The sequence below is a fragment of the Thalassophryne amazonica genome, chromosome 9 (assembly GCF_902500255.1).
Source record: "Thalassophryne amazonica chromosome 9, fThaAma1.1, whole genome shotgun sequence".
NCBI classification, from domain to species: Eukaryota; Metazoa; Chordata; class Actinopteri; order Batrachoidiformes; family Batrachoididae; genus Thalassophryne; species Thalassophryne amazonica.
In genome coordinates this window covers 106,919,456-107,203,552 of record NC_047111.1, presented here as the reverse complement: position 1 = coordinate 107,203,552, position 284,097 = coordinate 106,919,456, and the positions used below count along the sequence as shown (strand labels likewise).

Genomic DNA, 284,097 nt, shown 5'->3' with positions numbered 1-284,097 from the left:
TTTGTTACAGTAGTTATTTTTGGATTTGGATGTGAAATTTCCTGAGTGGCACAGAGTTTTCCTGTGGCCTGTATTACAACATAAACCCATAGTTTCAGTGATAGGTTTTTGTGTGTGAGCGTGCGCGCGCAGCTTTTTCATTTCTAAATGAGGCCTCTGATCCTTTCACCTGAGTACTGAACAGATCAGTGTTTCAGATGGTTTTCACATGTGAAACTGAGACTGTTCCTCAAAAGAAGGAATGCATTTTATTTGTTTTAAATCTCAGTCTGTCTCTCCATCTTTTGTGACGCAAAATACAACTGTGTTACTCTGTTTACATCTTGTGCTTTACAGGTTTGATATCGTACACAGAGTACCTGTTCCTGCTCACCATCCTGACCAGTAAGTAAATGTTCTTTTCGTATGGTGCATTTTAGGGCCCAGTCACACAGCACACAGCAATAGCTGAATGAAGGAAAAGTCACATTGTTGAGAAAAAGTGGACGATTGAACGTGTACTTCTCCATCACCGAAAAGCCTGCGAGTCCAGAGTGCATAACACAACGAAACAAAACTGAAACTAACAAAAGAAAAACAAAAAACGGTGACCTTGATCCTTTTGAATAAAATCCAAACGAAACATTCCTGATGATGTGATGGACAGCAGGTATGAGACAGAGTACCAGCCTGTGATCATTTCTGCAGCCACCCTGTGCTCTCCACAGCACCTGCAGGGGTGAGATCTGTTTGTCTTGACAACAGATTTGTCTTGGCTGGAATGTGCATGCGCGCACGCACGCCGACGTGCCTGGAACGTGTGTGTGGGCACAGCTACAAACAGCTGTGTGCCACAGACATGCATAAATAGTTACAGTAGTGGATAAAATGTTCTTACACACTATTGTTTCATACAGAAACAATAGTAAGCCCCCCCAATAATGAGCCAAGCCCCCCCCCCAATAAATTCTGCCAATAATGTGAATAGCGACTGACATATTTGTAGATCTCAAGTGCAGTTTTGCGCTGAGAATGTCTCAATATTGCATAACTGAGCAAAGTGATGAATGTGTGTGTTCGGTGATCCACCAATGCTGAATCACCCTTCACAAACAGAATTTTCAGTTTTGCAAATAAACATTTATTTGTAAAAACCCACACACGTTACAAATCAAAAATTTGTGTTTGTGGATCACAAAGCACGTGTACAAATCAAAGGATATTTGTAAATCACCCTCTGTGCAAGTATTAATGAGACAAATTTAACTCCATACTCCAAAAATTTAAGTTTCTTAAATATTTATTATGGCCACTCTTAAAACTTCACTTATCTTTATAATTTTATTACTGGTAAATTTTATAATTGATTTAGATGAGATATACTTATTATCTCACAGGAATATGTCACAATTATCTGGGAACTACTTTTTGTGCAGGAATTCAAGCACGTTGGCCGCAGCCGCGCACTAACACAGAATATACAGAAGCTGTATATTGTTGTTCAGCAATCATTCTAAGTGATGTGTGTGTTTGCATTGATACCACATTTTAGAGGAGCACGGGTGACTTAATCATATACGTTGTTATTTATAAAGCAATTTACTATATACTGTTCATTTCGGCGACATTTTGTGGAGCCCCTCCAAGTTTTAGCCTCAGCCCCCCCCCCCCCCCCGCCGCCACTGCGTTCACATATCGTCAGTGTTTGTGCAAGACGTCGGATTTGGGAGGATGGACGAAGTTGGACGACAACCAAATGGAACCCTGACGGTACAGGAACTATGCAAATGATGAGGAAGACAGAAAGCAAAACGGAATACGGATTAATTGAGGATGACATTGGGATTTGTTCACATTTTTCAACAGTTTGAAAATTCTGACAAAGTGCCAGCTACAGGAATGAAGCTGGACAACAGTTAAATGGTGTCTCCGAAAGTCAACCCAAGTCCAGATTTCTTGTTTCGTTTTGGCTTTGGTGTCCTTCGTTAGTGCAGTGTGACCGGGGATTTACTCCTGCATGTGCTTGTGGAGTTGCATGGTAGCATTTATTCATTTGTTTCTCTTTGTTGATGAAACTTTTTTTAATTGTATATCACTGTTGCAGAGCCGCACACAGGATTTCACATTGCATTTAAAATGCTTGATTTGGACGGAAACGAACAAGTCGACAAAAAGGAATTTCTTAAGGTAAGATGTTTAGCAGGTGACATTTTTCCATCATGTTTGTGCACCATCTCATGACGAGACACATGCAGAAACAACTGTGATGCTGTTTATGCGTGCACCTAAATTTTAAAATATTGCCACTTTTAATGCTGCCTCGAGAACATACGCTACCTTGAGTGTAAGTAAGGACCCACGGCACCACAAGAAAGGTGAGAGAGCTGCACTGATCGCTACCAAAGCCTGTTTTTATTTGCCATGTGTTTGCATCTCTGCAGCCTGAATCAGTTTTATGTCACATCAGAGGAGGCCAGATGTGACCACGGGTAGTGTTTTTGTTCTTGTTGTCTCTGCCCTCCAGTAGGCTGCATGTTGGCACGTGTTGCGCACCTTGTGTTTTATGTTCATATCAAAATAAAATTTTTGATGGCACCTTTCAAGAACAGCAGCCACAAAGTGCTTCACAATAAAAGAAACATTAAGCAGTTAGAGAGCAGCAGTCAGAGTACACGCCTCAACCAAACTGATGAGGTAATAATTTTTTTTTTAAGTACTGAACAAAGGTGGTAGTTGTAAAATTAATTTGGCACAAATTGCCTTCTGTCGGATTGAATTTGATACTCCCCCCTCCCCCCAAAAAGAGGAAACCCTGCATCATTAAAATGATAAAACCACATTTAAAAGAATTCTGATATTTTTAAAATTTGCACTTTATCTAATTTCTTCATTATATTTGACCAGTTCCTTGCCCCCTTTAAAAGTTCCAGGATCTCATCATCTGTTCCCACTCACTTCGATATAACTATAAATATATATACCGAATTGAAACCAAGTGGTTAATGCGCTTGGTTTCAGTGCAGAAGGTTCCGGGTTCAAATCCCACCCCTGCCACATTTCTCCATGTAATGTGGAGTTGCATCAGGAGGGCATCCGGCATAAAACCTGTGCCAATTCAACATGCAGATCCACCTTGGATTTGCTGTGGCGACCCCGAGTGCAAACAAGGGAGCAGCCGAAGGGACTTACTAAAGACGTAACAATCAAATACTCCTTAGAGTTCATATGTCATACAAGGACCAACAGTCTGCCAGATCAGCATCTCTAGAAATATCCAGACCACATTTTAGTTGTATTTAAAAAAAAAAAAAAAAAAGTGATCTCATAGATCATCACCAAAGTCTTGATAGATTTGGCTTCATGGCATATGCAGTACATAAAAATATATATTTTAAGTATATTCTTTCTTTAAGAAAGTTATATCACACTAAATTTCTGCTGATGATCCAGAAGGTGATTATTTGAGACAAATATATGACAGAGACAAAATGCATGACGTCCCTTGCTGCAGGTTCTTCTGCACGTCACTTTTGATGTTTTTTTTTTTTTACTGTATCTTTGGTGTGATTGGTGAATTATTTGTGATAACTCAGATTACTTACTGTGTGATAGCATAATCCAGTACAAAAAGTGATTTTCATGTTAAATATTTTTCCTCTACCTTTGCAGCTGAAGAAAATTATCAGAAAAAATAAAGTGAGAGGGCCAAAGGAGAGCACAGAGGTGCGTGGTCATCTTTTCATTTCATCTTTGTAACATCTTTTGTTCATGTCTGGTAAAGATGCTGTATTTTGTCTGTTTCCTGGATATCAGAGATCAGCTGAGGATGGTGACGGTGTCAACACGACTCTGCAGGTATTTTTCTTTGGCAGGAAAGGAAAAAACAAGCTGCAGTATCAACAGTTCCACAGGTGAGAGAATCTGTCAGTGATTTGGCAAGACAGAAAATGAATAAACATTTGTGATAATCAGTTAATCACATCTTGAACTGGGATATAATTGTTTCTTTGAAGGTGCCCGAAATGATATGTTGCACATGAATATAGCAGCCAACAACTATTTTTGGTATAAATATTGAGTGACTTATAGGTATCATGTAGAGAATGAAGCAACACTCCATCTGGGCTCTGAGCTTTTCTGTCTCCATGTGCACATTTAGTGCATGAGAGTCCTGTCCTGTGAAAATATTGCCTGTTTATAAAGAGACCACAGTACTCACTACTCACCACATAACTGAACACCCCAACCCACAAAAAAGGCGGACTGCAGCTACTTTCCAGAAATATAGAGAAAACTCTAATTTAGATGCTGAAAATGCCTCTGACCAAGAAGGCGGTGGAACACAAACCCACATACAGTAGTGTTCACAATAATAGTAGTGCTATGTGACTAAAAAGATTAATCCAGGTTTTGAGTATATTTCTTATTGTTACATGGGAAACAAGGTACCAGTAGATTCTCACAAATCCAACAAGATCAAGCATTCATGATATGCACACTCTTAAGGCTATGAAATTGGGCTATTAGTAAAAGAAGTAGAAAAGGGGGTGTTCACAATAATAGTAGTGTGGCGTTCAGTCAGTGAGTTCGGCAATTTTGTGGAACAAACAGGTGTGAATCAGGTGTCCCCTATTTAAGGATGAAGCCAGCACCTGTTGAACATGCTTTTCTCTTTGAAAGCCTGAGGAAAATGGGACGATCAAGACATTGTTCAGAAGAACAGCGTAGTTTGATTAAAAAGTTGATTGGAGAGGGGAAAACGTATACGCAGGTGCAAAAAATTATAGGCTGTTCATCTACAATGATCTCCAATGCTTTAAAATGGACAAAAAAAAAACAGAGACGCGTGGAAGAAAACGGAAAACAACCATCAAAATGGACAGAAGAATAACCAGAATGGCAAAAGCTCACCCACTGATCGGCTCCAGGATGATCAAAGACAATCTGAAGTTACCTGTAAGTGCTGTAAGTGCTTTATTTGCAAGAATCCCCCGCAAAGTCCTTCTGTTAAATAAAAGACATGTGCAGAAGAGGTTACAATTTGCCAAAGAACACATCAACTGACCTAAAGAGAAATGGAGGAATATTTTGTGGACTGTTGAGAGTAAAATTGGGCTGCAGACAGTTTGTGAGATGACCCCCAAACTCTGAATTCAAGCCACAGTTCACAGTGAAGACAGTGAAGCATGGTGGTGCAAGCATCATGATATGGGCATGTTTCTCCTACTATGATACCAGGTATCCTGGATCAGTTTGGATATGTCAAAATGCTTGAAGAGGTCATGTTGCCTTATGCTGAAGAGGACATGCCCTTGAAATGGGTGTTTCAACAAGACAATGACCCCAAGCACACTAGTAAACCAGCAAAATCTTGGTTCCAAACCAACAAAATTAATGCCTCGCAGATGTGAAGAAATCATGAAAAACTGGGGTTATACAACTAAATACTAGTTTAGTGATTCACAGGATTGCTACAAAAGCAGTTTAAACATAATAGTTTTGAGTTTGTAACATCAACAGCAGATGCTACTATTATTGTGAACACCCCCTTTTCTACTTTTTTTACTAATAGTCCAATTTCATAGCCTTAAGAGTGTGCATATCATGAATGCTTGGTCTTGTTGTATTTGTGAAAATCTACTGAATCAACTGGTACCATGTTTCCCATGTAACAATAAGAAATATACTCAAAACCTGGATTAATCTTTTTAGTCACATAGCACTACTATTATTCTGAACACTACTGTATGTTTGGCTTTTCCACAGAGAGCCATTAGACTTTTTACAAGTCTCTACCTGCTGCTCCTGTATATGATGTGGATGAGGGAGGGTTGGAGAGGAGTGACTGAGAAGGGAAACTTTGTTTTGATTCTGAAATCAGAGCCAGTGTGACATCTATTAGCAAAAAAGAATCATATGGAGCACTTTTAATAAAATAAAATTCTTTTGATAATTCTAGTTTTGAAACTGTACTTCTGGTGGGATCAAAACATAAGTGGCGTCTAATGTTCCTCTGACAAGTCGTTTTGGAGTCTGGCTCAGTGTGAAACTTAAGTTTTTCTCCTCCTCAACCTTAGCAGCGTTCTTGCTTTGTGTCGTTCAGGTTCATGGAGGACCTGCAGGCTGAAGTGCAGGAGATGGAGTTCCTGCAGTTCTCTAAAGGAATGGACACCATGAGGAGCGAGGACTTCGCAGAGTGGCTGCTGCATTACACAAATGAGGAAGACAATGAGATCTACTGGGAAAACATGAGGAGGAGGATCCCTGCAGGACAGGTACAAGTGGGCAGTGCCATTCTTAAAACACAACCTCCTATGCCAGTGTCAGATGACGAGTCGTGCACATCGTTATGTTTTGTCTGGTAGAGCATCACGTTTGAGGAGTTTAAAGCCTTCTGCCTCTTCACCAACAACTTAGAGGATTTCGCCTTTTCTGTGAGGATGATTAGTGATGCCAACCGTCCAATTGGAATGGGTGAGATCTCCAGAACACACAGCACATGAAGTTGAAGTTTTCTCTGAACAAGGTACACTTTCTGAACTATTAACCCTTTTTTTTCTCTTCTCAATGCAGCTCAGTTCAAGCGAGCAGTGAGGATCGCAACGGGCCACGATCTGTCTGAGAACGTGTTGGACACAGTCTTCAAACTGTTTGACATGGATGGAGACAACTGCCTCAGCCATAAGGAGTTCATCGGCGTGATGGAAGACAGAGTCCTGCGAGGTCTCAAGGTGAGTTCTTCGTCACGGTGGGTGGTAGACTCTTTCAAAATTTACGTTTGGTACAAAATTTCTAAATACTTTCTGACTGGTTTGTAAAATGGGCTCAAGGCCCATTTTTATTCTCTCATTCCTGCACTGCTTCTGGCTGTTGCAACAAATTGTGTATAATCAAGCAATGTAGATGCTTTTTGGCTCAATGATATGCATCCCGCCAACTCAATACAGCGAGTCATTTCTGCTACTTGATGGAACTGAAGTGATAAAAATGGACAAGTCCATCAAATGTCAAGAAATACTGATGAAAGTTAGCATGCGGAATAAGATGCTATGCTAGGAGATAGACAACCTGGCTTCATCTGGTACTTAGGGTAACTGTGGCTCCAGCGTTGAATGTCAAGTGCGCAGATGCACAACTAACATAGCAAAATGTGTAAAAAGTGAGGCGCTGTGAATACTTTCTGGACACACTGCACTTCATCCGCTTCAATCTTATTTAAACAAAACATTAAAAAAAAAAAAATCCATCCAAATAGGTTTTATAGTTGATATTGTCTCAGATGATGAATGTTTATGGATAGTTTCTAGTTTCAGCCCAGTGTGAAGCGTCTGGGATGAAAATCAGCACCTCCAAATCCGAGGCCATGGTTCTCGACCGGAAAAGGTGCCTTGCCCTCTTCAGGTCGGTGGAGTGTCCTTGCTTCAAGTGGAGGAGTTTAAGTATCTCGGGGTCTTGTTCACGAGCGAGGGACAGATGGAGCATGAGATTGACAGACGGATCGGTGCAGTGATGTGGTCGCTGTATCGGACTGTCGTGGTGAAGAGAGAGCTGAGTAGGGGGGCAAAGCTCTCGATTTACAGATCGATCTACGTTCCGACCCTCACCTATGTTCATGAGATTTGGCTCATGACCGAAAGAACGAGATCGCGAGTACAAGTGGCCGAGATGAGTTTCCTCCGTAGGGTGGCTGGGCGCTCCCTTAGAGATAGGGTGAGGAGCTCGGAGTCGAGCCGCTGCTCCTCCATGTCGAAAGGAGCCAGCTGAGGTGGCTCGGGCATCTTTTTCGGATGCCCCCTGGACGCCTTGCTGGAGAGGTGTTCCGGGCACTTCCATCTGGAGGAGGCCCGGGGAAGACCCAGGACACGCTGGAGGGACTACATCTCGCAGCTGGCTTGGGAACGCCTTGGGGTTCCCCCGGAGGAGCTGGGGGAGGTGTTTGTGGATCGGGAGGTCTGGGTGGCTTTGCTTGAGCTGCTGCCCCCACGACCCGACCTTGGATGAAGCTGAAGAAAATGGATGGATGGATGGATAGTTTCTAACTGGTGTGTGTGCCTCCCTTTATGAAATGACGCTTTTTATGGAACCATTTGATTTGGTGTGGTACGATGTAGTCTGATTCAATTTTGTGTAATGAAGACAGTTTTCCAATGATGAATTAGAATAAGCCAAAAGCGGCGGAACTTACTTTCAAATATGTTTGAAAAACCAGGACTCTTATTTACTGCGCAGCTGGACATGGGTACTTCCTCTGCTTGCCTTTTTTGTTTTCCACCAGTGGGGGCAGCAATGCATACAATAGCAGAAAGTGCAGTATTTGTCCTATTGAGGTTTCAGATCTCGTAAGAGTTCGCAGCTCTGCTAGATGTCAGTAACATTGAGAAATGAACTGAGACGGTCTGATCAGGCTGCAATTTAACCGCAGCACATGGACAACAGCATTAACGTCTCAACATAAAACTTTGTATATTGTGCCTAAAACTCTCATGATTATCTGGATTTATAGATGTTGCTATTGTTTGTTTTATGTAAACGTGAGAAGCTCAGGTTGTTCCTCTGTTATTTTCAATGGGAATCGCAGCTCATAGTGATTCACATTGAAAGTATCGGGGAAAGTGAAGTTTGCTCTTTCACAGCCTGTTTATTGTCCTTGACAACACTGTCTGTCCTGTTTGTTCCAGAGTAATATATATAAGATGTCTGAAATTTGGTTCACGTTTATGAAGTTCCCGCGCAGGTTAAACCTCGCAGACATGGATGGAATCTTTGGAATATTTGTTTTCACAGGTTTTCAGGGTCTCGTGCAGCAGTCTCTTATTAAAGTGATGAAAAGCATAAAATTTACTTTTTGTTAGTATAATGTTCATTTACAATTGTTATCATGCGGTTTCTCTATCTTGTTTTGATTGCAGTGACACTCTGGCGCGCAAGGGATTATGAGATATCCTAATAGGGTGAACAGATGCAGGCCAGAAAAAGAAGCTGGCTGTTAGCATAGCATAACGTTAACATTCTGAACCAATGTGACAGTGAACCAAACATAAATTCTAACAGGCACATTTATCTGTTACACCGTCCACCACTAATGGACATGTTGATTTAGTCTTACCTCCCGATGTTAACAGTGTTGTAAACAGCGTCACGGCTGCCTTGTGCCAACCATGGAAGTACATCAGATTAACTGATTCATAATGTTCCTAAGTGCATTTAGATGGATTTAGGGCTCCGTGTCTCTGTGTAGTTAACAGCTGTTAATTGTTACACTGCTAATCCTTAAAATGAGCAATAAATTATTCATTGCCTTGTTCTGTTTCTGTGTAGGCTCTCAGTTGTCCAGATGGTTTCCATAGTAGAGAAGCTTGAATCTTCGACTGGACTGGGTTGCTTGACATGAGGACGTTTCGCTTCAAATCACAGAAGCTTCCTCAGCTAAAATTCTTGCTCTGGTAGTCTGACTTCTGTCTTGACTCTTGTAGAGAAGAATAAACCAGAAGCCAACAAAAGCTGGAGTTTTTAACCTAACCAGACCCCTCCTATCGAGAGGCCAACTGCTATAGGCTAGTGACTAAAATGTTGTCCATGTGCTGCTCTAATTAGCACCTATTGTGCTCTAGTTAGCACTCTCCTAATGATGGGATGGAAGCCTTCTCTGATGGCTCTCTTGACGACTCTCCTGATGACGTGAATGACTCATTACCATGAACAAAAGACTGAAACTGCTTTGACATGAGTACCCCATTGTAAACAGGGGACAAAGTGTGTCTGAGACCCGCCCCCCGGTTAAGGCTGGGTTTCAACTGTTTTACAAAGAATGCTTTGTTGTGCGATGGGGTCTCCGGTATCCCCCATTGTGGCCAATCTGTACATGGAGCGAGTGGAGAAGACAGCCTTGACGTCGTTCACGGGCATCTCTCCCAGTCACTGGTTCAGATATGTCGATGACACATGGGTTAAAATCAAGCAACAGGAGGTCGAGGACTTTACAGAACACATCAATTCGGTGGATTCCAATATCAAGTTCACACGTGAGGATGCCAGAAACAACCATTTAGCCTTCTCTCCATTCGTAACATCACAGTCCAAGAACAGGCAGCTCCAGACAGAGGTTTACAGAAAACCCACTCACACTGACCAATATCTGCTCTTTGGCTCAAACCACCCCCTTGAACACAAGCTCGGGGTGATCAGGATTCTTCAACACAGAGCCTTACAGGTGCCCACAACTGCAGAGGGAAGGGCTAAAGAACAACAACTTGTACGGAAAGCCCTCACAGTATGTGGGTACCCACGATGGTCCCTGGACAAAGTGCAGAAGTCCCAGAAAACAAAGAGACCAGATAGACAGGAGACGGAGACAAGAAGAAGAGTGTCTCTCCCTTATTTAGCAGGAGTAGGGGAAAAACTACAGAGAATCTTCAGACAGCACAAAATCCCAGTTTACTTTAAACCGGTTAATACCTTGAGACAGAAATTAGTTCACCCTAAGGACAGGATCCCTAGTTACAAACAGAGCAATGTAGTGTATTATATCAGATGTCAGGAAAACTGTAATGAACACTACATAGGTGAGACTAAGCAACCTTTAAACAAGAGGCTATACCAGCACCGCAGAGAAGTCGCCAGTGGACCTCAATCTGCAGTTCATCTCCACCTGAAAGACACTAACCACACGTTTGAGGACAAGGAAGTTAAAATCTTAGCCAGAGAGAAGAAATGGTTTGAGAGAGGTGTCAAGGAAGCATTCTTTGTAAAACAGTTGAAACCCAGCCTTAACCGGGGGACGGGTCTCAGACACACTTTGTCCCCTGTTTACAATGGGGTACTCAGGTCAAAGCAGTTTCAGTCTTTTGTTCATGGTAATAAGTCATTCACGTCATCAGGAAAGTCGTCAGGGGAGGCTTCCATCCCATCATTAGGAGAGTGCTAACTAGAGCACAATAGGTGCTAATTAGAGCTATTGTTGAGTCACTAGCCTATAGCAGTTGGCCTCTCGATAGGAGGGGTCTGGTTAGGTTAAAAACTCCAGCTTTTGTTGGCTTCTGGTTTTTTCTTCTCTACAAGAGTCAAGACAGAAGTCAGACTACCAGAGCAAGAATTTTAGCTGAGGAAGCTTCTATGATTTGAAGCGAAATGTCCTGGTCAAGCAACCCAGTCCAGTCGAAGATTCAAGCTTCTCTACATTTGCCTTGTTCCATTAATCCTGCTGTCTTTAGGACCCACTGCAGTACTTCATGCTCTGGAAATGTTTAGCAACTGGACCTGCAAAACGTGAACTTGCATAGTTTTTTTTCACCTGAGACACGTGAATGGTTTTGGAAGTTCCAGCTGGAAATAACGTGAATACTTTCCTACCCTCAGGTGCACCATCAAACCGGCTTGTTGGGCTATTGGAAATGTGTGAAGCGAGAAACCCTGAAGGGAGCTCAGGAGGCCATGCGCGACAGTGGCTGCCCCATCTGAGACTGCGTCTGCACTCTAAACATCCAAATCTGAAAATGGTGTTGGTGAGGATGGTGTCTGTTCACACTTATTGCTTCTAGGTCTCCTCTGTAAAAAAATTTTCTGCAACGGAACAGTGGTGGTGGAATCTCTTGTTTGCTCTTTAAGCGCTGTATCCCTCAGCAGTGTACAACCATGTGTTGCGTTTGGTGAGGTAACAGCATCTCGCCGGGCTGGTGGCTGCTATTGTCGCGGCGGGTCATCCCAAATGTAAATATCAAACATGACAACTACACGATTAATGAGTAAAATAACTGTTTCCCAGTGACTTGTGTATAAGTGTACAATACTGGCTCTTTAATGAGGTTATTTTCTTGTCAGGTCCATGCCAACTTATACTAAGCAGGTTACTTGGTTTAGTGAACAAGTCTATCAAATAGACTAGGAGACCTGGCTATCATGATCACTGATATTTTAGGAGAACACATTTGTACCCCACACTTTTTTCTTATACATACCTAATGGCACTCTTTTGGAACAATTAAAAAAAAAAAAAAAACTGTATAATGTTGCCCCTGTGACCTTACCCCAGATAAGTGATTGAAGATATATGTATCAGTGGTGGGTACAGCTAACCAAAAACTTAGCTTCATTAACAGCTAATCCGCTAGCTGAAAAATTTGCTTTTAAACCAATAAACTGGAGAACCTTTTAGCTGAAGTTACAGCTAACCGCTAACTTTTAATACTGTTGGCTACTGATAAGCCAGGTGTGAGTTTAAGCACCGCCAAGGCTTCAGAGTAAAATGAAAAGCGATCACAAACCCAAAAACGAAAAACGAGCCAGAGCTTTTTACTTACGTAGTCAGACAGCTGTGAGCTCAGCCCTCCCTCAGCAGAAAAGAGCACAGCGGGCCGGCTGCTGTTGCCCAAAGGGGGGGAAGAGGAGTCATTTACTTTCAACTTGCCAGAAAACAGTGTGGAGGAGACATGAAGCGCAACACTTTTCACTTATGGTTTTACTCAACTAATTCCGTACAGTTTGTCGATATTAAAGGTAACTGTAATTTTTAGAGGTAGAAAATATCACACGACATCTTTTAATGGAATGCACTAAATTCTGAAGGTTTGAGCTTTAACAGACACATTTGTCGAAAGGCATTATGGGAAAGAGTCTCCTTCACTGGTGGGTTTATATTTGTAAAAACCAACACACAAGTTACTGTAATGCGCATTGGTTTTATAAATGTGTATTTGTTAATCATTTCTTCGTTTGTTAAAAAGGCATTTGCAAAACTGAAAATTCTGTTTGTGAAGTGTAATTCAACCACGACCAATACGGGCCGCTATTCACACTCCCATCCAGTAGATTGCAGTGTTTGATGCATTTTGACTGGGGGTAGGGGGTGATTGAAAGACACATTAGAATTGTCCCCAAGGTACTTGAACTCCTTCGCTTGGGTAGACCGGATTCCTTACCCAGAGTAGGCAATCCATCGGTTTCCTGCTGAGAACCATGGCCTCAGATTTAGAGGTGCTGATCCTCCGACCCAGTGAATGTTGGTCACAGGCTGATGAAGCCAACAGGACCACATCATCTGCAAAAAGCAGCGATGAGATCCTGACCCCACCAAACTCAAAACCTTCCTCCCCTTGACTACGCCTCAATATCCTGTCCATGAATCTCACAAACCGGATTGGTGACTAGGCACAGACCTGGCAGAGACCAACCCCCACCGGAAACGAGTCCTACTTACTGCAGAGCACCTGAGCACAGCTCTCACTGTGTGAGTAGAGATTGGATGGCCCCTGAGAAGGGACTCCCTCACTCAGGACTCCTCCAGCACCTCCCACAGTATTTCCCGAGGTACCTGATCATACACCTTCTTCAAGACCACAAAACATGTAGACTGGATGGGCATACTCCCAGGCACCCTCCAGTAAATAAAAGTACGGTAAATATCTATCCACTCTAAACACTGGGGTCCTTCGATGGTGCTTGGACACTAGAAAGGTCCTCATGATGGGCAGGGGGGACCAAAACATATGTCACCTTTTTTTTTTTTTCCCCTATTACCAGTTATTTAATTTGGAATTTTGTGCATTGTTGTAGTGCACTTTCAATATTTACTGTCATAAGTGGTTTTTGTTTTTAGTGCTTTGATTCCTGAGAAAGTTAACAAACGTGTATTTTATTTTTTTGGCATACAAGTCACACTGCAGTTTAGTTACAGAACCTCAATATATACTCCCCTCCCCCCAGATCTTATGTTCTGAAAAATACTGTATTCCCCCCCCCCCAGGTGGCACTCAAGAAGCAGCCTGTACTATCCGGTTGTTAAAGGTGACGTAACGCATCATGTGATTTTCAACTTCCGGCTCCAAACAAAGGCGCGCTGTCATTAACATTGAGAACTGCACTGAGACGATCTTATCAGGCTGCACTTACACCGTTGCACATGGACCGTTGCATTAACATCGCAACATAAAACTCTTTGTATATTGTGCCTAAAACGCTCCTGGATATATTAACTGGGTTTTTAGATGTTGTTACTGCATTTCTTTTATGTAAAAATGTCAGACGCTCAGGTTGTTTCTCCATTATTTTAAATGAGTTGCTGCGACCTACGATCGATTCCTGTTCATGTCGTTCGGGGGGGGGGGGGGGGGGGGGGAGTGAAGTTTGCACTTTAACATCCTGTTTATTGTAATATTTTTTTATTAACAAACAGACATGTATATTTTACCTGTGCATAATAAAATAGGTAAAGTAAAAGAAAAAAAAAATTAAGTGTTCTGACCATAGAACCAGACAAATTCCATTAACGGAGGTGGAGACGGAGAAGGGGGGGGTGGAGGTTTGCGCACAATGTAAACACAAACTAAATTTAAACTGTAGATCGGTAAAAGGATTAAACAGACGTAACTTTAATTGCAAACTTGGAGGTCTTTGGACCCGGAAACAGATTTATCAGGTGATGCCTTACGTCAGCGCTTAACCGGCTAGCCAGCTAACATATCAAAAGAGCTTGTGACTGGGCAGCAGTGCAAAATCTGTGAATATTTTTTTAAGAACACAGATTTATGAAATTGTCTATTTAGTACATACGTGGGTAGCGATTTAAACGATAGCCATCTCAGTTAAAATTATCTGGCACATCTGTAGTTTAGTGTCACTTTAACCAGCAGGCAGTTTGACACCATCTCATTTTACTGAAAACTAAATTTGAGCCCACATAGTGTACTGGAGAGAATGCTTATGAACATAAATATTCCTCTGAACAGAGGCTGTGTAAACCACTCAGGACCATCACAACATTAACATGACAAGCTGTGTTCAAATCTGTGAATAAAATGCAACTTATGCAAGTGCAAAGGGTTCATATACCACTACTGTCTGAAAATCATGTTTACAGAGAGCTTTTTGTACACCTTTTATACTTGGTAGGCCTGGAGTTTGTAATTCTGCACGACACACATTGTTGCTATGTTTACATTTTCTTGGGCTGTGGATTTGTAATTATGAAATAAAGTTTAAAAAACAAAGCGTGCACGTTATCAGTTCAAGGTATTAAACTGTTAAAAGAATAAGACAGCTGGACAAACTGTTCGGCCATTTATTTTTAGAGTTAACCTTGTAGGATCACATGAGTATGTCCATTAACCATTTCAAGATCGTGATGCTAATTATCTCACATACATAAGTCAAAACGTAAATAAGACAAAAACAAGCTTACCTCTGTGACAGACGAACAAATTAGTGATGCCAAGGTTATTTGTGAATACGGGGTACACAGCTATGATACAGTAAAATTACAATGAGCACGAAGCCATCTTTGGTCTTATTATAAACAAATACATAGAAATTTGTATTGTATCAAAAATAGAAATTACATAGCCATATTCAAAGTAAATTCACATTTTGACATACAATATATGGAGAATACATAGGACAGGTGTTTTTCCTTTTTTTTTAAACCTTGGCTGCAAAGGAGCAGGATCGTTTTGTCACAATTTGGACATTCATTAGTTTTTAAAGAACAATTCTGTCATGTTTCTTTAGGGCAATGCAACTTGGGAGGGAAAAAACAGATTGTCATTCTGAAATCACATGTGCTTTTAAAACAAGGCTTCTGCTGCAGCGGACAGATGACTAAACATTGATGTACCAACTCCTCGCCAGCGCAAATGTCACGCTGCTGTGTTTAAGAAAAGGTGTTTGTGTCGTCATCTGCCTGGAGTTCAAGGTGATTGTGTCTTCTCATAGGCACGTGATGAACTGCAGCCAAAGTCGACCTCTGCTGGAGAGAACAGGGAAGTGCTTTTAAAGTCTTTGATCCACTGTGGAGAGGGACAAAAAGGGAACTTTTTTTTTTTTTTTTTTAAAGCAAGACTACGTTTTTACTATAGTTCTGGGCTAAGTTTAACTGATGAGCCATATAAAAATAAGTTTTCTTAATTTATCTTTTTTTGCATAAGTGGCATATGAAGAAATATAATTTTTTAATGTAATGTCTAAGCTCAGCATTACTGGGTCTGTTTAAGATTCTAGCTTTAAAATCAGGTTAGTTAGGATAAGGGAAAAGATGAAGGGATGAAAATGATTACAACTCTTGTGGCTACTAATCTTAACAAATATGTAGTTTGTGATCTTAATTTTGGAAATGTGGAAAAGTGAAAATGTCCAAAAGAAAATACAAATATAACAAACATTAAGCAGTACAACTACACTGCAGGGGATCAGGGTGAGAAAACAGTAATGTAATCAAAACACCCTCCAGAATGAATTCCTCTACATCAAAAAACCCCAAATTTCTTGTTGGGTTGATCTCCTGACAAAGGTCCACTTTAAACTTTAATCAAAAATGACTTGAACTAATAGGATTAATAACTGGAATAGTTTTGACTGTGTTGAATGTTTGGTCTCCAAAGTAAAGGTTAAACAATGTCAACGTCCATTGGATTCTATGACATATGCTACCCTGTAACATGACAACTGAGCATGACACATGGTGCAAACTATTCCTTTTTAAAATATTAACTAATAATTTGCATCACGTTTTACAATATTTAGAGCAACTTTAACCACTGACCCCTGTACAAAGTAAAGCTGACCTTTGTTACCATTGTTGCTGTTTTTACCCCATAACATTCAGTCTTCAATATTCCAAAAAGGTATAGTTTGAATTATCTATGTTCAGACAAATAACACTATGTAACACAATTTTTGTTCCTGGCTTCTAAGTGTTATATTTCAACTGCTTATGTCTAAAGTCTATAGAAAAATGACTACATTCAGCACAAACTTTGATTTTATTTTATGTTCTAGAAAGTTCTAAAAGTTTCTTGAAATTTCTAGATAATTCTGGAAACTACTAGAAAATTATGGACAGTTCTAGCAGTTAAAGAATATTCTAGAAGACTACTCAGTAGTAGTGAAGGCAAATCAAGAATATTCTTGAAAACAGACAAATTTCAAAATAATGTCCTGATCACAGAAGCAAAGTTTCTGTGGAATAACAGCTATTTTCTATTTATTTAAGGCATAACAGGTTAGGAAAACACACTGTGTATCCAGGAACAAAACAAAACAAAAATTTGTTACATAGTGTAATGTTGTATAGCTTTCGATATGATTGGAACATTTTTGTGTTTTATCCATTGTAAATTCAAGGGGATACTCAGTTTTTTCAAAAGAGTAATGTTTAAGGAGTATTTGTGCCGACTTTGGTGCTTGTATCACCATTTGAAGGATTCCACTGTAAACATTATCTGCTGCACGACTCCATGTCCAAAGGAAAAACAATTGTTTACAGCAGTTGAACATTCTAAAATTCCACAAATGAAGAGAAAAATCCTGTTTTGTGGCAAAATTAGCAAAAGATAGGTACTACATGATGCACACTGTGTGAACTGGCCTTCAGGACCCGTACTTTTTGCAGGCAACATGCTGGCTTAGTGGTTAGCACTGTTGCCTCACAGCGAGAAGGTCATGGGCTCAATTCCCAGCAGTGGCCTGTGTGGAGTTTGCGCGTTCTCCCCGTGTTTGCATGGGTTCTCTCCGGGTGCTCCGACCTCCTCCCGCATCCAAAGACATGCACGTTAGGTGGATTGGAAACATAGGTGTGTGTGTGTGTGTGTGTGCAGGTGTGAATGTGTTTGTTTGTCTATATGTGGCCCTGTGACAGACTGATGTCCTGTCCATGGTGTACCCTGCCTTACGCTCTGTGACTGCTGGGATAGGCTCCAGCCCCCTGCAACCCTTAACTGGACTAAGCGGTTTAAGATGAGTATGTGTGTTTTCTGAGTTGCCGGTATGCAATTATGTCCCTGATATTCAATACATAACTCAGCCACATGGGGTGTGCAGCCAGTACACCCAAGCCCGGATAAATGAGGATTGCATCAGGAAGGGCACCCGGCGAAAAACAAGCCAAATCACAATGCAATTTACAATTCAAATTTCTATACCAAATTGGTCGAAGCCCAACAGACTATGATGCTTGCACATGGCACTGATATATATAGTGGCAGTAGAGAGCAAGTTGAGTCCAACCCGGAAAGGTAGAGATATGCTCTGGAGAGCAGGGGAATGAAAGTCAGTAGGACCAAGACTGAGTACATGTGTGGGAATGAGAGAAAGCCCTTTGGAATAATGCAGTTACAAGGAGTAAAAGTGAAAGCAGATGAGTTTAAATACTTGGGGTCGACTGTCCAAAGTAAGGGAGAGTGAGGTAGAGAGTTGGAGCGGGTGGCAGGAGTGATTTGTGATTGAAGAATATCTGCAAGAGTGAAGGGAAAAGTCTACAAGATAGTAGTGAGACCAGCCATGTTGTACAACTTAAGCCTGGGTTCCACCAAATAATAAGCCGCGAATAATGAGCCACGCATGGATGTGACAGTGATTAATCGAAAAATGACCCACATTTTCATCTATCACGTATCTGCTACTAAGGTGCCTCTATGTGCATCAGCCACGCTAAGCCACATAGTGCTGTGATAGCACCATGTTGGGGCACGTTTAGGCATGAGCTTGGTCCAAACCTCCAGCCCTCTGAACTCCTGGGCACTTTAATGGCTGGCTCCCACCAAATAATGAAGGATGAATAATGAGCCATGCAGCAGGTTTTCTTTGCTACGAGAGGGTTTCTTCAACTATCGTGGGAGATAGCTCGCATCAGAGCACAGCTCGTCTGAAGGATTATAACAAGTTAAATCTGTTATAAACGTAAAAATAAATACTTTAACAGCTGCACACAAAAAGGAAAAAACGCAACTGTTTTATGAAGCCATGACAATGTAAACAAGTCAAATAATTACCTTTCTAGACAGCTCAAAATGCTTTCTGCTTGTTAGGCGCGCGCGAATGGCTCCGGCTGCAGCCTCCCCTGTGATTCAGGAAGTGATTAGAGCCGTTTTCAACGGTCAATTTGCAGAAAAAAAAGACTAATCCGCCACAAAATAATTATATATGCAGACCACATGGCAGCCGGTAGAACAAAGAACGGTGTCCAGCTGTGAACACAGTGGGTGGAATCATGATGACACAGGTCGTGCTGTTGCGTGAATCAAAAACATGCTCGTGTCAGGGCACCTTGAGAGGCATGTGTGTGGTGCTTACGAGTCTGTTAAAAGCCCATTAACTGTGCGCCTGGCAGCTACGCAGGACCTGAGAGGCTGTTTTTGGAGCAGCTCATCCCTCTTGCGCACACAATTCCACCTGCTCTGTGCGCTGGACGCTGTATATAAAGTAATTATTTTGTAGCGGATTAATAATTTTTTGCCAAACCTCGGATGCTGAAAACACCTCTAATCACTTCTGGAATCACAGAGGACTATTTTATCTGGACGCTTTTTTTCCCCCTCTCTTTCCTGCTCCATGTGGAATGTATTTTGAACAGCTTAAAGTAACTATTTTTAATGTTTTTATAGCTTGATAAAACAGTTCCTAGCTGTAAACATATGTCTATGGTTGATTTAATAGCTTGTTAATGGATCACATGAGCTCTGCTGTGTGTGCGCACCGAGGCAGTGAGTCATCACGCTTCAAAGGAGCATTTAGGCAGAAGCCAGGTCACAAAAGAGTGATTTTTCAGTCAATAATGGACAAACACAAAGTTAAAATTTGGATGACTGTGAGAAAGTGGATGTGTATTTAAAGCCGCCGAAGAAATAACTCCAGTGAAGCCACTAAAAGCAGCACAGAGCTGTGCGGCAACACAGAAGGAGAGCGCGCAAAAGACCGATTTTGTAGACATAACGCAAAGTTAAAAGTTGTATCACGGTGACGTGTAAGCTGCGGAAGAATTAAAGAATTTTTTTTTTTTGGAAGTGATCCACATGAGTTGTGGCAGCAGGTGTATCTAATTAAAGTGGCCACCTCATTGTGTATGGAAAACAGCAGCGCGCGCGCAAAAGAGCAATTCTGCAGAAATAAACGGACAAACACAAAGTTAAAAGTGGGATTCTGGTGTGAAAATGACTGTGGTTAAAGCCAGAGAAAAAATAAAGCCAGCAAGCCAAGGATGGAAAGGAAGCCAGTGAGGAGCACAGAGGTGGCTGTCCAGGAATGAAGAACAGCAGCGTGCACAAAAGAGCGATTCTGCAGAAATAAATGGACAAACAAAGTTAAAAGTGGGATCAACAATTTTAGACAAGCTGCTCATGAGGCACTGCAGTTTAAAAATAGATCTGATAAAGAGTAACTGCTCATTATTTTAAATGTGGTTGATGATGTAATCAGCTGCCGCACATATAAAGAAATTGGAGTCACCTCTTCACTTGACAACAAATGTACTGCATCAGTGAGGAGTGCATATATTGCTTTGTTTTGAGTAATTAATTACATCTTATGCAGTTCTTATGCATAAATATATTTAAAATCAGAAACTGGGGGCCTATTTTTGAGATTCTACAATCATGTTCAATTTTCAAGCATCAATTCAAAAACCCTTCGAGTTATGACCACAATGTTTTACACCCAAGTAACTAGTACCCCAGATGTGTACTATACTATATGAAGATTATCCATTGAATCCCTTCTTTAGTACAGCTATTTGAAATTTTGTAATTTTTTGTGAGAATGGACAAACTGTCATTTTTGTGATGCTACAGAATGAAAAATTAGCTCTATATCCCATTTTTTTTTAATTTACTACTGTATCTGGGGTGCCTAAATAGGGTGTATTCCAAATTTGAGCTTTATATCTGCATTTTTAGCTGACATAATACCTTTTAAAAATGAACAAAAGCTCAAAATGCGCTCGCGAATGAAAATAGGATTGTGAGTACCCTTAATAATAAAATTTTATCTAAAAAACTACTTGGATTTAAGCAGAAATATTTTGCATGTGTTCATCAGACATATGTATGTACTTGCAAAAAAAAAAAAAAAAAAAAAAAAAAATCATGAGAATCCGAGTTGGTGACCTGGGAGGCACCTGATGATTTCACACGGAATGACCCACAACATTTAGTCACAGATAGTCCAAACTATACCTTTTTGGAATCTTTGTGATCAGACACAATGTGGTAGAGCTTTCAATATGACTGGAGCATTTTTAAATTTTGACCCCGTCTAATTCTTCTTTGACCCCTACCTGGCCGCCATACTGGGTTTTCAAGTGGACAGCACTTTTTTCCCCCCTCACTGATTTATGAAGAACATTTATGCCAGATCTGATGCTTGTATCACCAAATGAACAATTCTGGCCTAAAGTCATACTTATCTGCTCCACTAAAGCTTGAAGGTTTATGTTGGTTTCTAAGTGACCACTATCCAATCTGAATCTTCTCAGAGCAGCCACAAAAACCACAGCCACAATCACACCTGACAGATTTAATCTTTTTTTTTTGCACTGTATGTGAACATGCCAAATCTAATCTCATTTGATTTATATTTGTGCCAACTGCACATGAAATAACAGATTTGTGACACATCTGACCTGAAGCAACATGATCAAAATTTAATTCAGTCTCACTCACTCACTCATCTTTAACCGCTTACTCCAATTAAGGGTCGCGGGAGGTTGGAGCCTATCCCAGTAGTCATAGGGCGTCAGGCGGGGTACACCCTGGACAGGACACTAGTCTGTCGCAGAGCCACATATAGACAGAAAAACACATTCATGCCCACGCTCACACCTACGGACAATTTAAAGTTTCCAGTCCACCTAATCTGCATGTCTGTAGATGTGGGAGGAAGCCAGAGCACCCGGAGTGAACACATGTAAACACGGGGAGAACACGCAAACTCCACAGAGAAAGGCCACGAGTGGGAATCAATCCCATGACCTTCTTGCTGTGAGGCATTAATGCATTTTAGCATTAACCACCAAGCCACCGTGCTGCCCATTTAAATCAGTCATTAAGATAAAAATTCTGTTTCCATTTCAAGACAAGCAGCAGTATGATTGTGTTCTGCTGACAGGCACTGGTGTGTGTGTCTGTACAGAATAAACTGCAACAATCGATAAATCAACTATTTTAGGAATGATTCAGCAGATTGAGTCTTTGTTGTATGTCTAAAATCTTTGATTTTTAGCTTCTTAAATGTAAAAGTTTCTTTACTCCCCTCTAATCTTAAAGTGAACATCTTTATTTGGTTGTTTAAAACATCTGAGGACATCTGACTTTGACAAAAAAGCAAAGATGTAAGGTTTTATTTATATATATATATGGCAAAATATTTGAATGCAGTGTTCAAAGTCATTTTCAGATAAATTGACTGACTTTTGTTTAATATACCAGTAAATCTTAACCATAAAATCAATCAACTAATCTGAAATAAATAAATAAATAAGCAAGCTAAACTAAGGCCTCAATCACTTCCTGTTTAGGGGGTCATACAAAAATCTTTGTTAAACATTGGGAAAAGTCTGAGTATCTGATTAATACTTCAGAATAACTTCTAAAATTGTATGTGCACACTTCCACAATTATGCAATGGCTCTGTAAACACATGACGCACTGATCAGCATCAGAATTCCATTTCTCGAAGTGAATCAACTGCCATACAGGACATCAATGTGTTGCATTTTGGTTTTCAGTCTTTCAAAGCAGAACAACATTAGATATAGCATAAAAAATACATAAAATTAAAAAAAAAAATCTGACTTGCTACAAATAAATACCAGTAACTTTCAGGTCACTTTACCTGATAACATTTACATGGCACATAATATAAAAATGACCAAAACTGATGATCTGATTATTTACGTCCACACAAATCAGCAAAGGTCAGATCTGATTCAGTTTCATGCAGAAATTAAATTCCTGTCATTTAATAATCACAGCAGTTCAGGATTATTTTTGTGTGGATGGTGGGGACTAATCCTATCTGTGTTACTCTCTAACAACTGATTCAGAATGTGTGTCCTCACCATTTGCCACAGCAGGATGGAAACGTCATTGGTCATTCTCCTTCTTCACCGTCACGTCTCCCTCACCGGCCAGGATGGTTGTGATCTCTCCCTGCATGAAGGCCCAAGGCACACTGGACCCAGCAAGGGGGCAGCGCTCTCCACTGGGGCAGTAAACCTCTCCTCCTTGACCTTGGCTGCGGATGAACCCTTGGGTACATGGGAAACAGAACTTATGGTGTGGGACAGAGGGACACTGGACAAAGTGAGTGTCCTCTAGGCGTTCCCTGCACAGGGTGCAGCAGAGCAGGGTGGCCTGAGTGCTGCTAGCACACTCCCCAGCACTGGCGTTGCTGCTCGACCCCGCAACACTAGAACACTGACCCATGGCAGTCTGAGAGACTGAGGTGGAGGCAGTGGAGGGACTTCCACTGGTAGGGTGTGGCGCTGCAGAGGAGTGGCTTGTGGACATGCTGGGACTCTCTCTGGCCATCTGGCTGGAACTCAGGCTGTCTGCAACTCCCATCAGCGCTGAGATGGGCGAAGGCTGGCTGTGTAAACGGGGAGGCCCGTCATGGGGGGCAACCATGACAGGCAGGGGTTCCATACCCGAGTAGGCTCCTCGAGGCCAGGGCTCTCTTGATGGGTGATCAGCTCGCCCTTCACCCTCGCCATTCTCTGAGCCTGGGGAAGCTTTGCGTCGCCGAGTTGTACTCTTCTGAGGTATGGGGCGACCGGCAGTTGCCATTGGCAATCCTGCATCAGGATAGGGTTGCGGCAGAACCTCTGCGATTGGAGGCTCCTTCAAGAGACGTACTCCATCATTTAACAACTCAGATAGCCCGCGCCAGTCACCTGTGCCTTGCCGCTTCTCGTACTCCACGTAGCGTAGCCCAGAGTTTACCGCCTTCCCTGCATCTTTGGCTGAGTCACGGAACATCTGCCTGACCAAGTCTGGAACTCCTGAGAAGACCATTCCAGAACCGATGGGATACTCTACAAAGACCTTGAGGTCAAACTCGGGAGTTGTGACAACATCAAAGGCTAGAACCCGACCCATTAGGTTATGGTCTTTCCTGAACCGCACATTGAAGGGGTGCAGCTGCTTAGAGCAATAAGCACATCCCGGACCACTTTCGGTCGGCTTGGCCACCCCTCAGCCCGGCTACGAGCGCTCTCAGCCAGCTCAGCCATCACTTCAGTGTTCCTCCACACTCCCATATCTAAACCCACCAGGGTGGAAGTGCTGGCCCCGACCCCCAGCGACACAGCCTGCCTTCTGCCGACTTCACCCATTATGGGACCACCTGAGACAGCTATGGATGTAGTCCCAGCTCTGGAGCCTGATAAAGGAGCTAAAAGCCCGTGAGGAGCGGCTACTAGCCCCTGAGTGATCTGCGGGTGGGGGATCGTTCCGTGCAGAGTAGGAATCGCCACAGCCAGAGTCCGACGGGTGTTTGGACTCTGGCGGCTTCCCTCCGACAAACTCACATCTTCAGCCCTGTGCAGCCCGTTGGGGAGCCGAGAAGACACGGAGTACTCTGCCCTGCTCCTGTCCCCATATTGACGCCCAGCTTCCACGGCCCCAGAAGAGCCGGGTTTGCCCTGCTGGGGTCCGGGCGACCTGCCGTCTAAAACCCCGTGCGTGCTCTTCAGCTGGCGGGCGGTTTCGATCAGGAGCTCGATTCTGTCCGCGCCGTCGTAGTTAACGCACCCGCGGCACACGGCTTCGCTGAACTCCCACAGCATGGCCCAGGGCATCTTGGGCAGATCGCAGAGGTAACACCACTGGCGTCTGGAGGAGGCCTGCGAGGCGGAGGAGGACATGTTGTTTACAGGCCGACACCAAACTTTCTCCGGAGGCCTCCAAGCTTCGCTCTGCGTTTTTCAGCTTCTCTTCGCTCCTCACACTCTGCTCGCTCGGATGCGACACATCTTTTGACGGATATTTAGCCAGAAACGGAACTCAAAATGAGCCTGTTGACGGTACTTTTTAAAAAGTTATCGACGTCTTTCTCCCCCCCCCCCCCCTCGGTTTGTTCACTACTTCGCTCTCCGTAAAGGAAGTAAAATGTGATTGGACACCGGAAACACCTACGCACCACATTCCCAATGGCATTATGGGAGATGTAGTTCAAACGTCTGAAGGGAGTCGAGACAAAAGAGTCGAGTATGGAAGAAAAAAGTTCCAAAAAAGCATGTTAACGGAAAAATATATATTTTTTAATGACTTTAGTCTGTCAAATAATTTTATTGCTGGATAAAACAGAATCAATACTCAATCAATAAAAAACAAAACTATTAGGTAAGGTAAATAAAAAAATCCCAAACTTCACAAAAATGTGCCAAGAAAATAAACTCCACTACATTCTAATAGTAGATTGAAGGATGACCAAAACTGCAACGAAACTCTGCCATGAAATGATTTTTGTTTATTTAAAAAAAAAAATGTACAGCTTAAACATAATTGTTACCATTCGCATTGCATAGTCCATTAGCAAGTCAAAAAAAAAAAAAAAAAAAAAAACCCACAACATCAACAGGAAAAAAACACTACAAAGTAAAATACAGCACATGCTCAAGCCTACATTTTCGGTGTTAATCCCAGATCACACACAACCCGAGAGTTGTGAAATCTGGGGTTGGCGTGGAAATTCTTACCAGCTATATGGTGCATGTATACGATCTGTACAGTGCACATGGTGAATTGGAAATATTCCACAGTTGGACCTGAATCAGAACTGTGCAACAGCACAACAGGACTCCCTGAAGTGTGCAAAGCTGTGGACAGTTCCGAGTTCTTCCCAGTCTGGATACTACACAGAATACCATCCAGGGTAAAATGCTAATGTAGTACATATTATATAATGGCTGAGTGGATCCTTGTCCTTTGATTGGTGGTTTATATGCCACATGACATGGGTGATTCATACCATTTGTCGTGGTGTTTCATTAATGGTGCAATAGTTCTTTTCTAGCGTGCAATTTTAGTGCTATATGAAATATGTTATTGCACGCCCCGACCACAAGTCATGCTAACACTACCGGGGGCGGCGTTTAGCTAAATGTGGCGGAGTTTGCTTTGCTGGTGGATGACGATTTGAAGGAGCTAATTGACGCTGCTAATTCTTCTAACACAAAAAACAAATCCACTGTGGTGTAAGCTGTCTGGAGGAATGAAGAGCTGTTAGGATGAAAAGCTGGACAAATTTTCTGACATGATTTTTCACTGGACTGAGGAACTACACGCTTTTTTTTTTTTTTTTTTGGAAGTACACAAAATCAGTGCACAGTATCACGGACTACATTGTCGCAATTACAATATGCAACAAATTTTTATTTTTGTTTTGTTCCTGGGTACACTGTGTTTTCCTAACCTGTTATGCCTTAAATAAATAGAAAATAGCTGTTATTCCACAGAAACTTTGCTTCTGTGATCAGAACAATGATATTTTGAAATTTGTCTGTTTTCAAGAATATTCTCGATACGCCTTCACTACTACTGAGTAGTCTTCTACAACCCCTGGCAAAAATTATGGAATCACCGGCCTCGGAGGATGTTCATTCAGTTGTTTAATTTTGTAGAAAAAAGCAGATCACAGACATGACACAAAACTAAAGTCATTTCAAATGGCAACTTTCTGGCTTTAAGAAACACTATAAGAAATCAAGAAAAAAAGATTGTGGCAGTCAGTAACAGTTACTTTTTTAGACCAAGCAGAGGAAAAAAATATGGACTCACTCAATTCTGAGGAATAAATTATGGAATCACCCTGTAAATTTTCATCCCCAAAACCAACACCTGCATCAAATCACATCTGCTTGTTAGTCTGCATCTAAAAAGGAGTGATCACACCTTGGAGAGCTGTTGCACCAAGTGGACTGACATGAATCATGGCTCCAACACGAGAGATGTCAATTGAAACAAAGGAGAGGATTATCAAACTCTTAAAAGAGGGTAAATCATCACGCAATGTTGCAAAAGATGTTGGTTGTTCACAGTCAGCTGTGTCTAAACTCTGGACCAAATACAAACAACATGGGAAGGTTGTTAAGGCAAACATACTGGTAGACCAAGGAAGACATCAAAGCGTCAAAACAGAAAACTTAAAGCAATATGTCTCAAAATCGAAAATGCACAACAAATGAGGAACAAAAGGGAGGAAACTGGAGTCAACGTCTGTGACCGAACTGTAAGAAACCGCCTAAAGGAAATGGGATTTACATACAGAAAAGCTAAACGAAAGCCATCATTAACACCTAAACAGAAAAAACAAGGTTACAATGGGCTAAAGAAAAGCAACTGTGGACTGTGGATGACTGGATGAAAGTCATATTCAGTGATGAATCTCGAATCTGCATTGGGCAAGGTGATGATGCTGGAACTTTTGTTTGGTGCCATTCCAATGAGATTTATAAAGATGACTGCCTGAAGAGAACATGTAAATTTCCACAGTCATTGAAGATATGGGGCTGCATGTCATGTAAAGGCACTGGGGAGATGGCTGTCATTACATCATCAATAAATGCACAAGTTTACGTTGATATTTTGGACACTTTTCTGATGTTTGAGGATGATGAAATCATTTTTCAAGAAGATAATGCATCTTGCCATAGAGCAAAAACTGAAAACATTCCTTGCAAAAAGACATATAGGGTCAATTTCATGACATAGGGTCAATGTCAACGAGCAGATGTGATTTGATGCAGGTGTTAGTTTTGGGGATGGAAATTTACAGGGTGATTCCATAATTTATTCCTCAGAATTGAGTGAGTCCATATTTTTTCCCTCTGCTTGGTCTAAAAAAGTAACCGTTACTGACTGCCACAATCTTTTTTTCTTGATTTCTTATAGTGTTTCTTAAAGCCAGAAAGTTGCCATTTGAAATGACTTTAGTTTTGTGTCATGTCTGTGATCTGCTTTTTTTCTACAAAATTAACAGAATGAACATCCTCCGAGGCCGGTGTTTCCATAATTTTTGCCAGGGGTTGTTCCAGAAGTTTCCAGAATTATCTAGAAATTTCAAGAAACTTTTAGAACTTTCTAGAACGTAAAAAAAAAAAAATCAAATCAAATCAAAGTTTGTGCTGAATGTAGTCATTTTTCCATAGACTTTAGACATAAGCAGTTGAAATATAACACTTAGAAGCCAGGAACAAAAATTGTGTTACATAGTGTTATTTTTGAAATATCTGTTTTTTCAAATTGACTGAGAAGGACTCCAATTTAAATTCATGTTGGACTGTTAAGCTCCAGTGGAACACCAAAATGTAAGTTCCTTTTCTGTTGTTTATAAATTAATAAAATATCAAATGAAAAGGATCTATTTTAGCCATTATATAAAACAAATAATGAATGGTTGAGTTCAATGGTACGAATATTTAATTCGGTGAAAGATGGAATGTTCCATTGAACTCGGCTTTGTCTCGTTCAATGGAACATTCCATCTTTCACCTCACAAATATTTGTACCATTGAACCCAACATTCATTTGTATATTATTCTAATATACAATGTATATTGTAAGCGCATGCATGTTAGATATATCTTATTCATTTGCATGTTTGCACTATGTACAACTTCGATTTCATGTAGTCTTTTATATTTGGTTGTGCTGGGTTTAAAGATGACATAATTTGTGAATGTTAAATACAGGAATGGAAGGAGCCTCTGATGGCAGCCTCCATTCAATTGATCCATATAATTGCCTCAAAGCCCACCTCATCTACACTGCTGCCTATATTTTTGTCTTCTGTAGTACATATATTATTAGTACCTCTTCTACCATTGCCATGTTGGAGCTTGTCAAAAACTTTCAACGGGGTCTCTCTGCAGGGTGGAGCTCCACTCCTGGCTGGAAACATCATGCTACATTCTGAGCCAGGTTCCCCACCCACACCACTTTCATTTGCATTGTGTTAGGGTAAAGGTACCTTGACACTGCCATGCAATTCATTGTGCCAATGCGTACCACTTTGTCCCACTGGACGTCACGCTATATAAAATAATCATTTTGTAGCCGTTGATGCATTTGCCCTGACCTTGGCTGATGAAACCGTTCTCTCATTGCTCCCAGAATCACACAGAAATCATCTACAGCTGCAGGTTGTCTCCTGCTCATCGTGTGATGAAGAACACATTTGGAATCTTGTCTCAAAGGTAATTCTAATATATATTGGAATGGATAGGTAAAAGTGGCATTTTCATTCCTTCTTATGAGTTAGATAATGTATCAGTAAAATTATGTTTATTATAGATGTAACATCTCCATCATAATTTAATTTCAGGTTCAGATGCCCTTTGCAGAATCACACATTGACACGCAATGTTTTTGAATAGGTTGTGCAATGTTCATGACTTGTTCATGCAAGTGGCATGAAATTAACACATGCTAAGAAATTTTAAACATTTCAATATTTATTTTGCACACAGGATCCATGCACAGTTTTTTTTTTTTTTTTCTTTTTAATATTTATTTCATTCATTTAAAAGAAAAACAGAAAAGCAAAAAACAAAAGCACCACAATACCAGAATGAAAAGGAGCAGAAAGAAGAACAAGTCTTATGATTTCTGCCCCTTTTAACAATACAATCTTTCAATATACAGCATCATAGTCAACATTATTTAACAGATTGCATTTCTTTAACTTGTCACATACCACTGACCCATTTCATAATTATGACCAGAAATTAATAGATTACATCACTGACAGGTTACATTTAAACTTAAGACACTCCAAACATTATTAACAGTTTACTTTTTTTTTTTTGACTTTCTTGCAGCCCACTGACTTACTTCATAGTTTCATACTTACTTAATACATCTAATTTAATATGTTTTTTAAATCATTAAGCGACCTTAATTCTTTAATTTCTTTATTAAGATTGTTCCATAATTTGACACCATTTACTGCAATACTCCTTTCCTTTACTTTGGTTCTAAATCTTGGTTTTTTAAAGACTTCTATTCCTTTCAATTTATAAGTACTTACTCTTTTTTCAAACATATTTTGAATGTTTGTTGGTAAAGTATTTTTATTAACTTGGTACATCGTTTGTAATATTTTCAAATAAACTAAATCATGAAATTTAAGTACCCTATACTTAATAAACAATGGATTAGATGGATCTCTAAAACCACTGTTACTAATCACTTTTAAAGCTCTTTTCTGCAAAATAAATAAAGGTTGTATATAGGTTGTATATGTTGATCCCCAGATTTCTACACAGTAAGTTAAATATGGGACAATCAATGAATTGTACAATGTTAATAAACCATAACTATTTAATGAATATTTTACTTTATGCAAAACAGCAATGGCTTTTGCTATTTTTCCTTTTATGTAATTTATGTGTGACTTCCATGTAAGATCTTCATCAATCATGACTCCTAAAAATTTCATTTCTTTTACCCTTTGTATATCCATTCCATCTATTTGTAATGACACATTATTTTCTTTCGCTCTATCATTAAACAATATGAAATTTGTCTTATTAATATTTAGTGACAATCTGTTATATCAAACCAATGTTTAACTTTTTCCAACTCTGTATTTATCACTTGTGCTACTTCCTGTATATCTGATCCAGAGTAAAACAGCGTTGTATCATCAGCGAATAAAATGCTGCCAAGCACATTGGATACATTCACAAAATCATTGATATACAAATAAACAGTTTGGGTCCAAGTACCGATCCTTGTGGTACTCCATAAATAATGTTACACAATTCTGATTTGGTATTATTTATCTGAACAAACTGTTTTCTATTTTCTAAGTAGCTTTTTACCCCACTGATGTGCAACACCTCTTATTCCATATTGTTGTAACTTGTGGAGCAATCTTGAGTGGTCTATAACATCAAAAGCCTTTTTCAGGTCAATAAAAATACTTACAAAATAATCCTTATTATCTATTGTTGTTGATATTTTCTCTATTAGTTCCATAATTGCCATAGCTGTCGAATGTTTTGTTCTGAATCCATACTGAGCATTATTTAAAATATGATGTTTCTCAATAAATTTATCCAATCTTGTTACAAAAACTTTTTCCATAATTTTAGAAAACTGTGGAAGCAATGATACTGGCCTGTAATTAGAAAATTATGTTTGTCTCCATTTTTATATAATGGGACTACTTAGCAATTTTCATTTCATCTGGAAAAACCCCAGTTGACAGAGACAGATTACAAATATAAGTAAATGGTTCAATAACAATTTCTATTATACTTTTTACAGTCATCATGTCTAAATCTTCATGGTCAGTTGATCTTTTGCTTACACAGTTTTTTACAATATTTCTTATTTCATCTTTTTCCACATTGTCCAGGAAAATACTATTGACCGTATTTACCAATGTACATAATTTATCTTCTATTATTGGTTTATTTCCCACCAGACTTGACCCTACATTTGAAAAATAATCATTAAACCCATTTGCAACTTCTTTTATATCATATATCTCTTATTTTCCTTAACAAAGTAATTTGGAATAGTTTCTTTCGTTCCATCACTATCAATCACACTTTTTATAATTCCCCATGTTACCCTCATATTATCTTTACTCTTATTTAGTTTTTCACTGTAATAATCTTTTTTTTTGTTTCCTAATTATTGTTTATAGTTTATTTTTTATATTTTTTGTATTTATGTTCTGATTCCTTTGTTTGCAATTTTAAAAGCACCTGTATAAATAGTTTTTCTTGCACAAGCATTTTTTATTCCCTTGTCAGCCATGGTTTATTTACTCTTTTCTTACTAATTTCAATTAATTTACAATTTTATTGTATGATTTCATCATATTTTCATAAATGAGTTATATGCTACATTAACATCACTGACATAAACTTCTTCCCAGTTTTGATTTTTAAGGTCATATTTTAATGCCTCTAAGGCTTTTACTGACTTATCTCTTTTAAAGTTTATATCAGTTTTTTTGTTGTACCTATTTTTATATTTAAATATTGAAAAAATTGGTAAATGGTCGCTGATATCTGTCATGAAGATCCCATTCTTAATAATTTCATCTGTTCTGTTTGTAAATATATTATCAATTACCGTTGCACTTTGCGATGTAATTCTGGTTGGTTTTGTTATCAAGGGGAATAACCCCAAACTATACATTGTATTCACAAAATCACTTAATCTTTGGCAGCTGGAGCTTTCTATGTTAATATTAAGTCCCCACACATAAAAAGCGTTTTGTTTTTAATTTGATGGAATAATTCAATTATTTTATCTGTAAATTTCACAACACAAGAATCTGGTGCTCTGTATACACAACTAATTAAAATATTCTTAGATGTTTCATGTACAAGTCCACTGTTACAATTTCTATGACATCATTCATAATTGTCATTTCTTCAACAATTGTACACATCAGATCTGTTTTTGTATACAGAGCAACACCACCGCCTTTTTATATCTTCTGTTTACAAAATACAGCTCATATCCCTCCATTTGAACTTCATCCATGAGATCATCTTTAAGCCAAGATTCAGTGATTGCAACAATACTAAATCTATTTTTAAACTGATTTAAATAATCTTTTATTTGTGACATTTTACAATACAAGCTTCGACTGTTTATATGTAAGAGTGACAGGGTATCTTCTGCAATTTTTTCACTATTCAGCTGTTCTACTGTATAATACTCACAACCAATCGTTTTTAAGTCAAATATACTTTCATCAATATTAGTGTCTATGTCATATATTTTATCCTCTGTTTCCATGTTTGATCTGATTTTTTGTTGGTCCAATTACCAACAGATGTTATATTTGATTGTCTATTCAGGTCTTGTATTTCGTAAGGTCCTCCATGTTTTTGATTTGTATACCGTTTGTTCCTTCTTTCACTCTAATCCACACCCTACAATTCCAGACCCATGTAGCAACAATATGTTTCTGTTTTCTTAGTAGTCTTGCTTCCCTAGCAATATCTGCATTTTTTTTTGTTAGATGCTCATTTATATAGACACTCGTTCCTTTCAAATTCTTTGCCTGTCTTAATAACTCATATTTATATTTTCTGCTTGTAAATCGTATAACAATGTTAGATAGTTTATTTTTTCTATCTTTAGTTGGAATAGTATAACAGTCTGATATTGTGTCTTGATGGATGTCAACACCTTTTTGATATAAAAAGTTTGTAACTTGTTGTTCCAATGATTGTCGTTCTTCAGGTGGTGCATCCTCCCCACTGGTTCCACCAGAATCCACCACCCTTGCATATGTCCGATGCCTTGTTTCTAGTCCAGATATTATAACGTCATCTTTTCTAGTAAATTGTTCAAGTTCATCTACACGTTGCTCAAGTTTCTTAATGATCTTGTCCTTCTCTTTAACCAGATTTTGGAGTTCTTTAATTTCCACCATCAGTTTGTCTAGATTAGACATGTCTTTTGATATATGGTTTAATGAGGTCTTTATCTCCTCTATATCTTCCTCGAGTTTATCTGTTTTCCTGGGTGGTGCCATGCCGACTGTCGTGGCTCAGTATGGCCACTATTGATTACAAAAACAATTCTCACCAGTAGCCTCCACCACCCACAGGTCCGGTAGCCGCACCCCAACCCTCCCCGTTGCTAACCTCGTTCACAGCCGCCCCAGCCACGGTCGTAGCCGCCGCCAGCCCTGGATGTAGCCGCTGCTAGCCGCGGATGTAGCCAACGCCTCGGGCCTGGATGTATCGCCGCCACCGATGCCTCGGGCCTGAATGAACCGCCTCCACCGATGCCTCCGCTGCTAGCCTCGGACGTAGCCGCTGTTAACCTCGGATGTAGCCGACGCCTCGGGCCTGGATGTATCGCCGCCACCGATGCCTCGGCCTGGATGAACCGCCTCCACCGATGCCTCCGCCGCCAGCCACGGATGTAGCCGCTGCTAGCCTCGAACGTAGCCGCTGCTAGCCTCGAACGTAGCCGCTGCTAGCCTCGAACGTAGCCGCTGTTAGCCTCAGATCTAGCTGACAATGACTTAATCACTGGCATGAAATCTTGTGTGCCAGTACGGGGATCAAATTCATGCAAGTGTCAAGGTGCCTTAAGAATTAGTGGGGTTGTGTTTCCAGGAAAAAGTGGATTCCTACATTCTTCTGCCATACCCCTTTTTGAAACTTCTCACATTGTATAATGCCCTCCAGAGAATATATTACATCTACATCAACATAAAGGACATATGTATGAAGCCAGTGACAGATGCACCATTTGAAATGCTGTTTTGTAGGTAAGTGGAGCATAAACAAACCTTTAAGACTTTTAGCTCTCTTCATTCTTGGATGTCAGAGCGTACAGTAGTGTTCAGAATAATAGTAGTGCTATGTGACTAAAAAGATTAATCCAGGTTTTGAGTATATTTCTTATTGTTACATGGGAAACAAGGTACCAGTAGATTCAGTAGATTCTCACAAATCCACCAAGACCAGTCATGATATGCACACTCTTAAGGCTATGAAATTTGGCTATTAGTAAAAAAAAAAAGTAGAAAAGGGGGTGTTCACAATAATAGTAGTGTGGCATTCAGTCAGTGAGATCATTAATTTTGTGGAACAAACAGGTGTGAATCAGGTGTCCCCTATTTAAGGATGAAGCCAGCACCTGTTGAACATGCTTTTCTCTTTGAAAGCCTGAGGAAATGGGACGTTCAAGACATTGTTCAGAAGAACAGCGTAGTTTGATTAAAAAGTTGATTGGAGAGGGGAAAACTTACACGCAGGTGCAAAAAATTACAGGCTGTTCATCTACAATGATCTCCAATGCTTTAAAATGGACAAAAAAAAAAAAAGAGACGCATGGAAGAAAACGGAAAACAACCATCAAAATGGACAGAAGAATAACCAGAATGGCAAAGGCTCACCCATTGATCAGCTCCAGGATGATCAAAGACAGTCTGGAGTTACCTGTAAGTGCTGTGACAGTTAGAAGACACCTGTGTGAAGCTAATTTATTTGCAAGAATCCCCCACAAACTCCCTCTGTTAAATAAAAGATGTGCAGAAGAGGTTGCAATTTGCCAAAGAACACATCAACTGGCCTAAAGAGAAATGGAGGAATATTTTGTGGACTGATGAGAGTAAAATTGTTCTTTTTGGGTCCAAGGGCCACAAACAGTTTGTGAGACGACCCCCAAACTCTGAATTCAAGCCACAATTCACAGTGAAGACAGTGAAGCATGGTGGTGCAAGCATCATGATATGGGCATGTTTCTCCTACTATGGTGTTGGGCCTATATATATCGCATACCAGGTATCATGGATCAGTTTGGATATGTCAAAATACTTGAAGAGGTCATGTTGCCTTATGCTGAAGAGGACATACCCTTGAAATGGGTGTTTCAACAAGACAATGACCCCAAGCACACTAGTAAATGAGCAAAATCTTGGTTCCAAACCAACAAAATTAATGTTTTGGAGTGGCCTGCCCAATCCCCGGACCTAAATCCAATTGAGAACCTGTGGGGTGACATCAAAAAAGCTGTTTCTGAAGCAAAACCAAGAAATGTGAATGAACTGTGGAATGTTGTTAAAGAATCTTGGAGTGGAATAACAGCTGAAAGGTGCCATAAGTTGGTTGACTCCATGCCTCGCAGATGTGAAGAAATCATGAAAAACTGTGGTTATACAACTAAATACTAGTTTAGTGATTCACAGGATTGCTAAAAAAGCAGTTTGAACATAATAGTTTTGAGTTTGTAGCGTCAACAGCAGATGCTACTATTATTGTGAACACCCCCTTTTCTACTTTTTTTTTTTACTAATAGCCCAATTTCATAGTCTTAAGAGTGTGCATATCATGAATGCTTGGTCTTGTTGGATTTGTGAGAATCTACTGAATCTACTGGTACCTTGTTTCCCATGTAACAATAAGAAATATACTCAAAACCTGGATTAATCTTTTTAGTCACACAGCACTACTATTATTCTGAACATTACTGTATGTGACATTTGACCAGCATGTGTCAAGATTTGAAGCAGTTGAAGATCTTAGAAAACATTTTCTAGGTCATAATTCAACCAGAGGCTGATTCTTTAGTGCCAGCTGTTCAACTTCAGTGTCAATATAAAGATATTTAAATACTTCAACCCTGTCATCCATTCTATTTCTGGAACCAGCTGACATGCATGTTTGTAACAGCTATGAGCTAAACATGTGCTCATTTTGACCCAACAATCAGACTGGACACAGATGGGAGTTAATATCCTGGAAAAACTTTAGATGAACCTGGATTCATGTACAGAGCAAAAACCTCTGTGTTCAAACATCTGCACATGAAGTAGTCGGCCATGAAATTACTCCGGTCACAACACAGCCATGTGGTTATTCCCCCCAAAGATATCTTGCGTGAGCCGTGTCCTTGCAGAGAACCTACGAATGAGGTAAGTTGATCATCACGCTTGAATCTTGTGGCATAATCTGCCAGTGGAAGTGAAAGTCAAGAGCTGTCTTTTAAAATCCAATCTTGAAACATTTTGTCTGTCGTTGATGAACATTTATTTTTATATTAACACATTGTGTATACCAGCTTCTATTGTTCGTCTGTTTTTACACTACTGATTTTTCTGTGTAAATATTTTTAACCCGTGTTGTCTTGATAGAACTTCAGTAAAGCACACTGAATTGTATTTGAAAATGTTCTGCATTTTCCAGGAGTACAAGTTTCTTAAAAAATAATAAACATTTATTTATTTGTTTGTCTGTTAGCAGGGTTACGTCAAAACTACTGCACAGATTTTGACGAAATATTCACCACAGATACATTAGTCCATGGAAGACTCCATTAAATTTTGGAGATGATCTGGATTCTGGATCAAGATTTCACTTTACATAGGCATTGAAGGGTCATGTCAAAACTACTTCATAGATTTTCACCAAATTTACACCACAGATAAATATTGGGGCATAGAAGACTCCACTGATTTTTGGAGGTGATCCAACCTCGATTGCCAGATTACAGAAACCTCAATTTTCTAATTATTAATAATAATCCATATAATAAAAGGCAAGTGGCCTCTGTATGTTTGTGTATCCAGAGCATCAACTGAAATCCAGAAAGAGCTGATTTTCACCCTTTGGCATAGTTATGTATTTTTTTCCATGAGGATTCAAATTGTGAAAACAGCAAGGTGATCAGACCAATATTTGAGAAATCTAATTTTTGTAAACAAGCCTATTTGTCACACTTCCAAAATAAGAGCCTGTATTTCAAAATAAAAGCCTGTGACATACCGCAGACCTGACAGAATTAATCAGTCTGCCCATCCTCTAACATCCGATTCAAATCTGGACACTTTCTGTACACATATGACCCCAAACCCAGAATTAACATGTTCACACTCCAGACAAAACAGCAGACTTGTCTCTCAACAATGTTTCACACAGCACCCCCCCCCCCCCCCCCCCCCACACACACACACACACAAAAAATCATCTAATGTGAACGCCGTCACAGTGCAAATATATAACTTCATTCATAATTTCTTTACATTGAATATTGTACTGGCTAAGCAGCTAAAGAAAAGCTTTGTGACAAAATTCATTTTAGAAAACTGAGCACAACTGAAAACAGATTAAACCTTTAATAAAGGCTTTCATAAAAGCCACTAAATTTTTCTATGTCAATACGTAACAAAAAAAGTAGCATAACAGATTTTCCTCAAAAGTCAGCTGTCCTCCATATATATAGTACAAATGACCCCATCTAGAACCAGTGGTTCCCCACGGGTCAACATACTACTAAAATAATAATCTTCATTCAGCTGATCCTGTTAGGGGTCACCACAGCAGATCAGTCATTTCCATTTCACTCCATATCGTCCTCTGTCACACCACCTACATGTCCTCCTTAAACACATCCATAAACCTCTTTGGCATCCCACTTCTCCTCGTGCACGGTGGCTCCATCCTCAGCATCCTTCTCCCTACATACCCTGGGTCCCTGCACATGTCCAAACCCTCTCAATCTCACCTCTCTGTTTCCAAACAGTACCACCCCGAGCTCTCCTTCTGATTATGTTCATTCTCATCACTAGCAAAGAGAATCGCAACATCTTCAGCGCTGCCTCCCGTCTTTTTGTTACTACCACTGTTTCTAAACCATACAACATAGCTGGTCTCACTACTGTCTTGTAAACGTTCACTTTCACTCATGCAGATTTTCTGTCACAAATCACTCTTGCCACCTTTCTCCACCCTGCCTGCACTCTCTTCTTCACCTCGCTACCATTGTTACTTTGGACAGTTTACCCCAAGTATTTAAACTCATCGACTTTTACTCCTTGTAACCACACTATTCCACTGGTCTCCCCCTCATTCACGCACATGTACTCAGTCTTGCACCTACTTTCATTCCCCTGCTCTCCAGAGCATATCTCCACCTTTCAAGGCTAGAGTCAACCTGCTCTCTACTCTCATAGATCACATCATCTGCAAACATCATAGTCCATGGAGACTCCTGTCTGATCTCATCAACCTGTCCATCAGCATTGCGAACAAGACTAGGAGCTGATCCTTGGTGTAATCCCACCTCGAATGAATGTCATTCCTACTGCACATCTCACCGCTGTCACACTGTCCTTGTACATGTCCTGTACTACCCTCACATACGTCTCTGCCATTCCAGACTTCCTGCCATAAGCTTTGTCTAAAGCCACAAACACACAATGTCACTACTTCTGACCTTCTCTATACTTCATCAGTATTCTCAGTGCAAACATTGCATTGTAGTGCTCTTTCTCAGCATGAAACCATAGCTTCTACTACTCTTTTCCATAACTTCATGCTGTGGCATTAAGTTATGCAGCTCTGCACATCATCCTTATTCTTACAGATAGGAACTAGCACACTTCATCTTCACTCCACAGACATCCTCTTACTTTCCAAGATTTTATTAAACAATCTGGGCCTGTATCTGCAAAGCAACTCAAAGTCCTCTCAAAGAGCTCCTAACTTAGCCTAAAATTTCCTGGTTAAGAAATCTTAGCCTAAGATTAAGCCAGGAGGTGTCTGAGAGCAACTCTGAACAAGGAGGGGACAGAAACTCCTATCTTTGTGAGGAGGCGGGGTTGACCCCGTTGCTATGTATGACACAGTCCTCTAAGAGCCGTGATAGGTTGACACCAAAAGGGGAGGAGAAATATAAACAAATGCACTCTGCCCTCCTAGTCATGAACAGACAGTGAAATCAACCGATCATCTAACCTGAACTATTTCTACCAGGTTCTTTTATGTAAGATTCTGCCCCTTACCAAAAATCAAACCATTGTATTCCTCATTTTGAGTTTATTCAAGGTCACGTTAGAAACCAGGCCTGGGACCCTCACAGACAGTGTCCATCTTGTGAAAGGCCCCTAAAATGAGTCATACAACACTTTTTACACCTTGTGGGCGTTAACAATAGGTGTGATTTAGTCTCACATTTCTAATGTTACTGGCTCTCACCAACAGGGGGAGCTCTCCCTGTGTCTGAAACTTGTCCAGCTGATGGAGTAAAACTTAACATATTTCTCAGAACTTCCAAACAAATAACACATACTTGATAGCTAACATAAAATAAAGCATTAGCTAGCACAGATATTATCTAACACGTGTAATCGTGAGGATAACTTTATGACTTGTTACATATACTCAACAAAAATATAAACGCAACACTTTTGGTTTTGCTCCCATTTTGTATGAGATGAACTCAAAGATCTAAAACTTTTTCCACATACACAATATCACCATTTCCTCAAATATTGTTCACAAACCAGTCTAAATCTGTGATAGTGAGCACTTCTCCTTTGCTGAGATAATCCATCCCACCTCACAGGTGTGCCATACCAAGATGCTGATTAGACACCATGATTAGTGCACAGGTGTGCCTTAGACTGTCCACAATAAAAGGCCACTCTGAAAGGTGCAGTTTTGTTTTATTGGGGGGGATACCAGTCAGTATCTGGTGTGACCACCATTTGCCTCATGGAGTGCAACACATCTCCTTCGCATCATCCGTGAAGAGAACACCTCTCCAACGTGCCAAACGCCAGCGAATGTGAGCATTTGCCCACTCAAGTCGGTTACGACGACGAACTGGAGTCAGGTCGAGACCCCGATGAGGACAACGAGCATGCAGATGAGCTTCCCTGAGACGGTTTCTGACAGTTTGTGCAGAAATTCTTTGGTTATGCAAACCAATTGTTTCAGCAGCTGTCCGAGTGGCTGGTCTCAGACGATCTTGGAGGTGAACATGCTGGATGTGGAGGTCCTGGGCTGGTGTGGTTACACGTGGTCTGCGGTTGTGAGGCTGATTGGATGTACTGCCAAATTCTCTGAAACGCCTTTGGAGACAGCTTATGGTAGAGAAATGAACATTCAATACACGAGCAACAGCTCTGGTTGACATTCCTGCTGTCAGCATGCCAATTGCACGCTCCCTCAAATCTTGCGACATCTGTGGCATTGTGCTGTGTGATAAAACTGCACCTTTCAGAGTGGCCTTTTATTGTGGGCAGTCTAAGGCACACCTGTGCACTAATCATGGTGTCTAATCAGCATCTTGATATGGCACACCTGTGAGGTGGGATGGATTATCTCAGCAAAGGAGAAGTGCTCACTATCACAGATTTAGACTGGTTTGTGAACAATATTTGAAGGAAATGGTGATATTTTCTATGTGGAAAAAGTTTTAGATCTTTGAGTTCATCTCATACAAAATGGGAGCAAAACCAAAAGTGTTGCTTTTATATTTTATATATATTTAATTTAGCAAGTGTGTCACAACTTGTACTGGCCTCTGCTTAATTGCATACAAAAAATAAATACAATAAATAAATAAAAATAAAGCTTAGTGTGTGTCAAAGAGGTTATATATGACAACTCGAGAACGCACTTGCACTGAGGCGTGATCGCCATCTTAATTCCAGGCAAGTTAGTGATTTGCGTGCATAGAAGTTCAAGAAACAGGGTGGAATATGCCGGAAAGCTGCGCATGTTAGCAAAGTCAGAAACGGAGGAACAAGGGAGACAATAATTCCTTCCATATGTAAGTGGTTTTGGTTCTTGTCACTTTGTCCGTGATATTTGGATGATAAACAGCTGTATGTTTCCTGCCGTGCCTGTGTCGCCCGATGACACGGACCATTAACTCTTCACTTCGTGTTCAGAATAATAGTAGTGCTATGTGACAAAAGATTAATCCAGGTTTTGAGTATATTTCTTATTGTTACATGGGAAACAAGGTACCAGTAGATTCAGTAGATTCTCACAAATCCAACAAGACCAAGCATTCATGATATGCACACTGTTAAGGGCAATGAAATTGGGTTATTAGTAAAAAAAAAAAAAAAAAAAAAAAAAAAAAAAAAAAAAAAAAAAAAAAAAGGGTGTTCACAATAATAGTAGCATCTGCTGTTAACGCTACAAACTCAAACTATTATGTTCTATTATGGAGTCACCAACTTGTGGCACCTTTCAGCTGTTATTCCACTAGAAGATTAACAACATTCCACAATTCATTCCCATTTCTTCATTTTGCTTCAGAAAGCTTTTGTCACCCCACAAGTTCTCAATTGGATTTAGGTCCGGGGAGTGGGCAGGCCACTCCAAAACATTAATTTTGTTGGTTTGGAACCAAGATTTTGCTTGTTTACTAGTGTGCTTGGGGTCATTGTCTTGTTGAAACATCCATTTCAAGGGCATGTCCTCTTCAGCATAAGGCAACATGACCTCTTCAAGTATTTTGACACATCCAAACTGATCCACGATACCTGGTATGCGATATATAGGCCCAACACCATAGCAGGAGAAACAGGCCCATATCATGATGCTTGCACCACCATGCTTCACTGTCTTCACTGTGAACTGTGGCTTGAATTCAGAGTTTGGGGGTCGTCTCACAAACTGGCTGCAGCCCTTGAACCCAAAAAGAACAATCTTACTCTCATCAGTACACAAAATATTCCTGCCAGTACATTCTGAGTGCCGGTCCCAAGCCCGGATAAATGAGGAGGATTGCGTGAGGAAGGGCATCCAGCCTAAAACAAGCCAACCCAACTATGCAGACTAAGAATCAAATTTCCATACCGGATCGGTCGCGGCCCGGGTTAACAACGTTCGCCACCGGTGCTGTAGCCCAACAGGGTGCCAGTGGAAATTGGGCTACTGCTAGGCAAAGATGACGAAGAAGAGGAGAACATTTCCACAAACAGCGGGAGAAGAAGAAAACTAGAAGGGTGGAAATGAGAGTAGGGACTTTGAATGTTGGTAGTATGACTGGTAAAGGGAGAGAGCTGGCTGATATGATGGAAAGGAGAAAGGTAGACATATTGTGTGTGCAAGAGACAAAGTGGAAGAGAAGTAAGAGCAGGAGCATCGGCGGTGGGTACAAGTTGTTGTACCATGATGAGGACAGGAAGAGAAATGGTGCTGGGGTCATTTTAAAGGAAGAGTATGTTAAAAGTGTGTTGGAGGTTAAGTGAGTGTCTGACAGGGTGATGAGTGTGAAGTTGGAAATTGAAGGGGTGATGATGAATATCATCAGTGCATATGCCCCACAGGTAGGTTGTGAGATGAAGGGGAAAGAAGATTTCTGGAGTGTGTTAGATGAGGTGGTGGAGAGTATGCCCAAGCATGAAAGAGTGGTGATAGAAGCGGACTTCAATGGGCATGTTGGTGAAGTGAACAGAGGTGATGAGGAAGTAATGGCTAGATATGGTATCTAGGATAGGAATGGGGAAGGACAGATGGTAGTTGATCTTGCAAAAAGGATGGAAATGGCTGTGGTGAATACCTACTTTAAGAAAAGGGAGGACCACAGGGTAACATAACAGTGGAGGAAGGTGCACACAGGTGGACTACATTCTTTATAGGAGGTGCAAGCTAAAAGAAATCAGACTGTAAGGTGGTGGCAGGAGAGAGTGTCGTTAGACAGCATAGGATGGTTGTTTGTAGGATGAATTTAGAGGTAAAGAAGAAGAAGAGAGTGAGAGCTCAACAAAGGATCAGATGGTGGAAGCTGAAGGAGGAAGACTGTTGTGTGAAATTTAGCGAGCAGGTGAGAGAAGCACTGGTTGGAGGGGAAGCAGTTTGGACAACTGGAAAGTACTGCAGATTGGTGAGGGAGACAGCTAGGACAGTACTGGGTATGACATCTGGACAGTGGAAGGAAGACAAGGAGACTTGGTGGTGGAATGAAGAGGTCCAGGAAAGCCTAAAGAGAAAGAGGTTGGCAAAAAAGTTTTGGGATAGTCGTAGAGATGAAGAAAGTAGACAGGAGTACAAGGAGATGCGGCATAAGCCGAAAAGAGAAGTGGCAAAAGCGAAGGAAAGGCATATTGTGAGCTGTACAAGTTGAATAGTAAGGAAGGAGAAAAGGACTCGTACCGATTGACCAGACAAAGGGACAGAGCTGGAAAGGATGTGCAGCAGGTTAGGGTGGTAAAAGATGCACATGGTGATGTGCTGACAAGTGAGGAGTGTGTGCTGAGAAGGTGGAGGGAATATTTTGAAGAGCTGATGAATAAAGAAAATGAGCGAGAGAAAAGGCTGGATGATGTGGTGAGAGTAAAACAGGAAGTACAAGAGATTAGCAAGGAAGAAGTGGGGGCTGCTATGAAGAGGATGAAGAGTGGAAAGGCAGTTGGTCCAGATGACATTCCAATGGAGGCATGGAAATGTCTAGGAGAGATGGCAGTAGAGTTTCTAACCAGATTGTTTAATAAAATCTTGCAAAGTGAGAGGATGCCTGAGGAGTGGAGACGAAGTGTGCTGGTTCCTATTTTCAAGAACAAGGGTGATGTGCAGAGCTGCAGTAACTACAGAGGCATAAAGTTGATCAGCCACAGCATGAAGTTATGGGAAAGAGTAGTAGAAGCTAGGCTTAGAAAACAGGTGAAGATCTGTGAGCAGCAATATGGTTTCATGCCGAGAAAGAGCACTACAGATGCAATGTTTGCTCTGAGAATAGTTGGAGAAGTACAGAGAAGGCCAGAAAGTGTTACATTGTGTGTTTGTGGACTTAGAAAAAGCTTATGACAGGGTGCCAAGAGAAGAGCTGTGGTATTGTATGAGGAGGTCTGGAGTGGCAGAGAAGTATGTTAGGGTAGTGCAGGACATGTGCAAGAATAGTGTGACAGCGGTGAGATGCGCAGTCGGAATGACAGACTCATTCAAGGTGGAGGTGGGATTACACCAAGGATCAGCTCTGAGTCCTTTCTTGTTTGCAGTGGTGATGGCCTGGTTGACGGCTGAGATCAGACAGGAGTCCCCATGGACTATGATGTTTGCAGATGACATTGTGATCTGTAGTAAGAGTAGAGAGCAAGTTGAGTCTAGTCTGGAGAGGTGGAGTTATGCTTTGGAGAGAAGGGGAATGAAAGTCAGTAGAAGCAAGACTGAATGGAACAGTGCAGTTACAAGGAGTATGAGTTTTCTATATACTGTCAATATTATCAAATATTAATGTCTGTCTATTGTTAATGCCTTTACTTTGAACTGCCTTTGATCTTGTTTTGATTCTGTTCTCTATTTTCCATATATAGATGTGTAAGAGTTCATGCACCATTATACTTCTAAATAATCACTCATTGTTAAAGCAGTAATATACACTGAACTGTTGAAGTAATCATTACAACTGCTCCCATGAGAAAAATAACATTTGTTGGTGAATGAATGCAGACTGTTTTGCTAGAGCTATGTTTTTATCAAGCAGATTAATATTTCGGCCTTGAGCAGAGAATAGCCTATACACTAGTTCGAGGCTGGCGCTGTAATGTCTCAATTGGAAGAACAATTACCATCTGTCTGAGCAAGACTGCAGGGCGCCTTCCAGGTGTGAAGTGATACAAGTATGAATTGACTGAAGAAACGCAGCTGTGCCTTGTACATTGTTTTGTAATATGTCGGTGTAAATAAATTCAGGAGCAAAGTGGGCGGGCCCTTCAGAGCTGACTGACGGACAGTGATGAGGGGTCATGCTGGCTCTCCCTGATCAGGAAATGAAATTCAGTCTCTAGCATGATCATTCTGTTAGTTAACTGAGTTGTTTTTTTTTTTTTTTTTTACAGATTTCAACTCTGTCAGAGTAGAAGTGGTGAAAGTAGATGAGTTTAAATATTTGAGGTCAACTGTTCAAAGTAATGGACAGTGTGGTAAAGAGGTGAAGAAGAGAGTGTAGGCAGGGTGGAGCGGGTGGCAGGAGTGATTTGCGACCGAAGAATATCAGCAAGAGTGAAGGGGAAAGTTTACAAGACAGTAGTGAGACCAGCTATGTTGTACGGCTTAGAGACGGTGGCATTAACAAAAAGACAGGAGGCAGAGCTGAAGGTGGCAGAGCTGAAGATGTTGAGATTCTCTTTGGGAGTGACAAGAATGGACAAGATTAGAAATAAACATATCAGAGGGATGGCTCAGGTGGGACGGTTTGGAGACAAGTCAGAGGCGCGATTGAGATGGTTTGGACATGTGCAGAGGAGGGATCCAGGGTATATAGGGAGAAGGATGCTGAGGATAGAGCCACCAGGCAGGAGGAGAAGAGGGAGGCCAAAGAGGAGGTGCTGAGAGAGGACATGCAGGTGGTTGGTGTAATAGAGGAAGATACAGAGGACAGGGTGAGATGGAAATGATTGATCTGCTGTGGCGACCCCTAACGGGAACAGCCGAAAGACAAAGAAGTAGTCCACAAAATATTCCTCCATTTCTCTTTAGGCCAGTTGATGTATTCTTTGGCAATTGTAACCTCTTCTGCACGTCTTTTATTTAACAGAGGGACTTTGCGGGGGATTCTTGCAAATAAATTAGCTTCACACAGGCGTCTTCTGTCACAGCACTTACAGGTAACTCCAGACTGTCTTTGATCATCCTGGAGCTGATCAGTGGGTGAGCCTTTGCCATTCTGGTTATTCTTCTATCCATTTTGATGGTTTTCCATTTTCTTCCATGCATCTTTTTTTTTTTTGTACATTTTAAAGCATTGGAGATCATTGTAGATGAACAGCCTTTAATTTTTTTTGCACCTGCGTATAAGTTTTCCCCTCTCCAATCAACTTTCTAATCAAACTATGCTGTTCTTCTGAACAATGTCTTGAAACGTCCCATTTTCCTCAGGCTTTCAAAGAGAAAAGCATGTTCAACAGGTGCTGGCATCATCCTTAAATAGGGGACACCTGATTCACACCTGTTTGTTCCACAAAACTGATGAAATCACTGACTGAATGCCACACTACTATTATTGTGAACACCCCCTTTTCTACTAATAGCCCAATTTCATAGCCTCAAGAGTGTGCATATCATGAATGCTTGGTCTTGTTGGATTTGTGAGAATCTACACTGGTACCTTGTTTCCCATGTAACAATAAGAAATATACTCAAAACCTGGATTAATCTTTTTAGTCACATACCACTATTATTCTGAACACTACTGTATGTCTAGTTGATATTTTCCACTGCTAGACCAATGTCTAGTTAATACTTGTTAGTGATATATATACACTCAACAAAAATATAAACGCAACACTTTTGGTTTTGCTCCCATTTTGTATGAGATGAACTCAAAGATCTAAAACTTTTTCCACATAGAAAATATCACCATTTCCTTCAAATATTGTTCACAAACCAGTCTAAATCTGTGATAGTGAGCACTTCTCCTTTGCTGAGATAATCCATCCCACCTCACAGGTGTGCCATATCAAGATGCTGATTAGACACCATGATTAGTGCACAGGTGTGCCTTAGACTGCCCACAATAAAAGGCCACTCTGAAAGGTGCAGTTTTATCACACAGCACAATGCCACAGATGTCGCAAGATTTGAGGGAGCGTGCAATTGGCATGCTGACAGCAGGAATGTCAACCAGAGCTGTTGCTCGTGTATTGAATTTTCATTTCTCTACCATAAGCTGTCTCCAAAGGAGTTTCAGAGAATTTGGCAGTACATCCAACCAGCCTCACAACCTCAGACCACGTGTAACCACACCAGCCCAGGACCTCCACATCCAGCATGTTCACCTCCAAGATCGTCTGAGACCAGCCACTCGGACAGCTGCTGAAACAATCGGTTTGCATAACCAAAGAATATCTGCACAAACTGTCAGAAACCGTCTCAGGGAAGCTCATCTGCATGCTCGTCGTCCTCATCGGGGTCTCGACCTGACTCCAGTTCGTCGTCGTAACCGACTTGAGTGGGCAAATGCTCACATTCGCTGGCGTTTGGCACGTTGGAGAGGTGTTCTCTTCACGGATGAATCCCGGTTCACACTGTCCAGGGCAGATGGCAGACAGCGTGTGTGGGTGAGCGGTTTTCTGATGTCAATGTTGTGGATCGAGTGGCCCATGGGTGGCGGTGGGGTTATGGTATGGGCAGGCATCTGTTATGGACGAAGAACACAGGTGCATTTTATTGATGGCATTTTGAATGCACAGAGATACCGTGACGAGATCCTGAGGCCCATTGTTGTGCCATACATCCAAGAACATCACATGTTGCAGCAAGATAATGCACGGCCCCATGTTGCAAGGATCTGTACACAATTCTTGGAAGCTGAAAATGTCCCAGTTCTTGCATGGCCGGCATACTCACCAGACATGTCACCCATTGAGCATGTTTTGGATGCTCTGGACCGGCGTATAGGACAGCGTGTACCAGTTCCTGCCAATATCCAGCAACTTCGCACAGCCATTGAAGAGGAGTGGACCAACATTCCACAGGCCACAATTGACAACCTGATCAACTCCATGCGAAGGAGATGTGTTGCACTGCATGAGGCAAATGGTGGTCACACCAGATACTGACTGGTATCCCCCCCAATAAAGTAAAACTGCACCTTTCAGAGTGGCCTTTTATTGTGGACAGTCTAAGGCACACCTGTGCACTAATCATGGTGTCTAATCAGCATCTTGATATGGCACACCTGTGAGGTGGGATGGATTATCTCAGCAAAGGAGAAGTGCTCACTATCACAGATTTAGACTGATTTGTGAACAATATTTGAGGGAAAAGGTGATATTGTGTATGTGGAAAAAGTTTTAGATCTTTGAGTTCATCTCATACAAAATGGGAGCAAAACAAAAAGTGTTGCGTTTATATTTTTGTTGAGTATATATATATATATATATATATAGTAATGGATTTAGGAGCCACGCTGAACACCGCAGCAGCACAACGTCTCAGCTCAGCAGCTTGAACAGCGCAGATCCGTGTAATTTTCAACACTAATATTTGGGAATGTGTGTGTGTGAGAGAGTAAGTTTAATACTTTCCTGACATAATTTAAAGTAAATTAATTTTACTGGCTTGATATCCAGGTCAAAATGGCATTTTAACATGTATTTTGCGAGCATTTTTCTGAGTGTGTTCAGTCGTGAATCTCCATTGAAAATGCATTAACATCCGGGACCTTCAATATTTTACCTGCTTAGGAGGCGTCATGTCGCTGTCCATGAAGGGACGTTCGTTTAGTGTGCAGCATTGGGTGTGCGTTCTCTAGCTCTCATATGTAACCTCTTTTGTGTGCGTACAGCATTGCTGACACATGGGTTAACATCAAAATTAAGAGGTAGAGACAGAGGCAACCGTTTGTACAGTTACAGCACAAAGAATATTCATTTTTAATTTTTTTATTGTTGATCTAGAAACATGAAGCCATGCCTCTAATGGACTTGACTACTGACCAAGAGATGGGGGAGAGAGAGAGGGAAGAGTGAGAGAAAAAAAGCGGTTAGCGTCACCTAATGGTTCCCAATCATTTTATTTAAAAAGCAAACACAAGGGTCTACATCAAACTGACCTCATTTCAGAGCACTGGAGGTTTTGCTCTGGTGTTGTGAACATATAAAACACTGGATTGAAAAATTAAATGAAAAGGACTTAAAAAAAATTGTATGAGAAAGTAATCTAAAGTACATCAAGGTCATTTTTCTGTCAATACTGACTGAATGCTAACTGACAGAGCTATGGTTTATTTTATGCATCCTCACAAATCATTATGAACAGCTGAAGGAGTATTTAGTTGGTGTTGTGTGTAGTCGAGAAGCACAACTTCAGTGTGTAAGGGTAAGGCCCACCTAGGAGAGCAGAGAAACATCAATAAATAACCAGAGACAATCAAAGGCTGACTTTTTAAAATAAATGTTGTGTAACAGAAGGCTGCGTAAGCAGAAAAGGACATGTTTCATGTAGGGTAACGAGGACTTACTGGGGTTTTTCATCTGGTGATGGTTCATCATAGCCAGGGCTTCCATGGCATCGTTGATGGATTCCCACTCCAGCAGACCGGATGAACTTCGCTCACCTGTTTCACAGAGAAACATTGGTAACATCAGCAAATGGTATTCAAATGACTGCTACTCACTCAAAGTAAAGCTGCCTGCACAATACGCAGTTTCAGCATAGTCACAGTGCTGTGCACAAGTACACCCAACGTTTTTTTTTTGGTTGAGTAAAAAAAAAAAAAAAAAATTTCACAGTTCTCATCTTCCATAATTAAGTTACAGGAGAGATATACAGCAACTTACTTAAATGTAGGGGTTCTTACAATATAGCAGACAGTTCAGTCCAAAAGTATCTGGCTTCTTGGTATTTCACACATTTTAATTTGTTTATCCCATTTCAAATATAAAAACTATAAAAAAAAAATTAACATCTTTAAACTCAAAGTAAATCTCTACAACTACAACCCCTGGCAATAATTATGGAATCACCGGCCTCGGAGGATGTTCATTCAGTTGTTTAATTTTGTAGAAAAAAAAAAAAAAAGCAGATCACAGACATGACAAAACTAAAGTCATTTCAAATGGCAACTTTCTGGCTTTAAGAAACACTATAAGAAATCAGGAAAAAAATTGTGGCGGTCAGTAACGGTTACTTTTTTAGTTGTAGATATAAATTAACTAAAAAGATCAAAGTCAAGATGATGGTTTGCATAAGTAATCGGCCACTTTGGTGTAATACTTGTGATTGCCAGTTTTCTTCAGACATGTCAGAGGATGGATACATGAACATTTCCAAATCAATGAATATGTCTTAGACTTAACTGACATCAATTATGAAGAAACACAAACAGTATGGCACTCTATGGTAAATCTGTGGAGTAGATAGTTCTCAAAAATTGAGTGACTGTACACGAAGGAGACGGAAAAGAAAGACACCAAGACCACCCAGAAGACCTTGTAGGCTTCTGTGGCTGTGACTGGAGAGACTGTGCATAGTGCATGTTTTGCATTTTTATCCCCCGTTATACAACTTCATGATGACATGGAGCAGACGAGGATTTTCTTAAAAAGAAGACCTGAAAGTTCAACTACAATTTGCCAGAAGGTAAATCTGAGATGCAAGCCTAGCTCTGACGTTGGAGAAAGATCTTTGGGCAGTTTTGCCTATTCATCTTTGCAGCACCTCTCAAACTCCATCAGGTTAGAAGGTAAGTGTTAGCCATTTTCAGGTCTCTCCAGAGATGTTCAATGGGCTAGGTCTGGGCTCTGGCTGGGCCACTCAAGGACATTCACAGAGTTGTCCTGAAGCCACTTATTTGTTATCTTTGCTGAGCTTAAGCCGCGTTCACACTGGGCGCGACGCGAGCGACTGCAGCCACAGGTTGCCATGTAATCCCTATGTAAGGACGCGTTTTGGCGCCAAACCGCGCAGCGCAACGCGATGGAGGCGAGTGAAGCGATGCGAGTGAAGTGATTGAGCGTTTTGCGCGTTTGTGGCGCGATATTGCGTCGCCTCACGTCGCGATGCCCTCCTCCCCAAGTTCAAAAATCGGAACTTTTTCGTCTCATCGCGCTGCGATGACCAATCAGGGACTGAATATGTAGTGATGTGGAGATGTCTGGACTTTGACTGAAGATGTGAACATGTCCTGTATCTGGTAGCAGCCTGTGAGCAGGACTTATGTCTCTTTTGTCCTTTATTTCATAATCATGACAGTTTTTGGAGCTAACAGCAGCACCACAGCAGCGGGGAGCGGAGTTTCTTTTTATTTTACGTGCGCGCACGCGCGCAAATCATCCTGGAGATTATTTTACTTAACTACACACCTGTATAAAGCAAATGGTGACTGGTTTCTAAACACAATTATGACAGAGTTTTTGGAGCGAGCAGCAGCCCTATTTGCAGCAGCGGGGAGCGGAGCTTTTTCCTTTTCTTTTTTTACGTGCGCACGAGCGAATCATCTGTAGAGAATATTTTATTAATTAACTACACAGATGTATAATAAAACAAATGGTGACTAGTTTCTAAACACAATTATGACAGTTTTTGGGGGGAAGAGCCAGCTGCAGCAAGCAGTTGAGGTTTGTTTTTTTTATTGTTTACATGTACGCACGCGAACAGTACAGTTGATCCTCAAACTGGGTCCCACAGAGGTGGAAGGACCGCTGAAAGCAGCCGTCACCCAGACACAGCTCCTGCAGCAAATAATGATACTCTCTGTATTGGGAGCTTTCCACAGCAACTCGCTCCATGTGATCAAGGTCCGTCATGATAGCTTGACTGACAACCGGAGCCGGCGAGCGGAATGGAAGCTCCTCCTATTTGATGACGCACCGGGGCGAATTTTCGCAGCGAACGTCCACCCAAGCAGAGCGACACACCGGGCGAAGGAGGCGCGTCTGTCCTGGCGACCCACGCAAATCTGTAGCGTTTAATCGCGCCCGGTGTGAACGCGGCATTAGGGCCACTGTCCCGCTGAAAGATGAACCATTGAACCACCCTGCTCAACGTGCATGTTCTCATTGGAGCGACATCTCTGCTATTTTGGCATTGTGGGATAGCTCGCCCAGAGACTGAGCTCGCCAGACTACTTTCTCCACCCTGCTCAGTGTGCTGCTCTCGTTGGAGCGACAAGAGACAGAATGTGTCTATTCCCAGATACATCTCTTTCAGTGCAGCTTCTTGTTCCGATTTTAACATAAAGTTAACACCCAAGTCTTTCATCAACTGTAAATGGTCATCAAAACATTCCAATTGTATCTTTCTGAATTCTTCCGCATCAAACTCCATCGTGTCAATGTTTACAATGTGCTTGAGCAAAAACAGGTGAAGCTGCTCAGAAACTTTAAGTTTCTTAAATATTTATTATGGCCACTCTTAAAACTTCACTCATCTTTATAATTTTATTACTGATAAATTTTAGAATTAATTTTGATGATATACTCATTACCTCACAGGAATATATCACAATTATCTGGGAACTACTTTTTGCACAGGAATTCATCAAGCACATTGGCTGAAGGCACATACTAACACAGAATATCCTGAAACTTGAGGTGTTCGGCCAAAACAAGAGGGTCCACTTTTAGCTTGCCATAAGCTAAGCGATGTGGCACGCGTGAGTGTATGTCATTGCCCGAGTCTGAGGTAAAGAGCGCTCTGGAGCAGGTTTTTTTTTTTTAAGATGTCTCTATACATTGCTGTATTCATCTTTCCCTCAATCCTGACTAGTCTCCCAGTTCCTGCTGCTGAAAAACATCCCCACAGCATGATGAAGCCACCACCATGCTTCACTGTAGGGATGGTCTGGCCACTCTACCATACAAGCCTGATTGGTGGATTGTTGCATAGATGTGTGTCCTTCTGGAAGGTTCTCTCTCCACAGAGGAATGCTGGAGCTCTGACAGAGTGACCATCGGGTTCTTGGTCACCTCCCTAAGGCCCTTCTACCCAATTGCTCAGTTTAGACAGGCGGCCAGCTCTAGGAAGAGTCCTAGTGCAGGGGTATTCAACTCCAGTTCTCGAGGGTCCGTGTCCTGCAACTTTTAGATGTAAATTAAAAATGTATGTGTCCCTGGTCCAACAGACCTGAATCAAATTGCTGAATTACCTCAGTATGCAGTCAAGTTCTTCAGAGTGCTGCTAATGACCTCATTAACTGACTCAGGTATGTTGAAGCAGAGAAGCACCTAAAAGTTTGCAGGACACTGGCCCTCAAGGACTGGCGTTGAATACCCGTCCTAGTCGATTCGAAATGCTTCCATTTACAGATGATGGAGGCCACTGTGCTCAGAGACCTTTAAAGCAGCAGAAATGTTTATGTACCCTTCCCTAGATTTGTGCCTCGAAACAATACTGTCTCGGATGTCTATAGACAATTTCTTTTGGTTTGTGCTCTGACATGCACTGTCAACTGTGGGACCTTAAATGTAGACAGGTGTGTGTCTTTCCAAATCATGTCCAATCAACTGAATTTTACCAGAGATGGACTCACATGTCATGGATGATCAATGGAAAGAGGATGCACCAGAGCTCAATTTTGAACTTCATGGCAAAGGCTGTATGAGCATTATGTAAGTGATTTTAGTTTTTATTTTTAAAAATTCAAAAAAATCAGAAAAGAATAAAAGCGGAATGTTTTTTAAACATATCCAGTGTGGGTATTTTGTGTAGAATTTTGAGGAAAAAGATGAATTTCATTCATTTTAGAATAAGGTGGTAACATGTAGGAAAAGTGAAGAGCTGTGAATACTTTCAGGATCCTCTCTCTCTAATATATATATACATACATAAAAACCAGAATGCAAGGTGCACCAATGAAATTCAGAAAGCTAAGGCTCAACCTTTAAAATCCGTTTCAGTCCACACTGAAGCATAAACATCCACTGGACAATGAAAAGTGTGCAGTGTGTGCTACTCACTCTTCCCTGTGAACAGTTTCACAGTTGTGGGTTTCTTAATTCCCAATTCTTCACAGACCTGTAAAAGCAGACTAGTTTAGAGAAAGCCATTTGTAGATTATACAAGTCTCAAAGTAAAGCCCTCTGCTACTATTATTTTAAGAACCTGGTTGAAGATCTCCGTGGAGATGTCAGGCTGTGCATTAAAGAAGTGTAGGACATTGCTGGGATGCTGGATGCGGTTCTTGGCTGCCTGCTCTGGGGAAGTGAAGCGGTTGTTACGGGATCCATGGAAGTCTTTGAAGCTGCTGGTGTTGTCCTCCAATTGGTAGCTTTGCCCTGGAACAATAGCTTGCTGCTTGGATACACTGCAAGGAAGGAAAGATGATATACACAACAGTGAGATGATGTTATGATCTATGTTTGTAGTTTTATACTGGAATGGGTTGTGACTGTTGCTCACCAAACATTGAGTTTTTGTCCGAACAGAAAGTTGTTGTTGAGGTGAGTAATGGCCCTGTCCACAGAATAACAATCTCCCATCTCCACCATCGCTGCCCCGGGCTTACTCTTCATGAACTTGATCTGCAAGTAAAAACATCCAGTTGACCACACAACATCAAGAGCAAGAACAGTTTTTTTTCTAGAAACACAAGCAGGATCTTGTTTGTCATTTTAGCTCCTGAGCCACTTTTCTGCAAATCCAGGTTGGACTGTCTATGTATGTACCAGACTGTAGAAAATGGTGAACATGTTGAACCTGTGGACTAATGAGGTCCAAGTCTTTATGCTGGTAGACTTATGCCAGATAATCTCAAGGGTGCTGGTGATAAAACTTTGTTTTGACTGAAACTGACAGAGCGAAGCGGTACAACATCTACAACCCCTAGGGATGGGTATTGATAAGATTTTATCGATAGATGCCATTATCGATTCCGCTTATCGATTCCCTTATAGACACCTGGTTTTCTATGTCAACAAAATTTTAAATTGGTCACTGGATCCTTGATCTCTGGACATAAATAAAAATAAACGACATCTGTAGTTTTTGTTAAAAGCATTTCTTTTCAGACATTTTGGCATGAATGTCTCTCCGCACCTCTGAGCTGAACTCAGCTGGCTGCTGCACGTCAGCACAGGACGTCTCATTTTGGGAGGAAAAAACGTTTTGATCGATTGCAGTTTGTTTGTCTTACAACATTTGGAAATAAGTGTCATTTGATTTCAATGGCGTTTCGCTTTGAAGTTATTAATTCCGACTGGATTCTATCGTTCTAACTTGACTCGGCAGAGAGCTGCACAGCATTTGAAGCTGTGTGAACAGAACGGAGGATGATTCTCCTTTCTTTCTCGCAACAAGACAGGAGTCCCAGTTAGTGACTTTATCCGCACAAAAGTGACTCACGATTGACATATTCAGGGATGAAAGCGGTGAAAAACAAAAAAGCTGTAACCCAAAATTACCCCCCAACACCACCTGCACGAAAATGTTTGAATTCTAGAAGCTCTGAAATGCAATCTGGGGCTATTCCAGACAAACTGCAGTGAGTGCAGCATCCACTTTGGTGAGAAAAAAAAAATTCAAATTCATTCCAGTAGTATTCTGCTCTTACAAGGATGCAGCAGTTTTCTAGCTTGGCAGATAGTTCTGGAGGAAATCACTGAAGAAATTAATACATTGAAAATATGGTTTGACCAAAACAAATTGTCATTAAACTTAAATAAAACAGGGATGAAGTGGAAGTGTAAGAGTTACTAGGTGTTCACAGGAAACATTTATTTCTATATGCATTTATTTATTTTCATTGTTAGTTGGTTTTATCTTTTCTGTTTGTTTCATCAGGTTCTTTGTCTCTTTCTCTAAAACTGTATTGTAGCATAATCAGTTATTATGAGTTATTACTATTATTGCTGTTGCCATTATTAATATAGAAAAAAAAAAACAACACAATTTCACTCTTACGACAACGAACGCTGAGCCATTAATTATACAGAAAACATGCAGAGATGTGAACAGCTTAATGCTAACTTTAACATGGAAAACGCCATAAACATGCTAACGCATTAGAATCGCTCCCATTTAAGTTACAAAATACATCAACTGTTTCAGAAGACCATAACAGGTCGGTTTAACATAAAAAAGGTAAATATTACTCAGACATATGCTCTTTAGGATTTTAGCGGGGAAAAATTAAGATAAAGCAAAATAAAACAATGAATCAACGAAGCAGCAAATCAAAGCACTACTTCGATATGTGAATCACTGCTTCGATTGGTTCAAGGTTCAAAGCAAAGCTGTGCCGCAGAAAGGTTGATTACAGACCCGCTGCAGGGTCTGTAATCAATGTAGAGAAAAAAGTGTTCTCAGTTATAGCTGAACAAGATACAACCCTAGAAAGGGATTTTTTTCCTAAGCAAAAAGTGAAACCAACTGCAAGAAAGGTTGTACGAGGTCTGTCAATAGGTCCTTTTTATTTTTTTCAAAAACTATATGGATTTCATTCATGTTTTTACGTCAGACATGCTTGAACCCTCGTGCGCATGCGTGAGTTTTTCCACGCCTGTCGGTGACGTCATTCGCCTGTGAGCACTCCTTGTGGGAGGAGTCGTCCAGCCCTTCGTCGGAATTCCTTTGTCTGAGAAATTGCTGAGAGACTAGCGCTTTGTTTGATCAAAATTTTTTCTAAACCTGTGAAGTACACATCGAAGTGGACACGGTTCGAAAAATTAAGCTGGTTTTCGGTGAAAATTTTAACGGCTGATGAGAGATTTTGAGGTGATACTGTCGCTTTAAGGACTTCCCACGGAGCGAGACGTCGTGCAGCGCTCCCAAGCGCCGTCGTCAGCCTGTTTCAGGCTCTATTGATCCAGGACGTCGTGAGAGAACAGAGAAGTTTTAGAAGAAGTCGGTTTCAGCATTTTATCTGGATATTCCACTGTTAAAGGGGATTTTTTTTTTAAGGAAAGACGTGCGAACGGATTGCAGCGTCGGCTCGCAGCCGGCGCAACGCTCCGCCACAGGAAAAACACCTCCGTTGGAAGCCTTAAGGACAAGTTGGAACATGTCCAGCTGTTAAACAATTTCTCATATACTCACTCCACTGAAAGCCATCAAAAGCCGCCTCGATTTTACAAATGGTTATCAACACGGAGGTGTTTTTCCTGTGCCGGCGCGGTGCGGCCCGTCCGCACGTCTTTCATAAAAAAAAAAAAAAAAATCTCCTTTAACAGTAGAATATCCGAATAAAATGCTGAAACCGACTTCTTCTGAAACTTCTGTTCTCTCACGACGTAGTGGATCAATAGAGCCTGAAATGTGGAGGTTTTCAGCTTGAAACAGGCTGATGACGGCGCCTGAGAGCGCTGCGCGACGTCTCGCACCGTGGGAAGAAAGCGACAGTATCACCTCAAAATCTCAGCCGTTAAAATTTTCACTGAAAACCAGCTTAATTTTTCGAACCGTGTCCACTTCGATGTGTCTCACAGGTTTAGAAAAAATTTTGATCAAACGAAGCGCCAGTCTCAGCAACTTCTCAGACAAAGGAATTCCGACGAGGGGCTGGACGACTCCTCCCACAAGGAGTGCTCACAGGCGAATGACGTCACCGACAGGCGTGGAAAAACTCACGCATGCACACGAGGGTTCAAGCACGTCTGACGTAAAAACATGAATGAAATCCATATAGTTTTTGAAAAAAATAAAAAGGACCTATACTTTATTGACAGACCTCGTATACAGTAATACTTACCAATTTGTTAAATGTACCACCATAACCCAATATATCATACTAATATAATAAGAAATCCAAACAATCTGTTTACCGTATTTTCCAGACTATAAGTCGCACTAGCCACTTTATCCATTATAAAGAAAAATAAACCATAAATAAGGTCCACTGGACTATAAGTCCCATGGACATACAGGTATGTTAACATGAAAAGTTCAGATGATAATATTGTGACGGCTACCGTTTTCGGATGCATATTTAACCAGTCTTAACTTGTAATCTGCAGAGTATGATTTTCTTTTTGGTGGCATTTTTTCGGGCGTTCTCCGTTGTCTTGTTATCAGTAACGTTAAAATTTTTATTTTTCTATGGTAGTCAGAAGTCGCAGGAACAGTCACACAAGCCTCGAGTGCCCTCTCGTGAGCTGCATTTTACCTACGGATTTGTTTATATTTTGCAGACCACATTGCGAGCCGAACCATGCAGCGCCTACCTGCGCAGCTCATGACCACCCAGCGCTGTCGATCCAGCTCCTTCCAAGTGCAGACGCTAATCCTCCACCGTCGCTCAGTGCTCCCACGCAGCTCTCAGCGTCAACTTAAACACTCTGCTCACACTGATATCCAAGGGTTGAAGCTGTTCTGTTCGCCATGCCGGAATAACAGCAAGCACCGTGTTCGTCAGCTTCACACGCTGTGGGTGAGGTGAGGAATACGCATCCAACGTTCTGTTCTCTGATTGGTTATCGCGACCAGCGTGAATTATAGGATGGCCGTCATACTACAGTGCCCATGATGCATTGCATTTCCTTTTCCGGTGGCCACTATAAAACATAGATGGACTGTCACGTAAAATTGTTTTGTTACAGTAAATTAATTGAGATCCTACCGGTATAGTTTTCATTTATAAGTTGCGCCAGAGTATAGGTCGCACCCCCGGCCAAAACATGTAAAAAAGTGCGACTTATAGTCCGGAAAATACGGTAATTGGATATGAAATAATAGAAGTTTCAGATCAATGATCACTCTACGTCAAAATATGAGATCCAATAAAAGTTAACTATGATTTGTACATATTTTCCTTTTTCTGCTAATGATGCATACTTTCCCTGACTGAACTGTTTTCAACTTTTTTCAGCATTATTGCAGATGATTTGGTTTTTGTGAAATTAAATTAGCAAAATGGATACTTCATGAAACTTATATTATCTGACTTCAGTTCACTCTGATATATTCAATATCTACTCAGTTTTCAGAGTTTTTGTAAAATCATATTTTAATCAGTAATAGTAAACAGAGTCAAAATGAATGTAATTTTTTTGAGATTTTTATTTTAAGTTGATTTTATTTATTTCAAAATTTTGATGTCAAAAATCAAAGCAAATGTATGTATGTGGGAACTCTTTTTCCCCAAACAAATCACAAACCGCTTGGGTGGGCATGTCTTTTTTTTTTTTTTTTTTTTAATAAACATGGGGTTGTGCTTATTTTTCCCCTCTTTGTTTGAACTTGAGAGACATGCTTTGCTATTAATTCAGCAGGCATATTTTTGATATTTCAATAGATTTAACAACATCTGACTAAACGTAACAGTCGCTATCATTTGTATCACAGTCGCTGCCACAACTTTGTGATACAAATTGTGTGAAAAGACTATTTTCCCATATTGGCAAGATGACAAAACTATAATACACAGTCTGTCACATGGATTCAAACACAGTGTTACCATTTGATAAGACCACATATTTGCATTGGACTGTTACCGTTCTCTCTACATTTATCTAAACATTTGACTTCAGCAATTTGTGCTTTTATAACTGATGACTTAAAATGAAATTTGATACAAGTTGCATCTAATGTTCATTAAATCACCAATATAACTTTTGGTTCTAAGGAACACTGATTTGGGTTTAAATTTTCTTATTCACTTCTATAAACCCTGTAAAAATCAATGTCTCATTTCTTTGAGCATGTCATTTTTATTTTGCTCCATGTGGATATTTCTCTCTCTCTCACAAACACAACAGAAGAAACCATAAAATGCAGATTTAGCAGGCCAACATCACACTAGCATGGAGACAGTTTGAAGTAATTTCACCCCAAAGACAGATTTTGATTTGTGTGAACTTGAATAATGTCAACTGACAAAGAATGCCATCAAAATAATAATAATCAAGTCAAAGACTTACCGGGGATATTAATGTTTCTGTATAAATCATAATAAAAAAAAACTGGGTCAGCACTTTGGTCAAACCAGACCCATTTGAACTTATTTGTGATGAACTTTAAACCATCTCCCTGCAGCAGAACAATGTTTCAATTATTTTCTTTGTCCTTTCAGTACAAGGCAAAGTTCATGGTACAATCTGTAACAGTGCCAATTATTTCATTGCTGTGTGGTCCAGCGGCACTATGCTACATTTATCCTTCAGTCTCGGATCAGGACATGAAAAATTAAAATTTAATATCCACTGTGACGTCTCAGATGTTCCCAAGCAATTTTACAAATATAAACATTGTGAAGACCGACCACAATTAAATCTGATGTGAGCCAGGAAAACAAAAAAACAACCCGGAAATGTTCACCACGTAAGCGGGGAAGAAAAAAAAAAAAGAGATTTCTGAGACTTCCAATCATCTTCTGTTGAAGATGTCACACCAGAAACCTTTTCTTTCATAGACATCTTCACATGGTGTGCCATCACTGTGTGAAGTTTCACTGAAATCCAAGAAGCGGTTTAGGAGGAGTTGCTCTTATCAAGTCAATATACTATTTATAATTGTACGACAATTTATAAACAAGATCAATAGGGCAGCACAGTCTCATTTGAACCTCTGCATGACAGCATGGGATTTGACCACTTCTGGGGGCAGCTTCCTGTTACACAGCATAACTTCACAGGGACAAATGGTGTACTATTTTTTTTTTTCATCTGCAACCACTGAAGCAATCATGAAACACCACCTGCACAAAATTTTTTGAATTCTAGAAGCTCTGAAATACAATCTGGGGCTATTCCAGACAAAAAACTGCAGTGAGTGCAGCATCCATTTTGGTGAGAGAGAGAGAAAAAAAAACAAAAACAACAAACACACACACACAAAAAAAAACAAAAAAAAAAAAAACAAACAAACAAAAAAAACACCTTTCCTTATTCAAATTCACTCCAGTAGTATTCTGCCCTAAGGAACAGCAGTTTTCTAGCTTGGCAGATAGCTCTGGAGGAAATCACTGAAGTAATTAAATTGAAAACATGGTTTGACAAATTATCATTAAACAGGGATGAAGTGGAGGTGTAACCGTCACTAGCTGTTCACAGAAAACATTTATGTTCATCGTTAATTGGTTTTATATTTTCTGTTGCGTTTTTAATCAGGTTGTCTCTCTAAAATTGTATTGTAGCATTATTAGTTATTACTATTATTGTTGTCGCTATTATCTAAACAAAAATACATTTAAATATTACAATTTGTAATACATTTGACTCTTCTACGACAACAAACGCTGAGCCATTAATTATTATACAGAAAACAAATGCACACAAATGTGCTGAGATCCGAACAGCTTAATGCTAATGCGTTAGCATCGGTCCCGTTTTTAAGTTATAAAATACATCAACTGTTTCAGAAGACCATAACAGGTCGGTTTAACATAAAAAGGTAAATATTACTCAGACACATGCTCTTTAGGGTTTTAGCGGGGAAAAATTAAGATAGAGCGAAATAAAACCAATGAAGCAGCGGGTTGGATCAATGCTTCAATCTTTAAAGAAGAGCCGTGCTGCATAAATGGTTCATTACAGACTCGTAGAAACATGATCATTTTCTCGACAAACACCCCCCAAAACAACGGCCACTCTGAAAGACCGATAAGGGAACCGCTCAGCAAAAAGGCTATTGATGTCAGTTGACTGAATCATTTCTTCACGATACCCGAAGAGAACCGGGTTTCAATACCCAACCTTACTAAGCATTACATTTATCATACAACAATACCAAAATATCACAGAATTTACTTGTTTAAATGATATCAGCATTAAATTATTGCCATACCTGTATTTATCTTGTGTAATATTGGAAATAAAGGACAAGAAACTGACAAGGTAGAAAATTTGTTGAACGATGCTATGATATTTGGCGTGGGAAGCAGACAGGACAGGAAATTGTCTGGAACATCGAGACGTTGCGCATTTACTACCTTCACAAGAGCATTCTTTTAGACAGCAAGAATTTACAAAAAGATGGAAAACCGTCCAAAGACGGCGAATAAGCATCCTTGAAAGATTTCTGTTCTCTGTGGGAGCAACTACAGCTGCCTTCCACTGGAGGATAGTGTGAAGGAAGCAGTCTGGAGCCACAGGGAGACCACCAAGTGCTTTGTATTTGATGAATGGTGGTGTTGTGCAGCGCTAAGAGGTTGTCCACTGCACGGTAGTGCCCAGGTGCAAACCTGAAGCAGCTCATGAGGGTGGGCACTTGGAATAGCTTGTCAGTGAGCACCAGTGTTGCCAGTAACGCATTACTCTGTTCTGACCACTTTTTTCAGTAACAAGCAATCCAACGCGTTACTCTTTCCAAATCAGTGCTGTGTGATATAAGTACTGAACTTGTACAACAGAGGGCTTTAGCAATGCAGAGATCTTTGCAGGAGAATGAAGGTCCAAGGCTTTGGAGCGCTGATGCTTCCCATGTTACTGTATGGTTGTGAGACTAACCAGTCACCTAAGGGGACAAGTGGATGGCTTTGGTTCCAGGTCTCTTTGGGAGGACCCTTGGGTACCACTGGAATGACTATCAATCGAGGTGTTACAGTACTTAGGGAGATGAATCTGAGGACTGTCACAGTGATCAGGGAGCTTCAGCTTCAACACTAAGTGGTGCGTTTCCCTACGCATGATTCCACACATAGGTGTCTGAGTGCTTTATCTTGGTTTAGCAGATCGATGATTACTTTCCAGCGGTATGGATGGACCAGAGTTACCTGCCTAGGTGGTTGGAATCTAGGACCAAAGGCTGTATTGTGGTGTCATGGATGTTGATTTGCAGTATAGTCTTTTTGTTGTGCAATAGTACAAAATGGGTTTAATTAAATTCAAGTCACTCACCCGCTGTACATTGCCATAGAGGCAGAAGATGTTGAAAACTTTGTCAGCGTTGATCTTTGATGGTTCAAGACCATAAACCATAAGAACAGGGGAATCAGCATGAGGGCCATACTCAGGAGGGGGCGGTCCATATCCTGAGCCGTAGCGCTGGCTACCACGACCACGCCCACCCATAGCAGGTCCCATGCGATGAGGAGGGTGCCCATAGCTGTCATCATTGTAGCTGTGATAACCTCCTTGTGGGCCACCTTATTTAAAGAGAAAATAAGTGCTCAGTTCATAAATCAATTACATGGGGCAATTCCCCAGTTACCCAAACCAACACATTTACCATAATCCGGAGGGTGATCTCCCAGGAGTGCAGGCTGCCGCTGCCGTTTGTTGGGATTGGCATTGGGATCTGAAATGGCAGAGAAAAGTTACAAATTGAAAGCTTCACTTCAGTTACCTTATGTAAACTACAAAGAGTTAAGGGACAAAGTGAAAATGGACATGCAAAAATAGGACCTGACATCTGAAGTGTAAAAAATAAAAAATTGCAGTTTCTATTTTGTTATAAAAACAAAAAAAACATAATGGAGATTTTTTTTAAGCATTGATGTTTAAAAACAAAATTTTAAACATTGTCATTATAGAAGCAACCACCTTAATTTGTCATCCCAATACAAACACACCTTGTGAATTGTTCCAATTGCCATCACCATCAGCATCTGTGCAAGTACATATACATACACGTCAAGTCCATATGAACATTAGGAAAAATAGCAAACTAGCAACACTGTTTAAGTATTTCTTTCAATCCTATGATATTGATTTTAAGAAACTGAGAAGACCAACATCAGAGAAAACAATGCATGAGTGCCACACGTGGCACTCGCACTGTAAACATGTTTTATTGAAAGCTCTGCAGTTAATACAAGCGGCATGAAATTAAAATAGCAACACAAGTGAAAAGATAACACTTTGATTACAATTGCAAGTAAAAAAAAAAAAAAAAAAATTGCCCACTTTTGGCACCTTTTAAACAGTTAATACATTTGCAGTGCCATAATGAGCCTTTAAGATGGCAGGAACACTCACTAAATCCAGCTTTGTTCACATTTAAGACTTTCATGCTTTATCACGTAGTCAGTAACAGCACAGCAGGTGGGTCAGAAATAAAAGTGAAAGTAGTGCTCGATGGCAACAGGGCACACAGAAAACAATTTCCACCCCCCCAAAAAACTGTCTTTTCTGAGCAACAAAGCCTGCAGTTAATCCTGTGCACTACAGCTGATTTTAAAAAACAAACACAAACCACATTCATGCCTGGTTCACAAGGCAAGAGTTTAAAATTGTTGGTAGGTTTTCAACACCTGACACACCCCACACATGGTGGAGCGGGGAACAAATCAACATAATAGTTTTGGTCGTACAGTGTGTGGTGTGCAACCACATGGTAAAAACAACACTACACAGATTTCACACACGAACATTCCCAGGTCAGACGGGAAATCTCGCTAAACCTCTCAAGATCAAGCTTGATTTTAAAGTAAACAATTTTGGATTCCCTCTGCGCTTCTGTCACCTCACTTTGATTGGCTACACATCACATTCCACAGACTGTGCGCTCGTGGCAAACCCCACACGCTGGGATATCGGGACAAGACAATCAAACATGCTGAATATTCACAATTTGAGGTCTGAGCGGTCTTGACGCCCTTCTGCTACACTTTTAGCACACCACACACAGCAGGAATATCTGATAAAATTATCTTTAGAGCCATCATGTTAGTCGGGCTTCCTTTAAAATTGTCAGAAGGGGAAGATCAGGTCAGAAACCGGCATAATTATCTTACCGTGTGAACCAGGCACCAGTCACAGAAAAGAACTTGGTAGTCTGTCTGTTGCAAGAAGAAGAAGAAGAAAAAAAAGCTTGTTTCCACAGTTTCGAAGTACATCACAAGGTATTTTTAGTTTACAGGTGTTCTGCATGGATGCTACTCTCCTCATGCCTTAAAATGTCTGTCACTTTTGTAGCATTACTGGTTGATACTTCACTCTTTCCTGCAGACATGGTACCATGTGTGTCTAGTTAGAATATTCCTCCATTCTGCCCGTCATGCACAGACTCTTCAGAGGACGTTTGATATAAACATGTTCAAATGCCTTAATACTGCCTCAGCATTTTGCAGTTTAGTACAAATAATGAGTGAGCGTATTGCCATCTCTATGTCATTAAGAAATGCAGCAGACTATAACTGACAAAGCCAATTGTTAGTGGCAATCTTGTTACTGCAGTCCATGTGGATTGGCAATACTCCGTACCACCAGCAGGTGCTTGCAGGAGGCACTTGCAGTATCTACACAGAGTCTAGCAAAGAGGGTGGAAAGACTAGTTGTGCAGCACAACGTGGGGCACAGGGCTGATTCACAAACAGAAACCACTGCAGAATTTATTCGAACAGTATGAAAATAGTTTTCTGGAAACGCAGCTGTTCACATACTCTGTAAACACATAGTAACATGGTGGAACATTCCAAGACTGGATTGTTCCCCCATGATGTTTTATGTATTTTGGCCTTTCACTACCAACTAATAGATGGCAGTGCACATTGCTAAGGCAGTGAATTTCACTTGCATTTGGTGTTTCGGCATTTCCCATAATGCCCCTGGCAGCCGCCTGGGCTTCCCAGAATGCACCGCAGTGCCAGCAGAGTTTTGCTGTCTCATAGCACATATAAACAATGGCAAAGCGAGGATGTGGATGGCGTTAATTTAGCGGGTTCACGGGCGATCACGGTGATTATATGCTCTCCCAAGATGAGAGGTGTAGCACCTGTGATGGACTTCTGCTGTGCCCCGATGTTGTCTTATTGTCCATACTTCACGAGGTGTGTTTAGACTGAGTGCTGAGCTCTTACAATGGAACTCTGCTGAAACTGACCTCTTGCCTGAGCCACGGACAGCCAGTTTCACAACTGTGAAACACCGAATGGTAAAATCTGAAAATTCAAGACATGGCTGCAGTTGTCACTAAAAGGCACCCAACTAAAACTGGATATGCTGTGAACAACTGAATAGTGGTCCAAGGCAATTGTGAGTTTACCTGTTGCTGCATAACCAGTATGACTCCATATCAAGAGTTGGCAAATTCAAAAAGAATGCATGTGCAGTACCTACTGTTTCATAACTCAATGCACAGAATGCTGCAGGCGTTTTCTTGGCTGAGGTGGGTTTTATAAAAATGGGTTATGTAACACCGAGCGAATAAAATTCCTTCTGGCTATCCACAACATTCTTGACACTATCAGAATGGCTTTTCATCGAACAGCTCATACTGTAAATCTGTTTCAATAATAAACGTAGCTATTTCTGACTGTTTAAAAAAAAAAAACAAAAAGGGGGGGGTGAAGGTTAAAATATTTCCCATATGCATATACGTGGCAACAACATAAATCATGACAAAATTCAACAATATGTAATTGTCAGGTAATAAGTTCTAAAAATATTTTACCATCAAGACAGCCTTTTAGTCATAAATCGTTGTTTGACAACTGCCTCATATGGGAAAACTCAAGCCCCCGACCCAAAAACCTATAAAAAGAAACTGACAGTAGCGCTCTAAATGAATTCAAAAACCAAACTGTAAAATGAAGTGGTGTAGTTAATTTCCTGAGAACCTGCAACATAAATTAATGACCATTTACCATACGCTACATCCACTAGCAAACTCACTAAAGCTAAATTCTGAAAGTAGAGCAACACTGAAATTAAAACCAGTACACGGTGGAAGAGAAACACAGAGCTCGATATATTTCTTCAGAAGTGTTGTAGCACTGAGCCAAAGACTTAACTCCCGAGAAGGCTGCACTATTGACAGGTTAACTTTTAAACAAATTTTTCAAAAATTACTTTTTCAGAAACAAAGCAATCAAAGATGAGTTGAGCTCTTAGGCCTGTTTTACTATCAATAAAGACAGTAAAACTAACTGTTGTGCAGCTTCTTAATTGCAGTTTGTTTTTTTAAACTGGCTATATCGTAAGTGGAACATTTAAGTAAGTAACTGAGAGCCTACACAAACATATTTAAGTAACACAAAGACAAGAGTCAAGTCCTTTAGGTTCAGTGCAATGTCATTTCAAATCATTGTCATTTCTTACAAGTACTTACAGCACCACAAATGGAGCACAGGGCACAGTGGGCAGTCTTCAGCAATGACACCACCTGCCAAACCTCGGACTTCAGTCTCAACTCATTCTCCTTCAATTATTTTTCTCTTTCCGTGCATAATTACCACCACCACCACCACAGAGAAAGTACAGCCACACGTCCAATGTCTGATTTGATTGCAGCAGGTTTTTTTCTGTATTATATATTTTTTTAAAGTTGCTCTTCAAGGCTCATTTCCAGCTTACCGTGCTGTGACCACAAAGCAGGGTATTTGCATCGTTTGAGACAGGGCTGTCACACTGAGCCAAACCTGCATCACACGGGAGGCGTTAAAGGCATCACTATAGGCCAGTGCAAAAAGAAAAATGAAACAGAGAAACACAAGAACAGCATAAGGAGGAGGAGGGGGGAGAGGGCAGATGGGAAGAAAGATACAAGGAAAAACAACACTAGAGTCCATAAATGCAGAGAGCATCAGAAAAAGATTTTTTTAATCTGTTTGCCTCTGTGCTTGTATGCTTGATGGGTGTCTGACGCTTGTGTCTTCATGGTCCCCCCTGTTTCTTCTTATGTAAAATGGACGATCACGATGTTTTTGGTGTAATAGCTGTCAGCCACTCACAAAGCTTAAAGGTCCCTAGTGCTGGACAGCAAGTCATCTGGAATATCTGCGTGATGTGCTGTCATGGCAGCTCAGCTCTGTGTGGTGCCACGGATATTCAGCTTGTAGTGTTGTCATATGTTCAGCCCATGGAGAGAGGCAAACGCCATAAACATCTGAGGCAACCGCCAGCCTCGTTTTTGTTTACTGCCCCAGTATGTGGTGTCATCTGTTGCCTGGTCAGGCTGAGTGTGCCTGAACACTCCTCTGCAGCTCCCTGTGGTTGTGTTATGGCAGTCTCATCCCAAAGGCTAGGAAACGTGGCCGCAACAACCACACACCTGCCTCTTGCCCTCATCAATGTGTTGTGTGGTAATTCCTCGGGGCTCTGCAGATGTGCTGTGCTGGTAAAGAGGTGGTGGTAGATGCTTATCAAGTTATCAAGCTCAGCCTGTGGTGGATATGCAGAATGTCTGTTCGCATGGCCTTGGAGTATTTGTCCCTTAAAATGATCAAAACGTGGCGACTGCCGTGCACAGCCAAAAATAAAATGGATTCCATGTCAGGTGATGGATAAGACGTGATGAAGAACTTGGAAATAGGAAGTACCGAGCTGAGGTTGTGTTCCAGTGTTTGTTGCCCCACTGTGTCCGATGTATGCCGAGTGGATTCACATTTGTCGTGACTTATGGGTGGTGTTATACTGTAGCTCTACAAGCCGCTGTGTTGTCTTTGGCAGCATGTGGCTGCTGAGAAGTTGCCTGTACGAGTTTGCACAGTGAGGACACAAGGAGTACCTCTGGTTCATAAGGCAGCTGAAAATAATAGCACTGAAATATATTTACAAGATGAGACATCCAAAACCTGCACAGAATGTGCATTGTACATTTTACATGGTCTGATTATATATATATATATATATATATATATATATATATATATATATATATATATATATATATATATATATATATATATATATATATATATATATATATACACACACACACACTCAACAAAAATATAAACGCAACACTTTTGGTTTTGCTCCAATTTTGTATGAGATTAACTCAAAGATCTAAAACTTTTTCCACATACACAATATCACCATTTCCCTCAAATATTGTTCACAAACCAGTCTAAATCTGTGATAGTGAGCGCTTCTTTGCTGAGATAATCCATCCCACCTCACAGGTGTGCCATATCAAGATGCTGATTAGACACCATGATTAGTGCACAGGTGTGCCTTAGACTGCCCACAATAAAAGGTGCAGTTTTATCACAGCACAATGCCACAGATGTCACAAGATTTGAGGGAGCATGCAATTGGCATGCTGACAGCAGGAATGTCAACCAGAGCTGTTGCTTGTGTATTGAATGTTCATTTCTCTACCATAAACCGTCTCCAAAGGCGTTTCAGAGAATTTGGCAGTACATCCAACCAGCCTCACAACCGCAGCCCACGTGTAACCACACCAGCATGTTCACCTCCAAGATCGTCTGAGACCAGCCACTCGGACAGCTGCTGAAACAAATCGGTTTGCATAACCAAAGAATTTCAGCACAAACTGTCAGAAACGTCTCAGGGAAGCTCATCTGCATGCTCGTTGTCCTCATCGGGGTCTCGACGTGACTCCAGTTCGTCGTCGTAACCCACTTGAGTGGGCAAATGCTCACATTCGCTGGCGTTTGGCACGTTGGAGAGGTGTTCTCTTCACGGATGAATCCCGGTTCACACTGTTCAGGGCAGATGGCAGACAGCATGTGTGGCGTCGTGTGGGTGAGCGGTTTTCTGATGTCAATGTTGTGGATCGAGTGGCCCATGGTGGCGGTGGGGTTATGGTATGGGCAGGCATCTGTTATGGACGAAGAACACAGGTGCATTTTAATGATGGCATTTTGAATGCAGAGTTACCGTGACGAGATCCTGAGGGCCATTGTTGTGCCATACATCCAAGAACATCACCTCATGTTGCAGCAGGATAATGCACATCCCCATGTTGCAAGGATCTGTACACAATTCTTGGAAGCTGAAAATGTCCCAGTTCTTGCATGGCCGGCATACTCACCGGACATGTCACCCATTGAGCATGTTTGGGATGCTCTGGACCGGCGTATACGACAGTGTGTACCAGTTCCTGCCAATATCCAGCAACTTCGCACAGCCATTGAAGAGTGGACCAACATTCCACAGGCCACAATTGACAACCTGATCAACTCTATGCGAAGGAGATGTGTTGCACTGCATGAGGCAAATGGTGGTCACACCAGATACTGACTGGTATCTCCCCCCCCCAATAAAACAAAACTGCACCTTTCAGAGTGGCCTTTTATTGTGGGCAGTCTAAGGCACACCTGTGCACTAATCATGGTGTAATCAGCATCTTGGTATGGCACACCTGTGAGGTGGGATGGATTATCTCAGCAAAGGAGAAGTGCTCACTATTGCAGATTTAGACTGGTTTGTGAACAGTATTTGAGGGAAATGGTGATATTGTGTATGTGGAAAAAGTTTTAGATCTTTGAGTTCATCTCATACAAAATGGAAGCAAAACCAAAAGTGTTGCGTTTATATTTTTGTTGAGCGTATATAGAAAAATAAACCCACATTCACACATATGTACTACACAGAATGTGAATTGCGTAATGTTTTGATTTTCAGTACACTTTAGGCTCTTTGTACATTTTGGTGGATGTTCATTCGATTACTACCCTGATAATTACCAATCTGTTGACAAAACGGCATCTAGCAATACACATGCTTTTGGTCATAGAAGTGATGAGACTCTAACCACAATGTGCCAAGAGCCTGGTCATGTTCCTCACTTCAATGTGCAAGCACACCCCTAATCTAAAGAAAAAGTCAACTGAGAAGAGATCATTTAAAATAATCACAGTACATCTGCAACGTATTCACAGCACTACACTTTTTAGGTTACAGCCTCATTCCAAAATAGAATTTATTTTTTCTTAAAATTCTACTCAACACCCCAGAATGACTACATAAAATAAGTTTAATTTTTTTTTTGCAAATTTATTAAAATAAAAATCTAAGAAATCACATATACATAAGCATTCACACACTCTTCTTAATACTTTGTTGATGCACCTTTGGCAACAATTACAGCCTCAAGTCTTCTTGAATGTGATACCACAACCTTGATGCACATCTCATTCAAAAATAAACAGGGTTTTGATTATGGGAGGAAACTGGAGTACCCGGAGAAAACCCATGCAAACAGACAAACTCCACACAGAAAGGGTGGGAAGCGAACCCATAACCTTCTTGCTGTGAGGCAACAGTGCTAACCATTAAGCCACCGTGCAGCACCATTTTACTTTCATTGTATCAGGGCACAAACATAACACCAGACTGGCATTAAGATCTTCTTACTTACCCCTAACCCAAGCACATACAAACTAGAAAATTCAAGGGGCTACTATATGGAACAACATTGATGAACGTAAAACTTTTAATCTCAGTAACTTTAAATATTCAATTAAAAACAAAATTTATTGTCATATTAGATTTTCTTCTCTCCTTATAATTATATAGATCTATTTGTTGGCTAATACAAGTGTTTATACATACAGTGAGGAAAATAAGTATTTGAACACCCTGCGATTTTGCAAGTTCTCCCACTTAGAAATCATGGAGGGGTCTGAAATTTCCATCTTAGATGCATGTCCACTGTGAGAGACAAAAAAAAACAAAACAGAAATCACAATGTATGATTTTTTAAATAATTTATTTGTATGTTACTGCTGCAAATAAGTATTTGAACACCTACGAAAATCAATGTTAATATTTGGTACAGTAGCCTTTGTTTGCAATTACAGAGGTCAAACGTTTCCTGTAGTTTCTCACACACTGCAGCAGGGATTTTGGTCCACTCCTCCATACAGATCTTCTCCAGATCTTTCAGGTTTGGAGTTTCAGCTCCCTCCAAAGATTTTCTATTGAGTTCAGGTCTGGAGACTGGCCAGGTCACTCCAGGACCTTGAAATGCTTCTTACGGAGCCCCTCCTTAGTTGCCCTGGCTGTGTGTGTGGGGTCATTTTCATGCTGGAAGACCCAGCCATGACCCATCTTCAATGCTCTTATTGAGCGAAGGAGGTTGTTTGCCAAAATCTCGCAATACATGACCCCATCCATCCTCCCTTCAATACGGTGCAGTCGTCCAGTCCCCTTTGCAGAAGAGCACCCCCAGAGTATGATGTTTCCACCCCCATGCTTCACGGTTGGGATGGTTTTCTTGGGGTTGTTCTCATCCTCTAAACATGGTAAGTGGAGTTGATTCCAAAAAGCTCTATTCTGGTCTCATCTGACCACATGACCTTCCCCCATGCCTCCTCTGGATCATCCAGATGGTCACTGGTGAACTTCAAACGGGCCTGGACATGTGCTGGCTTGAGCAGGGGGACCTTGTTGCCCTGCAGGATTTTAAACCATGACAGCATCATGTGTGACTAATGTAATCTTTGTGACTGTGGTCCCAGCTCTCTTCAGGTCATTGACCAGAATCTCCTGTGTAGTTCTGAGCTTTATCAGAATCATCCTTACCCCACAAAGTCAGATCTTGTGTGGAATCCCAGACCGAGGGAGACTGACAGTCATCTTGTGTTTCTTCCACTTTCTAATAAATAATCATAACAGTTGTCTTCTACCAAGCTGCTTGCCTGTTGTCCTGTAGTCCATTCCAGCCTTGTGCAGGTATACAGTGTTGTCCCTGGTGTCCTTAGACAGCTCTTTGGTCTTGGCTATGGTGGACAGGTTGGAGTGGGATTGAGTGTGTGAACAGGTGTCTTTTATACAGGTAACAAGTTTAAACAGGTGCAATTAATACAGGTAAAGAGTGCAGAATAAGAGGGCTTCTTAAAGAAAAATTAACAGGTCTGTGTGAGCCAGAATTCTTGCTGATTGGCAGGTGTTCAAATACTTATTTGTAGCAGTAACATACAAAAAAAAAATAAAAATAAAAATATATATATATATATAAATAATATACAATGTGGAGATGTCTGGAGTTCGACTTTATGTTGACATGTCCTGTCTCAGGACTTATGTCCTTTTTTTTTTTTTAAACTGTGATGTGAGGGTGAGCAGAGAACAACGAAATAATGCCTGCAGCCAGACTTTTTTTTTTTCCTTTAATTGTTCACATGTGCGCGCATGAACGAACATCCATGAGTGGACTCGAGATGTCCGGACTTTTTACTGGATATTTCTGGCAATCAGTCTGCATTTTTTTTCTTCAGCATGTAGTTTTTACTGCATTGAGTACACGGTATAAAAACAATCTTGTGTGATTTATACTGCGGGAACAATGGAACACAGCAGGAATCATAAATTGGCTCCGAGTCATGCCGGGTAACGTCTCTTTGCCCCGGCTTGCACTGGAACCACTTCCTTTCTGCGTCAAGCACAGGACGCCAAAAAAATTAAACAGGTTTAATTTTTCGCCGCCCGACTTGCTTCCTCCTTTGCGCCCTCGCGCTGTTGTGGTGCCGAGCTGCATTGTCTGGGCACTGAGTTGCTGCACGCGGCGTCGTCATAATGACGCACGGCGCAATCGGGAGCAACCCCGGTGTGAAAGAGGCTTTACATGCTACCTATATTTTAAATTTCTCTTAAATTTTACTTGTATAGTGTAAATAAACTCCACAGATGTTCAGTCGGATTCAGGTCTGGGCTCTGGCTGGGCCACTCAAGGACATTCACACAGTTGTCCTGCAGCCACTTCTTTGGCTGTGTGCTGAGGGTCATTGTCCTGCTGAAAGATGCACCGTCATCAGTCTGAGGTCAAGAGCGCTCTGGAGCAGGTTCTCATCCAGGATGTCTCTGCACATTACTCTTTCCTTCCATCCTGACTTGTCTCCCACTTCCTGCCGATGAAAAATGTCCCCACAGCATGATGCTGCCACCACCATGCTTCACTCTAGGGATGGTGCTTGGTTTCCTCCAAACATGGCACCTGGCATTTACGCCTAAGAGTTCAATCTTTGCCTCATCAGACCAGAGAATTTTGTTTCTCATGGTCAGAGTCCTTCAGGTGTCTTTTGAAAAACTCCACGTGGGCTGCCATGTGCTTTTCAAGGAGTGGCTTCTGCCTGGCCACTCTACCATACAGGCCTGACTGGTGGATTGCTGTAAAGATTGTTGTCCTTCTGGAAAGTTCTTTTCTCTCCACAGAGGAATGGTGGAGCTCTGACAAAGTGACCATCGCATTCTTGGTCACCTCCCTGACTAAGGCCATTCTCCCCCAACTGCGACGGGTGGCCAGCTTCAGGAAGAGTCCTGGGGGAACAGAACTTCTTCGACTTACAGATGATGGAGGCCACTGTGCTCACTGGGACCTTCAAACAGCAGAAATGTTTTTGCACTCAAGTTTGTGCTCTGACACAGTCAATTGTGGGACCTTATAAGTAGACAGGTCTTTGTCTTTCCAAATCATGCCCAATCAATGGAATTTACTCCAGGCAGACCCAATTAAGCTATAGAAACATCTCAAGGATGATCAGTGGAAACAGGCTGCACCCAAGCTTAATTTTGAGCTTCATGGCAAAGGCTGTGAATACTTTTGTACACGTAATTTCTTAGTTTATTTTTAATAAATTTGCAAAAATCTCAAAAACCATTTTCATGTTGTCATTATGGGATATTGCCTGTAGAATTTTGAGGGGAAAAAAAAAAATAATTTATCCATTCTGTAATAGGGCTATAACATAAAATGTAGAAGAAGTGAAGCGCCGTGAATACTTTCCAGATGCACTGTATCTCTTCTCCAACGGTGTAAACACACTGTTGATTTAACATAATAGCAACAAGTGATGAAGTTTCCAATTTCTTCTTGAAAACCCTACTACTACTTTATCAACTTTATGCCAAGTTGTTGGTTGGGGGGATCATAGAACAATACAAACTTGTCAAAGGACAGATCCGAAGGATGATGTTTTACCTGTTATGCATGCTTGCATGTTAGGTTTACTCAAGGAAAAATAAAACTGGCAGGTCTACCAAGCTAACCATAAGCAGCATTTGTAGTACATTTAAGAAAGTCACAAGTCTAGCTAATAAGTATGTGGTCTGACACTGCCACAGTGACTATGCAACTTCACAGGGTCCCTCACAACATTCCCTCAACTCTGTTTCAAGCAGAATTACATGAAAACCTAGCATACATTTAAGATGCATTCTTATTTGATGTTTAGTTAATTTGCTGAGGCTGAGTCTGCATATTACAGCTTTTCATCAACACCAGAAACCTGCCTAACAGCTTCACACGACAACTCGTCAGGCTGAAGCAATGTCCAGCCTAAATAATTAAGCTATGACAAATCTCCAATATGTTTGAGAGAAAATGCTAAAGGATGCGATACTGCTCTTTAGTGTTTGCTGGATTTGAAAAGGCAGGGATGTGAGGTTGTGCAGCTGTGACATGCTCTACAGGAACGTGAACCTACATAAAAAGTGGTATGGCTGCAGTATGCTTCTGTGACAGGTGCATTTACAGTTTTGTCTTTTCCATGCACGAGCCTGTTATAAAGATGGCTGCCCTTGAGGTTGCTCCTCATGCCCTTACTTTGTGCCTGCTGTGTAGCGAGAAAACGCATGAAAACTGCAACAGCATCACAGGAATACTGCCTCTGAACAGAGTTGACTACAATGGTGCCTCATACAAAACTTAAATTGTGATCACAGGCAATACCCCCGGAGGCAAAGCACTTTACCCGACATACTAAAAGTGGCATTAGAGGAAGATGTAGAAATAAAGGAGGGAAGGGGATGGTTGAGGACAGCATGTTACCTTGACCACTCAGGTTGGGGTTTGTGTAGTCCCACGTGTCTTGATCGTTCTTGAAGACATTGAGGCGAGCAGGCTGCAGATGTTCACAATGAAAATATCAAACTCCATACCTACACATTTATATAAAGAAGTTGACTGCAGATTGCAAAGCCCTCACCTTGGCATATTCAATTTTCAGAGTACAGCAGCCAGAATAGATATCTGCACCATTCAGAGAGGCTTTGGCCCTCTGCGCACTTTGGACCGAATCAAACGTGGCAGTAGTTAAGGTCAGATTCGCATTTCCAGATTAATTCAGTAAACTGTACATAACTGCTTCCACTGCCCAATCTTGACACATCTTCTGCCAGAGCAAGCCACACAAGAAGAAAATTACTGTGGAGACTGTAAGAAAAACTTGGGATAATCTGTTCTGCTTAAATCTATTAAGTCTGTTAAGTGTAAAATTTTACAGTCAACTTGGTTATGGCATTGTTTTTTAATAACTAGATTATTAAGCCATTAATGACCTCAACTTGTAGCTGTATCAGTGGTTCCCAACACTGGTCCCCAGGCCTCGTAAACTGCGCATTTTCCATCTTGTCCTGTGTTATAAAAGTTAATGCTCTGTCATTTATATTTACCATTATAATCTGTCTTAATAATTGATTGTGACAAAGAGATTACCATTTTATTACTGCTATACTACTAAGTTTTCTGTGACAGCATTTAACAGTCATTGTACTGAAATGTTTTGTGTGTTACGGGTTGTATTGCAGAACAATGCCATGGACGAGGGAAGCAGAGTACAGATAACAATAATGAGGCGAGACATTCGTTAATCACTGCATGATGAACAAGAAGCAGAAAACGGTCTATGAGACTGACTATCTTATGCTGTGTGATAAGACGAGACAACGTTTCACCAGTACATGACTGACGACCGGAATGGACTTTGTGAGTGACTGTCTTATACTATCAAATGATTTCATTGAATGGACTTTGGAACACTTTGGGAGTGCATACAAGTGGTATGAAAACTGAATGTACTTGTATTTGTCTCCAGACCTACACTCAGTATGACATCCAACTTTAAAGCTTTAAATAAAAGATCTTAAAAACTGAAACCCGTTTCGTCTGGTGTCTCATTTGTTGTGTCAGTTTTTAGGTAAATGTTTCCCAATATCCTGTTCTGCCAAAAGCCGATTAGCTCATTCAGGTGTGTTCAGCATATTAAGCACTCACAAATGCATAAATGAGGTAATCATCCTATAGCAGAGTAGGGAGAGATGGAAAATGTGCAGCTCAGGAGTCTCTAGCACAGGGGTATTCAACTCATCCCAGAAAGGGCAAAGAGGGTTCAGGTCTTTTTGCAACCACCCACTCCACCAGGTGATTTCACTGATTAACATGACTTTGAGCAGATGAAATCAGTTCATCAAGGAACACCCTGCTCTAGCACCAAGGTTGGGAACCACTGATCTTTATAAACACGACTTCACTGAGTCTTCTGAAATGACAACACGTGAAAAAGGATATTCAACCATAGCCTGAACGCCATTCTTTCTAAAGATGACAATCCTCTGTACAGGACCACAGTTGTTGCAAATGGTATAGAGTACTTCCTGTAGACACACACAAAAATACTTTACAATTTGCACACAATCACAGCATACAATGGCAGGAGGCACCCTGAGACATATTTACAACATCTTACCGTGGTGATAGGATAAATGGGGTTGATAATAGTGAGCAGCAGCACACTGTTGACACTTCGTGTGTCATCAGAGTCTACTGGTCGGGAGATCTTCTGGCTAGTGGAGTAATTGATGAAGGCAGGGTGGCCTGCAATGTAAACCTGGTTATCAGCTGCATATGTGACAGCATTGCAGGAACCATTCATTTCCTCATACTCCACCAGAGCCTGGCGCTTCTTGGGCATCATGACGACATAACTGTAAATAAATATTAAATTAAATATATGTAGGCTTAAAAGGTGAATAAAGCATTAAGTTACATTATTAACTTTTTTCTAAGGTGGCTAAACTTGAAGTTAAACTCTCATTAAATGTCTCACAAAAATTTGTATGACCCATGTGCATATCCTCACATTCAGCAGCATAGCATAGCTGCAAGTCTACGACTCCCCCTGGGAGGTACACCAGTTCCATGTAAGCTACCTACCACAGTAAGTTGGGTGAACTGGGACAATATTAATGGAAGCGTGTCATCCAAGTCTACATATTTGAATACCAACTACTGATCATGCTAAGCTGGCTGCTGTACCTTCACTATACACCATTTTCAACAACTATTCATATGTTTCTAGCATCAAGGTTAACACTTTCTGTTGCATCCAGTCTTACTGTACAGTTAAGGGACCTGAATGCCAACCAGTGACCTCAAAACATGACTGGATGACTTTGGTACTAGGTCTGTCCAGTGGATGTTTGGATCCCATTGAATGACTTTAGGTAGGCTACCTGCATTTTTTTTTAAGTAAGAATAAAATAAGAGGTAACTCACAAGGAAATAAAACCTAACATATAGCTACAGTCTAATAACTGGAAAAAAAAAAACAGCTTGCATTTTTATTATGACTGGAGTTCATTTTAGTGTGATCAAGTCATCCCATTTGTTTTACTCCTTAGTCACATTTTGTGCTTTAAGATAAACCAACTACATTAACTCATGATCTAAAATACGTAAATACCTTTGGAAATATCCCATTAGAAGTACAGTGTTCTCACCTGCTTAATGTGATTTCTGCTTCTGAACATCACTGTAGAATTTCTCCACATCAGGTTTTTTTTAAAAACACACACGGGTGATTTTTATTCAGTTCATTCATATATTCTCAATTTGTAAGGAATTTTGACAATTTCATGTCTGTGATCATGCTTAATGCATAAAATGACATCAGTGTTGTCTCAAATTCTGTATAATTGTCGCCGACATGCGCACATGGTGTGAACAGGATGTCACACACAGTACCGCACCATTAGTGAAAGTGGAGTGAGAAATAAGGAGGCTCCACAGTTTTATTCTTCTTAAGGTGTTGCCCCATTATCGAGCTAAAATCCTCCCCTCTGCTTCGCACTCGCTGTCTCACATGACAGATGTTCTCACCCTACTACAGCAGAATGTAGCACCCGAGTCCAAAAATAAAGTTCTTGCCTTCGTGAAGACAGTGTGATTTTTTTTTTTGTTTTACTGTGATTCATTGGCTGCAGAGGTGCTACAGTTATGTCATAGCATCACTCAGTCTGCAATCTTCTGAGATTTTCAAATTAAAAGACGCAAAAATCCAAAAACGAGCCAGTGCTGGCTCGTTTTTGAATTTGTGATTGCTTCGCATTAAGTTTACTCAGAAGCCTCTGCAGCGCTAAAAACCAAAACTGGTGCCAACAGTGTGCTAAGTCAATATTAAAAGTTAGCTTGCTTGCAGGTCCTAAACACCTCTATAAGCAGATCCTTTAATATCACTAAGTAGGTGCTCTAATGTTACATGCATTGTATGGGCACAGCAGGACATAAGTGTGTTTGGGGGGGAAAAACAAACAAACAAAAAAAAAACTAGTAGTTATGTGTGCAAAGTTAAAAAAAAGAAAAAAGAGAACATTTTTACAATATGTGCAAACGTTGCTTAATTAGACTGCCCGTTACCACAGCCAAGGTGGTACACAGTCACTGATACTAAAATTGAATTGAATTTGGGTGTAGGCCACTAACGTAACCTAAGTAAGATACAAGAGTAATTAGGATCTAGGCCGGTACTCCAACTCGGATCAATCACACATGGTTCTGCAATAATATAATAACTAAATGGTGGGGGGGGGGGGGGGGGGGGATCAACACGCAGTGTGAGGCTTATGGAGAAAGAGTAAGATTCCAACATATATCATTTGACAAACTGACCAGAGCCGCTGGGTAGCCGCTGCAGCCCTGGTCAGAGTTGCTGTTAGGTTAAGAGTTTCCCTCAGGTGCAAAAAGGGAATTGAACACATGACCACTATAAATGTCACGTGAAAGCATGGCAGGATTCAGAACTGTTGAGTGTACAGACAAAGCCTGCAACCACACAGCTAAAAACAGTTTAAAACAGGATTGTGCAGCGTTTTATCAGTTATCACCTAATAGCGCCAAACTCCTGCAGCGCCTCCACCAGGTCAGACTCCATAACGCCATCAACCAGGCCCCTGATATGCACCACCAGCGAGGGTAGAGGTTTGTGAGGGTCATCGTAGCTCTCCTGCAAAGAAAAACACCCTTCAGAAAACACGATCATCGCAAAAGACGATGATGTAGCAGACACAAAGAAATGTGTGAACAGCAGGCGCGGACAGTGTGTCTTAAAACGATTACTCACTGGTACTAGAATGATAACAATGAATTGCCGTGAGGTAGCCAATGTACAGTAACTATAGAGTCAACCATCTCTATGTTAATATGAGCGATGCGTTTTAAAAAAGCCTTGTAATGCCTTCACGTTTAACGCAAAATGTTTAGCCGGCGCCATCATTCAAGCTAAGCTACTTTAGCCACGCCACGCATTAGCAGGACAACGTCTAACTACAACCATGTGAAAAGCCAAAATTTTGCACATATACACAAAATTAAAGACAGATTATAAAGAAAGAAAGGCAGTTCTGACCGTTGTCATCCCTCCGTCCTCGGTTTTCTGTCTTTTTGTTGCTCTGCCGCCTTCGTTGTAGTATCGGCCCGCAGCAGCAGCCATGTTGTCTTGTCCCAAAGTGTGCCGGGCTACTGTCGCGTTCACGGACTGTGGGAAAACTTCTTCTTCTTCTAATAGATTCCGGCAGGCTATACGCTGGCGTAGCATAATGCTGCCCCCCACAGGTAATAGTTAAATACTTTATCTCATGTTAGACTCTCAAATAGAGGTTGGTGGAATTATGTAGGAACTTAATCACAGCTTTGTCCACTAAATGCGAGTAACTGCCCTCAGAAAAAAAATGACCTAAAAGAAAACTCAGTCAATCCACAGTCTGACAAATCTTTAAACAATTTCCGCCTATCACTAGAATACATAGGACAGCACATTAAAACATGATGAACACTTTCCAACTGACCACACTGACACAACCCATCTGGATGTTGTTTTCCAATCACTTTTAAATATGCTGCCAACCCACAATGCCCCAGTCTCAATCTAATCAATTTGACTTGATCCTTACGACAGGATGAGGAGAGGAGTCTCTGTGGGAAAACTGCGGTGCACTTGAAGACTTAAACCCAACCTACTGACTTTTTTTAATGATTTATCCTTAAGGTCTTTTACACATATTTTCTTAAGTATACTTACATTTTTACAAGTGATTTACAGTTCAAATACTAACTGAAAGCATTTGTCTCCTGTAATTTATATTAAAAGCACAATCTGAAGCTATTTTCCCCATAATGGGCTCTAAATGCAGCGGCACAGCATCATGACTTACTATTGGTCGTTTATGCTGTCAATCGCTAACATTCTTTTTCCTGATTTGTGAGGAAGGCGAAAGTTGTTTTAAACGCCAACAAAGAAATCTTTTGATTTTACTTTTTTTTTTTTTGTCGACTGTAAAATGGCGACGAAATTTGTTAATTTCGTACATGACCACATGTTTGTGGAGTTTCCAGTAACTTATCTACTTCGCATGACTCCTGCATATGAGGTCTGTCAACAAAGTATAGGTCCTTTTTATTTTTTTCAAAAACTATATGGATTTCATTCATATGTTTTTACGTCAGACATGCTTGAACCCTCGTGCGCATGCGTGAGTTTTTCCACGCCTGTCGGTGACGTCATTCGCCTGTGAGCACTCCTTGTGGGAGGAGTCGTCCAGCCCCTCGTCGGAATTCCTTTGTCTGAGAAGTTGCTGAGAGACTGGCGCTTTGATCAAAAGTTTTTCTAAACCCGTGAGACACATCGAAGTGGACACGGTTCGAAAAATTAAGCTGGTTTTCCGTGAAAATTGTAACAACTGATGAGAGATTTTGAGGTGATACTGTCGCTTTAAGGACTTCCCACGGAGCGAGACGTCGCGCAGCGCTCTCAGGCGCCGTCGTCAGCCTGTTTCAAGCTGAAAACCTCCACATTTCAGGCTCTGTTGATCCAGGACATCGTGAGAGAACAGAGAAGTTTCAGAAGAAGTCGGTTTCAGCATTTTATCCGGATATTCCACTGTTAAAGATTTTTTTAATGGAAGACGTGCGGACGGATTGCAGCGTCGGCTCGCAGCCGCCGTGACGCTCCGCCACAGGAAAAACACCTCTGTTGGAAGCCTTAAGGACAAGTTGGAACATGTCCAGCTGTTAAACAATTTCTCATATACTCACTCCACTGAAAGCCATCAAAAGCTGCCTGGATTTTACAAATGGTTATCAACACGGAGGTGTTTTTCCTGTGCCGCCGCACCGCGCCGGCTGCGTCCCGACGCGCGGACCTGTCCGCACGTCTTTCATTAAAAAAAAAATCTCCTTTAACAGTGGAATATCCGGATAAAATGCTGAAACTGACTTCTTCTGAAACTTCTCTGTTCTCTCACAACATCCTGGATCAATAGAGCCTGAAATGTGGAGGTTTTAAGCTTGAAACAGGCTGACGACGGCGCCTGGGAGCGCTGCACGACATCTCGCTCCGTTGGAAGTCCTTAAAGCGACAGTATCACCTCAAAATCTCTCATCAGCCGTTAAAATTTTCACGGAAAACCAGCTTAATTTTTCGAACCGTGTCCACTTCGATGTGTCTCACAGGTTTAGAAAAAATTTGATCAAACAAAGCGCCAGTCTCTCAGCAACTTCTCAGACAAAGGAATTCCGACGAGGGGCTGGACGACTCCTCCCACAAGGAGTGCTCACAGGCGAATGACGTGACCGACAGGCGTGGAAAAACTCACGCATGCGCACAAGGGTTCAAGCATGTCTGACGTAAAAACATATGAATGAAATCCATATAGTTTTTGAAAAAAATAAAAAGGACCTATACTTTATTGACAGCCCTCGTATATGAGATACCTGTACATTCACAGATATTTCTTCTGTTTGTTGTAACTTTCGTAGTCTAATTATCCAGTAAGTCCCTTCGGCTGCTCCCTTGTTTGCACTCGGGGTCGCCACAGCAAATCCAAACTGGTTAGAGGTGGGCGATACTGGGAATTTTGGCATTGATCCAATACCAAGTAAATACAGGCCCAATATTGCCGATATCAATACCAGTACCAATACTTTTTCATATTTAAGCATCATAGAGCCAAAGGATCCAAAAGACCTAGGATAGAATTTCGCCAAACATTGTACATGACAACAAAGTACTTTATTATCACAATCAACATTTTTGTTTTAAAAAAAATATCACTCAACACAACTTAAAACAAAAAAGGTAGAGGGCTGACAAACCACAATACAAGGGTGCGCTGCTCCGTGTTGTGTGACACAGCGCAGCACTACTCTTACAGAGAGTAGACTTTGATGAATCTGCGTGCGCAGCAGTCAGTGCGTGTGGGAGAGAAAAAAAGCTCAAGTATCGATCTTTTTACATGAGAATCGTTCAATATCAATACCAGCGATGGTATCGATATCAAGATCGATCCGCCCACCTCTACTTCAAATATGGCCATCGGGTATTACAACGGCTTTTTGTCTGTCTGCGCTCAGCATAACTCCAGTCCTATTAGTGCCAGGGTCTAAAAATTGACAGGGAACATTCTTGGGACAAAGACCTTGGACAGGTTCAAAGATGGCTAACTTTTACCTATTTTAAGACATATTTTAAGAGGTTAAAAAAAAAGTCACTTTCTGTTTCAAACTGTTGTGTTGAGTGGCGCGCTTGACAGCCAGAGTAGAGCTGCACCGTGACATCTCGCTGGTCTCTCCAAAATGTCTTTGTTTTGTGCATTTATATACGTTTCTCATAAAAGCTAGCGAGAAATAAATACTTCTAAAACTGAAAATGCTGTTTTTGGAACCTAATAACACCTCTGGAGTCATTTACAAGACTAGATTAGACTAGAAGACTAATCTCTTATGGAGTTACATTTGTCTGATTAATACCAGCAAATGCACAGAGGGTGATCTGCAAATATTCCTTGATTTGCACAACTGCTCTTAAAATGTAAATATTGGTTCTGATTGATTGATTGATAGAGGGGCTTTATTGAACATGTACAAATTGTATGTAAGACAATTGGATCTTAATTTTAAATTTAACCAGGTTAGTCCCATTGAGATCGAGATCTCTTCTGCAAGGGAGACCTGGGAAAGTTTTCAATTCACCTAACCTAAATGTCTTTAAATGCCGGAGGTAACCGGAGCAAACCCACACAAACACAGGGAGAACATGCAAACTCCACAAAGAAAGGCCACAGGTGGGAATCGAGCCCATGATCTTCTTGCTGTGAGGCACCAGTGCTATCCACTTAGCCACTGTGCTGCAGAATAATAATAAATTAATTAAATAACTGCAAATTATAAAGAACACAATGCTCATACGGCCGAGGGTATTTTAGCATTGCGTTATATTTTTAATGTGCTGATTCTATCTGGCTTTGTTATGCCACACATACAAGATCTTCTGCACTCCTTTCACTCCCCATGTCTCACTTCAACCTGATTCTTCCCTGTAAGTAATTAAGGCCAAAATATGGTCATCAGGTATTGCGAAGGCCTTGTGTCTGTCCATCCGGATGCAAGATGATGGCTAACCTTGATTCTGTTTCCTATTTTTATGCTCATACTGCTGAGGGTATTTCAGCATTGCATTATATTTTTAATGTGCTGATTTGACCTTCCTTCCTGATGTAACACCAGATGTACATGGATATGGGTGGCTTTGAATCAGAAACCTACAGTTCTGAAAGCAAGCTCACTAACCACTTGCTGTCATTTGTGCTGGAGAGTGTCTGGCTTTGTGATTATCCTGGATCAAGACTAAGATCCATGTTTTCAATGAAATGACTTCCTGGACTCATCATTCATCCAAAGTGTATCAAAATGTGTTCAAATTGACGACCCTGTGAAGACATTAACTTATTTTAACAGTAAAAATTTAACCTTCTGTTTTGGTCTAAATTTAAAGGGATTTCATTATCATTTAAATGTAAAACAGTACCCCCAAATCCTAATTTTTTTATTGCATTGTTTTTGTTTTGTTTTCCAAGCATGTATGTCCACGTGCATCGTAATCTTGAAACTGAAATGGCAATGTACAATGCTAAGATGTCATTCCTGGGACTTCCATCTAAACCTGTATCCTTCTTTCTCATCGTCTTTATTCCACAAGCTTGCAGTTGAAACAGGAATTATGCCCCAAGGCTCAGTTTAGTGTCTTGCTAAGTGACATTACGGCATTAAGCCACATATGGGAATTAAACCACGGACCCATCAGTTAGCAAACTACAACATTTTGGAGCAGATTTAGATGAAGAGGTGGATCCAAGAAGCGCATGTTAATGAACATACAATTTAAGAACTGGTTGAAGTAAAAAGAATTCTAGTTACACCTCAGCATCAGTATGGACGATTGATCCAATGGAGTCACAATGAGTTATAATTTAATTGTAATTACGACAATTAACAGATCGGTGTACATTTTATCTCGTATACATTCAATTACAGATATTGAATTACATCTTTTAATTAATAAACGTAATATTTTAAAGGTGAATGAATCATTACATTCAACAGTCACTCTAAATGGCAAATACATTTGCTTCATTCCTGTATATTACAAATCAATGTCTGTGTAATTCTTTATTTGTACAATATTGTGCATTTCTAATCATTTAGTTCACATTCAGTAGCCGTATATGATTCAAAACAACACTTTATGATATCCAGTGACAGATATCAAACAGCTTAACTACCAATCTGCAGGTTGCAGTGAAACTGATTAAATTTATACCATTACCACCAAAAACACTATACTTGTAAATATGCACAGACACCTAGCAGCCATCAGTCTTATCATAGACTAAGCTCAATGTACAGAATAATTCAAATTGCAGATAACAGAAAGCTTACTGCTGTTTTGTGTTACATCTCAAATGAAATGGATGTGGGGGTGAGACAAAGGATGACTATATGAACATGGGCTTCCTGGTTGAGTTTGGTTCTCAGAGATGATATCAGCACATAAACACATCCTGTTATCGTGATATAAGACAATAAGTTGCCCTGTTTTACTTTGTGGCATTTTTATCTACTTGTATTTTCACCTATATCTGCTTGTAGTAAGATCATAATTATAGTGGTTACTGGATCTCACAAACAGCAGCATTGCATTTAATCTGACTAAAGCAATGAGGGTTGTGTATAAAGTTATAAACAAGCGTTATATAGTTTATAGTCGTGACTACCCACCATGAATACAGCCCTGGTGTTTACTATAAAAACAATACTGTTCAGAATTAGCCATGAAGCGCCGCATGCGCAAAATACAGTTTAATATGTTTGTACCACCATAGTGCGAGAGCCAAATATGTTAATGTTTTATCTTTTTCAGCTCGAAGCTACAAAGCTAGGAGCTACATTAGCTAAAGCTATGCATGGCTACTGCAGCATGCATGTTTTTAAAATTGTGACAGTCAGGCATGTACAATTAGTTAATTTGTGTGAGACACACAGAAACCTTTGCTTTTTGACAAACATGGAGTGAAAAGGAACCTTTGTACATTTAACATGAACACACAACAACATAGAGGGCCCGATGTCATACCCAGCGCGATGAAAGCATCAAGCATCATTGCTTGATACCAAACAACCGGTGCTGTTGTAATTTATATATGTTCTCATTTGTAAACATTAGCGTGTTAGTATTAAAGGTGTGATGAGGCACAATGCTGGTGCATAGCCCAACAAATAAGTGGTCCAAAGTTGAGCACAAGTTTTTTTGTTTTTGGTTGTTGTTTTTTTTTGCTACAGTGTAATATTCAGATAGATCTTACGTAGGTGGATTAATTCAAGTATTCCCTGCTTGTACACACAGTTGGACTCATCATTAGTCATCAAACTACAACAAAACTGAAATAAAAACAAAATAAAAGCAAAAAGCATTTTAATGATATAACTTTAAGAAATCTGGTTTGTACTGGAGTTTTACACTTTTTTTTTTTGTCTCTGGGAGCTCAAGATGGGGCTTGTCATGGTGACAGCTGTGTGGAGGTCAAGTGGACAGAGATGGAGGAGTAGTAGGAATTAAAGGAACAAGGTGCTCAATTGCTTCACCTCAGGGAGCTACGGTGAACGCTGCTCCCATACATGACCTGCTGTGGACATGCTTCTGCTTCCTTGCCAGAACACCTTTCTTTGGTCACCTACTGGAACTACCATCTAAATAGCAATGCATGACATTGCAGCATACACACTACTTAAAGGGAGTGACAGAAGTGAATCTGAATGATGTAATTCATGTTTCACTCAAAACACGCCCATATTAAAGCTACAATATGCAGAATTTAGTGTCATCTAGTGGTGAGGCTGCAGACTGCATTATACTGTCATGGTCATTATTTTGTTTGTCTTCACATTTTCACTTCTTTGACAATGGGGATAATACCATATGCTGATAAGCAATATGTATGATTCTCCATTTCACAAAAATAAGGGTTAACAAACTTGTTAGTCTGCATGAGCAATGAGCAGGCAGTGTATAGGGGGGGCAATCACTATTCCTCTTTGTTTTTCTTCACTTTTATGGCTGCACTGCAAAATACAAAAGGGCTACTGTACCAACATGGCGAAATAACATGGCCGCCTGGTCACCTTCATGAGGGGCGGCCACTCCAGTGGAGATATGAAGGCCTCATTCTAAGTTTATGAAAGCAGATCAATTTGTTATTGCAGGTAACTATACACAATTTATTAATCAATCCTTCCATTTTCTATACCCGCTTACTCCAATTAAGAGTTACAGTGGGGCTGGAGCCTATCCCAACAGTGACAGGGCGTGTGGCAGGGTATGCCTTGGACAGGACACCAGTCTATGGCAGGATGCTGATTATTAATGTTATATTCGATTTCTGCAAATATATTATAGTTTTAAGAGCTTAAACACAGCCCCGTTGCACTGCACGCCTTACTCTGCTCAGATTATCCACCATGTAAATAGCAAAGTGCTGTTGGGCACGCCCCAAATGCACTTGAGTGATGCACTTTAAACTGTGTGCTACAGACCATCAAGAAATGGCCAAAAGTGTCAAATCTAATGAGTCCATTTGTCAGGTATAAATGTGTCCATGATTTGTACAGTAATTAATATGAGATGAATTGCAAGTTACCCACACTGAAGTGATTGTCATGATCTGCCTGCACCCAGGAGGGAATGCAGTAAAAAGTTTTGATTCATTACAACAATACATTTTCAACTACCTTCAAAAACAGCTGAAGCAAATTTCATAAAACCTACTAATTGGACTTGTGCTGAAATAAATTCAGCTCTATTCTACAGCTAATTTTTATAAAGTAGCACAGTACCTTGATTAGAGTACATATTTCCTTGGCGCACTCCACGTGCTTTTCTAGTTTCGCTTCTACCTTAATAATAACTTCATATTTCTTGACATCACGTGTTATCACTTACAATGTTCATCTGCCTAAATGCCATCATTTATTCATGACTGCATGAGTTTAGTCAGTTTAATTTGTACCTATTGGTCATCAGATCCAGGCTCAAAAACAGCCAAAGAAACAGACCCAAACATGGAGGCTTCCAGCCTGTGTCAAATAAAAATCACTTTCACGACATCCTGACTATTTCCTGTCCTTTATAGAAGCAGCATTCAATACGGATAAACTCTACCGGAACTGTCCTGCAGTGGATGTGATATACACAACTGTTCATCTGTGTTTTGTGTTATGAACCATGGTAGCAGTTGTCAAGTGCAGATGTGTCTCCTCAGTGGCTGCTGCTGCTACTGCAACAATAATGTCCAGGTGAACGTCCTGGTGAGGTGTTTGTGGGAGTTCAGTCATTTCTGTCCTCAGCTCTGTACTCTCAGAAGCCTTGTATATGGCAGTAGGCCTCCAGGCTGGAGAAGAGGATGTACAAGAACCAAAGTCCAAAGAAAAGCAGTCCAGTGAGGACTTTGGTGATTCGTGGACCTCCGAGTTCACCGCCGACAGACGGCCTCCGGCGTAGCATCAGTATTCCCATACTGAAGAAGGCAAAGATGGTGAAGAGCGTGACTGAGAAGGCCAGCGATCCGGGATCCACATTGAAGGCCTTACCTTTGACTTCCCAATACACAGCTGCAACAGACCAGGCCAACCCAATGCCCAAAAACACGTTTACCGCATTGCTTCCTGTTACATTTCCAATAGAAGCATCGGCATATTGGTCCTGAGTGGCAGCCACCTTGCTAGCAAATGTATCTACAGGGGAGAAAAAATTGTGCAATTACAACAAAGTAATCATTGACCAAACAGTTACATCCGTGTGAAATATCCACTGATGTGACAGTCCAAACTCCACCCACTGTACACAATCATGTAATGCAACAACATATTCTCCTATTACACGATTTCTGGTTGTCCTTCTGGAAGGTTCTCTGCTCTCCACAGAGGAATGCTGGAACTCTGACAAAGTGACCATTGGGTTCTTGGTCACCTCCCTGACTAAGGCTCTTCTGCCCCAATCGCTCAGTTTAGACGGGTGGCCAGCTCTAGGAGGAGTCCTGGTGGATCCATAGGCCACTGTGCTCATTGGGACCTTCACAGCAGCAGAAATGTTTCTGTACCCTTCTCCAGTTTTGTGCCTTGAGACAATCCTGTCTTGGAGGTCTACAGGCAATTCCTTTGACTTCATGCTTGGTTTGTGCTCTGACATGCACTGTCAATTGTAGGACCTTAAATGTACACAGGTGTGTGTCTTTCCAAATCATGTACAATCAACTGCATGTACCCCAGGTGGACTCCAATTATGTTGTAGAAACATCTCAATGATGATCAGGGGAAACTGGATGCACCTGAGCTCAATTTTAAGCCTCATGGCATAGGCTCTGAATACTTATTTGATTTCTTAGTTTTTTCCTTTTTTAAAAAAAGGATTGAATAAACTTGCACAAATCTAAAAAAAATACCAAACATTTTCATATTGTCATTATGAGGTGTTGTGTGTAGAATTTTGAGGGGAAAAAAATGAATTTCATTCATTTGGAATAAGGGTGTAACATAACAAAACAAAAAACATAACAAAATGTGGGAAAAAGTGAAGTCACTGAATGTCTTAGTCTTCATTTACATCAATCATCAAGAAATACAAACAGTACAGTACTGTATAGTAAATCTATTTTAAGTAGGCACTTAGACTCGTGAGGGAAGCCACCAAGACACACAGACAACTCTGAAGTAGTTATAGACTTCTATGGTTGGACAAATTGGGCATAGTGCAGCTTTTGTCTGTTGCATAACCAGTTATAAAGATGAGGGTTTTCTTAAAAAGAACATGCAACTACAGTTTGCCAGAAGACACATGGGAAACTTGAACCTAGATTTGATCTGCTTTACGAGCATTCTCTACTCCACTCCAACATGATGGTGTGAACAGCGATGCAACAGTCTGTGATAGGTGTTTTGGTGGCTTCCCTCACTAGTCTCCTTCCAACATGGTCACTCAGTTTTTGACAATTGCCTAGTTGACCCAGATTTACCATACAGTACCACACTGTTTGTATTTCTTAATGATTGATGTAAATAAAGTCCAAGACATATTTAGTGACTTGGAAATGTTCATGTATCCATCCTCTGATGTGTCTCAAGAAAACAGGCTCTAAAATTGAATAGTTGACTTAAAATTCATATTTAGAATTAACTGCTCCCATCCCAACTTAATTTGGAATGTGCTGTAGGTATTAAATGCAGGAATGGATGTTCACTAACAAATGAAATGAAGTTGACTTCACAAAACATGAAATATCTTTGGTTTATAAAGTCTGCAATGAAACAGAAGGCAAAATAATGGAATACTTCCATTTATTTTGCCTTAATATCAAATGATAAAATTTATCATTAATTTTACTTTCGTATGTGAGATGAAAAAAAATTATTTTTCTCACCAGGAACTGAAGTTCCAAGTGCTACAAACACCACAGCAGTGACGCTGTCTCTTAGACCGACTGTACAGCCAAAGTGGGAAGCCAGGTCTCCAATAACGGCGGTTAAGACACCAATGACACCGATTGACACGATGAAGCAAGCCCAGCCATTCCAGTACTCAGTGGGCGGGACGCAAGCAAATAGGATTTTCCAGAAAATACACAATATGTGCATGAAATAGTCAAAGCAGGTCGGCACTCGCTCCTCCTGCCCCTCTTCTTCTTCTTCTTCTCCATCACCTGTTACAATAAATGTGAAGATAAATCAAGCAGAGCAACAAAAATCAAGTTGACAAATTACACAAGTGATGTAAAGTACTTGGGCCTGATTGATTATAAGTTTGCATGTGTTAAAAACTGTGAAAACACCATAGCACTTGCAAAAACAAAACAACAAAAACATGCATGCTGATTTACTGTCAGTCAAGGTCAACAGTCAACAGTCAAAACTTAGCTAGTCCTGACAGCATCTGTATTTTGAGTGTTTGAAACCTTGGTGTTAAAGGATATGTCACATTTGTCAACATCCCAGTTAGCAAGACAGCATAAAGGTACTCATGATTGTAAGTCTCTCTGCACACGTGCTAATAATTAGTGATCGCTGACAGGGTTCTATCTACGGTTAGTCCAGTGGTTAAGGGACATATTATGGTGTAATTGTTCACATTGTGATAAAAGTGCCAGATTTGGCACAGAAGTAGCTTAGCGTATTAGGTTTCATATAAAATCAAGACCAGCTGGATCTTGATTGTGAGGCCAATTATATGGATTTTAATACATACCGCTAATTTTTGCCAAAATATCATAATATTATAATGCATTTCTCATATACGTATAGTTACTTCTAGCATGCTCATACACATGATAGTGGTGCCCAAAAGCCGTTTTAAAGGCCAGGGAGGTAAAATATTATATCACCAGTGTCTACACTTGATCTCTTGTCATAGCAAATATGCACCGCTTGCATGTACAGGAGCTTTGGGTTGCATTTGGAGTTGGAAAACACCAACGATATATACCAGTTCACACAATTGCTGGCATTCTTGGGCATGAAACATGTCTAGCATTGCCATTTTTCCATGCAGTCACTGGGTGTGACACTGTCTCATCTTTTGCTAGGAGAGGGAAGAAATCTGCTTTTCAGACCTGGAAAGTCTTTCCTGCTGTCACTCCTGTCTTCTCTGGTCTGTCAGCATGTCCTGAGTCAATACAAGGTGATGATCTATCTTTGCTGGAAAGATCTGTAGTCCTTCTGTACAAGAGGACCAGCCCTGATAACAGTGTAAACAAGGCCCAACAAACAATATTTGCACATGATGCCCGGACCATTGAGAACATACCACCAACTCAAGATGCTCTTCAGGAACACCTGAAGAGAGCTGCATATCAAGGTGGGCATATCTGGGGACAGTTCCCACAATCACTACAGCAGCTACCTAGCCCACAGGACTGGGGATGGCAACTCACTGATGGAAGATGTGGCCCAAATTACAAGAAGCTTCAAAAGCTTGCCAGGAGCTGATTAAATGTGGATGCAAGAAAGCATGCAGGGGCCTCTGCAAATGCTATAGAGCAGGGGTAGGCAACCTGTTCCAGAAAGAGCCATGAGGGTGCAGGTTTTCTTTGCAGCCACTGACTCCACCAGGTGATTTCACTGATTAACTGATTCAATCTGCTCAAAGTGATATTAATCAGTAAAATCACCTGGTGGAGTCAGTGGCTGCAAAGAAAACCTGCACCCTCATGGCTCTTTCTGGAACAGGTTGCCTACCCCTGCTATAGAGCAAGTTTACCATGCACTGCTCTTTGTTTCTGTAGTGGTAGCTGCCATCAGGACTAAATTACTATAATATCACCATTGCTGTTTGACAGTTGACCCTCCACAACTGAGTTGGTATCATCCTCTGATGTTTTTGAATGGAAGAGTTAAAATGTTTGAAAAAGCACTTCAATGCTTGAATGACCAGAGTGGTCACTTGGATATGTGCCCCTTGTATTATTTCTTGATAAGGCCACAAGCCTATTTTTGCTGAATTTAGCAGTTAGGATTGACTTAATAGTTCAGAAATCAGCAGTAATAAACATACATAATTTCAGTATTTATTTGATATGTCATTTGTCCAGAAATATTTATACATGTTCATTCAGAACAGGATTATATCACCCCTACCCCTTAATTACAGTGACACATGGCACTTTTAGGTAGTTTTATAGTTGTTATAGATAGCTGTTATTATTACAGTAAAAAGAGGCAGAAAAATTATTAGGTACTTTCTGGGATTATACACAATTATCTGGTCACAACATGAAGTTTTGAAATGCAGTCCACTCGATCATAAAATTTGTTAGGGATCTTTTCCTATACCCCTTATCAACCCCAGCATACCACTTATCCAAGGCTTAATGGAAAATTGGTATATTTTAGTATATTTGGATATTTTTGACACAAATAGCAAATCTGGATACTTCATTTGGTTATAACAGTCAGTTACAAGTTATTGTTGAAACCTGTCCACCTCCTGGAATTTGCATGATTTTCACAATTTGCTATTTTAGGCCTAACATTGTTTTTCTCTGGTCTGACTAACCAAGGTAGATTTTGATGTGGGTCCCTAGCTTAAATTAATCTCCATATCTTAAAGAACATCTCTGCCAATTTTGGTGCTTTTCTCACATTTTGTACGATTTTTCCCTTATCCGCTGAACTAGGAGGGTGGCGCCGGGCGGTTTTCCACCCGGCTCTCATGTTCAAATTGGTTGTCCCGCCCACCACAGATTTTCCAAAAAATGAATTGAAATGTTGCTGAAAAATGCACCAATTCGATCGTATTTCAAGTTTATAGAGTCGTACTTTTGTTTTATTTTGCAATTTCCACCAAATAAAGAAATAAATATATTTCTCATTTTCTTCGTATGTAAGTGAAAACAGCAGCCGCAGAACGCTGAAAGCAGAGATCAGAGTGGATAGAGAAGAACTCCACTCTCACTTAAAGGGAAAAAAATCTTCCAGAAAAATGTTTCATAATCCAGAGTTGCTTCTGTGTCGGCAGATACTGATATACTCAGAAGTTTATGGCTTATTTTACAGTTTAAAGGCTCCCTATTTCAAAAAGGTCAAAGGAAAACAGATGGTGAGAGTAAGGGGGGGGGGAACAGTGAGAGGAGGAGCGTGGGAGGAGCCTCAGTGAAAGTGAAAACTAATAATCAAATCAGTCCAGGTTCAGCTCTTGTTAAAACAAGGCAATTAGAGGTTATATTGTTTTAAAAAATAATAACAATGCTATCCCACTCAAAAAATGTTGGAAAAAACCCGTCATGACAGAAAAACTGCCTCCTTCACAGGTTTAAAAGGTACAGTGTCATTTTTAAAGAAGACAGCAAATGCTATATGCCCATCAAATATTAATGTGTTTTTAACCTTTTCAACATTATTCATTTTATTAACTTAACAGAAACATTTAAAAAATAACTTTGGTATTACAAATATTACAACTTAAATCAAATTTTTTTGGCATTTTTTTTCCAATGCATCTAAAACCACTCAAAATTAGTTAAAATGGGGCTTGCCAATGACGTTTTAGAGGTATAAAACCCTATAGCTTCAGGGGGTCGTGAGCCGCGATCACGCAATTTACCCAGCACTAAACTGGTTCTAGCTAGAACCCTGATCACAGATGTACGAGGTCTATTAGGTAATAAACTGACCCTTTTATTTTTTTTTAACTATATGGATTTGAATGACGTGCGATTACACCAATCATGCTTGAACCCTCGTGCGCATGCGTGAGTTTTTTCACGCGTGTCGGTGACATCATTTCCCTGTGGGCAGGCCTTGAGTGAGATGTGGTCCCGCCCTCTCGGCTGAATTCCTTTGTTTCACACGCTGCTCGAGACGGCGCGCGTTGCTTTATCAAATTTTTTTCTGGACCTGTGAGGAATATCCGAGTGGACACTATTCGAGAAATTAAGCTGGTTTTCGGTGAAAAGTTTAACGGCTGATGAGAGATTATGGGGTGTTTCTGTCGGTGTAAGGACTTCCCACGGACCGGGACGTCGTGCAGCGCTTCCAGGCGCCGTCGTCGGCCTGTTTCGAGCTGAAAACATCCTAATTTAAGGCTTAATTCACCCAGGACGTCGTGAGAGAATGGCTTAATGGCTTTCAACAAGTGAGTATCTGAGAAATTGTTTAACAGCTTGGGCATGTTCCAACTTGCCCGTTAAGGTTTCCAACGGAGGTGTTTTTCCTGTCGCGACCCCCCGCCCGACATGCGACTCTGCCCGCACGTTCTTTCATTACAAAATGTCCGTTAACAATGGAATGTCCGAATAAACTCCTCATGCCGACTTCTTCTGAAAGTTCTCTGTTCTCTGATGACTTACTGGGTCAACAGAGCTTGAAATGTGGAAGTTTTCAACTTGAAACGGCGAGACGCTGCCGCCTCGAAGCGCAGATCACCGTCAGTCACCGTGGGCCGTCCTTAAAGCGACACTACCAGACCAAAATCTCTCATCAGCCTTAAAATTTTTACCGAAAACCAGCTGAATTTATCGAATGGTGTCCACTCAGTTGTGCCTTACAGTTTTGAAAAAAATTTGATCAAAGAAAGCTGCAGTCTCTGAGCCATTCCTAAACAATGAAAAAACGACGAGAGGGTGGGCGACTCCTCACTCAAAGACTGCCCACAGGCGAATGACGTAACCGACAGGCGTGAAAAAACTCTTGCATGCCCACGAGGGTTCAAGCATGTCTGATGTAATCACACGTGATTCAAATCCATATGGTTTTTGAAAAAAATAATAAGGTCGGATACTTTTCTAATAGACCTCGTATTTTATTCCTCTCACTCTGAGCATTAGCAGGTGCATTTCTGGAAAACGTTGCACTTGGCAATTCTCAGCATTTTTTGGCATGTGACGTACATTTTAGAATGAGCAGAAACATCCCGATGACTGACAGACAGAGGGAAACAAACCTGCTCTGTCCGAAAACGAAACTTCTGAGCTTTTGTTTGGAAGCGATGGCTCTGAGTTACAGAGGATTTACAGACAGGAGACGACACACTTCACCCCATAACTCTTAACTTTTTCAGAGTGTCGCATTTTGGAACCAAGTTATTGGCTGCACACCATCCTGTCAGGCGCTGGATCTCCTCTTGGAGATACGAGGCCCACCACTGTGGCCCTTTGTCTTGTGACATTAACAACATCATAGTTTGTTTTTCACACAAAATTGATCACTAAATTACTCAAAAAGTACCATATGCTGATCTATTTCTGCTTGTTCTTTGAAAACTGCATGACCTATGACTTAAATTCACAGCAATGAACCGTGCCTCAAGCCCTGCTTACTGCCTCAGTCATGAGTCTGCACCTCGTGCTCATTTTCATGCTCGACTGTGATTGGCCAGTACAAAGTTGTAATTTCAGCAAATTGAGTTGCTCTGTGCACATGAGAAACTCTGATTTTAGATAAGTGCATCAAAACCTGTCGCTATCAGCAGAGGATTGTGGGGGGAAAGTACTACAGCGACAGACAAAGTGTGGACATACGTACATCACGGCAAGTTGTAATGATTGTAAAGAATTATAGCCACAACACAAAACACATTTTTGAGTTACTCCTTCTGAACAATTTTGTTGATTCATACACCAAGTTCATGAGGATGAAAAGTGCAACAATAACTTTTCTTTTTAGATCTGAATTTGTAATTGACTGTACAAATATGCAAATATATATAGCAAATATGTGATCATGTCCATAAAAACACTTTAATTGAAAAGTTTGCTCTACATTAAACAAAATGCAGTAATAAGCAGCACTGACCTGCGCTGACTGTGACAGCTTCAATGAACTGCTCCCTCCATGAATGAGTGGCAATCATAGCAGCCAGATTGGTGTCCTTTAGGAGTGTGTCCACAGTATGCTGTTACAATACATGGGTCAGTAAGGACAGAGAAGTACGCACAACCAGCATGAACACACACACACACAAAATGAGATCCCAAACAAATTCTCCAAAGAGTTTTCACATTGTTTAGTGCCCACTTTGGCCAGCGTGACACATGAAACTGCTACAGCTCTTCTGAGTATGTCAAAGACTCCTGTGGATGTTCTTCCAGTCCGTAGTAGCCAGCGTCCTCTTTTACACTGTGGTATGCTGTGGGAGGGCAGCACATCCAAGAAGGACACATCCAGGCTGGACAAACTGATCAGATGGGCTGGCTCCGTAGGTTGGCATTAACCTCTGGTCACACTGGCAGAAAACAGAACACTGGACAAACTGCTGGACATTATGGAAGATGCCAGTCACCCTCTGCACACCGTCATCAGCAACCAGAGGAGCCTCTTCAGCCACAGAATGCTCCTTCCCAAGTACAGGACCAACACACTGAAAAACCCCTCGTCCCTCAGGCCATCAGACTGTCCAACTCCTCACTCAGGGGGAGGACGAGTAACAGGAAGACAGAAGACAGGAAGGAGAGGGGCAGTAGTAGCCATTAAACCAGTATTGATCAGTATGTCTAGTATTTATATTATGTATTTATATTTATATTTGCAAACTGTTTTTCTTTTTTACTTTCACTTTTGATACTCTGTGTGCTTCTTACCCTGTGTGCTGCTATGCAACGCTGCTGGAACCTCAATTTTCCTGAGGGAGTCTTCCCAAGGGATCCATAAAGTTCTGTCTAATCTAATCTAAGACATATACAGGACCCGCCTCAACTGCAAGGCCATCCACTTCTTTCTTGATCTCAGTTCTAGAATATATTCTGGTTTACCTCTGAAACTGAATAATAATTTTCTGGAACATTCTCTATCAGTGCACCAAATTTCATTGAAATCACTGATTAATTTTTGAGTTATCATGCTAACACATACAAACAGACAAACACTGGTGAAAACATTACCTCCTTCGCAGACCTAAAGAACAAAGACACCATACAAACACTACACACACAGTACACACCAATACACATCAGGACATCTCAAATTGAAATGCAAAAAGAATCTGAAGAAGAAGAGACTGTTTCCTCAGAAAAGATTTGCATTCAGTCTCACTGCTCAAAACATACTGGAACAAATTACCTGGTCTAGTACTCCATTGGGTATCTGATGTGAAAGAGAGCTCCAGGTTATAACAAACTGAATCACATAAACACTTTTACACACCAACATAATATCTTTTTTCATATTTAACACAACTCAAAAGTTGGTGACTAATTTAGACAAGCCTGGAAAACAATTTTCATACTGTATGTTATTTTCATCTATCACCTGTCCACGGTCACAAACAATAGTGGTTGCACATATCGTCACAAAATTATATGACTAAAGCCCCATTCTCATCCTGAAGGTCATGGTTTAAAAACCCACTATAGGGTGTCCGTGATGAGCTGAGATATTCTGTCATGGTGCAACAGTCTTACACCTGTTTTTTCTTTGTTTCTGTCACAAACACTGACATACTTTGGTAATCCCTTTCCATATTTGCCAGAACAAGTGCCACAGTTATGCTAATGTAATGTGCTACAGTATCACTTATGTTGTGGTTGCAATTGCACACATCACGCGGTACAAACACACCCATTTGTTATAGGCTGTGACCTTCTGGGTTGTTTATCTGTGAAAATTAGAAGGAAACTTTAAAATTTATATTGAAACAATTTACTAATGAAATAAGTTGACTGAATAAAAACCAATCACATCTATCTAATTATTTAATTATTCAAGACATTTATTAACTAACATAGCCAATTTAAATGAGGTCAACTGAGTGCTTGTGGGCTGTTTTGTTTAATCAGCTTCAAAATATCTGATTTTGTATTGGTTTTAACAACTCTAAAGGAAGCTCTAAGCAGTTTAATTCAATCAGGCTCAATTAGAGGTTATGTTGTTTAATTAATTTTAAACTGAGCTACACCAAAGACAGATTGGTTGGAAGTGCTTTAAAGCTGCTGTAAACCAATTTCGAATAATTTTAAGCCAAATATTAGCTGTTTTTGTACTGTGAAGACAGAATAAAAATACTATAACTGGACTTAGGTAAGCAAAATTTAATAACGTAAATAAGCTGTTAAAGACTGAAATAATGCAAGTGCCAAAACAGTCAGCCAAAATCCTTCTAAGTATGAAAGAATGGCTTTTATTTTTAAAAAACAGAGCCAACAAACCCCGTTTTAATGAAAAACTAGCACATAATGTCAAAGCACTATGCGTGGGTAAGAATTCATCTCCAGGTGGCTTCAGGTTGTGGGAATCCTTTGAGTTTAAGTGTCTGCCGCTCACACACCTTAAACTCGCATGACTCTTCTATGACAACCTCCAGCCTGCTGTGCTCTCCTAGGATGGGTTTCCCCATTTCAGCGATCCTCCTCGCCTCCTCCTCCTCAGGGGTGGGGTGGCCTGTGATAGAACACAAAAATGTAATGATTTATCTTGTTCACTCATGTCTACAGTTGATCCGTTCTGAAAGAAAGACAAAGAGCTGGAGGGACAGTCATGACAATGCAAATGTCCTCACAGGCAGAAACCATATCAACCTCAAGTCTTCAACTTCTAACACCTGAAGCCAACAAACTACCCACAGTCACCTTTCTTGAACTCATTTTTACTGGATCAGAAAATCCAGAAAATGGCACAAATATTCTTGGATCTATCTATCTATCTATAGTAGTGTTCAGAATAATAGTAGTGCTATGTGACTAAAAAGATTAATCCAGGTTTTGAGTATATTTCTTATTGTTACATGGGAAACAAGGTACCAGTAGATTCAGTAGATTCTCACAAATCCAACAAGACCAAGCATTCATGATATGCACACTCTTAAGGCTATGAAATTGGGCTATTAGTAAAAAAAAAAGTAGAAAAGGGGGTGTTCACAATAATAGCATCTGCTGTTGACGCTACAAACTCAAAACTATTATGTTCAAACTGCTTTTTTAGCAATCCTGTGAATCACTAAACTAGTATTTAGTTGTATAACCACAGTTTTTCATGATTTCTTCACATCTGCGAGGCATGGAGTCAGCCAACTTGTGGCACCTTTCAGCTGTTATTCCACTCCAAGATTCTTTAACAACATTCCACAATTCATTCACATTTCTTGGTTTTGCTTCAGAAACAGCTTTTTTGATGTCACCCCACAAGTTCTCAATTGGATTTAGGTCCGAGGATTGGGCAGGCCACTCCAAAACATTCATTTTGTTGGTTTGGAACCAAGATTTTGCTTGTTTACTAGTGTGCTTGGGGTCATTGTCTTGTTGAAACACCCATTTCAAGGGCATGTCCTCTTCAGCATAAGGCAACATGACCTCTTCAAGCATTTTGACATATCCAAACTGATCCATGACACCTGGTATGTGATATATAGGCTCAACACCATAGTAGGAGAAACATGCCCATATCATGATGCTTGCACCACCATGCTTCACTGTATTCACTGTGAACTGTGGCTTGAATTCAGAGTTTGGGGGTCGTCTCACAAACTGTCTGCAGCCCTTGGACCCAAAAAGAACTATTTTACTCTCATCAGTCAACAAAATATTCCTCCATTTCTCTTTAGGCCAGTTGATGTGTCCTTTGGCAAATTGTAACCTCTTCTGCACATGTCTTTTATTTAACAGAGGGACTTTGTGGGGGATTCTTGCAAATAAATTAGCTTCACACAGGCGTCTTCTAACTGTCACAGCACTCCAGTAACTCCAGACTGTCTTTGATCATCCTGGAGCTGATCAATGGGTGAGCCTTTGCCGTTCTGGTTATTCTTCTATCCATTTTGATGATTGTTTTCCGTTTTCTTCCACGCGTCTGTTTTTTTTTTTTTTGTCCATTTTAAAGCATTGGAGATCATTGTAGATGAACAGCCTATAATTTTTTGCACCTGCGTATAAGTTTTCCCCTCTCCAATCAACTTTTTAATCAAACTACGCTGTTCTTCTGAACAATGTTTTGAACGTCCCATTTTCCTCAGGCTTTCAAGGAGAAAAGCATGTTCAACAGGTGCTGGCTTCATCCTTAAATAGGGGACACCTGATTCATACCTGTTTGTTCCACAAAACTGATGAACTCACTGACTGAATGCCACACTACTATTATTGTGAACACCCCCTTTTCTACTTTTTTTTTTTTTTTTTTACTAATAGCCCAATTTCATAGCCTTAAGAGTGTGCACATCATGAATGCTTGGTCTTGTTGGATTTGTGAGAATCTACTGAATCTACTGGTACCTTGTTTCCCATGTAACAATAAGAAATATACTCAAAACCTGGATTAATCTTTTTAGTCACATAGCGCTACTATTATTCTGAACACTACTGTAGACATTGACACAGATATCTCTACAGATATTTACAGAAAAGCAAGACTAACATGAAAGTAATCAAGCCTATGAGTATGTGCTGGTGCCATGCTTAGTCACATCCACTACGCCACAGAACCACCCCGGATCCTGGATGACAAGTACCCAGTCAGACAACCGGTCCAACTCCACCCCTCAAAAGTAACCAACCGCAGACAGGTGAAACGTGGGTGCCCCTTTGACCTTCTCCAGCCACTGATGTCCTCCAACTGAAGCAATTTTGTGGTGGATCATGCACAAAGAAATGCACCACATGGCCAAAACGTCATAGCTGACATTCCTTCACAATGTGAGTGACACTATTCATCTGAGTTTTCCGAAGTAACTGTTCATATGACAAAAAGTCATTCTAGCAGTACTCAAGGATTCTCCAAAGAAACCTCTTACCAAAGATATCTAATTGTTGCCTAAGAAGACTGGCTACCATCCATGTCTCACAACATCAAGTAAAACAGGAAGCACCAGGATCCTAAAGACTTGGCCCGTCATTCTCTTGCAAAGGCATTGGGCATTGTCAAACACCTCTGTCCAGTGAACTCATGACTCCATAAGCTCTTACCAGGCGCATCATGATCTCAAAGGCTGAGGACCCAAACACATGAATATCACTGCTGAGATAAATGAATGTCTCCACAAGTACAACACTTTCACCACATAGAGATACACCACTCCAGGAAGTCACCGATCTTAGTCTTGATCCACGACAACCTAAACTCAGACACTCTAATTCTTCGCTCAGTTTTTCACAGTATTGCATAACTAAATCTAAATGTTTTCCAGCATGCACTAAGAACAAGATTCTTGGAAACACAAAACAAGCACAAATAAACTCAAGCTCACTTGAGGTTTATTTTAAAAGTAGAGTGTAAAACAAGGGAAAAGCCAAACTCATGCTATTCTGTAACCCAGATGCATGCAGAATGATACCAAGGTGCATCAGCATACTTCATCCAAATGAGGTTCTTCTCTTGTTTCTGGAGCTCACTCCCATGGGAAGGGTCACATTTATTCTATGATATGCCACACAGAAGTTGACAAATTCTGCAATTTGTATTCTTGAAATAAATTTTTCATTGCTATTTTCTTGTGTTTGTCCAAGAGAATAAAGTAGCTGAGACATTTTTCTTAGGTCTCCCCTCCATTTTTGTCATCAGAAAGCTTCCCCCCAGTCTGAACAGGCTGTTGAATGAAGTATGTTGTAGTCTTAAGAGGACACCAACAACATCTTTTTAACATCTGCGGAAAATGGAACGATGTTTAAGGAACTTTGTTGTTTCTGGTGTCACAAGTTATCAACATTTAGGGCCTTATATTTACAGCAGACACAGTATGAGTGGTCCAGGGTGGCTCAAATGTTTTTGGTGCATCTATTTGCTGTTTAGAGGGGGATGAAACTGAGCACAAAGCTGGCCACCGGGCACAAAGTGGGTACATTTATGTCGTTCATTCATTAATGTTCCATAACATATCAACCAATCAGAGTGTGAAGTGCCATTCCCTTTAAAGCACACACTACACAGTGCAGGAAAGAGATCTGTGCAGACAGAGTGCGCACACTGAATAAGCTGGCAAAAGTGGGTTAATGCAGCAAGTTGCTACGACACTGGGGTTAACGCATCCTTAAATGTCTGCTGCAGCCACTGTGTGTGAAGAGTGTTCAGTGACCAACGTGTACGGCTGTGCACGTGAGGTGCACTTGTTTCAACTGGCCTTTGAGATGGATGACAAATGCCCGAATGAACAGAAATTCCAAGACCTGTTGAATGCAGTGCTTATGAGGTAAGCAAAAAACTGTCTCTAACTGGACATGCACACCCCTATGCATGGGCTTTGGTGCTGATGTCAGTGTTCTTTTTCTGTTCAGAATTGAAGCGTGTTATTACTGTTTTTAAACACAGGTATATTAAAAATGTATTATTGGCCATCTGCAGATTTGTTTCAAACCACATTTAAAGTACAGACCTCCTACGTAAGCTGAATCCACCCAGGTCATCTATCTGATCTCCACACAACTGTGGCGAGGGAGAAAAGTGGTATCGCCGACTGAACGGTCCCCCCTAAAAATCGGTCCGCCCTGCCTTCACTGCGCATGCATCATCTGCCGCGGTTCATGGATTATCACCTCGTTTCTGCTTAAAACTGCACTCCAGTCATCATCTGTCTCAGCAACAGATATCTGAAGCTTTTGTACAACAATCATTTACACAAAAAATTCAGCATTATTTCATCATAAAAGATGGAGGAAGTAATCAGAGCACTGCGGCTGCATGAGCTGCTAGCTGATGAGCTGCTAGCTGATGAGCAGCTAGCTGATGCATTCACTGCGCGTTGGTCATTTCAAAGCGTCACTGAGTATCGTCTTGTTTCTTCTTAAAACTGACTTTAGAATGACTTAAGAGGTTTAATTTGATCATCTGATGGTTAATAATCCCATTAATCTATTTGATTGCGTTGGGTGAAGAGAGTCTGTCTTTGACGAGCGGCTGAGCTCGTCGAAGACACATACGCAGTGGAGGAAGGGCGGACCACTTTTTTGGGGCGGACCGGTCGGTCTGCGACAGCAGCATTAAAACATGGAAGAAAAAACAAAACAAACAAACAAAAAAGTTATTAAAGTTGTTTTTATCCCCTTTAGGTCTGAGTTTTATTTGCATTAATGTATGTTTTAGTCATTGTCTGTTATGTGCTGTTGCGCATCGCTGTGTGCAGAGTGTACACGTGTCGTGCACCCGCCATGCAAGACTTTTTGACATTTGCGTTTTTTACTTGAAGAGATATAGTACACTAGAATTAAAAAAAGCTTTTAAACCAACACACCCACATAAGCACACATGTACATGCTGTTTAAAGAAGCTGGGCACGACATAAAACAGTTAAAATGCTGCACATCACACCTTTAACACAACAAAGCCGTAAACCATCTTACCCTGGTTTAGCAGCAAAGCTGTAAAGAAAGACAGAAGAAATTCAATCCAACATCATACAGGAAACAAAACATTCAGGTCGGAAAACAGTTTAATACGCGACACAAGGTTCAGCGAGCTGTTTCATCCAACAGTTCTGTGTTCAGTGGCTCAGACAGTAAAGCGACAAACATACACCTCTTTTCTGTGGTATTTTAGTGTGTCAGCTTTATTGTTGTTGCATGAAGCACAAATTTACAGTAGCATCAAAAAATACAGGCACTCATGAGGTTTTACACATTTGAAATGTTTTTATGACATCAAGTTTCAAATAGTAAATGGACTGCATTTATATAGCACTTTTCTATCTGAATCAGAAGCTTAAAGCGCTTTACAATGATGCCTCACATTCACCCCTTGACACACGTTAGGGTGTTGCCATGCAAGTCGCTCACTACACATCAGGAGCAACTGGGAGATGAAAGACCTTGCCCAAGGGCCCTTAGTGATTTTGCAGGCTGACTGGGTTTGAACGGACGATCTTCTGGTCTTAAGCACATCGTTTAACCACAAGACCATCACCTAACCAAAAGAATTCAAGCTTCTCTATATAAAAATTTCTGAAATTATTACCTTTAAATTTACAGTGAAAGTAAATCTCGACAACATGATGTATAACAAATAAAAATCAACAAAATAATTTATAATTATGGCCAGTTTTCTTCAGATAAGTGGGAAGATCTAGCTAGCTAGCTAACATAGCTATATTGATTCCACATTTTATTACATTGGGCATTTGAAATCTCTGTGCTTGTTCTGTTAGACCTCAGTGCTGCTTTTGATACTGTTGACCATAAAATTTTATTACAGAGATTAGAGCATGCCATAGGTATTAAAGGCACTGCGCTGCGGTGGTTTGAATCATATTTGTCTAATAGATTACAATTTGTTCATGTAAATGGGGAATCTTCTTCACAGACTAAAGTTAATTATGGAGTTCCACAAGGTTCTGTGCTAGGACCAATTTTATTCACTTTATACATGCTTCCCTTAGGCAGTATTATTAGACGGTATTGCTTAAATTTTCATTGTTACGCAGATGATACCCAGCTTTATCTATCCATGAAGCCAGAGGACACACACCAATTAGCTAAACTGCAGGATTGTCTTACAGACATAAAGACATGGATGACCTCTAATTTCCTGCTTTTAAACTCAGATAAAACTGAAGTTATTGTACTTGGCCCCACAAATCTTAGAAACATGGTGTCTAACCAGATCCTTACTGTGGATGGCATTACCCTGACCTCTAGTAATACTGTGAGAAATCTTGGAGTCATTTTGATCAGGATATGTCATTCAAAGCGCATATTAAACAAATATGTAGGACTGCTTTTTTGCATTTACGCAATATCTCTAAAATCAGAAAGGTCTTGTCTCAGAGTGATGCTGAAAAACTAATTCATGCATTTATTTCCTCTAGGCTGGACTATTGTAATTCATTATTATCAGGTTGTCCTAAAAGTTCCCTAAAAAGCCTTCAGTTAATTCAAAATGCTGCAGCTAGAGTACTGACGGGGACTAGAAGGAGAGAGCATATCTCACCCATATTGGCCTCTCTTCATTGGCTTCCTGTTAATTCTAGAATAGAATTTAAAATTCTTCTTCTTACTTATAAGGTTTTGAATAATCAGGTCCCATCTTATCTTAGGGACCTCGTAGTACCATATCACCCCAATAGAGCGCTTCGCTCTCAGACTGCAGGCTTACTTGTAGTTCCTAGGGTTTGTAAGAGTAGAATGGGAGGCAGAGCCTTCAGCTTTCAGGCTCCTCTCCTGTGGAACCAGCTCCCAATTCAGATCAGGGAGACAGACACCCTCTCTACTTTTAAGATTAGGCTTAAAACTTTCCTTTTTGCTAAAGCTTATAGTTAGGGCTGGATCAGGTGACCCTGAACCATCCCTTAGTTATGCTGCTATAGACGTAGACTGCTGGGGGGTTCCCATGATGCACTGTTTCTTTCTCTTTTTGCTCTGTATGCACCACTCTGCATTTAATCATTAGTGATGGATCTCTGCTCCCCTCCACAGCATGTCTTTTTCCTGGTTCTCTCCCTCAGCCCCAACCAGTCCCAGCAGAAGACTGCCCCTCCCTGAGCCTGGTTCTGCTGAAGGTTTCTTCCTGTTAAAAGGGAGTTTTTCCTTCCCACTGTAGCCAAGTGCTTGCTCACAGGGGGTCGTTTTGACCGTTGGGGTTTTACATAATTATTGTATGGCCTTGCCTTACAATATAAAGCGCCTTGGGGCAACTGTTTGTTGTGATTTGGCGCTATATAAAAAAATTGATTGATTAAAATTGATTGATTAATGCACACGTGGGCCATATACATTTTGCTGAATTTATTTCCAGGTTTTGATGATTTCAGTCATACTTATTAATTATTGTGTTGACATGAGATAAATGTACATACGAGAGCAAGCACAATAGTCCAGCCTTTCTTGCAAAACCATGACATTTACTGCACCTCTGTCAGTGTCTTTTTTCTAATTGCCTTTTACTAACAATAATACCTTAGAAAGCAAATGTCAACATGTGTTTGTAACTCATCCCTAAAAGCTTAAAGTGTAGGTGACATGTACTGCCATGTTTTCATGAATATTTAAGACTAAAATTAAACAACAGTTTGAAATTTATCCTTTCCCGGTGCACAGTTCTTGAAGAGATAAATATTCGGATTTTGAACTGCTCGCCACTAAAAACCATGAACTTCCTGGCGAGCGCCGACATCAGAGAAGAAAGAGGAAGTGGCGTCAGCATGAGAAACCATTATCTTAACAGCCCCATTATTTTATGGATTTTTACGGGCTACTGACAACCCCTATTCCACCGAGTGGTTCCGGTCAGAGCTGCACCATGTTTTCGGTTAATTTTCGCCAGCAGAACGGCAGGTGGAACACTTATATTGATATGCGCGCACTTTCACGGTGTCCGTGGCTGCTCCACTTCACACTGAGACAAAACAGTATTTTCAGATTATTTTATTGTATTCTGGATCATGAGATAATGTCATCGCTTCTAGACATTAAGAGCACATGAGGCGCGGATTACAGGTGGCCCTGAAACCTCTCACCAGGAATGAAATTATTTTTAAATATGTCGTTTCGTAAAGGTGGATAAGTTTAAAGAGAATCTTACTGAAACAGACAGGTACGACTATATATTTAGTTCTTGTGTGAATGGTTTTAATATTTAATAATAACATGCTACACTATTAATGTACAGTACTGTATTCAAGAAGGAAACAATATTTATTTTAGAAACAGCTGATATTTTCAGTCCATCAGTTGATTACGACCAAAGAGCTGTGAAAAAAACAAACAAAAACAAAACAGTTTATCACTGCCGAAATTGCCTGCATTATTTATTTATCTTTTATGACCATTCTGTGTTCTGAACTCTGCCAATATCGTCAATGTTGTCAGACTGAAGGTTTTCCTCTAACGTTTATTGTCATCTAAATAAGGCTCCAAACCATAAATACTGTGTCCCCACAGCTGCTTCAGAAAAACCTTCAGACTGGACTTAAAAAAAAAAAAAGCTCCACACTAGAAAAAAATCGTCCAAAAACAGCTCAACTTCTGCCGTGTTTGTAATTGATTTGGTCTTGAATCAGCAGGTGCCGTTCCGCTGATGACGTAGCTGTTGGGGAAAGTGTAGTGACACGGACCCACAACAGGGGGCGCAAATGAACGGTCAATAGATGAGCCAAAAGGTAACAATTTAATGTTGTGAATGTGCACAACGAATATACAGACAATCTCAGAATCTGATAGCAGTCAATACACAAAGGTGACGTGTGGGCAGGCTCAAGGATAGAAGACGTCTGTCCTGAGAAGAGCCGGAACCACACGATTTCCGCCGCCACTGAACCTGGTGAATACTGGAGCCGCCAAATACCGAATTCCCAGGTGATCACCGTCCCCGACTGTCGGATCTGGTACTGCTGGCGAGGAGCACAAACAGTGAGATGTGGGTGTGTGCACACCCAGTAACAAAAACAGTCAGAAGGTGGAAAGTCACCTCCACCCCTAATCACACGTTCGTGCAGCTCCTGTTAACCACTTATCTGGTTGGGAAATGAAGCGAAGCTGTCGCTGTTCACACCAAACGCCAATCCAGCAGATAAGGCTCACAACAGGAAAGCGGCTGCAAAGAGTTCAGACTATGACACAGTTTTCAGTACAGCAGAGAATATTACCTTCACGGGTAGATGATATCTCGGCAATGAGGTGGAGATGACGTCCGGGTTTTATGGAGTAGTAAGATGAAGTGTAGATGGGTGACAGCTGTCATGAGATAATGAGTGACAGCTGTCACCCCCGGCTGTGTCCGTGGCGGCAGCGCCCTCTCGTGCCTGAAGCCCGCACTTCAGGCAGGGCGCCCTCTGGTGGTGGGCCAGCAGTACCTCCTCTTCTGGCGGCCCACACAACAGTAGCGACAATATAGCCGCGGCTGAGGGCTGAACGGGGCTGAAATAGAGTGCAGGCTTCAGACAGCTGTTGTTTATCCTTCACCTGCACACTTATCATCGACTTTTATTGTTCAGGATTTTTTAAAATATCAACATTTCATCATTTTTAGTGATTATTTGTGCACATTTTTTGGTGTCACCTACACTTTAATTAAACATTCTTTATCAAAATGTGTGAATGAATTATATCTCATGTGGACACAATAGTATTTGGAGTATGGTACTATTTCTTTCTCTCTATGACCAGTCCAAAGCTCTGCAAACAAGACGAAGGTGGATACATGTGAATGTGTCTTGGGAGACATGAGACTTGATCTGAGTTTTTTTTTTTTTTTCTATTAAAGTCCTTTTCTGTGTCACTCCACCTATAAATATACAAGTATAAGCTCAGAGGCAACAGGTGCCTAAATTATACTAAAATTCATAATTGAGTGACACGCTTCTGCCACAGTAAAGCAGAGACAACAACGACAACCGACGTGTAATCTTCGGTTACTGGCAGTGATGCAGATGCCCAGCATCCAGCTCCTGTTGTTTCTGTTAGTGTTTTGACATTTGATCCTGGCTACTCGAAGTGTTTCTTAAATATCCACTGACTATTGACTAGCATGCAATGAAAATACAGATACAAATTATTGATGGAATTGATAATAGTTCTTACCAGAGATTCCTCGCTTCAACCACTTGGGATCCTCCAGCACAATAAAGAAGTCTTCTTGCTTCTCATATTCTCCCACATTTAAAATGCGAACTTGTAGTACCTGACTGGAGAAAAGAGCCAATAGTAAATTAAATATTATCCAAAAAAAATAAAAAAAAGGGGCAAATCCTCACTCTAATCTTTGTCACTGACTTCAACCTTGAACATGTGTAACATCTGAGCAAGGTATAATCTACAGTAGCAAGTTTCTTGACAATCCATTAAGTTTTTATGGTGTTAAAGTTAGCCCCCTGGTGGCCACAGTTAGAATTGAAACGTGATATTGCTACACAGGATTTAATAGACTCTGGCCCTGCTGGCCACAGTTAGAATCAAGACATACCGAATGTGGAACTAGTCCAACATCTTGGTGATGTCACTTTGTCTACCAAATTTCATCTTGAGACATAAACTGCATCAAGACATTAGTCCATGAGCCAAGAGTTAAATTTGTCCTAATCAGTATCATTTAAGGAGACTAAATAACACTTACAATCCTGCCTCAGTGTACCATAGCCTACACACAAAAATGTATGACAACCATCCCAGGGTGGTAGCGACAGCCAGGTACAGTCAATGAAGAATTACTCAGAAGTCAAAATTAAAAGATGCTCCAATCAAATTGAAAAGTATACCACATTATTTGTCTGATCATAATGGTTCCAAAACAGTATAGTTCGGACTAACTATGACTGAATGTTATGGAGTTGTGGGGTAAAAACAGCAAAAAAGAAAAAATTAAACATAAAATAAAAAATAAATGCTGCAACAGTTTCGTGCATGCGGGAACAAAGTGCGAGCAGCTGCTGTGAAAATAAAAAAATACAAAATACGTGCCACCCACGGGATTCGAACCTGCACTTTCCAAAAGCTCTGATTGCCAGACAGAAACATCACCACTGAGCTACCATTGCTGGCCTGTAATCGGTGCAGAAAAATGCCTGAAATCAACAAGCACATGGAGGAAGTGCGCTGTGTCCGGCTGCTGCAGCCCGGGGGGGGGGGGGGGGGGGGGGGGGGGGGGCATGGCTTTTCATACTATTACCACTACTAATACTACTTAATAATAATAATAATAATAATAATAATAATAATAATTTCAACAACTAAAATGTTTAGAAAGAATTTAAATGTCATAAAAATTTTAGAAAGAATTTAACAGCTACTTTTATAAACAATGTAGGTTAGAAATGGTAAGTTTTACCATTCCAGTGCTGTCAACTTTTAAATATGATGTCAAGGAAGGTGCCTTTATTTTATTTTTTATTAAACAAGTATTTATGTTCACTGAAGTCAAGAAAGGTGACTAGAAAGTGAGTACTGGCAAAACGGATGATCATTTTCATGTTGAGGTTGCGGGGGGGGTTGTCGGCAGCTGCTGAAAGGAACTAAACAAGTAACTAGTAATCTAGTTACTTTTAAAATTGAGTAATAAGTAAAATAACTAAGTTACTTTTTCAAGGAGTAATCAGTAATTGGGTTACTTTTTCAAAGTAACTGTGGCAACACTCTCATCAAATTACAGCAGTAATCTGCTATCATGTTGCAGTTCCATCAACCTTTTTAACATTCTTCCATCACTTTGATGTCCTGATGGAAACGCTCACCCTGCTCCTCACTTACGTCACCAAGGTTTTCAGGTTCGTTCTTACAGACTGTGGAGAAGCTCCTCCACCATCTCTCTATAACTGTCAGCTTTCTTATTGCCAAGGAAGTTATCTCAGACCAGATCATTCAATTCGGTCTGGCTATACAGAGAAACTTGATCTGTATCCCATGCCTCATGCACTATATCCCCTTCTTCTTCATCACCATAAGTGGATGAAGAAGTGGAAGAAGTAAACTTTTCCTCATCAATATCTGGGAGCTTGGTGAAAATGGGTATGGATATTTCATCACTGTGGGGAACCGGTCGTATAGCGGAGGGTAAACTGGGGTATTGCAAGTGGTGTTTGCTTTTCTTATACCTCCCTTGACATTTACAAGGTAGTCATCAAAGTGGTTTTCTGGTTATCTCCAACCCACTGGCACACAAAATTTGAGCTCAGCATTCTTTCCTTGAAACTAGGATCTCAGTGTTTTGACACAAGATGTGCAAACTTGGTAAGGTGCCCAGTGTTTGTCCTGGTCACCAAGTAGTACTCCAAAATAAGCAAAGTACCCTCTTTTGATAAAAGTATTTACCCGTCTTTGTGGTGGTAAAGTGAAACAACCACAGAAAATATCTGGGTCATTGCAACAGTTCATTCACTTGGAAGTCGTAGATATGGTAACTACCTTAGCGTAAAAAAAGAATCAGTGCAAAGTCTTCACTAACCTGTAAACTGCTGAACCTGTCACACAATAACAAACATTCCTGTTAAGAAACTAAAGCCCTGGTCACAACCCACCGTGCGTTTTTTTTCGCCGTACGTTTTCTGCGGATGCCATGGCCACTACGTTTTTGTGAAAACGTACGGAGGCAGTAGCAAGAGGAGGGAGGGAGTACGTTCAACGCATGTCTCTAGGAGTGTAACGATAAAGAGAGTTGACAATAAAGCAGTGTGTGTGTGTGTGTGGGGTCGCTTTTCTTTTTTATGAGCAGGACCGGAGCGGCAGGTGTTTTTCGCCGTTGGCGATGCATGAGCATGTCCAGCCTGCAGCGGTCGGTTGTACGAGTGTTTACTTGCCTCGAAAAGTTACAGCTAGTTAACAGACTGAAGCTGTGGAGTGTGTGTTGCTGACGTTTGGAAATAAAGTCCAAGTTCAAGTGAGAAGCTGCGTTGTGCATGCAAGTCTGTCGGCCACCATAGTATGTGGTGAGTAATCTGTACTGCCTACGTACGGATTTGGTTAATTCAATAGTAATTGAATGAAAATTTGCTGCTTTGAATCCGTACTGAGGCAGTACTCACAACGTGCGTCATCTGCACTGCTGGTGAATCTGCAGCCTGACCGCAGCGAAAGTTCTGCATGCACTAAAACCTCTACGGCGTGTCTGTGTGTGTCTGCGTGCTCCTAAATTCATACTGAGGCAGTACTTACGAAGTACGGATCTCCAAATTTAGCCCACGTTTTTGCAAGTAGACTGCACGCACGTGCAAGTACGGCGGGTTGTGACCACGGCTTAATGCTGTTACAGTTAAACATATGTTTTAAAATGATAACATTTCTTAACCTTACTACTTTGTCTGGAAACAGCTATTTTTCTAGCTTCATGGCTACTTCTTGTATCAAGCATTGAAGTAAAAGCTGCAGTCTTGCACACCTCATTGGTGCCATAAACGATATTATGGCTTTTGTTCACATTTCACGAACCTGGTTTAAAAACTATGCTTTTGAAGCTGCTTTTGTGCATGATTAGTGGCGTCAAACCCGTGAGTGAATGAGCAACTTTTGCGTAATCCGTCAATATGGAACATCAGTGGTGGGCACAGTTCTGCTAATCCACTTATTATTGAAGCTAATGTTTTCATTATCGGATTAGCTTTTCAGATAACTTTGAAAACCATCAGCGGACTAATTATCTTCTGATAAATTTTGGTCCGATACATTTTTGCTGCTAACATATTTTTTCAGACGAGGTGAACTAAGCTTAACAGTTACAAGCATTTATGAAGTCTAAAATCAGTTGAGTACCTACCTGTTAAATGTTTTATAATAAATGTGCAATTCTATCCTCTGCAAACAGAGAAGAGCTGGTTCCAGAAGAAACTGCTCTATCCTCTGCAGGCAAAGGAGAACTGGCCACAGAAAAGGAAAAAGCTCACTTCCTTTGACCCCATACTGATACGCTGGCAATATCACCCAAGTCATCCAAAGGCATACAGTTTTAACTTATGGTTAAAATGTTAACCAAACTAATTTTGGATAAGTTATTTAAATTGATGTTACGTCTGAAGTTTTATAAAGTGAAAATATCAGATTTATGTTTTAGTTTTAAAGTAATGCACTAATTTTGAAGGTTTTAGTGTGGACATGCTGTGTCCAGGTGCATTATGGGTAATCTCAGTACATTCTTGACAGAAGAAATGCATTTGAGATGCTCTGACCAGGCTCCACATGGACAACAGCATTAAACTCTTTGTATATTGTGCCTTAAAAACTCTTGTGAATATATTCTCTGGGTTTATAGACGTTATTGTGTTTGTTTTATGTAAAAATGCCAGAAGAAGCCCAGGTTGCTTCTCCATTATTTTCAACTGGAATCACTGCAATCGATTCCTGTTTGCTCTTTAGAGTCCTGCTTATGTCAAACACTGTCTGTCATCTTTGTTCCAGAGTAATATATATAAGTTGTCTGAAATTCAGTTTGGATTTATTAAATTCCACACATCTTAAACGTAGCAGACACGGATTATCTGGAATTTGTTTTGGCAAAGTTTTCACAGTCTGTACTGCCATCTACTGGCCGGTAGTGTTCATGGCGGTATGAGCATCTGGACGCCAGTAGATGGCAGTGTTCTATTTATTTTGACCCTGGATATATCAGATGGTTGTCAAATCACAACTTTACTTTTTGGCTTTTTGCAAATGGCTTTTTTTTTTTTTTTTTTTACAAATTAAAAAAGCCATATTTTACAAAAGCACATTTAAATGTAAACACCAACACACCTCACATTAACGCACTGGTTTTTACATAGAATGAATGAGTCAACCAATCAGTGTTAGCGGAGGCTCATTTACCCATAATCCCTTTGGCATCCGTCTGTGTTTGTTACAAAACTTCAGAATTAGTGCATTATTTAAAATTAAAAGATATGTGTTATATTTTAACTTTGTACAAATGACAGAATTGACATTAACGGAGTTATTCTATCTGGAATAATTGATGATTTAAAAAAAAAATCAAACCATAACTTAAAACTGATTATTTTCCAAGACCCTCTGCCTCATTGCGGCACAGCTGTATTCTGTTAAGGAATGAAGGCTTGTTTTGTGTGTGTGTAGAGTTGAGCTTAGCTCTTCTCAATTGCTTCACTGCTGCAAAATACTGTATGTATGTAGTAAGAGGAGCTTCCAGCAGTGGGCAGGGGCACAAAGACAGAAAGTGCTGACTCATTGTTTGGATATGTAGTCGCCTTTGATGCTCCCAAAAGTGATCGTGGTGTTAAAACTCAAAATCAGCTAGTTAGTAGTTGTAAGTGTACTGGAAGCAATACTGAAAGTTATCGGTTAGCTGTAGGTTCCGATAAATTTTTGGGTGGTTTATCGGTTTAGCTTTACAAAAGATAACTTTTCAGTTAGCGGTATCGAAGCTAACTTTTTGGTTAGCTGTCCCCACCACTATGGAACATGCAAGATTGCTAAAAACTTAGAGGAAATCTGAGCTCGGATTTGGATTCAGCACCCCAAAATGACCCGAAATCAGTTCTTAAAGTCCATGCAAGGGATTTTTTTTTTTGACCAGTGTAATTAATAATTTAGAGATTTAAATAATTAAAAGGGCCCCATGTTCATTAGCATGCCAATCTAACGGCTTTACTAACATTAACATTAAGGTTGTCCTTGGTAATATGTGGAACAGTGATGACTTGCTGGCAAATAACAGGTACTCTGTACAGACAGACTGTAAACGAGAGTCACAGCAGAAAATACAAGTAACACGTCTCCATTAGCAGCTACATTCCTTTAAAGTGTCACATCCTTTACAATCAAGACACAGAATCTGTTAATTGGTTGTGTTACATAAGAGCCTTTCCCCAACTGTACAATCGGATCGTGTGCAAATGGTGCATATAATGTGAAAATTTAATGGGAAAAGGATCTATCAGTGCACGAAGGTTGAGAGAAGGCGCCTACAGCTGATCAGGGATTAACATGGGGCGTGAAGTCGTCAGGTAATTCTGCTTAGCTGCGCTACCTCCATTTACAGAGGGTGACAGACAAATAATTGGCAACACATTTTCTCTGTATAATATGCTTTGTTTTAAGAATCACTGCTGGGTTCAGGTAAACAGATAAAAATTTTGAACTGAGGCACACAATTTAGATTCTGTGTGATAATATGAATTAGAATAACAGCTGTTGTGGTTATGGTCTTCATTGTCTGCAGTTACTGATCAATAATAGTGACATCAACCCGCACTCAATGTGAGCATTAATTAACAAAAATTAATCATAAATATCACAAGAAGTTACCACGTTTGCCTCCCAAACAGAAGGTCCCTGGTTCAAGACCGCCTGAGACCCATTATCCTTGTACTAGTACTTCCACAGTTGGGTTATCAGGCATCAAACTTGTCAAAAAAAATTAGTTTACTAAAAAGAAAACAAATCAAACACATATTATGTCATATTAAGAAAGTACAGAGGACACTTCTTAATTTTTAAAGAGAAAGTGTACTTTCACATTCATTGTTTCAATGTAAAATCGAAAGATAAGATAAGAAAAGCCTTTATTCATCCCTCAATGGGGAAATTTCAGTGTCACATCACAGTATAGAACAGAAGGATTAGACAGAAGGGCATGCAATAAAACAAATAAGTATCTCTTAAAAAAAGGCATTGGGAGGGTGATGAATGGTCGTAACAGAGAAATAATAAATAATAATAATAATAATTAAAAAAAAACGATAACATGGGTGAGCAGATTTTCACCCGATTTGGAAGGGATATTCCTTGGATGTCTTGAGACTATGAACTATTAACATCATGATGATATCACAGAGACATTATGAAATTATGTTACAATCCTCAGAAAAGAAACACATTTTCTACCAATTCTCCACAACCAATTGGAGTGGAGAGGTGATTCAAATGTTATATCAATCAGCTAATTATACGTCATTATGTGGTATGTGTAAGTGACATCATTATGATGTCACAGAAACACAAAGACATGTCTAAAAACCCCTTTTTCAAGATCTACAGAATTTAGCCAAAGATTTTATCAATCAGCAAATTATTTGACATTATATGGTATGACTCAGAATGATGATGATGAAAATGACATGAAATTTCCTATTTTTCCACCCCCCACCAAAATAACACATTTTTCAGGATATCTCCACAGCTACAAATGCTAAACAGTTGATCCAAAGCTGATATCAATCAGCTATTCATTTGTTATTACAACCCCTGGCAAAAATTATGGAATCACCGGCCTCGGAGGATGTTCATTCAGTTGTTTAATTTTGTAGAAAAAAAGCAGATCACAGACATGACACAAAACTAAAGTCATTTCAAATGGCAACTTTCTTGCTTTAAGAAACACTATAAGAAATCAGGAAAAAAAATTTGTGGCAGTCAGTACGGTTACTTTTTTAGACCAAGCAGAGGGAAAAAAATATGGAATCACTCAATTCTGAGGAAAAAATTATGGAATCATGAAAAAAACAAAAAGAACGCTCCAACACATCACTAGTATTTTGTTGCACCACCTCTGGCTTTTATAACAGCTTGCAGTCTCTGAAGCATGGACTTAATGAGTGACAAACAGTACTCTTCATCAATTTGGCTCCAACTTTCTCTGATTGCTGTTGCCAGATCAGCTTTGCAGGTTGGAGCCTTGTCATGGACCATTTTCTTCAACTTCCACCAAAGATTTTCAATTGAATTAAGATCCGGACTATTTGCAGGCCATGACATTGACCCTATGTGTCTTTTTGCAAGGAATGTTTTCACAGTTTTTGCTCTATGGCAAGAGGCATTATCATCTTGAAAAATGATTTCATCATCCCCAAACATCCTTTCTATTGATGGGATAAGAAAAGTGTCCAAAATATCAACGTCAACTTGTGCATTTATTGATGATGTAATGACAGCCATCTCCCCAGTGCCTTTACCTGACATGCAGCCCCATATCATCAATGACTGTGGAAATTTACATGTTCTCTTCAGGCAGTCATCTTTATAAATCTCATTGGAACGGCAACAAACAAAAGTTCCAGCATCATCACCTTGCCCAATGCAGATTCGAGATTCATCACTGAATATGACTTTCATCCAGTCATCCACAGTCCACGATTGCTTTTCCTTAGCCCACTGTAACCTTGTTTTTTTCTGTTTAGGTGTTAATGATGGCTTTCGTTTAGCTTTTCTGTATATAAATCCCATTTCCTTTAGGCGGTTTCTTACAGTTTGGTCACAGACGTTGACTCCAGTTTCCTCCCATTTGTTCCTCATTTGTTTTGTTGTGCATTTTCGATTTTTGAGACATACTGCTTTAAGTTTTCTGTCTTGACGCTTTGACGTCTTCCTTGGTCTACCAGTATGTTTGCCTTTAACAACCTTCCCATGTTGTTTGTATTTGGTCCAGAGTTTAGACACAGCTGACTGTGAACAACCAACATCTTTTGCAACATTGCGTGATGATTTACCCTCTTTTAAGAGTTTGATAATCCTCTCCTTTGTTTCAATTGACATCTCTCGTGTTGGAGCCATGATTCATGTCAGTCCACTTGGTGCAACAGCTCTCCAAGGTGTGATCACTCCTTTTTAGATGCAGACTAACAAGCAGATGTGATGTGATGCAGGTGTTAGTTTTGGGGATGAAAATTTACAGGGTGATTCCATAATTTATTCCTCAGAATTGAGTGAGTCCATATTTTTTTCCCTCTGCTTGGTCTAAAAAAGTAACCGTTACTGACTGCCACAATTTTTTTCTTGATTTCTTATAGTGTTTCTTAAAGCCAGAAGGTTGCCATTTGAAATGACTTTAGTTTTGTGTCATGTCTGTAATCTGCTTTTTTTCTACAAAATTAAACAACTGAATGAACATCCTCCGAGGCCGGTGATACCATAATTTTTGCCAGGGGTTGTATGTGGTATAGGTTACATAACGATGATACCACATTATACCCCGAAAACCACCCAACTGACATTAGTAGGGCTAGACTAACAATGTCTGAATTATTGGTCTGGCTACACCCACTCCCCTTAGTGCAGAATAATGAGTCTGCACCAAGAAAGCATCGCCCCTCTGATACCTTCCATTGTGTATTGTGTTGTAGGAAATGGCAGACTCAGTGTCTTGTACTCTTTCTTGACAAGCTCCAGGTCAAAATATTCTCAGCATCTTCATCTCCTAATGTTCATTGTAATTTGCAGGTCCGTGTCTCACCTGGTCTGCTCATTGGTGAATTCCAGCTCCCCTCTGGTTTCCTCATAGTCCACTCCAGCCTTGGCACTACCATCCTCCGTATGGTATGGTACAGCAACGGTACCTCTGGAGCCTGAATTCCTTGCTACTGTCACTGTCAGTGTACCAGTGCTCTCACTCACACGTAGAACCTGCTGACCAAAGGTGAAGATTCCAGCATGGTCATCATCTAATATAGTGATGGTGGTAACTAGTGGCTCCACTAGTCTACCCTTGGGTGGGGTACCTGTCCCTTCACTTCCAGACTCCTCTAACCTCAACTTCTGAAGATGCACAAAGAAGTGCTCATCCTCCTCAAAGATGTCATCATCTAAAATGGTCACCTGTGGTGTCAAGACCAAAGAAAGGTCATAAAGAGTCTTTTTAATACATACACTTCAAACTGACTGCAAAAGATATTCACTCACTCACTTTGATCTCTTTTTGAGTCTCCCCTGGCTTAAACACCAGAGTCCCCTGACAGAATTCATAGTCCGCTCCAGCGTTGGCTGAACCATTTTCTGTATAATAGTCTACATAGAAAGTGTTCTGGCCTGTGCCACCTTCAAGGATCACTCCAAGGCTCAGAATGCCGCAGTTCTCTGTGCAATGGTACTGTGCCCTTTCAAAACAAATGTGAGAGCATGTGGCTTTGTCTTCCTCCTGGCCTCCAGCAGCTGCATCTTGTGCACGCTTGGCAGCATGCTTCCTTAACACATTGCCAGCACCAATCATCAAGCGCGTTGCCTGAATACGGTAGAAAGCACGACTCTTCTTCCGCTGAACCAGGGCACAGTAGTTGGCCATCTCAATCAACTGGTCCATGTCTTTATCAGGATGTTTCTCCTTCAGATCTTTCAAGATGTGAACAACCTACCCAGGTGAGAAAACCATGTACACCATTAGACCCAAAAGACTGCGAAACTTTTTCACAAATGTTCTGAACAGCTTCTTAAAACCACAGTTCCTTTGCAAAAAGTCAGTTTTGTGTGCGTACAGCTAGAAATGCTGTACATGTGGTGAGGTCCTGCAGAGGGTCTGGTGACACAAACAAAAATTAGTTGATTCAATCTGCATTGTAAAACATGTCCGTGTTAATTTACAGTAAACCACTGGCAGCTAGAACTGACAGCTTTTATACTGTTTTTCCACAGTGTGCCTACTGTAAAATACAACAGCTTGTTACTGTAAAAAGATTACAGCACTGTCCCACCGTTGAATGAAAATAAACAGCTGTGGATGTCAGCCTAATTCTACCAAAAAAACAACAAAACATAACACAATTCAATGAGATGTCATGGGGCTTGTTCCATTTTGCTCAGGGTCATCACAACAGGAGTTTCAGTTTGGGATCCACATGTTGACTTGACTTATGGGGCATGCCTTGAACCAGGAATACTGGTTCACCGGGTGAACTGGGTGGACTGTGCAATGCACTAATGTATGGGTCAACTTAACCCTTAGGGTAGTATCTCACTGGGCTGTGATGTTTGAGGAGTATTTGGAGACACAAATATGCAAATATGCAACAGTTTTTCATTTGGAATCTCACTGAAATGATACTTTTGTGCACAAAATTCTCAGGATGGCTGTGGGCTGCTATTATATTGTTATTATGTGAAAAGAGGCTGTGGAAATACCCACAACTGTAGGCATGAAAAGCAAAGCATTGTAAATAGTAACAATAGAGAATAAAACAGTAACGTATTGTTATACATCCAGATTATGCAAACAGGAGTCCTGCAGGCCGGTGTCGCAGACCGAACGGTCCCCCTAAAAATCGGCCCCCCTCTGATGACGTGGTTCACGGATTATCACCTCGTTTCTGCTTCAAACTGCACTCCAGTCATCATCTATCTCAGCGACAGATATCTGAAGCTTTTGTACAACAATCACTTCCATATAAATTCAGCATTATTTCATCATAAAAGGTGGTGGAGGCAATCTGAGCGCCACGGCTAAACGAGCTGCTAGGTGATGCGTTCACTGCACGTTGGTCATTTCAAAGTGTCATGGAATTTTGTAGAGTTTCTGCTTAAAATGGTCTCGTTTCTGCTTAAAACTGACTTTAGAATGATTTAAGAGGTTTTACCTTTATCATCTGATGGGTGAAGAGACTCCATCTCAGATGTGCTGCTGTGGTCCAAAATGACGCATGCGCAGATGCAAAAGGCGGACCGATTTTTAGGGGCGGACCGTTCGGTCTGCAACACCGGGGCTGCCGGAGCAGCTTCCAGAAGTGCTGTTCCTCTCCGTCTCTGATCATCTCTGCTGTTTTGGCATGCTCCCAGGGCAGTTCGTGCGTCCCACAAGGAATGTTAGAGCCTCATTTTTGTCTCCAATCGCTCACAATGTAGTTTCATAATTCATCAACTACTCACACAGTTTTCTCACACTTCTTGCAGATTCTGAGTAGTGGAGACTGCATTCAGACGGGTTTGTGACACACGTGTGGCTCTTTGTCAAGAAACTTTGTCACACAATTTTTTTGAACAATTAAAAAAATCAAACCAAAATCAAAAACTGAGCAATGCCCTGTGCCTCAAGAGAGAGCATGGAAAACCCCTGCAAACATTGCACAAAAGTTTGTGAAATCCTTCGCAAATGTCATTTGCAAGTTGTCGCAGCCCAGTGAGATACTACCTTTAGGGCCCATTCACACTATGATGTGAAGTGGCTCACTTCATTTACAATCTGCAGATTAACCCTGCGTTTGCCAACGGAGAGTGAAAAAAAATGATGAATGTCGACCAGCGTCGAGCTTCACCACACTCTGCTGGAGCTAAGTTAACGTCAGTCAGCCAATGTTGATGTTTGTCATGGTCAGCGGAGGCCAGCAGAGGTGCACGGAGCAGTAACAGCCTACTAGCGGAGGTGACATAGTTGTAGCGGAGTGGACAGACAAAGAGTTGAACATAGTTTTTATTTGTATGAACGCTGGGCTGACATTTCAGACCTGTTACTGTATAGTTGGGAACAACATTCGGGCATTTTCACTCTCTGTAGTCTCTGGTCTGACGAGACAAAGACTGAACTCTTTGGTGTCATGTTTGGAGGAAACCAGGCACCATCCTTACATTGAAGCATGGTGGTGGCAGCATCATGCTGTGGGAATGTTTTTCAGTGGTAGGAACTGGGAGACTAGTCAGGATTGAGGGAAAGATGAATGCAGCAATGTACAGAGACATCCTGGATGAAAACCTGCTCCAGAGCACTCTTGACCTCAGACTGACCCTAAGCACACAGCCAAGACATCAAAGGAGTGGCTTCAAGACAACTCTGTGAATGTCCTTGAGTGGCCCAGCCAGAGCCCAGACCAGAATCCCGCTGAACATCTCTGGAGAAATCTGAAAACGGCTGTGCATCGATGCTCCCCATCCAACCTGATGGAGTTTGAGAGGTGCTGCAAAGAGGAATGGGCAAAACTGCCCAAAATATGTTCGCCAAGCTTGTAGCATCATATTCCAGAAGACTTGAGGCTGTAATTGCTGCAAAAGGTTCATCAACAAAGTATTGCGCAAAGGGTGTGAATACTTATGTACATGTGACTTCTTAGTTGTTGTTTTTGTTTTGAAAATTGTAAAAAAAAAAAAAAAAAAAAAAAAAAAAAAAAAAAAAAAGCTTTTTTCATGTTGTCATTATGGGGTGCTGTGAGTAAAATTTTGAAGGAAAAAAGTAATTTACTCCATTTTGAAATAAGGCTGTAACATAACAAAATGTGGAAAAAAATGAAGCACCGTGAATACTTTCCAGGTGCACTGTATATCATATCATTCAATCTTGTGTGTTACCTCTTCTTTGTTCTGGTCGAGTTCATTGCCCGTCTGCACAGAGGCCGCCACGCTGGAAGAGTTTCCAGGACATGAAGTGCCCTCTGACAGCTTTCTGTCCACGATCACATCAATGTCTTTTGGCTCAAGGTCACCTTCCATTTCCACCACAATGCCATGCCTCTTGTCTGCACGATAGCGCTTGTGCGTGTATTTGTAGAAGAGTAGGCGACGGTCAGCAATCCAAGCCAAGATCACACACACTGGAAAATAAAGCAGCGTCACCACTGCTTCCCACACCTAGCGGGACAGATATGACAAGCTTTAAATGATTACTTTGAACCACGCTGTGCAAATCCATTCAGACTGTATACACAAACCTCTACAGTCCCAGGTGAGATGACAGCCAGTATGATGTAGAGCCAAATGTAGGCAAAAACACTCCAGAATGCCGTGATGAAAAAAACACGCAGGTGTTTGATTTTGCGGGTCTCTCCATCAGGGATCACCCACACGCACAGGCCAATGATGACAAACATATTGAAGGCGGCGCTGCCCACTATGGTACTTGGGCCAAGCTCACCTGCATCAAAGTTGTGTCCACACACCTGTCAAAGTAAGATATTAAAGACTAAAAAGTGCATTTCAACAATCAAACTTTTTCCTTTTCCTACTAAGACAAATTGTATTGACGAGCCACTTAACCACAGTAAGACGACAATCAGCATTGGTTTGGTCAATGTTCAACCTGCTCCAATGAAGTGAGGGCTCTTAAGCTTGTTAGCCTTCCAAAGCAACTAGTAGACAGTGTATAGGGGAGCAACCACTGATTCCTCTGTTATTATTCAGTAGTCCAGCCAAGATGCAAAATACAAATGGTGGTGTATATAGGTATGGTGTTTCTGGAAAGTATTCACAGCGCAGCAATTTTTCCACATTTTATGTTACAGCCTTATTCCAAAATGTATTAAGTTAATTTTTTCCTCAAAGTTCTACATATAATTCCCTATAATGACGATATGAAAAAAGTTTTTTTTTTAGATTTTTTTTGCGAACCAGGATTGTCTCGAGGCACAAATCTGGAGAAGGGTTCAGAAACATTCCTGCTGCTTTGAAGGTCCCAATGAGCACAGTGGCCTCCATCATCCAGCATGCAGGAACAGGGAGACTAGTCAGGATTGAGGGAAAGATAAATGCAGAAATGTACAAAGACATCCTGGATTAAAACCTGCTCCAGGCGCTCTAGACCTCAGACTGGGGCGACGATTCATCTTTCAGAAGGACAATGACCCTAAGCACACAGCCAAGATATCAAAGGAATGGCTTCAGGACAACTCTGTGAATGTCCTTGAGTGGCCCAGCCATAACCCAGACCTGAATCCGACTGAACATCTCTGGAGAGATCTGAAAATGTCTATGCACCAACGCTCCCCATCCAACCTGATGGAGCTTGAGAGGTGCTGCAAAGAGGAATGGACAAAACTGCCCAATGATAGGTGCAACAAGCTTGTGGCATCATATTAAAGAAGACCTGAGGCTGTAATTGCTGCCAAAGATACATCAAGAAAGTATTTAACACATGTACATAAGTACATGTGATTTCTTAGTTTTGTTTTGTTTTTAATAAATTTGCAAAAACTAAAAAAAAATTTTTTTTTTCATATAGTCATTATGGAGTGTTGTGAGTAGAATTTTGAGGGGGAAATGTATTTACTCCATTTTGTCACAAAATGTGGAAAAAGTGAAACACTGTCACTACTTTCTGGATGCACTGTATGTCCCTTTTGGGCTACGATATAAAGATGGCGGTGTAACATGACGGCCTCCATGTGGTAAATATGAAGGGTTTATTCCAAGCTCAGTAAAACACATTGATTCATTGTTTCCAGTAATTTGGTTATGAGTGCTAAATTCCATTTCTGCTAATAAACACCCTTAAATCAAACATAGTGTAGCTTTAAACGAAAACAAAACACTTTGTGTACCTCAATGACAGAAAGCAGAATCTCAGGTGCTGAGGAGCCCAGAGCCATGAGTGTAAGGTTGGACACGGTCTCATTCCAGATTCTCACTGTCATTACAATCGTTTCCCCATTGGCTTTGGTGATAGTTACCTCTTTTTCCTAGAAAAAACAAGTTAGCAAAATGTTTGGCCTGGTTAGTACTTGGAAAGGAGACCTCCTTGGAACACCAGGGGCTGTGTGTGTTTCTCCAGGTAAAACTGGAGTTGTGTCAGGAAGGGCATCCGGTGTGAAGCTTGTGCCAAATACCAATGCGAATCCGGTTGTATCTGCTGTGGTGAACCTGAACAAAACAGGAGCAGCTGGTAGCACAACAACAAAAGTGTTTTGATGTGTGAAAGTGTGGTAAGTTTATACGTAAAGATGACGGACTACGTTTTTGAGGTTATCTAGAGGTGAGGTTTCAGATTGCAACCAGCAGAACTGAGCATGCGCACGCGTCACAGATGAGCATTGAAGAGACGCTAATCCAGATGGTTAAGTCAGTTACTGTTGGCTAAAGATCACCAACAGCAAACGACATTAGTCACTAGGGGTGCTAGAAAAAAAATCGATTCACGTCCGAATCGTGATTCTTATTTATTAAGATTCTGAATCGATCCAAAATGTCCAAGAATCAATTTTTTAAAAGCATTTTTAAAAACATTTTCTTGCTTACGTGCTGCGTGTACTGTTTGTCAGGCAACGGTCTCCGTACTGCAGCATCCCCGTGAGGAGAGGGTCCGGCGTGCTTCAAACATTTGTGAGCTGCAGCTTAGCATGGCGGAAGAAGAGCTAATTCAGCCAGCACCGTCTTTGCTGAAGGCAAATGTTTGGGTGCATTTTGGATTTTATTATTTGCTGCGTAAGAAGGAGCTTGACATGACTTATGCAGTGTGCAAAATCTGCAAAATGAAAGTCAAGTACTTCGGAAACACTTCAAATCCACAAGCCCACATGCTACGCTATCACCCGGAGCTAAAAGAGGGGAGCAGCGTTATCTGCCGACTACTGACCAGCGCTCACTCCATCACTTCGCTAAACTGCCAGCCAACTCCGAACGAGCAAAGCAGATAAGAAAATTTACCTCTTTAGAATCACTTGATTAACCCTGTAAAGCTGCATTTTCTTAAACATAAACATTTTTTAAGTAATATAACTATTTGTCAGAGCTCTTTGAATTGAAAATCAATTCTGAATCGAATCGTCACCCCAAGAATCGGAATCGAATTGAATCGTGAATTGTTGTAAGATTCACATCCCTATTAGTCACTAGTTATAGCTAACAATGAATAATTTAGTGGAAAAGGAGGATGACTCAGTGTCACCTGAGAGGTGATGACTTCTATGGATGCCATGAAGCGGTCGGCGATGATTGCCACACCCAGGAACATGTATATTAAACACAGGAAGTAGACCACAGCCCGGCCCGCCTGTTCTCCCACTGGAGGGTCAGGTGGTAACCAAACTGGCAGAAGGATTCCTGGTTTGCACACCACCTTGCTTGTACAGGTCTTCTTGCCAGACCCTGTTGTGTTACCCGCTGGCTGAAGCTGCTGGGAGCCCGAACCTCGCTCCACACTCTGGGGTCTGAAGGAGGTGCAGGATTGGGAGAGAAAGAGGAGAAGGAAGAGGAGTGGGAATAGGTGAAAGGGGAAGGGCCCCATTATATCCCTAAAGTCAGGAGGGACCTGGGTGTCGCTGTGGGAGCCACTGGGTCAGATAAGCTTCCTGCAGAAACAGAAGGATGCACAGCATTAATGTTCAATAAAGTGCAACAACTTCACACTCAGAAACTGTCCAAATCAAAGATCATAGTTCCCACTTGTTATTTTGTTCTAAATAATAAAAAAAAAAAATTCAGTGTATAATGTGAGGAAACAATCAGCCAATTCTATGGTAACGGATTTACAATGACGGAAAAAATCTGGCTATATTTTAGCTCACCATTAAAAATGTGCTGTGACTGTAATCCCATTGCGGTAGAATTACTCGAACACAAGGATACACTTGATAAAAAAAAAACAAACAAAAAAAAACAGCATGCAAAATTGCCCTGTTGCCCAACTCCTCCCAGATCCTTTGTCCCATTTTCTCCAAACTTGGTATGTGATGTGAATGAAGGCAAACTCCAAAATTCTCCTTAAACAGTTTGTTTTTATAAAGGCCAAGATCATTGGGGTCAAAGGCCTAAATTTTGCTTTTCACTCCAATGCCCACCAAACTCGGCACAGTGGACCATGGAGGTCAATTTTACCAATGGATAACCATTAGGGTCAAAGGTCAAAATTTTACTTTTTCACTATAATCTACACCAAACATTTCACACGTGTGGAGGTGGATTCCAGAATTGCTCAGGAAGGTCAAATTTGCCTTAGGTCAATCACTAGGACCAAGGTCATGTCTGTCTGTCTGTTGACCTGCTCCTTCCAGGTCTTTTTGCTGATTTCTACCAAACTTATGTCAATGAAGGCTGGCCCAAAAATAGCCCTCAAATAATTCATTTTGCCAAAGGTCTAGGAATTAAATTTTCAACCTAATTTAGACCAAATGTGGCACATCAGTGGATTCCAGAATGGCCCTGGCAAGGTCATCCAGAGGTCAATCATTTGAGTGAAAATCAAACTCATTGGGGCCAAATGTCAGATTGCTGTACCCTTTACTATTTTCATGCACAGAGGTACTATCACCTAGTCTTAAAAACAACAACAATTAAACTGCATGTCTAAAAATAGTTTGATGTGATCAAAGAGGTTTGTGATATAAAATATAAACAATGACATTAACAGAGCAACATATTACAATTAAATTGATGTATAATGATTTTTATGTAGTATCTTCATAGCATTATTAATGAATGGCTTTTATACACTTTCATCATTAACAGCATGTCCAAAAGCCATTTAGCTCTTCCAGAAAATGTTGTAGTGAAAAACCAGCACTTTCCAGGAAGCAAGATGAGATCAATAACAGTTTTAAAAGCAAACTATTTATATATTTGCAGTTGGCTATTTGAACATAAGTACACCTGTTTTATTGAGCTGAACAGACAGATTTGCCCTGCAGTACAGTGTCTGACATTGAAGGTGAGTAGACTGGATCATTCTGAGGCAGCATAGCAGCCACTTATTAGTGCCCTTGCTTTCAAGACAGATGGATCTTGGTTCAACACCACTCATGCCCATTCTCTATCAAATAGGGAGGTGTGTCAAGAAGGGCATTTGGCGTAAAACCTGTGCCATATGACTATTATAATATGCCAGCTTGATCCATAATGAATCTGTTGTGGTGGACCTGAGCAAAGAGAAGCTGAAAGACCTTACATTAGATTTGATGATTCAGGTGTATACCCTCTGGAGTCCAGGATATATGGCTATTTTTGACTACTTTTGGTTTTACCTTCATAATTTACCTTAAAAACTGTTCACTTTGCCTTGTTTTGTGTCTTTTTTCAGCACAACCTCACCTGTGTGACTTTACAGTCTGTCTTTCATTCAGACATACTGTATTAACACAATGAACCTAAATTGACACAAAAACATAAAATCCGAATAGAAAAGAGGTTTTTTTTGTTTGTTTTTTTACTGTGAAAGCCACAAACATGTTTAACAAACCATTTTTATAAATTAGAATGCAAATATAAATTGTAAATTTCAAAAACATATGTTCAAATGTAGCAAACAACAAAGTTATATACAACTATTTAAGTTAAAATGCAGGAAATGCTTCAGGCATTTTTTGTACAACTATTAACAATGCAATAAGATGCCACACAAATTATTTGTGCCACTCAGAAAACAATTCCTGACCAAAACAAGACCTCTCTGACTTGTTTTGTACGTCACAGGCCTGACACTTTGCTCCTGTTGTCATTCCTCCTGTTGTCCACCTGGAGGCAGTGTTGGCACCTGCCTTTACTGGCTTTTTTTTTTCTTCCTCAATGTGGATTGACATCGGGTCAATCCACGTGAGATCGGTCGGTTTGATTGGTTCACATCATGTGTTTTTCCACCAGTGATAAAGGGGAAAATGCCCCCCACGGCCAAAGGTGACAAAAGAGGAAGACATTCATGCATGCACTAAATGCACCGCCTCCACAAACAAATACGTGGGTCAGTAATCATTTTTATTTGGTTTAGGACATGCATTTTCCACCAAATGGTAAAGGGAAAGTCATGTTTTTTCACTTGTAGTTGCTCCGGGAAGACAGGAGGAAAGAGGGAGAGAAGTCTTGTTAGTGCATGCGTTGGATGAAGCCATTGCAGGAAGTGCCGCTCCACACATTACCATGATAATAATGAAAAAAGCCTGGGAAAAATTATTAATCATTATTCAAGTTTTACTGGGTCTATCAACAAAATTTAAAGACTGGAATATAGATTGAAGTCTGCACATTCAAATGGAAACTCAAAGTGTGGGGAATTTGATGTTACAACCGCTTAATTTGGTCAAGTGACTTTGCCACATCTCTGTGTGAAACGACTCCAGAGCATTAAAAGACAAGCCTTGTTTTTTAACCATTTATTTATATTTTTCCATTAAGACACAAAACATTAGAAACATCATCTTCAAGAGTACAAGCACAACTAAAGAGAAATCAAACGTGCTACAACTCGGAACATTCATGAACATCCAATCCAACATACCAACCACAGGCCCCATGAAACAATAATTAAAACACACAGGCACACACACAGGCACACACCCATGACAATAAACTCAATCAGGTCTAAAAGGTTTCAGTGATCCAAGATAAGAGATACAAGGGTGCCATAGGTATAGAAACCCATCAGCCTTCTCCAAGTCTAAACTTGAGTTTTGTCAAGTTTTTAAAAAACATGAGATCTTTCAACCATAAAGAAATGGATGGGGGACGTGGAGCTTTCCAGGATAATAATATTCTGGGTCGTGCTAGCAATGAGGTAAAGGCAATTACATCTGCCTGTGAGTTAGTAAAGGACACAGTGGGGACTCCAGGAACTCCAAAAATAGTGATCAGTGGACAAGGCTCCAGCCTGACCAAGAATGTGAGCGATAACATCAAAATATGAAATCTAATATGGTTGAAGTTTGGGTCAAAGAAAAAAAAAACATATGACTTAAATCAGAGGAAGAGGAGTTACCTCTATCACACAGATCAGAAACATTGGGATAAAGTTTGGATAATTTGGACTTTGATAAATGTAGGCTATGTACTACTTTAAAGTGAACTAGGGAAAATCTTGCACAAGATGATGACATACGAATTCTGTCTACAGCCTTATCCAAGAGAGCTTCACCCAACTCTTGTTCCCGGTTACAGATAATTTTATTGACTGGATGATTGTCCAGTGAAGAGCAAGACTATGTATCTGCAATATAAGAGCTTTCTTATAGGGCACAAGTTCAAAGAGGTCCTCCCAAGGATGTTTAGGGGGCTGAGTGGGGAACTCCAGAAAAATAGTAGATGGACAATGTCTAATTTGAAAAAAATGAAATAAATGAGATGAGGGCATGCCATATAAGTAAGACATATCAGTAAAATTAAGGAAGGTATTATCCTTAATATGATCATGGAATTATTTAATGCCCTTCTTATCCCATAGATGAAATGTAGCATCTAAGAAGGAAGGAGAGAAGAGGTGATTCTTACATAAAGGGCCAAGAGCAGAAGCAGAAACACATTTGAAGTGATTTCAAAATTGATCTCATATTTTAAGAGAGGCAAGTACAACAGGATTATGTTTTTGAATGTTAGCTGCCCACTAATAAAACGTCTAATTGGGCAAAGACTAGGGATGGGTATTGATAAGATTATATCGATATTGATGCCATTATCGATTTATCGAGCCGATTCTTTAGCAATTCCCTTATCAATACCTCCTGTGAATTTTCTGCGTACTAAAAGTAGGCTTTACAAGTTTTCTATGTCAAGGACATTTTATTGAGTCTTAAAGTAAATAAATGTGAAACTGGTCACTGGATCCTTGATTTCTGGACATAAATAAAATCTGTACATGATCACTGGATCCTTGATGTACATGATGGATTCTAGATCTCTGGAGAGAAATAGAAATAAACAAAATCTGTAGTTTTTGTCAAAAGCATTTCTCTTCAGATATTAATGGCACAAATGTAACTCCATAGACTCTGAGCTGAGCTCTTGCAACTGGCTGGACTGAGGACGTCTTATTTTGGGAGAGAGAGAGAGAGAAAAAAACAATTTAGGTCAGTTGTAGTTTGTTGTCTGTACAACGTTTGGAAAGAGGTGTCATTTGATTTAAAACAGCGATTTGCGGCGATTATTAATTATGACTGAACTCTATCCAGCTTTAGCATTTGGACCTGTGCTCGTCTCGTTTTTTGCCGGCAACAAGACAAGAGTTCCAGTTAGTGACTTTAATCAGCACAAACGCAGTGGCGGTGCCAAGGGGGGGCTTGGGGGTCTTAAGCTCCCCCAATAATGAGCCAAGCCCCCCCTCACCTCCCCCAATAATTCTGCCAATAATATGAATAGCGACTGACATATTTGTGGATCTCAACTGCAGTTTTGCTCTGAGAATGTCTCAATATTGCGTAACTGAGCAAAGTGATGAATGTGTGTGTTCGGTGATCCACCAATGCTGAATCACCCTTCACAAACAGAATTTTTCAGTTTTGCAAATAAACATTTATTTGTAAAAACCCACACACAAGTTACAAATCAGAAATTTGTGTTTGTGGATCACAAAGCACGTGTACAAATCAAAGGATATTTATAAATCACCCTCTGTGCATTTGCAAGTATTAATGGGACAAATTTAACTTCATACTCCAAAAATTTAGGTTTCCTAAATATTTATTACGGCCACTCTTAAAATTTCACTTATCTTTATTATTTTATTACTGGTAAATGTTAGAATTGATTTAGATGAGATATACTTATTATCTCATAGGAATATGTCACAATTATCTGGGAACTACTTTTTGCACAGGAATTCATCAAGCATGTCGGCTGCAGCCGCGCACTAACACAGAATATACAGAAGCTGCATATTGTTGTTCGGCCAAAACGAGTGTCCACTTCCTGAGCTCGTGGTGAACTCAGGAAGTGATGTTCAGGAGCACAGGTGACTAAAACATATACCTTGGTATTTATAAAGCAATTTACTAAATATTGTTCATTTCAATGACATTTTGTGGAGCCCTCCAACTTTTAGCCTAGCTCCCCCTCAGCCCCCCAACAAAAATTTCCTGGCGCCACCACTGCACAAACAGGACTCAACTGACCAAAAGGACTGGATATTGGAGACTGGCATTGTGTGTTCGCCGCTCCTCTGGTTTTTCTCCAGTTTTCTCATTTGTAACTTGGTTTTTAGTGGCTTGAGTGTAATTTTTTTTATCTTTGGGTATGTTCTTGGTCCTTCAGTGTACATTTTTAACCATTTTTGATTTATGACGGCGCACTTAACTCCCTCGGCTAGTGCGATGCTAAGCTACTCTGCAGCTGAGCTACGGAGCATGAACAACAACAATGTCCCTCGGGACATTCTCGCTATCAGAGAGCTTGTTTTTTTCTGTCAAAGTTTTTTTTTTATTAATTGTATTCAGTGTATTTATAGCCTAGTAAGTAAAACATTTTCTGTATTTTACATTAGGGAGCATAAATGTATGTATATGTATATTTTGCCTGTCGAAATAAGCTAACTCCAGGTTAAAAATAATTATCATTTTATAGTGAGTAGATTTTATACATTACTACGTTCGGATGAGGAATGTATACATTTACTTGCCCATCAAAATAAGTGAACTTCGTCAAGTAATTTTTTCAGTGCACACATATGCAGTTACGCGAGGAACCTCATCTCGACGACGCACCTCATTTCAACGGCGCACCTCATCTCGACAGAACACCGGTTATCTGGTCAGCTGAGCGCATCAGCGCTCGGCGCCCACGTCATCAGAGCGCTGCAGCTTTTGGGACTTGTAGTCCTGATGTGACGACAGCAGTTTCTGACACTCTCCGGGCGCTGGATGGAAAACGTGGAGTGGATTTTAAGCTACTCAGGCCTATTCAAAGATGTCAGTGTGTCAAACCGCCAGAAGTCTTCAGTTTGGGTCTCATTAACATCAGATCACTGTCCTCAAAATCCCTGTTGATCAACGATCTAATTATGGATCATCACTTGGACATGATTGGGTTATGTGAAACCTGGCTCAAACCCACAGCTGTTCTTCCTCTGAATGAGGCCGCCCACCAGGGTACACATTAAGTCACGTCTCGTGGTGTGAAGCAAGGTGGGCGTGTTGCTTTTATTTATAAATCCAGGTTTACCTTATTGACTGCTGGGGGTCATAAATATAATTCATTTGAGCATCTGACTCTCCGCTCTGCCCATGATGCTACATATTGTCAGGGTCAGAAGTATGGAAATCAGTCATGCTATTTTGTCACTGTTTATAGGCCTCCTGGCCGATATTCTGAATTCTTAGATGAATTTGGTGCATTCATCTTTAGCCTGTCAGCTAGTGTGGACAACATTTTGATTATTGGTGACTTTAACATTCATATAAATAAGCCCTCTGATCTCCTTTGCAAGTCATTTATGGAACTTGTGGATGCGTTGGGATTCCAGCAATGCACTCAGGATTCAACGCACATTAGTGGAAATACCCTTGATTTGGTTCTCACACGTGGCCTTGCTGTCACCAACATTGACATTTTTTCTTGCCTCATTGGTCTCTGACCACTCATTTATTAGGTGTGCATTTATGTTGCCGCGTTTAGTGGAACGAAAGCCTTGTCTATCTCTGCGGCGAAGCATTAATCCCTCAACTATGACTGGACTCGAAGCCAGACTGCCTGAAATTTTGGCTTCAGGTTTGGAGAGTGTTCAGTCAGTGGATAGTCTTGCAGATGGTTTGAATTCAGCGCTCAAGGCTACACTGGATAAGGTTGCGTCTCCTCTTTTAAGGCCATGCCTTCCCAAGGCGCAGTTGCCTTGTTTCAATGGTTACTTGCGTGACCTTAGGCAGAAGGCTTGAGGTTTGGAATGGAAATGGCATAGTTCTAAATTAGAGGTGTTCCACCTTGCATAAAAACAAGCATAACTCAAAGTTTTTGTTTGAAACTGTAGCATTTCTCATTCATGGATGGCCACCTGTTATTCACTCTCCCTTTTCAGTACAGGACTTCTTGGACTATTTTGAGAAGAAAATTGAGGATATTAGGTTGAGCATGTCTCAGCAGGCTTTGGTCCAACCACCGCATACTGCTATGGAGGTACGAGGTCTATCCGAAAAGTAATGGACCTTTTTATTTTTTTCAAAAACTATATGGATTTGAATCACGTGTGATTGCATCAGCCAAGCTTGAACCTTCATGCGCATGCATGAGTTTTTTCACACCTGTCGGTGCGTCATTCGCCTGTGGGCAGGCTTTGAGTGAGCACTGGTCTTTCCCCCTCGTCGGATTTTAATTGTCAGGGAAATGGCTGAGCAACTGTCGCTTTGCTCCATGAAAATTTTTTCAGAAACCATTCGGAAAATTCAGATGGCTTTCCGTGAAGATTCTATCAGCGTCACACAGATTAAGGAGGATTACAACCGGATTAAAGACGGCCCACAGCCGCACTTCGAGCGGCCATCGACAGGCTGAAACGACCAGATCATTTCCAAAGTGAAGGCTGCATTGATCTGGGACGTCGTGTGACTACCAGAGAAATCGCAGAAAATGTGGACATCAGCACTTTTGCGGCACATTCCACTGTTACAGGAGATTTTGTAATGAAAGACGTGCGGAGGAATTCGCACGTCGGGACGGAGCCGCTCATGGTGCACAACAAAAAACACCTCCGTGTTGGAAGTCTCACAGGACATGCCCAGCTGTTACACAATTTCTCAGATACTCACTCGACTGAAAAGCCACTGAAAGCCGTCTGAATCTTCCGAATGGTTTCCAACACGGAGGTGTTTTTTGTTGTGCGCCATGAGCGGCTCCATCCCGACGCGCGAATTCCTCCGCCGCTGTGGGTCGTCTTTAATCCGGTTGCAATCCTCCTTAATCTGTGTGACGCCGATAGAATCTTCACCGAAAGCCATCTGAATTTTCCGAATGGTTTCCACCTGGCTGTCTCACACAGTTTCTGAAAAAATTTTCATGGAGCAAAGCGGCAGTCGCTCAGCCATTTCCCTGACAATGAAAATCCGACAAGGGGGCTGGACCAGTGCTCACTCAAAGCCTGCCCACAAGCGAATGACGTAACCGACAGGCGTGAAAAAACTCACGCATGCGCACGAAGGTTCAAGTTTGGCTGATGCAAGCGCACATGATTCAAATCCATATAGTTTTTGAAAAAAATAAAAAGGTCCGTTACTTTTCGGACAGACCTCGTAGATGCGCCCACTGAGGTTTTACCCAGATTTCAAGATTTTGATGGTATCTCGCTAGGCGCACTGACCAAGCTTGTGGCGTCTACTAAAAGCACAACCTGTTTATTTGATCCTATACCAACAAAACTGTTTAAGGACCTGTGGCCCATTCTTGGGCCGACTGTGCTGGAAATGATAAATCTCTCATTAACTTCTGGATCTGTTCCTAAATGTTTCAAGTCTGCAGTGATTAAACCATTACTTAAGAAATCCAATCTCAACCCTAGTGTATAATCTTTAGTGTATAATCTTGTGTAATAATCTTTCTGAGTCACTGCAGTCTGCATTTAGAAAATATCACTCCACAGAGACAGCACTTACTAAAGTAGTGAATGACCTTTTGCGAGCAATGGAATCAGATACCACTACAGTCTTGGTGCTGCTGGATCTTAGTGCTGCGTTTGATACTGTGGATCATCATATTTCACTCAATAGGCTGAAGAATCACTTTGGGATTACTGGAACTGCTCCTGCATGGTTGACATCATACCTGTCCAGTCATTCTTACTGTGTATTGTGTAATGGCACCTCCTCTGATTGTAAGGACATGAAGTTTGGGGTTCTGCAGGGATCTGTTTTAGGCCCCTGCTTTTTTTTCCCTTTATGTAGCACCCTTTGGGAATATACTGTGGTGCTTTGGGATTCCCTTTCATTGCTATGCTGATGACACTCAATTGTACATGCCAATAACTGCTGGTAATCTCATTCACATAAAATCTTTGGAAGATTGCCTTGCATCAGTAAGAAGTTGGATGTCTAGTAACTTCCTACTTTTAAATTCTGATAAGACTGAAGTTATGGTTCTTGGTCCAGCGAGGTATCGGCATCAATTTGATTAGCTAGCGCTTAGCTTAGGTTCGTGTGTTATACATCATACGGATAAAGTGAGGAACCTTGGAGTAATTTTTGATGCTACGTTGTCCTTTGATCTCCACATTAGAGACATTACGAGAACTGCTTTCTTCCATTTGCGAAATATAGCGAAGATTCATCCCATCCTGTCTATGGCTGTTGCTGAGACTTTGATTCATGCATTTGTCTCTTCTAGACTGGACTATTGTAATGCTCTATTTTTTGGTTTACCGCAGTCCAGGATTAGGGGTCTTCAACTGGTTCAAAATGCTGCTGCCAGACTTTTGACACAAAGTAGAAAGTTTGCCCGTTTTGGCATTCATGCACTGGCTTCCAGTCGCTGCAAGATCAGATTTTAAAGTACTGTTATTAGTTTATAAAATTGTTCATGGACTTGCACCTCCCTATCTGGCTGACCTGGTAAGCCCTTATGTACGAGCTCGGGCCCTGCGTTCTCAGGGTGCAGGACTTCTATGTGTTCCCAGGGTGAATAAAAAGTCTGCCAGTCACAGAGCTTTCTCCTACTGTGCCCCAGCTCTGTGGAACAATCTCCCGGCACACATTCGGAAGTCGGATACTGTGGAGACTTTAAATCACGTTTAAAGACTCATTTGTTTTCCCTGTTTTATCATTAGTGTTATGTGTTTTTATTCTTGTATTCTTTTATGGTTGTCTTTTTATTGTGTTTTAAATTTTTAATTCAGTTTTTTTTTTTATATATGTTGTGTGAAGCGCCTTGAGACAATTTAATCGTGAATTGGCGCTATATAAATTAATACATTTGAATTTGAATTTACATCTTTAAATGGCTTTGAGAGGGGTTAACAAAGAAATTGCGGACCTCCATTTCTGGAAAAGCAGAGAACCAACAAAGCAGCGAGTCGAAATGCCTCCGATAAGAGAATCGTTAAACAAAAAGGCTATTGATGTCGGTGGATTGAACCATTTCTGAAACAGGAACCGGTTTCCGATACTTAAGGTGCGCTGACACTTGATGCACGCACTTGCACGCACGTCATCGTGACAATCCCACCCGCTGTGTTCCCAGCTGGAAGCCGTGCTTTGTTCCACTGACTGCCATGCGCTGAGTGTTGGACGCTGCATATTGTCATGCTTTGGCCCTGGACCTGCCCAGAATCAGGCTTTGTCCCCTAGTCTTCGTCTGTTTCCTTCTCTTTGTCCTTCTGTCCGGCCCTGAGTGTTTATTTTCTGTTTTTCCACTTTAGTCTTGGTTATCTTATCTGTTATACTTTAGCCACGTTAAGCTCTGTTCCAGTTTATGCTCTGCTTTTTATTTTTCTTGCTGCTTAGTCATTCTGTGTGATCACGCTAGATTTTGGGGACTGTTACACTTCAGCCACATGTTGAGTTCTGTTCTAGTTTAGTGTTCGTCTTTTATTTTCTGGTTATTCACATTAGTCCCTCAGGTTTTTCTGTTACACTTCAGCCACATGTTGAGTCCCTTCTAGTTTAGATCCAGCCTTTAATTTTCTGTTGTTATGTTTCTGCTTTTTCATTTACCTCCGCCAAGGAGGTTAAGTTTTCGGACGCATCCGTTTGTTTGCTGGTTGGTTGGTTTGTTAGCAGAATTACTCAAAAAATCCTCAACGGATTTCAATGAAATTTTTACCAGGGGTGTATCTTGGCCTAACGTAGAAGTCATTAAATTTTGGTAATGATCCGGAATACGATCAGGATCCAGTCATTTTTTTAAGGATTCTTTATCACTGCAGGATAGGGCCAATTTCAACATTTTCGCATCTAACTTCAGGAAGACAGGTCACATCGGCTGAACAAAAATGAAGTTACGACACAACAACAATTTAGCATTTGTTTCTCCTCATTGAATAAACTTGTTATTAGAAAATAAAAAAAAAACATATGTAGTTCATGCAGTTTCTCTTTATAAATACATTTGCTGAAGATCTAAGGGTTTAACCCTCTGGGGCAGATACCGTTGTATACGACGACTGAGACCAAGCTTTACTAAATTATAAATAACTTTTTAATGATATGAGATAGAAACTTACTTTTTTTTTTTTTGCTGAAAAGTTAACTCCGCGGACTATCGAGCCACCGTCCACCATCTTTGTACTCCTCATAGAAGCTGTGTGATGACATGAGCAATGTGAGTGTCCAATCGGAATTGGTTCACCGTCACATGGTTTTCCAAAATCCAATTGTAGGGCAGATTCACCTCAAGTGACACACCAAAGATTGTTTTTAGGAGTGATGTGTTACTAGTTTATTATAGTTTGGTGTGTGTTTTGAATAAATGTGTGTGAAAAATAATTTTCTGCTTTACTTTTTCCTTTCTTATTTCTGATTGTATTACACTTATAAAACACAACTATAGCAAATATATTTTGAAAGTACAGGTTGTCCTGAAAAAAAGAGACATAAAACTTGATTGTGGGATGCAGGGAGAGCTGTTAACAGCAATAATAAAACATTTATGCCAGGCGAGTGAACTGTCCAAAAATGGCCTCGGACCCCAGAGGGTTAACCACTGAATCAGAAACATGATGGTAGATGCGTGAAACGACGTGGAATAAGTCTCTTTGCCAAAAGGTATTCCATGTGACGTCAGTGACCGTATGGCCTTGGCGGAGGTTTGCTCTCTCCGAGTGCTTCTAGTTTAACATTTGTTCAGTCACTGTCACATTCCTGTTTTTGCTCCTTTTGTCTGACACGCTCACCTGTCACTCCATTCTTGTCTCATCCAGCCACACCTTCTTCCCTGCACCTGCATCTAATCACACCCTGATTAACCTCCGTTTTAAGCCCCATGTTTTCCTAAGCTCTCTGCTAGTTCATTGTGCATCCTGCCTCGTTCCAAGCCTCCTGTATCTTGCCTTAGTTTGTGTTTTTTGCCATTCTCGACCTCTGCTTTTCCTTAACCACGTTTTTGTCAGCCAGTTATCCTGCTTCTCTGTATCTGAACCCAGCCTGTTTTTTGACTCCGTTTTTGCCACCTCCTATGTACCTGTTTGCCTGTACCTGTTTCCTCCTATGTGCCTGCTTGATTACTGATCATGCCTCAGCCTCACGACCGTCTGTACTGCCGCCTATCTGATTGTCATCCTGTGCACCGACCTAAGCCTGTTTTTTTTATTAAATCTTTTAGTTTTCTCCATCTGAGTCATGAGTCTGCATTGGTGTCCACCTGCCTGCCGTGCCACATCACCACAGTTCCTGACAGGTATACAAAATAATTATTTCATAACGGATTAATCGTTTTCTCTGCAAGTTGGCTGCTGAAAACGGCTCTAATCACTTCCTCAATCACAGAGAACCACTCCAGCAGGAGCCATTCACACGCACACTGAATGAGCTGGAGAAAACATTTTGAGCCATTTAAAAAGGTAACTATTTGTCATGTTGACATTGTCATGGCTTGGTAAAACAGTTGAGTGTTCTTTCATTCTTTTGTACAGCTGTAAAACCATGTTTATGATAGATTGAACATCTCATTATAATCGATCAGACTGCTCTGATGCGGTGCGCTGATGCAACTATTTGCTCTGTTAACTTCTTCTTTACTCCACTTGACGAGCTGCACGTAGTTAGGGTTGAAACGGTTACTTGAGTAACTCGAATAATTCGATTACAAAAAATGTTTGAGGCAAATTCTGTGCCTGGAAGTTTTGTTTAACATTGTAGTACATATGCCAGGACTGTGTGTGGCGCTGTCACATCCCCAGAAAAACAAACACAAGAAGACTAGAGCATGCATAAGCCGTGTAAACGCTAATCAAATTATCACAATAGCTACAGCTTTCCAATGTGACACACAGAGTGAAATAAAGCCTTTTAGGAGAAAAATGTTCCACGCTGATCATCTGAAATAGCTTACTGTGCTTTTAAAGTGAAGCAGTGTATTTCTCTGTTTTTTAAAAAAACACAGTTTCGTCTGCCACCTGCTCTCTGCGCTACGTGGGGAGTGGCTATTCGCGCGGGGCCGGTGGCTGCCTCTTTATACCCAGTGTGTGCGGCTCAGCACTGCCCTCACACAGCTCCGTTCCCGGCCACACTGACAGTCTCTGGAAGAAGTCCACTCTTCCTTCTGTGTTTTGCTCAGACTCACAATGAGTGTTTCACTTTTTAATTTTCGCTTTTTTGGGCAACACGCAATGCTTCACAAAAACGGTAACTCAAATAAAATAATAATAAAAAACTGACTGCGAGGCATCTTCAACCTCCAGCTGAAATGCATCTGCTGAATCGCAGAGAAAGAGGGATAAAAAAAAAATCACGCAGGGACCCAGTTCACCAACCTTGAAAAAAAAAAAATTAAAATAGTTAAATTTTACAAGTTGGGGAAAACAATAAACAGAAAGCCACATCCCATCGCCATTTCAAATGTCAAGACTTTGGCCCAACAATCTCCATGATGACACAGCGACATTGTGCCATTGCTTAGGAAGAACCCTGGACTGTTGACATTGTTAAAATCACAAAAGTACTTTTTTATCTGATTACTCGATTAATCGGCAGAATAATCGATAGAATACTCGATTACTAAAATAATCGATAGCTGCAGCCCTACACATATTGTTGGCGAGCTGACTGTGCCATGTTGCATGAGACAAGATTTTTTGAACATTTCAAAATTCCCTTTGTGCAACTGCACGCACTGATGACCCTCACCCATTCAGTCTGCACCCGTTAAAGACGAGTTTAGTCTCCTGGACGACACAGGGCGTGTGTGCATCAAAGTCATGCAAGTGTCAGTGGGCCTTCATTCCTAGTAAAGACAGACTTCCACTGAGCCGACATTTTTGTAATAATGATCTACGTACTCTTCAAGTTTTACCTTCCCATATAAATAGGAAATCATTTCATTGATAGATTTAAAACAAAGGTTTTGGGTAAGAACAGAGGAATACACTGAAAAAGGGGTAAAAAACATGGGTAAAACATTAAGCTTCGCTATATTAATCCTACCTAAAAGAGACACTGGTAAATTAACCCATCTTTGAAAAGCTGATCTTATATTGGACAACAAAGAAGTAACATTTACAACCCGCAGAACCTTAGGTGAACCAGTTACATTCACTTCCAAGTACTTAAAACCAGAATAAGTCAGATGGAACGTGAGATCAGTTTATCTGAGACACTGTGCAGCTACATGTATAGGTAAGCATTCACTTTTTTATGACTTGCATTTTTTTAATGTCTTCCAATAAACAGGTAACATCAAGAACACCAAGAAATACAGAATACTTTCTTCCACAATATAGAACAAAATCCCCCTATCCCTCCCTTCCACCCAAAACCAACAGGGTCATCTTATCCACAAAAAGAAAATGAAACAAAAGGATAAACCGTAAAGAAAGGGTGGCTGTGAATTACTCATTCAAATCTGTAAAACAATCCACCAAAATAGGTCTATCATGTTACTTCAAATAACAAAATGAAAAAATTACAATAATATACGAGGTCTGTTAGAAAAGTATCCGACCTTTTTATTTTTTGCAAAAACCATATGGATTTGAATCACATGTGATTGCATCAGCCAAGCTTGAACCTTCGTGCGCATGTGTTGAGTTTTTTCACGCCTGTCGGTTGCGTCATTCGCCTGTGAGCAGGCTTTGTGTGAACAATGGTCCACCCCTCTCGTCGGATTTTTATTGCGAATAAAAATTCCTCCACACGTCTGTCTCAATGTGCTGAAAAAGTGCTGATGTCCACGTCTTCCGCAATTCCTGTGCTAGTCAGATGTCGTCCCGGATCAAAACAGCATCCAGTTTGGAAATGAGCGGCACATTCCACTGTTACAGGAGTTTTTGTCATGGAAAGAGGAGCGGAGGAATTCCGCACGTCGTGGCAGAGCCGCATGGCGCAAAGCAACGCCGTGATGAAGCCTCACAGGACATGTTCCGGCATGTCCAGCTCATGCATAATTTCTCGGATAGTCACACGACTGAAAAGCCACCGAAAGCCATCTGAAAGCCGTCCTGTGAGACCAACACGGAGGTGGTTTTGTGCCACGCCATGAGCGGCACGGTGGCGCATTCCTCCGCTCCTCTTTCCATGAAAAAAACTCCTGTAACAGTGGAATGTGCCGAAAAAGTCTTGATGTCCACGTCTTCTGCCATTTTTGTGTAAGTCAGACGACGTCCCGGATCAACAAAGCCTTCATGTTGGAAATGATCTGGTTGCTCAGCGGGGTTTGAGCCTGTCGATCGGCGCTCGGAGCATGGCGTGCTCTCAGCAGCTGTGGGCGGTCTTTAAACCGGCTGGAGCACTCCTTAATCTGTGTAATCCCCATAAAATCGTCCCTGAAAGCCATCTGAATTTTCCGAATGGTGTCCACCTGGAGGTCTCTCACAGTTTCTGGAAAAATTTGATGCAGCAAAGCTCCAAATTGTTCAGACATTTTATTCGCAATAAAAATCCGACGAGAGGGGTGGACCACTGCTCACACAAAGCCTGCTCACAGGCGAATGACGTAACCGACAGGCGTGAAAAAACTCATGCATGCGCACGAAGGTTCAAGCTTGGCTGATGCAATCACACGTGATTCAAATCCATATGGTTTTTGCAAAAAATAAAAAGGTCGGATACTTTTGTAACAGACCTCGTATATTTGCAGCAGTTATGCCATACTTTTATGCATAAAGACATCCCCCTTATAAATTAGTGTTTTGTTTGTGCATACATTAAGGGTAAAACTAAGTGGCAAGTGAAGTCAGTTTTTTCCTATCAAAAGTAAATTTTGTGGATGTCAGTGTCTTTGTATTTATTTCTCACAACAGAGGAAAAGTGGCCCAAAGAAATTGTTATTAGTTAGAAGACGACCCCGTCCAACTGATGAGCATGTGTTATGTCTTCTCCAGACTATCAGCTATTTGATAACATGACTCATGTGTGTCACATGCACCCGGGGCACAGTGAATCAGTCTAGAAAGTGATTTACTAAGCCCTAGTATCAAGTGGATGGCAAACATTACTTGTTGAAGTTTATACACTTATTTTTCTATAATTTGTGTATATAAACAACTGTTTTCACCTTTGAACAGAAATTATGACAGTTGTATTTATAATAGTTTTAAAGGACTTATATCACTATATAAGACACTCACACATTACATAGCTGGTTTGCTGGATTATAGTTTGTATATGCATCAGCATATATTTAATAATTTTGAAGAAATCTTCACTGTGCCCCAGTCACTAATTCACGGGGCACAGTGAATCAGTGTCCAGGGCACAGTGAATCACAAATTTTAAAATCAATTTTAAACACCTGTAAATTACACTTGAGGAGAAATAAATGACACAGCCTTATAAACAATAACTTGCTGTATTAAATCCACAATAAAATGACCTAAAATTATGCATAATGTGTTTATGCTGCCACAAAACATTTCTGATCCACTGTGCCCCGGTTTCCACTACTTGTCTATTCTATCCTCCTGTTGGGAAGGTGTCGTAGCACGGACCCACAACAGGGGGCGCAAATGAACGGACAATGAATAAGCCAAAAAGGTAACAATTTAATGTTGCGATAATACACAACGAAACGTACTATAATCTGCACAGTCAATTTAACACCAGGTGACGTGTGGGCAGGCTTGAAGATAGAAGACCCCCGACGAGAGAGAAGCTGCGTCCCACACGGCTTCCACCACCAACGGTCTGAAGAACACCGGAGCCGCCAAGTCCCGAGTCCCCAGGTGGCCTCTGTCTTCGGCTGTCGACCCTGGTACTGCTGGCAGAAAGCAGAAATATGATGAGTAAGTGTGAGTCCGCACACTCAGTAAATCCACAGTTAACGAGGGAGGAAGCGCCTCCACCTCCAAGCACACACTCGTGCAGCTCCTGTTTGAGCACTTATCTGGGTGGGAGGTGTTGCGAAGCCGTCGCTGAACACCTCAAACGCCACCTCCACAGACGAGTCTCACCGACAGGAAAACGGCTGCAAAGAAGAGTTTAGACAGATATACAGTCTTAAGTTCACAGAGAAATTACCTTGGTAATGGTAGTCGATTTCTCGGCGGGGAGGTGGAGTTGCAGTCCGGCTTTATGGTGGTGATGATGAACGAGTGACAGCTGGTGCAGAGGATGAGTGACAGCTGTCACTTCTTCTGGGTCTGGCGCCCTCTCGTGCTTGGAGCCCGCACTCCAAGCAGGGCGCCCTCTGGTGATGGTGGGCCAGCAGTACCTCCTCTTCAGCGGCCCACACAACACCTGCATCCTGTAAGACCTCCTTTCATATGTGACTACTTTGCCTAATTCAGTCACCCAATTTTGAACTGGAGGTTTACCTTTTTCTTCCAATTCCTGAGAATAAGTGACGTCCGATCATAATAGTCATTTGCGTCCAGGATTGTAGTGGCTGAGGGACTTTACGTTCTCCCAATATACGAGGTCTATTATAAAAGAAACCGACAGTTTTATTTTTTTTAAAAACTATATGGATTTGAATCACGTGTGATTAAATCAGCCAAGCTTGAACCCTTGTGCGCATACATGAGTTTTTTCACGCCTGTCGGTGACGTCATTCGTCTGTGAGCATGCCTTGTGGAAGGAGTGGTCCAGCCCCTCGTCAGATTTTCATTGTCTGAGAAGTTGCTGAGAGAATGGCGCTGTGCTTGATCAAAATTTTTTCAAAAACTGTGAGGCACATCCAAGTGGACACCATTTGAGAAATTCAGCTGGTTTTCTGTGAAAATTTTAACGGCTGATGAGAGATTTTGGATTGTTTCTATCACTGTAAGGACTTCCCACGGAGCGGGACGTCGCGCAGCACTCCGAGGTGATGTCGTCATCCTGTTTCAAGCTGAAAACCTCCAAATTTAAGCCTCTGTAGACCCAGGATGTCGTGAGAGAACAGAGAATTTTCAGAAGAGGTCAGAATCAGCAGTTTATCCAGACATTCCACTGTTAAAGGAGATTTTTTTTAATTAAAGACGTGCGGACGGATTGGCGCGTCGGCTCGCAGCCCGCCACAGGAAAAACACATCCGTGTTGATAGCCATTTGTAAAATCCAGGCGGCTTTTGGTGGCTTTCAGCTGAGTGAGTATCTGAGAAATTGTTTAACAGCAGGGTATGTTCCAACTTGTCCTTAAGGCTTCCAACGGAAGTGTTTTTCCTGCACGGCTTTCATTAAAAAATCTCCTTTAACAGTGGAATGTCCGGATAAACTGCTGATTCCGACCTCTTCTGAAAGTTCTCTGTTCTCTCACGAAGTCCTGGGTCAACAGAGGCTTAAATTTGGAGGTTTTCAGCTTGAAACAGGATGACGACGTCGCCTTGGAGCGCTGCGTGACGTCCCGCTCTGTGGGAAGTCCTTACAGCGATAGAAACAATCCAAAATCTCTCATCAGCCATTAAAATTTTCACCGAAAACCAGCTGAAGTTCTTGAATGGTGTGCACTCGGATGTGCCTCACAGTTTTTGAAAAAATTTTGATCAAGCACAGCGCCAGTCTCTCAGCAACTTCTCAGACAAAGGAATTCCAACGAGGGGGCTGGACCACTCCTTCCACAAGGCGTGCTCACAGGCGAATGCCCACGAGAGTTCAAGCTTGGCTGATGTAATCACACGTGATTCAAATCCATATGGTTTTTTAAAAAAATAATAAGGTCGGATATTTTTCTAACAGACCTCGTATATATAACTTGGGGGTCAAATGGGGGTCAAAATCTATCAGCCTTGAGATCCTTTTCCATGTCCCTTGAAGATGATAGACGATTGGATGGGTCTTGTTATGTTTAGTTACTTTAGTGGATAAACAGTGGAGAAGAGGGAGGGGGGCTGACACCGACTGCTCTATACTGTACCATGGAGGGGATCTCTCTGGAGGTAAAGCCCAGTGTGCCAAGTGCCTTAAATTAAATGTGTAATAATAACAACAAATTTGGAAGTCCTAATCCTCCTCCTGTTGACTGGGCTTTGTAATGTTTTCATATTCATTCGCGCTCGTTTCCCATTCCACAGAAATCTTTTAAATATATTATAAAGATGTTTGAAGTAACTGTCTGGGGTGTTTCATGGCACAGAGTGAACCAGATAGTTAATCCCGGGGATGCACGTCATTTTTACAACATTAACTTTTCCCCATAAAGACAAATACGACGGCCATCATTTCACATCAATCTCAGGCCCTGTATCAAAGGATCAAAGTTCACCTTGATAATATCCTCTAGTTTAGAGGGAAAAGAATACCCAGATATTTTAACACCTGCTTAGGCCATCTAAAACCTCCAGATTGATAGAGTGTGGATGGACAAAACCTTGTTAACGAAAGTGCTTCAGATTTGTCCCAATTGATCCTATATCCCGAGACATTCGAAAAGGTATTAATTGTATTCAACAATGAGGGAACTGATACTGCAGGGTCTGATACCAGTAACAATATATCATTTGCGAACATCATTAATTTATGTATAGAGCCATTATATACAACTCCCAGAAAATTATCATCCCCTTATTGTGGCTGCCAAGGGTTCCATCACCAGGCAAAACAGGAGAGGGCTAAGAGGTGAACCCTGACGTGTACCCCTCTCCAATCCAAAATATGAAGAGATGTATCTGTTAGTCTGTACTGCTGCTTCTGGCCCACTATACAACAAGCGTATCCACTTCATAAAATTATCACCAAAACCAATTCTACCCTAGCAAATGCCTTTTCAGCATCAAGGGATACAGCAGCAATTGGCGAACTAGAATCCGAGACTGTCCACATTATATTAATAAAACGTGTAATATTGTCTGCAGAACTGCATCCCCGAATGAACCCCACCAATCTTCGTGTACCACAGAGGTCATTACCTTTTCCAGTCTATTTGCAAGTACTTTAGAAAGAATATTTGCATCTAAAGGAATAAGGGAAACTGGATGATAATTCTTGCAGTAGCAAGGATCTTTTTCCTTTCTAAGAACCAGTGTTGTCAAAGCTTTTGATACAGCAGCTGGCAATTTCCCCTTTACAAATGTTTCATTATCAGTGTTGCCACAGTTACTTTGAAAAAGTAATCCAATTACTGATTACTCCTTGAAAAAGTAACTTAGTTACTTTACTGATTACTCAATTGTAAAAGTAACTAAGTTAGATTACTAGTTACTTTATTAGTTACTTTTCCCAGCTGCTGACAACAACCCTCTGCCACCTCAACATGACAATGATACCTGTTTTGCCAAAACTTACTTTATAGTCACCCTTTCTTGACTTCAATGAAAATAAATACTTGTTTTGTAAAAAGTAAAATAAAGACCTCTTTCTTGACCTCATATTTAACTGTTGACAGCACTGTAACAGTAAAACTTGCAATTTCGAACCTACATTGTTTATAAATGTAACTATTAAATTCATTCTAGCATTTTTCTAACATTTAAATTCTCTCTAAATATTTTACTTGTCGAAATTAATATTATTTTAAGTAGTATTAGTAGTTGTAGTAAAAAAAGGCTTCAAAACTGGACCTTTAATCTAGGGGTGTTGTGAGGGGGGCACATCCCTCCCCCACGCCCCCATTCCATATGGATTCGCCCCTACTTTGGCGTTTGAGCACAAAGAATGGATAACATTTATTTATGCAGAAAACGTGACCAGATTTACAGGTAAGAAAGTTTTATTGTGTTTTCACATCATGTGGTCCTCAGAAAGAGAGTTTAGGTGCATTTGAGTGGAAAATAGTGTTAGTTGTTGACGCGTCGCGGAGGATCAGCTGTTTTAACGTGCAGATACGGAGCGGCTCAGCTCAGCTCTAAATAAAGGAGGAAAAAAGTATAAAAATGTCTTTGTAAAGCTCAGTGCAGGTGTGCTGATCACCGTGCTTTAAGAGGAGACGACGAGTCGAGCAGCTGCAAAAAACCGTGGATGAAAAGCTCACAGCTCGCTTAAAGTGGGCAGTCCAGTCGAACCCCGACCTCCTGCCCACAGACCAAGTTTAATGCTGCTATCGACCCACAATGAAAAATAATAGTAACACACAGTGACATGGAGAAGTAACTTTAATCTGATTACTGATTTGGAAAGATTAACGCGTTAGATTACTCGTTACTAAAAAAAGTGGTCAGATTAGAGTAACGCGTTACTTACCGGCATCACTGTTCATTATACATACTAAGTAACAGATTCAGTGGCATAACATTTAAAAAATTCAGCGGTGAATCTGTCTGGTCCTGGGGCCTTTCCAGTTGGTAGACCTTTAATTATCGCAACAATTTCTTCCTTAGTTATTGGCCTGTCAAGGTCCGTCCTTTGTGATTCAGATACTTTGGGTAGATTCAGTCCTTGAAAGAACATATCCGTATGCTTCTCATTACTCTGTGTGTCTGCTGTATATAAATTGACATAGAAGTCTTTAAACATATTGTTAATATCTAATGTTTTAGCTTTCAATTCCCCCTTTTCTGATCTAACTGCCGAGTTGTGTGACAGCTCTTAAATCCCCTAAATCGAAATTATCTCTTAATTTGTCCTCACATTTCTTGATGTTGTCTTCAATCTCAATTTGTTTTAGAATGCTTTTTTCTTCTTATAGAAGGCATGTTGAACAAGAGCAATCAGAGATTTCTGACATCCGCGAATCCGGATCTGGATCACTTCCAACACTCAGTGGAGTCTTCCATGCCCTGATGTCTATCTGTGGTGCAATTTTGGTGAGAATCCATGAAGTAGTTTTGATGTAATCCTTCAAAACCTATATAAAGTGAATCTTGATCCAGAATCTGGATCCGGTTCACCTCGAAAATTCAGTGGAGTCTTCCATGCCCTGATATCTATCTGTGGTGCAAATTTGGTGAAAATCCATGAAGTAGTTTTGACGCAATCCTTTAAAGCATATATATATATATATATATATATATATATATATATATATATATATATATATATATATATATATATATATATATATATATATATAAATAAAACGTGAAATCTTGATCCAGAATACCGATTTGCTGGATCGCCTCCAAAATTTTATGGAGTCTTCCATGGCCTAATATGTATCCATGGTGAAAATTTGGTGAGAATCCGCGAAGTAGTTTTGACGTAATCCTGCTAAACGTAACCCTTCAAAGTGTATATAAAGTGAAAATTGATCCAGAATACAGATCAACTCCAAACCTTAATGCGTTCTTCCTTGGCCTAATATCAATCTGTGGTGAAAACTTCGTCAAAATCTGTGCAGTAGTTTTGAAATAATCCTGCTAACAGACAGAAATATGTACGGACAGACAGACAGACAAATAAAATGCGGGTCATTTTATTACCTCCTTGTCGGACGTAATAATATATCCTTGTAATACCGCCTTTTCTGCCTCCCAGGCAATCCCTGCAGAGGGTGTTGTAGGTGCATTTAACTGGACATATACTTTAATTTGGTTTCTTAACGCCTCTATTCTAATAGTAGGGATCAATTAAATCTCCATCTTGGCATTTGAATCCTGTCACAAAAAGGCATCATCTCCAAGATGACTGACGGATGGTCAGAAATTAGAATACATCCAATAGAACAGGAAATCACTGATTGCAGGAGGAAACTAGAAAAAAATCTATCTGGGAGAATGTTGAATGGGGCAGAGTAAAAGGTGTAATCCCTTCCTTTTGGATTCAACATTCTCCACCCTTCGATATACCCCAAAGACTCATACTTCTCAATGGTAAAGACCCGGTCACACGGCACTAATGAAGGGCAACAAAGCCCAAACCAAATAAGAAATCTGGAGTTTTGTTGGCATCGTTTAACCTTTGCTCAGCTTCGTTCCTGCAGCTGGCGCTTTGTCAGGATTTTTAAACTGTCAAAAAATTAGAACGAGTGCCGCCGAAAACCTCAATTCGTCCATATTTCATTTTGCTGTCATTCTTTATGATTTCTTATTGTTTGTGTTGTGTGTTGGGGGGGTGTGGCTGGACATTTTGGTGTTCTTTTCTTTTCTTTGCTCTCCAGGTGGTATGAAAACTGATTTGTCTGTGGAGAAGGTGCTGGCAGAAGAGTCCTTCACCCTCATCAACAGTATGTGCAGCACCTGTGGATGGTGCTCACGTGCAGCCTTAAAGACTTTCAGCTGAAGCAGATAATGAGATGGCATTCTGCATTTAAGCCATGTGTGATTCAAGCAGAATTGCCGGGAACTCGACCTTGTGATGTTCGTTTGTGAGACGCTGAGGACCGCGCCTGGGTTTGACACATCGTGCCTGTGAAGCAGGAAGGGTGAGGGACACATGCTGTCAGCACACATCAGAGGTGATTAATTGTTTGACTACTTGTTGATAGTGACTTGGTATTTTGTTACGCAGTATATTTGAATTGTGATGAGAATTGTGCAGCTCGCTTCTCACTGCTGTGGCGTGCGGACAACTGATCCTCCACCTGTTGTGAGAAGCTGCTCATTTACATAAAGCTTAAATACAGACCCGAATGTGTTGCTGATAGTGTGTGCCTTTTGAAGGATATTGCTTGTAACTGCTGACTTACCTCACCTCTTCTATCCTTCGCAGAGAGTCGGTTTGTCGTGTCCACCTGGGGGGTGTTTGGCGGTAAAGTTGAGTCCAGAAGCGCCGGGCTTCGATCCTTTTAGGCGCTTGAGAGCGTGCCAGCCTTCACTCCACCAGACTGACGCATTTTTTGTTTATACACCTTGTTTTGCACCAGAGGGTGAAATTAATAAATTGTTTTGTTATTGGAACCGCTTTCTGGTTGTTTTGGCGCTGGGTTCCGTCGGACGCAGGTCCGCTCCTCAACCCGCGTCGACACATAACAGTTGCTTAGTTTTTGTAACGTTACTGTTTCCTTCAACTTCGTTCAACCTCACAAGTCCAACATACTGAACGGACGCAACGACATCTGAAGGAATCAATAACTAAAGCCTCGACCAGCTGAATGTTTTCATGCAGTAACAATAGCGTTAAGAACATTTTATCAACTATGTATGGACATTTCAAACGTTTGTGGCTGGCCTGCTTGTTTGAGTGGCCTTCATCTGACATGGACAGTTCCCCATGATGATCCCCATAGATGGCCTAAAGCATAGAGGTCAACGTTAGCTTCGGTTTCATTTTGTTCCTCTTTCTTTCCTTTTGTGCTCTTGATTCACAGGCTATTTGGTAAAGGGAAAAGTGAAAGCTCATTCGTCAACCTTTTCTCAACGATTTGTGACTTTGTGGCTTTTTTCCTTCGTTCAGGAATCATTGTATGCCATGTGACCGGGATTAATACTGCTCTAGGCAGCCTTACTGGAGCAGCACTACTACGATCAAGAGTGAAATCCATTACCAAATTAAAATCTCCCCCAATAATAGCATTGTAGTCACCTGCCTGTAGCATTTTAGCTTCCAAATCAACAAAACTGTGGTTCGTCTCCATTTGGGGCACAGACGTGTCAAAATAATCGTGTGGCCCTGTATTTCTGCCACTACAATCAGAATCCTTCCCCTGGTATTTTGATTTGTCTGAGACATTTAAATTGTAGCTTCCTATTAATAAGTGTTAACACTCCACAGCTTTGACTGGATCCCACATTATAATAAACATGGCTCACCCATCCTTTAGTTTTTCTGATTCTTCAGAAGAGAGGTGTGTTTCTTGTAGAAACACTATGTCATCTTGTTGGGATTTCAGAATATCTAATAGTTTATTCCTCTTAATTGGATGTCCCAGGCCGTTCACATTCCAGGTGGATATGCGCAAATTGTCGTTTTAGCAGTCATAAACAGATTTTAAACATAAATATTAACCATGGCAAAACAAAAGGACCAATAACCAGTGAGCAGCCACCACACTGTGTGTTTATGAAACATATCCTTGTTAAGCCCCTCCCACTCAAAGTAACCCATTACCCAAACCAAACGCGCAGCTCTGAACTCTGCACTCCCCCTATAACTTACAAACCTGACGGTCCATGAACGTCGACTGTCCAAGTGACTGAACCCATCCTGACTGACTGCATCTTAATTACTTTTATATGCTTCATAATAATTTGAGGAGGTCCCTCCTCCAGAATACTATCACATACCTGTAAAAAAAAATTGTCAAAACCTACTTTTTTTTTTGGTCCTGGTCGTTACCAAAGCATCTTCACCCCTAAATATCTCAGATATATATCAGCGCTTTTTTTTGGATCCTCAAAGAGCTTCTGTGGTAAAACCTCAGGGCTGCCGGGTAGAGTAGGGAGAACTTTATGTAGCACTCCTGCAGAGCTTTCTTGCACTCGCTAAATTTATCTCCTTTCATCTGCATGCCTCTTGAAAAGTCAGGGAAAATCATGATGTGGTTACCTTCCCAGATTAGCTAAGATTTATTCCGTGCTCTGCGTAGGATGAGCTCCCTGTTGGCTGAGCATGGGAAGCGAACCAGGATTGTGTGCGGTCTCTCCCCTTCATTTGGTCGAGGTGTCAGGGCTCTGTGTGCCTGGTCTATCTCCGGTGGTTGCGCCACTTCTTTCCAGCCCAGAATCAATGCTAGTAGTTTCTGCATAAACACAACCATATCCCTATTCTCATTACCTTCTGGGACTCCCACAAACCGGAGATTAATTCTTCTGTTGCGGTTCTGCATACCTTCAAGTTTGTCACAGAGAACTTCAAGCTCTGCTTTGGTAGCTAACGGACTAGCCTCCAGTGAGGCCTTCAGTTTTTTTTCAGAGTCCTCCATCCACTCTACCCTTTTTTTCACCTCCACCACTCGCAAAATAAGTGAAGACAGTCTCTCTTTGACAGAGGTTGTGGTTCGGCGTATATCTTCAAGGCTGGCTAGATTGCTGGACATTTTTTGCAGCGTAGCGGAGATGTTAGCAATGTCCTGGCTAAAGTGTGCTGCCTCTGGGGCCTCCGAGCTGTTGTTGTCACCATCGTGTTGTGCGGCCTGATGCTGTAAGTGCTTCTTAATATCTCTGTTTTTAAGTTGTTTTGCCATCCTGTATGTTCAAAAACTTTTAAAGTATGAGACACATTTGTATGCTTATTCTTAGGCATTAGTTGAAGGATTAGTTTAACGATGCAAGTTGGAGCTTTGGCTCAGGCAGCCATCTTTACCAACCGCAACACGTGACTCCCAAGCATTCACTTTTTGTATGTTAAGCCTATATATATAAAAAAAAGAGCCAAAATTTGGGCGTACTGCCATATGACTAGTTGGATTTGTGACATATAAAAGTAAATTGTCTGCATACAGAGCAACCCTATGCTCTGCACTCCCACGAGTCACACCCTGGAACAAGGAAGAGGTTGTGAGACTTATTGATAGTGGCTCTACGGCTAAATCAAAAAGTAAAAGAGAGGGGACAACCTTGATGTGTACCACATGACAGAGTAAAATAGTTCGATTTAATAGTTGGATAATAATAGTTGGCATTATTAGTACTACACACAGAAGCCGGGGGGGAACAAATCCAAGAAATAAATCGATTGCTAAAACCCAATTTCTTCAGGACTGTGAAGACAAGCCTTGCTTAACAAAAGTTATTTTTCTCTACTAAATCTACATCCACTCAAAAATTGAATGTGTTGTTATTTTGAGCTTGCTCTACCACTTCACCACATTTCATGACAGAGTTTGTACATAGTCATTTTAAGTTTCAAGGTGTGTGGAGAGCAGGTAGCTCAGTAGATAAGGAGCTGGCCTGCCAATGTGTACAACTGGATTCGAATCTCACTCACACTACTTTTGTGGGTCCTCAGACAAGACACTTATCTGCATTGTCCCGAACTATCTCAGCTGTAAATTGGTACCGGCTTTGGCTGGAGAAGTACCCTGTGTTGGAATGGCATACTGTCTGGGGAGAGAAAGAGACTCTTATCCATTAAAAAAACATTGTTCACTGTTTACTGTTTCTGTACTCTTGTAAAATAATTGCCTTTGGGATAAATAAAGTTGATCTTATCTTCATCCAGAGATAAGCAATGGCACCAGCAATGGTCCAATATAAGACTTAAGGCACCTTGATACTTGAACAAATTTGATCCATACACCACGCTTTGTCCCGCTTAACGCCACTCTATATAAAATAATCATTTCGTAGCCAATGACGCATTTGCTCTCAAAGCTTGGTTGATGAAACCATTCTCTCGTTGTTCCCAGAATCACAGAGAAATTATCTACAGCTGCAGGTTGTCTCATGTGCATTTTGCGGTGGAAAATGGATTTGGAATCTTGTCTCAAAGGTGTGTGTGTTGTCATTTTGGCTGCTCCCGTTTTGTGGAGGGTCGCCACAGCGGATACAGTCAGATCTGCATTGGTATTTGGCACAAATTTTACACTGGATGCCCTTCCTGGCGCAACTCCAGTGTTACCTAGAGAAACACACACAGAGCCGCTGGTGTTCCGAAGAGGTCTCCCATCCCAGTACGAACCAGATGCACACAGCTTAGTTTCTGAGATCTGACAGGATCAGGCATACGAGGTCTATTAGAAAAGTATCCGACCTTATTATTTTTTTCAAAAACCATATGGTTTTGAATCATGTGTGATTGCGTCAGACAAGCTTGAACCCTCGTGCGCATGCGTGAGTTTTTCCACGCCTGTCGGTTGCGTCATTCGCCTGTGAGCAGGCTTTGAGTGAGGAGTGGTCCACCCCCTATGCGGATTATCATTGTCAGGAAATGGCGGAATGATTTGGGCTTTTTTTCCATCTGAATTTTTTCAGAAACTGTTAGAGACTGGCAGCTGGAAACCATTCGAAAAATTTATCTGGCTTTCGGTGACAATTTTACAGGCTTCACAGAGAATAAGGACTGTTACTACAGCTTTAAGGACGGCTTTAAGGACGGCTTTAAGGACGGCTATAAGGACGCTTGACGCGCCGCGCTCCGTGCCGCCATCGAGAGCCACAAACCACCGGATCATTTCTAAACGGATGGCTCTGTGGCGCCGGACCGTCGTGTGCACTTTCTCTGGTTATCACAAGAGCTGGACATCAATCATTTTCCGGCAGATTTCACTTTTAACAAGAGATTTTGTCATGGAAAGCCGAGCGGAGGCTTCGCGCGTCACGACCGATTTGCTGATAGAGCGAGACAAAGGAACACCTCCGTTTTGCTCTCACAGGACGGCTTTGAGATGGTGTTCAGACAGCTGTCGGTGGTTTTTTCATCGAGTGATTATCCGAGAAATTGTGGGTGAGGCTTCATCACGGTGTTGCTTTGCGCCATGCGGCACCGCCACGACGCGCGAAGCCTCCGCTCCTCTTTCCATGACAAAAACTCCTGTAACAGTGGAATGTGCCGTTCATTTCCAAACTGGACGCTGTGTTTTATCCAGGACGTAGTCTGACTAGCACAGGAATTGTGAAAAGACGTGGACATCAGCACTTTTTCGGCACACTGAGACAGACGTGTGGAGGAATTCAATAATATATATTGTTTTACCAATATATATGTTGTGTGGGCTGCTGAAGAGGAGGTACTGCTGGCCCACCACCACCAGATGGCGCCCTGCTTGAAGTGCGGGCTTCAAGCACGAGAGGGCATCATAGCAACCGGGAGTGACAGCTGTCACTCGTCATCAGCACCAGCTGTCACTCATCCACATCACCACCACCTTAAAGGCCGGACTGCAACTCCACCTCCCCGCCGAGAAATCAGCTACCTTGGAGGTAATTTCTCTGCTGACTTAAAACTGAATAATAGTCTGAACTCTTTTGCAGACGTTTTCCTTGGTGTTTCCTTATCTGCTGGATTGGCGTTTGGTGTGATTAGCGACGGCTTCGCCTCACATCCCAACCAGATAAGTGGTTAAACAGGAGCTGCACGAGTGTGTGATTGGAGGTGGAGGTGCTCCCTCCCAAAAGAACACGGACTGTGGGATTACTGAGTGTGCGTACTCACACTCACCTGTGCTGTTTTTTTCTCTGCCAGCAGTGCCAGGTCTGACAGCTGGAGACGGTGGCCACCTGGGGACTCAGGACTTGGCGGCTCCGGTGTTCTTCAGATCCGTTGGCGGTGAGGGCCGTGTGGGATCTGGCTCGGTTCTGGACGGGCGTCTCCTATCCTCAAGCCTGCCCACACGTCACCCAACGTGTAATTGACTGTAGTTCCAAACTTGTTGTTGTCTGTATTCCGTTGTGCACAATTTACAACATTAAATTGTTACTGTTTGGCTTATCCATTGCCCGTTCATTTACACCCCCTGTTGTGGGTCCATGTTCCTACACTTTCACAACAGGATTTCTCGGCCAGCGTCATGGATCCCGAGGGGCGTCAACCATCGCTTGAACAGCCAATGGAAGAGCGAGGTGCACAGGCGCCAGCAGGAGGCGTGTTAGGTGAGCTGCAGCACATCTTAACCACTTTTACTGCTCGGTTGGACTTAGTTACCGAGCAGAGCATTGTTCTCAATCGAAGGATGGAGGCTCTCACCGCCCAGGTGGAAGCGCATGCTCAGGGCGCTGCTGCAGCACCTCCTCCTGCTGACCAAATGCCAGAAACAGACATTCCACTGGTCATTCAACGAACCCCCCACCTTCCCCTGAAGCATACGGAGGCTGTGTGGAGACGTGCGCGGACTTCTTGATGCAGTGCTCGCTCGTCTTTTCACAGCGGCCCGTCATGTATGCGTCAGACGCTACCCGGGTGGCTTACGTTATAAATTTGCTTCGAGGAGAGGCACGCGCCTGGGCTACGGTGCTCTGGGAGCAGAATTCACGGCTCCTAACGACTTACACTGGTTTGTGAGGGAGTTCCGACAGGTGTTCGACCACCCTCATAGAGGCGAGACCGCTTCAAGCGTGCTGCTGTCGATAAGACAGGGGTGTCGGAGCGCAGCGAAGTATGCAGTCGACTTCCGCATCGCGGCAGCGTGAGCCAGCTGGAATGCTGTTACGCTCTGCGCCGCCTTTGTAAACGGACTGTCCCTGGTCCTTAAGGAGCACCTGGTGGAGAAGGACGAGCCACGGGATTTAGACGGGTTTATCGACCTGGTTATACGGTTAGACAACCGATTAACAGAACACCGACGGAAGCGAGACGAAGGGCGTGCTCAGGCACAAGCCGTCCCTCTTCCTCCCGGGTCCGAAAGGGAGCCGACTTCCCCACGCTCCACAGCCAGGGCACTCCACGTGACGACAGCTCCCCCTGCTGACGTTGCTATGGAAACGAACAGGGCCAAAAGGCGATCAGATCAGAGACAAAGGAGGCTGATCCGTGGGGAGTGTTTTCTCTGCAGCTCAACCGAGCACACACAGAAAAAATGCCCCAAACGGTCAAAACAGCAGCACTCGTCCTTAGAGACTGGGCTAAGGGTGGGTCACAGTACCCACGCGGGGAGACCCCGAAAATCTGCACGCATCCTAGTCACGATCCTGAGTGGGGATCTAACCCTTCACGCCCCAGCACTGGTGGACACGGGGTCAGAGGGGAATCTGCTGGATAGCAGATGGGCAAAGGAGGTTGGGCTCCCTCTAGTGGCCTTGCCGTCACCATTGTCGGTGCGGGCACTAGATGGCACCCTTCTTCCACTAATCACACACCAGACACAGCCAGTGACATTGGTTGCGTCTGGAAATCACAGGGAGGAGATTGTGTTTTATGTAACACCTTCTACCTGCCGAAACCTGCCACCGGGAGTGTTTAGGATCCTCGGTTCCACCCGGTGTGACAGCTAAGGAGGAGGTTTTAGTCCCCCCCAATCTGGCGGCGGTGCCAGCCGAGTACCATGACCTTGCTGACGTCTTCAGCAAGGATCTGGCACTCACGCTGCCCCCGCACCGTCCATACGATTGTGCCATTGATTTGATACCGGGCACTGAGTACCCGTCCAGCAGGCTGTACAACCTCTCACGTCCAGAACGCGAATCAATGGAGACCTACATCCGGGACTCGTTAGCTGCCGGGTTGATCCGGAACTCCACCTCCCCGATGGGTGCTGGTTTCTTTTTTGTGGGCAAGAAGGACGGCGGACTCCGTCCATGCATTGATTACAGAGGGCTGAACGAGATCACGGTTCGCAACCGATACCCGTTACCTCTGTTGGATTCAATGTTCACGCCCTTGCATGGAGCCCAAATTTTCACAAAATTGGATCTTAGGAATGCTTATCACCTGGTTCGGATCCGGGAGGGAGACGAGTGGAAGACGGCATTTAACACCCCGTTAGGTCACTTTGAGTACCTGGTCATGCCATTCGGGCTCACCAATGCGCCCGCGACGTTCCAAGCGTTGGTTAATGACGTCTTGCGGGACTTCCTGCATTGGTTTGTCTTCGTATATCTAGACGATATACTCATCTTTTCTCCGGATCCTGAGACCCATGTCAAGCATGTACGTCAGGTCCTACAGCGGTTGTTGGAGAACCGGCTGTTTGTGAAGGGCGAGAAGTGCGAGTTCCACCGCACTTCTTTGTCCTTCCTGGGGTTCATAATCTCCTCCAACTCCGTCGCCCCTGATCCGGCCAAGGTTGCGGCGGTGAGAGATTGGCCCCAACCAACAAACCGTAGGAAACTGCAACAGTTCCTCGGTTTTGCAAATTTCTATCAGAGGTTCATCAAGGGCTACAGTCAGGTAGTTAGCCCCCTGACAGCCCTGACCTCCACAAAAGTCCCCTTCACCTGGTCGGATCGGTGCGAAGCCGCGTTTAGGGAGTTGAAACGCTGGTTCTCGACTGCACCAGTTCTGGTGCAGCCCGATCCCAATCACCAGTTTATAGTTGAACTGGACACCTCTGACTCAGGGATAGGAGCCGTGCTATCCCAGAGCGAGGAGTCCGACAAGGTTCTCCATCCATGTGCCTACCTTTCCCGCAGGTTGACCCCGGCTGAAAGGAACTATGACGTCGGCAATCGGGAACTTCTTGCGGTGAAGGAGGCTCTTGAGGAGTGGAGACACCTGTTGGAGGGAGCATCGGTACCATTTACGGTTTTCACGGACCATCGGAACCTGGAGTACATTTGGACCGCCAGGCGTCTGAACCCCAGGCAAGCCCGCTGGTCACTGTTCTTCGGGCGTTTTGACGTTCGGATCACCTACCGCCCCGGGACGAAGAACCAACGATCTGACGCCCTGTCCCGGGTGCACGAAGAGGAGGTCAAGACCGAGCTGTCAGACCCGACGGAAACCATCATCCCCGAGTCCACTGTCATGGCCACCCTCACCTGGGACGTGGAGAAGACCGTCCGGGAGGCCCTGACACAGAGCCCGGACCCGGGGACAGGTCCGAAGGACAAATTGTACGTCCCACCAGAGGCCAGGGCTGCGGCCCTAGACTTCTGTCACGGTTCCAAGCTCTCCTGTCATCCAGGGGTGCGAAGGACCATGGCAGTGGTCCAGCAGCTCTTCTGGTGGGCGTCTATGGAAGCCGACGTCCGGGAGTATGTCCAGGCCTGCACCACCTGTGCCAGGGGCAAAGCCGACCACCACAAGGCCCAAGGCCTCCTCCAGCCTTTGCCCGTGCCTCATCGCTCCTGGTCTCATATTGGCCTCCCGCCGTCCCAGGGCATGACTACCATCCTCACGATAGTGGACCGGTTCTCCAAGGCGGCCCACTTCGTGGCCCTCCCGAAGCTCCCGACGGCCCAGGAGACTGTAGACCTCCTGGTCCACCACGTCGTGCGTCTGCATGGGATTCCATCGGATATTGTCTCAGACCGTGGTCCTCAGTTCTCCTCTCAGGTCTGGAGGAGTTTCTGCAGGGAACTGGGGGCCACCGTGAGTCTCTCGTCCGGGTACCATCCTCAGATGAATGGGCAGGCAGAGCGGGCGAACCAGGAATTGGAGCAGGCCCTCCGCTGCGTGACCTCCGCGCACCCAACGGCCTGGAGTAACCATCTGGCCTGGATCAAGTACGCTCATAATAGCCAAGTATCGTCTGCTACCGGCCTCTCCCCGTTTGAGGTGTGTTTGGGGTACCAGCCCCCATTGTTCCCGCTAGTGGAGGGAGAGGTCGGGGTGCCCTCGGTCCAGGCCCATCTGAGAAGGTGCCGTCGGGTGTGGCGTACCGCCTGCTCTGCCCTGCTCAAAGCCTGGACGAGGGCCAAGAACCATGCAGACCGCCGGCATGCTCCGGCCCCTACGTATCAGCCTGGGCAGGAGGTTTGGCTTTCCACAAAAGACATTCCCCTGCAAGTGGAATCCCAGAAATTAAAGGACAGATACATTGAACCTTTCACCATACTCAAGATCCTCAGTCCAGCCGCAGTGAAGCTGAAGCTGCCAGCTTTGCTGTGGATCCACCCGGTTTTCCATGTGTCACGCATCAAACCTCACCACGTTTCACCCCTCTGTACCCCCGGACCGGCGCCGCCTCCTGCCCGGATCATCGACGGGGAGCCGGCTTGGCCCGTGCACCGGCTCCTGGACGTCCGTCGGAAGGGCTGGGGGTTCCAGTATTTGGTGGACTGGGAGGGGTATGGACCGGAAGAACGCTCCTGGGTGAAGAGGAGCTTCATCCTGGACTCGGCCCTCCTGGCCGACTTCTACCGGCGGCACCCGGGCAAGCCTGGTCGGGCGCCAGGAGGCGCCCGTTGAGGGGGGGGGGGGTCCTGTTGTGTGGGCTGCTGAAGAGGAGGTACTGCTGGCCCACCACCACCAGATGGTGCCCTGCTTGAAGTGCGGGCTTCAAGCACGAGAGGGCGTCATAGCAACCGGGAGTGACAGCTGTTACTCGTCATCAGCACCAGCTGTCACTCATCCACATCACCACCACCTTAAAGGCCGGACTGCAACTCCACCTCCCCGCCGAGAAATCAGCTACCTTGGAGGTAATTTCTCTGCTGACTTAAAACTGAATAATAGTCTGAACTCTTTTGCAGCCATTTTCCTGTGGTGTTTCCTTATCTGCTGGATTGGCGTTTGGTGTGATTAGCGACGGCTTCGCCTCACATCCCAACCAGATAAGTGGTTAAACAGGAGCTGCACGAGTGTGTGATTGGAGGTGGAGGTGCTCCCTCCCAAAAAAACACAGACTGTGGGATTACTGAGTGTGCGTACTCACACTCACCTGTGCTGTTTTTGTTCTCTGCCAGCAGTGCCAGGTCTGACAGCTGGAGAAGGTGGCCACCTGGGGACTCAGGACTTGGCGGCTCTGGTGTTCTTCAGATCCATTGGCGGTGAGGGCCGTGTGGGATCCGGCTCGGTTCTGGACGGGCATCTCCTATCCTCAAGCCTGCCCACACGTCACCCAACGTGTAATTGACTGTAGTTCCAAACTTGTTGTTGTCTGTATTCCGTTGTGCACAATTTACAACATTAAATTGTTACTGTTTGGCTTATCCATTGCCCGTTCATTTATGCCCCCTGTTGGGGGTCCGTGTTCCTACACTTTCACAACAATATATATATATATATATATATATATATATATATATATATATATATATATATATATATTGTGACACGCAGTGTTTTCGAAAAGGTTGTGCAATGTTCACAACTAGTTCACGAAGCGAATGAGTGCCAGTAGTTTTGAAAATTTCAAAATTTTGCACACGGTTCACACACAGTTTACAATCGTTTATGGCACATTTCCTCACTGGTATGCTGGACTGCGTGCCAGTGCGGGAATCAAATTTGTGCAAGTGTCAAGGTGCCTTTACTTTTATTAAAAGTCAGACTGAAAAAATAAAAAAAAAAAACCTGGTCTGAAAACACTCTCCTCTGTAGAGGTATTAACAAAACCTTTGTCAGTATCCACATATTTTTGGGCCTAGAGGAAGCAGCGTGGCAGGAAGCTTAACTGCCTCACTTTTACTGGACAGGAGATGCTGTGCTGTTGCACAAGGTGAATTGAAACAGATACTCGGGTATTGCATCTTTGATGCTGCCTGAGCTCTGCCAGCTCATTATAGTGTTGTGATTCAGAAACACTGCCCAGAGGGCTGCTGCATCACATTTCACTTTCCAAGGCCTGCTATGGTTACCGCGGCCTCAGACAGATAGCCACCTTACACCAGTGTGGACTGACAGTGGGTGAGGGGCACCCCCCAAAAAAAACTTCCTCACAGTTCATGTGTATACAACAATACCGTAAACACAGTGATAGGGTGCTGCTAACAAGCATGACGTTCTCAAATCAAATCTCATGTGTATGATTGAGGTCTACTGCCAGCGAGTCAAACATGAAGCAGCGCATGTTTACGTTAGACCAAAAATCAGCTTTTTGGGCCAGAGCGTATTCCAGGGCAGCTCTGACACCTCTTGGAACAAACTGAAAAATACACCCCAATTGAAGATACTGAACAGTTTAAATATGAATAAAAAAACTGCAATCTTCCCCACTTCTCAAAAGCAACCATCAATCTTCCATGAGCAGGTGAAATGTGGGTATTCCATTGGTGTTCCCCAGTTGCTGGGGTCTTCAACAATGATGCACCTGCATGCAGGGTCATGCCCAAAGAAATGCACCACATGGCCAAAATGTCATAGCAGATGTTCCCTCACAATGTGGGTGATATCTACCTGATATAACTGAGAAATCAAGCAGAGACACTTCTGTGTGAGTATAATCAATTCAGTTATCTCTGTGCTGATCATTGGAGCATTGCCCAGCCATGGAGGGCACTATACCGTGTGAGTGCTAGCTAATCAGGAAATCAGTACTGGAAGACCTGAATGCATTATTGATTAATACATTCACCTACCTATAACAGAAGATCTCATCCTTTCATACCGCTAACAAACAACACTGTGAACATTACCCAGAGGAAGAGGCAGCTCGATTTATTATTACAACATAAAAGGAGGTTGTCTTAGTCTCACGAGTCAAGACATCAAGTAAGAAGACTGCAAAAAAGGCATCATAACTTTCCTAAGTCTAACGTACCCAAGAATAAAGTTCTCCAAGATGTACAGCTTCATAGAGGAGGGTGAAAATCATTTTATGCCACAAGAGAGTTTGGAAAAACAAAAGCCAAATTAAAGCTAGTTAACTGCTTTACATACCAAAAAACATTCTTGTATTCCCATCCTGAAATCCATGTGGGGTCAGTGGGTGTTGAAATGCTGGTGGTCCGCACTGCCTCTGAGCATCATTTAGAACAGTGAGATGGTGTCACTTCATCTCCCATTACTGCCTCCGTCCCAGCCGCTATCTCTCAGCGCCTCTGATAAGTGATTGCCTGGGATTAATTTACAGCGCCAGCAAAAAAGGGACTTAACACCTTTTAGCATTTAAAATCACCTGCCTGTAAGCTGTGTAATCAAGTGATGGTTGTATTCACGTGCAACTACAAGACACGGATGAATTACTTTCATTCTACGATCTTTTTATAATCTGACTAACATATTATAAGTCTAAGTACAAATAACACAATGGAAGTAGGAGTTAGCAGCTTTCATTAACCAATCCCTTTACTTTTTGAAACAAGAGTCATCAGGAGATGACATATCCCCCAGTCCACACAAATCAGTGATACAAAGTGTCGGGGGATCACCCAAGTACACGCTTATGTAAATATGAATGAAATTGGTCAATTGGTTCTTGAGATATTGTGCTATTATTATCACATTACTGAGGCGTTGCTAGGCCGTTAGCGTAGATTTACGTTGACACTACCTGGCTATACCCGCCCGCTGTGCGTAAACGATGTAATAGCACGCGCGCAGCCCAAGAACTGTCCACAGAGGGGAAAAAAAAACTAAAAAGGCGAGAAGTGTGTGTTGGTCCCAATATGGACATTCCGGATGATTTTCTCATGGATAGTACGACAATGAACACCAGCTAAAGCAGCCAGCTTGATGAGAACGCACTGCCAAATTCGGAGAGCAGCGCGCGCCACCCGACACGACAAAAGTTAAGTGAGCCAACTTTTTATGTACGCGTTACGTGTTGTGTATCTCAGTAAAAAGTGATAATAATGCAAATAACATGCTGTTGTCGTGCGGTATGCATTTTCAGAGTCCCTCCATCCATGCTGTCGCCCGCAATGACAGATATTTGCCCGAGTTAGATGAGGGCGAATATCTGTCATTGCGGGCGACTGCGCATGAACGTTGGGCCTCTGAAAATGCATACCGCCCTCCAAAAGCATGTTATTGTATTAATAAGGGTGGCAATGACAATATCTCGAATACCTCGCTGTGATGTTGAAATTGACCCCAAGGTCACCATAATGGACTGATGTCTGGGAATCACCCAAGTACACCCTTATGCTAAATATGAAATTGGTCAACTGGTTCCTGAGATATTGTGCTAACAAGCGCCAACGGCCAGATATGGAAATACTGATCACTATATCCTACCGTATGTCATACTGGGGGATAAAAACTTCCAAGACATTATCAGCTTTTAGAACTAATTTTCATCTAAAGAATAAGTCAGGTTTAGAAAATATTTACCCTGGGGTAATATCAAAACTACACATGTTGCTGTACAGATACTGTGCTTAATAATTTTGGAATTCCATGAAAACGCATTTGCTGCTGTTCTTTATCCAGATGTGGATTTCAAATGACAGTATTATTTCCTTCACTTCAAAAGCCCCTTCAGTCTGGTTTGGTGTCACTGGTGGTGCCCTCTGTCACAACAGAGAGAGCTGTACAAACAGAGAAGTGGAGCTCATGTGTTTCACTTGATTTTTATTAGGGACATTGTTCACTATGGTTGGATGACACAGAATCGCAAACCCAGGGTGCCACAATAAATGTTTATATTATATGGCTGCGACACTACACATGCTCTGATTGGCTGATTACCGGTTGGATATTTTCCCATATCAGACCGGTTACCATGACAATTGGTCCGCAATGCGTATTTTCCAAGTCGGACATGAACATACGCCATAAATATCTAAACAGCATCGGAAAAAACACACAGATTGAAAGCTTACCAGCTAATGACCGCATAATCTGTTAAGCTAGTGGAGGTGAAGAAAGAGAACAAGCCCAACACCATCAGCAGCATATTCAGGAGATACTGTAAGTTTGCGTGTTTACATATATAAATAATAGCCATATAATAAACAAATAGGGCACCACAGTCTCGTTTGAACCCTGCCCGATACTGCAGCATTTGACCACTTATGGCGACAGCCGCTCTGGTGTACTGTTTTGTTTTCAGCTGCAATCACAGAAGCAGTTGCGAAAAGTGCAGTTTTTCCGTTCCTAGTGGAGAAGGGAAGGCGAGGCAAATGAGAGAAGTCGTGTCGGTAAGTGTTAGCCTACACAGCTAACCAGAGTACCTCCATTTCTCACCTGCAAAACTGCCTCGACATGTTTGAGCTCCGTGTCATAAACAAACCGCAACACATGTCCACTTTCCACCGCATCGTCACTTTTTCCTTGTATTTTCACTTTGTTTGCGTGTAATTTGCCCAATATCTCAGAGAAAGTACCATGTTTCAGTCACTGAAAGTAGAGAAATTACATCAAATGAGTCATATTTTAACCCTTTAGCATCCGCTGTCAAACAAGACTGTGGTGCCCAATTATTAACCTTCGCTTGCTTGGTCTGTATGGGGATATCAGATTGCTGTGTTTTTCGCATGTACTGTCAACACCTCGGTCTGATATTTCCCTGTACAGCCCTCTCACTCGGTTAATAATCCTTTAATATTATGAACGGGATGTACACATGATAAAGTATTTACCCAATCAGCCCAAAGTAATGGGTGTGTTCCATAGACTGTGAATAAACTATACAAACCCTCACCCATATGTTTTCTGAAAAGCAGTTTTGAAACTGAAATGGGGCAGCTCCAAATGTTGTCACCTTGACAGCGTCTGACTCCTCCCAACTCCCAGTCAACCCATGAATGGGAAATGAGGCGGAACATGGGCAAGATCAAACAGACCGAGGTGGGACAATGATGCCCAGCTACGCCTCCCATTTCATAGTTTCCAAAAAAGTTTAGCTGTGGCTAACAGTCTAACTTTGGGTTGGGTGTTTAATTATCGCATGTTTTTGTGGACTGGGCGGTGGTTTGCATAATGGATGGCTTGGGTGTAAGTATAAAAATGTATCACTACCATACTGCCTCAGTAACCACTGCATATCAATGGACCTTTTCCATCTGCATCAGACGCTCAAAGTGGTTTAAATGCTCCTAATGGTGCCAACATATAAATGAAATCATACTAAAATTTCTCTCGATGTAAATACTGGAGCACAGACTTCTTAGATGGTCTGTTCATGCAATTAACTGCACAGCAAGCCGTACTGTCTCAGATATTTGTAATAAAATGCTCAGACAGGATAAGCAGATGAACTGACCGAGTCAGGTCCACAGCAGAAAGCAGCCTCTGCTAGTGGGGCCTGACTCTCCTAGAGTGAGCACCCCCGTCTTCACAGCGCATGCGTCATGTCGGAGCGTTAGCAGCGATTAACAGATTATCGCCTTGTTTCTGATTAAAACTGACTTTAGAATGATTCAGGAGGTTTTACTTTGTGATCTGATGGTTAATAATATTATTCCATTTGATTGGTAGAGAGTCCGACTCAGAGATTCAGTCTCAGACGCGCTGGTGTCGTGCTCTGATCGGTCCCCCGTCTTTTATTTTGAATTATTGCTGAATTTATGTGGAAATGATTGTTGTACAAAAGCTTCAGAGATCTGTCGTTGAGACATATTATGACTGGAGTGCAGTTTTAAGCAGAAACGAGGTGATAATCAGTGAATCACTGGTGACACTCTGCAATGATGCATGCACAGTGAAGGCAGGGGGAGTGATCAGAAGGGAGAGTGCTGAGCTCCTCACAGTGGTGTGTAGAGTGTATGCAAATTGGAAACCCAGAATAGGAAGCTTTCTTACTGTTGTATTCTTTAAATACTATTGTAGAAAAACATGGCATTGGACATTAGACCATGTTTTTTTCCCCATCATTTGCACAAACACTTTCTAGCATTAGTTAAAGTGGACCAGTTCAGCACCTGACAACACATCCGTTTTACACTAACACATCCACATGAGTGCAGACTGCATCATGATTATGAGGATGTGGGTTCTGTGCGTAAAAACCATAAACTAGGACATTGACCCGTGGGGAACCACGGGGTCTAGATGTGGCCATTTGTACTATATGTGGATGACAGCTGACTTTTGGGGAAAATCTGTTTATAGTTATGTTACTTTTTTAAGTATTGACAGAAAAAAAATCAGGCTTTTATGAAAGCCTTTATTGAAGGTTTAATCTGTTTTCAGTTGTGTTCAATTTTCTAAAATGATTTTTGTCATCAATAATCTGAAGCTGCTTAACCAGTACAATATTCCATGTAAAGAAATTACACACAATTGACGTTTTATATTTGCACTGTGACAGTGTTAACATTAGATCAATTTTTTTCCTTTTTTTTGGCATGACATTTAGGGAATAACCCTGTTGTGTCTGATGATTTGCGGATGTTAATGCTGGATTTTACGGCCGCAAATTGAAAAGGAGTTTTACCAGCGACGTGTTAGCGAAGCCGTAATCCAGCATTAACATTCACAAATCATCAGACACAAGGAGGTTATTCCCATTCTAATCCATTTCCAACGTTTGCACAGATCTGTGTCCAGCAATGAAGGCTACATCTTAATCCACATAATAATATAATTCGGTAAAAATGTTACACAGACAAAGGGTGTGGTCAGCTCGTCAAACCTCACCGTAGCAACAGAATCTTCATGCCAAACTGGAAATTCTGTGGGCAGAATCCACATCACTACTTTCGTATAGTATCTTAAATTAATCCATTTCGGTATCGTTGTTCTGCCAGTTGTGTTTTTTTTTCCTTCTTCTTTGTGTTCAATGGAAGTTGGCAACCTCTCACTCTCAGCTGACAGCGCCATTAACATCTGCATAGCAACACGCGCAGACAGGGCACGGAATAACACATCAAATGTGAAATGGCTTTAATATTTTGCCACCATTTACGCAATATTTTATGGTCTGAAATCTCACACGATTAACCAATCAGATTTGCGGAAAAAATGTAATTGGATTAGAATTAGGTTTGTTGTGAAATGTGTGGATTGATTGATAACTATTGTGTTTTCATATATTTTGGCATTGTAGGTAGTTGAGCCCCATTTCAATAATGTGAAAGTACCACTTTCAGTGCCTTTTGCTTTTTTGGCCATTGGGGAAAGCAAAAACAGTAATGCAACAGCATGATTTTTAAGTGTTTTGAAGTCTCAATCTGGTTAGATTTCTTTTTTGAGGTGAAGTAAAGGGTATGTATGGTGGAATATTGTAAGTATGAATTTGTTTAGGTGATCTGCACACAGTTTTAGATATAAGGTCAAGTGGGGGGGGGGGGGGGGGGAGTGTTGGCTTTTTAAATGCTTGAAAGACACTGGACTCATTGTGAGGATTTAGTGCTGCTATAACGGACTGATGCAGAAGGTGGCAGCAATGCAACAATACAGATGCCGGCTGCCATTATCCACCATAGAAGAAGTGAGGTGCACTTGATTTGTTCACAGGGGTACGTTTTGAAGACGGAGTGTATTTCGGCATTTACAAAATGCCACAAATAACCTATTAAATAATTCAAATCTTCAAAAACACTGAATTTACTCAGATTTGCAGTCAGTCTGGGTAAATCGTGGGACCCATTGATTGTTCAGCTAAGGCTAATTAAAATTGGTGTACTAAACACCATAGAAGAAGAGAGGGTGTGCTTGATTTTATTCACGGGCACGTTTGGAGAAGCAATGTATTTCCCGACAACGTTTTTCCCCTGTAATGGAAATGAAGGTTTCAAAATAAAGGTTTTGAAAATTATTCCCCAAAATTTTCATAATAAAGGATGCACATCATCGTGGCATGTGCAAGCCATATCTGAAAGCTGACGCTGGTCTGACAAACAGGGACATATGCGAGCCACATACTCGCACTCACACAGATGTTTCTTCCTTTATAGATACATAGGCACAGCAGTAAGACTGCAAGGTCCTGAAACATGTTAGTATTATTGCACACCTTTCACCAATCACCAAATCATCACTGACAAGAATGCACTGAGGCTTGATTACCAAATATCACCTTCCCAGAAAGTAAGCTGCTTGGTGCAGGTAAAGCAATAACAGTCCATGTATCAAATTCACAGCCAGTCAATCAAAACCTGGTCCTGTCCCTAATCTCAAATGGTTAGTTCATCCATAAAATTCAGACATAAAAATTGTCAGCATGGCATTACCTCAGCTTTTCATGATTTCTGCTGGCAGTTGCCACAAGACTTGAGAAAATGTATCATAAGAATGAATATAACGCAATACTAAAATAGCCTCAGTCATATGAGCATAAAAATAGGAAACAGAATGTGACCTTTTGACCTATTAAAATAGGTCAAGGTTAGCCATCTTTGAACTTGTCGAGCGTAGTTTTTAGCACAGAGTTTAAATTGTCCACAAGACTGTCTACTGATTGGGCATTTTTCAAACGTGAAGCTAAGATATCAGGCAGTCTAGCTTTGAGTTCAGTTGTAGTTGAGGAGTTTATGTGTCACCGCAGTGATTAATAAGGTTGTTGTTCCACTAAACATGACAGCGAAATTGTAAACCCAATAAGTGAGTGATCAGAGACCACTGATGCAAGAGGCATGATGTCAATATCTGTGACAGCAATACCACGTGCGAGCACCAAATCCAGGGTATTTCCACTAATGTGCATTGAGTCCTGAATGCATTGCTGGAATCCTAATACATCCATAATTTCCATAAATTATTTGCAGAGGGGATCAGAAGGCTTATACTAATGTTGAAGTCAGCAATAATCAGAATGTTATCTGCACTAGTTGACAAATTAGAGATGAACGCACCAAATTCATCTAAGAATTCAGAGTATGGGACAGGAGGCCTATATACAGTGACAAAGTAATACGGCTGATTTTTATTCTTCTGTCCTTGGCAATACATAGCATCGTGGGCAACAGCAGAAGTAGGTTTAGGTTTGAGACATTCCATGCAGGTTGTAGGTAGCAGACAAAATATTTGATATTGTTGGAACAGTCAGCGGGCCATCTTCAATTTCAGTGTCATCCAATGTAATAATGGGTATTAAGTTTGCAAAGCATATCCCTCTATGATTTTTATGGACACCTCTGTGGAAACAGGCCACAGTCTCAACTGGATGAATTTCCCTCTCTGCCACATAAACTGCACTATCACCATAGTGGATTTTCTGCACTAATTTTCCCGCTAAAATAATGGGTTCCACAGCCGCATTTGTCATAAGCTTTGCAGGGTCTCTAATCACCTGCTCTGTGGCCTGCTGTAAAGTCCTAATATTACCCTCCCTGTAGAGCTCTATCTATGTTCGCAGGCAAGATGGCGGCGCCTTCCCCAGTAGGGTAAAGGCCATCCTGTTATGTGTCGACGCGGGTTGAGGAGCGAACCTGCGTCTGATGGAACCCAGCGCTAAAATAACCAGAAAGCGGTTCCAATAACAAAAACAATTTATTTTTTCACCCTCTGGTGCATAATAAAGTGTAGAAACTAAAACAGCGTCATTCTGGTGGAGTGAAGGCTGGCACGCTCTCCAGCGCCCAAAAGGATCGAAGCCCGGCACTTCTGGACTCACTGATACCGCCAAACACGACAAACCTACTCTCTGCGAAGGATAGAAGAGGTGAGGTAAGTCAGCAGTTACAACCAATATCCTTCAAAAGACACACACCATCAGCAACACATTCAGGTCTGTATTTTAAGCTTTATGCAAATGAGCAGCTTCTCACAACAGGTGGAGGATCACCGGTCCGCACCCCACGGCAGTGAGAAGCGAGCTGCACAATTCTCATCACAATTCAAATATACTGCGTAACAAAATACCAAGTTACTATCAACAATTAGTCAAATAATTAATCACCTCTGATGTGTGCTGACAGCATGTGTCCCTCACCCTTCTTCCCTCAGAGGCACGATGTGTCAAACCCAGGCGCGGTCCTCAGCGTCTCACAAACGAACATCACAAGGTCGAGTTCCCGGCAATTCTGCTTGAATCACACATGGCTTAAATGCAGAACGCCATCTCATTATCTGCTTCAGCTGAAAGTCCTTAAGGCTGCACGTGAGCACCATCCACAGGTGCTGCACATACTGTTGATGAGGGTGAAGGACTCTTCAGCCAGCACCTTCTCCACAGACAAATAAGTTTTCATACCACCTGGAGAGCAAAGAAAAGAAAAGAACACCAAAATGTCCAGCCACACCCCCCCAACACACAACAGTAATAACCGTGTAACATTCCTGTATGAGTCGGCCGCCATCCGAACACGTCTGTGATCATCCGCAGAGGCACGCATGTCCGCAGCCAGGATTTTTGAGTGGCTCAAAAATCCTGCTGGGGATGAGATCCGCATCACTGCCTGAACACATACTGAAGACATACGCAGGACATACACAACCAACGTGCCGCATATCCCGTCATCCGCTGATATCTGCAACCGACGGGTTGGCGCGGCTTAGCGGCAGACTGGGACAGCATGCAAAACAGATATGACGCGTGCCCAGCACGGCCACATCATGGTCGCAAATGGTATGTCGCGCATGCAGACAGAGTGGGCACGGATGAAGCGAGTGCATCACGGCCGCTGTGCCCCTCATGGGGGCGTCTCCGCGGTCGCCTTCGCTTCTGTTCCCTGTTATATCTGCTTTTCTTTCTCATGTATTCGCTGATCCACCCTGGGACATTTGTCATTTCTGCCCACCTTTGTTGCGGAAGCTCAGCTTTTGTCTCCTCATTTCATGCACAAATCCTCCTAAACGCCAGTGGGACAGGGCCCTAAAGAGTCACACTGTTGGACAGTTTAAGGACCACATAAACACAGCCAACAGCTTCATTTTGGAAATTGTCGTTCTTGGCTTTTGACCAGCACAGGACAGCATCGCACAAAACATCCGGTCAGGTTACTCTCAAACAATGGCAGTTTGATTGTCTCTGACTGTCTCTCTGCTTGCAGTTAAAGTACAGAAAGGAAAGAGATCCATTAATAAGTAACACGGGGCTTTGGCCGACTGCTGTGCACCTCTCAATGAACCAGATGAATCACAGTGTAAGATAATCAACCTGACCACCCAGACAGACAGACAGACAGACAATGACTGGGACAAACCAATAATGTGGACTTTCAACAGTTTTATTTACATCAAATGTTTCTTGGTCATCAATCGATTATTCACTTGATAAAAAATAACTGCCACCAATTTTGGCACTTGATTACTGGTTTCTTTGTTGTTTTTTGGAGTGGAGGACCGTGAGTGCTTGTCGTTGCTGGGTCCGTCATCCAGGCCCATGTCGGCATTGCAGGTCCATCTTGATACCGTCACAGTTCCATCCTGACCCGCAGTTCCTTGGTGGCCGGTAATCCAGCAGCCCAGCCCCCGCGATAGCGTCGGAGGCCCAGCTCAGCCTCGCAGCAGCATCACAGGTCCATCCCGGTCCGTGGTGGTGAAGCAGGCCCACTTTCTAGATCCAAGCCAAGCCTGAGGCTCATTGCGGCCAATTGGAGGTGCCCAGCCAAGCACGAGCTTCGTCGCGGCCCACTGGAGGTGTCCAGCTAAGCCCGAGGCTCCTCAAGGCACGTTGAAGGCTAAGCTAAGCTATCTTAGCCCTGGTAAGCTAGAGTTTGGAAGTTTTGGGAAGAGCAGCGGCATGATTTGTTTTTATTCAAGAACTACTGTGTCCTTCATGCAATATGGCCATAAAAAATCTCCAAAAAGACATGGATGAATTAAAGGAGTCCATGAACTTGTTGCCAGCGGAAATGGCTTCTTTGTTAAAGCAGAACTATATCATTACAGAATTACTGGAAGAAATCAATCAATCAATCAATCAATATCTTTATTGTCACTATAAAAACAAAGTTCATACAGTTAAATGCAGTTTATCATCCTCTCCTCTGTGGCAGCAAAGAAAGTAAACATATTAAAAATATAAATAAACAAGTACTTTAAAAAATCTCTAATATAAAAAAGTGCATTTGGGTATACAGCAGAGCTGAAAAGTGGCGTGTGTGAATTTTAGAGAAATAGGGAGGTTTCTGATAGTTTATGAGCTGGGAGGTTGGACGAGGGGGCTGGACCAGTGCTCACTCAAAGCCTGCCCACAGGCGAATGACGCAACCGACAGGCGTGAAAAAACTCACGCATGCGCACGAAGGTTCAAGCTTGGCTGATGCAATCACACATGATTCAAATCCATATAGTTTTTGAAAAAAATAAAAAGGTCCGTTACTTTTCGGACAGACCTCGTATATTGGGGTGTAGTTTATAGAACTAGAAACAGGTGTGATTTGTTTTGGTTTTTTTACCAAAATGTTTACATTCCGATTATTCTTCAAACAACACGATGAAGAAACTGCTCTACATTTGGTGTAACTACTTCTGAACATTTACAACTTGCTTCCAAAGTTCATTACTGTGACCAACTGTACAAATTAACTACAGTGGCTCAATCAGCACCCAGCAGGAACTAATTGGTTGGTTTGTGCACACACAGGAAGAGGAAAGATAAGCGCTGCACAGTCTCTGTTCCCTCCGAGTACACTGGGGCAAAACTGGACAGCAGCAGTGCAAGCTTGGCCGAACATAGGTCTTAGTTTACAGCAGGACGGGTGTGCCGCAAGGCTTTACAGGTCCTCATCAATGTTGTTCTACTGTCAAAGGCCAAAATATGGTCTAGTGGTTAAGGTGTTGGGCTTGAGTCCAGAAGATCATGGGTTCAAATCCCGCCTGACTGGAAAATCACTAAGGGCCCTTGGGCAAGGCCTTTAATCCCCTATTGCTCCTGGTGTGTAGTGAGCGCCTTGTATGGCAGCACCCTGACATCGGGGTGAATGTGAGGCATAATTGTAAAGCGCTTTGAGCGTCTGATGCAGATGGAAAAGCGCTATATAAATGCAGTCCATTTACCATTTACTTTATGGAGTTGATCTGGGCTTGGATTTGGATTTTGGCTTCTGTTTTTGTTTATATTATACCGAACATCGAGTGAGGCCGACATCGAATGAGATGGTGAGGAGCTTCCAGGCATGTGAGAGGCAAATAAAGAAAAATGCTTAAAATGGTGGTGGGGGGGGTCTGGAGCTGAAGGGTTTTAGCCATGTTAATGCTCTCCAGAAGCATTTTACTGGAAAAAAAAGTCTGATGGACCTAAATGGCATGGTGAGGGGTTTCGCTCAATAATTAATGTCAGCGACACGAACATATTATTTACTTTTGTTGTAAATGATATTGATCATTCAATAAATCTATCGATCTCGAGAATACAGAAGCTTCTGTTCTTGATATTCTATTTAGCAATGATATTTTCATGAATACCTTTAATAAACCCATATGTATGTACCATTAAAGCCTACAATAGTTTATCATTAACAAATCAGTCTATTTAAATAGGCCGCTGTAGTCGGTGCAGACCAAGGTAGCTTAGCCGCCGTTAGTTCCCTTCCAGCAGATCCCGAGCAGCCGGGAAAGCAGGCCAACTGGGTGACTATGAGGAGGAAGCGTAGCCCTAAACAGAAGCCCCGTGTACACCGCCAACCCGTTCACATTTCTAGCTGTTTTTCCCCACTCGGCGACACACCCGCCGAGGATCAAACTCTGGTTATTGGCGACTCTGTTTTGAGAAATGTGAAGTTAGCGACACCAGCAACCATAGTCAATTGTCTTCCGGGGGCCAGAGCAGGCGACATTGAAGGAAATTTGAAACTGCTGGCTAAGGCAAAGCGTAAATTTGGTAAGACTGTAATTCACGTTGGCAGTAATGACACCCGGTTACGCCAATCGGAGGTCACTAAAATTAACATTGAATCGGTGTGTAACTTTGCAAAAACAATGTCGGACTCTGCAGTTTTCTCTGGGCCCCTCCCCAATCGGACCGGGAGTGACATGTTTAGCCGCATGTTCTCCTTGAATTGCTGGCTGTCTGAGTGGTGTCCAAAAAATGAGGTGGGCTTCATAGATAATTGGCAAAGCTTCTGGGGAAAACCTGGTCTTGTTAGGAGAGATGGCATCCATCCCACTTTGGATGGAGCAGCTCTCACTTCTCGAAATCTGGCCAATTTTCTTAAATCGTCCAAACCGTGACTATCCAGGGTTGGGACCAGGAAGCAGAGTTGTAGTCTTACACACCTCTCTGCAGCTTCTCTCCCCTTGCCATCCCCTCATTATCCCATCCCCGTAGAGACGGTGCCTGCTCCCAGACCACCAATAACCAGCAAAAATCTATTTAAGCATAAAAATTCAAAAAGAAGAAATAATATAGCACCTTCAACTGCACCACAGACTAAAACAGTTAAATGTGGTCTATTAAACATTAGGTCTCTCTCTTCTAAGTCCTTGTTAGTAAATGATATAATAATTGATCAACATATTGATTTATTCTGCCTTACAGAAACCTGGTTACAGCAGGATGAATATGTTAGTTTAAATGAGTCAACACCCCCAAGTCACACTAACTGCCAGAACGCTCGTAGCACGGGCCGAGGCGGAGGATTAGCAGCAATCTTCCATTCCATCTTATTAATTAATCCAAAACCCAGACAGAGCTTTAATTCATTTGAAAGCTTGATTGTTAGTCTTGTCCATCCAAACTGGAAGTCCCAAAAACCAGTTTTATTTGTTATTATCTATCGTCCACCTGGTCGTTACTGTGAGTTTCTCTGTGAATTTTCATACCTTTTGTCTGACTTAGTGCTTAGCTCAGATAATTATAGTGGGCGATTTTAACATCCACACAGATGCTGAGAATGACAGCCTCAGCACTGCATTTAATCTATTATTAGACTCAATTGGCTTTGCTCAAAATGTAAATGAGTCCACCCACCACTTTAATCATATCTTAGATCTTGTTCTGACTTATGGTATGGAAATTGAAGACTTAACAGTATTCCCTGAAAACTCCCTTCTGTCTGATCATTTCTTAATAACATTTACATTTACTCTGATGGACTACCTAGCAGTGGGGAATAAGTTTCATTACACTAGAAGTCTTTCAGAAAGCGCTGTAACTAGGTTTAAGGATATGATTCCTTCTTTATGTTCTCTAATGCCATATACCAACACAGTACAGAGTAGCTACCTAAACTCTGTGAGTGAGATAGAGTATCTCATCAATAGTTTTACATCCTCATTGAAGACAACTTTGGATGCTGTAGCTGCTCTGAAAAAGAGAGCTTTAAATCAGAAGTGCCTGACTCCGTGGTATAACTCACAAACTCGCAGCTTAAAGCAGATAACCCGTAAGTTGGAGAGGAAATGGCGTCTCACTAATTTAGAAGATCTTCACTTAGCCTGGAAAAAGAGTCTGTTGCTCTATAAAAAAGCCCTCCGTAAAGCTAGGACATCTTACTACTCATCACTAATTGAAGAAAATAAGAACAACCCCAGGTTTCTTTTCAGCACTGTAGCCAGGCTGACAAAGAGTCAGAGCTCTATTGAGCCGAGTATTCCTTTAACTTTAACTAGTAATGACTTCATGACTTTCTTTGCTAATAAAATTTTAACTATTAGAGAAAAAATTACTCATAACCATCCCAAAGACATATAGTTATCTTTGGCTGCTTTCAGTGATGCCGGTATTTGATTAGACTCTTTCTCTCAGATTGTTCTGTCTGAGTTATTTTCATTAGTTACTTCCTCCAAACCATCAACATGTCTATTAGACCCCATTCCTACCAGGCTGCTCAAGGAAGCCCTACCATTAATTAATGCTTTCGATCTTAATATGATCAATCTATCTTTATTAGTTGGCTATGTACCACAGGCCTTTTAATGGTGGCAGTAATTAAACCATTACTTAAAAGCCATCACTTGACCCAGCTATCTTAGCTAATTATAGGCCAATCTCCAATCTTCCTTTTCTCTCAAAAATTCTTGAAAGGGTAGTTGTAAAACAGCTAACTGATCATCTGCAGAGGAATGGTCTATTTGGTTTCAGTCAGGTTTTAGAATTCATCATAGTACAGAAACTGTTGTGAAAGTGTCGTGACACGGACCCACAACAGGGGGCGTTAATGAACGGACAATGGATAAGCCAAAAGTAACAATTTAATGTTGTGAATCGCACAACGACGTACAGACAATAACAATATGGTGGAATGTCAATTATACACCAGGTGATGTGTGGGCAGGCTCGACGATAGAAGACGCCTGGCGAGAGAAGAGCCGGATCCCACACAGCTTCCACCACCAACGGAGCTGAAGAACACCGGAGCTGCCAAGCCCTGCGCCCCAGGTGGCCGCTGTCTTCAGCAGTCAGACCCGAAACTGCTGGTAGAGAACAAAGACAGTCCTGATGAGTGTGAGTTCGCACACTCAGTAATCCCACAGTCTGTATACAGTTAGGAGGGAAAACCTCCACCTCCAATCACACACTCGTGCAGCTCCTGTGAAACCACTTATCTGGTTTGGGGTGTGAGGCGAAGCCGTCGCAGTCCACACCAAACGCCAATACCGCAGATAAGGACACCGTCACAGGAAAACGGCTGCAAATGAGATCAGACTATTAGTCACAGTTAAGCTTAGCAGAGAAATTACCTGAATGGTAGCTGATTTCTCGGCGGGGAGGTGGAGTTGCAGTCCGGCCTTTATGGTGGTGGTGATGAGTAGTGGATGAGTGACAGCTGGTACGGATGATGAGTGACAGCTGTCACTCCCGGGTCGCTCCGACGCCCTCTCGTGCTTGAAGCCCGCACTTCAAGCAGGGCGCCATCTTGTGGTGGTGGGCCAGCAGTACCTCCTCTTCAGCGGCCCACACAACAGGACCCCCCCTTCAACGGGCGCCTCCTGGCGCCCGACCAGGCTTGTCCGGGTGACGGGTGTAGAAGTCGGCCAGGAGGGCCGGGTCCAGGATGAAGCTCCTCTTCACCCAGGAGCGCTCTTCGGGGCCATAACCCTCCCAGTCCACCAGATACTGGAACCCCCGGCCCTTTTCGACGGACGTTCAGGAGCCGGCGTACCGTCCACGCGGGCTCCCCGTCGATGATCCGGGCAGGAAGCGGCGCTGGTCCTGGGGCACACAGTGGTGAGGTATGGCAGGGCTTGAGTCTTGACACATGAAACACGGGGTGTATCCGCAGTGAAGCTGCGGCCGGACTGAGGACTTTGAGTATGGGAAATGGTCCGATGTACCTGTCCTTTAGTTTGTGGGATTCCACCTGCAGGGGGATGTCCTTAGTGGATAGCCAGACCTCCTGCCCGGGCTGGTATGCAGCGGCCGGGGAACGCCGGCGGTCTGCATGGGCCTTAGCCCTCGTCCGGGCTCTGAGCAGGGCAGAGCGGGCGGTACGCCACACCCGACGGCACTTCCTCAGATGGGCCCCGACCTCTCCCTCCACTAGCGGAAACAATGGGGGCTGGTACCCCAAACACACCTCAAACGGGGAGAGGCCGGTGGCAGATGAGACTTGGCTATTATGAGCGTACTCGATCCAGGCCAGATGGCCACTCCAGGCCGTCGGGTGCGCAGAGGTCACGCAGCGGAGGGCCTGCTCCAGTTCCTGGTTCGTCTGCTCTGCCTGCACATTCATCTGGGGGTGGTACCCAGACGAGAGACTGACGGTGGCCCCCAGTTCCCTGCAGAAACTCCTCCAGACCTGGAAGGAGAACTGAGGACCACGATCCGAGACAATGTCTGATGGAATCCCATGCAGACGCACGACGTGGTGGACCAGGAGGTCTGCAGTCTCCTGGGCCGTCGGGAGCTTCGGGAGGTCCACGAAGTGGGCCGCCTTGGAGAACCGGTCCACTATCGTTAAGATGGTGGTGTTGCCCTGGGACGGCGGGAGGCCCGTGACAAAGTCCAGGCCAATATGAGACCAGGGGCGACGAGGCACGGGCAGAGGCTGGAGGAGGCCTTGGGCCTTGTGGTGGTCGGCTCTGCCCCTGGCACAGGTGGTGCAGGCCTGGACATACTCCCGGACGTCGGCTTCCATAGACGCCAACCAGAAGCGCTCCCGGACCACTGCCACGGTCCTTCGCACCCCTGGATGACAGGAGAGCTTGGAACCGTGACAGAAGTCAAGGACCGCAGCCTTGGCCTCTGGTGGGACGTACAACTTGTCCTTCGGACCTGTCCCCGGGTCCGGGCTCCGTGTCAGGGCCTCCCGGACGGTCTTCTCCACGTCCCAGGTAAGGGTGGCCACTACAGTGGACTCGGGGATGATGGTGTCAGGGGGGTCTGACGGCTCGGTCTTGACCTCCTCTTCATGCACCCGGGACAGGGCGTCAGATCGTTGGTTTTTTGTCCCAGGGCGGTAGGTGATCCGGAAGTCAAAACGCCCGAAGAACAGCGACCAGCGGGCTTGCCTGGGGTTCAGACGCTTCGCGGTCCGGATGTACTCCAGGTTCCGATGGTCCGTGAAAACCGTAAATGGTACCGATGCTCCCTCCAACAGGTGTCTCCACTCCTCAAGAGCCTCCTTCACCACAAGAAGTTCCCGATTGCCGACGTCATAGTTCCGTTCAGCTGGGGTCAACCTGCGGGAAAAGTAGGCACGTGGATGGAGAACCTTGTCGGACTCCCCGCTCTGGTATAGCACGGCTCCTATCCGAGTCAGAGGCGCCCACTTCAACTACGAACTGGCGCTTGGGATCGAGCTGCACCAGAACCGGTGCAGTCGAGAACCGGTGTTTCAACTCCCTAAACGTGGCTTCGCACCGATCCGACCAGGTGAAGGGGACTTTTGTGGAGGTCAGGGCTGTCAGGGGGCTAACTACCTGACTGTAGCCCTTGATGAACCTCCGGTAGAAATTTGCAAAACCGAGGAACTGTTGTAGTTTCCTACGGCTCGTTGGTTGGGGCCAATCTCTCACCGCCACAACCTTGGCCGGATCAGGGGCGACGGAGTTGGAGGAGATTATGAACCCCAGGAAAGACAAAGAAGTGCGGTGAAACTCACACTTCTCGCCCTTCACAAACAGCCGGTTCTCCAACAAACACTGTAGGACCTGACGTACATGCTTGACATGGGTCTCAGGATCCAGAGAAAAGATGAGTATATCGTCTAGATATACGAAGACAAACCGATGCAGGAAGTCCCGCAAGACGTCATTAACCAATGCTTGGAACGTCGCGGGCGCATTGGTGAGGCCGAACGGCATGACCAGGTACTCAAAGTGACCTAACGGGGTGTTAAATGCCGTCTTCCGCTCGTCTCCCTCCCGGATCCAAACCAGGTGATAAGCATTCCTAAGATCCAATTTCGTGAAAATTTGGGCTCCATGCAGGGGCGTGAACACTAAATCCAACAGAGGTAACGGGTATCGGTTGCAAACTGTGATCTCGTTCAGCCCTCTGTAATCAATGCATGGACGGAGTCCGACGTTCTTCTTGCCCACAAAAAAGAAACCAGCACCCATCGGGGAGGTGGAGTTCCGGATCAACCCGGCAGCTAACGAGTCCCGGATGTAGGTCTCCACTGATTCGCGTTCCGGACGTGAGAGGTTGTACAGCCTGCTGGACGGGTACTCAGCGCCGGTATCAAATCAATGGCACAATCATACGGACGGTGCGGGGGCAGCGTGAGTGCCAGATCCTTGCTGAAGACGTCAGCAAGGTCGTGGTACTCGGCTGGCACCGCCGCCAGATTGGGGGGAACTAAAACCTCCTCCTTAGCTGTCACACCGGGTGGAACCGAGGATCCTAAACACTCCCGGTGGCAGGTTTCGCTCCACTGAACCACAACCCCAGACGGTCAATCAATCCGGGGATTGTGTTTTAACACCCATGGAAAACCCAAAATCACTTGGGAGGTAGAAGGTGTTACATAAAACGCAATCTCCTCCCTGTGATTCCCAGACACCACCAATGTCACTGGCTGTGTCTGGTGTGTGATTAGTGGAAGAAGGGTGCCATCTAGTGCCCGCACCGACAATGGTGACGGTAAGGCCACTAGAGGGAGCCCAACCTCCTTTGCCCATCTGCTATCCAGCAGATTCCCCTCCGACCCCGTGTCCACCAGTGCTGGGGCGTGAAGGGTTAGATCCCCACTCAGGATCATGACTGGGATATGTGCAGATCGTCGGGGTCTCCCCACGTGGGTGTTGTGACCCACCCTTAGCCCAGTCTCTAAGGACGAGTGCTGCTGTTTTGACCGTTTGGGGCATTCTCTCTGTGTGTGCTCGGTAGAGCTGCAGAGAAAACACTCTCCACGGATCAGCCTCCTTTGTCTCTGATCTGATCGCTTTTTGGCCCTGCTCGTTTCCCTAGCCACGTCAGCAGGGGGAGCTGTCGTCACGTGGAGAGCCCTGGCAGCGGAGCGTGGGGAAGTCGGCTCCCTTTCGGACCCGGGAGGAAGAGGGACGGCTTGTGCCTGACCACGCCCTTCGTCTCGCTCCCGTCGGTGTTCTGTTAATCGGTTGTCTAACCGTATAACCAGGTCGATAAGCCCATCTAAATCCCGCGGCTCGTCCTTCGCCACCAGGTGCTCCTTAAGGACCAGAGACAGTCCGTTTACAAAGGCGGCGCGGAGCGCAACAGCATTCCAGCCGGCTCGCGCTGCCGCGATGCGGAAGTCGACTGCATACTTCGCTGCGCTCCGACGCCCCTGCCGTATCGACAGCAGCACGCTTGAAGCGGTCTCGCCTCTATGAGGGTGGTCGAACACCTGTCGGAACTCCCTCACAAACTCAGTGTAAACCATTAGGAGCCATGAATTCTGCTCCCAGAGCGCCGTAGCCCAGGCGCGTGCCTCTCTTCGAAGCAAATTTATAACGTAAGCCACCCGGCTAGCGTCTGACGCGTACATGACGGGACACTGTGAAAAGACGAGCGAGCACTGCATCAAGAAGTCCGCGCACGTCTCCACACAGCCTCCGTACAGCTCCGGAGGGCTTATGTATGCTTCAGGGGAAGGTGGGGGGGTTCGTTGAACGACCAGCGGAATGTCTGTCTCTGGCACACGGTCAGCAGGAGGAGGTGCTGCAGCAGCGCCCTGAGCATGCGCTTCCACCTGGGCGGTGAGAGCCTCCATCCTACGATTGAGAATAATGCTCTGCTCGGTAACTAAGTCCAACCGAGCGGTAAAGGCGGTTAAGATGTGCTGCAGCTCACCCAACACGCCTCCTGCTGGCGCCTGTGCACCTCGCTCTTCCATTGGCTGTTCAAGCGACGGTTGACGCCCCTCGGGATCCATGACGCTGGCCGAGAAATCCTGTTGTGAAAGTGTCGTGACACGGACCCACAACAGGGGGCGTTAATGAACGGACAATGGATAAGCCAAAAGTAACAATTTAATGTTGTGAATCGCACAACGACGTACAGACAATAGCAATATGGTGGAATGTCAATTATACAGCAGGTGACGTGTGGGCAGGCTCGACGATAGAAGACGCCTGGCGAGAGAAGAGCCGGATGCCACACAGCTTCCATCACCAACGGAGCTGAAGAATACCGGAGCCGCCAAGCCCTGCACCCCAGGTGACCGCTGTCTTCAGCAGTCAGACCCGGTACTGCTGGCAGAGAACAGAGACAGTCCTGATGAGTGTGAGTTCTTATCTGGTTTGGGGTGTGAGGCAAAGCCGTCGCAGTCCACACAAAACGCCAATACCGCAGATAAGGACACCGTCACAGGAAAACGGCTGCAAATGAGATCAGACTATTAGTCACAGTTAAGCTTAGCAGAGAAATTACCTGAATGGTAGCTGATTTCTCGGCGGGGAGGTGGAGTTGCAGTCCGGCCTTTATGGTGGTGGTGATGAGTAGTGGATGAGTGACAGCTGGTACGGATGATGAGTGACAGCTGTCACTCCCGGTCGCTCCGACGCCCTCTCGTGCTTGAAGCCCGCACTTCAAGCAGGGCGCCATCTTGTGGTGGTGGGCCAGCAGTACCTCCTCTTCAGCGGCCCACACAACAGAAACAGCATTAGTGAAGGTTACAAATGATCTTCTTATGGCCTCAGACAGTGGACTCAGCTCTGTGCTTGTTCTGTTAGAGCTCAGTGCTTTGATACTGCTGACCATAAAATTTTATTACAGAGATTAGAGCATGCCATAGGTATTAAAGGCACTGCGCTGCGGTGGTTTGAATCATATTTATCTAATAGATTACAATTTGTTCATGTAAATGGGGAATCTTCTTCACAGACTAAGGTTAATTATGGAGTTCCACAAGGTTCTGTGCTAGGAACAATTTTATTCATTTTATACATGTTTCCCTTAGGCAGTATTATTAGACAGCATTGCTTAAATTTTCATTGTTACGCAGATGATACCCAGCTTTATCTATCCATGAAGCCAGAGGACACACACCAATTAGCTAAACTGTAGGATTGTCTTACAGACATAAAGACATGGATGACCTCTAATTTCCTGCTTTTAAACTCAGATAAAACTGAAGTTATTGTACTTGGCCCCACAAATCTTAGAAACATGGTGTCTAACCAGATCCTTACTCTGGATGGCATTACCCTGACCTCTAGTAATACTGTGAGAAATCTTGGAGTCATTTTTGATCAGGATATGTAATTCAATGCGCATATTAAACAAATATGTAGGACTGCTTTTTGCATTTGCGCAGTATCTCTAAAATTAGAAAGGTCTTGTCTCAGAGTGATGCTGAAAAACTAATCATGCATTTATTTCCTCTAGGCTGGACTATTGTAATTCATTATTATCAGGTTGTCCTAAAAGTTCCCTGAAAAGCCTTCAGTTAATTCAAAATGCTGCAGCTAGAGTACTGACAGGGACTAGAAGGAGAGAGCATATCTCACCCATATTGGCTTCTCTTCATTGGCTTCCTGTTAATTCTAGAATAGAATTTAAAATTCTTCTTCTTACTTATAAGGTTTTGAATAATCAGGTCGCATTTTATCTTAGGGACCTCATAGTACCAAATCACCCCAATAGAGCGCTTCGCTCTCAGACTGCAGGCTTACTTGTAGTTCCTAGGGTTTGTAAGAGTAGAATGGGAGGCAGAGCCTTCAGCTTTCAGGCTCCTCTCCCGTGGAACCAGCTCCCAATTCAGATCAGGGAGACAGACACCCTCTCTACTTTTAAGATTAGGCTTAAAACTTTCCTTTTTGCTAAAGCTTATAGTTAGGGCTGGATCAGGTGACCCTGAACCATCCCTCAGTTATGCTGCTATAGACTTAGACTGCTGGGGGGTTCCCATGATGCACTGAGTATTTCTTTCTCGTTTTGTTCTGTATGCACCACTCTGCATTTAATCATTAGTGACTGATCTCTGCTCCACTCCACAGCATGTCTTTTTCCTGGTTCTCTCCCTCAGCCCCAACCAGTCCCAGCAGAAGACTGCCCCTCCCTGAGCCTGGTTCTGCTGGAGGTTTCTTCCTGTTAAAAGGGAGTTTTTCCTTCCCACTGTTGCCAAGTTCTTGCTCACAGGGGGTCGTTTTGACCGTTGGGGTTTTTACGTAATTATTGTATGGCCTTGCCTTACAATATAAAGCGCCTTGGGGCAACTGTTTGTTGTGATTTGGCGCTATATAAATAAAATTGATTTGATTTGATTTAAAATACCTTCATCATTAAAAGACATACACCCAAGCAATTTTGAATTATGATGTATCACATACAATCGACACGATATATTTACATGGACCTATGTTGATGTTCGGTCCAAGGCTTTGCCTGAGTTATATTATTTTCATTTTATCAGTTCTTTTATTTTTCAGATATTTTTATAACAACCAAACAAGCAAATTACAAGAATACATAATTTTTTTATACAGTATGTACTAGAGCCCGACCAATATATCGGCCGGCCGATATTATCGGCTGATATAAGCCCTTTTCAAGGTACTCACCATCGGCCGAAATTTTGCCGATAAAACGCCGATAATTTCTCATAAACAGAACAGTTACTGAAATAATGTCGGCAATGTAAAACGTACTTGCACCGTTTGTCCAGTAGATGGAGCTCTGACTCCATTCAACTGAGAGCTGCTTACACCCCTGCTTAAATGTGTTCATCACCGTCCCCGTAGTTCGCCGTCACACTGCACTGATTGGCTTGACAAAAGCATACAAGTTTATAAGGATGTTGTTTGTAATAACTTTGCGATTACATTCACCCCACATTTCTCCCGTTTCAGTTCAACTGTTTGATTAACTCAGTTTATGTAGTAATGTGTCAAATGTGCTTCACTGCATCGGTCACACTTTTTATTAAGCCCACGGTGTGTAGACCTTATTTCTAGCATGAAAACTTTTGTTTACTGCTAAGAGGTTGAAACATTCAGATTCACTCGTCGTCCGGAAGGGTTCTGGGAATTACTGCCGTTCGCCTTGCGTTACGGCCCATTACGATATAATTTTGGACCGTTACGCTTATTTTGGACCGTGTAATCAACCGTTTCTGCAGCGCGACTCCAGTTTGAAGCGTGAATCACTGAAGCAATGCTTCGATTCAATGGCTCGTGGCTCTTTGATTCGCTGCTCTTCAGAAGCGGTAAGTCCGCTTCTTAACCCCTCTCAAAGCCACTGAAATATCACAAGTCATTTTTGTGTGTATTAAAGTCATTAACTGGGGCTCTTGTCTTGTTGCAGTCAACAAACAAGAATCGTCCTCCGTTCCTTTGTCACAGCTTTAAACGCTGCACGGCTCTGTGCTGAAACAGAGTCCGCTCGGAATTAATAACTTCAAAACGAATCGCCGCTTTAAATAAAATGACACCTCTTACAAACGTTGCAATACAGACAATAAACTCCAACGACTAAAACATTTTTTCCTCCCAAAATGAGACGTCTATGAGCTGTAGAGCTCAGTTCATAGGTATGGAAAGACATTCATGCCACTAATAATGTCTGAAAGGAAATGCTTTTGACAAAAACTAACACATTTTATTTCTGTTTATGTCCAGAGATCAAGGATCTACCATGTAGAGTTTATTATGTCCAGAGTTTAAGGATCCAGTAACCAATTTCATATTTATTTACTTTAAGACTCAATAAAATGTTGTTCAATTTCAATGTAATCAGCTTATAAAGCGCCAAATTACAACAAAAGCTGTCTCAAGGTGCCTCACACAGAACAGTTCAACATAAAAAAATTCAAATAAATTAAAAAAAAAAATTTCAAATACCTAATTAAAAACAGAATTAAAGAATAAAACATAAAATAAAAACTACTCATAACAAAGAGGATAAAAATAGGTTTTTGATTTCCACCCAAAGGGACCAAGAATGAAGGGCAAATGTTTCAAGATTTGTTAATAACTTTGCCTGGTTTCCTCCAAATATGACGCCTGGTATTCACACCAAAGAGTTCCATCTTTGTCTCATCAGACCAGAGAATTTTGTTTCTCATGGTCCGAGAGTCCTTCAGGTGCCTTTTGGCAAACTCCAGGGGGGCTGCTATGTGCCTTTTACTAAGGAGTAGCTTCCATCTGGCCGCTCTACCACACAGGCCTGATTGGTGGATTGCTGCAGAGATGGTTATCCTTCTGGAAGGTTCTCTTCTCTCCACAGAGGAATGCTGGAGCTCTGACAGAGTGGCCATTGGGTTCTTGGTCACCTCCTAGACTAAAGTCCTTCTCCCACAATGGCTCAGTGTAAACAGGCAGCCATCTCTAGGAAGAGCCCTGGTGGATCCCAACTTTTTCCATTTACAGATGATCTAGACCACTGTGCTCATTGGGACCTTCAAAGCAGCAGAAATGTTTCTGTACCCTTCCCCAGAGTTGTGCCTTGACACAATCCTGTCTCAAAAGACAATTCCTGACTTTTTGCTTGGTTTGTGCTCTGAAATTCACTGTCAACTGTGGGACCTTATATGTAGACAGGTGTGTGTCTTTCCAAATCATATCCAAACAACTGAATTCACCACAGGTGGAGTAAGCTGTAGAAACATCTCAAGGATGATCAGTGGAAACAGGATGCACCTGAGCTCAATTTTGAGCTTCATGGCAAAGGCTGTGAATACTTATATACACATGATTTCTTAGGGGTTTTATTATTATTATCTTTAATAAATTTGCAAAAATCTAAAAAAAAAAGTTTTTCACATTGTCAATATGGGGTATTCTGTGTAGAATTTTTAAGGAAAAAAATTTAATCCATTTTGTAACAAGCCTGTAACATAACAAAATGTGGAGAAAGTGAAGCGCTGTGAATACTTTCTGGATGCACCGGACCTCTACCAACCAATAGGTGGTGCATTATGTTGTGAAACTGGTCAGTTATTCCAGCTCAGGAAGAAAAAATTTACAAGCTTGCTGTTCCTACATTCTCTCTACATATGTTTTTGGCAGATGCACAGGCACATGGACAGAGAAGTTGTATGGGGCAGAGGTGAGGTGGACTGAAAGGGGTAAGAGAGAGATGCCTGACAGCAGACAGCAGCTCCTGAGGTTTCCATTAGCTGAGTCAACCTCCCCAGCCACTGGCATCTCTGTTACCTTAGAAGATACCACATTCTCAACTTCAGTTTGAACCCAGACATGGACACAAGTTATGCAATATTAAGGATTTTATCAGAAACAGACATAAAAGACAGAGTACACAGTGTTGCTGTGTTCGTAGTAAGGATTTGAATAGATTCAAGGAAAGAAACACAGAAACAATTGATATACCGCTACAAAGGAAAACAAATCCGAACATATATAATTAAATCCTGGAACATATTTATTTCAAATAAGGGTACATAAGTTAATTGCACGATTTGTTATTTAATTACAAACTAAAAATATTTTCTGATTGCTTCATTTCTCCTGTTTTTCTCTGAACATCATGGAAGAAATTTACCAGCAGAAAGTAAAAGTAAAATGTGGCGTGGTTTCTCCATTTCCCACAGTGTTCCTATACATCAACTTCATCAATGTTTGATGGACAGGTGAACATGTAAAGACAAAGATGGAAAGAACTCACTCCAGTTATGCTAAACCATAGACATGGGAGAGGGAAAAAAAAAAGTTCAGTTCCCTCTGTCGTTACGTAGGCAATGACTGTGGTGTGATGATTCTGAATCTGATGCAATCAGTAGTAAACCGGTAGACTGGATTAGCAACTGTCCCCCTTCCCAAACTTTTGTGGTGTAAACAGTAAGCAATTTGCTTTGTGTACATTGTCGAAAGCCCTTCAAAAGCTTAACCAAAATGGTGGCCCGAGCTACTCATACCTGGCTGGTTGGGCAAACAATAATGTCTGCGCTTGTGTTGCCCCCCCCCCCCCCCCCCCCCCCCCCGCTTTCTTTTCATCTCTTTTGGCTAAACACTGTGCCCAGTATAGCCTAGCTTAACTGTGGCATTAGCAAATACTACAAAGGTATGTCACATTAGCTACAAGCGACAGCACGCGACCAAGGCAAAGAGATGAATTGACATTAATTTTCAATCAGAGTGGGCATTTTAAGATAAGATAATATCAAGTTTATTTACCTCAAAGGAAATTATTTTGCCAAAGTACCGAAACAGTAAACAACGAACAATTTTTTTTTTTTACGAGTACAACAAATTTATGTGAAATGACTGGAAGACATTTGCACAAGATGTTCGACATATAAGTCTGAGTCACTGAATAACTCTGTTCCTTATGTGTTCATCCTACAGAAGGGGGAGGAGTTATTCCGTCTGCCACAGGTAGGAAAGACCTCCTGTGGCGTTCTGTGGTGCACATTGATGGTCTCAGTCTATGGCTGAAGGTGCTCTGACAGGACATCAGTGTGGTATGGAGGGGGTGGTACAGTAAATTTTGCTGAGTAAAATATACTCTGCTGAGATAACATTTGGTCCCAGTCTAAATAAAGTAAAAAACACTATTACAGAGTGAAATCAGCTCTACCGTCTTGTCAAATCAAGTGTTTCTACTCCAATAAGAGTTGATTTTACACTGTGATAGAGTTGATTTAGCACTGTGATAGCGTATATTTAACTATTTGGATAAGTTTCTACTCCAATAAGAGTTGATTTTACACCGTGATAAAGTTGATTTAGCACTGTGATAGAGTATATTTAATTCTATTTGGACTGGGATCAAATGTTATCCCGGCAGAGTAAATTTTACTCTGCAAAATTTACTGTGTAGGTGTTGTCCAGGATGCTGAGCAGTTTCCTCAACATCCTCCTCTCTGACACCTCCGCCACAGACTCCATCTCATTCCTCCGGACAGCAGCGGTAAGAGACAATGGCTGATCTGCCACCAGCTAGGTGGGGCCAAAATAGACCTGAATTCTACTTTATGCAAATACTGAGCGATGTGACACCAATCTGCCAATCTGAGTGAACAGGCAGTCATCGGTTGGGTTGTTCACTCGAATAAATTTACCCAAGATGGCGGAAAATGCTCGGAAAAAGCTGCATTTCTGTAGAAATGTAACACTTCTAAATCTACAAACACTGTTATTGTAACCAGCTAACACCTCTGAAGTGATTTACAAGACATCTTATGGAGATGTAGCGTGCACGTCCCGGGAACGCACATCAACTGACAAAACCAACTGCTTCTCCATTGTTTGTAGCTAATGTGACTGTAGCATAATGTACAAATATAGCCTGTATCAAAAGACGTCCAAAAGACACATACTGTTACATCACACAGAAATACATGGAACATCACAAATTGTTTTTTTGTTTGTTTGCTTTTTCTAACTAACTTGGGTATGACGAGTTTAAGGTGGAAACAAAATCTGGAAATGTAAAAATACAGATTCTGCTCACAACAAACCTTCTGACAAAAAGTTTTGGTTTAAAGCCCTGGTGTGTAGCAATATGATAGGTAATACAGTATGTAATGTAATAGAAATAATCCAGTCTAATCTTATCAAATGAACATTATTGCGGCAACTACCAACATTCTTTGAAATAAAGGCAGAAGCATTTTTTGTTGTTGTTTTTTGTTTCCATTGTGTGACTTGTCAAAGGGAACGACTTATTACTCACTCTGAGTTAATTTGTTATGCACTTTAACTAGACGGCATCATAAGATAGAACAACCTAAAAGACTGATAGGAAGGAAAGGTCAACCAATAGAAAAAAAAAAGTTTCCATTTCAAACATTTTCTACTCAGATACTGATGTGTTTTATTCCTCTCTGCCGGTGCAAAATTCAGACCAACAATCTAGTTCAGAACAACAAAATGTTAACAAAATGTGCAGTGGCAGCCAACAGGCTTGAACAAACAATAGAAGAGGGAGTTAATGAAAACAAAGTCCTCCCACACATATGGGCACTAACTCTCCTCTCACTCACTCAGTGTGACTGGCAAATACAAAGCACTACACTGTGTAGACCGTTGTAACGTAACGGTGGATTGAGGGCAACTTTACAGAAAGTAGACAATAAGTAAGAGTACATTATGTAGAAATTAGATATTTCTTTGAACAATATTTAATTTCAGACATGTTATTGATATTATATGTGCATAGTATGGATATATAGATAGGGTATAAACATTGGGAAAATATTTATTTAATTTACTATTGATTATCTTTTAATTTATTTTATTTAATTTGTATGTCTATTCACAAAAAGGAAAAATGGAAAAAGAAAAGGAAAAAAAAATCACTTGAAATGGGTTATATGTATATGCTTAAACATAGGTGTATGTACATATATGAGAAGGTATGTGTATATGTAAATATGTTCATATGTAGGTAAGTACATATGTGTATATGTATAGATATAGTCAAATCTCTTTAGTGTTAAAGATATGTAGATGTGGGTGTATTTATAATGTTTTGTTCATGTGGGTTTTGACATGTCTGGAATACGTAAATAAATAATTAAAAAGTTAAATAAATAAATAACTCTGAGCTTTTCTATATCATCATTATTCTGACCAATTGTATGACATTGTGTGTTTTTTAGACTATAATTATGTATCTGACTTGATTCAATGAACAGATGTTTTCTACATCTGTAACACAAGTAACCAGATTCTCTCTGAGACCCATCTGCAGCCCTTGGTGTCCCTAAATTAAGGGAATGAAAGGTTTTCTAGAAGGGACTGTGATCGTGGAGAGAAATGTGAGGTGGAACCCTTTGTCCTGTGGCACCTACATGTCAGGACCTGTGCACAATGAGGTAGCATTGGTTTACTTGAGCTGTCACATACGTGGGGGGGCGGTTGTATTTCAGGATAAGTGTCATTGAGCTTTAGTGCCAGATCGCTTGGATTTAGATTCAGAACCTGATAACACATTCTTTTCCTTGTGGTCCAATGCCACCACAGACCGTTTAAAGATTCGGAAACTGCAAACAACTACAGCAAATCTATCAACAACAAATATACTATTTTCTTTGAATAATTTTATTCAGCTTTTTTTTTATCATAGCTATAGTTTAGTATATCTGCTAAATCTGACCTAGAATAGAAAGTAAACCAGTGACTTTTAACCACAAACAGAGGTGCAGCCAAAAAAAAACATGCATTTCTTCAACAACTGCAAGAAAAGGCAAGTTAAGGGAGCCTGGTTTTCTTTACGCTGAATGAACAGGTTGGATTTTTGCTGTAGAGTAATAGATTCACATTTTGTGTTGACTCTAAATAAAGCAGTGACATTGCCATTTTACCAGAGCTCATTTTTATAAACTTTGTGAAAATGTTGGAATACAGTTCATATGGCAATAGTTGGCTAGTTGGCTAGTTACACTTAATATAACATTATGGGCTCTGAATATTTACAATAAAATTTTTGACTAGTAACAATTACATCTTTATCTTGAAACACTTATTGTGACATTTTTGGCAAGTAACAGTGCCCCTTGACCATATAGTGTTTATTTCCCCAGTAGCGAAAAAGTGCCAAGAGAGCGCCCACATATGGAGTTAAATCCAGGCCAAATGTTTTGTAATCTGGAAATGAAAAAAGATTGAAAAAATAAATTTTGAAACTGAAAATTCAGTGTTTGTTCTTGAATTCTATAATCATTTAAAAAGTATTATCAAAATAAAATAAGTGTAAGATATATATTTTTCAGTTTAAATATATGTTTGATTCAGCTCTGTAATTATTTTGATCAAATCATTTATTTTCATTCATATTTCTTTTTTTCACCTTCAGATCTTTTTTTCACTTTCAGATCTTATTTTTTCAGTTTCAAACTTTTGGCCCCGTTCTGGTGTGGGAGGGCGTGGCTTTGATTGAGAGGGGCGTGGAATTGTGAGTGACAGCAAAGCAATCAGTCCTCACATGATGTTGCTTTCAGGAAACGTGGGTACTTTGATAGAAAATGTATGTTCTCCCCGTGTGTGCGTGGGTTTCCTCCGGGTGCTCCGGTTTCCTCCCCCATCCAAAGACATGCGGGTTAGGTGGATTGGAATCTTTAAATTGTCCATAGGTGTGTGTGTGTGTGTGTATACCTAAAAAACTGATGTGTCCCAAATCCACACAAGACCGGGAACGCAGCGCAGCATCGCCACATGAAAATGAGACAGGTTGCTCATTTTACAGGCTGCCAGCAGTTATTGTGCATCAAGCAGTGAAGTGTTACGAGCTTTCTAAGTGACACACAGAGAGACGTGGTTCAGCAGATCTGAAGGAAGCTTTAATATGGCCAGAACCAAGCAGACCGCCCGTAAATCCAAACCCAAAGCTGCCCAGAAAAGTGGTCCGGCTACCGGCGGTGTGAAGAAACCTCACCGTTATAGGCCTGGCACTGAGGCACTTTGTTACATTGTCATTAAATTCACTATCCGGTACAACATACGGATCCACTGAACCAACTGCTACACATCGATCACAATAAACAGCTTTATATCGAGGGTTTAAAGCCTCGTAATAAGCTTTTATTCTCTCTATTTTCTTTCACGCACCAGCCGCGTAGTAATCCACGATGGAGACGGGAGCAGAGTCATTATCTATCAAAGACGTTTCCTGAAAGCAACATCATGTGAGGACAAAGTCAAAATCAAATTTGAGGAAAGCCGCCTGAAAAGTAGTTTGCAATCATAGCATGACTCCAGGACTTCAGCTTCAACAAAAAGAGGGGGAAAAGGTGACAAATTACAATTATTTTTGAATTGTTTTTCATTAAGAGAGGTTTGCTTTCAGCTGAGCAGAACTCTACTTTAAACGGCTTCAGAACCACTTCAAGCACATTTTATGCTGGTTTATTTCAGCATTTACTGTCTTGGTTTTTCTGGCTTTAAATGGATAAATTAAACTAATTTCATCTGGTTAATTTATAGTCAGGTTTAAAACAGTTCTAAATCAAGGAGAAATGAATGAATAAGTTTATTTTTGTACAAAGAAAGAGAAATGTGTTGTGTGGGCCGCCAGAAGAGGAGGTACTGCTGGCCCACCACCAGAGAGCGCCCTGCCTGAAGTGCGGGCTTCAGGCACGAGAGGGCGCTGCTGCCACGGACACAGCCAGGAGTGACAGCTGTCACTCATTATTTCCTGACAGCTGTCACTCATTCTTCATCATCTCACTCCATAAAACCCAGACGTCATCTCCACCTCATTGCAGAGATATCGTACTTCTATGGAGGTAATATCCTCAGCCATTTGTGTTTACCTTATAATCTGTATATTGTGAGTGTTTGCAGGCGTACCGGTCCCTTGTTTTGTGGAAGCTGAGTGAGTGCAGGACGGCACTCTTTTCCTCTGAGGGATCACTGCATACTCATCAGAATATTGAGTGAGAGGTGGAGGTGGCATTCCCACCGTTGTTGTTACGGGGTGTACACACACCCACACTTGACTGTCTTTGTTCTTCGCCGGCAGTACCAGATCCGACAGTCGGGGACGGTGATCACCTGGGAATTCGGGACTTGGCGGCTCCAGTATTCACCAGGTTTGGTGGCGGCGGAAATCGTGTGGTTCCGGCTCTTCTCAGGACAGACGTCTTCTATCCTCGAGCCTGCCCACACGTCACCTTTGTGGATTGACTGTTATCATATTCTGAGATTGTCTGTGTATTCGTTGTGCACCTTCACAACTTTAAATTGTTACTTTTTGGCTCATCTATTGACCGTTCATTTGCGCCCCCTGTTGTGGGTCCGTGTCACTACACTTTCACAACAGGATATCTCGGCCAGCGTCATGGATCCCGAGGGGCGTCATCCATCTGTTGGACAGCCAATGGAAGAGCAGGGTGCACAGGCGTCTGCAGGAGGCGTGCTCGGTGAGTTGCAGCAAATCCTCACCGCCTTTACTGCTCGGCTGGATTTGATGTCCGAGCAAAACATCATCCTTAATCGCAGGATGGAGGCTCTCACCGCACAGGTGGAAGCGCGCGATCAGAGCGCTGCTGCGGCTCCTCCTCCTGCCGACCCGGTGCCGGGTATTAACATTCCACTGGTCGTTCAACAAACCCCCCCACCATCCCCTGAAGCATACATAAGTCCCCCTGAGCCGTACGGGGGTTGTATGGAGACGTGCGCGGACTTTCTGATGCAGTGTTCGCTCGTCTTTGCACAACGACCCATGATGTACGCGTCTGACGCCAGCAAGGTGGCTTATGTTATTGCTTTGCTTCGGGGTAAGGCACGCGCCTGGGCTACGGCGCTCTGGGAATAGAACTCACGGTTGTTATCAGCATACACTGGGTTTGTGGGGGAGTTCAGAACAGTGTTTGATCACCCTAACAGAGGAGAGACCGCTTCAACAATGCTGCTGTCAATGCGACAGGGGCGCCGGTGCGCAGCCGAATATGCAGTCGACTTCCGCATCGCGGCTGTGAGGTCCGGCTGGAATAACGTTGCGCTCCGCGCTGCCTTCATAAATGGACTGTCATCGGTCCTGAAGGAGCATCTGGTAGCTAAGGAGGAACCGCGGGATTTAGATGGGCTTATCGATCTCGTTATACTGTTAGACAATCGGTTGGAGGAACGCCGTCGGGAGCGAGGCGAAGGACGTGGCCAGATACGCGCCGTCCCTCTCCCTTCCGGGTTCGAAAAGGGGCCGCCCTCCCCACGCTCCACAGCCGCAGCGCTCCGTGGGGCAACAGCTCCCCCTGCTGACGTTGTTAGGGAAACACACAGGGCCAAAATGAGGAGGCTGGTCCGCGGGGAGTGTTTCCTCTGCAGCTCAAAGGAGCACATACAGAAAAACTGCCCCAAACGGCCACAACAACAACCGCCCTCAGAAAATGGGCTAAGGGAGGGTCAAAACATTCACGTGGGACACACACAGATTGCCACACGACTCCCAGTTACAATCCTGAGCGGGGATTTAACCCTTCAAGCCCCAGCACTGGTGGACACGGGGTCAGAAGGGAATTTGCTAGACAGCAGATGGGCAAGGGAGGTAGGGCTCCCTCTGGTGGCGCTTCCTTCGCTATTGCAGGTGCGGGCACTAGATGGCACCCTCCTCCCTTTAATCACACACAAGACACAACCAGTAACTCTGGTGGTGTCTGGAAACCATCAGGAGGAGATTGAGTTTTTTGTAACTCCTTCTACCTCCCGCGTAATTTTGGGCTTCCCATGGATGTTGAAGCACAATCCCCGGATTGATTGGCCGTCTGGGGTGGTGGTTCAGTGGAGCGAAAACCTGCCATCGGGTGTGTTTAGGATCCTCGGTTCCTCCCGGTTTACAGGCTAAGGAGGAGGTCAAAGTCCCTCCCAATCTGACGGCAGTGCCGGTTGAGTACCACGATCTTGCTGACGTCTTCAGCAAGGATCTGGCACTCACCCTTCCCCCGCACCGTCCGTACGATTGTGCCATTGATTTGGTTCCAGGCGCTGAGTTCCCGTCCAGCAGGCTGTACAACCTCTCACGACCTGAGCGTGAATCAATGGAGACCTACATCCGGGACTCATTAGCTGCCGGGCTGATCCGGAACTCCACCTCCCCGATGGGGCCAGGTTTCTTTTTTGTGGGCAAGAAAGATGGCGGACTCCGTCCATGCATTGATTACAGGGGGCTGAATGAGATTACGGTTCGCAACCGATACCCGTTGCCATTGTTGGATTCCGTGTTCACCCCCCTGCATGGAGCGAAAATCTTTACTAAGCTGGATCTTAGAAATGCGTATCACCTGGTTCGGATCCGGAAGGGAGACGAATGGAAGACGACATTTAACACCCCGTTAGGTCACTTTGAGTACCTGGTCATGCCGTTTGGCCTCACCAACGCCCCTGCGACGTTCCAAGCCTTGGTTAACGACGTCTTGCGGGACTTCCTGCACCAATTCGTCTTCGTATATCTGGATGATATTCTCATCTTTTCTCCGGATCCTGAGACCCATGTCCAGCATGTACGTCAGGTCCTGCAGCGGTTGTTAGAGAACCGACTGTTTGTGAAGGGTGAGAAATGCGAGTTTCACCGCACGTCTTTGTCCTTCCTGGGGTTTATCATCTCCTCTAACTCCGTCGCCCCTGATCCAGCCAAGGTTGCGGCGGTGAGAGATTGGCCCCAACCAACAAGCCGTAGGAAGCTGCAACAGTTCCTCGGCTTCGCTAATTTCTATAGGAGGTTCATTAAGGGCTACAGTCAGGTAGTTAGCCCCCTGACAGCCCTGACCTCTCCAAAAGTCCCCTTCACCTGGTCAGATCGGTGCGAAGCCGCGTTCAAGGAGTTGAAACGACGGTTCTCTACTGCGCCAGTTTTGGTGCAGCCCGACCCTAGCCGCCAGTTCGTGGTTGAAGTGGACGCCTCTGACTCAGGGATAGGAGCCGTGCTATCCCAGAGCGGAGAGACTGATAAGGTTCTTCACCCGTGTGCCTACTTTTCACGCAGGATGACCCGGCTGAAACGGAACTATGACGTCGGCAATCGAGAACTCCTTGCGGTGAAAGAGGCTCTTGAGGAGTGGAGACACCTGTTGGAGGGAGCGTCTGTGCCGTTCACGGGTTTTCACTGACCATCGGAACCTGGAGTATATCAGGACCGCCAAACGGCTGAACCCCAGGCAAGCCCGCTGGTCACTGTTCTTCGGGCGTTTTGACTTCCGGATCACCTATCACCCCGGGACCAAGAACCAGAGGTCGGATGCCTTGTCCCGGGTACACGAAGAGGAGGTCAAAACTGCACTGTCGGATCCACCGGAGCCCATCCTGCCTGAGTCCACTATCGTGGCCACCCTCACCTGGGACGTGGAGAAGATCGTCCGGGAGGCCCTGGCACGAAGCCCGGACCCGGGAACTGGACCAAGAAACAAACTATACGTCCCACCAGAGGCCAGGGCTGCGGTCCTTGACTTCTGTCACGCTCTCCTGTCATCCAGGGGTGCGAAGGACCGTGGCAGTTGTCCGGCAGCGCTTCTGCTGGGCGTCTATGGAGGCCGACGTCCGGGAGTACATCCAGGCCTGTACCACCTGTGCCAGGGGCAAGGCTGACCATAGGAAGTCCCAAGGTCTGCTCCAACCGCTTCCTGTGCCTCATCGCCCCTGGTCCCACATCGGCCTGGATTTTGTCACGGGTCTCCCACCGTCCCAGGGCAACACCACCATCCTCACGATAGTGGACCGATTCTCCAAGGCGGCCCACTTCGTGGCCCTCCCGAAGCTCCCTACGGCCCAGGAGACAGCGGACCTCCTGGTCCACCACGTCGTCCGTCTGCATGGGATTCCCACTGACGTAGTCTCGGATCGTGGTCCCCAGTTTTCCTCTCATGTCTGGAGGAGTTTCTGCAGGGAACTGGGGGCCACCGTGAGCCTCTCGTCCGGGTACCATCCACAGACGAACGGACAGGCAGAGCGGGCCAACCAGGAGCTGGAACAGACCCTCCGCTGTGTAACATCCGCGCACCCGACGGCCTGGAGTAACCATCTGGCCTGGATCGAGTATGCGCATAACAGCCAGGTGTCTTCTGCCACCGGCCTCTCCCCATTTGAGGTGTGTTTGGGGTACCAGCCCCCATTATTTACCGTGGTGGAGGGAGAGGTCGGTGTGCCCTCGGTCCGGGCCCACCTTCGGAGGTGCCGTCGGGTGTGGCGCACCACCCGTTCTGCCTTGTTGAAGGCCCGGACGAGGGCCAAGACCCATGCAGACCGCCGGCGGTCCCCGGCCCCTGCATACCAGCCCGGGCAGGAGGTGTGGTTGTCGACGAAGGACATTCCACTTCAAGTACAGTCACCAAAACTGATGGACAGGTTCATCGGCCCATTTCGCATCCTCAAGGTCCTTAGCCCTGCCGCAGTGAAGCTCCAGCTCCCAGCTTCACTGCGGATCCACCCGGTGTTCCACATCTCCAAACTTAAACCGTACCACACCTCACCCCTCTGTGCTCCCGGTCCGGCGCCGCCTCCTGCCCGGATCATTGACGAGGAGCCGGCTTGGACAGTGCGCCGGCTCCTGGACGTCCGTCGAATGGGCCGGGGGTTCCAATATCTGGTGGACTGGGAGGGGTATGGACCCGAAGAACGCTCCTGGGTGAAGAGGAGCTTCATCCTGGATCCGGCCCGCCTGGCCGATTTCTACCGCCGACACCCCGATAAACCTGGTCGGGCGCCAGGAGGCGCCGGTTGAAGAGGAGGTACTGCTGGCCCACCACCAGAGAGCGCCCTGCCTGAAGTGCGGGCTTCAGGCACGAGAGGGTGCTGCCGCCACGGACACAGCCGGGAGTGACAGCTGTCACTCATTATTTCCTGACAGCTGTCACTCATTCTTCATCATCTCACTCCATAAAACCCAGACGTCATCTCCACCTCATCGCCAAGATATCGTACTTCTATGGAGGTAATATCCTCAGCCATTTGTGTTTACCTTATAATCTGTATATTGTGAGTGTTTGCAGGCGTACCGGTCCCTTGTTTTGTGGAAGCTGAGTGAGTGCAGGACGGCACTCTTTTCCTCTGAGGGATCACTGCATACTCATCAGAATATTGAGTGAGAGGTGGAGGTGGCATTCCCACCGTTGTTGTTACGGGGTGTACACACACCCACACTTGACTGTCTTTGTTCTTCGCCGGCAGTACCAGATCCGACAGTCGGGGACGGTGATCACCTGGGAATTCGGGACTTGGCGGCTCCAGTATTCACCAGGTTCGGTGGCGGCGGAAATCGTGTGGTTCCGGCTCTTCTCAGGACAGACGTCTTCTATCCTCGAGCCTGCCCACACGTCACCTTTGTGGATTGACTGTTATCATATTCTGAGATTGTCTGTGTATTCGTTGTGCACCTTCACAACATTAAATTGTTACTTTTTGGCTCATCTATTGACCGTTCATTTGCTCCCCCTGTTGTGGGTCCGTGTCACTACACTTTCACGACAGAAATGTTTCAGTACAAAATAAAACAAAATTTATTTCTCAGTTAAACTAAGGAACCAAAAGGGTGTAGGTAGAAGCAAAAGCTTATATATATATACCTACCCCTTTTGCCTCAGTAAATTTTACTCCTCACAACAAAAACCAAAATGAGCACAACAAGCAGAATAGAAACATTGTAAGATAATCAATGAACTTAAATTTCTCATCATAACAAAATCAGTACTTGCGCACATCGCACAATCCAATAAATAATAATATAAAATCAATAAACTTAATTGTCCATACAGTAACCATGTCATGGTCTGGCCCTTTTGGGGCCAGCTGTTATGATTATGGACCTTTTTCTGTATTCTGAGCCTCTATCCCATGTCTTATTATCATTGTCATGTTATGTTTGGTTTTGTTTCATTTATTCTCTGTGTATCTTTTCTTTGCCACGTATTTAGTTTTGCTTTATTGTTTATTATTTGCTTTCACTCTGGGTCCCTTAGTTGCTTTAGTCTTAGTTTCATTCTGTTTATCACATTTATTATATTATGCTTTAGTCACAGGGTTTTGTTATTATTTATTATCAGTGTTTCTTATCTGATTATGTTCCATTTGTTATTTATTGCACTTTCTGTTTATCATTTATCTTGTTTCATTAATTGCATTATTCTGTAGTCATCGGGTTTGTTTATTCTGTTTATCAGTAGTTTATTTTGGCTCCTCTCATTTGTGATTTCACTTATGCTTTTATGTCTGGTTTTGTTTTCAGTTCTCATGTTCATGCTCTGTCCTGCATATCTTTGTTCACTAGTCACGCCCCTTTTCCAGAACTTTCACTGACACCTGCATCTTGTTTCACTAATTGCACCACCAGTTATTTAAGCCCTCACAGTCTCACAGCTCACCACCAGATTATTGTCTTTGTACACTTTCCAGAACATGTTCCTTGTTTTGTTCTTGCCTGTGTGGATTTTGACTCTGCCTTGTTTTTGACCTTGCCTTGCTTCTGATAGCTCTTACACCGTGTTTTTTGACCTGTGCCTGTTTTTTGTACCACGTCTCAGCCTCTTGTCCTTTTGCTACCTTTGCTTTGCTGCTGGACTACCCGTGTACCGAACCCCTGCCTGTTATTAAACCATTTGAACTTTAGCAGTCTCGCGAGCTTGCATTTGTGTCCCTCTGGTTTGTGCCACGCCTGGTAAACCACAAATTATATAGTTTTTCTAAAAATCTTTTTAAGATGACTACAGTATAGCATAATTTAATACCCTCAGGACAGTTGTTCCAAATGTTCACTCTTTTTACAGAGACACAGTGACTTTTGACAGTTGTTTGTGTCCTTTGTTTATCAAATATCAATATTTCTCTCAAATTATAATTGGAGTCCTTCATTTTAAACAGATTTTGGACATGTTGAGGTAAAATAAATCAATTCAAATGCTTTCAATATGGATTAAATGTGTTTTACATCAAATATAAGATGTTTCAGACATGGTTTCAATAATGCCACACTGGTTTTAATTGGATTTAAAGGGGTTAAAATTGAGGTATTCTGACATTAGATGTTCAATGTCAAGGTTTGAAATGATGTTAAAGTTCTTCAAATATGAGATGTGAAGCATTTGGACAGCTGTATGGCTGAAATGTGAAAATGCCTCCTTTTGGTTTAAAAAAATAATAGTGATTAGCATTTTCTGAACATATTTTATAGCATTTTATACACTAAGCCACTCATTGAGAACATAACTGATTTATGATAAATTATACATACTTGCTACCCTACACATCACAGCACCGTCTACATTGCTTATCTGGAACATGTGACACCATGTGTGTAATGAAATACAACAGATTGGCACCGAAGGTATATCTGCAGTCACACATTGCTACCTTTTAACGCACTTGTCGGCAGCCAGCCGCATTACGGGTACAAAAGACTGGAACTCTGGGCATAGCGCTGCCAATTTTTTTAAACTAACAATGCACTTATGTCATTTCAGTTTCGAGATTGAAGCTGGAGCCTTATGAGAAAATGACCAGCAGCTGATTACACCTTACCCAGGTGTAATCAACGGGGAACCACACAAACATATCTATGACTTCAACAATGGAAATGCAATTTTAGCTTAACAATTTCAAGCAAAAATTACTGTCATTGAATAGGATGCCGCAGTGTGACATACTGTAGCCACATAATGTATAGATTTCCACCTCCACTGTTAAGAAATGGGCCAAATTCTCTAGTAATCAAGGAAACTAATGCCGTAAAATGGTAAAGAAACTCACCAAACTGTTTTCTGTGGTGTCATAAATAAATCTGCTTCACATCAATATATGTATTACTGAGTGTCCTTTCAATTACACGTGATTAATCAGATACTGAATAAGTTCTTAAAATATCAAAAACAGTTAAAAAAAAAACAAAAAAAAAAACAGTGTCACAATTTCCCAAAATCAGGCATGTAAGGTTCATCATCATCACAGGCCTCATGCTCGACGAGGAGGGTGTCGTCATGCGTAGAGCTAATCATATTCACCAGTCTTCTCCACTTGGGTCGGTCCAATGTTAGTAGCTCAACTTCAGCTAGTAAAGTAAGTCCCTTCGGCTGCTCCCTTGTTTTGCACTTGGGGTCGCCACAGCAAATCCAAGGTGGATCTGCATGTTGAATTGGCACAAGTTTTACGCCGGAAGCCCTTCCTGACGCAACTCCACATTACATGGAGAAATGTGGCAGGGGTGGGATTTGAACCCGGAACCTTCTGAACTGAAACCAAGCGCATTAACCACTTGGCCACCACCCCGGCTCAAGTGATAGGCCCAATTGGTGTAGATCCCTGGCGATGACATCAATCCAGCGAGTGCGGGGGGCTCCGCGGGGGCGTTTCCAGACAGCAGATTTGGGGTCAAAGTGGAAGATAGCATGTGTTCGGTGTTCAGGCGGGAGTCTTTTCATGTGTCCGTACCGGCGCATCCGGTACTGTGCTGCCAAACAGGACGCAGGGGGTTGTTGGGTGCGTTCCCGGAGCGAGATGTTGGAGACTCTATCATACCATTTTATGCCCTCTATTATGCGCAATGCTCTGCTGTCAAAGCCGTCAATTCTCTCTGCCATGGACTTATTAAGAGGCCAGGTTTCTGCTCCATAAAAAAGGATGGAGAGGACTGAGGTGTTGTAGATCCGTAGAGTGGTGTCTCCACAGTGGCTTCCAAAGGATTTTCAAGGCACTGGCTGCCAGAGCACGTCTGCTGTTAATTTTTGTTGTGATGCTGCCATTGCTAGTGACAACTGACCCGAGGTAGGTGAAGGAGGTCACAAACTCCACTTCCACCCCACTGATGAGCAGTGGAGGTGGGGCTTCATCTCCGATGTGCATGAGCTTGGGTTTTAGCCAGCTGACCCTTAGGCCCAGTTTGTTGGCTTCCTCTTGGTATATCTCCAAGGATTCTCGCAGCTGGTCTAGCGTGGAGCAGAACAGTGTGGTATCATCTGCGTATTCGAGGTCCATGAAAGGGTAACAGCCTAGTTGAACCCCAGAAACACGGGCACAGATCTGCTCCATCAGATGGTCAATGATGCAGTTGAACAGATCTGGTGCAGCTACGCATCCCTGTCTCACTCTGCTGTTAACTGAGAACCAGGTGGAGTTCTTGCCACTGATTCGCACACAGCTTTCTGCATCGCTATAGAGCTTTTGAAAGAGGGTAATGATCTTTCGTGGAGCTCCAAGAATGACAAGGATCTTCCAAAGAGATGCATGGTTAACTGTGTCGAAAACCGCCTTGAGATCGAGGAAGGCGATGTAGAGGTGTCTATCTCGACAGAATTCATGTGCTTTCTCAATTATGAGACGGAGGGCAGAGATCTGGTCCATTGTGGATCCATTTGGCATGAAGCCTGCCTGCTGGGGGTGTCGTTTACTTCTGATGACCGGAAGGACTCGGGAGAGAAGTATTCGCATGAAGATCTTTGCTGGGATGGAAAGGAGTGTGATACCTCTGTAGTTGCTGCAGACCAATTTGTCACCCTTTTGTTTCCTGAAGGGGGGGATGATGCCGCAGGTCCAGTCTTACGTGGGGCACTCAGTTATCCAAACCTCATTTATGATGTGGGTGAGCCAACCAATAATGTTGTCACTAAGGATGTCCCGATCAGGTTTTTTTGGCCCTGATCCGATTCCGAGTCATCTGATTTTGAGTTTCTGCCGATACCAAGTCCCGATCCGATACTTTAAAAAACTGAATGAACAATGAACAAATGCTAAATATATAATTTCATTTTAATCACCTTATTTTATTATTTATCACCTAAAAAGTGCACTTCTCCTTGAGGTAGTTTGAACAATCAAGTAATAATCTACCAGACTTTAAAAAATGTACAAATTTCCATGTTATTTTATTTGTCTAAAAATAAATGTCAAAGGTTTCTTATGTTAAACAAGAAATTATCTAATCTGAAATAACAGGTGGTTTTAATTTATAGATGAAAGGTTTTTACAGAACCATTTATTGATTTAGCTATTTTAATTACAAGTGTTCTAAACTTTTTAAAACAGCAATCAGAAATTTTGATGTAACAACAACAAAAAACATTTCCAAGGATTTTTCTTCAGACACATGGTTTCTGCACTGATCTGTGGTTCAAATCCTAGCCTGACTGGAAAATCACTAAGGGCCCTTGGGCAAGGTCTTTAATCCCCTATTGCTGCCGGTGTGTAGTGAGCGCCTTGTATGGCAGCACCCTGACATCGGGGTGAATGTGAGGCATAATTGTAAAGCGCTTTGAGCGTCTGATGCAGATGGAAAAGCGCTATATAAATGCAGTCCATTTACCATTTGTACAGATCAGTGGTTTCTGCCACTAGTCTTCCGTGTTTTGGCCCGACGCGTCGTTCCTATTGGACAGCACAAAGCTACGTAACAGCTCAGCGCGTCGAAAGTTCAAAAGTCAACTTGAAAAGTAAAAGAAAAAAAAAAAAACAACTTACATTTGCGTCCTGACAGTCCTCAGTGTCCCTCTGATGCTTTATCAGTGTTCAACAAGTTCAGAGCAGCGCAGTGAACATGAATGAAGACGGAAGCTCTTTAAGACTCCTAAAGCTCCTAAATGTGATGAGTGCACACGTCGCTCGTGCACACACCATCTCTCGCTCCGTTTTACAGACAAATGATCACAGGACAATTTGTTTTTTTCTTTTTGTTAATCAGATGACAGATCGTCGTCCTGAGGACTTGGTCAGCACCGGGTCCTGCTGCGCACGGAAGGATGACTGAGCAAGAGTTTCGGTGGGAAAGTGTCCATCATCCTCTTGTCATTTCATCGAGGCGTCAGGCTGAGCGCGTAAACACACAAACAGCAGTTCTGCAAAAGAAACTTTGCGCACGTAACTCCCCCCACCTCTGTCTGGTTGAACTTATGTTTTTTGTTTTGTTCAATTAAAAAAAAAGGATTGGGTTGAACTTTGACCGCGTCAGCCTGCCGACAAGCGGCAATGCGCGCTCCCATCAGAAGCGTCACGTCAAAAACTGAGCGAAAGTGACGCTTCTGACGCCTCTAAAAAGCAACGCGTCTCACGCCTCTGATGCTTCCGACGCGTGAAAGGCCCATTAACCTGCAATAATGAGCCTGAAATAGCGCTGATCAAAATAATGAGGATAAAATCTGTATCGATTCCTGATCGGGATGCAACGTCCAATTTCGATCAAGTCTGAAACCACGTGATCAGGCCCGATGTCCGATCACGTGATCGGATCGGAACATCCCTAGTTGTCACCACACAGTTTCAGCATTTCTGCTGTGATATTGCAGATGCCAGGATCTTTGCCTTTTCTAAGTTTGGACAGAGCTTGAGCAACCTCTTCTTTAGTCACAGGGTCTACGCTGCAGTTGCCATTTGTATTGGTGTTTTCAGATATCATGGGGAGAGTGGGGTCTGTTTGTGGTGGGGGGTGATGCAGGAGTTCACTGAAATATTCCTTCCTGCGGCTGATGCATTCCTCCTCAGAATTGAGTATGTTTCCCTGTGAGTCCTTTACCAGGACTATCCTCTGTTAGGGGCATGTTCTTACTCGTTGCAGGGTTCGATAAACTTGGGTAATGTTATTATTCGTTGCGGCAGCCTCAAGGTGTTCTGCTTCACCTTGCCAGAATCTCTCCCTGTCTGCTTTTATCGTGGTGTTGCGGATGTGATTAAGGCGATGATATTCAGTCATGTCGGCCCTAAGATGAGCAGCTCTGCGGAGTTCTATGATTTCCAGTGTTTGCGGTAATATCCAGGGACGCCTGGATATACGGTGAGTGCATTGAATGGAGTTGGCAGATGCCTGATTTATTGGCGACACAGAGGTTCCAGTTGGTGAGTTCTGCCTTTGCCAGGGCATTATACCTGTTGGAGATGGAACTGGTAAACACACAGGTGATGTTGAGGTCCTTGAGATGCGACAATCTCAATTGGGGTAGGGCTCGGGATGAAGGAACGGCTTTTAGTTTCAGTCATAGCTGGGCTACTAGAAATCGATGATCCATGTTGCCTAGCTAGGCTCCACGGTATACTCGACAGTTGGTTACACTGGATTTCCAGCGGCTGGAGATAATGATGTGATCAAGGGCCTTGCCAGTTTTGCCATCATTGCTGTATCATGTCCATTTGTGTATATTCTTCCTGGGGAACCATGTGTCCACAATAGATAGGCCCCCTGCATTGCATAGGTGTAGGAGGCGGTCTCCATTGCTGTGATGGAGATGGTGGCAATGAGATCTGCCAGCACAATAGTGATGTAATATGGGGGTATCTGCTGGATGACCAGATGTAACTGGTCAAAAAAGTTGTTCTTTGCCTGTTCATCTGTGACCTGTTGGTGCATATGCAACAAGGACTGTCAGCTTACCGTGCTGATGACAGAAACAGGCCGTCAGCAGTCGTTCACTGACTGGGGTCTAGGGATGTGAATCTTACAACAACTCACGATTCAATTCAATTCCGATTCTTGGGGTGACAATTCGATTCAGAATCAATTTTCGATTGAAAGAGCTCTGAGAAATAGTTATATTACTTTAAAAATGTTTATGTTTAAGAAAATGCAGCTTTAAGGTTAATCAAGTGATTCTAAAGATGTAAATTTACTTATCTGTTCTTGTTCAGAGTTGGCTAGCAGTTTAGTGAGGTGATGGAGTGTGCGCTGGTCAGTAGTATTGCAGAGACCGCTGCTCCGCTTCTTTTAGCTCCAGGTGATGGCGTAGCATGTGGGCTTGCAGATTTGAAGTGTTTCAGAAATACTTGACTTTAATTTTGCAGATTTTGCACACTGCATAAGTCATGTCAAACTCCATACGCAGCAAATAATAAAATCCAAAATGCACCCAAACATTTGCCTTCAGCAAAGATGGTGCTGGCTGAATTAGCTCTTTGTCCGCCATGCTAAGCTGCAGCTCACGAATGTTTGAAGCACGCCGGACCCTCCCTTACCGGGAACACTGTAGTATGGAGGCCGTTGCCTGACAAACAGTACACACAGCGAGTAAGTAAGGAAATGTTTTAAAAAAATCGATTCTTGGACATTTTGGATCAATTCAGAATCTTAAATAAGAATCATGATTCGGACGTGAATCGATTTTTTTTTTTTTCCGGCACCCCTACTGGGGTCCATCCAATAAGAGATTTTCTGATGTGACGTGGCATTGCTAGGGAAACACCGAGAAGCCCTCTGTTGTTATTTGGGCTGCTCCAGATGTAGGTGTGGTCGCCTTCTATTTTCTCACCGCTATTTCCAGCGTGAATCTGCGAATCACGCTGGAGATGTTATATCTGGACAGTTCCCATGATAGAAGAGTGGCGTGTCCTGTACGTCCTGGATGCCGAAGATCGATTAATCGTTGGACAGGGGCGGGCAAGGGTTGGGTCCAAGGGTCAGTCCGGCTATTTCTGATTAGTTGTAGGGGTCATGTAGGGTTGAAATACCTTATTTTGCTTGAACAAGTCGACCTTTATTTCTAAAGCAAGTTTAAAATGACAGCAGCCGACCAAAACGCTGGACAACAGGCTAGGAACCAAAATTTTTCAAATTAAAGTGATTTCACAAAGAAGAAACCATTAAGCACTTGATTTGCTGTCACCAATCCCAGTCTAGGTCATGATGGCGGCAATCCAAGCAGCTCATACCACACTTACCTATCTTCAGCCAAGTGACCCATGTGGGTTAAAAATACTGATGCCATGACACCTTCTTTTTTTTTTCCTGACCCTCAGACAACAAACTTTGTCTGTGTTAACATCATGAAGCTAAAGAAATCTGGTAGACCTTCAACTGCAATTGTGAAAACATTTCACAAAAAAATTAAAGCAGAAACAAAGCAGCAGATCCAGCTAATAAAAACAGGCGTCCAGAGATTATGCACAGAAGACCTCACGATAAAATCTGGTCATATTTCACAAAAAATTTTAATGGATACACAGTAAAATCACCAGTGTAAAACTAACACTGGTGATTTTACTGTGTACCTTCTGTACAGGTAAGAGGGAGCACAGGTCTGCTGTGTCAGTTGTCAATACTAACACAAGTTAGAAAGGTTTTATTTGGTTTTCCAAAATAAGTCAGTGGGGAGCCTAAAGGTTTACCCACAGTGACACTGTCAAAACTAAACTTTGTACCTACCATGCGCCCATGAATGTCCTGCTTATCGTCGTCTACATCTCATGGAGCGAAATCAATATATTTGCCATGTAATACCCCTAAAATTAATACTTTAATAGTGATAACATTAGCTAAATTTCTGCAATATGCCACAGAAATAAAGGGCAATTTACAATCACTATGTTTCAAAACAAAGTAAATTTTATCCATTATAGTTGTGGAGTGGTTATGTGTCAACTGCATAATAAATGAAACAGTTTCAGCTCTAATGGAGCATCACATCTGTGAGCCAAGAGAACATCAACCTACACCTCTTATGTTATATGTGGGTATTAGATAGCAAACTCACTGCTCATTTTTGATTACTATTAAATGGTTTTACCCACAAAATGGCACAAAGATTTATATGGTGTCTTTACACATTTATGTCAAGAGCCCAAAACCCCAAAATACCCAGTTTGTTCATATTAAACAAAGAAAGTCAGCAAACCTAGACATTTAATAAGTCATAGCAAAGTCAAATTTTATTTTTTTTTCTGTTGATAAGTAGTCAAATGAGCAATTGTTGATGATTATTGTTGTGTTGACCAACTCAAACAACAAATCCTCATATTTAAGAAGCTTAGATTTTTGATTTTAATAAACAAAATTATAAATAAATGATTTAAATATTTCCAAATTAGTTGGACTCTATGGCAATGGGGAAATGTGTAAATTTCGAATTACTGCTCAAACTTTTACTGATTTTCTACAATAAAATAGTATGGTTCTTCCAACAGCCTATATATATTATGATATCATTATATTTATTATTGATAAATATGCTTTCCACAATGAATCAACATTCATTCATCACCACCCCAAAATGTCAACCTGTCCACAGGTTTTCATTAACTAGTCAAACCAGGTTTTTGACCAGCAGTTTAAATGTGTATTAAAAAGTGTACAACTTTTAAAATGTTTAAATCCAGTTCAGTGACAAACTGTCTTATTTTACGATCATTTTAAAGCAGTCTGCCCTTAACACAGAACTGTTTAAAGCGAATTAGCGCTGATTTAGATTAACAGCAGTATCAAATCTTACTACTGACCTGGACAAAATAACTATAACTTAAAACGGCTTAAAACACTTAGAACTTTTACAAAACGGAGATGTAATTGAAAAGATGAAACAAGTGAAAAAAAATTGCATCTCCATAAACTGCTTCAAAACTTAAGGTTTCTCAAAACAGTTGATGCTCTGTTTCACCGTCTGATGATTTATTCATGGATTAATCATTTCAACTTTAAATACATGTAGAAATACATGTATAAATGTATAACAACGACAGTGGATGGTGTGTTCACTGTCAAACCTACAGTGAACACACTGTAGTTTGCTAGTTAAAAAAAAAAAAATTCCCGCCGGAGCTTCATCTTTTTCCTCTGTCTTACCTTATTTTTTTTTATGGCGCGGCTCCGCCGAAACCCACCATTACTTCATAACGTGTGGAGACACACGGTGAAGCTTTCCGCCAAAGTCTGAACTTTACCGTTAACTCGCATCACTGTGAAGTGACGGCAGAGATGCGGCCCCTGAACGCCGCCCGGCGTGCTGCCTTCACTGCACCTCGAAAATTTCAAACTCACACACACGTACACACATACAGGCTCCGTTCACTTACCAAAACAATTCTGGAGTCAACCCATGCCCGTATATAGAGGGGGTTCAAGCGACCCCCCCCCCCCGAAAATTCAGCTGATTTTTTTTTTCTGCTGATTTTTTTCTGATCTGGATATCAACGTTATGTATTTTCTTTTCATTGATAATAAGCAACAAGCACTAACCGTTACACAGCTATTATCACACACCCTCAAGTTTGGATTTCCTCTGCCAGAGTAATCCCTTAAATGATGAAAGGGGAAACTGCTAGATAAACTTTTCCCATGGGGATTGAGAATTTTTGCTCCCTGGTCCCTATCCTCCTCTGATATCAAACAGATTAGTAGGCTTGTAAATACCCATGTAGACACACAATTACACTTGTCTGGTTTGTAAAAACATGTTTGTATGTATAAGCTGAGAAATAAAGGGAGCTTCTCCTTCCTGTTGCAAATACTGTAAAGGTGCAAATATTTGCGTGGGATTTATTATGCAAATTTCGCAAATTAAACAAGGTCGCCAAATTAAATACTGCTATTTTAATACATAACATACATATTCATAATATAAACGCAAATATTAATACCGCTAAATACGAGGTCTGTTAGAAAAATATCCGACCTTTTTATTTTTTGCAAAAACTATATGGATTTGAATAATGTGTGCATGCGTGAGTTTTTTCACGCAACCGACAGGCAGGTATAAAGTTTGCATTAATGTTATCTTGGTTCTTCCTGGGTGGTTCTTATGGCAACTGATCCAATCCCAAGCAAGGACTATTTGTATATAAAATGTATTTCCTAAAATGATATATTTTGGGTTTCAAATGAAATTTAGGTAGCTTTTTAACCCGTCAAAATCCTCAAAAAGCTTCCCCACGAGGGCGTTGCCCCTCGATCCCACCGGGGGCCCTGCAGGCCACTGGACACCCAACTCAAGGATTTTAACCCCCCCTTTCACATTCCAATATACGGCCCTGAACACTGTAACTCCAACAATAGGCTTTTCACTTCTCACTTACCTTATTAAAAGGGTATAAAACGAGAACAAATTATTTCAACTCTGTTAAACTTTGATGCGTCAAATTAATAAAAAAAAAAAGCATCTTTGTTTTGTCCATGTAATATAACCTAGACAAGTCTGCCACCTGCTGGATATGCTTGGATATGCTCGATTGAGCAGGAGTTCCACTGCACAGAGAAATATACTAAAACAGGTATGTAAATTGTTTGCTTTGATTGTTGCACAGCTGTTTTGTTCAAAATCTCAAATAACAGTCATACCTCCATCCACACAACCCAGCGGAAACGATTTTGTGTTAGTGTGAAATAAAGCGGGAGCAAGGGAGGCGGTTGAGCGAGACACAGCACACATGAGGCCAGTGAGAAAGAGCCAGTTCTGTACAGAAATATATGAAAACAGAAAAAAAAAAAGTATATTCTGGAAGACGTTTGTGCTTCGGCTCCATTCGTACAACTCTGCAAAAAGGATTTTGTATGAATGGAGCCGAATTATAAATGTCTTCCTTTTCTTTTCTTTTTTTTCTCAACGTAGAGGTGCTGGTCATATAATTAGAATATCATTAAAAAATTGATTTATTTCAGTAACTCCATTCAAAAAGTGAAACTTGTATAATGTATACATTCATTCCACACATTCTTTTAATTTTGATGATTATAACTGACAACTAATGAAAACTCCAAATTCAGTATCTCAGAAAATTAGAATATTGTGAAAAGGTGGAATATTGAATACACCTGGTGTCACACTCTAATCAGCTAATGAACTCAAAACACCTGCAAAGGCCTTTAAATGGTCTCTCAGTCTAGTTCTGTAGGCTACACAATCATATATATGTCCCAGCTTTTTTGAAATGTGTTGCAGGTATCCATTTCAAAATGAGCAAATATTTGCACAAAAACAACAAAGTTTATCAGTTTGAACATTAAATATCTTGTCTTTGTGGTGTATTCAACTGAATATAGGTTGAAGAGGATTTGCAAATCAGTGCATTCTATTTTTATTTACATTTTACACAACATCCCAACTTCATTAGAACTGGGGTTGTACATTGAAGGTCAGGATAACTGGGATTAATTAAATGTAATTTACAGATGTATGCAAACATTTGGATACCCCTAGGAAAATTACATGTCTTTATCCCCTTTTACATGCTTTACATTATTCCTTTATGGCATCACATCGATAATAAATAAATGCTAAAATTCAGTTTTATTTGTACAAATACTTGTATGTAAGAGGTGGCGATTATATATCATTTATTTATTTATTATTAATAAGCCTTTTTGAAAATTATTATATTGTGATTTGATGTCTGTAAATATTTAGAATATGTACCAATTTACCCAAACTATATTTGTACATGAGGCCCAGATGCACTGGAAAATGCATAACGACAGTAACACAGCCAGATTCTTCAATGATGTGGACTGAATTACTGCATTTAACTTTTCAGTGTTGTAGAAATGTAGAAATATACAGTAGAACTGTGGAATAAGATAAGACATTTTAGTGCACTGCACCTGTGAATAAAATAATTTGTCGCAATATGTACACTGGTGATTAAGAAAGACATTTTTTTTTAAAAAAGAGAGAGAAATGTGTCTATTCCACTTTTATTTTCAAAGTGCAAAAAAAGGCTGAGGGGACGCCCGTGTTTCACCTCGCTGTGGCAGACAGATGTCTTACAGATGTGGGGATGGACCAGATGTCTGCCTGGGTGGCTGCCTTCCAGGACCCGAGGCGGTTTTGTGGTGTTGTGGAGTTGTGACTTGACTTGATTTGCAAAAAAGTAAACTCTGCCATACCCGTGTGATCATTTTGGTTAAACTGGCTATAATATTTGCACAATCAAATTGAGCCTAACAGCTGGATTTGTTTGGCCTGACGATCACAGAGCTGTCTGTGAACAGCGTGGGGAAGAATTCATTCAAGAACTGGTTCTTCAGTCGGTGCAGGAAGTGGACATATCTCACCCCAGGTCCATAGCCACGAAACACGTGTGACACCTACAGCACAACAGAGAGATGTGCAGTGACTGTCAGACACATGCAGATTGGCGTACCTGTGAGGAAAGTGCAGAACTGACCTCTTTCCAGGTGTGCGAATAGTTGCTGAGGTCCTCAGTGGGGTTGACGCTGTGCTCTGCCAAAACCGTACTTTTGTCAGCCGCCAGTAACTTCACACAGAGCTCATAGATGAACTTATGCAGTTGACTCTCTTCATACCTGAGCAGACAACAGAAATAACAAACACCTCCATCATGCAGGCTGCCGTCTGAATTTTTTAAATGTTTCATACTAGGATTACATAAAAAAAAATTACAACCCACTTTGGATGAAACTTGGTGGAAATACACATTTTTATGAGGCTGAACTGAATACATATTAATGCTTGATCCTGTTCTGGATGTGGTTTCGGGGTACATTATAAGAGCACGGAGATTTTTGTCAACAACATATAAAAGAAAGTACATGAAAGGCCCTAGAGGGCTGACCCATACCCTGCACGCTCTACACACCACGATACATATGTACAAGTAAATATACATGTGTATAATGGTGTTTTTTACTGTGTGACTTCATAATGAAGTAATTCATACCAATCAATCATAAATATGTGCTGATCCAAGTAATATTCTCACCAAGTTTGAAGGAAATCAAACTTTTTTTTTTTTTTAAGTTATCTTGTCAACACACACACACACACACACACACACACACACACACACGCACGCACACACACACACACACACACACACACACACACCAGTGATAACAATACCCTGCTATCACCAGTTTTCAACATGCAAGATTACACAGGACACTCGAGTGGAAAGTCTGCCAGCACAGGGATATTGCATCAATGGGAGTATTTAATCTAATTTAATCTTTATTACATATATTTCAGTAAATGTGCAGCAGACTGCTAGTTAAGGACTTGCAAGTTATGGGCTTGCAAGATTTCTGTCTCACTGCAAAGAAAATGCATTTGCATTCTGCAAAAAATACTTCCAAACCTTACAAATAATGTTACTTTGACTGTCAACATCAGTCAAAGTCAAATCCAATGGTATATTTTGAAAGCCCACATATGACTTCCTATTCAGGTTTAATAGTAACTATGGGACTATCTAGCACCACTAAGCCACTATACAAAAAACTGATTATTTACCGGTATTATACCAAAGTGTTCCATTAATTATGCAACCCAACATCTTGGCTTTTATATTTTTAATTCATTATCAAGTTGTAGAGATTTGCTTTCAGTTTGAGTTTAAGAAAGATCATTTTTTAGGTTTTTGTTTCTATTTTTTGTTTTTGAAATGGCATAAACAAATTAAAATGTGTGAAATACCAAGTGTTTGAATACTTTTGGAGGGCACTGTATATGATCAAAATATGAGTGACCTTGTGTGACCTATGGATCAATAAGAAGGGGAACCATGAAGTCTAAAGAGACACCTGGAAATAACAGAATGTAAACAAGTTCAATGTTATCAAAAATATGAAATTGTTGCTGATTATGAACAATACAAATGCCCATCCATGTTCAATCTGATCCAGATGATTAGGAAAAACTCTGTGACAAACATATAGATTATTATCTAGCTGTCTGATCGTGCTGACAAAACCCACAATGATCAAAAATCACACACGGTCTGATATGAGGGTGATATTTAACCCACCAGTCTTGGATGAATATTTCAGGCTGAAAATCATCCAGAAGCTCTTCCCACAATCCCTCTGCCTTCAGATCCAAAACCTGCTCCATGGAAAACCAGCTGCAGACCAGAGAGCAGGAAACACTTAAAAATATATATAATCAACTCTGATTGCAATGGCATAGAAGATTTTAAAGTGTAATTCGACACAAAATTAAATAAAATACTTTATTTTTACATTTTACCTTCAAACATTTGCACTTACCGAGCTATCATTCAACGGGACTAAAACAGACTGTAAATGTTTTTTTTTAAATGATCTGATAAAGGATGTGTGCGCCCCAAGAAGCCAACTGTGCATCCTACTGTACCTCTGGAAATATGAGTGCCAAGAGATTTGCACATGTAAAGATGTAAAAGAACAAAATAAATCAGATTAATGGTTTACATGTATCAAAGAAGTCTGAGCATTGGAGAGAAATCCAGGTGTGTTAATCCTATTTTTCATAATCAGATAACAGCCCTTATTAGATAAAGCATATCGGATATTGCAGTTGTTGGGTATTTTCTCTTCCAAACATTTTTAAAACCTTTAACAAGACAAACAGAGTCAAAAAACACCAGTGAGACAGAAAGTCCAATATTACGCGCGGAGTGCGGCCAGGCTGTACACCAAAGCTACACTAAAGTCTGGCCTGCTTTTCCGCTCTTTTTATTAAGAGACGCCCTCATCACATAAACAAGAAACTTGTCCTAAGGGTGGGGGTGATGACGCAAGACAAGTTTCTTCCCATAACATAAACGCATACGTCAATAAGTGCAGCTGTAAGGAAGAACACTTTCAGGTCAGCACATCTCGTTCGTCTGTTGCAGGTATCAGCTGTTCTGCATCTGCCTGAAGTGTCCTGTCTTCCACACTCCTTCACACTAAACACCACATCACAATAGTCAAACGTTCTCTTACTCCCAGTCGTTAGAGGCTGCGAAAACAAAGTTATATTATAATAATAAGTACATCCAGCCCTTCATTCCCAGCTCAGATTGACCCCAGAGTGCTAAAACAAAATTGAATTCTCAGGATTGCATTAAGACAGGTGCAAAACAGCACAACACCGTTCTCATGAGAAAGAAGACAAAGCTAAAACAAGGTTGAATAACACGTACATTCTCAGGGTGAAGTGCAAAACAGCACAACACCGTTCTCATGAGAAAGAAGACAAAGCTAAAACAAGGTTGAATAACACGTACATTCTCAGGGTGAAGTGCAAAACAGCACAACACCGTTCTCATGAGAAAGAAGACAAAGCTAAAACAAGGTTGAATAACACGTACATTCTCAGGGTGAAGTGCAAAACAGCACAACACCGTTCTCATGAGAAAGAAGACAAATGCACAAATGTTTAACAGTGATAACATATATACAAAATCCTTAACACATGACCACTTAATAATCAGATAAGTACCAAGTTTTAGTGTGCATGTAAACAGGAAATATGAAACCGTAGCCTCTCACATTCAGGTGTGCACATAACTGGTGCTACTGCTTTTGCATGTTAAAAATAAATGATACACAGCAGAATGTGGAAGGAATTCCATGGAGTAAAACAATGGCCCCCATGCACACTAAAAACCTGATCGTTATCTAATTACTGGAGTTATCTGATTATTAAGTGGTCATGTAAACAGCAAACTCATAAGCTTTATCTGATAATGACAAAATATGATTAACACACCTGAATTTCTGCCCATAGTCCGATTTCTTTGGAACATGTGTATATCATTAATGTGATATATTTCATTCTTTTACATCTGCACATGTGTAAAAGTAGTTGCCACTCACATTTCCACAGGTACGGCAGGCGACACGATTGTCTTGTCGGGGCTCGTAACACCCTCCATCAGATCACAAAGTTCTGACAGTCTGTTGTGTGTCCAAAAAATTTGTAAGGACGCACAAGAGTGCTTCAACGCCCCTTGTGTGCTATTACAGTAGTGCGACAGTTATTATAAGAGTGGTTATAACAGGTCATGACTATTTGAAAACAATAAATTCTCTCATATGAAGCAAAAAAGAAAGTCTTTTGAATTTTACCATGTTTTGTATGAATATGGCACAGTAACGCTTATACTATGTATAAAGTAACAAGAGTACTCTGAGAGCACAATATCCCCCACTGGAAAATGCTGCTTTGGTACAAGTGCTTGCTACATTGATAACATTTCAAGATATGTGATAGTTGATTTCAGAATGCAGACGCCAACTCATGAAACTGACAGTGTCTAGGTTTGTTAATCAAGGGCCATAACTCTGCCAAAATGTGTCAGTCTTGTACAATATTACAATATGCTCATTACCAACTGATAACAAGGACTTGTACCACATTTCATGAAATTTCTCAATAAAATGTGAGAGGAGTTGATTTCAGAATGCAGGCACCAGAGGTGGGACGAAGTCACCATCAAGTCGCTCTCAAGTCATGAATCAACAAGTCCCATGTCAAGTCTCAAGTTATAATGACCACCAATTGTTTGCAAGCTGACTTGAGACTTGACTTGGGACTTGCAGATTGATGACTCGACAGTGACTTCATCCCACCTCTGGCATGCACCCACTTATGAAATGGACGGAGTCTACATTTGTTAATCAAGAGTCATAACTCTGGTAAAATGGGCCCAACTCAATCAATATGATATTATGTGTATTACCAACCTGTAACAAGGACTTATACCAAATTTTATAAAATTCCTCCAAAAAATGTGAGAGGAGTTGTTTTCAGAATGCTGGCTCCCACTCATGAAACTGACATAGTCTAGATTTCTTAATCAAGGGTCATAACTCTGGTAAAATGGGCCCAACTTAAATGATATGATAATATACGCATTACCGGCCTATAACAAGGACTTGTACCAAATTTCACAAACTTTTGATGGGCGGATGGACAGACAGATGGAAAATCACCATGACATAATATCACTTATCATTGGTGGAAACCAAGAAAACCATACACCCGAAGTGTATGGTTTTCTTCAGGGCGTATAAAGCCATATTCATTGGTAAACAACTTGATAACGATTTTATCCTATAGCTATAAATGATAAATGTTGTATGGTTTTCTGAAGGGTGTAAAAAGCCGTATTCATGGGTGAACAACTTCATAACGATTTTATCATATACCCATAAATGATAAATGTTGTATGGTTTTCTGAAGGGTGTAAAAAGCCATATTCATTGGTGAACAACTTCATAACAATTTTATCATATACAGTGGTCCCTCGTTTATCGTGGGAGTTATGTTCTAAAAATAACCCATGATAGGCGAAATACGCGAAGTAGTCAGCGTTATTTTTTACAATTATTATAGATGTTTTAAGGCTGTAAAACCCCTCACTACACACTTTATACACTTTTCTCAAACAGGCATTAACATTTTCTCACTTTTCTCTCCTGTGTAAACACTCAAAGTTCAAACATTAGTAGAAAAAAATATGTTTTCCTATGAATAATTATGATGGCTTTTAGAACTAACGAATTTAATTTTAACGATCAAACTACGAGGTTGGACACGTAAGAAATTATTAATAGTGACTCACCAGTATTTCACAGTTCCTCTGACTGCGCCTCTTTGTCGTGGAGCCGCTCCGCTGTTCGGATTGGCTGATTACCAAGACGACATTCATTTTGTGGGTTTTACTTGGGTGGTATGAAAAATATTACCCGTCCGCGAAAAGGGTGTATTGCTATTTATTCTTTACTGTTTTATCCAATCATATTGGTGTATCATTTATAGGTACAACCCCTGGCAATATTTATGGAATCACCGGCCTCGGAGGATGTTCATTCAGTTGTTTAATTTTGTAGAAAAAAAGCAGATCACAGACATGACACAAAACTAAAGTCATTTCAAATGGCAACTTTCTGGCTTTAAGAAACACTATAAGAAATCAAGAAAAAAAATTGTGGCAGTCAGTAACGGTCACTTTTTTAGACCAAGCAGAGGGAAAAAAATATGGAATCACTCAATTCTGAGGAATAAATTATGGAATCACCCTGTAAAATTTCATCCCCAAAACTAACACCTGCATCAAATCAGATCTGCTTGTTAGTCTGCATCTAAAAAGGAGTGCTCACACCTTGGAGAGCTGTTGCACCAAGTGGACTGACATGAATCATGGCTCCAACATGAGAGATGTCAATTGAAACAAAGGAGAGGATTATCAAACTCTTAAAAGAGAGTAAATCATCACGCAATGTTGCAAAAGATGTTGGTTGTTCACAGTCAGCTGTGTCTAAACTCTGGACCAAATACAAACAACATGGGAAGGTTGTTAAAGGCAAACATACTGGTAGACCAAGGAAGACATCAAAGCGTCAAGACAGAAAACTTAAAGCAATATGTCTCAAAAATCGAAAATGCACAACAAAACAAATGAGGAACGAATGGGAAGAAACTGGAGTCAACGTCTGTGACCAAACTGTAAGAAACCGCCTAAAGGAAATGGAATTTACATACAGAAAAGCTAGACAAAAGCCATCATTAACACCTAAACAGAAAAAAACAAGATTACAATGGGCTAAGGAAAAGCATTCGTGGACTGTGGATGACTGGATGAAAGTCATATTCAGTGATGAATCTCAAATCTGCACTGGGCAAGGTGATGATGCTGGAACGTTTGTTTGGTACTGTTCCAATGAGATTTATAAAGATGACTGCCTGAAGAGAACATGTAAATTTCCACAGTCATTGATGATATGGGGCTGCATGTCAGGTAAAGGCACTGGGGAGATGGCTGTCATTACATCATCAATAAATGCACAAGTTACGTTGATATTTTGGACACTTTTCTTATCCCATCAATTGAAAGGATGTTTGGGGATGATGAAATCATTTTTCAAGATGATAATGCATCTTGCCATAGAGCAAAAACTGTGAAAACATTCCTTGCAAAAAGACACATAGGGTCAATGTCATGGCCTGCAAATAGTCCAGAGTGGAAGTTGAAGAAAATGGTCCATGACAAGGCTCCAACCTGCAAAGCTGATCTGGCAACAGCAATCAGAGAAAGTTGGAGCCAGACTGATGAAGAGTACTGTTTGTCACTCATTAAGTCCATGCCTCAGAGACTGCAAGCTGTTATAAAAGCCAGAGGTGGTGCAACAAAATACTAGTGATGTGTTGGAGTGTTCTTTTGTTTTTATGATTCCATAATTTTTTCCTCAGAATTGCGTGATTCCATATTTTTTTTCCCTCTGCTTGGTCTAAAAAAGTAACCGTTACTGACTGCCACAATTTTTTTTCCTGATTTCTTATTGAGTTTCTTAAAGCCAGAAAGTTGCCATTTGAAATGACTTTAGTTTTGTGTCATGTCTGTGATCTGCTTTTTTTCTACAAAATTAAACAACTGAATGAACATCCTCCGAGGCCGGTGATTCCATAATTTTTGCCAGGGGTTGTATATGATAATCCCCCTTCCGTCCTTCGGCCAACAGAGGATAAAAACACAGGCTACCATTTTAATTCCAGATTACAGCTGTTGACTGATAATCCCTGTCACAGCTCATGTCTGACACTCGGTAACACCTACCTGTATGCGGGCAGTCCACAGACAACCACACCTGGTGGGATGTCACTGGTGTCATAGGGGAGTTTCTCCGTGTTCGTAGTCCAACCACTAAAATCAACTGTCAATCAAGAGATGAGTCATTTTGGAATAATTCATTTATCCTCATTGTTTTAAATTTAAAAATGTACACCAGATCCCACCTTCAGGCGGAAAGAATGGAAGCACACGTGTGGGCACGTCAGACAGCTCAGGTTCAGGTGGAGGAGCATCTTTACTCACCCCTGTGTGTGAGACAAAAGGACAGGTGTAAAAGGCGCCACAGCTACTGCAGCCACGCACCATAATCCCACTGCAAATACCCAAAAGACAGAATTTAGTTTAGTGACAGCACCACACCTGCTGAATCTCTGTGCAAATTATTATTATAAAAGCAAAGTAGCCTCTGTGTACATGTGTGCGTGTGTGTTTAAGTTCAATCACAGAGAAACTGGGGGCAGCTGACATTTGCCATTTGGTATGCCTATGTATTTTGTGTCAAGGATGAATGCCGTGAAAACGTAAAGTCAATAGGACTAATATTTTTGGAGAAATTAGGGATATTAGGTATTGGCAGTGAACAATGGATGTTGATATCACCATTAATCAGTTCCTGGTAACCAGACAAGTTCTGAACAAAGGAGATTCTCAATCTTAGCAGTTGTAAAACACAACACCAACTAAATATTGCCAAATAATAAATACAATTATTCACAAAATTTTCTCATTTTAATTCCCTGCACTTTCAGTTAAACTCATTATAGACACTTTGCATAAATTACCACCCTTGAAAAATGTCAGCTACCTATTTTATAAACACTACCCAATCTAGAGCCCGTGGATCCCCACGAGCAGAGCGCTAGTTACTACTTTAATACCTCTGGGTGTTCTAGTGTTTTTGAACAAACTGCAGTTAAGTATCTAATTTTTTTCTTGTTCTGTCCTTAATTATATTGTTGAAAGCATAATGCAACAATTATAATGATTGCAAGGTTTCAACTAACAATTGTTTTCATTATCATTTAAACTTATTGTTCAGAATTCTTTTTATAATTTGTAAAATATCAGAAAGTAAAATATGTTAATCATAATTTAGCAGAGCCCAATGAGACACATTCAATATACATTTACATCAAGCAGCACAAAACTCACATATTATGTTTTTCTTTTCTTTTGAAACAATTTTCCGACAGATTTTTCACACATTTGGCCATGTATTTAATTACAGAGCTGTTGAAATCAGTTAATATTAAAAGGTTCATGACAACATCAAATTGATGGAAATCTTCGCATTTTACAATCTGGTAACAGTTTCTTTGGAAATTAGTCATAATTAAATTACATTTCCTAAATAAATAAAACACTGTTCTAATATTTTTTTTAAAGTACACACACATACAAAGTAAAACAAGAGTGCTCTGAAAGCACAATATCCTCCGCTGGAAAATGCTGCTTTGGTACAAGTGCTTGCTACATTCTGATAACATTTCAAGGACTTGTACCACGTTTCATTAAATTCCTCCTAAAAGTGTAAGAGGAGTTGATTTCAGAATGCAGGCACCAACTGATGAAACTGACGGAGCCTAGGTTTGTTAATCAAGGGCCATAACTCTGGTAAAATCAACCCAACTTAAACTATATGCGTATTACCAACCTATAACAAGGACTTGTACAAAGTTTCACAAAATTCCTCCTAAAAGTGTAAGAGGAGTTGATTTCAGAATTCAGGCACCAACTGATGAAACTGATGTAGCCTAGATTTGTTAATCAAGGGCCATAATGCTGGTAAAATCAACCCAACTTAAACTATATGCGTATTACCAACCTATAACAAGGACTTGTACAAAGTTTCACAAAATTCCTCCTAAAAGTGTAAGAGGAGTTGATTTCAGAATTCAGGCACCAACTGATGAAACTGATGTAGCCTAGATTTGTTAATCAAGGGCCATAATGCTGGTAAAATCAACCCAACTTAAACTATATGCGTATTACCAACCTATAACAAGGACTTGTACAAAGTTTCACAAAATTCCTCCTAAAAGTGTGAGAGGAGTTTCAGAACGCTTATACTTTTTTGGGACAGACAGACAGATGGAAATCGCCACGGCCAGTGGGGGATAAAAAGGCTCAGGCGGTGATCTGGGACCAGCAGGTCAGACTGTGGTTGTACTGGGTAACTTCCGCGCGTAAAAACATTGAGTAACAGAGTAATTCTCCCGGTTACACAAAGACTAAAGATGAGCAACTGCTGTTCCTTCTTTAGTATCGTTGTATGGTTTATTTGAATATGATAAGACTGCACTGAACCTGTCATCAGATTCCAGAGTGACAAAGACCTGCAGAATAATTCAAATACTACACTTTCAGCAAGATAACGCCAAGTATTCTGCAACCTTTTTCATTGCATTCCATTTGTTGTGCAAAAACATTCATCTGCTTGCAAATAAGTGTTGTTTCTCGAAAAAAAAAAAGAAAAATCAAAAAGAAGGAAGTGACAGCCACTGCCCTAAGAAAGGGGAAAAATAAAGGACAGGAGGAAGTATGTGTCCTAACATGATCTTGACTTATAATTTTTTATTACCAATGATAACTAGATGAGAAATCAAAGGTATTTCTGTAGCATGATAAAGGTGACGTTGCAAGTAGAATATGCAAATAAACCCCTAAAGCCTTTGGGTGGAGGTAACCGCCCCACCCATAACAAGGCACTCTCTCTACAAATACATCGATCAGGCTTATATATATATAGGGTAGTTGTAAAGTGCAGGGTGTGGTTGGTTCATAACTCAATCTGAAGTGGTTGTTTTATTAGTTGTGAATCTGTTGCTTAGCATTATATATATATATATATATATATATATATATATATATATATATATATATGTGTGTGTGTGTGTGTGTGTGTGTATATCTCCTTAATCAGCTCAAACACAGTTTCTTTCTTGACCCACACTCCACCATTTCACAAAGTTTTAAGAAATTATCTTAAATGATAAATGGGCTGCATTTATATAGCACTTTTCCATCTGCATCAGATGGAAAAGTGCTTTACAATTATGCCTCACATTCACAAAAACACACCGATGTCAGGGTGCTGTTCACTACACACCGGGAGCAATTTGGGGATTAAGGACCTTGCCCAAGGGCCCTTAGTGATTTTCTGTTCAGGCTGGGGTTTGAACCAAGGATCCTCTGGTCTGAAGCCCAACACTTATCCACTAGACCATCACCTCCCCTCTCGAGTTGCTTTGCATAATCCTACTAACAGACAAATAGCACTGACAACATTACCCCTTTAAAAGTAAAAAAAAAAAAAAGGGGGGGGGGGGGTTGTGAAATTAAAAACAAAACTGCAGCAGGATCTAACAAACAAACAAACAAAAACCAATTTCCACTTCTGTCTACTTTCTCTCATATTAATGTTCTTGTTGTCCATCACCTGACTTGTCCAACTGGCTATAAAGGTGATGATGCAGATTACACTAAAATGTTTTGGTTTTCATAAGCGATTTGCTTTCATTAAGAGATCAAATGACATCATTAAAAATGCATAAAGAATTGACTCTTTGTACTTTGTTTTGATATAAACAAATAATTGGAGGTAGCCAAACTTTTCAAGCTTCTGATGCCACATACTACTACTACTACTAATAATAATAATAATAATAAGCGACAGATTCACAAATAATAAAACCACCACTTCAGACTGAGTTTAGAACCAACCACACCCTGCACTTTACAACTAGTAACTACTGAACCATACTTGAGTAAAAAGTGTCGCCGCAGTAAATCGGTGTGAACGGTTCTCAGTGTTATATAGAGATCAGTGGTCTAAAGAGGTTCTGGTTCTGGGCTGAGTGTTGGGTTTGTGGTACCGTGCGGAGCGGGGTTCTTCAGTAAATTTCTCCCCAGCGGTTTGGCTTCGTACACGGACTTCCAGTCCACGCTGTCGGGCATCGGAGCTCCGTGCAGGCTCCACTCCTCGGCACACTTACTCTTCCAGTCCACAGACATGATCGACCACAAATAAAACAACCAGGAAGCCTGCAGGCTGACTTTTGTTGTCCCACAGTACTGTGACGCCACACCCGGTGTGCCGGCGACTCCTCAAAAAGGAGGAGCAGCAGAAAAACCGTACATACGTTCGTAGGTGCGCATCTTTTCTGCACATTACGGTCACATGTAACAATCTGTGGCTAAGAACTTTAATTTTGAAATCCCACATCAGTGTGACCTGACATGACTTCCTCAACTGCTTATCGCTGTGAGGCAACAGTGCTAACTATTAACCCACCGTGCGGCCCCGATAAAACACAGTCTATGGAAAAAACGAAATATATATATTTTTGGTTCCACTTCCTACTAATATTCGACATGCAATACTGTGGAAAATGTTTAGGCACATCTACATGAGCAAAGATTTTTGAAAAATATAAGTAACTGTTAAATAGCTAATATGTCTCAATTGTTGATTTTTTTTATTTTGTCTTTTTTAAAGTGAAAAAAAAAAACTGCAACTCTTTTCATTGTTTTTATTTTGAAGGACAAGGTCACAGCAGACGGAAAATACCGGAAATCTTAGAAATACTTTACGAATGTCTCCACCTTGTGGAATTAAAATGCAAGTGTCATGTACATGAACAGACAGACGGTGGTAGACAGACACATTTACACTTGGAAATTACACTTAAAGCTGCAGTATTGTAACAGTCAAGGTCGTGTGATGTACCTTTGAGAGACTATGCCACGCCACCAGAGGGCGCAACAGTTATTACTATTAGTCAGTCTATGTGGCGCTCTCGTTATGGACGTATGTCTAAAGTCGACCTCCCGTCTTTATATTTTGCCACTCGACTCACAAGTGATGCATGGGTTCGTACCTGAGTCGGATAATAGCCGTGTAACCTGGCATTGTATGGGTATATTTTTGTGTTTGTAATAAAGGCGAGCATTGTGGAAAACCCGAACCTGAGCAGCCGTGCACTTCCTGGCTAATTGTCCTAGCCTCTGATGCTCTCAAAAACCCGCCGACTCTGGAAATACGGATCCGGACCATCACAGTTGGCGCCCGAACAACTTTTCCTTGGACCATCTTGCAAAACCGGAGCCTACGAGCCGTTATCAGAACTCAAAAAGTGGATAAGTACTGTGGAGTGGGTAGCAGCCCTAGCTGGTTAGCCTCGGCAACATCAAAGGTCCAAACGGACTCGTTTGAACAAGTGTGGATTCACGTCCTGCTTTCTTGCTCCGCAGTTACCGCGGCTTTAGATAATCCATGATGCCGTGAGGATTCTTGAAACTGAACTTAAATGTGGTGAAGAAATAGCAAAAAAAAAAAAAAAAAAGATGTTTTAAAGACCTCAAACTGAGTTGTTGAGTAATAGCCATGGCTAAGTACCCTGAGTACTTCGACTTTGAAGATCCCCACGATGATATTGACTTCGCACCTCCCAAGTCTGCCCACACTAATGAAAATGTGGACCTTGCACGCAAGGTAGTGAACTTACAGGCCACAGTTGACATGCTTCAGCAGTGCCTACATGAATCCCTTAATCTACAAGGAAAAATTCTGGAACATTGGGATATTGGGATATAAACCCAGAGATGACAAGTTAGCCGCTGCATGCCCCTCTGCCAACCACATCCCAGCAGCTACCTCGACCCCCCTTTGTGCTTGCTGCTCTTTCCAGGAGAACTGCATATTCCAATGTGGCGACACCATCACATGCTAAAGCTGCGGAGGATACGGAACATCACCAATCATATTCTCTTGAACTTGCAAACACTACAAGGGTTCTAGCAGCTGCATTACACCAAGCGAAGCTCGAGCCTCCTGTGTTTCCTGGCACTGGTGTAATCCACCCAGAAGACTGGCTACAATCTGTTAGTACTTACAGGTCTTCCTTTAAACTGTCAGCTGCTCAAATCCTCAGGGAGCTGCCACGCTTTCTGTCTGGTGAAGCAAAGAAATGGTTCAGTGTGCTTAATAACAATGTTGCCAGGAGCGATTTTTGTGTGCTGTTTAGGACAGTCTTCCTCCCCTCTGATAACCAAGAGCGTGTATTGAGAGGCATTCTTGACTGCTTCCAGCGTCCTGAGGAGCCCCTACCCACATTTGTAGCCCACATGCTTGGTGAATTCAAAAAACAGGAATCCCCCATCTGAGACAGAGCAGATGGAGCTGATCTGTAAGCACGCCCAGGAGAAATACAGAGTCGCTCTTTTTAGCACACCTGTCGATTCAGTCACTGACTTAATGCTAAGAGCACATAATCTCCATTCTGTCCTTCAATCAATCAATTCAATCAATTTTATTTATATAGCGCCAAATCACAACAAACAGTTGCCCCAAGGCGCTTTATATTGTAAGGCAAGGCCATACAATAATTACGGAAAAACCCCAACGGTCAAAACGACCCCCTGTGAGCAAGCACTTGGCAACAGTGGGAAGGAAAAACTCCCTTTTAACAGGAAAAAACCTCCACCAGAACCAGGCTCAGGGAGGGGCAGTCTTCTGCTGGGACTGGTTGGGGCTGAGGGAGAGAACCAGGAAAAAGACATGCTGTGGAGGGGAGCAGAGATCAATCAATCAATTTTTTTATATAGCGCCAAATCACAACAAACAGTTGCCCCACGGCGCTTTATATTGTAAGGCAAGGCCATACAATAATTATGTAAAACCCCAACGGTCAAAACGACCCCCTGTGAGCAAGCACTTGGCTACAGGGGGAAGGAAAAACTCCCTTTTAACAGGAAGAAACCTCCAGCAGAACCAGGCTCAGGGAGGGGCAGTCTTCTGCTGGGACTGGTTGGGGCTGAGGGAGAGAACCAGGAAAAAGACATGCTGTGGAGGGGAGCAGAGATCGATCACTAATGATTAAATGCAGAGTGGTGCATACAGAGCAAAAAGAGAAAGAAACACTCAGTGCATCATGGGAACCCCCCAGCAGTCTAAGTCTATAGCAGCATAACTAAGGGGTGGTTCAGGGTCACCTGATCCAGCCCTAACTATAAGCTTTAGCAAAATGGAAAGTTTTAAGCCTAATCTTAAAAGTAGAGAGGGTGTCTGTCTCCCTGATCTGAATTGGGAGCTGGTTCCACAGGAGAGGAGCCTGAAAGCTGAAGGCTCTGCCTCCCATTCTACTCTTACAAACCCTAGGAACTACAAGTAAGCCTGCAGTCTGAGAGCGAAGTGCTCTATTGGGGTGATATGGTACTATGAGGTTCCTAAGATAAGATGGGACCTGATTATTCAAAACCTTATAAGTAAGAAGAAGAATTTTAAATTCTATTCTAGAATTAACAGGAAGCCAATGAAGAGAGGCCAATATGGGTGAGATATGCTCTCTCCTTCTAGTCCCCGTTAGTACTCTAACTGCAGCATTTTGAATTAACTGAAGGCTTTTCAGGGAACTTTTAGGACAACCTGATAATAATGAATTACAATAGTCCAGCCTAGAGGAAATAAATGCATGAATTAGTTTTTCAGCATCACTCTGAGACAAGACCTTTCTAATTTTAGAGATATTGCGTAAATGCAAAAAAGCAGTCCTACATATTTGTTTAATATGCGCTTTGAATGACATATCCTGATCAAAAATGACTCCAAGATTTCTCACAGTATTACTAGAGGTCAGGGTAATGCCATCCAGAGTAAGGATCTGGTTAGACACCATGTTTCTAAGATTTGTGGGGCCAAGTACAATAACTTCAGTTTTATCTGAGTTTAAAAGCAGGAAATTAGAGGTCATCCATGTCTTTATCCTGCAGTTTAGCTAATTGGTGTGTGTCCTCTGGCTTCATGGATAGATAAAGCTGGGTATCATCTGCGTAACAATGAAAATTTAAGCAATACGGTCTAATAATACTGCCTAAGGGAAGCATGTCATCATTTGTAACCTTCACTAATGCTGTTTCTGTACTATGATGAATTCTAAAACCTGACTGAAACTCTTCAAATAGACCATTCCTCTGCAGATGATCAGTTAGCTGTTTTACAACTACCCTTTCAAGAATTTTTGAGAGAAAAGATAGATCGATCATATTTAAGATCGAAGCATTAAATAATGGTAGGGCTTCCTTGAGCAGCCTGGTAGGAATGGGGTCTAATAGACATGTTGATGGTTTGGATGAAGTAACTAATGAAAATAACTCAGAACAATCTGAGAGAAAGAGTCTAACCAAATACCGGCATCACTGAAAGCTGCCAAAGATAACGATACGTCTTTGGGATGGTTATGAGTAATTTTTTCTCTAATAGTTAAAATTTTATTAGCAAAGAAAGTCATGAAGTCATTACTAGTTAAAGTTAAAGGAATACTCGGCTCAATAGAGCTCTGACTCTTTGTCAGCCTGGCTACAGTGCTGAAAAGAAACCTGGGGTTGTTCTTATTTTCTTCAATTAGTGATGAGTAGTAAGATGTCCTAGCTTTACGGAGGGCTTTTTTTTTAATAGAGCAACAGACTCTTTTTCCAGGCTAAGTGAAGATGTTCTAAATTAGTGAGACGCCATTTCCTCTCCAACTTACGGGTTATCTGCTTTAAGCTGCGAGTCTGTGAGTTATACCACGGAGTCAGGCACTTCTGATTTAAAGCTCTCTTTTTCAGAGGAGCTACAGCATCCAAAGTTGTCTTCAATGACGATGTAAAACTATTGACGAGATAATCTATCTCACAGAGTTTAGGTAGCTACTCTGTACTGTGTTGGTATATGGCATTAGAGAACATAAAGAAGGAATCATATCCTTAAACCTAGTTACAGCGCTTTCTGAAAGACTTCTAGTGTAATGAAACTTATTCCCCACTGCTGGGTAGTCCATCAGAGTAAGTGTAAATGTTATTAAATGATCAGACAGAAGGGAGTTTTCAGGGAATACTGTTAAGTCTTCAATTTCCATACCATAAGTCAGAACAAGATCTAAGATATGATTAAAGTGGTGGGTGGACTCATTTACATTTTGAGCAAAGCCAATTGAGTTTAATAATAGATTAAATGCAGTGTTGAGGCTGTCATTCTCAGCATCTGTGTGGATGTTAAAATCGCCCACTATAATTATCTGAGCTAAGCACTAAGTCAGACAAAAGGTCTGAAAATTCACAGAGAAACTCACAGTAATGACCAGGTGGACGATAGATAATAACAAATAAAACTGGTTTTTGGGACTTCCAATTTGGATGGTCAAGACTAAGAGTCAAGCTTTCAAATGAATTAAAGCTCTGTCTGGGTTTTTGATTAATTAATAAGCTGGAATGGAAGATTGCTGCTAATCCTCCACCTCGGCCCGTGCTACGAGCATTCTGGCCGTTAGTGTGACTCGGGGGTGTTGACTCATTTAAACTAACATATTCATCCTGCTGTAACCAGGTTTCTGTAAGGCAGAATAAATCAATATGTTGATCAATTATTATATCATTTACTAACAGGGACTTAGAAGAGAGAGTCAGCTGACCTAATGTTTAATAGACCACATTTAACTGTTTTAGTCTGTGGTGCAGTTGAAGGTGCTATATTATTTTTTCTTTTTGAATTTTTATGCTTAAATAGATTTTTGCTGGTTATTGGTGGTCTGGGAGCAGGCACCGTCTCTACGGGGATGGGGTAATGAGGGGATGGCAGGGGGAGAGAAGCTGCAGAGAGGTGTGTAAGACTACAACTCTGCTTCGTGGTCCCAACCCTGGATAGTCACGGTTTGGAGGATTTAAGAAAATTGGTCAGATTTCTAGAAATGAGAGATGCTCCATCCAAAGTGGGATGGATGCCGTCTCTCCTAACAAGACCAGGTTTTCCCCAGAAGCTTTGCCAATTATCTATGAAGCCCACCTCATATTTTGGACACCACTCAGACAGCCAGCAATTCAAGGAGAACATGCGGCTAAACATGTCACTCCCGGTCCGATTGGGGAGGGGGCCAGAGAAAACTACAGAGTCCGACATTGTTTTTGCAAAGTTACACACCGATTCAATGTTAATTTTAGTGACCTCTGATTGGCGTAACCGGGTGTCATTACTGCCGACGTGAATTACAATCTTACCAAATTTACGCTTAGCCTTAGCCAGCAGTTTCAAATTTCCTTCAATGTCGCCTGCTCTGGCCCCCGGAAGACAATTGACTATGGTTGCTGGTGTCGCTAACTTCACATTTCTCAAAACAGAGTCGCCAATAACCAGAGTTTGATCCTCTGCGGGTGTGTCGTCGAGTGGGGAAAAACGGTTAGAAATGTGAACGGGTTGGCGGTGTACACGGGGCTTCTGTTTAGAACTACGCTTCCTCCTCACAGTCACCCAGTCGGCCTGCTTTCCCGGCTGCTCGGGATCTACCAGAGGGAAACTAACGGCGGCTAAGCTACCTTGGTCCGCACCGACTACAGGGGCCTGGCTAGCTGTAGAATTTTCCACGGTGCGGAGCCAAGTCTCCAGTTCGCCCAGCCTGGCCTCCAAAGCTACGAATAAGCTACACTTATTACAAGTACCATTACTGCTAAAGGAGGCCGAGGAATAACTAAACATTTCACACCCAGAGCAGAAAAGTGCAGGAGAGACAGGAGAAGCCGCCATGCTAAACCGGCTAAGAGCTAGTAGCTGCACTAAGCTAGCGGATTCCTAAAAACACACAAAGTGAATAATGTGTAAATAATTTAGAGGTGATTCAGCAGAGGGAGTGCTTTAGTTAAGGCACGTGAAGATTACACTGTGAAACAAATCGTTATCTAGTTAACTAGATCAATCTAACTGCGCAGATTAAACAGCTAACAGATACAGCAAAACACAGCTGTGCTCCGGAACAGGAAGTGATACAATACCGCAGTGAGAGCCAACCACCAGTAGAGGCCTTGGCCCCAATATCATGCATATTCCCCGCTTTCAAGCAAAACGTAAAAATGAGGGTGGCAGTCACTGCTTCAAATGCTCCATGCCTGGTTTTACATCCTGCACCTGCCCTAACTGCTCTATCACTCAGAGGGGCGCCCTGAGTCCCCCCAGTCCACGCCTGAACTCCAGCAAACTGAGCCTCAGGGTCTAAACTTCAACACTGATGGTACAAACGAGGCTGGGGGTGGCCCAGCATCAGTACCAAGGCCCCCTGGTAGGAGGCAGGGAAACTTCCAAGGGGGGAGGTCATTTCGCAGAGGCAACCCTCCCCCCAGACAATAACTCCGCCTCCCCCACCCTCTCCTGTCCCAGATGAGCAACCTGTGCTCAATCACGTTGAGGACGTAGCTTCGCTGTCTTCATGGAACACCCCATTTAAAGTCAAAGTGAACTTTAAAGGTGCAGCACTGGACGCCACACTTGACACAGGAGCATCACTTTCAGCTGTAAGGGCGGACTTGATTTCAGGGAACAACCAAGATCAACCTGTTACTACACCCTGGTCAGGTTTGCCCCTTCTCCTTGCAAATAACACATACTGTAACCCACTAGGAGTCACCTGGCTTACCACTGGATTTATGGGCAAGCATGTCTACCAGAGATTCATTGTAATCGCTAAGCTCTCCTCCCCTGTTGTTCTGGAAATGGACTTTATGATACGTACCTCCCTGCCATACATGTGCCTACCAGAACAGTAAGGATGGATGAGAACCAACCCTTCCCTGATGACCTTGAGGATGACATGTCGGACGCCTGTGACTTTGAAGGTGCAACTATGATGTTTCTCGATGTTTCACCATTGGCTCTGAGTGACAAAGTAGAGGATGCTTGCTTAGTAGGGGTGGAAAAAGCTGAACTGTTAAGATTGCTCGAGAGCTACAGTAGTCTGTTTGATGGTCACTTGGGCCGCACGTCATTAGCTGAACATGTAATTGACACTGGGGAAGCAAAACCTGTCAACCTCCCTCCCTACCGCACTTCACCCGCAAAAAAAAAAAAAAAAACATCATTGAGGAGCAGGTTCAAAAAATGTTAAAGGAGGGCATCATTGAGCCAGCATCAGGACCATGGTCAGCTCCTGTGGTCATCGTGAATAAACCCCCACGAGATCCAAGATTTTGTGTAGACTTTCGGGGTCTCAATCAGCTGACTGTGAAAGACTCATATCCACTCCCACGTGTGGATGAATCACTAGACTTTCTGTCCCGGGGAAAGTACATTTCCACCTTAGATCTTGCTTGAGGTTATTGGCAAGTGGCTGTTGCTGAGGAGTCAAGACCAAAGACAGCTTTTGTCACACACTGTGCCAGTTCAAAGTCCTCCCCTTTGGCCTCTGCAATGCACCAGCAACCTTTCAGAGGCTCATGAACACTGTCCTGGCTGGTCTCATTTACAAATCCTGTGCAGTTTACCTGGATGACATAGTTGTTGCCTCTCCAATGTTTGAACAACACCTAGCAGATCTGGAGGAGGTCTTGGTGAGATTAAAATCAGCTGGCCTGTCCCTAAAACTGAGTAAATGCCAGTTCTGCCTTAGTGAGCTCACCTTCCTCGGTTATCGTGTCACCCCATCTGGTATTTACCCTGACCCTGACAAAGTCAAAGCCGTAAGGGACTTTAAAGCACCAACCTCTGCAAAGCAAGTACGACAGTTCCTTGGCCTGTCAGGCTATTATAGGCGCTTTGTGAAGGACTATGCCCGTCATGCAGAACCACTTTTTGCACTTACAAAAAAGGGGGCGCCTTTCAACTGGAACAGCACATGTCAAGCAGCCTTGGATCTGCTGAAAAACTGCATCACCTCCACACCAGTGTTAAGGTTCCCCAACTTTGAACATCCCTTCTTCATTCACACAGATGCGAGTGATGCTGGACTGGGTGCTGCACTAATGCAAAAAGATGAGGGGAAAGATGTTGCTGTGGCGTTTGCTAGCCATGTGCTACACAAGTCAGAAAAACCATACTCCACTCCAGAAAAGGAGTGCTTAGCTGTTATTTGGGCCCTAGAGCACTTCAGGCCATACATTGAAGGTCTACACGTCACCTTCTACTCAGACCATAGCAGCCTGAGATGGCTAATGGCTCGCCCAAACCCCTCTGGCAGGCTTGCCAGATGGTCCCTTCGCCTCCAGGACTTTGATTTTAGCATAGTTCACAAGCCTGGTGAGCGTAACAAAGTCCCTGATGCACTCTCACGCAGCCCTCTCCCAGCAACAGGTGCTCCGATGGACCTCCTACCTACTCATGCTGTCATTGGCAGCCTTGATCTTCGTACTCTGCCCTTGGTAGTGTTGGCGGACTGCTCACAGGTACGACAGATGCAACTGGAGGACCCTGTAACTGGAAAATTGCTCAGTGAAGTGGAAGAAGGCAGCCAAAGTGAGGACAACGGCGATCTCTCCCAGTATGCTGCTCTGGATGGACTGCTTTACTTTCATGACTTAAAAACTAAATGTGGTCTGCATCCACTCAAGCAAATGAAGCTCTACGCCCCCACTGCCATCCGAGGTAGTCTGCTGAGGTATTACCATGACCACCCGACAGCAGGGCACCTGGGTGTCTCAAAAACACTGGCTCACCTGAGGCTCAGGTTCTTTTGGCCATACATGGCCTCTGATGTCAAAAGGTATGTGGTGTCTTGTTCAGTGTGCCAGATCACTAAGCCAAGCCAAAGAAAGCCAGCTGGCCTCATGGTACCGATCCAACCACAAAGACCATGGGAGTACACTGGCGTGGACTATGTTGGCCCTCTGCCACGCACTGCAAGCGGTAATGCCTACATCATTGTGTTTGTGGATTACTTCTCGAAATGGATCGAAGTGAGTGCAGTGAGAGAAGCTACAGCACAAGTAGCAGCTAACAAGTTCATCAGTGATGTTTTGCCAGACATGGGGCCCCCCTCGTTCCTCATCTCTGACACTGGTCTAAGTCCATCTATGATGCTGTATGGTCGAGAGTTGGACACGCCCCTTGACCTGGTTGTTCAACCCTCCTGTGATGGTGTTGATGACCCAGGAGTCCCTTATCCTGAAGGCCTGTGGACCTCGCTTCAGGAAGCACATGATCACGCTCGAGCTGTGCTGACTGAGAGCCACGAACGTCAGAAACGCTATTACGATCTGAAACGCCGCTGTGCCTCCTACAACATCGGTGATCTCGTCAGAGCTAAATCCCACCACAAATCTGATGCAATGAGCAACTTCACTGCAAAGTTAGCCCCACTACGCTGGCCCCTACCGCATCTCCCAGAAGTTGTCAGACGTGAACTACAGACTTGCCAGAATCGACACCGGAGCAGATGCAGGAGTTTTTCATGTGGTGAACCTGCTACCATTTCACACATGGCACACAGCGTTTCCCCAATGGACAAGTCGTGCCTGCTGTTTGCCAGAGCCCTGAGTTCGCGACCAACAACCTGCCTCCTGACCCGGATTTACCACAACCGAGCAGTTCGAACATTGAAGTCTCTTCAACTTCCGCCGTCCCCATGTCTCTCAATGACAATGAATCTGTCTGTAACACTGACTCTGAACAGACCGACTCTACACTGATTCCTGTGACCGAGACTGCCACAGTGACTCATAGTTCTCTAAACGACGACTTCTTATTGTCTGACTTGGTTGCTGCGCCTACTGAATGCTACGACTTGAGACCAAGACGTGTCCCCCGAGTAACCTCGGGATGGTCAGACACCAGGTGGACTAACGCTTTCCACACCGACCGACTTGACTTGAAGTAATGCTTTTGGGGTTCTTTAGCATATGTTCGCGTGTTATGCGTCCACAATAAAATCACTGATTTTGTTTTTACGACATACTAGGGAGTTAGTGGATGTTGCTTTGTTTTGAGCCCACTGCCTGATTTGTGTTGAGTTAATTATTTGTTTTGTTGGAGTTTTGCATGTTTAAAAAAAAAAAAAAAAGGGTTAATTCACTTTGGTCGCCTGCATTGAACCTGTTTATTTACATCTTTTTCCCACTTAATGGACTTACACGGTATTCAGTGCTGACATGTATGTCAGGCACTGTGGTGCCCCACTGAGTACACCCCTGTTTGGTTCGGACACCTTAAGTGCTTTACCATGTATGGTAGTATTTTAAGTATGGACTGTCTCAGAGCGGACGGCTGAGGTCAGCCTTTGTCTCACGAGGGGGGGAATATGTTAACAGTCAAGGTCGTGTGATGTACCTTTAAGAGAGACTATGCCACGCCACCAGAGGGCGCAACAGTTATTACTATTAGTCAGTCTATGTGGCGCTCTCGTTATGGACGTATGTCGAAAGTCGAGCTTCTGTCTTTATATTTTGCCACTCGACTCACAAGTGATGCATGGGTTCATACCTGAGTCGGATAATAAGTAGCCGTGTAACCTGGCATTGTATGGTTATATTTTTGTGTTTGTAATAAAGGCGAGCATTGTGGGAAAACCCGAACCTGAGCAGCCGTGCACTTCCTGGCTAATTGTCCCAGCCTCTGATGCTCTCAAAAACCCGCCGACTCTGGAAATACGGATCCGGACCATCACAGTATGTAGGATTTCAGAGCATTTATTAGTAGAAATAGAATAGTCCTTTCCTGGAACATTAGATTAATGCTGTGTTCAGAAACCTGGGAAGCTCAGAAAGACCTCACATTAAAAAAAAACCCTACTCCTGGACAAAGTGTAAATGCGGCCGCCATGGCTGTGACATCAACTCAGGTACCGCAGGTTGCTCAATTTCCTCACGAGTTTCCAAGTGAAAGTTCCAACCCAACAGAGTGTTTCTAGTAGAGCGGATAAGAGAATATTTAGAGGGGAATCCTGCAAATGGTGATAAAAGCATTAAATTTAGCAGAAATACTCCTCAGACAATCCTCTTTTGAAAAACCAATTGGCTACTTGAATTTTCAATCGGTGGTCAGGTAGGGGTCAATTGAAGAATTACACAGAGGTCAAAATTAAAAGATGCTCCAATCATATTGAAAAATATTCTACATTATTTGCTTGATCATTAAGATTCCAAAAAGGTATAGTTTGGACTATCTGTGACTGAATTCTATGGAGTTACGGGAGAAATACAGCAAGAATGGTGACAAAGGTCAGTTTCATTTTGTACAGGGGTCAAAAGTTAAAGTTGCTCCAGTTTTGGTAAAAAGTTATGCAAATTACTAGTTGAGTTAACACAGTTTTAAAAAGGAATAGTTTGGACCATCAATCATCCTTACTTATCACGTTACGGGGTAACATATGTCACATGTCATAGAATCCAATAGACGTATACCTTGTTTGACCTTTTAATTTGGAGACCAAGCATTCAACACTGTCAACGCTTTTCCATTTATTAATCCTATCAGGCCTGGATCCAGACCGGTTTGGACCGGTTGCATCGGTCAGATTTTTTTACGCATCGTTCGTCATCGGTTTAAAAAAAAAAAAAAAAATCTTGAATAATCCCGAATAGTACCAAACGTGTCCCAGTGGTGAACACAGCTTTTGATTTGATCCCACAATGCACCACACAGGTGTACACAGGAAAATTCAAACCGGATTAAACAAACATAGCGTCAGTCCAGTTGAGTCGATGATGGCATCCAGGAAAAAAGTTGTGCAAGGAAAATTGGGCGTTTATTTCAGCAAGAAACGCTGAGTGGTTTATAAATAGTTTTCAGACAATAGTGTGTTTGAAAGGCATTCTATGATGACAGCAATTACATTTTCGGTGGTTTTCCAACCATACATGTCAACCTATACAGATTGTCCATAAATTATACGTATTTTTTCGAGTTTCAGAGTCATACAGACGTACAAATAAAGTTGGATATTCAGGGTTTGGTCTGCAGCGGGTCTGTAATCAACCATTTCTGCAGTACAACTCCACTTTGAAGCGTGAACCATTGAAGCAATGCTTTGATTCACTAGCTCGTTGGTTCCTTGATTCGCTGCTCTTCAGAAGCGGTAAGTCCGCTTCTTAATCCCCCTCAAAGCTATTAAATACCGTGAGTCACTTTTGTGTGGATTTAAGTCACTAACTGGGACTCTTGTCTTGTTGTAGTCAAGAAACGAGAATCGTCCTCCGTTCTGTTGGTACAGCTCCAAACGCTGCGCGGCTCTCTGCCGAGACCGAGTACGGTCGGAATTAATAACTTCAATATGAATCGCCGCTTTAAATAAAATGACACTTTACAAACGTAATACAGACAAGAAACTACAATCGACTAAAATGTTTTTTTTTCCTTCCAAAATGAAACGTGCTGTATTTCTTTCAAATTACATCCTGACATGCAGCACAGCAGCTATAAGAGCTCAGCTCAGATATATGGAAACACATTCATGCCAATAATGCCTGAAAGGAAATGCTTTTGACAAAAACTACAGATTTTGTTTATTCCTATTTACATCCAGAGATCAAGGATCCACCATGTCAATTTTTGTTTGTTTTTTTAGGACATCATTTATACAAATAAGAAGTGTTCACTATGGTCCATGAAGTAAAATAAATATTAAAAGAACTGTGACAGTGTATGTTGCACACAAAAGAATGAAGATTATTGAATAAAAAGACGCATACGATTTTTATTTTATCATTGGTCAAAAATGCATCTGTCAGATTTTCACTGCCTATTAGCGCAACCGATAATTTGCATCACTTTTTACCAAATTGGAGCAACTTTAACTTTTGACCCCTGTACAAAATGACACTGACCTTTGTCACCATTCTTGCTGTTTTTATCCTGTAACTCCATAGAATTCAGTCACAGATAGTCCAAACTATACCTTTTTGGAATCTTTATGGTCATACAAATAATACAATAACATGCTTTTGGAGGGCAGTATGCATTTTCAAGAGTTCCTCTGTCCATGCCCAGTTGCCCAAAATGAGATTGGCGAATATCTCATTCCAGGTACCGTCGAATATCGTGTCAACGTAAATCTATGATACCGGCCCAGCAACGCCCCGGTAAAGTGATTATAATGTGGAATATTTTTCAATATGATTGCAGCATCTTTTAATTTTGACCTCTGTGTAATTCTTCAATTGACCCCTACCTGACCACTGATTGAAAAATCAAGTGGCCAATTGTTTTTTTCAAAAGAGGAGTGTCTAAGGAGTATTTCTGCCAAATTTGATGCTTTTATCACCATTTGCATGATTTTTTCACTTATCTGCTACACTATTCAAGGCATTTTTTTCCCCCACAAGCTGGAGGACGGAAGCGCTGACTTTGTGAGGGTTTTGAACCATGAGCCCCTCTTATCTACATGGGAGTGCGGTTCCCCTCATGGAGCCTGCCATATTGATACAGGAGCCCAAAAGGAACATTCTTACACCAACTTTCTGGAGGACTGAAGATAACAGGAGGAATCAGTGTTGGTTGCTAATGCAGGCTAACAGGCTTGAGAACAGTCATATTTGTGAAATGGAGGAGCCTTCATGTTCATCGCCAAAGAAGGCAAGGGAGCATGACTCCCCATCACCAAAGATCTAATAATGTGAAGGGGAACACAGCTGTGATCGGCGGCATAAAGCAATTTGCAACATCATCACTAGAGGGCACCAAATTCAGCACACTATAGCTTTAAATATTGAGATTCTCTTTGGGAGTGACAAGAATGGACAAGATTAGGAATGAACATATCAGAGGGACAGCTCAGGTGGGACGGTTTGGAGATAAAGTCAGAGAGGCGAGATTGAGATGGCTTAGACATGTGCAGAGGAGGGACCCAGGGTATATAGGGAGTAGGATGCTGAGGATGGAGCCACCAGGCAGGAGGAGAAGAGGGAGACCAAAGAGGAGGTTCATGGATGTGCTGAGAGGGGACATGCAGGTGGTTGGTGTGACAGAGGAAGATACAGAGGACAGGGTGAGATGGAAACGAGGGGTCGCCACAGCAGATCAATAACGGGAACAGCCGAAAGACAAAGAAGATTGATGGGATTTTTTTTTTTCAGATTTCCATATAGCAGTACCCCCCCCCCCCAAAAAAAACCCATACTTTGATTTTGAACATATATTATTGTAATTTGTCATATTGTGGGATTTGGGTGCCTGCAGAGTCTCTCAAAACACAGTAACACTGTTGTAGCAGCAGCTGGACTTTCTGGACATCACAGGAAAAGATAAATGAATATTTGTTGCCTCACTGAGGTGCGTTTAAGCCTCAGATTCCAATGACATAAGAATTATGCAGAGCCAGTTTGTTTGTTGTATGGTTGGCAGAGAAACAGAGAACCAACAGGGGGCAGCAGATTCTGTCTGACTGTCAAATGTGATACAGACAGAACACTTTCATACTGCCCCTCACACCCACGGTCAGTTAACAGTCACCAGCTCACCTAACCTGCAGTATAAACGGTGAACCATGCGCATAGATTCTTACTAATTCATAAAGCAGATTTCAACAAGGAAGTAAACTGAGTTAATTTTGTGGAAAATTTCTTCCTTCTTGCATTATATGAAGACACGCCAAGTTCATTAGATGGCATTGTTGAATTAACTTTGTATTTACAATTTCATAAAAAAAAAAAAACGTGTTTTCTCATGACCCAATTTGTGCAACAGTCAACCTTTTGGAAGGTCACGACCCCGAGCTTGTGAAACAATGGGCTTTTGGTGGTTGTGGTGGAGGCTTGGTTTTGCTGTAAATGACATTTCTTCATTATTTCCTCCAGATGACAGGAATCAGAACCTTCAGGGCAGAAATGTTGGCCATCATAACATCCTTCTTCCACACCTGTGTCTGTGCAGAACTGACAACGTCTGACGACTAACTGCCTGGTGGCAGCGTGATCATTTCCAGCTTAAGCAGTGGCCTTTTATTGTGGGCAGTCTAAGGCACACCTGTGCACTAATCATGGTGTCTAATCAGCATCTTGGTATGGCACACCTGTGAGGTGGGATGGATTATCTCAGCAAAGGAGAAGTGCTCACTATCACAGATTTAGACTGGTTTGTGAACAATATTTGAGGGAAATGGTGATATTGTGTATGTGGAAAAAGTTTTAGATCTGAGTTCATCTCATACAAAATGGGAGCAAAACCAAAAGTGTTGCGTTTATATTTTTGTTGAGTGTATTAAATTTGATAGGTCTCTTGTCTCAGCAACATTAAAATAACAGATTAGTGTTTCTGTTAATTTATTCTAAGTGTACGTTTCATTCATTAGTAAGTCCCTTGTGCTGCTACCTTGTTTTTCTACTCAAGGTTGCCACAGCAGATCCAAGGTAGATCTGCATGTTGAATTGGCACAATTTTTACGCCGGATGCCCTTCCTGACACAACTCCACATGGAGAAATGTGGCAGGGGTGGGTTTTGAACCGGGAAGCTTACGCACTGAAATCAACTGCACTAACCACTTGGCCACCATCACTGCCTATACATTTCATTCATTAAACATATTTAATATTCAGTTTACTATAAATAATTTAACATACAGTTGAATTTAATGTTCCATAAAAAAAAATTCAGTGACATATTTAAACATTTTTTAAAGGTATCGCAGTAGTTACTTTCCCTAGTAACTTTTATAATGCAGTTACTAACTCAGTTACATTTTGGGAGGAATAACTAGTAACTATAACTAATTATTTTTTAAAGTAAAGTGCCCAACACTGAACAGCACCGACATCAGACCTTAGGGGACAAAGGTAACAATAGGAAAAAAAATAATACTTCAATAAAACTTATAAGGAGAATTGCATACTTAATGCAGCACAGTGTGAATTAACATCACTATTCAACTCAAAAATGGTAGTTTTGTTTACAAAATGTAAGAAATCCCTGAGCTTAGTTTTCAAGCAAGGGTTGGGAACGTCACCATTTTTCATTCAACTTCAATTTCAATTCAGAATATTACATTTATTAGTCATAAGGGAGCTTTTTTTTTGGCTTAATTCTTAAGAATATGCCTTCTACATCATATTTACACTGATTATGGACCTGAAGAGAGGAAAAAAAAGCCTATCTTTTGGGGGTTCTATCAGGCAGGATCCAAAGTAGTCAGCTACTTTGAAATGACCCAGCTCTGGAATTCTGCTTTTTTATGCATTCGACTGCACTGATACATATTTAACACGCTTAAATAAACATTTCCCAACTGGAGCACACTGTGCTGATGTGTTCTGGTCCAGTTAATCCGACTTTATCTCACTGAGAAAAAGCACTTGCTTGACTGAGTTGTTAATTCTGTGGTTTAGGCGATAGGTTTTAGGCGAGAGGAGCGATTTTACACTACATGGCTCAAACAACTCCACACACCGCTAGGATTCCTAAAGAAAGCTTTAAGTGTTTGTCCATCTTCAGGGATGTTTGATTTGCACTGTTCGCACAGTTCGTCATTGCAGTGCTGCTTTCCTGAAGGGGGCAGGTTTCTTTGCATTTGCCTGAAATCTTTGCAGGTTTTATTAACTGGGATCTGCTTTGGTGGACGGTTCAGCTAAGAGATGTCTGGTCTGAGAGGGTTGAAGAACAGAGAACTGACTCGATGAAATTGAATCAGGGTCGTCAGTGGGCGGGGGATCGTGTTTGACAGGGTGCAGATGCACCAGCAGGCCAGATATAATTAGCCTCCCGCTGAATACACTCTGCACACGTGACCCTGCTGGCTTCAGGTTCAATAGAGGAAGACCAACTGCCATCACTCCGACAAGTTTTGCAACAAGAAGAAAATTCATCTTGCATCATATCCACACATCAGTTGGCCACATACTTCAAACAGTGTAACTTGGGTTTTGTAAGTAAGGAAGTCCCTTCGGCTGCTCCCTTGTTTTCACTCGGGGTCACCACAGCAGATCCGAAATGGATCTGCGTGTTGAATTGGCACGTTTTACTCTGGATGCCCTTCCTGACACAACTCCTCATTACATGGGTGGTGTTTCAACTGGGGACCTTCTGCACTGAATCCAAGTGCACTTGGCCACCACCCCTGCTGCAATTTAGGTTTTTTGTTGAGAATAACAGAAGTATTGTAACAGAGGTCACAGTGTACAAATCTGTTTATCTACCTAAATAAATTAAATACGGTTGGAGTGTTATAGGAATTTATTACAGGAAAATATCACTGAGGTGATGCATCACAATGACCCTGTCTATGTCCTCGGATAAGACACTTGATTTGCATTGTCTCAGGCCACCCAATTGTAAATGGGTATTGGCTTTGACCCTGTGTCAGACTAACGTCACTGAACAGAATCCGCGGATAAGCACTGCCACCAAGGGGCTTCAGGGCCTATATAGGACTTACAATTCAATTCAATTTCAATTTATATTGCACCAAATCACAACAAAGGTGCCTCAAGGCTCTTCAGACAGGTAAGGTCTAACCTTACCCACCCTTAGAGCAAGCACAGAGGCGACAGTGGTAAAGAAAAACACCCTGTGATGATATTGAGGAAGAAACCTCAAGCAGACCAGACGCAAAGAGGTGACCCACTGCTTAGGCCATTCTAGCAGTTACAAGGTTTTTTTGTTTTTGTTTTTTGTTTTTTTACAGATTTTACAAGATTTTTCATTCAGTTTTAAATTGTGGGTAAGAATGCATGTTCTCTAAGACAGATGCTAAATTTACTGTCGAGTAGAAGTTTTAAATATAGTCTGTCATAAAGGTTAATAGATGTTTACTACATCCTAGTACTTGACTGCCAGACACAAAACACTGTTTCAAGCAGCTTTTATGAAATTGTTTCATAATAAATAATAGAAGTCAAGGCATGGATTCTGGGAGTAAAATGTTACTACTCCTGAACCAATGTGACCTAATACCCAACAGTCAGTGTGTTGCTTTGGTCATGGAGCTTGACATGGTGCTATTCACGTCACTGCAGTTGGCACAGATTCCTTACAGAGGGAAAACATAGGTTTCAACAAAGTAGCCTGTCAGGTTACAAATAAATGCTCATTTCCTCTGACATAGTGAGCAAATCTGAGATCAACTGTTGAAATTCAACACGTTAAGGTTTCATAAGCAGATCTGTACAATGATATTGCTACAAGCTGTTTAGTTGCATAAAATTCTATTAAAAAACTCTGCTCAAGCTGCCCTCAACTGCTAAATGTCCAGGTTATATGGCGGATGAATATTTCTGTTGGTTGCTGAGGGATCTTATCAAGTTTGAGGAAACCCAAAGCTAAGATTAGAAGATGGCTGACGTGCATCATATCCAACGCTGTTGGGTAACTGTTCTACTCTGGAATTATTCAGTTACTCTGGGTGATATGTCAGCAGTCTGTCTATCTTGACTGCAGGTGAACTCTCTCTTTCTGTCTGTCTCAGAGGCCTCATTGTAAGTCAAACCTGTGGACCAGACCCCAAATTATAATGCATCAAGAATCTTTCGGGATAAAGTCCAACAAACAGTTTGCTGTAACTATACACATTTTTGTATGTTGCATGAGGGGAGAGGTTAGCTTGGTGCATGGACTGAGTGATAGCTGGAACCTGCACAGAGACTAATTTGGTAACCTCCCACTTGGAGGAGGATGGGCAGCAGACAGCTGTGAAACAGGAGAGGAGATTCAGTTCTTGGCAAGGACACTGAGGCCGGCTGACACCCAACCCCCATACATATCAGGACAGCGAAACAGACAAATGGAAAAAAAAAAAACCAAAAAACAGAAGAAAGACTAACAAAGTACAATAGAGGTGAAATTCTGCAAGAAATATAAATAGATAAAAGAAGATTTGACCTGCATGATTTAGCCCATGGGCCAAACAGGTTGTTGGTACCACTTAAGGGGATTAAACAACACTTAGAATTCATCCTCAGTGTACCATGGCCTACACACAAATGTATGATAACCATCCCAAGGTGGTAGCTATAGCCAGGTAGGGGTCAAAATTTTAAAATGCTCCAATCATATTGAGAAATATACCGCATTGTTTGTCTGATCATAACGATTCTAAAAACGTATAATTTGGACTAACAATGACTGAATTCTATGATGTTATGGCATAAGAACAGAAATGGTGACAAATGTCAATTTCAGTTTGTACAGGGGTCAAAAGTGAAAGTTGCTTCAATTTTGGTAAGAAGTAATGCAAATTATTGGTTAATAGGGCTTTAAAAATGAATAGTTTTCACCTTCTGTCATGCTTAATTATCACATTACAAGTTAACATGTCACATATCATAGAATCCAATGGGCATCAACCTTATTTGACCTTTACTTTGGAGACCAAGCAGTCAGCACGGTCAAAACTATTGCATTTATTAATCCTTTAATTTCAACCGTTAATTTGCATAAATGTTTACTGAAATTGGAGCAACTTTAACTTTTGACCCCTGTACGAACTAAAACTGACCTTTGTCCCAATTTTTGCTGTTTTTACCCCATAACTCCAAAACATTCAGTCATAGTTAGTCCAAACTTTTTTAGAGTTGTTATGATCAGACAAATAATGCAGTATATTTGTCAACAGGTGTCAGTCAGAACACCAGACAGGCAGCAAACTGTTGGCTGGGTGTGCCACAAAGCAGATTGCTGGGATACTCCCTACTTGAAACTGTACCTGTGATATAGTTCCTCTCAAAACATCTACGCATCTGCAGTATCTAAGGCAGTGCAACTGTCATTATGCATTAATAACTCCAACAGTGTCATCACAATGAATCTACTGGTACAGAATTAGATGTGAACGATTTATCATGAGTAAACGTGCACTCACCAGCCACATCAGTAGGTGCCCCTGTTTAACAACTCATGAAAGCAAATATTTAATCAGCCAATCACGTGACAGACACGCAACGCAGTGTTTTCGTGTCAACCTAGCCAAGAAGATCTGCTGAAGTTCAAACTATGCAGCAGAAGGAAGACATGTAATTGAGGTGACTTTGTTGTTGCTAGACAGATTTGTTTGTGAATCTACTGGGATCTTCATGCATAACTTTCTCTACGGTCTACAGATAATAGCTCATCAAGTGCTCTAACATCAGCCTTGTTCATCGGAGGAGCCAGAGAAGAATGGCCAGACTGGTTCGAGCTGAAAGGAAGGCAGCAGAAACCCAAATAACCACATATAGGAAACAAAGCAGAAGAGAATATCTGAATTCACAACACTTTGAACCTTAAAACAGATGGGCTAGAGCAGCAGAAGACCACACCAAGTGCAGGTCCTGTCACAATGAACAGGACAGGAACTGAGGCTCCAGTGAGTGTAGCTCTCCAACATTGGACAATGGAAGACTGGAAAAAACTGCCTGGTCTGATGAGTCTCAGTTTCTGTTACAACATTCAGATGGTTGGGTCAGAATTGGGCATAAAAAATATGAAAGCATGGATCCATCCTGGTTTGTATCAGCAAGTCAGATTAGTAGTGGTGGTGGTGTGATTGTGTGATGCTGTGATGTCAGTATGGACAAATATCTCAAGAATGTTTCCAGCACCTTACTGAAATGAAGACACAAATAATTAAAGCCATTCTAAAGGCCTAAGGGGGTCCAAACCAGCATGAGCAAGGTGCTACCTAATGAAAGTGTTACCTAATGAAGAGGCCAGGCAGGGGCTAGTTGCGGGTTTTACTAAAGTAGACCTATATAGGTCCATCAACTGTGTACCTCTCTAAGACCTGGATGAAGTCCTTCCTGACCTACACATGTGTAACCGGCGTCAGACCTAGGGGTATCTGGGCCGGCAACATGTGATACACAGGCTAAGGAGCACTGTGGATCTGTGGTGCCCTGGCTGTACGCGCACAATGGATCACTGTGGATCAATGAGGAGAGACAGCAAATTAATATCCTTGTCAAGCCAGCGCCATTTATTTCTGATTCGCGCCAGGTGAGGCCTGAGAAGAAATAGCTCTGTCTGATCCACAGGAGCAAACAAGCGCAATCTACTGATTTGGTGGAGTAGAATCCATGCATCTGTGATGCGTTCAAGTCACTCTGCTAGAGTAGTTCTTTACAGTATTATCTCCAAAAAAAAAATAAGAGGGGGGTTTGCTTCATAATAAAAACTCTGTCTGTAGCATTTTCAACCTATTACACTCTCCCCTGCTTTAAGAGATGTCTCCGGACATCTAGAGCCAAATTAACTCCAGAAAGTCAAGAGTCAAGGAAATCGGAACTTCAAAGTAACGTCTTTCGCAGTTGTACAAGTGAATGTCTTTTAAGTCAAGGTCCATAGTATCACAGGTCTAACATGCCCATACCAGTGGGTAATAACAGGGTTTGGGAATAGCTGGGTAATATGGCATGGGGTAAGGGACACAGGCAAACATCAGGTTTGCTCCAGGCCTCCAGGGCTGGTAGGAGGGTTGTCCAGGGTAGTCATATGTGAGTATTTCTCTAGGTTTTGTTGCTCGGGTTGACCTTCTCACAGGCAGCACTTCCTCTCCCAATGGCTCCGTAACAGGCACACTCTTTTCAACCTGCTCCTCTGTACCTACATCCTCCATAGTGTCATCCCTTCCTGGTTCCTGCTGTAGCTCCTCAGCTGATGGTATGGCAGACGGCATCTGCACCTGCACTGGATCTGGCACTGCAACTGGCTCAGGTTCAGGTGGCTGCTGCATTTGCGCTGTCTCAGTTACCGGTCTCGTTGGCTGAAACTCTGGAGCTACCGCACTGAGTTCACTGTGTGGTTTTGACTGAGGTACGGGAGGTCTGACTCTCTCCCTATGATACACAGGTACGGTCCTGAGACAATAGGGGTAGTCTTCCTCTTCATCAGAGTTTTCAGACTCCTGTTCCACTGTGCTTCTGTCTTTTATCTCAGTGTGGTTTTTTTGTACTTTTTTGGCTGCCCGCTGACTTTTCTCATCTTGTTCCAAGGGTAAGTCATTAACAAGTAACAGAAGGTTACGATGCAGGACACGGAGGTTCTGGTCTCCTGTTTCTGACTGAACTTTGTACACAGGTCCATCTCCAATCCTTTCAACAACACGATGAATTCCCTTTTCCCAATAAGCTCGAAGTTTCCCTGGCCCACCCCTCTCTGACAGATTTCTGACCAGTACCCGATCTCCAGGCTGCAGCACAATGCCTTTAACACGCCGATCATAGGACTTTTTTCCTTTAGCTGAGGACTTTTCACTATTTTCTGAGGCAATCTTGTATGCCTCCTGCATACGAGAAGCCCATTTCTGTGCATACTGTTGTCTGGACTGTGACTCTTGTTCAAGTTTGAGATCAAAGAGCAAATCAACAGGCAAGCGTGGGGCTCTTCCATACAGGAGAAAGAACGGTGAATAGCCTGTTCCCTCATGTCTTGTGCAGTTGTATGCATGGACTATGTGGGGCAAGTGGTCTTTTCACTCAGCCTTTTTCTCCTCTGGTAGAGTTCGCACCATCTGTAGAAGGGTCCTGTTCAGACGCTCAACAGGGTTCCCCTGTGGGTGATAGGGGGTAGTTCGAGAGTGGGCAATTCCAGCCAGCTGCTGGAGTCTCTGGAAAAGGCTGTTCTCAAATTCCCGCCCCTGATCATGATGTAGCTTTTCAGGGTACCCGAAGCGTGGGATAAAGTCATAGAAAATCTTTTCAGCTGCTGTTCTGCCTGACTTGTTCTTAGTCGGGTAGGCTTGTGCAAAACGAGTAAAGTGATCTACCAAGACTAAGATATATTCATAGCCACCTTTACTTGGTTCAAGGTGGAGATAGTCAACAGAGATAAGCTCAAAAGGGGCACTGGTTGTTATAGAACCCATTGGTGCTCTCTGTGGGATGCTTGGTCGTTTCTGTTTAACACATGGGCATTGTCGAATGACATAGTCTTCAATTTCATGCTGCATAAAAGGCCAATAAAACCTTTCTCGAGCCAAATGAATAACCTTATCTGCGCCAACATGCCCCATGTCATCATGCAGGTGTTTCAGAACAGTCAACTTCAGTTTACTGGGGAGAACCAACTGTTTCCTTTGCCCTGTCTGCCTGTAAAGTATTCCTTTGTCAAGTGTGAGTCTGTTCCATTCATGTACTAGTCTGCGTGTCTCCCGTCCCATTCATCTCTTATCTTTATCATTTGGACACCATCCACTTTTTTTTAGGTTTATCACCTCACAGATAGGAGCATCTCCCTTTTGAGCTGCTCGAACACTTTCTGGAGTGATAACCGGAGTGCCTTCATGAGGTATTTCATCTGCGCCAGCATGCAGTTGCAATGTGGCTACCCATGGCACATCACTGTCTCTTTGAGCGTTGTCCCCCTGCCAGATGGCCAAGACTACATCTGGGGGCATTATTTCAGTGTACTCATGCAGGTGGTCATGAAGTTGCACTGGATATCGTGACAGGGTGTCAGCATCTGTGTTTGACTTGCCTGGGCGATATCTGATGGTGAAATGGAAATCGGCTAACTCACCCACCCACCGATGTCCAGCTGCATTCAACTTGGCTGTGCTCAATACATAAACAAGGGGATTGTTATCCGTGTATACAGTGAAGGTGGGTGCATAATAGAGGTAGTCTCTAAACTTATCACAGATTGCCCACTTTAGGGCAAGGAACTCAAGCTTGCTAGAATGGAGATGGTAGTTCTTTTCAGCAGGCGAGAGTGTCCTTGAACCATAAGCGATGACACGGAGTTGGTTCCCCTGTTGCTGATAGAGCACAGCCCCCAGACCTTCATTTGAGGCATCAGTGTGCAGAACAAAGGGCAAATTGAAGTCTGGGTAGGCTAAGATGGGCGGACTGGTTAGCATGTCAACAAGGCGGGATACCACTGCACTGTGTTCTGGTGTCCATTGGACAGGGACTTTAGACGAGAGCTGGCCCCCTTTTGTGCCCTTAGGCTTGGTCTTGTTAGCTCGAGCTCCGGTAGATGTCTGGCAAGACTCACCTGGACTTTCTATGAGCTTAAACAGTGGCCTGGCTATCCTAGAAAAGTCCTGTATGAATGTCCTGTAATAGCCTAGAAACCCTAGGAGGGCTCTGACCTCTCCTACATTCTTTGGCTCTCTGTCCTTTAAATTATGAACTGCCTCACGGTCTTTAGGGTCTATCTGAACACCTTCACTGGTCACTAGACGCCCTACATACCTGATCTGCTTTTTGAAGAGTTCACATTTTTTGGGACGTAATTTCACACCATGCTCTCTCAGACGGCAGAGTACCCGCCTCAAGTCATCAACGTGGTCGTGAAAGGTCTTTGAAAAACAGAGCACGTCATCCAAGTAGGGAGAGCAACACTCATCCCTTAGGCCATCAAGGACTCCCTCCATACAACGTTGAAATGCCGCCGGGGCGTTGGTAAGGCCGAATGGGAGGCGCACCCACTCGTATAGCCCCCAAGGAGTGGTAAAGGCAGTCACATGTCTGGAGCTCTCATCAACAAAGCCCTGATGGTAAGCACTACCTTGATCGAGTATTGAGAACCACGAGTACCCCCCGAGGTTATCCAGCAGATCTTGGATGCGTGGGAGAGGGTGGCGGTCGGGGACAGTTTTGTTGTTCACACCTCGGAAGTCAACACACAGACGTAAGCTCTGGTCCTTTTTTCTGACACAGACCACTGGAGATGAGTAGGGTGAGGTGGACTTTGTGATCCAGCCCTGACGGAGCAGGTTTTGGACATATTCCTTTACCTCTTTGTACAAAGGCTTGGGGACTGAATTGTAAGATGTTTGGACTGGAGTTTCATCCTTTAAGTGGATTTTCAGTTGCAAATTTGGAATGCAGCCAATATCAGAATCATCCTGAGCAAACACATCTGATTCCTCATACAACATGTCTCTGACAATCTTTTGTTCATCCTCTTCCAAATGTGACACATCGACAGGTGGGTACCATTTTTGTTTTGCCATGTTTGTGATGTCAGGTTTATCATTTCTTTTACCCTGCCTGTCTGTACTTTGTTGAGCCGAGTTTACAGTGGGATGGTAAATGGGCTCTGAATCACCGGGCAAACAGTTAACTGGTTTCACCTCAGTAACTTCCACCAATGTACCTAGAACTATTCTCTTGGGGAGGTAGATATCATGTTTTGTAGGGTTCTGAACAGGGATTTTAACAGTTTTCGTTGACCCACTGGGAACATCCACTAACGCAGGAAATGGCTCTAGTCCCTCAGGACAGTTACTCACTACATTGGGTTGAAAAAGCATTGCACCACACCTTCGCCATTCTCTGACTCTACATTTAACCTCATAAATCTGCCCTGCTGGAATAGTTACACCTCTCTTCCCAGTTCTGAGGCTATACTCAGGAGTCATCTCATCAGGGGTCAAAATCTGAACACCAGAAACGAGAGCATCCACTGCACTGTCATTGATACTTAAAGCTTCCTTGAGTAAAGCAGAAATGTCAGTCTCACTTCTGTGTTCTTTGTGTGATTCAGTTATCTCAGCTATGGCATTACTGCCTAGGAGAGGACAGTTAAGAAAGTTTGACTGATTAGTAAGGGTACTTGTATGGTGACATGCCCATGACTCTTGCTACAGAGCTGGAGTTCAACATCTGCCCACCCGTCAAAGGGAACATCTGTGCCATTAGCTGCAGTAATCTCCAACTGTCGGTCAGACAGTAGGGATTCAAGCGGATTAATTTGGACATGAGGAAGTGTTTCTTCTAACCAGGCTCTTCCCACCATAGTCACTTGAGCCCCTGAGTCAAGTAACATCTGGAAAGGGACTCCATCAACAGCACATGAAACCATACATCGGTTCCCTATCAGTTGCGCTAGACGTTTCTTTGGTTGTGGTTGACATGGTGTATTTACCCTCTTAGGGTTGGCTGTTTTTGAGTGGCTAGCCGGTGCCGGGGGCCCACTGGCTATTGTGGTCACTGGCTGCCCCTTTCCAGTGACCTCACCCCGTTTCCCGACATCTTCTTTTGCAGACAACCAATGGCACGATGTCCGGCTTGACCACAAGCAAAACAGTGAGGGCAGTTCACCTTGCTCTGTTGTACACAGTCACTGCACCTGCCCCGGGTCTCAGCTGTTGGTACTGGAGGATGAGCCACTGGTTTGCAGAGGTTCACAGGTGTCATGTTGTCAAAAGGTTTCACCATCTGGGCCAGATGTTTGGTCAGTGAGGACACCTGTGCAGTCAGTTCTTTAATAGCAGAACGATTAGCCTGTAACTCATTGTCAACTTTAACCTGCTTAGCTGGGTCACTACTGTCAAGCTGAGCTGTACTTACAGTCACTGGTCGAGTTTTAGCTACGGCACCAAGACGTTTCAGTCTCTCTGCCTCCTCACTAGTAGACTTGGTGATTTGGTCTAAGAGAAAATCATCAGTAACCTGTAACTCTGTAAGAAGGGGTTTGAGATCATATCGAACATGAGTGCTTTTCTCATTTAACCCTTGGTAAAGCGTGTGGAGAAAGATACCCTGAACAAGCTTTTTGTCATAGCTAAACTCAGCATCAGGCTGTTGTGACTTAAAGAGAACACGCTGTTTCAAACCCATTATCCTGTACAAAAACTGCTGTGGGCTCTCTTTGTCTTGCTGTTTAGCATTACTTAACTCTTGAAAGAGTTCTGTACTGTTTTTGTCCCTGATGTGTGCGCGAAGAAACCGCTTAAGTTCATTCACAGTTAAGACACCTTTATGAGTTAACATTTCCCTGAATGCACCAGGTTTTACGATCCTAATCACAGTACGAATTACTTCCGACTCAGTAAAACCTTCTTGTAACCCTTCATCCATTTGTTGGCAAAGGTTACTGTAAGACATATCTGAACCAACATCAGTGATTTGTCCACCATGCAACTTAAACTCTCTTCGTGGGAGCAGAGCTGTAACATCAGTCAACCTCAATACCTGGTCTCCGATACTGGAAGACTGACTCACTCTACCAAGGGAAGCACCAATGACACCTGCTGTGGGTGACTTGACTGATGCTGTGGAGGAGGGATAAGTAGGTGGCACACTGCTGCTCCTTCTTGCAAGTGATGGAAGCGAGTGAGGGTCCCTGTCCCCTTCAGCTGGACACACATTTCGGTCAGGCAGTGAGGGTGGCAGAATGGGAGTGTCACTGTTCAAATTCAATGAAGGGATGGGAATATCTACGGCTGGTGTTGCTGGAGGTTGGTCGGAATGGTTGTAGTCGGGGGAGGTGGAGTGGAACATCCCTGTAGATTGGTCATCACAGCTCCTGTTGCAGGGGGCATACCCTGACTGGCTTCAACTTCTTCGGTGTCGGTGGTAAGCAGGTCACTCAGCATGTCATCCAGGAGAAGGAGTTGGGCCATGCCTTCATCCTCCAGGGTTTTCAACTTATCACTTCTTAGGTAGTCAACGATCAGGTCATACAGCTCTGGTTCACTCAGGTGGTCCACGCTGCGCACTACACCGCCATCATCAACTGAACTTGCAACTGTCATTAAGTGACTTATACTCAAGCCAGAAAGTCTCTTTTGGATATTGTAGATCAGCATTCGCCGTGGTGTGACAGTGGACATGGTGACACAGGTGGCCTCAGCTCTCTGGATGACGTACTGGAATACAGCCTTCCCTGAAGCTTTGGACAGGAGTTTCACACTGTCTTGGCACTCACTTCACCCAGCTGTGATGCTAGATCATCCCGGACGAGCCCCCAAAATGTAACCGGCGTCAGACCTAGGGGTATCTGGGCCGGCAACATGTGATACACAGGCTAAGGAGCACTGTGGATCTGTGGTGCCCTGGCTCTACGCGCACAATGGATCACTGTGGATCAATGAGGAGAGACAGCAAATTAATATCCTTGTCAAGCCAGCTCCATTTATTTCTGATTCGCGCCAGGTGAGGCCTGAGAAGAAATAGCTCTGTCTGATCCACAGGAGCAAACAAGCGCCATCTACTGATTTGGTGGAGTAGAATCCACGCATCTGTGATGCGTTCAAGTAACTCTGCTAGAGTAGTTCTTTACAGTATTATCTCCCAAAAAAAATAAGAGGGGGGTTTGCTTCATAATAAAAACTCTGTCTGTAGCATTTTCAACCTATTACACATGCTTACTCCCAACTCATCACATTTTTATGCTTGGTCAGCACTCCTTTCCGTTATGAAGTGATGAATTAGGGACCCCCGTTGTGTCATTTTTATGATGGGTGGAGATGTGTTTTTGGACAGCTATGTCATTTCTGTCTGACAACTCACAGAACTATCTGCTTCACTTCTGCAACATTCAGTTAGTGCTTCCTCGTGTGTCACACAGTGACGGTACCTGGAGGTACCAGACTTGTCAAAGATTGATGTTTGGTCAAAATGAGCAGTTTAGGTGTGAGACTGGGCTGTCCTAGTGGGTATTGATTACATAGGTAGTACTACTGCCTACGATGGCCCACACTGCTGGATGGGTCCTCCTTTGACAGTCAATAAGCCATTTAAAATAATTAAATAAAGGCTATTATTATAATATGGCTACAATACTACACGCGCTCTGATTGGCTGACCTCCAGACTGACATTTTCCCATATCAGACCCTTACCATGACAATTGGTCTGTCACATTTGTTACAAACCAGAAAGCTAAAAACACGATTAGAAAAACAAAGTCGGACCTGAACATACTCCATAAATATCTAAAAGGCATCGGAAAAAACAGAGATTGAAAGTTTACCAGCTAACCTGACCATCTTTTAAGCAAGTTCTTCATGAAGGTGAAGAAAACAGATATTCTGGAGATACCAATACGTGTATATACACTCAACAAAAATATAAACGCAACACTTTTGGTTTTGCTCCCATTTTATCACCATTTCCCTCAAATATTGTTCACAAACCAGTCTAAATCTGTGATAGTGAGCACTTCTCCTTTGCTGAGATAATCCATCCCACCTCACAGGTGTGCCATATCAAGATGCTGATTAGTGCACAGGTGTGCCTTAGACTGCCCACAATAAAAGGCCACTCTGAAAGGTGCAGTTTTGTTTTATTGGGGGGAATACCAGTCAGTATCTGGTGTGACCACCATTTGCCTCATGCAGTGCAACACATCTCCTTCGCATAGAGTTGATCAGGTTGTCAATTGTGGCCTGTGGAATGTTAGTCCATTCCTCTTCAATGGCTGTGTGAAGTTGCTGGATATTGGCAGGAACTGGTACACGCTGTCGTATACGCCGGTCCAGAGCATCCCAAACATGCTCAATGGGTGACATGTCCGGTGAGTATGCCGGCCATGCAAGAACTGGGACATTTTCGGCTTCCAAGAATTGTGTACAGATCCTTGCAACATGGGGCCGTGCATTATCCTGCTGCAACATGAGGTGATGTTCTTGGATGTATGGCACAACAATGGGCCTCAGGATCTCGTCACAGTATCTCTGTGCATTCAAAATGCCATCAATAAAATGCACCTGTGTTCTTTGTCCATAACAGACGCCTGCCCATACCATAACCCCACCACCACCATGGGCCACTCGATCCACAACATTGACATCAGAAAACCGCTCGCCCACACGACGCCACACATGCTGTCTGCCATCTGCCCTGGACAGTGTGAACTGGGATTCATCCATGAAGAGAACACCTCTCCAACGTGCCAAACGCCAGCGAATGTGAGCATTTGCCCACTCAAGTCGGTTACGACGATGAACTGGAGTCACGTCGAGACCCCGATGAGGACGACGAGCATGCAGATGAGCTTCCCTGAGACGGTTTCTGACAGTTTGTGCAGAAATTCTTTGGTTATGCAAACCGATTGTTTCAGCAGCTGTCCGAGTGGCTGGTCTCAGACGATCTTGGAGGTGAACATGCTGGATGTGGAGGTCCTGGGCTGGTGTGGTTACACGTGGTCTGCGGTTGTGAGGCTGGTTGGATGTACTGCCAAATTCTCTGAAACGCCTTTGGAGACGGCTTATGGTAGAGAAATGAACATTCAATACACGAGCAACAGCTCTGGTTGACATTCCTGCTGTCAGCATGCCAATTGCACACTCCCTCTAATCTTGCGACATCTGTGGTATTGTGCTGTGTGATAAAACTGCACCTTTCAGAGTGGCCTTTTATTGTGGGCAGTCTAAGGCACACCTGTGCACTAATCATGGTGTCTAATCAGTATCTTGATATGGCACACCTGTGAGGTGGGATGGTTTATCTCAGCAAAGGAGAAATGCTCACTATCACAGATTTAGACTGGTTTGTGAACAATATTTGAGGGAAATGGTGATATTGTGTATCTTTGAGTTCTTTTCATACAAAATGGGAGCAAAACCAAAAGTGTTGTGTTTGTTGTGAAAGTGTAGGAACACGGACCCACAACAGGGGGCGCAAATGAACGGACAATGGAGAAGATAAATAACAAGTTTTACTATTGTGAAACGAGCACAACCAATACAACAATCAACAATTTGGGGATAAGCCGAATTCTGCTGGTGTCGTGTGGGCAGGCTCGAAGGTAGGAGACGTCCGTCCAGGTCGAACCGGAACCATCCAGATTTCCTCTGCCACCGAACCCTGGAAGTACTGGAACCGCCAAGTCCCGAATTCCCAGGTGGCCACTGCCTCCGCTCGTCGGATCCGGTACTGCTGGCAAGAGAGAGCAACAACACACAGGTGTGGATGCGGCTGCACCCAGTAACACGGAGAGGGGAGAAGCTGCCTCCACCTCTCGTCCCAAAAAAGCAGGAAGGTGAGTACTTATCTAGTCACTCGGCCTGCGGTAGTCCGCTGTCCTGAAAGGTTTAACAAGTTTATCAATTAACACAGAATATGCTGCAGAGAATGTTACCTCTATCTCAAGGCGATATCTCGGCATCGAGGTGGAGACGCCGTCCTGATGATATACCTCCGTGCTGAGTGGAGTCAGCTGTGTCCAGTAATGGGTGACAGCTGTCACCCTGGCTGCTCTCATCAGGCGGCAGCGCCCTCTGGTGCCTGGAGCCCGCACTCCAGGCAGGGCGCCCTCTGGTGGTGGTGGGCCAGCAGTACCTCCTCTTCAGCGGCCCACACAACAGGACCCCCCCCCTCAACGGGCGCCTCCTGGCGCACGACCGGGCTTGTCCGGATGGCGACGGTAGAAGTCGGCCAGGAGGGCCGGGTCCAGGATGAAGCTCTTCTTCACCCAGGAGCGTTCTTCGGGGCCGTACCCCTCCCAGTCCACCAGGTACTGAAAACCCCGGCCCATTCGACGGACATCGAGGAGCCGGCGCACGGTCCAAGCCGGTTCCCCGTCGATGATCCGGGCAGGAGGTGGAGCCGGACCCGGGGTGCAGAGGGGTGAGGTGTGATGGGGTTTTATCCGGGAGACATGAAACACTGGGTGAATCCGCAGCGAGGCCGGAAGCTGAAGCCTCACTGCGGCGGGATTGATGACTTTGAGGATCCTGAAGGGACTGATGTATCGTTCTTGGAGCTTGGGGGAGTCCACTTGAAGGGGAATGTCCTTGGTGGACAACCACACTTCCTGCCCAGGATGATACGTGGGGGCCGGGGCCCGCCGCCGGTCTGCATGTTTCTTCGCCCTCGTCCGGGCCTTCAACAAAGCAGAGCGGGCGGCACGCCACACCCGACGGCACTTCCGTAGGTGGGCCTGGACCGAGGGCACACCGACCTCTCCCTCGACCACCGGAAACAAGGGGGGCTGATACCCCAAGCATACCTCAAACGGGGAGAGGCCGGTGGCTGATGACACTTGGCTGTTGTGGGCGTACTCGATCCAGGCCAGGTGGGTACTCCAGGCCGTCGGGTGCGCGGCTGTCACACAGCGTAGTGTCTGCTCCAATTCTTGGTTGGCCCGCTCTGCTTGCCCGTTGGTCTGGGGGTGGTACCCGGACGAAAGGCTGACCGAGGCCCCCAGTTCCCGGCAGAAGCTCCTCCAAACGTGTGAGGTAAACTGGGGACCGCGATCGGAGACGATGTCTGATGGTATACCATGCAGACGGACGACGTGGTGGACCAGGAGGTCCGCTGTCTCCTGGGCCGTTGGGAGCTTCGGGAGGGCCATGAAGTGGGCCGCCTTGGAGAAACGGTCCACTATCGTGAAGACGACGGTGTTTCCCTGGGACGGCGGGAGACCTGTGACAAAGTCCAGGCCGATGTGGGACCAGGGGCGATGAGGCACGGGCAGTGGCTGTAGCTGCCCTGAGGTCTTTCTGTGGTCGGCCTTGCCCCTGGCGCAGGTGGTACAGGCCTGGACGTAGTCCCGGACGTCGGCCTCCAGGGATGCCCACCAGAAGCGTTGCCGGACGACTGTCACGGTCCTTCGCACCCCAGGGTGACAGGAGAGTTTAGAACCGTGACAGAAGTCCAGGACTGCAGCCCTAGCTTCTGGTGGGACATATAGTCTGTTCTTTGGTCCGTTTCCGGGGTCCGGGTCACGGGTCAGGGCCTCCCGGACGGTCTTCTCCACGTCCCAGGTGAGGGCGGCCACGATAGCGGACTCCGGGATGATGGGATCCGGGGGATCCGACGGTTCCGTTTTGACTTCGTCTTCGTGCACCCGGGACAATGCATCCGATCTTTGATTCTTGGTCCCGGGACGGTAGGTAATCCGGAAGTCAAAACGGCCAAAGAACAGTGACCAGCGGGCTTGCCTGGGGTTCAGCCGCTTGGCGGTCCTGATGTACTCCAGGTTCCGATGGTCAGTGAAAACCGTGAATGGCACGGCTGTTCCCTCCAACAGATGTCTCCACTCTTCGAGGGCCTCTTTCACAGCAAGGAGTTCCCGATTGCCGACGTCATAGTTCCGTTCAGCGGGGGTCAACCTGCGGGAAAAATAGGCACACGGGTGAAGGACCTTATCGGTCTTCCCGCTCTGGGAGAGCACCGCTCCTATCCCTGAGTCCGAGGCATCCACTTCAACCACTAACTGGCGGCTAGGATCGGGCTGCACCAGAACTGGTGCAGACGAAAAACGCCGTTTCAACTCCTTGAACGCGGCTTCGCACCGATCCGACCAGGTGAAGGGAACTTTTGGTGAGGTCAGGGCTGTCAGGGGGCTAACTACCTGACTGTAGCCCTTAATGAACCTCCTGTAGAAATTAGCAAAGCCGAGGAACTGTTGCAGCTTCCTACGGCTTGTGGGTTGGGGCCAATCTCTCACCGCCGCAACCTTGGCCGGATCAGGGGCGACGGAGTTGGAGGAGATGATAAACCCCAGGAAGGACAAAGAAGTGCGGTGGAATTCACACTTCTCGCCCTTCACAAACAGGCGGTTCTCCAATAACCGCTGCAGGACCTGCCGGACATGAGTCTCAGGATCCGGGGAAAAGATGAGTATATCGTCCAGATACACGAAGACGAACCGGTGCAGGAAGTCCCGTAAGACATCGTTTACCAACGCTTGGAAAGTCGCGGGAGCATTAGTGAGACCGAACGGCATGACCAGGTACTCAAAATGGCCTAACGGGGTGTTAAATGCCGTCTTCCATTCGTCTCCCTTCCGGATCCGAACCAAATGATACGCATTCCTAAGATCAAGCTTGGTGAAGATTTTGGCTCCATGCAAGGGGGTGAACACTGAATCCAACAAGGGCAACGGGTATCGATTGCGAACCGTGATTTCGTTCAACCCCCTATAATCAATGCATGGACGAAGCCCGCCATCCTTTTTACCCACAAAAAAGAAACCAGCACCCATCGGAGAGGTGGAATTCCGGATCAACCCGGCAGCTAATGAGTCCCGGATGTAGGTCTCCATTGATTCACGCTCCGGCCGTGAGAGGTTGTACAGCCTACTGGACGGGAACTCACTGCCCGGAACCAAATCAATGGCACAATCATACGGGCGGTGGGGAGGAAGCGTGAGAGCCAGATCCTTGCTGAACACGTCAGCGAGGTCATGGTACTCCGCCGGCACCGCCTTCAGATTGGGCGGGACTCGGACCTCCTCCTTAGCTTGGGAGCCGGGAGGAACCGAGGAACCTAGACACTCCCGATGGCAGGTCTCGCTCCACTGAACCACTACCCCGGACGGCCAATCGATCCGGGGATTGTGTTTTAGCATCCAGGGAAAACCCAAAACCACACGGGAGGTGGCCTGAGTCACAAAGAACTCAATCACCTCCCGGTGGTTACCTGACACCACCAGAGTTACTGGAGGTGTCTTATGCGTGATTGGTGGGAGTAGGGAGCCATCTAGTGCCCGAACCTGCACAGGCGAGGTAAGAGCCACCAGAGGGAACCCTATCTCCCTCGCCCATCTACTGTCTAGCAGATTCCCCTCGGAGCCCGTGTCCACCAGTGCTGGGGCCTTCAGGGTTGAATCCTCAAACAGGATCGTGACTGGGAGTCGTGTGGCAATGTGGGTGTGTCCCACGTGAATGTTTCGGCCCACCCCTAACCCAGTCTCTAGGGGCAGTTGTTTGCCAGATGCTCAATCGAGCCACAAACAAAACAAGCTCCGTGGGCCCGCCTCCTTTGTGCTCCAGGTGCCCTAAATGTTGCCCTGCTCGTGTCCATAGCTTCGTCAGCAGGGGGAGCCGTAGGCGCACGGAGCGCAGGAACAGAGGAGCGTGGGGAGGGCGGAGCTCGGTCGGAACCGGAAGGGAGAGGGACGACGCGTGCCTGGCCACGCTCTTCGCCTCGTTCCCGACGGCGTTCCTCTAGCCGGTTGTCGAGTCGTATGACTAGATCGATGAGCCCATCTAAATCCCGCGGTTCGTCCTTCGCCACCAGGTGCTCTTTTAGGACCAGTGACAGTCCGTTTACAAAGGCGGCGCGGAGGGCAGTGCTATTCCAGCCGGATCTTGCCGCCGCGATGCGGAAGGCGACTGCATAGGCAGCTGCGCTCCGACGCCCCTGTCTTATTGACAGTAGCGCGGTTGAAGCGGTCTCTCCTCTATTGGGATGATCGAACACCGTTCTGAGCTCCCGCACAAACCCATCGTATGTATGAAGGAGCCGTGAGTTCTGCTCCCAGAGCGCTGTAGCCCAAGCGCGTGCCTCCCCGCGAAGCAGGTTTATTACATAAGCTACTTTGCTAGCGTCAGTCGCGTACATCACGGGACGCTGTGCGAAGACGAGCGAACACTGCATCAAAAAATCCGCGCACGTCTCCACACAGCCTCCGTACGGTTCTGGAGGGCTTATGTATGCTTCTGGGGACGGAGGGAGGGGCCGTTGAACGACCAGTGGAACGTCACTATTACGCGCAGGGTCCTCGGGAGGGAGAGCCGCAGCGGCGCCCGAAGGGCGTGCTTCCACTTGTGCGGCGAGAGCCTCCACCCTGCGGTTTAGGAGAACGTTCTGCTCGGTCATTAAATCCATCCGAGTGGTGAAAGCGGTGAGGATCCGCTGCAACTCACCGATTACCCCTCCCGAAGACGCCGACGCTCCCTGTTCTTCCATTGGCCGTTCAACAGCCGGTTGACGCCCCTCGGGATCCATGATGCTGGCCGAGATATCCTGTTGTGAAAGTGTAGGAACACGGACCCACAACAGGGGGCGCAAATGAACGGACAATGGAGAAGATAAATAAGTTTTAACAAGTGAAACGAGCACAACCAATACAACAATCAACAATTTGGGGATAAGCCGAATTCTGCTGGTGTCGTGTGGGCAGGCTCGAAGGTAGGAGACGTCCGTCCAGGTCGAACCGGAACCATCCAGATTTCCTCTGCCACCGAACCCTGGAAGTACTGGAACCGCCAAGTCCCGAATTCCCAGGTGGCCACTGCCTCCGCTCGTCGGATCCGGTACTGCTGGCAAGAGAGAGCAACAACACACAGGTGTGGATGCGGCTGCACCCAGTAACACGGAGAGGGGAGAAGCTGCCTCCACCTCTCGTCCCAAAAAAGCAGGAAGGTGAGTACTTATCTAGTCACTCGGCCTGCGGTAGTCCGCTGTCCTGAAAGGTTTAACAAGTTTATCAATTAACACAGACTATGCTGCAGAGAATGTTACCTCTATCTCAAGGCGATATCTCGGCATCGAGGTGGAGACGCCGTCCTGATGATATACCTCCGTGCTGAGTGGAGTCAGCTGTGTCCAGTAATGGGTGACAGCTGTCACCCTGGCTGCTCTCATCAGGCGGCAGCGCCCTCTGGTGCCTGGAGCCCGCACTCCAGGCAGGGCGCCCTCTGGTGGTGGTGGGCCAGCAGTACCTCCTCTTCAGCGGCCCACACAACAGTGTTTATATTTTTGTTGAGTGTATATATATATATATATATATATATATATATATATATATATAGAGAGAGAGAGAGAGAGAGAGAGAGAGAGAGAGAGAGAGAGAGAGAGAGAGAGAGAGAGAGAGAGAGAGAGACGCACACGCTGCATCCGAATTCACAACGTTTCACTTTTTCTACATTTTGTTATATTACAGCCTTTTTCCAAAGTGGATGAAATTCATTTTTCCCATCAAAATTATACACAAAATTCCCCATAATGACAATGTGAAAAAAGGTTTTTGGAGATTTCAGATTTATTAAAAAAAAAAAAAAACCCTAAGTATTCACAGCCTTTGCCAAGGAACTCAAAATTAAGCTCAGGTGCATCCTTTTTCCACTGATCAACCCTGAGATGTTTCTACAGCTTAATTGTTCACAGATCTAATCTGTGAATAATATTTGAGAGAAATAGATCTTTTGTGTATATAGAAAATGTTTTAGATCTTTGAGTTCAGCACATGAAAAATGGGAGCACGTTTTGCATGTATACGAGGTCTATTAGAAAAGTATCCGACCTTATTATTTTTCAAAAACTATATGGATTTGAATCACGTGTGATTACATCAGACATGCTTGAACCCTCGTGGGCATGCGAGAGTTTTTTCACGCCTGTCGGTTACGTCATTCGCCTGTGGGCAGTCTTTGAGTGAGGAGTCGCCCACCCTCTCGTCGATTTTTTCATTGTTTAGGAATGGCTCAGAGACTGCTGCTTTGTTTGATCAAAATTTTTTCAAAACTGTAAGGCACAACTGAGTGGACACCATTCGATAAATTCAGCTGGTTTTCGGTAAAAATTTTAACGGCTGATGAGAGATTTTGGTCTGGTAGTGTCGCCGTAAGGACGGCCCACGGCGCCTGACGGCGATCTGCGCCTCGAGGCAGCAGTGTCTCACCGTTTCAAGTTGAAAACTTCCACATTTCAGGCTCTGTTGATCCAGGAAGTCGTCAGAGAACAGAGAACTTTCAGAAGAAGTTGGCATGAGGAGTTTATTCGGACACTCCATTGTTAACGGACATTTTGTAATGAAAGAACGTGCGGGCAGAGTCGCATGTCGGGCCGGACCTGACCGCGGGGGGTCGCGACAGGAAAAACACCTCCGTTGGAAACCTTAATGGACAAGTTGGAACATGCCCAAGCTGTTAAACAATTTCTCAGTTACTCACTTGTTGAAAGCCATCAAAAGCCACCTGAATTTTACAAATGGTTTTCAACACGGAGGTGTTTTTCCTGTCGCGGCGCACACAGATTCGCCGAGTCATTTCCGTGATGACTCGGCGAATCTGTGTGCGCGCACGTCTTTCATTACAAAATGTCCTTAAACAGTGGAATGTCCGCATAAAGTCCTCATGCCGGCCTCTTCTGAATCTTCTCTGTTCTCTCACAACGTCCTGGGTGAATTAAGCCTTAAATTAGGATGTTGTCAGCTCGAAACAGGCCGACGATGGTGCCTGGAAGCGCTGCGTGACGTCCCGCTCCGTGGGAGGTCCTTACACCGACAGAAACACCCCATAATCTCTCATCAGCCGTTAAACTTTTCACCGAAAACCAGCTAAATTTCTCGAATAGTGTCCACTCGGATATTCCTCACAGGTCCAGAAAAATTTTTGATAAAGCAACGCGCGCCGTCTCGAGCAGCGTGTGAAACAAAGGAATTCAGCCAAGAGGGCGGGACCACATCTCACTCAAGGCCTGCCCACAGGGAAATGACGTCACCGACACGCGTGAAAAAACTCACGCATACGCACGAGGGTTCAAGCATGATTGGTGTAATCGCATGTCATTCAAATCCATATAGTTAAAAAAAAATAAAAAGGTAGGATACTTTTCTGATAGACCTCGTACATATACATATGTATACGTATACCTATGTGTACACACACACACACACACACACACACACACACACACATATATATACATATACGAGGTCTGTCCATAAAGTATAGGTCCTTTTTATTTTTTTCAAAACTATATGGATTTCATTCATATGTTTTTACGTCAGACATGCTTGAACCCTCGTGCGCATGCGTGAGTTTTTCCACGCCTGTCGGTGACGTCATTCGCCTGTGAGCACTCCTTGTGGGAGGAGTCGTCCAGCCCCTCGTCGGAATTCCTTTGTCTGAGAAGTTGCTGAGAGACTGGCGCTTTGTTTGATCAAAAATTTTCTAAACCTGTGAGACACATCGAAGTGGACACGGTTCAAAAAATTAAGCTGGTTTTCGGTGAAAATTTTAACAGCTGATTTGAGATTTTGAGGTGATACTGTCGCTTTAAGGACTTCCCACGGTGCGAGACGATGTGCAGCGCTCCCAGGCGCCGTTGTCAGCCTGTTTCAAGCTGAAAACCTCCACATTTCAGGCTCTATTGATCCAGGACGTCGTGAGAGAACAGAGAAGTTTCAGAAGAAGTCGGTTTCAGCATTTTATCCGGATATTCCACTGTTAAAGGAGTTTTTTTAATGAAAGACGTGCAGATGGATTGCAGCGTCGGCTTGCAGCCGGCGCGACACTCCGCCACAGGAAAAACACCTCCGTTGGAAGCCTTAAGGACAAGTTGGAACATGTCCAGCTGTTAAACAATTTCTCATATACTCACTCCACTGAAAGCCATCAAAAGCTGCGTGGATTTTACAAATGGTTATCAACACGGAGGTGTTTTTCCTGTGCCGCCGCACCGCGCCGGCTGCGTCCCGAAGCGCGGACCCGTCCGCACGTCTTTCATTAAAAAAAATCTCCTTTAACAGTGGAATATCCAGATAAAATGCTGAAACCGACTTCTTCTGAAACTTCTCTGTTCTCTCACGACGTCCTGGATCAATAGAGCCTGAAATGTGGAGGTTTTAAGCTTGAAACAGGCTGACGACGGCGCCTGGGAGCGCTGCACATCGTCTCACACCGTGGGAAGTCCTTAAAGCGACAGAATCACCTCAAAATCTCTCATCAGCCGTTAAAATTTTCACCGAAAACCAGCTTAATTTTTCGAACCGTGTCCACTTCGATGTGTTTCACAGGTTTAGAAAAACTTTTGATCAAACAAAGCGCCAGTCTCTCAGCAACTTCTCAGACAAAGGAATTCTGACGAGGGGCTGGACGACTCCTCCCACAAGGAGTGCTCACAGGCGAATGACGTCACTGACAGGCGTGGAAAAACTTACGCATGCGCACAAGGGTTCAAGCATGTCTGACGTAAAAACATATGAATGAAATCCATATAGTTTTTGAAAAAAATAAAAAGGACCTATACTTTATGGACAACACCCTCGAATATATATATATATATATATATATATAGGGAGAGAGAGAGAGTTGTAAATCACCATCATCCTGATACCAGCTGCAAACCTGCATCTTGAGCTACTCACAAATAAGCCTGTAACTTCCCTTGGCTCAAATCTTCTGAACAAACCTACCGTAGCAGCTGTGACGCATAAGCATTGGTAAAATAGTGCTAGACATTTGAGAGAATCCAGTATCAAAGAAGGGAGCTAATGAACCTGATGTCATTACCGCTCATCTTATTCCTCTTATTTCATCAGAAGCTCAATGAAAGATCAAATATCCCATAAATGCCACATCAGTTAGAAAAGAATGAGAGTTGTGGCTGTCAGTGAGGGTCAACATGATGCAACCGAATACAAAACCTTAAAAAAACAAAAATTCCGAACATAGTTTATGGTGAAATTTTGTCAAAGAAGTACCGCATCGCTGGGTATTCAACAGGATTTGCAAGATACTACAGTGCATCTTGTAAAGATAGGGCTCTTCTTAAAAAACAAGAATTTCATGTGAGTTTTTGTCACTTCCTAAATGACTTGGTGTGAGCTTTCCTGACAAGATATTGTTGGCGTGCACCCATGCCTTCCAGTGGAAAAGTGATCTATCCTGCTCCAGGGTCCCATATGAATCACATGAGGGAGCAGGAATATAAATTTCATCTTTACAGTCAAGTGGAAGTGGAGGGACCAGCAGTTTGATGATGTAATGACTGCCTGCAGAGTCTTGCTGTGGCTGCTGGGCCAGTGCAGAACTAATCATCCTACATCTAGGCCCCCCCCCCCCCGTCTTGAGGTTGTATGGCAGGTGGTCTTAAACGCAGGGTGTGGCAAAGTGCATAATGCCATCTAGAGGCTGTGTATTCTGAACGCAAACCAGAGCGCACCCACCTACAAATGCATACACACATAAGGCCATTTTAAAGTCACCTGCATGTCTTTGTAAGTGAGAGGACCCAGGCAGCACGGGGAGAACATGCAAACTCCACACAGAAAGGCCTAGGTGGGAAGTGATCCCATGACCTTCTTGTTGTGAGGCAACAGTGCTAACCACTAACCCACCGTGCTGCTTGATGTAAAGTGGTATATTAGAACCCCCTGTCCCCCCCAAAAAAACCCTTAATTGGTCATATTTCTTCAGATGTTGTTGTGCCGCTAACGTGTCAAGATCTACAAAGTTTGCAGCTTTGATTTGTTGATAATTTGAGCATATTGTGGACTTTTAACAGAGATGTAAGTCCTATAATGGGTCTCAGGGCCTGTTGGTGCTGGTGCTCATCTTCTGATTCCATAAAGTGACACGTCTGAAGAGAGTCCGCAACTCCCCCGGACGAGATGCCAGACAGATGGCCAGTGTTCTGTTGAGATGTTGTCCCATGAGCTCTCCCCGTCAAAACAAGGTGCCTATCGTGTTTCATGTGCAGTTGCACGGTAGAGCTCACATTGATGGGTAATGAGTCGTTCATCTCGACGGGGTAAAGAGATGTGCATGCGTAGTTGTGTGGTAGAGCTCACGTCGATGGGTAATGGGTAGTTCATCTCAACGGGGTGGAGAGATGTGCATGCGGCCATGCGCAATTGCGCGGTAGAGCTCATCTCCACGGGTTTGAGGTTGCATATCAAAGTGTTCCAGAGGAAGACACCGAATCCCAAAACTGTTCCATAATGGCTCTGCCATGGCATGAACATAAAAACAGACATGTCAAGATAAAAAAGGTGAACAACTTGAATTTAGCAGTTCAGCATTTCCCACAACCATGCAGGCGGCAGAAAGAATGTAGATGAAACACGTCTCGGGCCAGCATTTGCAAATGGCGGCCATTTTATGACTGGAAAGAAAACCAGGCCTTTCCAACATTCACACCTGACACTGGGACCCCTGATCTCCGAGGCATTCTTGGCACAAGCACCTCTCAGCTTTTTTCAGCTACCCCAACCCCCCTCCTGCACCACCACCTCTCCCACACTCATATGACCACCTCCTCCTCTTCCTACTCGTGCTCCGTTAAGCTAGCGAGGACGGTGAGGAGTGGGGGAGGTGACTGTATCCCTACAGTGGCCGTCTTGGATGACTGAGATGTAAAAGCATTCCTTTCATAAACTGTGTCAGAATAATGTCTGTCCAATGAGGGCCCAGCAGGCACTAAAATGGCCAGGCCAATGGCTGCGGGTCTAACCAGGATATAAATGGCCAGCGCAGACCTTCCGAGTTGGGTGACCCCTATTTTGGCTGTGGTGAGCAGGATCTGATCCCAAGGACTGTTACCCTCTGTTCTTGTCTGGTGTGCAGGTAAAAAAATAAAAATAACAGAGAATATTTGTTTAGCGGAGCAGATATTTGGACAGTGCTCCATCCAAATGTTGGCAATTTCTTGGCACTTAATTATTTATTTATTTGATTTTTAATTGTTTTTTTGGACGGATTCAAAGAATACACAAGGATTATATGTTGTTTTGGTCTACATGATGCATTCTGCTAATAGAGAAACCCAGAAATTTGCTTATACATCTGTCTTTTGGAAATTGGTGTACATGAACAGGTGCACCGTGGTTTGAGACATGTTATCGGATCTGGAAATAGAGACTGACTGAAGGCCTTGCATGTTCGAGTACCGGGTTTAACCGTTTCAGAATGACACCCTGGCGACGGCTTTGGGGGCATTAAACTGACAATTTGACTGTTGAAAGCAAAGTGCCAAATACATCAAAATGTTAATTTTACACCACAATATGGACATAAACGTGCTGTTGGAATTGGCTAAATATCCTATTACATGTGATAAAACATGTATCAATTGTACATTAATTTCGAAAGACAAACTCCAAAAAAGGTAATAACATGTATAATTAGACATAAAGTGTGTTTACTGGAGGAAAGTGTTGCAGCTACTGTTGCAGATTTGCACAGCACCTCTATTCCACTCCAGCACAGGAGGCAGTGTTTGAGGTGCAACACTCCCTGACTGCTTTCAAAAAGAATATGAATGTAGAAAAATGATAAGTGTGTGTTTATGTGCTGAAATGTAAATTGCAGATTATGAACAGGATATGAACTTGAGAATAAAAATGCTATGAGTATGTGGTGAGGCCATGCACTGAGACATGCAAGGACTATATGTACTAAAATACCCCGTGCACCCCGCCCCGCCTAATCTATTTAAACTTGGCATTTGATACAATGTGATCTGAGTGACATTTGTTACCAGGATTCCTTTGCCAACACTGCTAAAATCCTCTGCAGCTGCCAAGCAAACTATACCTTCAATTGCTGAGGAATGTTTGTAGATAGTCAGAGCATCACCGCTGCTGAAACGTCTTGTTCAAATTAGGACAAATGGGCTTTTGGTGGCCCAAAGCCTCCACTAAACTTTTCAAACCCTGTGTTTTTTTTCTCTCTCTCTTCAAAGAGTCAGAAAAGCAATCATGCCTTTCGGAAACACACACAACAACTTCAAAACTCAACTACACAGTTGATGATGAGTTCCCCAACTGTCAAAGCATAACAAATCACATGGCCAAGGCCCTGACCAAGGAGATTTATGCCAAGTTGAGGGAAAGCAGACACCCAGTGGCTATACCCTGGATGACGTCATCCAGACTGGTGTTGACAACCCTGGTGAGCACAGTTTTGTTGGCAAACATGAAACAGATTCTTCTTTTATCACCCTTACAAGCAAGATGCTCACTGTAGAAGCTGTGTCACAGTACACCAATCTTCAATTCTTTGTCTTTAGGTCACCCCTTCATCATGACTGTTGGCTGTGTTGCTGGTGATGAGGAGTCCTATGAGGTCTTCAAGGATCTCCTTGACCCCGTCATCTCCGACCGTCATGGTGGATACAAGGCCGATAGCAAGCACACGACCGACCTGAACTACGAGCACCTGAAGGTGCGGCACATCGGTTCTCTATGATAAGCACAAAACATTATGGTCCACTTGTCCAAATCATCATGCAAAATTCAACAGCCAACCAAACATTGTGTGAGATTATTAGTGTTTAAAGTGAGAGAAAAACTGGAGTAACTACATTTTTTTTATTAGGGTGGTGATGATCTGGACCCCAACTATGTCCTGTCCAGACCGTGTCCGTACTGGGCGCAGCATCAAGGGATACACCCTGCCCCCCCACAACAGCCGTGGCGAGCGCAGAGCTATTGAGAAGTTGTCCATTGAGGGTAAGCTATTAGGGATCATTCTGTAAATACGTAACGGTAAGACAATCACACCGGGAAATGCCACTAATGGTAATTCCTTAAGAAAGTTCCTTAAGAAATCTGCTGTATGGAGGATGACATCTAATCTCCTAAACAGCCTCTCTCTCCCTCTCTTTCCAGCACTGACCAGCCTTGATGGTGAATTCAAGGGAAAGTACTACCCCCTGACTGACATGTCTGACGCTGAGCAGGAGCAGCTGATCAATGATCACTTCTTGTTTGACAAGCCCGTCTCTCCCCTGCTGACCTGTGCTGGTATGGCCCGTGACTGGCCCGATGCCAGAGGCATTATGTAAGTAGAACCAGAAACTCTCATTCCAATCCCTTAACCTGTCACAGAATTCTCACTTTGAGCTGCTGCAGTACTTTGAGGTGATCTCATACCTCCCGTCCATGTATTGGTGCTACACTGGTAGACCTGTAAATTAATTTGATATCTCTGGTCTCGTACTTCGATGATGAAAACGGAACTTATGAATAAAAGTGGTTGTTGAAGGCAGTGGCTACATCAAAACAAAGGTTAACCTCAAATATGGTGTGTCCCAGGGTCTGTTCTCGGTTATCTACTCTTTTGCCGCCATGCTTAACTCTAAGCTACGTCAGAAGAGACTGTAAAGTTTTATTAACATAAAATATCGAATTGGATGTACCACTTTGTATTTGAAGGACCTTTTAGGATCTCCTGCACATCATTCCCAGAATGTGTCTTATGTCTTCCCATCATCAAAAAGAAGTCGACAGAGTGAAAGAACCTTGTCTTTGGCATAATCTGCCTGCTGGAAATTTCAAACCTACTTTAGTTAAACCTAGCTGCCCCCACACATCCATCTATTCATCCATCTTCTAAATCTCCTTATTCCAATTAAGGGTCATGGGGTAGTGGGAGCCTATTCCAGCAGTAAGTGGTCAAGAGGCAAGGTACGCCCTGGACAGACCACCAGTCCTATCGCAGTTCCTTTGCAGCAGTCACCAATTCACCTAACCTTCATGTCTTTGGAAGTGGGATGAAGTCAGCGCACCTGGAGGGAACCCACACAAATACGGGGAGAATATACAGACTCCACACAGAAAGGACCAGGTCGGAATCAAACCTGGCACCTTCTCGCTGTGAGGCAAGAGCGTCAACCGCCACCATGTTGTCTGGCGTTCTCTCTTTATATCAGTGTTTCTCAAACGTTTTCACACCAAGGACTATTCATCATCAAAATTAAATATATAAATCTTGCAGACCACCTGACTCCCCAAATATTCAAAAACAATAAGTCTGCCTACCACGCCAATAGTATATGACAAATTACAACCTAAATGGGTCATAAAACAGACAGCTGTACTAGTATCACAAAACAGACCATTCAGATTCAAATTTTTGGATTTACATATGAGTGGAGTTTATAATGAAATTAAATACATGGGTGATTCTATGGCAACGGAATTACAACGACAGGAAAATCTGGCCACATTTTAGCTCCCCATAAAAAATGTGCTCCGATTGTAATTCCGTTACCACAGAAACACCCACATATATTCTATGATCTATTAGACTTTGAAGTCATTTTAAACAGTTTGAGAAACATTTTTTAAGTTTGAATAATTTAAAACGTGATATTTCACCAATATCTTGTGGACCACTCTTTGAAAAAGGCCTTTCTCTCTCTCTCTCTGTGTGTGCATTACCTGTTTTCCCAGGCATAATGACAACAAGACCTTCCTGGTCTGGGTCAATGAGGAAGATCACGCCTGCGTGTCATCTCCATGCAGAAAGGTGGCAACATGAGAGAGGTCTTCAGGCGCTTCTGCGTTGGTCTGCAGAAGGTATCATTTAATGAATCCAAAAGCTGTCATAGGCCTTGGCATGTTCAATCTCAGATGACTGGATTGTGTTTTCATTGGTGCATATGAATCTTACACTTCCATACCTTCCAGATTGAAGAGATCTTCAAGAGCACAACCACGGCTTCATGTGGAACGAGCATCTGGGTTTCATCCTGACCTGCCCCTCCAACCTGGGTACCGGCCTGCGTGGTGGTGTCCATGTCAAACTGCCCAAACTAAGCACACACGCCAAGTTTGAAGAGATCCTCACCAGGCTGCGTCTGCAGAAGCGTGGCACAGGTAGGTTCTTCTGCTGTCTTTCTGTCACGTCTGTGGCAGTCACGACGTCTACAGCATCTGATCCAATTTCATTCATCTTCTGCAGGTGGTGTGGATACTGCCTCTGTGGGTGGAGTGTTTGACATCTCCAATGCCGACCGTCTGGGCTCCTCTGAGGTGGAGCAGGTCCAGCTGGTGGTTGATGGTGTCAAGCTGATGATTGAGATGGAGAAGAAGCTGGAGAAGGGAGAGTCCATCGACAACATGATCCCCTCCCAGAAGTAAAGAGGGACAATCTAAGGTTTTCTCGTGACCATTCATGTGCAATCGAGCCATCTGATTTGCGGGCAGAGAAAACAGCCGCTCGCCTAGAGACTCTTGACTCTGCTCACGTTCTTCCAGCTTTTTTCTGTCTTTTGGTCTTTTTTCACGTTGTCCCGTGTTGGTTGGTGACATCCTGGGATCAGCCTCTACTGAGCTGGGCTTGCCTGGCAAATGTGGCAACACCTACTTTTTGTTATAAAAAGTAATCAGTATTGAAACTGTTCATAACTGCTCAATAAAACTGCCCAATCTAACAACTGAATAATTCATGTTGGTCTTTTATGCTGCAATACTGAAAAATTTTAAACCAGTTAAAAATAAAAACAATGCAGTCTTATTACAATCGTCTGACACGTTTCCCATTTATTATCAACATATGTGCTTCTATTTATTTATTTATTTGTTGGGCTTATAGACCAAACTAAACAGAAACAGCCTGGATCTGGATCATGCTAATATTTTACATTGAACTACTACCAGTATTCTTACCAAGTTTCTAAAAGCTATATAAAGTAAACTATGAGGTCATGTTGTGTTGGAGACTGTGTGTGCTGGTTGGACCGTCAGCAGCATTTACTTCACAGATACTCAGGCAATTTTCAGAAAATGTGGTGAAAGTGTTGGACCTGAAGAATAAAAGAATTAAGTCCATTTTTAGGTCTGAGGCGCAAAATTGGACTGGTACAACTAAGTACTGTCACTCAGGTTACTTCCTCAGCCAAGGCTGGCTGCCATTTACAACTGGACAGACTGGAACAATGCAGATGAAGTGTCTTTTCCAAGGACGCAGACGGGTAACGGGACCAGGATTCAAACCCGGGTCAACATATTTGCAGCTCAACTCCTGATCCCAGTGGCAACCTGCTCTATTTTAATGGAGACCAGAAGTCAAAATGACACAATGGCCGCCAATTTTTCCATTGTGCAGAATCCTTTAACACAAAAAAATAGGATCAAGAGACCCTAATTTTGGGTAAATGAGTAATTTTGGCTAAATATGGGAAATGGTCAATGAAAAGCTTTGTGTGGTTTAGAAGCACTGAGTCAAGGAATCTATGTATATAATAAAGGAAAAAAAATGTACTGAGCATTATGCAAAATATACTTTTGGCCCTTTTGGGGGGTCCTTAGAATGGTTCAAGGACATATTGTTCATACCATTAGGCAGCCCCACAAAGTTGTGCAAAATTACTATAAGATCACTTTTTTTATCTTTTGGGGGGCCCTTAGAATAATTCAAGGACAATGATATTGTTCATACCATTAAACAGCCCCCCCAAAGTTGTGCAGTTAGTATAAAAATCACTCTCTTTTTTATCCTTTTGGGGGGCCCTTAGAATGATTCAAGGACAATGATATTGTTCATACCATTAAACAGCCCCCCCAAAGTTGTGCAGTTAGTATAAAAATCACTTTTTTTTATCCTTTTGGGGGGCCCTTAGAATGATTCAAGGACAATGATATTGTTCATACCATTAAACAGCCCCCCCCAAAGTTGTGCAGTTAGTATAAAAATCACTCTCTTTTTTATCCTTTTGGGGGGCCCTTAGAATGATTCAAGGACAATGATATTGTTCATACCATTAAACAGCCCCCCCAAAGTTGTGCAGTTAGTATAAAAATCACTCTTTTTTTTATCCTTTTGGGGGGCCCTTAGAATGATTCAAGGACAATGATATTGTTCATACCATTAGGCAGCCCCCCCAAAGCTGTGCAGTTAGTATAAAAATCACTCTTTTTTATGCTTTTGGGGGGCCCTTAGAATGATTCAAGGACAATGATATTGTTCATACCATTAAACAGCCCCCCCAAAGCTGTGCAAAGTTAGTGATAAAACTCACTCTCTTTTTATCCTTTCGGGGGGGCCCTTAGACTAATTCTCAGGACCAATGATATTGTTTCATACTATTAGGCAAGCCCCCCCAAGTTGTGCCGTTACGTATAAAATCCACTCTTTTTTATGACTTTTGGGGGGCCCTTAGATGATTCAAGGACAATGATATTGTTCATACCATTAGGCCGCCCCCCCAAAGTTAGTGCAAGGTTCGTATAAAAATCACCTTTTTTAATCCTTTTGGGGGGACCCTTTAGGAATGTTCAAGGTCCATTAGTTTTTATGTTTTTGTTGGGGGGGGGGGGGGGGGGGGGTGTATCAGGGAAGCCTCCCGAAGAAAATTATGTAAAATGAGAGAAAATGGTATTGGTCAGTTTTTCCGCAATAAATCAAACAGTGTAAAAAAAAAAGGTTGTTTTTCTTCTTTTTTTTTTGGCCATTCTTGGGGACCAGAGATTTAGTTAGTAAGGCCCAAGGATTATCTGCACCAAATTTCAGAAAAAAAAAAAAAAAAAAAAAAAAAAAAAGTTTTTCAGAGAATTACAGGACAGTGAATCTCTATGAATCCTGGTCCAGAGAACTAAAAATATTGTAGAACCCTAGTATGGATCAAGATCCAGCAATCTTTCAGGATTGAGCTGTCCTGACAATGTAGGTTTGTGGAAAATTCAGAAGTCATTTGCAAGCACTAGACATCAAGACCAATAAACTCAGTGACAACTCTTGGATATTTAAGTAGTGAACAGCAGTCAAACCAGCCCAATTTGTTGCCATACCCAAGCAAGGATAAACAGAAAGCACAGACCCCAAAGCCATTGGTGCCAGTGCTTATACCTGGATTCCATACCGCGAAGAAGATGAGAGTCTACGACTTCCCCTGGACGGGACGCCAGTCCATCGCAATTTGCTTCCCCAGCCACGACTGCTACCCATTTACAGCTGAGCGAACTGGGACAATGCAGATGAAGTGTCTGTCCAAGGACTTGGAGAAGTAGTGAGCCTGGGAATCAAACTCAGGTCAACTCCTTAATGCCAGTGAGTTATTTGCAAGCTGTGAAGGCCATCATCAAAAAAATTTATTATCCACGATGAGTTCACAAATCCACAAACATACCGAGATCTGGCTGATGACAGGACTGAGCCAAGATGACACACAAACAGGTGGACAGACACACAGGGCTGATCTCAAGTGAGGCGGACTGTTTCTTTTCAAGATGAGGCAATTTGGACGATGGTTGTTCAAAGAGTATTCAAATATTATGTAGTAACCGTGTCAAGGGACCAAACGGTGCAAAAAAACTCAGTTGTGTATCACAACTATGAAATCAAGACACCAAAATAGAGGAAAAATGCCAACATCACTGAATTTTATTAATCTTCAGCTCCATGTTCTCTGTGTATTTACCACAACCACTCAATCTGACTTTACAGTTTGTTTCTGAGGGGAGGATTCAAACAGCGTCGAGCAGTGTAAACATACAGCTCAAACTGTGCACACTCTTCAATCTCCTTTGCATATAACACTGATAAATTCCAACATCCACTTCTAAATGAGAATGGGTGTTAAAATACTGAGCCCCCTGGGTTCTTAACACTGTACCAAACCTCATCTATACAACACACACCGTCTCTGAGTATACCAAGCAGGTACCTGATAATGACATTATCAAAGCTCATTTGAATAATTCTTCACAGTAAATTTAACCTCGTGATGATACTAAAGTGGGCTCTTAGTTTCTGTTAACTTCATTTCTAGTGAACTTTTACTCAAATCATCATTAACCAATCTGATGCATATGTGTGGTTGAGGGGAACAAGTCTATGGCTTGATCACAACTCACAGCGTTCAACATTTCAGGAACATATTCAAGATAAAGCGGGAGTCACACAGATAAATTTATGATTTATTCCCAATAGAAGTGTCCCTGCAGTTTTATTGGATCCAAACTGTTTTTATGCACATTTTGTGGCGTATCCAAGATCGGGCCTCACCTTGAACATAGGCTCTATAACACACACACACAACGTGTGACTTCACGTTTCTCAAAAACCTTTCTGGAACCAGGACCCGGTGCTACATCTACATCGTTTCTTTGCTTTAAATCATCTAATAATTGTCTTGTGTCTGCATTTGGTAAAGCTTCTGATCTTAGGTGCACATCTTGTTTCACGTTTCCCCCCTAAAAACCCAAACTCTGAAGTCATGCAGGGATTGCAGCTTGGTTTTGTTCCCCGTTGTCACTGACAGAAACTGCTTTAAACTAGAATTACTTCCCTTTGCTCTAGCTATAAACCTTGAGCTCTAAGATATTTACTATTTCATATATTTTATATACAGCCTTCAAGTGACTGATATAAATCCTGTTTTTTTTTTTAAAATGATATTATTCTAAAAAATAAATAAAGTACCTGTGCAAATATCCACAAATTGAAGTGTTTCACATTTAAGACATTGGCGCCCTCCAGTGCCTAGTTCTGGGTATTACCTCTACAGGTGCACTGGAAGGAGCTGATTCAAGTCAAAGCAAAGTGCATTGTGGTCTATATTACCTAACGCTAATAATACACCACAATGACAAACATCCGGGGAGAGTACGTGGACAGAGGCCTGATGTCCTCGTCGGTGTCCTGAGGAGGAGTCTCCTCGTTGTGACTCATGGAACAGTGCACACCAAACTGGGCTGAAAAGGTGCAATACTGGTGTAAGGATGTGGATGAAAAATGAAGGTGTGAAATAAGAAGTCGACAAAGCTCACTGTGACAACAGAAAAATCCAGAGGAGCAGACAGATGGTGAACATGGGCGGAGTTCAAGATGGAAGGGATCAGGGATGTTTGGAGCCACCAAAGCCACAAATGAAATTAAGAGTGGTCACGGAATATGATCGTAATTAATATCACAATACGTTCATCACTATAAAAAGTGAGGGAGAGTATAAAACTCTGTTTTTCCCCTTTTACATGAAATACGGACTGTATGAAGGAACTGAGGGCTGCCCACCTTGAAAGCTCGTGGTCTAAGAGAAAACAGAACCGTGCTCCCTTCTTTCCAGAGGAAGGTTAAAATCTGCCACCGATGCTAACATTGAAGATTACTGTGAGTGCGAATGTATAAAGTGGAACATCACAGCATCGCTGTTTTTCGCCGTCACTTTCGCCGTTTATCCCTTCAAAATACTATAACAACCAAAAAGAGATCAAACGGCACACAACTGAAGAAAATCCCAAATTTATGCTCAGTTTCCCCCACAGAAGTGAGGTGTATCCTGTAAGAACATTTGTATTAAGCACTGGGAAAGTTTGACAAATTCTGCTTTTCCATCGGGGCGCGGCACGTGGTGGCCTGTCATCATCTGACCTCACAGCAGGTCATACCCACGCCAGCTACCGAGTTCGCCGTTACGATCATGTCACCAATAAAGTGGCAAATTATCGTTGAGTTTTTAAACAAGGCGTAAAAATCAGTGGTGGGCACAGATCCGCTAACCGCTAATTAGCAAAGCTAACTTTTTTGTTAGCGGATTAGCTTTTGCAGCTAACTTTGAAAACCATCAGCAGACCAATGAGCTTCGACTAAACTTAGTTCTGCTTTCAATCCGCTAACAATTTTTATTTTTTTTTTGCTGACATAGTGAGTAATGCTTAACGATCAAATACATCTGTAAAACCTAAACTCTTACATGTTAGTTCCTATCCTGTGTTTTGCAATAATCATGCTGTGTGAAGGTCAGTCCTCCCCAAAAGAAAGGGGCGGACTGGCTGCCAGCTGCTATTGTGTCTGGTAACGTTCAAACCTTCAGAATTAGCGCACTACTTTAAAAGACGTGTCATATTTTCACTTTGTAAAAATGACAGAGTTGCCGTTAATGTCGATAAACTGTCCGGAATTAGTAGTTTTTAAATGAAAAGCTAACCCACTATCTGAGTCGATGCATGTTGAAAGTAAATGATATTTTCTAGCAGCGGGTCGGGTTCATAAAGACAGAAGCTCTGACTTCTTTGTTTTGGTTTGTGATTGTCTCTGAATTTACCCAGCAGCACTTGCAGTGCTTAAACTCGAAACTGGCTTATCAGTATCTGACAGCATGCCGAGTCAATACTAAAAGTTAGCGAGAGCTGTAACTCCCGCCAAAGGCTTTGGCGGTTGATCGGCTTAGGGTAAATGGGCTCTGAATCACCGGGCAAACAGTTAACTGGTTTCACCTCAGTAACTTCCACCAATGTACCTAGAACTATTCTCTTGGGGAGGTAGATATCATTTGTAGGGTTCTGAACAGGGATTTTAACAGTTTTCGTTGACCCACTGGGAACATCCACTAACGCAGGAAATGGCTCTAGTCCCTCAGGACAGTACTCACTACATTGGGTTGAAAAAGCATTGCACCACACCTTCGCCATTCTCTGACTCTACATTTAACCTCATAAATCTGCCCTGCTGGAATAGTTACACCTCTCTTCCCAGTTCTGAGGCTATACTCAGGAGTCATCTCATCAGGGGTCAAAATCTGAACACCAGAAACGAGAGCATCCACTGCACTGTCATTGATACTTAAAGCTTCCTTGAGTAAAGCAGAAATGTCAGTCTCACTTCTGTGTTCTTTGTGTGATTCAATTATCTCAGCTATGACATTACTGCCTAGGAGAGGACAGTTAAGAAAGTTTTGACTGATTAGTAAGGGTACTTGTATGGTGACATGCCCATGACTCTTGCTACAGAGCTGGAGTTCAACATCTGCCCACCCGTCAAAGGGAACATCTGTGCCATTAGCTGCAGTAATCTCCAACTGTCGGTCAGACAGTAGGGATTCAAGCGGATTAATTTGGACATGAGGAAGTGTTTCTTCTAACCAGGCTCTCCCACCATAGTCACTTGAGCCCCTGAGTCAAGTAACATCTGGAAAGGGACTCCATCAACAGCACATGAAACCATACATCGGTTCCCTATCAGTTGCGCTAGACGTTTCTTTGGTTGTGGTTGACATGGTGTATTTACCCTCTTAGGGTTGGCTGTTTTTGAGTGGCTAGCCGGTGCGGGGGCCCACTGGCTATTGTGGTCACTGGCTGCCCCTTTCCAGTGACCTCACCCCGTTTCCCGACATCTTCTTTTGCAGACAACCAATGGCACGATGTCCGGCTTGACCACAAGCAAAACAGTGAGGGCAGTTCACCTTGCTCTGTTGTACACAGTCACTGCACCTGCCCCGGGTCTCAGCTGTTGGTGGAGGATGAGCCACTGGTTTGCAGAGGTTCACAGGTGTCATGTTGTCAAAAGGTTTCACCATCTGGGCCAGATGTTTGGTCAGTGAGGACACCTGTGCAGTCAGTTCTTTAATAGCAGAACGATTAGCCTGTAACTCAGTGTCAACTTTAACCTGCTTAGCTGGGTCACTACTGTCAAGCTGAGCTGTACTTACAGTCACTGGTCGAGTTTTAGCTACGGTACCAAGACGTTTCAGTCTCTCTGCCTCCTCACTAGTAGACTTGGTGATTTGGTCTAAGAGAAAATCATCAGTAACCTGTAACTCTGTAAGAAGGGGTTTGAGATCATATCGAACATGAGTGCTTTTCTCATTTAACCCTTGGTAAAGCGTGTGGAGAAAGGTACCCTGAACAAGCTTTTTGTCATAGCTAAACTCAGCATCAGGCTGTTGTGACTCAAAGAGAACACGCTGTTTCAAACCCATTATCCTGTACAAAACTGCTGTGGGCTCTCTTTGTCTTGCTGTTTAGCATTACTTAACTCTTGAAAGAGTTCTGTACTGTTTTTGTCCCTGATGTGTGCGCGAAGAAACCGCTTAGTTCATTCACAGTTAAGCCACCTTTATGAGTTAACATTTCCCTGAATGCACCAGGTTTTACGATCCTAATCACAGTACGAATTACTTCCGACTCAGTAAAACCTTCTTGTAACCCTTCATCCATTTGTTGGCAAAGGTTACTGTAAGACATATCTGAACCAACATCAGTGATTTGTCCACCATGCAACTTAAACTCTCTGCGTGGGAGCAGAGCTGTAACATCAGTCAACCTCAATACCTGGTCTCCGATACTGGAAGACTGACTCACTCTACCAAGGGAAGCACCAATGACACCTGCTGTGGGTGACTTGACTGATGCTGTGGAGGAGGGATAAGTAGGTGGCACACTGCTGCTCCTTCTTGCAAGTGATGGAAGCGAGTGAGGGTCCCTGTCCCCTTCAGCTGGACACACATTTCGGTCAGGCAGTGAGGGTGGCAGAATGGGAGTGTCACTGTTCAAATTCAATGAAGGGATGGGAATATCTACGGCTGGTGTTGCTGGAGGTTGGTCGGAATGGTTGTAGTCAGGGGGAGGTGGAGTGGAACATCCCTGTAGATTGGTCATCACAGCTCCTGTTGCAGGGGGCATACCCTGACTGGCTTCAACTTCTTCGGTGTCGGTGGTAAGCAGGTCACTCAGCATGTCATCCAGGAGAAGGAGTTGGGCCATGCCTTCATCCTCCAGGGTTTTCAACTTATCACTTCTTAGGTAGTCAACGATCAGGTCATACAGCTCTGGTTCACTCAGGTGGTCCACGCTGCGCACTACACCGCCATCTCAACTGAACTTGCAACTGTCATTAAGTGACTTATACTCAAGCCAGAAAGTCTCTTTTGGATATTGTAGATCAGCATTCGCCGTGGTGTGACAGTGGACATGGTGACACAGGTGGCCTCAGCTCTCTGGATGACGTACTGGAATACAGCCTTCCCTGAAGCTTTGGACAGGAGTTTCACACTGTCTTGGCACTCACTTCACCCAGCTGTGATGCTAGATCATCCCGGACGAGCCCCCAAAATGTAACCGGCGTCAGACCTAGGGGTATCTGGGCCGGCAACATGTGATACACAGGCTAAGGAGCACTGTGGATCTGTGGTGCCCTGGCTCTACGCGCACAATGGATCACTGTGGATCAATGAGGAGAGACAGCAAATTAATATCCTTGTCAAGCCAGCGCCATTTATTTCTGATTCGCGCCAGGTGAGGCCTGAGAAGAAATAGCTCTGTCTGATCCACAGGAGCAAACAAGCGCCATCTACTGATTTGGTGGAGTAGAATCCACGCATCTGTGATGCGTTCAAGTAACTCTGCTAGAGTAGTTCTTTACAGTATTATCTCCCAAAAAAAATAAGAGGGGGGTTTGCTTCATATAAAAACTCTGTCTGTAGCATTTTCAACCTATTACATGCTTACTCCCAACTCATCACATTTTTATGCTTGGTCAGCACTCCTTTCCGTTATGAAGTGATGAATTAGGGACCCCCGTTGTGTCATTTTATGATGGGTGGAGATGTGTTTTTGGACAGCTATGTCATTTCTGTCTGACAACTCACAGAACTATCTGCTTCACTTCTGCAACATTCAGTTAGTGCTTCCTCGTGTGTCACACAGTGACGGTACCTGGAGGTACCAGACTTGTCAAAGATTGATGTTTGGTCAAAATGAGCAGTTTAGGTGTGAGACTGGGCTGTCCTAGTGGGTATTGATTACATAGGTAGTACTACTGCCTACGATGGCCCACACTGCTGGATGGGTCCTCCTTTGACAGTCAATAAGCCATTTAAAATAATTAAATAAAGGCTATTATTATAATATGGCTACAATACTACACGCGCTCTGATTGGCTGACCTCCAGACTGACATTTTCCCATATCAGACCCTTACCATGACAATTGGTCTGTCACATTTGTTACAAACCAGAAAGCTAAAAACACGATTAGAAAAACAAAGTCGGACCTGAAATACTCCATAATATCTAAAAGGCATCGGAAAAAACAGAGATTGAAAGTTTACCAGCTAACCTGACCATCTTTTAAGCAAGTTCTTCATGAAGGTGAAGAAAACAGATATTCTGGAGATACCAATACGTGTATATACACTCAACAAAAATATAAACGCAACACTTTTGGTTTTGCTCCCATTTTATCACCATTTCCCTCAAATATTGTTCACAAACCAGTCTAAATCTGTGATAGTGAGCACTTCTCCTTTGCTGAGATAATCCATCCCACCTCACAGGTGTGCCATATCAAGATGCTGATTAGTGCACAGGTGTGCCTTAGACTGCCCACAATAAAAGGCCACTCTGAAAGGTGCAGTTTTGTTTTATTGGGGGGAATACCAGTCAGTATCTGGTGTGACCACCATTTGCCTCATGCAGTGCAACACATCTCCTTCGCATAGAGTTGATCAGGTTGTCAATTGTGGCCTGTGGAATGTTAGTCCATTCCTCTTCAATGGCTGTGTGAAGTTGCTGGATATTGGCAGGAACTGGTACACGCTGTCGTATACGCCGGTCCAGAGCATCCCAAACATGCTCAATGGGTGACATGTCGGTGAGTATGCCGGCCATGCAAGAACTGGGACATTTTCGGCTTCGAAGAATTGTGTACAGATCCTTGCAACATGGGGCCGTGCATTATCCTGCTGCAACATGAGGTGATGTTCTTGGATGTATGGCACAACAATGGGCCTCAGGATCTCGTCACAGTATCTCTGTGCATTCAAAATGCCATCAATAAAATGCACCTGTGTTCTTTGTCCATAACAGACGCTGCCCATACCATAACCCCACCACCATGGGCCACTCGATCCACAACATTGACATCAGAAACCGCTCGCCCACACGACGCCACACATGCTGTCTGCCATCTGCCCTGGACAGTGTGAACTGGGATTCATCCATGAAGAGAACACCTCTCCAACGTGCCAAACGCCAGCGAATGTGAGCATTTGCCCACTCAAGTCGGTTACGACGATGAACTGGAGTCACGTCGAGACCCCGATGAGGACGACGAGCATGCAGATGAGCTTCCCTGAGACGGTTTCTGACAGTTTGTGCAGAAATTCTTTGGTTATGCAAACCGATTGTTTCAGCAGCTGTCCGAGTGGCTGGTCTCAGACGATCTTGGAGGTGAACATGCTGGATGTGGAGGTCCTGGGCTGGTGTGGTTACACGTGGTCTGCGGTTGTGAGGCTGGTTGGATGTACTGCCAAATTCTCTGAAACGCCTTTGGAGACGGCTTATGGTAGAGAAATGAACATTCAATACACGAGCAACAGCTCTGGTTGACATTCCTGCTGTCAGCATGCCAATTGCACACTCCCTCTAATCTTGCGACATCTGTGGTATTGTGCTGTGTGATAAAACTGCACCTTTCAGAGTGGCCTTTTATTGTGGGCAGTCTAAGGCACACCTGGTGCACTAATCATGGTGTCTAATCAGTATCTTGATATGGCACACCTGTGAGGTGGGATGGTTTATCTCAGCAAAGGAGAAATGCTCACTATCACAGATTTAGACTGGTTTGTGAACAATATTTGAGGGAAATGGTGATATTGTGTATCTTTGAGTTCTTTTCATACAAAAATGGGAGCAAAACCAAAAGTGTTGTGTTTGTTGTGAAAGTGTAGGAACACGGACCCACAACAGGGGGCGCAAATGAACGGACAATGGAGAAGATAAATAACAAGTTTACTATTGTGAAACGAGCACAACCATACAACAATCAACAATTTGGGGATAAGCCGAATTCTGCTGGTGTCGTGTGGGCAGGCTCGAAGGTAGGAGACGTCCGTCCAGGTCGAACCGGAACCATCCAGATTTCCTCTGCCACCGAACCCTGGAAGTACTGGAACCGCCAAGTCCCGAATTCCCAGGTGGCCACTGCCTCCGCTCGTCGGATCCGGTACTGCTGGCAAGAGAGAGCAACAACACACAGGTGTGGATGCGGCTGCACCCAGTAACACGGAGAGGGGAGAAGCTGCCTCCACCTCTCGTCCCAAAAAAGCAGGAAGGTGAGTACTTATCTAGTCACTCGGCCTGCGGTAGTCGCTGTCCTGAAAGGTTTAACAAGTTTATCAATTAACACAGAATATGCTGCAGAGAATGTTACCTCTATCTCAAGGCGATATCTCGGCATCGAGGTGGAGACGCCGTCCTGATGATATACCTCCGTGCTGAGTGGAGTCAGCTGTGTCCAGTAATGGGTGACAGCTGTCACCCCTGGCTGCTCTCATCAGGCGGCCGCGCCCTCTGGTGCCTGGAGCCCGCACTCCAGGCAGGGCGCCCTCTGGTGGTGGTGGGCCAGCAGTACCTCCTCTTCAGCGGCCCACACAACAGGACCCCCCCCCTCAACGGGCCCTCCTGGCGCACGACCGGGCTTGTCCGGATGGCGACGGTAGAAGTCGGCCAGGAGGGCAGGGTCCAGGATGAAGCTCTTCTTCACCCAGGAGCGTTCTTCGGGGCCGTACCCCTCCCAGTCCACCAGGTACTGAAAACCCGGCCCATTCGACGGACATCGAGGAGCCGGCGCACGGTCCAAGCCGGTTCCCCGTCGATGATCCGGGCAGGAGGTGGAGCCGGACCCGGGGTGCAGAGGGGTGAGGTGTGATGGGGTTTTATCCGGGAGACATGAAACACTGGGTGAATCCGCAGCGAGGCCGGAAGCTGAAAGCCTCACTGCGGCGGGATTGATGACCTTTGAGGATCCTGAAGGGACTATGTATCGTTCTTGGAGCTTGGGGGAGTCCACTTGAAGGGGACTGTCCTTGGTGGAACAACCACACTTCCTGCCCAGGATGATACGTGGGGGCCGGGGCCCGCCGCCGGTCTGCATGTTTCTTCGCCCTCGTCCGGGCCTTCAACAAAGCAGAGCGGGCGGCACGCCACACCCGACGGCACTTCCGTAGGTGGGCCTGGACCGAGGGCACACCGACCTCTCCCTCGACCACGGAAACAAGGGGGGCTGATACCCCAAGCATACCTCAAACGGGGAGAGGGCCGTGGCTGATGACACTTGCTGTTGTGGGCGTACTCGATCCAGGCCAGGTGGGTACTCCAGGCCGTCGGGTGCGCGGCTGTCACACAGCGTAGTGTCTGCTCCAATTCTTGGTTGGCCCGCTCTGCTTGCCCGTTGGTCTGGGGGTGGTACCCGGACGAAAGGCTGACCGAGGCCCCCCAGTTCCCGGCAGAAGCTCCTCCAAACGTGTGAGGTAAACTGGGGACCGCGATCGGAGACGATGTCTGATGGTATACCATGCAGACGGACGACGTGGTGGACCAGGAGGTCCGCTGTCTCCTGGGCCGTTGGGAGCTTCGGGAGGGCCATGAAGTGGGCCGCCTTGGAGAAACGGTCCACTATCGTGAAGACGACGGTGTTTCCCTGGGACGGCGGGAGACCTGTGACAAAGTCCAGGCCGATGTGGGACCAGGGGCGATGAGGCACGGGCAGTGGCTGTAGCTGCCCTGAGGTCTTTCTGTGGTCGGCCTTGCCCTGGCGCAGGTGGTACAGGCCTGGACGTAGTCCCGGACGTCGGCCTCCAGGGATGCCCACCAGAAGCGTTGCCGGACGACTGTCACGGTCCTTCGCACCCCAGGGTGACAGGAGAGTTTAGAACCGTGACAGAAGTCCAGGACTGCAGCCCTAGCTTCTGGTGGGACATATAGTCTGTTCTTTGGTCCGTTTCCGGGGTCCGGGTCACGGGTCAGGGCCTCCCGGACGGTCTTCTCCACGTCCCAGGTGAGGGCGGCCACGATAGCGGACTCCGGGATGATGGGATCCGGGGGATCCGACGGTTCCGTTTTGACTTCGTCTTCGTGCACCCGGGACAATGCATCCGATCTTTGATTCTTGGTCCCGGGACGGTAGGTAATCCGGAAGTCAAAACGGCCAAAGAACAGTGACCAGCGGGCTTGCCTGGGGTTCAGCCGCTTGGCGGTCCTGATGTACTCCAGGTTCCGATGGTCAGTGAAAACCGTGAATGGCACGGCTGTTCCCTCCAACAGATGTCTCCACTCTTCGAGGGCCTCTTTCACAGCAAGGAGTTCCCGATTGCCGACGTCATAGTTCCGTTCAGCGGGGGTCACCTGCGGGAAAAATAGGCACACGGGTGAAGGACCTTATCGGTCTTCCCGCTCTGGGAGAGCACCGCTCCTATCCCTGAGTCCGAGGCATCCACTTCAACCACTAACTGGCGGCTAGGATCGGGCTGCACCAGAACTGGTGCAGACGAAAAACGCCGTTTCAACTCCTTGAACGCGGCTTCGCACCGATCCGACCAGGTGAAGGGAACTTTTGGTGAGGTCAGGGCTGTCAGGGGGCTAACTACCTGACTGTAGCCCTTAATGAACCTCCTGTAGAAATTAGCAAAGCCGAGGAACTGTTGCAGCTTCCTACGGCTTGTGGGTTGGGGCCAATCTCTCACCGCCGCAACCTTGGCCGGATCAGGGGCGACGGAGTTGGAGGAGATGATAAACCCCTGAAGGACAAAGAAGTGCGGTGGAATTCACACTTCTCGCCCTTCACAAACAGGCGGTTCTCCAATAACCGCTGCAGGACCTGCCGGACATGCGGACATGAGTCTCAGGATCCGGGGAAAAGATGAGTATACGTCCAGATACACGAAGACGAACCGGTGCAGGAAGTCCCGTAAGACATCGTTTACCAACGCTTGGAAAGTCGCGGGAGCATTAGTGAGACCGAACGGCATGACCAGGTACTCAAAATGGCCTAACGGGGTGTTAAATGCCGTCTTCCATTCGTCTCCCTTCCGGATCCGAACCAAATGATACGCATTCCTAAGATCAAGCTTGGTGAAGATTTTGGCTCCATGCAAGGGGTGAACACTGAATCCAACAAGGGCAACGGGTATCGATTGCGAACCGTGATTTCGTTCAACCCCCTATAATCAATGCATGGACGAAGCCCGCCATCCTTTTTACCCACAAAAAAGAAACCAGCACCCATCGGAGAGGTGGAATTCCGGATCAACCCGGCAGCTAATGAGTCCCGGATGTAGGTCTCCATTGATTCACGCTCCGGCCGTGAGAGGTTGTACAGCCTACTGGACGGGAACTCACTGCCCGGAACCAAATCAATGGCACAATCATACGGGCGGTGGGGAGGAAGCGTGAGAGCCAGATCCTTGCTGAACACGTCAGCGAGGTCATGGTACTCCGCCGGCACCGCCTTCAGATTGGGCGGGACTCGGACCTCCTCCTTAGCTTGGGAGCCGGGAGGAACCGAGGAACCTAGACACTCCCGATGGCAGGTCTCGCTCCACTGAACCACTACCCCGGACGGCCAATCGATCCGGGGATTGTGTTTTAGCATCCAGGGAAAACCCAAAACCACACGGGAGGTGGCCTGAGTCACAAAGAACTCAATCACCTCCCGGTGGTTACCTGACACCACCAGAGTTACTGGAGGTTGTCTTATGCGTGATTGGTGGGAGTAGGGAGCCATCTAGTGCCCGAACCTGCACAGGCGAGGTAAGAGCCACCAGAGGGAACCCTATCTCCCTCGCCCATCTACTGTCTAGCAGATTCCCCTCGGAGCCCGTGTCCACCAGTGCTGGGGCCTTCGGGTTGAATCCTCAAACAGGATCGTGACTGGGAGTCGTGTGGCAATGTGGGTGTGTCCCACGTTGAATGTTTCGGCCCACCCCTAACCCAGTCTCTAGGGGCAGTTGTTTGCCAGATGCTCAATCGAGCCACAAACAAACAAGCTCCGTGGGCCCGCCTCCTTTGTGCTCCAGGTGCCCTAAATGTTGCCCTGCTCGTGTCCATAGCTTCGTCAGCAGGGGGAGCCGTAGGCGCACGGAGCGCAGGAACAGAGGAGCGTGGGGAGGCGGAGCTCGGTCGGAACCGGAAGGGAGAGGGACGACGCGTGCCTGGCCACGCTCTTCGCCTCGTTCCCGACGGCGTTCCTCTAGCCGGTTGTCGAGTCGTATGACTAGATCGATGAGC

At 42.9% G+C, this 284,097-nt stretch overlaps 5 protein-coding genes and 1 pseudogene across 6 annotated transcripts in view; 2 read left to right on the top strand and 4 right to left on the bottom strand.

Annotated features, from left to right (window-relative positions):
- The window catches only part of micu2 (mitochondrial calcium uptake 2), a 20,236-nt gene extending 8,228 nt beyond the window's left edge, over window positions 1–12,008 (top strand). The window contains exons 5-12 of the mRNA XM_034178932.1: window positions 337–384; window positions 2,084–2,166; window positions 3,649–3,702; window positions 3,793–3,890; window positions 6,083–6,254; window positions 6,345–6,453; window positions 6,553–6,710; window positions 11,335–12,008. Coding sequence (XP_034034823.1) covers window positions 337–384; window positions 2,084–2,166; window positions 3,649–3,702; window positions 3,793–3,890; window positions 6,083–6,254; window positions 6,345–6,453; window positions 6,553–6,710; window positions 11,335–11,436 — 824 coding nt within the window. The 3' untranslated portion in view covers window positions 11,437–12,008. The remainder of the gene's footprint in view (window positions 1–336; window positions 385–2,083; window positions 2,167–3,648; window positions 3,703–3,792; window positions 3,891–6,082; window positions 6,255–6,344; window positions 6,454–6,552; window positions 6,711–11,334) is intronic.
- A 3,009-nt stretch (window positions 12,009–15,017) lies between these two features.
- Window positions 15,018–24,843, bottom strand: LOC117517775 (interferon regulatory factor 2-binding protein 1-like). The gene is given in 3 exon segments (XM_034178931.1): window positions 15,018–15,755; window positions 22,796–23,872; window positions 23,875–24,843. Coding segments are annotated over 2 exon segments (1,779 nt in total). The 5' UTR covers window positions 24,602–24,843; the 3' UTR covers window positions 15,018–15,755; window positions 22,796–22,820.
- Window positions 24,844–48,466: 23,623 nt separating this feature from the next.
- hnrnpl (heterogeneous nuclear ribonucleoprotein L) lies at window positions 48,467–79,410 on the bottom strand. Its single transcript, XM_034178930.1, has 14 exons — window positions 79,377–79,410; window positions 78,856–78,974; window positions 76,440–76,677; window positions 76,262–76,347; window positions 74,901–74,997; window positions 74,744–74,816; window positions 62,856–62,891; window positions 62,513–62,581; window positions 62,182–62,429; window positions 53,813–53,934; window positions 53,516–53,717; window positions 53,371–53,428; window positions 48,933–49,028; window positions 48,467–48,801 (listed from the first exon to the last, which is right to left on the bottom strand). The coding sequence occupies exons 1-14, from the start codon at window positions 79,383–79,385 to the stop codon at window positions 48,743–48,745; spliced, it is 1,512 nt and encodes a 503-aa protein (XP_034034821.1). The 5' UTR covers window positions 79,386–79,410; the 3' UTR covers window positions 48,467–48,742.
- Window positions 79,411–86,792: 7,382 nt separating this feature from the next.
- slc8a2a (solute carrier family 8 member 2a) lies at window positions 86,793–207,478 on the bottom strand. 2 transcript variants are annotated; one of them, XM_034178928.1, is made up of 14 exons: window positions 207,285–207,478; window positions 124,463–124,865; window positions 123,120–123,257; window positions 121,515–121,742; window positions 121,156–121,434; window positions 117,797–118,237; window positions 117,347–117,708; window positions 108,265–108,368; window positions 103,096–103,113; window positions 98,103–98,215; window positions 96,899–96,922; window positions 95,636–95,735; window positions 89,773–90,051; window positions 86,793–88,090 (listed from the first exon to the last, which is right to left on the bottom strand). In XM_034178928.1, the coding sequence occupies exons 2-14, from the start codon at window positions 124,799–124,801 to the stop codon at window positions 87,714–87,716; spliced, it is 2,802 nt and encodes a 933-aa protein (XP_034034819.1). In that variant the 5' UTR covers window positions 124,802–124,865; window positions 207,285–207,478; the 3' UTR covers window positions 86,793–87,713. The 2 variants fall into 2 exon arrangements, with proteins under 2 accessions (XP_034034819.1, XP_034034820.1); XM_034178929.1 differs by lacking the exon at window positions 96,899–96,922 and having other exon boundaries at window positions 207,285–207,477.
- A 2,631-nt stretch (window positions 207,479–210,109) lies between these two features.
- nccrp1 (P1, F-box associated domain containing) lies at window positions 210,110–221,843 on the bottom strand. The gene is made up of 6 exons (XM_034178927.1): window positions 221,650–221,843; window positions 217,939–218,019; window positions 217,760–217,856; window positions 212,201–212,296; window positions 210,602–210,740; window positions 210,110–210,521 (listed from the first exon to the last, which is right to left on the bottom strand). The coding sequence occupies exons 1-6, from the start codon at window positions 221,786–221,788 to the stop codon at window positions 210,375–210,377; spliced, it is 699 nt and encodes a 232-aa protein (XP_034034818.1). The 5' UTR covers window positions 221,789–221,843; the 3' UTR covers window positions 210,110–210,374.
- An 18,537-nt stretch (window positions 221,844–240,380) lies between these two features.
- Window positions 240,381–268,755, top strand: LOC117517771 (annotated as a pseudogene).
- Window positions 268,756–284,097: the final 15,342 nt, after the last annotated feature.

Bases quoted from the DNA above. Each gene is read 5' to 3' on its own strand.
- hnrnpl (XM_034178930.1), bottom strand. The intron at 74,817-74,900 runs GTGAGGGCTTTG...GAACATCTGCAG, and splicing joins TGAAAATTGAATATGCCAAG to CCTGCTCGCCTCAATGTCTT. The intron at 62,892-74,743 runs GTAACATGCTGT...GTACTTGCACAG, and splicing joins CCCCAACCTGAGTGGTCAAG to ATGCTGATGGTGATGGCAAT.
- slc8a2a (XM_034178928.1), bottom strand. From the start codon at position 124,801: ATGGGGCCCTTCCCCTTTCACCTATTCCCACTCCTCTTCCTTCTCCTC. The intron at 123,258-124,462 runs GTGACACTGAGT...TGTTTTTTCTAG, and splicing joins TAGAAGTCATCACCTCTCAG to GAAAAAGAGGTAACTATCAC. The intron at 121,435-121,514 runs GTTTGTGTATAC...CTGTCCCGCTAG, and splicing joins TCTCACCTGGGACTGTAGAG to GTGTGGGAAGCAGTGGTGAC.
- nccrp1 (XM_034178927.1), bottom strand. From the start codon at position 221,788: ATGTCTGTGGACTGGAAGAGTAAGTGTGCCGAGGAGTGGAGCCTGCAC. The intron at 217,857-217,938 runs GTGGGATCTGGT...CTTGATTGACAG, and splicing joins TCCATTCTTTCCGCCTGAAG to TTGATTTTAGTGGTTGGACT. The intron at 210,741-212,200 runs GTGGGTTAAATA...TTGTCTGCTCAG, and splicing joins GAAATATTCATCCAAGACTG to GTATGAAGAGAGTCAACTGC.